Source organism: Corvus cornix, chromosome Z, assembly GCF_000738735.6.
Source record: "Corvus cornix cornix isolate S_Up_H32 chromosome Z, ASM73873v5, whole genome shotgun sequence".
Lineage (NCBI taxonomy): Eukaryota > Metazoa > Chordata > Aves > Passeriformes > Corvidae > Corvus > Corvus cornix.
In genome coordinates, this window is record NC_046357.1 from 5,490,947 (window position 1) to 5,779,304 (window position 288,358).

A 288,358-nucleotide genomic window follows, 5' to 3' on the forward strand; every position below is an offset into this window, starting at 1 on the left:
GTGAATGGAGGAGAAAGAGTCTGTTGGCTTAGCACTGAGACACTAAGGCTTCTTACCTAACCCGCCAATGAGCCCAGTGTAAGACGGATGTCTGCTGTCAGCACATCTCCAATATGTAGTTCTGTGATTTCTCCCTTTTTCTTTGTTAGCAGTTGCCAGGCAGCTTCCACTCTGAGTTGGTGATTTGTGCACTGTGGGACTGTGCAGACATGGATTATCTTGAGCCAAATTTGGTAAGGCAAGAGGGAAGGCTTAGCAGATTTATAAATTGTCTTTCTGGCTTCCTCTGAAATGTAATAGTGAAGATATTATCTGCTAAGGAAATAGGAAGAAATCCCTCTTCTTATGTGCTTGGAATCTCTATTATCATATTTCAGGAAAATAATTAGTGGTAGAAAACTGGGAGTCACATGCAGAAGAAGAACAAGACAATTTCCAGATAGAAATGTTCATCCCAGGACCAGATAGTTATGTTTGCTAATACCATGGTACAGAAAGCACACATATAATAAAAGCAGACAGCAGCCAGACTACTGACCAAAGGCATAGGACTCCTGAAATGACTGGCTGTGTCTGAAATCCCGTGTGTGCTCAAGGCTAAATGACCTCCTGTAGACTTGACATGAACACCAAGTACCTCCATCCTGGTAGACAGCCCCCATTCCCTGTGAGATAAAAAGGAGCTATTTAACCAGCTTGTCTGTAATGCTAGTGAAGATATTTTTATCCTGCATAGACACAAAGCAACATTTGTTCCACGTTGACAGTTACAGAGTAAAACCTTGGTTTTTTTCTGCTATGCCAGGTGGCATGTGGATGGTTATGTGCCCTCATGAAGCAAAGACGTCAGAAAACTCATCTCTCTATTGTTAATTACCGAAGAGAGTAACTGCAATTTGAAGTGGGCTTTATTTTCCACACAATTTCTGGTGTTGTTCCTCAACAGAAATAAAGGAGATGGCCCAAAGGCAGGCTCCACCTGAGACATTGAGCAGATGCTGCCTGAGACGATGGCTGGCTCACCGCTGCAGGGCATGGGTGGCTGGGCTGTGTGCATTGTGCTGCTGGCTGGCACAGGGGCTGGTGCTGCTGGGGTCAGGGACTAAGCCTTCTCCTGCTTGGATAAGTGTTAAAGAAAACAGTAAAAATGAAGACATAATATATTTCTTAGGGTAAATCTTCTTGAAAGAAAAGCAGGGCAGAGTTTTTAAAAAATGGCTGCCTGATCTCATGTTCCTAAAACCCTATCTAAACTTTAAAACCTCTGGAGTCTGGTAAGAGGCAGATCTCCTGCGTGACATCCCCAGATGTTCTATAGCTATTCATAGGCTTATTTTCTAACCACAGGCATTGATTTGAAACAAGAGAGTATGCACTTCCTGGGGCCTCAGAACACCCTGCAGGAGCCCCTGAGTGAGACTGCTCTGCTGGGAGTGTGCTGATTGTCTGCACCTGGCCAAGTGGTTTTGGGTTAGCTGCACTGCCTCAATAGGGGTGATAATTTGGCAGTCCAGGGTCACTCTTCACATGTTCCTGTATCTCCTCAGGCTGCATCTCCTCAGGAAACCATGATCCTGCTTGTGGAGGCCCCAGATATCCTCCCCTGGTGCAGCTGTTGGGAAGTGAAGAGTGTAATACCAGAGTTTCTAACTCCCCAAGACAGTGTTTTTTATCTTCCTAACAACTGTGAGTTTGGATTGACTTTGGACCTTCCACACCATTTTTACACAGGTGTAATGGTCTCTGGTCTCATTTTCCTCACACTGCAGTGGGTTGCAGAACTGCCTGGGCTCACTCTTAGGCTTAGCCAGGGCTGGAGTGTCTCTTCAGCCTCCTGCTCCTTCAGCACCTCCAGCTTCTCCAACCCCAGTGGAGATTTAGGACCAGACTACATGTCAGACCCTCTGGCTGGGCTATCATGGAGAACAGGACCTCACACCAGCTTCCCACGGCCTGTGCCTGCTGCTGGTGACCGGTGTTCCCCATGGTATAAAGCACATTCCTTTCTTACATGAGACAGTTAAGCTGTAAATCTTCTGGCCTACAGTTCAATTCTTCAGGATCTTGCATTAGTGCCAAGAGATACACAGATTTAGAAAGGCACTTCAGATTTTTGAAGGCACCTGTTTTTCACTTTGCAGCTCAAGAGTTGCACAGATCTATACAAAAAACAGCTAACCCTCAGTTTTCCATTGCCTTGCTGAGTCCCCTCAGTTAGGTGTAAGCCCAGAGCTTGTCTTTCTCAATTTTGGTGGATCATATTGCTAAGTCATGCACCCTTACTTCACTGGGATATTCTGCCTGTTTGACCTTTTTACTCAAAGCTGGGAATCTTTTCTGTGTCACTCTACATTTCCACTTTCCAGTAACTTTTCCTATGTCTTTTTTTCTTTTTTTTTTTTTTTTTTTTTTTTTTTTTTTTTTTTTTTTTTTGTGGTCAGAAACATTTTGTCTTCAGCCTTCTGACTGGAAATAGGATAAAAAGGGTTTCCTTGAGCAAGAAACACCTGTTGCTTATCCTGGTAGATCACTGTTCTCAGCTACCCATCTGTGATTTTCTCTAGTTTAGTTCTTTTTAAGTTTCAGCATGTTCAAAATAAAAGCAATTCAAAAACTTTCTCATTCAAAGGCACCCATCAGAAGACACCTATTTTTCCCCTGCTATCCTTCCCCTCTCACACCTCATTTTCTTGTCTTCCACTCTCCCTAATACACACAGTAAATACATTAGGGCCAGTCTCAGACAGCAATGGCATAGGGAGGTAGGTGGAAAAGACACTACATTTGCCAATATCTGAAAGGAATGAAGGAGTTTCATTCTCAGAAGTGGTTTGATGACAAGAGTCCATGCTACAAAGAGAAGCTCTATGAGTGAGAGCAGTGAGCTGCACAGACAGACCATTCTGCAAAAACCTATGTAGAGATACAGGATCACAAACAGTAGGCTAGGAAGCACTCAGTGTTAAGAGAAAATTAAGCAACTACCAGGAGATATTTTGCAGATGAGATGTAAATATACTAGAAAAAATTGGGGAACTTGGCCGGAACACAGCAGAACAGTGAGAAGGGACATGTGCTAAAGGAGTTTGTAGGTGGATGCCTTGCTCACAGGACTTAGGGAGGACAGGGGATGGTGCAATCTGTTCAACAGATTGATTGAAGATTAGGATTTATGTGGAGGGAAAATAAATTCAGAAGTCACAGCAGGGTTCAAACTAGCACAAGAGTGTGCATGTGTATGCATGTGTGCATGTGTGTGTGTGTGTGCACGTATGAGAAAAAAGCAATAACTGGACAGTGATACATCATAATTTGAGTGAAATAACCACCCACCACAACTGAGATCGCGCATTTGGACTAAGATTACATGATCAACTAATAACAGCATCCAAAAAGCACATATACTGTTTAGTAGTGTAGACAGTGAAAAATCAAAAGAAAAAACTTTGCCCTATTTTAAAGGGTCAACCTATAGGCAGCGTGCTTTTGCTAGGGAAGTGTCAAAAAAATCTTTCTCCTTCAGACTATTAGGGCAAAGTCTCCAGTGAATTCTGTGGAATTTGTACAGAACTACAGTCACCAGTGCTACTGAGAGGATATTAGTGAAATGAATTATTGTATATGTGGTATCTTTGTCCATCATTTAGTAAAAAATGTATTTTTTTCCAGTTTTAGTTAGTAAAAGGAAATAAGTGAGGGGAGAGGGGTGGGGTGTAAGACAATGTCACCACAACTGAGATATTCGTGAATATAGTCTCTTGAATATTTATTGTAATTGCAAAAGGAAAAAAAAAACTAACAAAAAACTTTCAGCAAAAAAATTAAACAAACAAAATCCACTTGGTATACAGAAGTCACATACAAACAGACTATCCAATGGAATACACATGGTCTCTACATCTGCACAGAATTAAAACTCTCTATGTGGATAACACTTGTACTGAACATTCAGACAAGAGCTTCCATGGATGTATGGAGAAGATTCACAAAATTTATCACCCAGCAGCATTTTAGCTAACATATTTTTAAAACCACAGTAGCTATATCACAGTAAGAGTCAGGGGATAAGGCACAGATTGAGTCTCACCCCCTCACAAAGGTATCCTAAACATGTACTTCAATTTTTCTTCAAGAACAGTTTAGCAAACAAGTTAGTTTGAGGGAACCAGCTACATATTATCAAGGTAAGCATTTATCTTTGTGCATGTAATCATACATCTATGAGGAATTATAAAAAAGCTACATAAAATTATCTGCCAGCCCTTGAACTGTCAGGGCTGTGTATCTCCGTTTTAGTGGTACCTCATATTATGACTCTTACTTTGTTGCTCAGCAACAATGATGCAAAGAATTTCCTTTTTATATTAAGCAATCCCCAATTTTTATCTGCATACATTTTATTTCACTGTGGTCTGTATAATTTTGCAGACGTTTTAATGGCATTAGGTACAAAAAAAAGGGGTTTTTAAGGACTTTTCAGGTAATTGCAAGTACTGTCCTGTGCTACTTAATGCAATTTGGCTACTTTGCTTTCTTAGAGAATGTATTAGATGACATTGGAAAGAAAACCGATGATACTGGTTTCCAGTAGACCTTAGAATTTCATTCTTTTCCAGATCAAGCAAATTAAAAAAACACAAAGCAACAAACAACCATACCTAAATCAACCTTGTACATTGTCACAAAAATGCGTCAGATAAAACTAAAAATCTAGTTATGTACCTTTTAGTGTGGTACTTATGGATAAACACTTTTAGGAAAATTGCCGGGCAAAACCAATTCCTCCCCATGGCCCAGACTCAGTGGCCTGTCTCTAGCAAATCCCCAATGCAGATGACACATGCCTTTGAAACCAGAGATGCAGCAAGAATTAACAGAATGAGCTTGTCTGCAGACTCTGTGGGCACAGCTGGGAACCCATGGCAGATCAGTGATTCAGGATTTAAGGTCCCAGATGTACCCAAAGGTGTTGCTAAGTACTGATGGCCTTGCTCATGTTCTTAGAGAACCATTAGAATTATGCAAGGAAGAAGGAAAAAATAAATTATTGGTCTCCTTTTAATTTCATGGTTAGATTCAGGCCTGCATTTTGTTTCCATTTGTACCTCAGCTTTACTCCTAATAGTGGAATTGTTCAACTTTGAAGGCCATGTAAAAGCAGAGTGAAGAATGTGGGTCAGTATCTTTAAGATGTATCTTCCATCTTCAGGATCTAGAGAAGTTAAGAAACTTAATTGTCAAAAGTGACTAATTAAGATCACCTTCCACTCTGCTGTGCTGCTGACTGTGACCTTCAAGCTGTTCCCAAACATATCAAACCAGGGCACCAACTGAAGTTTGGCAAGTCATCTGCAAGCATTTTGGGTACCCCTATATAATATCTCAGGTAAGTATTATGAGTTAACTGTATCAGATTAAAGAAAACTTGCCCACATGATATTATGCAATACAGGCAGACGGAGCATGTAACTGACTCTTTAAGAATAAATAACTAACTCACCATAAATGCTGAGCTCTAAGAGGTTCTTTTAATGCTTTTACAGAACATGCTTAAAAAAATATAGGCAGACAGTTTAGAAATGGTTTTTCTGACTGAAGGTGCTGTCCCACTAGTGTTTGGTGTAACATGACAATTTCCAAAAAAGGACACTCAGAACTCTAAAAGTAAAATTGACATGCACTTGCAGTAAACATACAAATATCTTTAACCATAATCTCATATGTGAAATATAGTTTAAGTTACTTAGAATATTCTTACACTACACTGGTAAAGTGTTTACTATATAATTTTTCTACAAGACGTGTACATATACCAGAAATCTTAAGCCACACAGGCATCATCAACAGCTTATCACACATACATGATGCTTCTCCCTTTCACACAAGTTTATATACACTGAGTAAATAATTGAATATTGCACTTATTGGCCCATGATTCCTCAGTCTTGAGGTATTAAAAAATAGAAAAAATACCTATTTTATAACATTTTTTTCATGCAACATGTAAGACATTTGAAATCCACGAACACTAGTATATAGGTTACACATTGTGACAGTCCAACCGAGTCACAACACATCTGACACTACTGACAAAATACCAAACAGGACTTACAGCACAAACATTTCATATATCACTAGTTGCATGTACATGTCAGAATTACTCGAGGAAATCTATCACCAGAAGTGGTAAACAATCTCTAACTTTCATTTTTGTCTGTTATGGGTGAACATGAAGTTATAGGAAAATTAGGAGTTTTGCTTCCCCCATGGATCAGATACCAAGTACCTTCAAGTACCTTATTGTACAAATGACAAGCCATCTATCTCTGCTGGAACCATGGAAAATAAGCTATGATCTTCAAATGTAACACATTTGATTTCCAGTGGTAATGACAATTTAAGGATAAATTTGGGAAAGGTGGCACTGAATATGAACATGTAACATTGGGAAATGAATGAGTATCAAAGATGTACTACTGTGTATATGTGTATATAATATGTCTGTAATCACAAATTCTGCTTCACTGAACATCCATGGATAAACAAAAGGAAAAAAAAAAACAAAGGTTAATTTGCAAAGGTGAACTACATTTACCCCTGAATAAAACTGGTAGAGTTCTTTCAAATAATTGAAATGAGTTGCATTTTTAAATGAGACTTGACAAGTGATCAACCTTGGAGAATCCGGAGTCAGAATGTATGGATTAATGGTGCAAATTAACACAACTTATTCCTCATTGCATTAAGTTGCATTAAGATATGTTGCTTTACACCCCCTGACGGTTTATCTAAAAGGCTTCAAACTCATGGTCTCACATTGCTAAATCTCTCAAGCTAAAGAAGAATTAGGCTTATACATTGTGAGTCTGTATGAAACAGGCCAAGGAGGAATCATTCTGTCATCAGAACTGAAATTTAGTTGATGCCTGTAAAAATGTAAATAAAAAAACTTACTTCTAAAAAAACGAATGAAGAAAAAAATAGCTGGGAGGGGTGAAGTTTGGAAGGGGGCTTCTCTAGGAATGCAATTGCAACATCATTTGTCTGCTCTGAAGAAACAAATGCATAAGCACCAAACGTAGAATTTTTGTGACTTTTTTTTCCTAAAAATGGCAAACTCAAAGCATTCTCAAAGTTAGGATCAAACTCCAGCAAATTTTGTGCATCCTGAAATAGCACTTCATTTCTAAAAAAAAAAAAGGGGCAGGTGGTACAGCTGAATATAAAGAGCTGAGAAGACAGGGAAGAAAACTTAATCTTTTAGACTGGTGCTCTGGAAAAGGCCACATAGATGTAGTTGCTCAGGTGATTTCTCTAGGCATTACATTAAGTATAAGCACAAAGGAACAAACAGTTCCAGGTAACAGTCACTTACACATCTGTTCAGAGAGAAAGAGTATTTTTTGACAGAAAATTAGGCTAGTTCACATGTATTTAAAACACCAGATGAACAAATCTAAATAAACTAACCACCACCACCAAAAATAACAGATACAGTATTAAGTCAGTTGCACTTGTAACTTGTGAACATGAACTCTTAAAAGAATCAAAAACATGCATCTGAAGGTTCAACCCAGCAGGGCTGGCTAGCTGTTCAGCAGGTTGGTGCCAGAGACACCACAGGAACCAGTCAATCCCATGCTCCTGGGTGCTCCCAAGGTATTTTCTGATCAGTAGCTTGAAGGTGCAGGAAGCAACACACTGTCAGAGCATGATAAGGCTGGTGCATTGCTCATGCACAGGATTAGCCTGCTGCTATAAGCTTTAGTCTAGATCATAACTCGGAAAATGGACTGTGTAGTATATTAGCTCAGCTTCAGCTGGCACTATGGAACTCAGGACCCTCTGCCCAAAGGCATCTCATCATATCTCATCTCATCTCATCTCATCTCATCTCATCTCATCTCATCTCATCTCATCTCATCTCATCTCATCTCATCTCTCAGAAACTTAACATGCTCTGTGTATCAACTGCTTTATCTCACCAAGTGGATAAACCTCAGCTGAATGGGGTATCTATGGCTGGACCAATGATTTCCTGCGATATTCAATCCTATTTCTATGCTGAAAGTGACAACAAATTAGTGCAAGGTGTGCAAGAACTTTTTAACCAAGATTTGAGATGAGGCTGAAAGTAGTTTCATTTCTGTTATCTGAGTTTTCATCTGAGCCCTCCCTTCTTTCATCACGAAATTTGGTGCTTTGTAGCCTGGTACTTGCTCCAGATGGAATTGTGCCACACCACTGGATAGATCAGGGATAACCAAACCGTGCTTGTGTCCTCCAGTAATTAATAATCAGTGACTACTGCATATATGTGAAGAACAAGGCATTGATTGTTTAAAATTAGGCCCTTGATCAAGTTGTGACGGGTTCTTCAAATATGTTCGGCCTACTTGAATTTAAGAAAACTGCAGTTCTATCATGTAAGTCAAAAGGAGCTGAACCAGATTGACACAGGCTGCTTTTGGATATTCTACCCCATAGGAGCCCAAGGCATAATTTTAGATAGAATGAAAATTCTAATACTGCTAATCCCCTCAGAATTCTTGGAATATTTAGGGAAGGCATAGTAAGTTACTTCTCAAAAGCTTTTCTGTCTTTACTGTTTCTCCAAAAAGGCAAGTACTAGTTGAGAGGGTACTGAGATCATGATGCTCATGATCTAAATGTGACCAAATTTTATAGCAGAAAACTCAATATTGCTGTGAAGCATGTGGCTGCAAAAGCCAACCTGTGATTGAAAATCAAAGCCTACTTTTCCAACAGTAGATAACCCAGATTGAAAAGGTCTGATTGAATTTCCACATATTTTCAATTTCAGAGAAAGTCATGATAGGATAAACTAGGTTTGATGGGACCACAGCAGGTCATCCTTTCCAACCTTCTATTCAAAACAGTGTCAACTGAGAGGGCTGAGTGGTTTCCCCAGGGTTTTAGACAGTCTGATCTTGAAAAACTCCAAGTATTTTATTTGAACATTTTAAAAATTAATCTAATTCTGAACTCCATGACAATGTCTGGGTGTTAGTGCAAAGTTTCTAGGAGATTTTAAATACTGACTTGCTCTGTTGCTGTACTTCACATGAGATTTTTCCTTTTAACACATTTTTGGAATTCTAAGGAACAACATTACTCTGACAGCTGCTTCCTCCAGCACCCCATCTCATGCAGAAGGCCAAATATGTGTGGAGGCCTGGCAGGTTAGTTGCCTCAGAAACATAAAGCAGGGGTTCTCCTTCTTAGATTTTGCTGTTACTCTTCTGCCAAGACTCTTGATGCAAAATGAAAAGCAATTAATTAATCCCATTTATGTAAAGAACTGTGTCTACCACACAATTTGTTTAAAAAGATATATACTAATAATATATTTCTACCACTGACTGAAGTCTAAATGGTCATAACCAGGCAAGGAGGGTCTTAAATTCATTGCAATGGAATACAAGCAAAGAGTGGCTGCAGCAAGGGACATCTTGAAGTATTTTCTCCTTGTTGCATTATGCACAGCAGATGACCATTTCACATCAAGCATCTCAGAGCAAAGCTGGAAGAATATCTGCATTTCTAGCCAAGCTGCATGATTCAGGATATGCATAAGATCATTGACAACATGATTATGTCTCTCCTCACCTGAGATGGTTCAGACTAATAATACAACCTAAAGTTTGTCTAAAGAACTTGAGAGCTGAAGCTGAATTCTGTCTCAAGGCTTTCCTGCTCCTTTTTCTTGAGCAGGAATCACTGACATAATCAGAATAACATGGAAAACTGCGCACCAACCATCTACCATCTCAAATAAAGCTTGCTTTGTATTGCTTCTGTTTTTTCAAATCAGCTGGTACCTGGTGGGTGAAAAGGTACTAGTGAAAGTCTCTCAGCACAGTTAGTAACATGCTGTCTTAAACTGGGGAGGGGAAAGGAGTACCCTGGGGAGAGACAGGATCATGGTTTGGACAGCATGTACCTCTTCCACCCGGCTGCTCATCTGCTCTAAACAGGAGGGTGCTTTCTCTTTATGGAGGCAAATCAGTCTCCATGCCAACTAGGGAAAGAAGTGCTTAAATAAGCTAGCTAACAGGACAGACATGGTTTAAAAACCCAGACTGAAGAAAGAACACTTACTCATTTAAGTTAGGCAACCCAGGTAGAACCCTCCTGGCATATCCATTTTACATGCGTCTATATGCCTTGCTTGGAAGTAATTTCTACTGTGTCAAAGTGTAGGTAGATTATTTAATCAGTTTTAAAAGTGGCCATTTTCTCTTAGTGTGTATCAGGAGTTATATCAAAAAAACATAAACTGTACAGAAGGATTTCTTGGCCATTGTGAGTAATTCGGTGTACTATGTGTTACTTCCTTTTTTTCATTTTTCAGATAATTTTACCACTGCTGACAGTTTAAAAAATGTCAGCCTTGTCTTAAGTTCTGTCTAATTGGAAAAATAAAGTAATCATTGCTTGTTCAGTTATGCTGTTTAGTTAAAAAAGGTCACTGTGATGCAAGTAAAGCAGTTGTACTAAGTACTTCAGGGCAGAGATTTAAGAAATTTCCACCAATTACTAGAGGAGTAAAAACTGTGAAATAAAACAATTTTAACACTTTATCATAAAAGAACTTGTGTACTTTATTCTGCTAAATTCACAGCCTTTTGCAGATCTTTTTAATGTATTCAGCCTATTATTAGAAAGGCTGACAATTTTTTATTACTCTTAAAGATTTAAAAATCCCAATTCTCTTGCCAAAATAAACGGAAAAAAATGAGATCAAACTTTAGTTCACTGACACCATCAGCACTTCTGCAATAGGTCTGAGTAAAATACAGACATTTGTAGCCAGTGTGGTGGTAGCTTTCTCAGTAACTGAATGGGAGATGAAATTCCTGAAAACTGAAGTGTGCAGGTTTGACAGCAATGTGACAAGGCAGTTTTTGGCTATGAACAACCAAGCACAATGGATTTGGCTCTGTCAGACATAATATAAAACTGTGTGGTTAATGTCTCATGCAGGCAGAAATGGAAAGAGCTAATCAGCCTTCTACTACAGGGGTAGGTAAGACTGGGATCTCCATAATGATGGAATGAGAAATTAAGTCCAGTTTCAGAAAATTATTAGATAGACATGCAGCTCCTATGTAAAAGTAAATACACTAGCTATCCAAACAGGATGAAGTACCTAATATCTCTGAGAGTCTGGACTGAATATCCACATCCTGGATATTCAGCTGGAAATTCACAGGGAATTTTGGTGGTTTTGGGCCCAGGATCTAACTTCTTTCTAATTTCTGCAGATTTTAGTCAGCCAGGATGTGTAACATAATGAGTGTAGATTTGCCAAGGCAATGTGCTCCAGGAGGTGTCCCTTGTACAAGTGATCTGGACAGAATAAGGGATTGGTTCACTACAGGAATACTTCTAAATTCATTTTCAGTCAGGAAAATGTACAAGTAGCATCAGAAAGCTTACTCAAAACACCCTGACCATCACCCTGAAGATTGAACTACCTAACTTTTAACTGATGTAGTGAGAGACAATTCTAGGCCAATGTGGTTTGAGGACATGGCACCAGCTGAAGTGTGATGTAGAACAGTAAAAAGAAAAGAGAAATTAATATACAGCCTGCATGCAAAAGCCAGATTCTAAAATATGCATCATCCTTTCAGACTGAAAACTGCTCCATCCCCATATGCATATTCAAACATCTGATGATGTAAAACAAGACTGTTCTCCCAAATAAATTAATAAGACAGTATAAATAAAGGCATATAGACCATTCATAAATACTCTGTTGGCAACAGAACACACTGGAGCTGCCTTTGCTGATAGCTGCATTAGCAGCTGCAGTTGGGCTGCTGTGGAGGAGGGGTGTCCTTTAGCTGTGTGTTCTGGTTGCTGGCAGCAATGGTGGGATTCGTCTCCAGACTTTCTGACATTTTGTCACAGATGATATCCACAAGTCGCTCAAACGTCTGCTTGACATTAATGTTTTCCTTGGCACTTGTTTCAAAAAATTCAAATCCTAAGAAAATAAAAAACATGTTTATGCTCTATGCGTATTTCGGCATCTCCAATAAATATACAAACTTCTCTTGACCAAGAGACACTCAGAAACGAAACATGTGAGAGCACACAAATGAAAGAAGTGCAGTTAAAATTACAATACAATCAGAGTAAGTACACTAGTGCTACTGGCTTTATACAAAGCCAGATGAAGTCAGGACTGCTCCAAATGTATTCCCTTAGAAATAGTCTACTTTAAAACAGTTTAATCTAAAAATTGATACCTGTCTGTATTATTTTAGAAATGCCCTATATATATAGCCATTGGGAATGAGTAATCTGCTGCTCCATCTCTAAGTATTACATTCCTCTGAGCATTATTCATTTGGAAACCGCCATTTCCATTGTGTTATTAAGGTGGTGCCAAAATACAAAATAATGCTTGGGAAATACAGGTAAAAAACCAAGAAAAACAAGTAGAGATTTTTGCAATTTGATATTTACTAAAGTTAAATGTGAATCCACGGGACCAAAGGGATTCCCAGCTCCACACACCAAACTAATAAAAAGATACAGAAATGCACATAAGGAAGAAAACAATTAATTTATACAGAAGGATTTTTTATGTGTTCATTCCCAGTGATTACGCCAAAGGCAAAAACCAGAGCTATCCTTAGCCCACAAGGGACACTGGAAGTTTTTATGGAGCAGAGACAGCTGTTCTAAGCTCTCTGGAGACAGTGTGCCTAAGTTCTCTCCTCTGCCCCCACTTGTAGCACATCTCACCTCCCATGTGTCTCACTCATCTAGGCCCGGTTTGCAGCGTGGTGGTCAGACTGTACCTAGAAGGCTTCTGCCAGTTCTGGACAGGGTCTTCCCTGTCCTTGTTTCCTTTGCAAAGCATTTGTCTTCTTTAATTTATTGTTTGCAAGGACTTTGCCCACATGCTCTACCTTCTTCCCCTATAAATTACAACATTGCTCACCTGTTGCCTGATAATTCAAAACTTTCTTCCACTCCTATCTTTCCACTACCTATGGGTGCAACATTGAAACAGTTTACAAAACATCTGATTCACTGGTAGTTTTTACAGAAGCCTTTGCATAGTCTGGCTTAGCCTTTGCATTAACTATTTTGATTCTTTCTGATTAAATCTGAAAATTAATGTGCAATTACCACTGTCTTTAATTATGAGAAAAATCCTGGTCAGAAAATTTCAGTCACTTGAAACTACTGGCAGAAGGACAGAAAACAGATCTTTGTGGGTCTGGTGGTTTGGGTTTTTTTAATGGTTTGTTTTATTCTGTTTTGAAAGAAATTTAAATGCAACTACTTTGGTCACATTAGTATTATGTATTCAGTATGCCATCTAAACAGAATGTAATGTGCACATTCAGTCCTACAACAGTTTTCCATGCAGCTTTTGCATATTTGAATTCTATCCTGGAATTACTGCAGATAATTATATTTAGCTTGGCATGATACCCAGCAAGAAGCAATAAGAAATGTAGAAACTCAACTCTGCTCTGATTTTTTTTTTCGTATTTTTAATTTACATAAGGTGCTTTGGACTGAAGTATCACAAAGTACTAAAATGTTTAAATGTATAGGAACTAACCACCAGCCAAAGCTAGTGTTTACAGGGAGTTTAGATAATAAGAGCTATAAATATTCTACAGGGATTTGGTTGGCCATATGACTTCTGTTGGTATCAGGAAGGAGTGTAAGGGTAAGCTCACCAGTATGAGAACACATTGCCACAGAAACTTTTCCATTCCACATTTCTCTAGAAAGCAGGAAAACTGTCAATAAAAGACCATCTACAAAAGTTATATACTGGCATATAGTTTGAATCTACACAGTATTGCTTTAGTTTAGCTTTGCTCACACATGTCCTTTGTTCTAAACTAGATGGAAAATGAGGAAAGCCAGTGTAGCATCGCTTGCTGGTGGCTTTGGCCCTTCTGCAGAGCTCCATGGAGGAAAGCTGTTTAGACTACTTGGGACATGCTTGGGAGAAGGAAGATCCTCCACAATTTCAGTATGCTGTGTTGAAACGCAGCTGCAACTCTAGCCCAGCAACACAGTCAAGAATCTTCCACAACTGTTAGTGTCTTCTCCACAGGAAGGAGGAGGAAAAGCTGTTCCATAGAGGAACAAGCAGAACCACAGGGCAGAAGGGTTGAGTGACAATGAGGGAATGGTACACCAAGACTTTGGAGATGATAGGAAGAACAATGAATCTTAAGGACATTCAGGAGTGGAACAGATTTTACAGTTATAAAGATGCAATAATGAGCACATCAGATGATCATGAAATAGCAGATATGATATCTAGGTAAGACATCTGGACAGCAGAAAGGAAAACAGTCACAAAGAAGAGAGGAGACCCATGTCAAGAAATACTATAACAGGGATAAGATCAAGAAAACAGGCCCACTATCACGGTGAGGATGTTTTGCATAAGAACATCATGAAAAACTTAAAGGCACCCATTCTCCAGGTCAAGTGGAGGGTTACAAAGTGTCAAGCACAAAATAATTGATTCAAATAAAATACAGCTGTGGTGATTTCTAAGGAATTTCAGATATGATTTTGATATAAGACAATAATTGCAGTCATAGCAGTGGTGTAGTTGGGTATCAGACTGATGGTATTCTATCACCCTAGACATTAATTGCCTGGACCTTCTAGGCTAGGCTTTGCTGCATAGATGACACAATGGACAGACCTGTGAGAAAGTGGCTGAGCACCCAACAGCCTCCACAACAAAACTAATGCTTTATTCTTTACCAAAACTGTATAGGTGGGAATTTTGGACAGTCTTGGAAATTATCCCAAACAGCTCCTGCTGTGTATAGGCCTATGATAGGTACTATTTATATGCTTGAACGTGTAAACAAACATCCCAAGAAGAGGATGGGGCATACTTGTGAGCTCCTCCCAGGCAGTTCTTGCTGTAAAAGAGATTCAGCAAAGGTAAGACACTTGTAGATGGTCCATGGAAACTGTTCTTGCAGGTGCAGAAATGGTCACACAGAAGAGCTTTTTGAAGCCAGACAGTTAAAAGCTTTGTGCAGTTTCTGGTAATCACCGTCACAGCATCATGGTATGTACTGAGCAAGTAGAACCATCTGGATTACAAGAATTCAGCAGAACAGGAGTTCAGAGTCTCATCCGATGCAGCCAAAGGCACCCTTACAAAGAGCCTTGCAAGAGAGGCTCCTGTAACCACCTGGACAGCAACTGGCTGTCCTGGGCAAGGGATTCAATTTCTCATGTGAATGTTACCTTATGCAAGAGATCCCAATAAATTAGATTGGTTCTTTTGGCTTGTTCGTTTGTTTAATCAAAACCTTTCCTGTGGAACAGTTTCAAAGAGATATACAGCATTTTTCCTAGCAGAGTGTGCCTGGAATCAGCACTTGAATTCTTGTTGCTTTCATTCTGTTACGGAATATTTTGCAGATCTTTTTTCCCCATGACACCTCCTTCTCTCCTGACTCATCTTGCAATTATTTTACTAATGGCTCTTAGACACCCTAAGCTTCTAAAATCCCTGTGCATGACAGCCTCAGTTCTACGACTTTTAATACTTTCTTCAGGATTTTTTTCCACTGCTCATTATTAATGGAGAGAACAGATTTTCCATGGGGGTATAAGTGTGAAGTGAGGCAGCTATCTAGTGATGCCCAGGGAAGCAGAGCTCAAAGAACACCCTGTTCCCACCACCTGTGATGATCTGTACTGCTGATGTGGATGAGGCCGGGCAGAGGAGATTATTGCAAAGACATGACAAGCCCAAGAGCAAGTGGGTAGGTAAGGCAGAACAGAGCTGAAACTCAGAAAATCCAGAACGTCAAAGTGTTGCCTGAACATTTGTACAAAGTGTGTGGAACATGCAACAGGATATTTTAATTTAAGTGCCTGTTTTGTGTTTAGTTCAGTTTTCCCTTGCTGATTCTTTCCCTTATCTACCTCTTTCCCTGCTAATGACTCAAAGAAAGCTGGCAAGCTCTTGGCAGCAGGCAAGGGTCATTGTATATAAAGGAGAGGAGTTAATAAGGCCTTATTTTCTTGGAAATGCATCCTGGGCAGTTCTGAGGGGGAATTGGCAGTCACTTACCTTTTTGCCTGCTATGAATAGTATCTAATAAGTTTTTCATTCACATTACAGGCTGTCAGTCTACAGCAGCAGGGCTAGACAGGGCACTGACGTGGTGCTGTTGCTCACCTGCTGGTCTAAAATGCACACAGAGCAGTTAGATGGCTTTCCTGAATCATACACAGCCAGAATTACTGACTTTGTACCCTCTCTGCCTCACACATGTGCTGGCTCTGTAGAGGCGCCTTCATGACTGCTCATTAACACTTGTTTATGTCTGCTTTCAAAACATGTAGAAGAAAAAAGCCCAGAAAGCAGTGTCATATGCAAAAAGAACATTCTGCACCCTCTCATCTTCCTGAGAAAATGTGACATCAAGAGCACAAATTTTAAGCACAGTTCCACAGACAATACACACAAGACCTATGCTAATGTTTCACCAGTTGATCAGGAAGGCATTTTGGTTCCAGAGTGTTTGTCTACAACCAAGACAATTTTATTTATCACCCCTGATGTTGTGTTTTGCAGATGTCCACAAGGGTGTGTTCCCTCAATAACTATCCTTCTAAGCTTTCATGAAGACAAGCTTGAACTGTGATCCTTAGTGCTGCTTTTCTCAGTGCCTTGTTCAATCCCGTATTGTGAGGAGTAGTAGGAGACTGTAACATCAGGGCAAGAAATGGCTGCAGGAAGCTGCTCCCTTTGTAAGAGTGGTATGTAAAAGGCAAAATATAGGAAGTCATGGGGATGAATAATTTAACAATATCATTGTATGTAAAGGAGAGGAGTTAATAAGGCCTTATTTTCTTGGAAATGCATCCTGGGCAGTTCTGAGGGGGCACTGGCCTTTTTGCCTGCTATGAATAGTATCTAATAAGTTTTTCATTCAAGGCACAAGTTGCCTGTCAGTCAAGGCACTGAAAGACCTTTCTCCTCTGCTCAGATGTCCACTTCCTTAGAACTGTCAATATGTTTTAGTCAAAGAGAGACAAGACACGTATGCTATGACTGCAAAGGTCATCTCTCCTAGGAAAGTGGGCCGAAAGTAGCTACAGACCACTGCTGTTCTTCAAAGTATCTCCTACATCAGCAACTATCTGGTCCTGGCAGCAGATCTGATTATGCTGTGCTTTGCTCTCTAGGTCAGTAGGATGGGATCCCTGCTGTCCTAACAAGCCCAAGTGCTGGACTATGTTAAGAAAAGTATTAAAACAACATTAAGCCTCAGAACAGGACTCTGCTAATATTATCTCAGTGAAGAGCAGTGCTTTATCACCATTCAAGGTAGAGAATTAAAAGGGAGATAAAGATTATTAACCGAAATGTTAAGGTATTTATTCAATCTTTAGGATGGCCAAATTTATTAACAAAAAAAAAGCTAAAGGGGGACTGTCAGCTGTGGCAGAATGGACAGACTCAAGGGGCAGTTATTGGTCGTGCTCTAGCTAACACCTCATCTTCCAGTCTTTCAGAACAGAAGGTTTCATATAAAATTGAAAAAAAAGTTGTATTGAATTTGACTGTGGTTTCCAGATACTTTTTAAATGAGTGCATTTGGGCAATAAATTAGATTTCTGGCAAATATATTTTTTGTGTGTTTACAGGAGACATTGCTTGAGAAAACCCTTGCTTCTCATTGTTATTAAATAACTTTGCTGTAATGCAACTCCCAGTATGTGAAAGCAGTGGCAGGCTGGCATTTCCCCCAGTAAAAGAACATCCTGGGGACAGGAACCTTTAATTGCTCTGCCAATACCCTGTCTGTGTTGTAACTAAACAAAAGACTGGTATTTTTCAGCACTGTCAGTCTGTCTCTTTTCCCTGGAACAAACATTTGCCCATTAAAAAGACCTAAAAAACAGTGAAGGATGGAAGTTTGAACAGGCATATTGCTGCACTACCCAATTATTTTCATTTTTAATGCAAAGTTAGATGCAGCCATATGTCCATGCTCTCTAAGCTGCGGGTGACCCTGCCTTGGGCACCACAGCCTCCAGTCAACCACAGAGGCAAAACAGAACTTGCTGTTATAGCAAACTGTGTGCTGAGGTGTCAGCTCCCTCTTGGTTCCTGATTTACATGCCAAAATTACAGCACTAAAAATGCCTCTTCAGTTCAGTGCCTAAACTCACAGCTGCCTGGTAGCCCCAGTGTGCCCACAGATGCCTACTGTAAGTGTTACCCCCCAGGCTCATACCCCAAGGCAAGGGAAGGTGCACTCCAATCCTGATGCTGGGGAGCTGCTGCCTTGTGCCCCAGCCCAGGAAGGATTCAGAAACCAGTCATGTTCCTGTGCCACCGCAGCAGCAGGTCTGCTCTTGCAGGCTGGGTTAGACCACAAACAGTTGCACCCTGTGTAAGCCCACAACACTGACAAATGCCCCACTTTCACGCTTACTGGCATGCTAAATGGTTTAATTTGAGGAAATGTAATCACAGCTCAATTGTGTCTCTGTCATCTCCCTGGCACGACCATCACCTACATAAATATATGAGCCAAGACAAAAATGAAAACAAAATAGGCAGGGAAGAATGATTCTGTTTGAAGTTAAGATTTTTTTTTTCTTGTTTTTGGTGGAATTTATTTTCAAAGCACTGGGAATCAAGAGAAGGAGAGAGAGAAAAAGAAGAAAAAGAGGAAAAAGAAGAAAAAGAAGAAAAAAGAAAAAAAAGAGAGGAAGGAAGGAAGGAAGGAAGGAAGGAAGGAAGGAAGGAAGGAAGGAAGGAAGGAAGGAAGGAAGGAAGGAAGGAAGGAAGGAAGGAAGGAAGGAAGGAAGGAAGGAAGGAAGGAAGGGAGGGAGGGAGGGAGGGAGGGAGGGAGGGAGGGAGGGAAGTGGAAATAAAGACTTAAAGGAAGGAACAGCCCAAATGAGAAGAAAAAAGATGGCGATAAGGTATATAGTTACATCTGAGGTGTCAAATGACTATCTCTCTGAGTGGCAAGCTGTGGAGGTGCAATGAAGTCACATGCACTGCTGGCCATGGGGCACATAATATTCAGAGGCCTTTGCAGGTGCCCTGAATCCAGTGTGAGGGCTGGTTTCTGCTGCCCCTTGCAGAAGAGAATGTGAGGGCTCCCCCAGAAAGGGCCTGTTTAATTTTGTTTACTGACATTGGTTGTTGGCCTCTAGGAGAGACAGCATGCCAGATAAATTTAGAAAACAGGCGAGTGCAACCTAGGGCATGCTTGGACATGAGGAATGCCCCCAGCCATGGATGATCCTGGATGGCAAAGCATAAGAAGAACCTGAGAAACTAAAGAACACATAAAAAATGATGTGTCTAATTAGCATGCACGGCAGAATGTCCCAAACAAATGGAGTAACTGTATGTCAAACTGCATATGCAACTATCCAATTGCCTGTGCAGTTATTCAGACTCTATTCAAAGGTCCGTGCACACCTCTGCCTGCTAATCCTTAGCTGGAATGTAGATAACAATATCAGTATATCATATGGACTGGGAATAGAAGAACCAAGACATCAAGACACCTGTGAGTCACTCTTTTTATTTCTCTTTTGACAATTGACACCAAACTTTTATGAATGTATGAATTTTGCTGAAAGGCATGAGAGTAATATCTCAGAAAACTGTGCGAGTAATTCCGCTGGCAAGTGTGCATGCATTTCGCTTACATGAAGTTCCAACCCTGTTTAACTAAAATGCTTTAACGCATGTAAGTGCTGACTATATTGAGGTTTCACTCTATAGCCAATCCATGTACTGCTCAGAGCAAACATTCATGAAGATACAAAATATCTTAAGAATTATATTCCATTCCCTTTTTTGGTAATGATTAGAGAATAAACTTCTTTAAATGTGTTTGCTGTGATTACCATATCAATATTAACATTGTGTTAAGTACTGATCTCTGTTGGCTGGTTTGTCACATTTCTACACTTTCTTGGAATGATACTTATATGAGAAAAAGTTACATGACTTAATTTGATCCCTTTTCATCTCATTCTAACCTTAGTCTTTTAATGATGCTATTGTGTTAAACGACTATGAACTGATTTCTGAAAAAAGCACTTAAAAAATACTGAATAGGCTGATAAGGAATGACTAATGTGTGTCTTTGTGTCTTTATGCCTGGAACAATTAAATATTCTGGGAATTACTGTATGGAGAAAAAGGAGTGTGACAGAGTTCTCTGAAACCCAGAGAGGTACAGACCAGGTAACAATTGTACACTGTTTGTAAGAATATAACAGTGAAGAAACATAAAATAAAACTATCAAGGGGCCAATTCAAAGGAGAAGTAGATAACAGAGAAACTGTGCATATTTAAAGGACATTGTGAGTGGCATGATTCTATATGGCCTTAAAAACATCACTGTACAAATCCATGGAAAAAATTGCAAAAGGCCTATTGAATATAAATGAATTGCATTTGGTTCATAAGACCCACAAATATAATTTGCTATGATCAGAGAAAGTATCACTGCATGTTTGCCGGTTCACACTTTTCACAAAACACCTACTAGACTGCTTGTAGCTATGATCCATATGATCAATGACATGGTATTGCCCATGTCATGTCATTAACAATAAATTTAAATACGCATCTTCAAAGCAAACAAGACATATTCTGACCTTATAAACATTCTGTAATTTTCCTTAATGGTCAGGTCTGCATTCCTAACTTCCTTCTTTCTTCTGTGAACTTTGATTTGTACCATGAGAAAGGTACTCAGAGGTACCACAGGATACTTGACTAGTTCAGCCACACCTCCTCCAACAGTAATGAGACCTATTGCTGGTTGATTTAAACCACTTGTTTGGGTTACACTTGAAAAATAAGCCAGCACAGAGATTTACAGAAATGAATGATTACACCTCCTTAATAAACTTTAGGGCCACACTTTTCAGAGAGGTCAGGAGCCACAAGGAGGCCCCATTTTCCAGTAACACTGCTCTCAACAGAACACTACGTTTCCTAGAGGCTTAAATGCCCAGTGCTCTTTTTGACCTTCTGAAAATTCACCCCAGAAGGTGCATGTATTCATTTTCTCAGTGACTTCAAAAAAACAAGGGCTGAAAATAAAACCACACTTGAGAACAGGATGTCACAGTGTAGCGTTTGTACAGCACTCATGAATAGTATTTGCTTGCAATTGTGTCTGCGATCAACATTGCATTCAAAGGGCCCACAGTTTTAAAATGCCTGGCTGGACAGAAAAATCTATAATGTTATTTTTAAAACTTGTCTGTAAGAAATGTTATCAACTTACTGCCAGAGAAACAAAAGAGAGTCACATGAGTATAACACAATGGGTGTCCTCCAAACCAGCCAGCAAGGCCAGTGCACTTGGTGCAGTTAACGGAAAGTCTTTCTTCTGCTGTTCCCCACACCACCTCACACAGTCTCTGGGCAGATTTAAGAAATTATTGCAGCTGTACAGGAAACATGTAAACATTTGTGTGTGCAGTCTGACTACAGTTAATGACTGGATCAGAGACACAAGTTATCTAATACAATAATCTGCCCTTGAGATAGCCACGGGATATATATCTGAGAAGAGAGCACCCCTGAGTAGATAAATATGGAAATAGAGAATAATCTTCTTCCATAAAGATTGAATTTTAAATCCCAGGAGCTAGAATTTGCTTTAAAGCCTGAAACATGAGTTTTGATATCTATCTCATTACTCTTTTTTTCTTTTTTTCAAACATTAGTTATTACATCTGAGGATTCTTGACTGTACAACATGCAAAGTTCCTTTTTGTCTTGATAAATTCATGACCTTGGGAATTCCTTGTCAATTCACTGCATTTTTTTTTTTTATAGGAATATGGTTCAAGGAATAGAAATTTGGATTTGTTGTGACTTTAAAAAATCTTCAAACTCTATAGTGAAAATTTATGATTGTTGCAAAACATTTTAGCACCTCATCAAAATCTGTGGTAAAATAGACTGTTAGATTTTTGAGATCTATTTGTCCAATGAATACACTTTCTTATCTCCTACTACAATGAATAAATATTAGAAATGGGAAGAACAGATAAAAAAAATATATAGAAATATGACAGGTATTTCTTCAAAGATAAATATCCTCTGTTAAAGCAAGTGCAAGGGTAACTATCACAGTTTTTTTGCAAGCAGTTTGAGAAACTCAGTTCTTCACAAATATTGGAAACTTTTCTGGATATAATCTTCTGTTAAAGATTTCCTGTCACCTTTCAAGGACTAATTTATAGTAATCTTTAATGTGTACTTTCAAGGAGTTCTTTTACATGTATGCAACATTTATTAAGACAGGTGCAATAGGAAGGTATGTTATTCTGATGAAATTGTTTACCAGGAAAAGCAATTGTACAACTAGAAAAAATTATTTTTTAAAAAATAAGGTCATTGACTTATGCATATACACAACTTAAGAACCACCACCATGAGATTAGATCCCTTCTTAAAACATCCTTTCATCAAACTACCTATATAGGAATAGTGACAAGGAGATCTTGGTTACATATATTTTGACCACACTGAACTTTTACCACACTCAGTTTTAAAAACAACAACAAATCCATGCTCATAATTTATGATTCCCTGCACATAAACTGACCTCTAACAATGCCAGAGTTTGATTTGCACACCTGCTGAGCTTACTCTCCAGAGATAGGGAAACTTGAAGGAAAAAAGGGGCTGGGTAGTAGTATTACAGTGATGCTCTGGAGATTTTCCATTAAAGTTTGGCCAGTGTCACTTCAAAAACATTTCATAGTATGAAAGGATAACACTGTTGTGTAGAAACAGAAACAACAAAGGTGTTCACAGCTTGGCAACTTTCTGTGTGTACAAAATTTGCTTCCCAGAGAGAGACTTTATGAAACAAGTTCATATCTACACCTCTGTAAATATAGAGTAGATCAGTGGATGAAGTGTCAGCAGTGGGAGTTGGACAGCAGCATCTTTCTGTTTTGGGTTATTGGTATTGGTAATCATAACCCAAACCCATTTAACTTGCAAAAAGGTCTAGCAAGCTGTTTCTGAAATTTCTCCTTTCCTCTCTCTTTTTTTCACTTTCTTTTCCTTTTCCTTGTTCTGTCTTTTCTTTTTTTTTTTTCCTTTTTTTTTTTTTTTGAGGGGATGGTGCTTGGGTTTTTTTGATTTACTTGTTTCTTTTCTAGGATTTATCTGCCTGTAGCACTAATGATCTAAAGATATTGTATATATACAGACACATGCTAATCTTGCTCTGTATCAAAAAGGCTGTAGAAATAAAAGAGAGGCAATGTGTGACTATTCTTTTACAATGAATGTGTCATGAACATGTAGTTACAAGTACTGTAGCAATTAATGAGATTAGTTTGTGCATTCTCACAAGCAATCACAAAGCTTTAGTTGTTTCTTTTCTTACCAAGTTGCTCTGCTAAATGTTTTCCCCTCTCAGTGAAGATTACCCGTTCATCCTCCATGTCACATTTGTTCCCAACCAAAATAACCTGGGCATTATCCCAAGAGTATGTTTTGATTTGAGTTGACCTTAAAAGAGAAAGAGAGAGAGAGGAGTCAAAGCAAAGCAAATTCCCCTTAAGTCAATTTCAAGCAGAGTTGCAACAAGAATAAAGAAACAATATTGATTTTGACAACTAGGGTAGCATGATTCTGTTTAGTTACAAATTTCAAATAAACTAAGGATTATCTGTTAGGATATTATGGGCAGAGTATCAACACAGGTTTTACTTTTCCTTGCTAAAAATAGTATTTTCTCCTGCCATCAACATTCTTCCTATATATTAGAAAGAAGTGGTGACACTTTCTCCATTTTCACATTTTAATGCAAACCTTATAATCTAAAAACAGAGCTCTGAAAGAAAACCAACAACTTATTCATTTCTTATCTTTTACTTTTAAGATCGGGATGTAACTTTAGCAGCAAAACCTCAAAATTTCAGAGCCAGTCTGTCTTCCTTCTGTTGTTTGTCTCCAGCACATTCCTCTACATGTCTTTGATCTACCAGAAGGGCAGCAACATTTTACATTGTGCATCAAGCCATGGGCAGGGGCTGAATCTGAACTCTGATTTATCTTCCATTTAAATTATACAAGCCTTAACCATGACTGCAGCTGAATGGGAGTATCTGAGGCCTTGAAACACCATGAATACTGGTGGTGAAACAGCTTACAATGCTCTCTTTGAACGTGATACAGATAATGGATGACTTAGGGTCATACTCATGGTACCTCTCAGTTGCTGCCTGCCACCTTTCTGCTGGCACCCAGACCTGCTCTGTAGGAGGAAAAGCTTCACAGCTGGCTCCAGGCTCAGCCAAGAGTGATGCTGCTGGTTGCCACGTTCTGACTGGCAGCAGTACCTGCCCTTCAAGGTAATGCAGGATGCAGGAAACTTACTCCAAGCACTTACCCTTTGTCTTGGACTTGTGACTATCTGGCTTGTGACTGTCTGGCTTTAGGTTTTAAGTGCTTGGTGGGACATTAATATCTCTTCTGTCTCCATATGATCAATGGAGAGAGAAAAAGACAGAGAACATTTCCCTTTCCCCCAGCCCGTCTCACACTACTTTCTCCACCCCTCCGTCCCTCCTTAGACATTACAGGGTGCTTAGGAAAACTTCAATAGAATAGAAACTAACCTCTAACTACACACTAAGAGAGGACACCCTGGAAAGGGATCCTGTGGCATATCAGGGACCTGTTTTCTCAGTTTCTTTGAAAAAAGATGAAATAGCTTCAAAAATCTGTCACCTAAATGTCTTGGAAGCTGGTCTGCGTGGGTACTACATTCACTAGTGACCCCTTCTCATAAAACAGCCATCATCTCTACATATTCAGACCCCTGTCTACAAACTGTAAAATTCAAAAAAAGATCATGATGTAGTCTGAAAACTGATTTTAGTGAAAGACAGCAAGTGGATCAAATCTCTCCAGCTGGCTTTGCTTACTGCAAAACCAGAGGGATGGCCACGGGCAAAAGCTGCTATAGCTACCTTGTGACCCTGGGTCCAATGACATCGCCTACAGGTTCCCTGCATGAGTCAAAGAACCTCTAGGCCATGTCTGATGGGTTTGCAGTGCCAGGCAGAGAAATTTAAGAGGAACTTAAACTGCCTTTAGGAATGTTTCACTTTTTCACAATGACCAAAAAGAAGCTGAGGCAAATTCTAGACATTTTGTGCTACAGATTGTTCCCTTGGGCCTGACCTGATCTTTTCTTCAAGAAGTGACACTGTGCTACTTTAAAATCTGTTTTAATGGCAATTTGAGTAGGTGTTCATAAAGTACTGTGATCAAAGAGAAGTCAGACTTCCCTGTACACTTATATTTTATTAAAGATACCATTTCTCAGAAAAAAGGACAACATGCATTCAGTTTGGCAGAAACGTCCTTTTGGAATCATGCTGAGTGGTTAAGCAAAGTAGAATTATTATTGTGTTTATATCCAGAACTACATTTGTCACCACAGCAACTTTGCAAATAGTAGTACCTCAAATGTCAGTGTGTTAGTCCATTAAGGACTCTAAAAGAGCTTAGCTCTGAACAACTATTAGTTGGGAGCCAATTTATTCCCTTTATGTCAGCAGGAAATCAAATATGTTTCAAAAGAAAAATATACAGTAAAGATATTAAGCTTTACTGAAGGAATTACTTACATAATCTGCAAAGTTGAAATAGAATAAATCGATGAAGAAATACTGAAGACATTAAAAAAATTTAGAATATGAAGAAATACTGAAGAAATATCACCACACAAGTGTAAAGAACATTCATTCAGCCATGTTTTGCAGACTTTGGCTCCAGAGCTTTACATGAGTTTCTTTCATTAAGAATGTAAGCTCCCTTCATTTTACTGTAGCCAGATGTGATTTTTTTATTCTACAACTGTGAATCTGTGCACTCAAATGCTTATTACTAAAGCAACTTATTTTATTCATAGACGTTATTTAATCTGACTTGCTTATGTCTCATCTTCTAGTTAATTTATTTTTATGTAACAAGAAGAGGTCTTGTCCTTGCAAACAAATCCAAAGACTTACATTTTGCAAAAGACGCTGTAGTGCAAAAATATAACTGCCTGAAAATCAGCCAAATGTATCCACACCCAACACCACATCAGAAGAAGCTTAATTCAAAGGATATAATAGGCTTATCATTGTTATGTTTTCTTTTAGATGTACATTTCCACTATTGGCTTCTATAGGTTTTGATTCCCACAACTCCCCACCAAAGTCAGCATATAGGTCACTTGAAAAAAAAAAAAAAATGCTGTTCCTTGCATACATGACCTTTCAAATGACTGAGGCTCCTGATTAATCCAAAGCATGAACAGTTGTCCTTGTAAAGAACTTCAGCCTCAGGAAGATTGAATACATGAAAAGGCAAAGATGATGTTTGCAGTAAGCTGAAATGACAGTTCTTGTTCACTCTCAGTGACCTGGTGTATGTCAATAGTAATTTACCCTGTAAATCTTTCCCTTTCTAGTTGTATGGTAGGCAGGGAATATGCATCATGCTTGAATTTTTATAACGTATAGACTCCAGAGGGGCAGATTAACGGAGGAGTGCAATGATCCATTACTTTCCATGATCAGCACTGGGCTTGTTCTCCCTGTACTGCAATTCTACCACATCCCTTGTCAGAAAAGAGCACTTGCTGAATGCAAATAAAAGCAATGCTATTGGCTTATCTTAAAACGGTGAGATCAAATAACTGCCCAGGCATCAAAGGCAGGGTGCCTGTGTGTGCGCTCTTGGGCAGCTTACAAGGAATGCTGCACAGTGTGACAGAGTGGGGTTCAGGAACACCCAGCCCCAAGCTGGCTGAGGCAGCTGAGAAGCTGGAAGCCAAGGTAGATAGCACAGAACAATGTGGGAGAGCTGCTCTGATATTACTGCTGTGGAAACCAGACTGTTCACATTAGATTAGGTGATAAAAGCTTATCTGTACATCCAAAAGAAGCACGGAGAGATTATGGCACAGGGGAGAGCCCCAATAATATCATGGCCCTGGCTGCTCTCAGGCCTATTGCAAGAAACATCAGACTATCCAAAGCCTATGTCCACTAGCCTGGAGGAGCAGGAGTGCACTAAGGCAGGTTACCAAATTAAGACTCAGAAAAAGACCTGGACACTTGCTGCCTCTTCTGAGCTCCCCTTCCCCCTCCCAAAGACACTTGCCTCTGCCATGTGCTCTGAGCTCCTTTGTTCTAAGCGTGGGCAAAACCAAATGTAACTCAGACTCTTCAGCAGTGTCTCACTGTCCGGTCACCCCGGGTCCGCCCCCAGTCCTCCCCTTTCCCCTTCTCCGGATACAAGAGACGATCGAGGGAGGCCCCGCCCTCTCCTGGCTCTGCTACCCTTTCTGCGAACATGTTGTTGTCTGTCTCATTTGAAAGCTCCTAACTGTGGGAAATTGAGCGAGCAGGGAGCTCTATTTCTCCCTCTTTGCTTCTGCTGGTGGTATTTGCTTTGCAGCTGATACAGGTACCGATTTTAGAGCTACTAAAGTGCCAGATTGCCCGTGCTACCTCTCTGGGTTGCTCAACGCTTTCTGAGGCATTGAAATACAAGTGCTAGCCGGTAAAAAGCTGAAAAGATACCTTCCTCAGGACACCACATCCAGGTCCCTTCCAGGGTTGTTCCAGGAAAGTCCCAGTCCCACTGTCCAAAGTGAAACCCATCACTGCGAGTCAACACTGGAGGCTAATGTCCAGGTGCCAGAAACTGAGGAGACAGGGGTTCAGGGGCAGGTACTGGGGAGACTGAGTTTATGAGCCCAGGTGATGGAGGGAGCCACAATGTGTATGTCTCCACAGATATATATATTCTCATGAGTGGACCTCAATGCTGTGCTGTTGTGGAGGGGAGCAGTGTGAGGATGATGATGCTCTCAGTGTTTGTGGGAGCACTCCTGGGTGTTTTTGTCTCCAGTGTGTGTGTGTATATGGTCATGTGCATATGCACATACATGTGTTGTTCCCTTTGTGAGTTGTGTGCACGTGGCCCGCTGGGAATAGGTCTTCAGCGTCACTACTAGTTGGACCTGGGATATGGAGCTGCAGCAGCAGCTCCTCTCTTAGTCAGATCCAGCAGGATATATTTTCCCCTGAGTTCAGACTTAACATGGCTGTGCCTGGGTAACACTGCATTGCTTCTTGGAGAAGCTGCTACAGAAGGCAAACCTGCTGTTTGCTGCACTCAATATATTTCAGGTTGCACTCAGTGCTGACATACCTTGGGTTGACGTTGAGTATCATTTCAGACAATCACTTTTTAATAGTTCATCTATGTCCAGGACAAATATTCATATAACCTGGAATAGTCTCTAGTATATTTTCACCCACAGATTGCACGGAAGGCAAGCAAATATAAAGACATGTCCATAGAGTAAATATACCAGGAATATGAACTTTTAGAGACAGCCTTAATCTATTCATCACTCTTTGGATCAAGTCCTCCAAGGATTCTTGCCTACCACAGAGAGACTGGTTTCTACAGGCTTTTTAGATTTATTATGTAGTAAGTCACGTGCACAGACAGCAAGAGAAATACCCTAAAGAAAATGCTCCAAAGGGGGCTGTGTATAGTGTTTATTCCAGCAAATTCAGGAAACAGGTTGTACTTCTGATGTTTTGATTTCTGAAAGGAGAACTCAACGAACTGGGGTGCATCATCTTTCCAGGAAAAAAATAAAAAACCCCCAAACCTTAGCAAAAAACTTCAACCAACCCAAAAGAAAATTAAAAAAACCTCTACCAAAACTGGGGTTTTTTTTAAAGTTACTGGTTTCTTGAGTTCACTGATTAATCCTTAAAATTCTCCTATTTTCATCTACAGCATGCTGACTGCTAAGCCCGTTAGCTGAATTATTAGAGGTCACATAGTGGTGGGATCTGGGGCAGAGTCCAAGTTATCTATTATTTCTCAATTTCTTTATTTAGTGAGAGGGAGTATAAGAGAAGCCACTGTGAGTTTGGAGGTGTTTCCAAAGTGTCCAGTGTTTCCAACTGAACTACCTGCTTTTATTTTCTAATGAGTGTGCCAAGTGTCCATCCCCCTCTGAGCAGGAAGGATTGCTCTCCAGTTTTTTCAGGGGACATAATTTTCCTTCTGTAATTGGAGCAATGAAGGGTCTCTTTCCCCTTTCCCACAGTCTCCATCCCTTAAAGTGGGAAGACACACCACTGCCCTCTCCAACCCCTTACAGAGACAGGGATGGTAAGGGTGTAAGGGTGTAAGGATGTAAGGATGGTAAGCTCTGTCATTCCCATCTTTTCAGGAGATGGGATCATGCCATGAGTCCTTTCCCACCCTGCTTGTCTGTGAGGAGCTCTGACACACTTACCATTCAAGCCAGCTTTTCCACAGAGTGAGTCTGAAGTCTCCCTCATACAACCAAGTGTTTTCTACACTTCACTGTACACCATAGGCTCCATTTTTTTTTCCCATGCCCTCCTTTATGTCTCCTAAACTCTTTATTATTCCCAGCAGTGCTTACTTGGTATGTGCTTTAAGAATGCCCCAGCATCTTAGAGTTTACCCGTCTCCTCTCTTTCTCTCTCATGCTTACCTTTTGGATATGATGAAAATAGGGCATATGTAGGATTATTCTCTATGGCATGTTAAATGACTGCAATGCTCAGTCTTGATGGCCATTTGGAATCTGGCTCTGTACCAGCTGCTCTGCACTGGGTGCTTAGACCTTGCTGCAGGCAGGGCAGGGAGAGAGGTGACCTCAGGCTTTTCATCTGTTTTCCAGTAAATAATCTAGCATTAGTGGGAGACAAACCATTAAAAACATAAACCTACCAACTAAAACCCCAAATCAGCTCTCTAATTGGGACTTTGAAGAGAGTACTAAGGTTAAAAATTTGAAGCAGTCTTAGCAAAAACAAGACAAAGGGTCCTGGTGTACTTGAATACTAAACTTTTTGTGGCCACAATTATTGACACAGCAGGAACATAATGGAAATAATTAGTAATAATGTCAGTAATAATAAAAAGAAGATGTTAACATTTGCCAGATTTTAATTGAACTGGTGAATAGTTGGAGCCATACACAGAAATAGAACTTTCTTTAAGAAACAGCTCAGGATCTTCCCTCCTCTACTGACAAGGAAAATCTGCATATTTGCAACTTTTGAAATTTTTCTACTTGTTTCATCCTTCTTGTGTTCTCCAGGTGCAGGCCATAAAAGCTCAATGATTGTGGTTAATACCACAATAATTGTTCTATCCCTTGCATTTACGAACCTCTAAATAATTATTGAAGCCATTAGTGAAAACCATGAAAAGCAATGGATAAAGGAAATAATTATCAAAATAAATAGCTGATGTAGATGAACATGCGAGCAGAATGGGGAAATTGCACCTCAATCATTCTCAAGGAGGGTTTAAAATCTAGTGGACATTCTAGCATCTTCACTTGTATCCAGAATGCATGATGTGTATTGAATTTATGATGCTTATTTTCACTGATGGTACTGACACCTACTGACTGCAAGGCCTTACTAACATATGACAGAGAATAGACAAAGATGTCCCAGCAACACAGAAGTACTGAAAATTGATGGAGAAGGGCAATGAAAGGGGGACAAAAAGGAGAAAAATAAATTTACTCTGTCCTTCATATCACAAAACAGCAAGGGGAAAAGGATCTGGGGAGAAGTGGGTATGCTAAGGATACATTCAGTGTGGGTAGCTTGGTGAGCAGGGCACTGCAAGCGGCAGATTGAACTCTGGGTGGTAGGAGCTCCAGGAAAAGTAAACCTGAGCTACCCCTTTCATAACAGTGAGCCTGGGAATCTGTAGTGTCAGCCCAGCAACTGGACACTCAGACACAGCAGGAACCGATGATCCCAGACTTTTGAGAGCTTACACTTTGAGGGTACAAAAGCCTAGAGCATCTTTACTAGGAGACCCTCCTCAAAGGCACCAGCTTGAGCTGTTGATTTGTTACTGCACCACGATTAAATGATTTTAAGGATCCAGACATCTGAGACTCTGCTATGGGAAAGGCAGGAGAGCCAATGAGGAAATCTGGTCTGACTGTGTGAGTGTGGGGTGTGTAGGGAGTCAAACAGGGCACCTGTGGGGTCATTGGAGCCATCCGCTGTGAAAAAGCTTTGGTCCCAGCCCAGGTGATACACGTGTGGCTCCTGGATGGTCAGACAGGAAAGTTTCCTGTACACATATATTAGCAAAAATGGGAAATAGCAAGCCCTCCATGCTTGCAACAGAGCAGGATATATGAATATGACTGTATTTGCTGTGTCAGTTGTTGTTTATACAATACTGTGTTTTCTGTCTGGATTGAAGGGAAAATGAAGAAAAATGTCTTATGTTTGTGAAAAAAACACTGATATTGAAGAAAACAGAAGAATACCAATGATTCACCACTTCTTCTGACAGGCCTTATCTTCCTTGTGCAGAAGCAAAGAGCGCATACCATGCAATCAAAGGCTACACATTTAACCTTTCCTTGGAGGAAGATATACTGATGATCCAGAAGCAGCATGACAGGTGTGACAATAACAAATTTCTGGGTCATTATCAGCCAGAAAGCTAGTCAAAATCCACATTACCCAGAATATCACAGGTTTTCACTGTTCTGGTAGGAATTTAACCTACTTTAATGAAAAAAACCTTCCACTACAAGATTCTGAGGCCATAACTTCATTTTAGAAAACCACGTGTTACATTTCAGTTATGACAGGCTGTAAAGATATTCAAAATTAATCCCATTCTTTAAGAGATAAAACTGAGCTGATCTTTAATATGTGCATTTTTATAACCTTATGCAAGAAAATACGACATTTCACATTGTTACCTAAAAACAAAGAAGAAGATAGAAAGCAGAGATAACAGCTGAAGATGTAAGAGCTGATGTTCTCTGTGTGCTTATGACATTTATTCTTCTTTTTCTTGGTGATAGTCCATTACTATAATGGTAATGAGGAAATATATACTTGCTCAGTGATGTCCACTCTGGGTCTGCATTTAGTACAATGCAATAAGAACTGGCATAGCATTAATAAGTACACAATTCTGTGTGGTAATTAAGATGAGAGGTATTACAGATGTTCATCAATCAGAATTGTCTATCTAGTCAACAATTTCTAGCTGTTCCTACTCTGCACATTGAAGTGCCTTCCCATCCAGAGTTCTCTGCTGAGTACTTTATTGAGTTCATTTCATCTTTCATCCTAGGGAGGGGGGGCTTTGGCTGAAGGTATGAAGAATTCATAAAAGAGAGTAAATTGCTTGTCAGTCAACTGCATTTCTTCCTTTTCTGGTGTGTTGTATATACTGGTTTTCCAGGCTCTTTGTTTAGAAAAGTTGAATGGATATTTACAAAAACAGTAAAAAAGACATAATAAATAGTGGGTTAGACACTAAAGGCAAAGAGATCTTCCAAGCAACTTCCTTGTATTTTTTGTCAAGATAAAACAATATAAAATAAATCTCAATATTTAATTCTTATTCACAGGAGTACAAAATCCTCTCTCACAATAAGGTTTACTTACGGGCAGACAACTAATATAGCACATTTTTCACAGTAGGACACATGTTAATGAAGAGTTTTTATGTCATGTATAATGCCACAAGCTGTGTCATACTGTGGGAAGTGATTTAACAACTCACCACACAGACAAAAGGCTGTACATTTTAATTTTCTCCCCCCTGAGAAACCCACCATTAAATTATCATCCTTCAAAGCTGCTACCACACATGCACAGTGAAAACAATCCAAAAAAAAATAGGGTTTGAAAGGAGATGGGAAAAAGTATTTATAGGAAAATAATATTCACGGAAACAATAAAGGCAAAATACAGACTGTGCTTGCACATCTTTTGATTATCCCCTTGTTTACATGTTCCAGATGCTTCCAAACAAATGATTCTGTTTATCACCAGTTTATGCTGATTGCCCAGACTGTTGCTGGAATTCCGCGTAATGACCCTAATCAATCCAGCTGATCCTAACTCTGGTATTTGAAAAACAGAGATATAAACCAAGGGAGTTATGGAGAAATTTACTAAAACAACTAAAGCATCTGCTTGAGTGTACTACACTTTCAAGTAAATAAGCAATTTCCTGTCACTTAAATTTTTTTTTTGCTTGCTATTTTGTATTCTTATATATAAGAATATATGTTTATAAAGAAACAGATACAGACAAATATGTATGTGTCCTCATTTTCTGTTTTTTCTTTCTTACAATGATGGCCTTTTGATAATTTAAAAAAAAAAAAAGAGTTAAGCAAGCAATACTGATGCTGAACAAGTTCATTTGGTCCTAGATTTTCATATCTAATACTTTCCTCTTCACTGCACCTGCAACAGTCCCCTAACCCCTGGACTGCCTACCAAAGAGGCTCTTGCACCTGGGATTACTGAGTGGCCTCTCATCTCCAGCCCCAAAGAGCACCTTCCCAACAGTGGCATTTTGGGAGTAGCAAAGTTTTTAAAGGCACAGTCAAGTTTTTTTGTTTTGTAACAATACTGAGAGTTCTATAGCAATCATTGACCTGGATCACACAGGGTTATTTATTTTTTTGTCTTTTCTTTTAAATACCAAATCCAGATTCATATAGACAATATGTATGTCAAGTATCTGCCAACAGGTCATCCTACTTTAAGGAACTTCTGATTAAAAAATTCTCAGGAACTCCGAGCTGATCCTGACTTTTTACTGTCAAATCTCATTATGAAAATAATTTCACATTTGTCACTCTTAATCCCTTTCTACCTGTTTCACAAGGAATTACTTCCAAGTTTCTCTCACTTATAAAATTCACTGCTTTGGATTTCATTTCTTTTATTGTTTTAGCTTTCACTTTTTTCAAGTTTAAATGAACTCTGCTTTTACTTCTCTTATGTCCAGTTGTCTTAGATAATTTTGAATTATTTTTCTCATTTGGTATTTTGCATGAACTATTTCATAAACAACTCAGTCTTATGTGCATGTAAATTGAGTCCTGAAATGCCCATCTGTGTTTAAGTATTAGAGATGGAGTTGAAACAAACCATGCCTAATTTTAGTCACTGAAAAAGCTTCCCAGGTCATTGAAGCCACCTGTCATAAATTATCATGACCTATCCTTGTTAAGGATTCAAGCAGCATGCAAGTATCAGGGTAATTGTGAATTATTTTACTCCTTCTTGGTAAGACAGACAACATTGTTTTACTAAACCATGAATGGTATGTTTCTTCTGTTAATTTTGTTTTACACCAAAATTGATATGAATCAAGAAGCATTTTGTCTTCAAAGTCGTTTAGCCTGTTATCCTCTGGAAGCAGAGCAATGGAAACATTCAGAGCTATACTGGAACTCTAGGCATTACATTTTGATTCTCCCACTGTGTCCTTGCACCCACACCTCTTTGGAAGTAATTTCCCTGTGTGGCTATACACTTGCAAGCAAGAAGAGATTTGAAGTCTGAAATTTTGAGTTGTAATACATGTGGCCTAGTTTTCAGTTGAACATGTGAACTTCTGCCTTTTTTCACATATATCTGGAACTGGATTGACAAAATAGCGGCTATCTTAATCTCACAGTTAACTGATGCTGGGTAACTAGTCAAGTATGAGCTACATAATTATACTGGGGTTTTGTGAAGGGGGTTGGTTGCTTTTTCTTTCCTTTGAGGTCATGAGGGTAAGTTTTTAATTAGTCTGATCACACTGCTTTTGGGGTACTGCTAATCAAAATCCATTCTCTGAGGGCTGCTAGTGGACAAAGACAAGAGTAAAAACCATTTCCCTGTCTACATCCTGTCTGGCACAGGGTGGCAGGATTGTCTTGCTGACTCACACTGCAAGCAAGTAAACTGCAGGTTTATTCCTGCTGACTCACAGAAGACGGAGGGAGCCATTAGACTTCAGATTTTATTTCTAGGATTAAAAATGAAGTCAGATTTTTTTTTTTTAAGGGCAAAAAAGGGGTTGTGTATCCATTCAGAATGCCAGTAGTGCTGCTACATGATTCACAAATCAAAAGACTGGGTTTATAGATACATACGGGTACATACATATGTATCTCTTTGCCTCCCAAGCCCTAGCTAGTATATATTTGAATTTCGTTCTCCATCACAGTTCCGCAAACAAAAATATAGTGTTTTCCCCTGACCCCAAAAGCCAGATTTAAAAGGAAATCCTGAGTATTGCAGAAGTTGACTGCAACACACACAGCCATGAATATAACATTCTAGTGAAACATTTGGAGATTAGATGTAAAACTTTTTACTGCTTTTGAAAACTGAACACAGTGGTGTTTCAATAAGCTAGAGCCCTCTCCTAGGGCTCATATTGAACTTTCAAAAGTTACAGTTTATCTCACTCAGCCTGTGAGGTCTTTAAAGCATACTGTTTGAACCACGTTCACTAACATATTTCTAAGGTTACAGCTTCTTTCTGGCTAAAAAAAAAGAAGAAAGAACAGTTTAACATTGTTTTATTGGGACTTAGTCACTGACTTCAGTGGGTAAACACCCCTCTCAGAGGACAAAACCACATTCGTTAAACAGGTGCTTGGGTAGACAGTAATCTTTGCATGGAAAGATTATAAGGACAAGCATCATAAAATCAGAAGTTCATCAGTAGAATTGTTCTATATTGTGGAGTAGAGTACTGAAAGATCAAAATAATAAAGATTGTGAAGTAATGTACTGAAAGATCTAAAGAATAAAACATTTCCTATGCATGGCCAGAAATGAAAGTCTACAATTTCAAACAGGTAATTGTGAATGAATGAGTTGGTCACCAGGTCTTTATAAGGCGTGGAGTAGAGGAAGAAGGAAAAATGCAGGGCTTGGTTTGTGGCAGACTCAGCTGAGCACACCTCTGTGTGCATGGCAGAACTGTGAAAGGGTTACTGCCTCCTGCCATCCAGCCTCCTTCCATCACCTGATCCCTTTGCCTGAAATGGTGCCTCAATTTCAGTGAGTGTGTCTGGGGGGGATAACCCTGTATTTTCCTACAATGACCAGAAGAGATAGAAAGATTAAAAGGGAAGAGCAACATATCTTGAAAGGCCTGATGGTATTAACCACCAGGTCCCACAACAAAGAGAGGCTTTGGCTGATTTAATCTAGAAAAATTCCTGGATTTCAGTGAAGCTAAAATCTGTATAGCAACATTTGAAAGTGAGGAGCCTGTTGTTCACAGATGAATGGGAGCAGACCTGGCTTCATTTGTATGTGCCTTTGTATGTATAAACAGCATCTCTTGGGATTAGAGTAAGAAATCATTGGGTATAAAACCTTTACACCTCAGAAACTTTAGCTAGCCCTCATCTCCCTAGCAATGTGAGCTGCTCTGAGCTCATTTAACCCTGTAAGCATGGGGGCTGCAGATCACAGACACTGACTGAAGTTGAACTGGTTAGTTCCTGGCTCTGCCAAATTTTACTGCAGTATGATGGTAGATTTCAAGATTTAAGCAAGACAGCTAAAAGGTCACCTCCAGATTGTCCTCTAAAACAAGGACTTTATTGAATAACTCTGCTCACAGACACAAGGTGCCCTCCGTGAGTAGGCCTTTGTATGATGGATTGTGGATTTACAGACTGGGGAAATGCCAGTGGGACACATCGAGGGGTGAAAAGAAGATAAATGGTGCTCTTTTAACACAAAAACCCAATCAAAAAAGAGAAGAAATTTCAAGCATACAGTCTCATCAAGGCTTGTGTTCAATGACAAAAATGATGACTATGTCTCTCAGACAGACAGTCCATATGAATGAATTAATGCAATCCAAGGCCAACCTGAAGCACAGATGTGGGAGGTTTGGGAGGGGAAGCAGAATGCAACTGAACTACTACTCCAATTGCGATGCAATTGAACTACTCTCTTTTCTGGAGAGCCACGACATGCAGAGTACATTCAGAGAAATAGGGCTCATCTCACGGACCTAGTGCTTCACATGGCAGCCCCCTGACCTCCACGTGAGCATTGATAGCTTCAGTCTTCCACTTGGAAAAAGAGAAGATAATTTGAATAACAAGATTTAAATCTAAATCTTCCTTTCCCATTTGTCACAGCAGTGCTGAAAAGATCTATCATTCCATAAACAAATTTCAACTTCTTTCTCTGGACATCTGGCAGGGGAAGGACATAGAATGGAATAGAGGATGTGACTGAAGCAAATTATGAGTTATCTGAAAGCCATCCAGTTGAGTAAAAAGGGGTGTGCATGAAGAGATGCTAAGTGATAATCAAGTACCTGTTCTAACATTTGTGGTAGATAATCTCTGAAGGCTCTGAAGCACCTCACTGTACTTAAACAATTTAGAATATGAAGGTAAACCAGGTTAAAAAAAAATAGAGACTATTGAAAGTGACAGAAAAGGTCCTATTAATTTTTTGAAAATTATATGTTACATATTTATGTATCATGCGTGAGTGAGTGAGTCTGAGAGAAAAAATAAATAGTCTTAATCTTACTAAATCATGGAATAAATGTGCTACATTTATTTCTTAATATAATATGATTGCTAAATTAGAAAATCTTTCCTCCCCTTCCATCAATTTTTCTTTGAAGGTTTTTCTAAAATTTTTCCATAGCTTCAGAAAATCCTCATTGCATTCTAAACAATGGCTGCTTAAAGAGAAATCTGATGAATTACCGGTAATAAACAAAATGAAATATCTAAAGGCAGAAGACACCTAAAAATGATAAAAAATCTTAACATAACCAAAACTCTGTTTGCTGATTCACTTCCCACTTAGTCACACAGTGCAAAGATAAATATTTAAAAGCAAGATAAATTAAGAACATGCTCTCAGTCAGTGTGGAAAAAAAAATGAAGGAACCTTGAATATAAACAACTCACCTGAAAAGAAGAGATATACAAGAAGGAGGTATCTGCTACATTGCACACCAAAAAGGAGTTGGGCCTATAGCATATATATAAGCAATATGCACAAAGCCATCTTTGGCTGCTTGCAGAAGAGAGGCAGGGGTGCTGCAGGAAGATACCACAGAATCCTTATATGGAAAGAAGACAGTGTGGCACAGCATGCAAAGCAGGATGAATTAAATGTGCTGATTAAATGAACAGCTTGCTTCTTTTACTTCACTGAAGTTCAAAGCTTTCTAGCCAACCACTTTAAGCATACCTAGCAATCAAATAAATGACTTATGTTATTAAACCCTCATGCAGAGAAACAATAGGTAATGCAAAATTGATCCCCACAGGCCTCTAGCCCTTACCTTTGTTCAGGGTTTTTAAAAGAATATGTAATATTTTTAATGCAGGTATAAAGGCTTAAAGGCTGAGAGAAGAGAAACCCTCCACTACACCAGTGCAAAAGGAAACTGAGGACAATGCCCTCTATCCCAACCCTGAAAGATGGTACACCTTTTCCCCCAAATTAAACCCAGGCATGCTGCATACTCATTCCTTGTGTGCAGATCTTTAGTTAAAGGATTAATGGTAAAACACTCAGTGTTGCTTGTCCTGTTAAGTGTAAGTCTGCAAGCGTCAGGACAGCTGGGCTCTAATCCTGTTTGCAACAGAGTCTTACTGCTTCCTGCAAATTCACAGCAGGGAGTAAGGTGGCACAAGTAGTCCCTAGGTCTCATTGTGAGGAGCAGGAGGTCCAACACCTTTGATCAGAGGTGTCAAAGAAAAAGCAAACACATCATAACTCTTCATTCTCAGACTTAGGACAAGAGTAAGAGAAGTATTTTTATTTGTAATCCAAAGTTTTACTAGATAAACCACTGACAGATGTTAACTGTAGTGTCCTACCAGGGTTTGGTTTGGTTTGGCTTGGTTGCAATGTATATTGTGCTGCAATACTTCGAAGTTGATGATATTTTCAGAAAATGGACATCTAGAATTTGGAGTCATGCTGTCCTGAGCTGTGAATTCAGGTGTTGAGTTGTGCTAAACTACCTTGGTTCTTCAAGTGCCTCTATATGGATTTACGAGTCTATCTTTGGACTGTCAATTCAAATATCATATAATGGTTAGAGCTATGCTCTGCTTCACGTCTCACACATACATTAAATGGATTCAAACACTAAATCATCCCTCTTTTTAATCGTGCCCACAAGCCATGAGAAGAACTGCAAGCCTCTCATTTTCTGAGCTTCCTGAGGGTCTTCAACATAGTGTGTGATATCTGGACATCAAACACCACGTATTTGACCTTGAAATGATCTTCACATGATCTGGCTCAATCTTTAAGTACAAAAGAAAACAAATGGAAGAAAGATGCAGGAGGAAGATGGGAGAATTTAATGTACTAACGCACATGAAGAACTCTGGCTCTTGTTTGCTTCTATTGTGTTCAGAGAAACAGGACACTTCATGAGTATTTGTAAATGAAATAGTTATTCCACCCGAATAGGGAACAAAGCTCTGTGTCACAGAGACACAGCTGTGCTAAAGGCTGAATATAAGCTATGTAGGCATCATAAAATACACATACACATCCAATTAATAGCAATCTGAAGTGTTGGTAATAAAATAAAAGCAGCATGTAAACTCTTGATGTTTATTGTACTTTCAAGGATGCTATGTCCTATTCTACAAATAGAAAAAGATTTCTTTTGCATGAAAATGATGAAGGAAATTTTATATTCAGCTGAAGTACTCTAAAGAAATATATAAAGTACAGTAATTGCTTTCCTACTAGATGTGAGCCACTTGGTTGACACAGTTTATTTGGACTGTTAAAATTTTGAAACTTTTAAAAGAAGTTCAAGGATCTGGACACATGACATCCCACTCACCTAGCTACTTTTTCTGCTGGAGGTTTAGTGTAAGAGACTAAACATAATGTCTCTCAGGTATTTACATCCACAGCAATATATAAGCTTAACTGAGGATGAACTATGGATCTGGGTTACGAGCTGGTTGAGCTGCTGTGTAGTCCTGCTGAATTCTGTATAGCAACAATATAAAAGAAGAGCAGCTAAAGGCAGATGATGCAGGGAAGTAACATCTCAGGCTACTGCAGATGTTTGTGTAGTAAACCCAAGTAGATCAGTAAAGTACAGGCCCTAAAATGTCATTATTGATTAAGAGCTCAATAGGAGACACAAGACAAAGAGGAAAAGAAAAGGAACATTTAATTTGGTGAAAAAAGAGCAGCAATGTCTCCACTTTTACTGTGAAACAGTAAAAATAACATTGTAAAAAACAGCTTAAATTGAGAACACATGAAAAATCCCTGTTAAATAGTCAGGATGGAAAATGACTGAAACATTTCTGCATGAGTAAAGGAATCAAAATGAATGGACAGAGTAATGGTTACTAAAATTTAGTGTTTATAAATTTAAAACATCCACATTAGAAGGGACAATCTGTACTAATCATCTCCTCTAATGAAGTCTAAATGAACTACAATCACTCAGGAAAAACCACAAGTGTCATTGCAAGGTGCTTAACAAAAACCAGTGTTGAATATGCTGCAACAGTTAAATAACCAAGCAAGATGCTGCGTACATGCATAACACAGTTGAGAATACTAAAAAAATCCTCTTGCCCAAGGTCATCAGCCAATTTCATGGGTTTGTGGGCAGGGTTCTTTCGGGTGTTTCTGTTGGTTTATTTATTTTTTCATTTTTGTAGGAGAGCACCTCATGTATTTTTGATGCAGTTTCTTTACATACAAAAAATGTGCTCAAAGCTGAGGTCACAACATAAATTAAATAGGCTACATTAATTTTTCTCACAGTTCCCAAATGTCATAAACCCAACCTATTCCCAAAAGAAATCCTTACATAAAGAACTCTGCATTTTCTTGGAGGAGCACACTTCATATTTGGAGGCAGGGGGGGTGTTTGTTTTGGTTGTTTCTCTGTCTTCGGTCTTTAAATACATAGAATAGGCTCCATCTTACCTAAACTGAGATATTTACCATGTAAAAGCCCAGTTATTCCAATACATAAACTTTTTTGCCGAAGCTTGCTTGGAACAAGATGCTCAGTCATCCAAAGTCTTCTCTGTATTTTTAAATACACTGAGTGACCCAATAAAATTAACATCTTTGCATATTGATGTCTCTCTACTTATGTCTTTAGATCATCACAGTTACAATACCATTTGTACCATCCCCTGCGCATGCTGGAAATTTTGGCATTTGATTTTCATATAAAAGTGAAGGATTTGGTAAGATCTCCATGTATTTCAGTTTGGATAACATAAATGATTCTACTAATTATGCAAAGAATCATGGAATCATAGAATGGTTTGGGTTGGAAGGGACCCAATCTTCTATTTCCAACCACTCTGCCATAGGCAGGGACATCCTTCCCTACATCAGGCTGCTCAAAACCTCATCGAACGCTTTCAGGTATGGGACATCCACAACCTACATATTTTGATATAACATATGTAGACTTTTTCTAAAATTCTTTTTTTAAGTTATAGCATTGCTACACAGAGGAACTTGTGGAGGCAAAACTGGTGGTAGGATGATGAGAGATGTAGCACCACTGTCAAGTCTGTCATAATTGCTATGTAAAACTTGTCCAGCATTTTGGCTGAATTATCTTTGTTAAATCATAAAGTTATGTAGACTTACAGAGTATTACTTAGAAATGTGAGCAATACACACTAGTCCAGGCATTGTTATCCTGCCCACACCCATCACACATCATTGCTTTATGATATCCCTTGGCAAGAGCCTTTGAAGTCAGTCATCTCAAAGGTTTAACATGGTGACAAGAATTTATGTACAAAGTATGATCTTTTTGTCCAGTCTCAGTCAAAATTCATTTTGATCAATGCATTTAACCCATTTGTATCTTTCTGTGAAGAATACCTGCTAATAAAAAATATGTCTCGGTAAATTGGATGGACTTGAGGAGTGGACTGTCAGATGGATAAGAAATTGGTTGGACGGTCACATCCAGAGGGTCGTGGTCAAAGACTCAGTGTCCCAGTGGACACCAGTGACAAGTGGTGCCCTCAGGGGTCTGTACTGGGACCAGTGTTATTTAATGTCTTCATCAGTGACATAGACAAAGGGATCGAGTGCACCCTCAGCAAATCTGCAAGTGACCCCAAGCTGAGTGGTGCTGTTGACACACCTGAAGGAAGGGATTGTGGATACAAAAATGCTGTGAGCAAGGAATTTTCCTTCTTCTTTCTAAACCATGGGATACTGTTCTCTCTCACAGAAGATATTCGCAGAGTTTATAAACCACGAACACCTGTGACCTTGCTGAGCCTTGTTTATAGTACAGTCGGAAAGTATTTTGGCAATGGATGTTTTAGGATTTTAGCCAATCACCCCCAAGGGGAGGCTGATCCTTTGTCCAGTTAGACTATGAAGAAAAAAGTCTATAAAAGAGTTAATTAAATAAATAAATATTGCTGCACAATTCCTGCCTGCTGGATTTCTCTCCTCCTCCCTACAGCTGCGGGATAGGGTAATATTTACTGCACTAATAGGGGATGTCATCCAGAGAGGCCTGGACAAGCTGGAGAAACTGGGCCCATGTATTTTAAATAGACCAAGCACAAAGTACTGCACCAGGGTCAGGGCAAACCCTGGTATCAACACAGACTGGAGATGAACAGATCAAGAGCAGCCCTGAGAGAAGGACTTGGGGGTGCTGTGGGTGAGAGGCTGGACATGACCCAGCCATGGGCACTCACAGCCCAGAGAGCCAAATGTGTCCTGGGCTGCATCCAGAGGAGTGTGGGCAGCAGGGGAGGGAGGGGATTCTGCCCCTCTGCTCTGCTCTGCTGAGACCCCGCCTGGAGCACTGCATCAGCTGTGCGGAAATTACATGGAAATGCTGGAGTAAATCCAGGGGAGGCCACCAAATTGATTTAGAGGGATGGAGCACCTCTCCTACTAGGAAGGACTGAGAGAGATGAGTTTGTACAGACTGGAAAAGAAAAGGCTTCAGGATGTCCTAATTCTGGCCTTCCAACACCTGAAAGGAGCTTACAAGGAAGATGGAGAGGGCCTTTTTACAAAAGTATGTAGTGACAGGACACAGGGGAACGGCTTCAAACTGAAAGAAAGCCAGATAAATCAGATATTAGGAAGAAATTCTTTACTGTGAGGGTGGTGAGGCACCCAGAGAAGACGTGGATGCTGCATGTGTGGAAATGGATGGCCAGGTTGGATGAGGTTCTGAGCTGGATGGGGCTCTGAGTAACCTGATCTAATGGAAGGTGTTCCTGTTCACTGAGGAGTGTGTGAACTAGATGATCTTGAAGGTTCCTTCCAACCCAAACCATCCTACGAGTCTAAGATTTAGTATATAGGATCTTTATACAGTAAAAACTGCTTATTTTTTCACAAAGTAGCAGATGAGGCGATTCTCAGTCACTCAGGCAAACAGTTGTTAGATGGGAAATTAGGTACAGCACAGAGTTGTCATTTGTGTCTCTAAGGACACAAATTTGTCACTAATTTAGGTAGTGCATCAAGGGGATTCTGGTGTACCTTAATGAAAGCGCTTAGCTCCCCAGTTTGTCTTCCAGAAGAGCCAAAAAGTAGGATATATTTACACAATAACTACCCTCAAGTGAGTGGTGATAAGTAGAAAGGTGTTTTCCATGGGAGAAAGCTATGAGTAGCTTTGGGTGGGAAGGTGGGGAGTAAAAAAAAAAACGAACCACAAAATAAAAATTCTATATATGTATTAGAAATTAGCTGAAACTCATCTGTACTCATGGCCTGACAAAGTCCAAGTGTTCAATATATTGTACTTGATACTTTATTCTTTAAAATAAAGACTAGTTTTCACATAATTTCGCATAATACAAGAGTAATGACAGGAGAGAAATGCATGTCAAAATAGCAAAAATGTTAATGAACGTCCAGGAAATTTACAGATATACTTAAGTCAGCAGAGCCTGATTCTTTTTAAGGCATTAAGGAACTTGTTAAAGTAATCTCTAAATTATTAGCGATTACCTTTGAGCACTCACAGAGTATGCACCCAAGAACTTAAACACAGGAATGCATAGAATACATTAAAAAAAAAAAGTTAAAAGCAGAAGCTGAGGAATTACAGGCAAACAATTCCACTTAATGCCTGGAAATGTATAACAACTGAAGAGTGCTACTGACATTGCTACATCAAAAACAAAGACTGTCCAGGCCAATTTCATTGCCTTCATTGATAGCTAAAAAACCTGGCAGGCACAGGGGAGAAAATGACTGAGATTCCTCTTGATTTTAGTAAGATCAACATGTAAAAGGAATTTTCTATATAGCAGCAGAGTAAACATGCAGAGAAGATTCTGAAAAAAAATTTAAAATTTAAAAAATTTAAATTAAATTTAAAATTTGCTCTGAGGTTAGCTAGGAATGATTCACTGAAGCTAGAAAGGCACTCTGAACATTGGGTATCAATTCCATTTGTTGCTGTATTAATGATCTGGATGACAAAATAGGAAATACACTGATTAATTCTGTAGATGCCATGCTGGAGGGAAGTATCTGCGAGAATTTTAGTGAACAGGATCAGATTTCTACGTGGGTTTGTTAGACTGATGGAGTAATCTGGAATCAATGAAATGGAATTTAATACAGGTGAGTCCAAGGTGCTACCTTCCGGAAGAAGAGAGAAAATGCATAAATAGGAGCTTTGAGATAACTGACCAGATGATGTTTCTAAAGAAAAGGAGACTGGGGCTCAAAACTGGTGATCAAAAACTGAGTGCAGGTTACAAAGTGAAAAAACAAATCTGATGCCTGACAGAGTTAAGAGGTATTATAAAGAACAAGGATTATTCATTCTACTCAGCATTTGCTACATTTTCATTCCACTGTTTTTGAGACAAATTAGGAGATAATAGAGGACAGAAACAAGACAGAACAAAGGATTACAACCTTGGGAAAAAATAATGGATTATAATCTTAGATTATAATCTGAATATAGAAATGATGGTAGAAGCAACAGTAGAGAATACTCTAAGACATTTAAAAAAACCCAATCAGATACAAAGAAAATTAAGTAGCCTCAGATGGATATTTTCATCCTGGATGTCTACAGTGTTTTACATGGAATTGTGAGCTATCTTAAATCCAAAAAAAAAATACAGCAAGGCTAGAATTCAACACTTTTAACTTCAGCAACTGAAAGCCTAGGCATCCAGTCTAATCCAGATGCTTTGAATCCTACCTCAGTCGAAGCAAATGCACAGTTCAATCCTCAATCAAAGCAAAGACAGCATTTAAATCCACTGTATAATCACTATAAATCCTCCCAAATTCTTATTTCTCTTATTTGATTATAAATAGAGACTTGGTGACAGGCTTCGACGAAAACCTAAGTTAAGAGCGATTCAAAGTTAAGAGAAATTGATTCTATTATTAAAAAACAGCGTATTATATTCTTAATCATCTAAATTTACACAGATATGAAGGGTCAAAGACAAATGAATGTTGATTAATATGCAACACATTCAGAAAGCAAATAGACCTTTAAGAGTTCGAGGATGCTAGACATGAGCAGAGAAAAAATTAACTTTGGACTAGAAATATAAACAGAGATCAAAAGTGAAAAAAAAAAAAATCCATTAGTGACCAGAGTACTTCCCAACAGAAATAGTTACTGGTAAGCAGCAAAACTTCTCTAAAGGAGGAATTTACTGAACATAAAGTGCATTTTTCTGTATGGCCAGGATAATAAACAGTTTTTAAAATAACACAATTAATGTGTCCTGTGGCCAAAGTGTGTAAGGCTATTATCCAAGACCTAAAGAGGATATGGGTATATCAACAGCTTTAATTAAATAAAATTTCAAAATAAATAATTTAAAAATAAATGTGCCTTTGTAAAAGGTTGGATTTTGCATTCCTGATGATATAGGTGGATGTGTTTTATGCCGATTGGTAAAAGATATTTTACGGAAAAGGCAGAAAAATGTGATTTTCATAAAAGGAACATGAATTCATTTCACTGCTTTTCCTTGAACTGTGCACCTTGCACTGAAACTCTGCAAACCTTCCATTACAGATGTAAATACTTCTGAAAGTCACCTTCATTAGAGTTACCCAGAGCAATATCAAGCCTTGATGTTTACTTATGGCAGTGGCTTTCTGCTCCTAATTCTGTCAATAGAAAACTAATCACAACTTCCTCTCTGTTGTGGTTTAGGTTCAGTGTCCTCACTGAGACTCTCCAAAACCACACACCACTTTCTCTTACTTCCCCTTCACCTCCTGCTTCCTGCTGCAGTGGGATGGAGTTGGGAACTGGAGATACAAAAGGCAAAGTTTACAGGGTGAGGTAAGAGTAATTCACTGGAAACAGAAAAGAGATGAGAAAATGAATAGTAACAAAAATGCTAATGACAGAGGGTATAAAAAAAGAAACAAATCCATGGAATAAAAACCCTGATAATAAACAATGCTGGTTGTCTTCCTCCACTGTGTTTTCTTAACCAGAGGGAGTCCTGTCTCCCCAGAAGAGAGAGACTCCCCAGCAATGACCTGAGCTCATACAGAATAAACCCCATGTCTCAGCCATGCCCCTCCCGGCTACTGCAAAAAAAATTACACTTGTCATGGCTGGAACCAGGACACTCTCAAACTGAAGCTTAAGATCATCCTTGGTGTTACAAATTAAACGCAAGGCATGGAAGAACAGTGTATTCACACATATAGCCGTAGAATTGAATTTAGTGAATTGCCTTCTTCCTTCATTTGAGACACTCTCTGTCACGGGGAGTGTAAGCTGATTTATCTAGGTGATACAATTGGTCACATTTCAGATGACAAATTAAATTTCCAAAAGCTAAACCAAAAGTGCGTATCACATTTCAGGGAAGTGTATTAGCAGTAACTGAAGAGAGATAGACATTCTTTGATTAATACTAGTATATGATATGATTAATAGATTAGTAGACCAACAGTGTTTTATATCATTATTAAGTCCTCCATTAAAAATCAGCTGTAGATTTGATACATCTCCTATTGATCAGAGCAGTAGCAGTTTTCATCTTGCAGCAATTACTTTGTTTTACTTTACTCTGTCATCCATTTAGGAAACTCTAAATTGCCTGTGTGGTCAATATGTAAACAAATAAGGCAAAAGAAAAATATAGTTGAATATGTTTTCTGTAAAATAGTGGGAACATTCAGAATGTCCTCAATGAGGTATCATGCTCACAGTTTTTTTCAGATAGAAGAAGATATTTTTTCAATAGGTTTTTTAGTGCCTGCCACATCTCCTTTACTCTGTACTCTTCTATGTTCTACTGGCATGTATTTTGTGTTCCAACCCTCCCAAAGATTTACTGTCTCAGAAGAAAACATAACTTTAAGACAAAAAGGATGATCTTTCTGAACATTTGTAGAAAATATTTTCATGTGTGCAGATGCATTTGGAATGTTCAAAGAAAACTTGCTAAAATAAGTGTTCTGTTTTTACATGCAGATGTGTGGAGCAACTAGCTAATGCAATAGAGACATGGCAGTTTATGCACTAAATGGTATTACTGAATATCATTTGCCTCTATTGACATATCCTCATCACTCTTCATAGAACAGAGTATCCCTCCTAGTCTGTGTAGAGAGCAGAGAACAAAGGAGACGATAATGACCTGACGCCCAGATATCCAGAAATTCATCCAAAATTAATCTGCTGTTCCTGTAAAAGCTGTTTGTTCAAGGGCTGCTTGGTACATGTACAAAAGCTCTATGAACGTGCTACTGAGACACCTGCATTAACAGTTTAAATATTAACCAACTCCTATTTACTTTTGTTGTCTCCTTTATCACAGTGGAAACAAAGCAGCATGTGGTCTGTGCGTACATGTGTGTGTTAAAGTTCAAACTATACCTCAGGAAATGAAAAAAGCATTCAGCTTCACAAAACAGGTAAAAGCACGGCAGAGATTTATAGAGGATGGGATTGGTTACCTTGGAAACAGGTTTGAATTCTTTCATCAAACAACAAGATGCTCAGTGTTGACCTATTTCCAGCTGCTGTATGGATTTAAGGTGGAACTATATATGGAAAGTTTATAGAAAAAGGTCTTCCTATCAACACTGAATATTTATTTACTGCTTAAATGCATTACTTTGTTTCCTCCATACTTCTAAGCCTTTGAAGTGAGACAAATAGTTAAAAACAGAAAAGCAAAAGTGAAGAAGGATGTCATCATCTCCTCAACAAGAATTTGTTTCCAATGTGTATGAAGCACTTGTGGACACTTAAAAAACATTTCGGTCAATATATTATCTTCTTTAAAATAACTACTTAATTAATATAGGTAAAAAATTGTTTATGGAAACAGCCACTCCCTATCCCATTACAAAACTTTAAACTACAGATAGAGTTCCTGAGATAAGTGAAGATGTTTAGCATTATTTTGTCTTTCACCATCTCAGCTCCAAAGGTTTGTTTTATTTTCATGAGAACTGACATTTTACATGGCATTTTTTCATAAAACCTAACACAACTGGCAGTCAGATCTGTGAAGACCTTGAATGCAGTGCATTAACAGCAGAAGGGTAACTGTAACTAAATCAATCTGCCTTTCTCATCATATTCTATTAAACTTCAGGATACAGGAAAATGAAAAAAGAAAGGATCATTAATGTAGGGTTGATAAACACACAAATAAAAACGGAGAGCATGTACACAGCATCATGTGTTACTAATTTAGGGAACCTCCTAGATAGTCTGGGTGTCTAAATAATACAATGCAAAGCAGCATCACACAGGGACATGACATCAAATCCCAGAAGCAGTCAGATTGCCTGCCTGGTGTGTATACCAATTCACCTGGTCCAACCTATTTTGGGTACATTTATTCTCTATTCCTTGGCACCAAGGAAAGCCCAAGCTTTCCAAGAAAGGGAAGGAGCAGAAAGAAAGCAAAGCAAAAGAACTCACCAAATGAAATTCACTTGGACCTCTTGATAGTGGGAAATAATTGCAAACTGCATAAAGTTATTTCATATCATCTTATCTAATGATAATGTAATCTTAAGAGCCATTCTTAAGGTCATTGTATTTTCTGAAGCCATACATTTTTTAGTAATGTCCAGGGAGAACAGATGTTTGGGGTTTTTTTGTGCTAGGGTATGTTTCTTGCTAGGAAATATATTAAAAGTTATGTGTTCGCACATTCTCTTTAAAATTATCATAAACCTCTGCATTTCCTTCTAAATACTTGCTCTTGAGATTGCAACAATACATGCATTTTTTTTTAAAAAAAGAATATTTTTTGGCATCAAGGTAAAGGTCTGGAAACATTTAAAATGCAAAAAAAAAGGTATGACTGAACCTCAGCCTATGGAAACAAAACAAAATGGAGCCCTTTGCAAGCCACACAATCCCTTTCACCAAAGTTCTTCCAGTTTTAAGAGAGAAAAAAAAATATTTACTTCACTCTGATATTTCACACCAGCCCCTCCCCCTTGCCCCCTTCAGATCTGACTTAGGTAATAATATTCTTTTGGAGGTATAAAGATTCTCAGAAAGACTAAATTTTTTTTTTTTTTCAGTTTGGCCACAGAATTAGAACTTGCCCAGCCCAATTATATATCCAGCTGCTGGTCTGATTGGATGTGCTCCCTGTGTACAGGAACCTGCCTGCCTTTAAAACACTGGGCACGTATCAGGCAGAGCACAGCTTAAAGTTATTATCAGAGCATTTATTTCTTCTTCTTCAGTGTGGTTCAGACCAGATGATTATTGACACTCTTACAAAAGAGTTTAAAAATCCATCATAAAAATCATTCATATAGATAAAGTGTCAACTTTATCATATTCTCTTTGCAGTTCATAATGTCCCGAAGTCCAATTGTCTGCTTTTCCTGTTATATATTGACATACAAGCATAAGTACAATATTTTAGAGCCCTCATTCTCATATCCTTCTATTACTCTAATTAAATCTGTCTCACTGAAGATAACACCTTCTTTCCTAGGACATCCGTCACTGGTGTATGCATTTTATGTAAAACAGAATTTTTTTTCATGCTTCCAAACCCATTCTGCCCTAGATGATTTTTCTTTCTTTTTTTTTTTTCCTCATAGCTCAGTGTAGATCAGCAACATCAAAAATCATGTTGAAATGTATGAGGGAAAAATGATACTGGACAGACTGCACATCAAAAGCAGTGTTGTTTAAGCTGAAGAGATGAAACTCAGATATTTCTTCAATTCTAGATAATGAAAAATGGTGTTCCACTTCTAATCTTCTAAGTACTGCTTTAACAGTCATACGTAATTGACAATAACAATAAAGCACTCTGGATGCCTTCCTTGCACCATTCGCATCACACTCATTTGCAACAGTGAGGATAGCCAAAAAAATTAAACAGTAATAATGCTGATCTACAAATGACCTAAGTCTTAAGCCTGTGGAAAGAATGTGGCCACATCCTTTTGATCACCATGAGAAGTAACATGCTGGCTGTAGTTTTCTAGATGTTTTAAAACTCAGTGTCTCTCTCTTTAATGTGTGTAAGACACCAAATGTTGTTATGTGCTTTGCTCAACACACTCTCCAGTGTTTGTCATGTTGCTAGCTTATAATACATTTGCTAGCTGTTCACTAAATTACAGATACATGATTACACATTGTGGTTAAATAAATATTCACTGCTGCTGCAATGAATTAATACATGAAGCAAAGGAATAAAGGTCTGGAGAAAGAAAAAAGCTCAGCTCCACTGTATTTTATTTTTCTTTTTAATCTCCACAGTTTGATATGTTGGGAGGCATATATTTTGCCTTTTTTTTTCCTCTGAATATTACATTTTTCTTTATAAATTTCCTGGAATTTGTCTAAACCTTGATGTATTCTTGAGCCTCATCCTACGGAGGTCTAAAGTTCTGGTGGTGGCATCAAGGATGCCACTGGTCCAGGAAGCTTGGCCAGTCCTGGCATTGTCCTGGTTGAGCAGAAAAATTCTTGCGGCTTCTAAATACAACATCTTGTCTTGGATTTAAATTGCCCCTGGCCTGCAGGCTGAGCTGCCCTTTTGCATCATGGTGAGCAAGACGTGCATAAATGCACAAAATGTGAACTGCTTGTCAGCCATCCATGGGGACATGGGAGTTTCACAAAATGGGAAGTGGCTGGAATGAGAACAGGCAGTGCTGGTGCCCTGATGAAAGCCCACTAGAACAAATTTATTTCTTAATTCTCTTTCTCCAAAAGAGTGATTCTTACAATTTTTTCCTATCCTTCTTAAGTATAGTTCTGACTATTCACACTCTTAATTCACATGCCACCCCCCACCCTCATTCTTTAGACATTTAATTCTTATTTTGCAGTCATGCTTTTTTTGTCTTTATTATATAGTCATCTTACTAAAAGCCAAAGCCCAACCAGACAATCTATATCCACCAAATATCCTGATTTACACCTTTATGTGAACAGAAATTAATCAGAAAAAAACAGAACAAAATAGTCACCTGGTATAACAGCAAACATTCCATCTCATTTTTTTCATGTCTTTTGCTTCCCCTCACCCCACCTCCATTTCCCCCCTGCTTTAAATCCTAAGCAAAACCAGAAGACATTCCCAGCAGACTTCATTGCTAAGGTTCAGAAGAAAATGTCATATTTCATGGTAAGGTATCTACACATTCTTTACAGAAGTTTGTTGCTGTTGTACCGGGGACAGCGAGAAAAAGCAACATACACCTCAGTCCAGGAAGGAATGGAATTACTTATTAATTTCCAAACTCATTTATATAACCTGGCTCGCTTGAATGGCATAAGGTTATTAGTCCTTTGATCATCCACCTCTTAGAATGATTGGTTAAACCCTACAACACCCATTTCAAAATATTTCTCCGGTCAGTATCGTAACAATACTGCATAACTATCTTGGACCTGCAAGATGAAGAACTGGTTTACAAAAACCTCAAACTGTTTTCAGCTAGTATGTGTGTGAGAGCAAGACTTTCACACAATGCTGGCAGAAAGCTGGAAAATTTCTCTCCATCAAGCTTTTCAGCATCCACAGAAGTTCTCTCATTTCCTTAGTTTCCTGAGATTTATTAATGAATGCAAAATTCAATTAAAAATAATAAATCATGAAATGGTAATCAAAGGAAATCCTAAAAATGCTGATTAAATGGTAATTATTAAATAAGTAATACTCCAAGCATTTAATATTTTTCAGGCACTCAATTAAGAAGGATTGGCTGATTCCACCCTTGATGGCCTTAGACACAACTGAAAAAGAAAAAGCAGAACATATTTAAGACCTGATTTTTAACAGTGTGGAGGACTTCAACTCTCTCTACACCAGGTTTTTACACGTGTGGAACTGGCCATGACTGTGAAAAAGAAAAAAATATAAAAAGAAGAGCAACCAGAGTAATGAATCAATAGTTTTCAATTAAGTCAACCTAGTAAAGTGCAATGATGCCTTCAGCATAAACAAAAAACTCCAAAAAACAATACAATAAAAAATGAAGGTTATGAAATCTGTGTTGAATGATTGGCTTAATAATGCTGAAAAGTGAATCCAAACACTTTTGTTATTAAGCACTTTCCTTCCCAGGATTCTCATGCAGAATGTTCTGAGTTTGTTCTTCTGTTGAAATATTACCACATAAGAAAGCAGTGCCAATTTTTTGGGAGTTTTTAGTTAATAGTAATATCAGTAATCGCTAATAAAAAAGCTTAGATATATTCAAATATCAAAACAGTTACTTTTTCATGCCAATCCTCCTTATGGCTTTTACTGCTGGAAAATTATCCTTTTTTTGCAAAATTGAAATCAAGATTTTATTCCAAATCAGTTCAAGTCTAGAAGAGACCAGTGTTGACTTTGCTAGACTAATAAAAAGGTGAATAAACATAGTAAACATAGAAACAGACTATACATGTGTATAAATCATGGAATAAGGTAATCATTTGAGTACTTTACTAACAAGAATGAGTCTACATTTTAATTTGCCTTGACAGGTCTTGCAGCTTGTAAAGCTTAATTTTCATTCATTTTCTCCAACGTCTTTACTAAAGAAATCTATGAACTGCTTTCAACATATTGTATATTGGTGAGAATTCTGTGCACCAGAAGACTTTTGCCTTTACAAAAGCAAAAATCACCTGCAGGAAATAAAGCTGTGACAGGGACCCATGCTATCTGTGGGGTGCTACAGTAACATCTTCACCCAACATGTACCTATAGTGCAACTTTACACTTCAAAACACCACCTCATTTCTTCCTGGCTGACAGAAGCTAGCTAGAAGTCTGTCTGTGCCTGGGGAATAAGGTAGTTCCAGATAAGGAAGCTTTAGTCTGGAAGCCATAAAAGCAAACTTAAAACACTTCCTCTGTATAGGACAATGGGCCAGAGAAGACAGAGTCCAGATGTCCTTACTTTGCTCACCTCATGGAAATATAAACGACACTAACACAAGCCTGTGTGTTCATCACCTTTCAGTAACTCATAGGATGAACAGTAGTACTTGAAACTCTTCCTTTAGAGCAGTGTGGGTTATTATTGCCCAGGGAGAAGAGCTGAAAATGTTCTTACAGCAGGGAGCTGCCTATACAAGTGGAGATAGCTGCGCTTTTCCAAGCCATCCCTGCACTTCTGGGATAACACAGTTCTCTGCTTTTTGGAGCCGAGTGCACTTTTAAAGTGCCTACTAGCTGTTAGTGCTCAAGTAAAGATTTTGTGGAGAAACGACTGTATTATCAGCTTCTGCTTTGTGGTGTGAATACACCAGATCAATATCGAAACATCCGAGTTTGGTCTTTTGTTGCATTGTTTTCCAGATAACCTTTGCAGTCAGAAAAGTCAACTTCAGCAATTTATTATAAAAAATAAGATTGAAATGAAAAAAATCTGTGTCAGAAATTTTCCAGCAATATATGTCTTCATGAGTGGACTCTGGCAGACCCTAAGTGAAAACAGAACAATTTCAAGATTTGTTTAAATATATTTTACAAACATACTTCTACTTTATGAAGTTGATTCCCATTTATGGAAGTTGAATCTCAAGAAGATGCTGGTGTTCCAGACTCAGGAGAAAAACTAAGAACTAAGAAAGCAGTGAAAAATTATTTTTAAGGTGATGCAGTAGAGACTTATGAGGGAAATCAGCATGAGGGGAGTTAAATAGAGATCAATAACAGAAATAACAAACAAAGACAAGCTTCCAGCAACCATTCCCCAGTGATTTTAGTATGTGAGATCTCCTGCTTCATCCCAGTCACAGTGGGTGCTCAAACTGCCTGATTCCACAGCTCTCACTCAACCCCCTCTGATTAATGGCATTTTCTGTTTCCCACAGGTCCCTGCAATATCTCCCACAGATCTATGCTCCCCACTCCACTGTCAGTGCTGTGGTCCTCGGCAAGAGTTTCTGCCCTTCGGCTGCTGCAGAAGATAGCTTGAGGAAAACTCTGAAGGATGTCTGATTGCATTCCAGTTCTTCTCTACCAAAAAATGTATCTACTCTTCAACATAGCTACCGCTCCGGACAGACATCTTTGCTTCTCCTTGGCTGACTTAGAGAACCGATTTCTTTTTTCAGACGCCTTCTTTAAAAACTTCCTTTCTGTTCATTTGGGATTTTGCCATCTTCTCCAAAAAGGAAACAGGGCCTCAGACCATTCACTTTCTCTGTCTGCACTCCCTCTTTGCTGAGTAGATCAGCATCGCTTTTTGTAATCTTAACAAGAACCACAGTTTTGTCCCTTTCTTCCACAGTTCCCTTCTTCTTCCTGAGACATTTCAAATAAAGCTGACAGCTCTAAGCTCTGAATAGATTTTCCTTGTATGACTTTATCAGGAAAGATAAAACAAATTCGGCTTTAGCTCAAAGTTTACACTTTAGATAGTCTCATAAAACATCTTATAATGTATCCCAAACTCTTTTGAAAATATGAGCCCTGAGAGTTCTCTCTTATGGGAAAGCAAAATTGAAGACACCTAATTAACTATTTAAACTTTAAAACCTTAACTTAAATGTGAGAAAAAGATTAGTTCTTGGTTTTTTGATAGCCAACCAGATTGGAAGACTGGTTTACTATGGTAGACACTATGAAAAGCCCTTTAACAACCTCAGATAAACCCAGACTTTCCCTCTAGCCATTGTACCCTTGCTTTTGTTTCTATATCTAAGCTGTGACTGCAGTAACTAACTCAGTAAAGAGTTTCCATGGAGACTGGAAAGTCATTTTAAACACCCATGACTTTCAGAATATAAATCTCTCTTAACAGATATTGTATGAGTTGCTAGAGGCAACATTTCCTAATCATTCTTAGTTACTTCTCTATATTTCGTAATCTACTCACTCAAATATGCATAGACAACACAACTCTGAGATTATAAAAACTGGATAAGCATTTGTATTTTAGCTGAACTACCAATGTTGATTTTCCTTGATGTATGAAGAAAATGTCTTTAAATCTGCTTAGAATTATGACTTTAACTTCTATGCAAAGAATTGAGCATTTGTAGTTTGAAAGCTCAGAAAAATGTAGATTAAAAAGGCTGTACTAAATACGGAGAGAGGCTAAAATGGCTAACTTCAATTTGTGAGTCTAAAAATATAATACAGAGGTGACACTTGTTATTTCTCTCTACTTTACCACAGCTTAAATATACAATTTTAATCTATGAATTTCTTTTTCTTTTTCTTTTCTTTTTTTTTTTTTTTTTTTTTTTTTGCAGGTCCAGGTTTCTTATCATTGAGTCTTAATGGTGTATTTGCTGATCTCTCCAAGCAAGCAAAACCAAAAGGACTGATACTAAATATTACATCAAAGGAAGGTTTGCACTGCGTCCATTCTGGCTGGCTCATATTTTGTTCTCTCCCTTTCTCCCAGAGGCTGTAACACTCAGCTCTGTTATACTGAAAGGACTAATGCTAAATATTACATCAAAGGAGGGTTTGCATTCCCGTCCATTCTGCCTGGCTCATATTTTGTTCTCTCCTTTTCTCCCACAGGCTGTAACAGTCAGTTCAGTTACTTCCTTGCTTGTAGCAAGTGAGCTGTAATACACAGGCTCCTCTCACTGACCAGTAAAAGAAACTGCTGGAGTCTTGTTCTTTCTTCAGAATTGTTTTGAAACAGAATTTACTTGTTGTTTTTTCTCTGCTTTTACTTTCTTTAGTACACTTTGCCTGTGCTACTGTACACACATATCTAAGTAAGAATTTTACGTGTTCAGTTAATATGGATTTGCTACAGAGTTTTTCCTTCCAGGAACAATAGGAAAAAACAAGCACCTCATGTGACAGATGCTAGTTTTCTTGCTTAGTGTACCTCTAAAAGGCCCATTTTAAAAAACAAGACTAGCGATGTCATGCAGATATAGAAAAACTGAAGATGTCATACAGATTAGTCTGCAAACTGGGCCTGAAATAAATTTTGTCAGTATTATGGTTTTTCAAGGGAGCCATTCCCTATAAACTGCCTTTTAATTGGTATAACACTTCCTTTGCACTTGCTGTGAACAAAGCAGTGTAAATAGAGTTGTATTGTATGAGTGGGAGAAGGCAATTGAAGATAAAACACATTGATTTATTCTTCCCCTTGGAGTTCCTCATGATGTGAACCTATGGCAGAACATATTTGCTACAAGCAGAGGGAAGTGAAGAGCTTAGGAAAGCCTTCCCTGCTGTGAACATTGGACAGCTACAACTTTTCTCGTGTTCTCATGTGGGGATCAACTTCTAGTTCGATTTTTTTAAAATCCCAATGGTATCAAGAAAGAAGAAAGGATAAAGTCACTACTGTCCTTGGTAGAGTTAAAACTAACCTGCTACTCAGCAGCATCTGCTTTCCCACACTTTCCTTGCTATTTCCCAGAGTTGCACACCGACCAACACCTTCTACTTCCCTCTCCCCAAGTTAGAATAGAACCACAGCTCTCTCTACCTCCAGCTGAAGCAAAGACGAAGCAATTAAAGACTTGATACATGTAACCACTGAGCTGTCACTGCCTGACCCCTTGCGATGGTCATTCCTAAACTGCTGACACAATGTATCCTGAGTCTAATCTCAGGGACAACTGCATAACTCTGCAGGAATAATTTGTATGCAGAACTGAGCACTGCACAGTGGTATCCAAGTGGGTAAAGCAAGTTTAATTTACGCACCGGAAACACTGTTATCCCAGACTCTCCCTGGGACATCTCAGCTTGCTCGCATGTTTCCGAGCTGCTGCATTATTTGCCAAAGGCAACTGCAACATATTCAGCCACTGAGGCAGTCCTCAGTTGCTTGGTGGTCAGCACAGAGAAGGATTAAAGCTGAAAGACAGTCCCTCCTCTGGGCCCTCTGGGGAGTTTTATCACCAGTCTGTGACCTTCAAAGTGCAGTTTTTATTGGCAGTTCTGCAAGTGTATCTCACAATGTCTGGAGAAATTCAGTGCTGTTAAGTATGTTTTCTGCTAAAGCATATTTAATAACCATCCAAAATTGTGGCCCAAAAAACAGGCAGGTGTTTCTGTCCTACTTAAGGAGACTGTAATGCCTCTTGTATTGTGGGAAACATGAGCAAGCAGCAGATAGAAGCACAAACTCTAATTAGGATTAAAAAGATCTTTTCACTTCTTTGTCTGTATTGTATAATGACTTTATATTCATAAATCTACCAAATCAGAAATGTTTCTTTGTCTTTAACATGCTGTCGCCTGACACTAAGAGGAAACACAGGTTCTTTTAGGGATCCTTGGCACAATGATCATGGTACTAAACTGTAGTTACAATTAAAGCTTTATTTTCTTAACAGAATTCTATGATTAGTTAGCACAGTACAACAAATGGGATAGGGGAAAAAAATTTACTTAAAGGTTGAAAACCTTCATTATTAAGCATTCACTACAAATGCCTTAGTTTAATGGTCAAGGTCTTGCAATGTTCTGATGAAAGACAACCTAAAGGTTGCTTTACTTGCAGGTCAGACCTAACTTGCATCTGAGTATGCTCTGAAAATAACCACTGCCAGCAGGTTACATTGCTGTGTCACTTTGCAGTTTATGTTTCAAGAACATTAATGGCACTTTTTGATCAGAGGGATGAATTTCAATAAAACTTGTTGTACTCGCCCATGTACAGCCTGTACCTCACATAGATAATATACTGGCACAACAGCCAAGGCTTAACACTCGAAACAGGACATCTTGAAATCATGTGCAGAGGAAAGGAGGGGAGAGGGGAGCAGAAGTGAGAACATTCATGAGGGAGGGGAACTCAAACTTCATATTGCCCACAAAGTTGTACACTGCTTTGCTACTAACTCATACAGTCTGGTTTTTTTGACATTTTGAACAAAAATCATCCAGGCTGCATGAAAAAAACTGCAGTTTTAATGCTACTGAGGTATCCCAATCAACAAAAGATCTCTGCAAAATTGAAACCCCAAAGGAACAGCTCCATCAGCAAATCTCAAGCTTCGACTCTGGTACAGGGATCACAGTATTCCTCTGAAGTTAAGAGTAACGGATTCAGAATATTAGGGCCCTGAGAAACGTAAATAATCTGCAGGTTCAGCTGAGAGTGGAAACTGTTCAGGAACATTACTAAGTCACTGATTGGACTCGTGTTGTTGGCTGGCAGCAGAGTTTTCATTTGGGAATGCTGAGTGACAGTGTAACTCTGTCAACACGGTTACAGGGAGATAAGAAGAGTGTATCCTCAGCCAATAAAAACTATTATTGCCACAAGATTGTATGACTTTTATTACTAACAAAAATAAACATTATGAGTTGATTATAACATACTAGGGTTTGGTTTTTTTTACTATTGACTATGTGCAACTATAAAATGGACAGACTTGCTAAATATTAGACTCAGTCTTTCATATACCTTCTTTAGCATACTGTTATATTTTACCATCCCTAAGTTTGTTTATCTTTCTGATTAACTCCAGCAGCACACCACTAGCCTGTCAGAGGTATTTTCCACTTTAACCTTTTGAAAAATAAAAGCATTATCGTAGTAAAAAACAGACAAAACTGAAAATCTCATTAAGAGTACCTTAGCATAATCTAATTAATGGATAGATGTTCAGCACAGCAGCATTTAGACACTTATCTGATCATCTTGTTTTCTTCTATCTACCTCAGTGACAATATCTGAAGAAGAGCAGAATGTCGTACAGATTGGAAGACACCTCCTTTATTGAACACCAGTTCTCTGAATGGCCGAGTATTTACCCTGCCTCATCAGGTGCACAATCAATCTCCACTGTGAAATTTCCAGTCCAACAAAACAAGTTTATGGGGATAGTTAAGCCAGGGCTCTGCTCTTGCCAGATGTAGGTAGGAGTGACACATAATTCGCTAGTTTGTCATGTTTTCCCAGATAAAAGATTCTCGTCATTTCATATCAGACATACTGACACATGTTTATGACTGAGGAAAAAGGTCTTAGGAAAGGAGGGATTCAACCTTCCTTACCACAGACCAGAAATAACACGAGAGATTGATCCCCAGAACTGCAGCCCTTATCTGCAGGGGTGGCAGCTGTAGAGAAAGTGCAGCCACACTCATGATGTAGCTGCCAGTCTGCAGCTGGTGCTAACAGGGAGGCTGCAATGTGGTGGTAATAGCTCATGTCTAGTAATGGCCAACAGCTGTCCTAATCAAATAGCATGTCAGCTGATACATACAGACACAGATAAATAAAGGGTTATTTTAGCCAATTAGGTCCAGTGCAAGTTGAAAGTGACTTAATCCTGAATCGTGTTCCTGAGACTACCTCCACTGAGGAGCTGCACTTACCAGTTGGTGACTGAGTAGGACCTGGGTGCATGATTCCTGTCAGTGACTTACTGACTGTACTGCCCAAGCTCAGATTAGAGGGAAAAGAAAGACACAAAGCACCCTGAGGGAACTCTGCCAGTATTTATTCCTTTTTCTTATTAGACTTCCCACTGGCAGCATTAGTAAGGTTTGATGCAGCTGAGGACAGCTGAATGGACACCTTGATACTGGGTGGCTGCCTAGAATCTAAGAAAATGTCACATCTACAGTGAAGGAAGTTCAAAGGAGAGATGTAAAACCTTCTGCAGAAGCCTTAGTCCCCCAACAAAATGAATGAAAGGAGCAAGTGTGAGTAAGAGATAATAGGACCAAGAACCACATACAAAAAATTTCTGTTCCACGAACATATTTCTTTCTATGGTTTAAAGACATAAAGATAGGCAAGAATTAAAAATGCCATGAAAACTTAACATCTGTCTTTCCTGACTAACTGTATAATGAATTAATTATTTTTTGGACAGTAAACCTACAAAAAAACATTTTCTCAGGAGTTTGTACTTTTAAGTCAAAGGTTTACTATTTTCTAGACACAAACCACTTTGATAAGGATTTGCCTAAATTCCTATTTGTAATGTGCATATTTAACTTTAGGGTTTAGTAGGAAGAAAAATGTAAGTATCTTCATCAAAGCAATGTAGTTCAGGCTAGTGTGGTGGTTAATCCTAAGATTAAATGCTATCAAGAAAAGCCTTTAGAAAAACAGGTATATGTTTGTCTTTTTTCATGAAGAGCTGTCCTAAAGCCATGCATTGGCCACGTCAGTGATAAGAGAGGGTAATATTTTATGGCATGTACAAAACTTAGAGTCAGGCAGCCAGGAGGGTCAGCTGTGTCCTGGGGGCATCAGGCACAGCATCACCAGCTGGGCAAGGGAGGGGATTGTCCCCTCTGCTCTGCACTCGGGCAGAGTCCTCAGGGCCACAATATAAGAAAGATATCAAGCTATTAGAAAACATCCAGAGCACGGATAAGAGGATGGTGAAAGTCTGGAAGTGAAGCCATATGAGGAGCAGCTGAGGTCACTTGGTCTGTTCAGCCTAGAGAAGACTGAGGAGAGACCTCACTGTGGTCTTCAACATCCTCGTGAGGGGAAGTGGAGGGGCAGGCACTGATCACTTCACTGCTGTCACCAGTGGCAAGACCCGAGGAAAAATCATGAAACTTACTCAGGGGAAGTTTACTTTATCAGGAAAAGGTTAGCCACCCAGAGGGTGGTTGGGCACTGGGACAGACTCCCAGGGGAAGTGGTCACAGCACCAATCCTGATAGAATTTAATAAGTGTTTGGACAATGCTCTCAGGCACAGGATGTTACTCTTGGGGTGTCCTGCACAGGGCCAGGAGTTGGATCTGATAATCCCGACTGGTCTCTTCCAACTCAACATATTCTATGATTCTGTGACTTTATGAAATACTTTGGATAACACCGAATATTTTTTGTTATTCTATCATGTGTGATCTTCTGAAAATTATAGACCTGTAAAAAACCTAAACGATCTATTTGTAACATTTTCTCTCCTTTCCATACTACATACAGGTTTCTTTTCTTTTTTAGGAGAACTCAATTGCAGTATATACTATTCCTCAAATATCCAGGTCTATGCCCTGCCCTTTAATTTGAAATTTGAGACATGGAGGCTAAATGGGGACACCTTTTTTGGATATGTTGGGAGAAACATTGTGGAAGACATTGGAGTGGGTCTTAACACGGGAAAGCATGTAGGCAGTTTGAGCTAGCACCAATTTAGCATTTGTGAGACAAAGTTTGATGACAGATTTTTGAGGGAAAAGATAAGACATCATCTCAGAGAACTGTTTCATGTGTGCAATTTCCTACAACAGGAATTATGAAGCAAACTATGGGTGAAAAATGGCTAAGCAAACTGGCCTCGAATACACAGTTTTAAAACATATTTCTTCCACCAAGAATAATTTTTCACAAATGTTTCCATAAAATTTTTAAATTAAAAGATTTCTTTTTTAGAAAAAATACCTATTTTGCCACTGGTTTCTGTCCTTCTTATAGTAATAAAGAGTGAAGATAAAAAGTTAAAAGAATTTCAGAGCTATTTTGTGCATTAAAAAGTACATTTCCAATAGTAAGCATTAAAGAGAAAATGGTAAATTTCATGTAATTTCAAATCCTATCAATACTTCAAATTGCAAAATGCATTTTTTTCTTATATTTAAGTCCATAAATAACACTATTTCTCTTTCCCCTCATCCATGGTGCAGATGAAAGACTTAGAAAGAAATGAAAGCATAATATCATACTGTGATAAATTTCACTCTTTTTTATCACAGAATATAAATTGTGTATCTTTTGCTTTAAGTAGGAGAATGACTATCCACCAGCACGTAACTCCTCACTGCTCAGTGGCTGAAAACTATGAATATGTCAAAAGCAACCCAAGGGAACCTGCTTAAATATGTGTTGATATCTAGCACAAGTTATCTTATATATATGTATGTGTGTGCGTGTGTTTATAATATAATACAGCATAAGTTATATGTGCATTTAACACCAGCCTGGTCCATTGGAGTGTTTTTCCAGCTGTCTCTCAGCTGTGTGTCTGTGCTGAGGTTGCTGCCAGCCCCATGGCAGACACTCAGCTTGCGCATAGGTCACCAGTGGGCACAGTGCCGCTGTGTCCGGGCTCTGTCCCTGGGGACAGGGCTCCCGAGGACGCACGTGGGCGCTGACACACACGGCACGTGTCTGTCCTCCGTGCCACAGGACCCCATCAGCTGCACTGCATGGCAGGTCATGTGCCTTGGCAAAGAGACATGGGGGCTAAATTTGCCCAAGGGCACTTTCCAGATTTGTTCCCTGGTATACAGCAAATAATGGATTTTTCTTAAATGATAGAACTAGGTTCAGTATTGAGAGACAAAAAAAAAATAGCCTGTCTATAGATCAAACTTGTGTTATGCATGAATATTAGACTGAAATTTTAGATGTGAAAGAAAGGTATGAACATACGTCCTTTAGAAATGTGTCCAGCAGTGCTGACATTAACTTAATGGCTTAGGTTGCTTTGAGGACTTCTTACATTTACCCATAACATGCTAATGTCATTTCCAGTTTGGATTTTTCTTTTCCCTCAATGACAATTAAAAAATGACATCGTATCTCCCATTATAAGACATAACAGAATACATAAACCCCCCAGTTTCTAGTGCACTGTAGCTGTAGCTGCCAACTTTTAGTTCAGTTAAGGTGTTGAATGGACAGAAAAAGTTCAAAGAAATGGAAGAATTTTTTCCACTATGTTGTTGCAGAAGGACAACTACTACTGACATATCTAGTAAATCCAGTACTCAAACGCCATGTTGAAGAATTTAATGTTTTTCATGCCTTAATTCTCAGTATTATCTTGAATTGATAGTAGCATGGACACTTTTTAAGGTTCTGCTTTAAAACCATCTAAAATGATACCCTGAATAATTGAATCAAGACATGTATGTCACAAGAACACCTCTTCCCTATATTTTTAGTAATGTCCAAAGTGATATTGCACAGCTCTGTCGGGGTGGCTCAAACCATCAAATGTCAGTCACCAGAAGAGATCACTGAGGTCTAGGTTACCTGCCCCTGGGTGGCTCCCAATCCTAAATTACCTCCCCCTGTTCCAGAAAGTTCTCCCTTTTGTAGTTATTAATTGGTTCCCTGTTATGACTCCTGCCTCCCTGTTCTGAAAAATTGTATCCTCCCCTCTGCTTTTACCCCATTGGTTGTTTTCCCTTTCCCTGCCTTACTCCACCCCCCCCATAAAGGGGGCTAGCCCGCGTCTCCTCGGGGCTTTTGCTGGTCCCTGGTCCCTCCTGCAAATAAACCTGTTGGAAACTCACACCAGAAGCCCCTCCCGCCTTCTTTGCCTCCGGGCCAACGCGAGCCTGATCATCGGCTGCCCGACAATGTGCTTCCTCTGAGGAGGAGCCAGGCACGCACCCATCCCACGCCGATTCCACTGAGCCGTGCAGCGAGGATGCTGTGGAGGCCAACGCTGCGTCCCCTCTGCCCGAGGGCTCGCCGGGGCTTGTGCTGACAAGCCCCCGGTTGTGTTACAGCTCAGGATGCTCTGGTCTTATCTGCTGGGTGGTGTTTCATTCCTATTCTCTTTCCCTAAACCCACTTCCCAGTAACTACCTCCCATGTGTTATAGGCACAGATGAAGAATGTACAATCAGTATTTAATTCAGTCTTTAATTTGAAATTAAAATAGTTTTCATGCTGTTCTGAGTACATTGGTTGGTACTAAATTCTGCAAATAATTTCTGTCTGTATACAGAAGTAAACAGAGTGTGATAGAGTTCTTAAAATCACAAACTGTCTGCTGTGAACTGAGGCTCTGTCACCTCATGAAATAGACAGGATCTTCTGACAGCTGATTTCTTCTCAAAGATGATGATCTTGAGCAGACTGTGGTGGGGGGAGAAGAGGGCAGTTAAAATGACACCTTAGAAAAAAGCAAAAAAGAAAAGGAAAGGAAGTGTCTTTCATGGAAGACCCTCTGAATTCTTTAAGAAGACATGTAACTATAATCATTCCAACAGGGACATTAAAAAACATCCATCATGTAATTTTTTACAAATGCTCTATTTTTTTAAAGGGTGAGGGTAATCAATGTGTTTCATAGCATACTGTCCTCCCTGCTCCCGTAGACCTCAGCCAAAAATGCAGGAAGAACTGCTTTTTTAGCCCTTGACAGGTTTACACAACACAGATCATCTAAACACTTCAACAGCTAAAAGCCTTAGACCCCTTCAACCTTATGTGTTTCCTGATGAAGCAACCCTAAATCTGAGACTTCAGCAATGTGGAATTCTCAAATTTTTAATTCATGCACAAGGAAGCCTTCCACAGCAGTGTCTTCAGCAGTCACCTGACAGTGATAAAGATATTGCTGGACAAACATCTGCAGTTGGGACAACGTTTTCAGGTGCAGAGGAGCAACTTAAAGTGAGTGTAAAAAGCTGTATACCATGTGCCCTATCCCCATTCAGCCTTCAGACCCAGAGAAGTGTCACACTAGGATTTCAGCCTGGAACACAAAACTTCAGCCTTCTAGATCATGTTTTAGATACCTGCTGTTTCTGACCTAGGTGAAGATATTGCATTAGAAACATGCTGAATATAAGGATATTTCAATTCGTTCCCATTCAGTCATTAGATGTCCAGAAAAGTATTCATAAAAACAGGTTTAACTTCAACTCAGAGGCATTAATTTCCCTGGAACTTCTATAGAACTCAGCATATTGAGTTGATACCACTTGCAAAGACAGTACAAAGCCTACACCCTCTCCTTTCTACTATAAGGGACCACTGCCATAAAGGCTGAAACTTATGTGGACTGAAACACAAAGATGAAAAGGCATAATATGTCCTAGTGAAATGTATAGAAGGAAAATGCTAACAAATATAGATGCTACAGGTGGTAGGATAAAACAGGAATTAATGCAAGCACTGTGACATTACAGCTAAACTAAAAAATACACATTGAAGTGGCATCGAGCCACTCTTAACATTTACCTATTTCCCCTTCAGATTTAATTAGAAGGAATTTCTAAAGAAAATAGATCCCACTAGGCCAGTTTCTTGAAACATGTGGATGCTATCTTAAGAATTCAGCTAAATGGAAAGTTTTGGTTATTTGGTTATACTCTTTTTCTAATTTAGAACTCAGGCAAGCAGAAAATGATGCCCTACAACTGATTCCTAGTTAAAGGAAATAAATAAATATTCCCCAAATCTTCATCCTTTAGGGTGGCATGACCAATGCGCATCAAGCTATTTCAAGGCACACATCTCGCAGCATTAGCTGCACTTCTGAAAGAAAAAGCCTCTTAGCAAAAGCAGCTTCAAACCCTGGGGAGAGTTCCATAGGAGAACTGCTGAGTCAAAGCATGTTTGATTTGCTGGTTTTGCTAGCAGACCGACTTTCAGCACAAATCCACTCTCTCTGAATTCTTGGCTACATATTACATATATAGGTGCTAATAGATTTAGATAAAATTATGGATACTGATCTTTTTAATGTAAAATGGTAATAGTCACATTGGCTATAGAATTTTTCACAGCTGAATAGATTTATGCTGACTTAGATACGTCATCTAGAGATACAACTATTATTCATCTGTACCTGTAGTTAAAAAGGAGAAATGTCAGTCATATTTTAGGCTGAAAAAATGCCTTTTAATATAAAAAATCATCCCAACACACATTTTAAACGGAAGTCCTTTATCCAAATCTAAAAGATACTTGTAGGTTCATTGTTCTGACTGCAGTGCAGTTTCTAGATCAAGTCTTGTGATGTGATTTGAACTCAGATATGACCTGTGTGCATATATATGAAATGGCACTACTGCTTAGAGAGGCACATTTATCACAGAGAAGAGCACTTTAAGCCTCAAAAGGACTTAAAAGCTCATGCTCTCTCCTGCCCTAACTTTCAGAAAGACACAGATATCTGCACATAGCCATGCCTGCTTTTTTGCAGCATTGGTAATTGCCAGTTATCTTTAACTTTTCTCACACTCAGAAGCAAGCTGTAGTTTTTTAATTACTACCAAAATTGAAGCCAGGGCTGATCAAAATTAATTATGAGCTGTGAGATGGGAGTAATGAAAAAAAGGAGGAACAGCAGAGCAGCAACTGGGCTTATGACATTAAAAATACAAATAACAGGAAAATCTATGTCTCATCCTGACAAGTGAGACATTCAGCATATCTATCATTCCTTTCATCATGCAGATGACTTCTCAGTAGCTCTCAACACATAATACTGCAACCCCTTCTTTCTACCAAATTTCTATCAGAGCTGTCGATGGTTTGTAAAACTTCTAGATAAAAATTACGGAAGAATCATATTTCATAATGAATCTATTTAAGAACTCCATAGCTTTTAAATATTTTCTTGCTTCATTTTACAGTAACTTTTTTCTTTTTAACTAGTATGAAGCCTAGTTACTTTTTGCCAGGAGACAAAGAGTGCCAAACATAACAGATCTAGGAGACTGGAAAACAAACAGGTGGGAAAATTAATAGTAAGTACTCATATTTACACTTGCTATAAAAGAAGTCTTTGTGTTAGAGGAAGAGAGATAATACATGGCATGCCATCTGGTCTGCCTGGAGAAGGGACAATGAAATTTTCAGATCACAGCTGGTCCTAGACAAGACATTATCACCCAGTTAACCCAGTGCTAGAATAGAATCAGCCCATGGACAATGAAAAACAGGGCAAAGCAAGAAAGTGCTTCATCTGGCAGGGCCAGGAAGCAGTGCTGTTGGCAGTCACATCTGCAGGTTCAGCAGGGAGATTGGTGTATTCCTTGATTCCCTGTTTTTGTTAAACTTTCACAGCAGCATCTCTGAATTAACACTTTCAGCTACCTCCTGTTAGGTAGGAGATTCTGTCTCACACAGTTGAATAGAGCAGTACTCACAAATGTGTAACAGCAACTACTCACATGATGTTTCCAGCTTGTACAATATTGGCAAAACATCCCTTTGGCATAACAACTCATAGGGAGCAAAGGTTCCTTCCTCTTGGAGTATCAAGCAGAGTCTCCACTCGGAAACATTCAATTGTCCAAAGATAGTTACCAGTCTATAATAGTCATGCAAGCTTATTGATTCATAAATGGAAGGAGTTGCTCACAAGAGCAATTTGTTGTGGAGTCATACAGATAACTTGATGGAGAAAAGAAGGGACACAGGCTGGAGCTGGCTCTTTCCCCTGGTGCTTACATGGGAAATGTTAGGCAACCCAAAATCCCATTTCATTTCAGCAGAGTCAAGCTAAGGTTTTCATTTATTATTTTCAGAGTGATAAATTACCAATCTCAGCTAATACAGAGCTAGAAAAACTCCAGGTGTTGAGAGGGAAAGTGCTCCATGGGTTCTGTGACACTTTCTACCACAATAATAAGTCAAAGAGTGTGAAAGAGAGAAAATTCTTTTTCTTGGATGGTTTAATGCTATGCAACAATTTCTGTTAAAAACAGGCATCAGAGCATTACTACTCTTTAAGTGTGAAACATGTTTCTGACCTTGTTTGTCCTGAAAGAAGTACTCAGTAGAGCATATAATAAAACAAATTTTTAAAAAGCCAAATAAATATACTGAACAAATCACACAAACTCTGAACAAAATTCTCTTTCAAACACACCTGTCCTGTGGGAACTTGCATGCAAGAGAGGATGTGGAGCACACATGACAAATGTTGTTCATATCACTTAGAGAACTGCTGGAAGGCTCTTGGATATCAAAATAACTTGTAAAGTAAAAAGAAAGTCACTTAGGGAAACTCTGGCTTTCCTTTTAGGTTAGTTTTATTTAAAAAAGCTTTGGATTGTCTGGATGCTGACTGACACGTGTGATTAAAATGATGTCTCCACTTTTATGGAGACATCTGGACATTCACATAACTCCAGGCAATATAAGTTCCAGCCGTTCTAGGTTCTGCTATTCTACTAAAGTTAGCTCATCTTAACACTTGATTCACAGAACTGACATAACAATGTATATTGGGCTATGGTTAAAAGCAACATGATGAAAAATTAAATTCACAAATGACCCTCAAACATGGTATCTCATTTTTTTCCATAAAGTATGGAAACAGTTTCTGATATCTTAGCAGTGAGTCTACACATTAGCATGTTGCTGGATTTAGTAGTATCAATAAGGTACATGAACTGAAATTACAGAAAACACAATGGTTACAATTAATTATATGCAAAACATTTTAAAATATTCATTGACTTTCCCAACTGAAAAAAACCCCACCACTATATATTTGGGTATAGGAATGCTTGAGCACTGAGTTTGGAAATAAGTTTTCCAAAACAATTTGCACTGTCACAGCAGATAAGTGATATCACACGTATTCTCTGATATTTAACATTAATTCCAGTTTTTACTTACCAATCCTGCACAGCATTGAAAGAGTCTTCATTTGTGATGTCATACATTAAAATGAAGCCCATTGCACCCCGGTAGTAAGCTGTGGTAATTGTTCTGTATCTCTCCTGGCCTGCTGTGTCCTGAAACAATAACAAAAAAAAATTTTTACACTGCAAATAAATTGAAAACTTTTTTTTTTCTGTTTTTTTGTTTTTGTTTTTATAGAAAGCAAACTCTGACAAGAGTTATTGTACAGCTCTGCAATCCTGAGAATAAGTAGAAAAAGGAGAACTCTGCATCTCACAATAGGAGGGACATATCAATTCTGTCATGAGGGGAGAGTGGAGAGGAGCAGAAAGGCATGGCCCCCTGTCAGTCCATATTTCCTGAGTTGTTAGGGATTTACTTTATTCTGAGAGTTGGGTAAGAACCTTCTCTTGTGCTCCTGCCTTGTACCTTCCCACTGTGACAGCGGTAAAATCTGGATAAAATACTGGAACAAAACAGCATCCTTAGGACCTTCATTATGAGAACAGGATGGTTCCTGAAGCCAGGAAACATCTTGACCAAAAAGGCAATGTCTAATTGTTCTGTTCTTGTGATTTTAACCCATTTGTTCTCCTGTCAATGAGCACCATTACAGCTTTTTGCTGACAAAAAAGAAAAAAAAAAAAAGAAAAGAAAAAGAAAAAAGAAAAGATTGTATGGCAGTGCTCTTAAAATGAGGATGATATCCAGAAAAAAAAAAAAAAAAAAAAAAAAAAAGAAGAAATTTGCCTTTTGTCCCTTACCTCAAACCAGTTACCTCACTCATCTTAACCAACTGCCTTTGAAGTATGAAATGTAGAAATTTAAGTCTTACCTCCACTTCTTGCTTTGATTATTTCCATTTAAAACTTTTCAGGGTAGGGACTATGTGTTAATACATTTATATGCAACATCTAGCATAGTGTTTAGTCTAGAGAAAAGAAGACTGGAAGTGGATCTCATCAATACATATAAATATTTCAAGGGCAGGAGCCAAGAGGATGATGCCAGACTTTTCTGTGGTGCCCAGTGACAGGACAAGGAACAATGGCCATAAACTAAAACTGAAAAAGTTTCACCTTCACATGAGGAAGACCTTCTTTATGTTGAGGGTGGCACAGCACTGGAAAAGGCTGCCCAGGGAAGCTGTGGAGTCCCCCTCCCTTGAGACACTTAACATCCACCTGGATGTGCTCCTGTGTCACCTGCTCTGGGTGGCCCTGCCTTAGCAGGGGTTTGGACTGGATGATCTCCAGAGACCCCTTCTAAGCCTAACTATTCAACCACCTATGCCTGCACAAAATTTGAGACACAACAGCAATAAATAAAATACAGGAAATGCATAACTATTTCATGTTCCAACATAACTATTTAATATTTTTAAGACATTAATATTAATAGCTTTAGATGAGATATATGTCAGTGCAATCTTGTAACTAATAGATCATCTGTGCATATTTAATTTCAACAAACTTTTAAAATTAATATAATTATTTCCATTTTTTTAATAGCTAGGAAATAGATTACTTTACTAAACAGGTAAATCTATTTAATTTACCTTACTACAGAGAAAGAAGAATAACCAGTAACAAACATATTTGGTATGTTTTCTGAAATAGTTTCTAGGCTAGAAGTATTCCCTTGTGAAGAAAAGAAAAATAGATTAAGTGGGCCTCCATTTTTGCATATACATCACTCATGTCATAAACTAATAAGAAAATGAGATTCTACATGCAACAGAGAACACTTCAGGATTAAAAAATATCCAAGGTCATTACTGAAACTAAAGAATATGAGGTAAAAGACATGATTCCTGTTCATTCTGGATTACAGCAGCTGGCTGCTTTGATAGAGTTTCAGTGATTCAAGATGGAAAGCTAAAGCAGTAGTTAGACTTTAGCAGATCTCACAGGAAGTTAGGTTATGTCTTTGTGGGAAAGGCCAGACAGACATAAACTTTTTCTGCTTATGCTTTGAACTGGCTGAGCCTCTACCAGCTGTTGTCAGGAGCTTGGATAGCTGCTCCCAGATTTCCTGAATATTAAGGTATTAAGATGTGCCCTAAGACTGTGCATATTTCATTTATGAAAAAAGCTTTACTTGCACTTTTTTTGTTTGTTGGTTTGGGTTTTGGGCTTGTGGGGGGTTTTGTTGCTGTTTTAGGGTTTTTTGTCTGCTTGTTTTTAATTTTTTGTTGCTGGCTTCATTTATTTGATTTGTTATTAGACAAAACATCTGGGAGGGATACAAGCAAAATATGGCCTACAGAAAGTATTCAGCCCTTCTGTACAGAAGAGAGATTTTCAAACAAATTTCATCAATGTCTATTTGCTTGTTTTTTAGTTAGAGACATGTTCGATTAGTATGTATGATAGTATGACAAGCAGGAGGCCAGTGCTACTGAAGACAATCTTATTTTGCTCTGGGTGGTTTCCACTGAAGCCTGCCTGCAGGTAAGAGTGAACAGCCCTAGCAATAAAGCCATTAGTCAATGATGCTTTCTATCCAAGACACCAACTCTTTTCTGTGTAGTGTAAAGCTAGGTAGGCTGGGCTTAGGAACTCTTGATTATAAAAATAAATAATGAGAATAAAAAACGAGTTTAAAGGACAACAAATCAAGATCAAAGTTGTTAAATGATTTTACCCAAAGGGGCACGAAGCTGCAGATAAAGATCCAAACACTGACTGACTTTGGGACAGAAGATGCTCGTCTGGATGCAAGCATTTGATTTGTGTCAGTCTGGGAAGAAACCAGGTATTTGGGGTTGTTCTCAGATTCTAATTCATAATTCTAAATTCATAGCTAATGCCATGTTAACAGGATGATAAAAAAAGAAGATTTTCTAAAGGGATATTTCAGTATATATGACATAGACAGATGACCTTTAATAAAGTGGAGTATATTAGTTCCAAATACAGATAATCACATTCCTGTTGGTATTAGTTTATATGCACTTGCTATGAGGAAGCAATTAAAATTTTAATAGTTCTAATGCAAAATTTATGTAGTAAAGTGTTTATTATCATGTAACAAATGGACACAAATATAAGTAACCAATGTGTTACTTATATATTACAACAATGTGTTACTTAACCTTTGTGTTCCACACATTCATAAGCATGTTTTTTGTATTCAGACAAGAATATATTTGTAAGTGCCCTAAGGATAGCTCCTTCCATATGACCATTAAGGAACTTAAATACCATTTGACAGAAGAGATAGCAGACTACAAAAATCACAAGCTTTAATATTAAATATTGTATTTTATTACAATTATTTCATTTATTTGAAACAGATAATACAACAACTATAATAAAATATTGTATTTTATTACAATTATTTCATTTATTTGAAACAGATAATACAACTATGTACGTGGTCTTTTTGTTTATTAGCTTTTATTCTTATGGAAGAACTAAGCAGAAAGCTGATTTCTATATTTTATCATATTTATAGTTGTAAATCACTATGATTGTATCCTCAAGTACTGTTACATACTTGTACCAGTTCAGGTAGGGCTACTGTCTGCTGTTATGTTATCTTAGTCTATTTTGCAAGACCACAGAATTAATCTGATGACTGTCTTCTTAGATTTAAATTCTGATATATAACATCTGTATTTGCACTAACTGATGTTTATTTATAAGAAAATGAAATAAAATAAGCCCAAGGAAGAATAAAATTTGGCCTGTTATTGATTAGCATTTTAAGCAAGGCAGTTCATTTTTATCTTTGATGGGCAGAAAACAAGACACATAGATCACGTTGGGGACTTCATTCATGTAGTTAATGTCTGGTAAGAATAGATGATTGTTAAACAAGTAGAGTGAAAATGCAGAGGTGAGGGAATGCTTTTTGAAAACTACCACACACAGAAGACAAAAAGAGGTATTTTACAAATCTTAGACAAAACACACACACCAAAAAAAAAGTCTCAGCAGCTACAAGAAATATTTTCAAATATTACATTCACTTTCATAAATTCAATTTTTAATACAGCTACACTATTCCATTAGCTTCTGGTTAGCTGATCTTATCTTTGTGAATCTTTTTTAGCAGGCATCAGATTTTAATTATTAAATCACATTATTATAAGGTATAGTGGTTACAGTACTAAAGAAATTGTTCATTTTCTGAGCATTGCATACAGCACACTGGCTAATAGCCCACCCTCCTGAGTATTTGGAAGACTCTTGATACTTGCACAGATTTCCTTTCTGTGTTTTGATGCCTCTAGTATGCTTTGTTGGCCTTCTTTTCTCAGTTGATTTTTTTCATGTAAAATAGAAATTAGTCATCTGCAAGCATTTTCATGCTTCAGATCCTGATATGTAGGATTTCATACTAGAAAAACTCATTGCTTTTTGTGATCAATTCAATAGCTAAAAGGACCCGTAAAGTTTTTCCATCAGTAAAGATCTTGAATAGGGCACATACATCTGTAGACAGGGAAAGAAGAATGGCCAACTCTCCTTTATCAGATATGTATTAAATGGTAGAGAGACAAGTAATTCTAGATTACCTTGGGTTTTCATTTGAGTTAAATTTATAACTGTGAAATTTGACATACAATAAAACAATAAAGCAAAAATGTGTTAGTTGTTTTTACAGTAACTACCTGAATCAGTGTTTTTCTTGTGTTCCTCCCTTTAATAATGTTACAGAAAATTTCCTACAGATTCTCATTGTTACTGTGGAACTCCTATATCATTGGAGGCTTTAAGTGTATGGGGAATGCACCAGCTGCTGACAACAATGTTCCCAGAGGAATGGAGAGATATCATGTAATAGCCATCTGTGAAAGTAGAAACACTTAAGGATAGGAAGCTAGCTGACTCAAGAGGAATCGAGTTTCACATGAAGTTAAGAGTTTAGGGGTGGAAAGTCTCAATATACAAACCAAGGTTCTGATAGTAATCCTGGACATACTATTTAGTAAACCCCTCCTACTGTCAAGTCCTACTAAGATGGACTTCATCAAGAATATGTCATACCAGCCTAGACTACACCAGTGTTTTTGTAATGGGTTAAACCAGGCACTTGAATTCATTTGCTGTGTGCCCTCCCTCTCACCCTCGCCTAGCACTGCACCACTGACAGGAACAATACTTTATGCAAATAACTTGCAAGTGGAGTTGCTCATTATTAACACAGACAGTTCTGAAGGTGAAAACAAACAGCATTTGGCAGCAAGAACTTTTAATGAGCCTGTCATGAGAGAGTTCAGCCTGCAAAACACAAATTTATTTTTTAGCATGCTTGAGCGACTCCGTGTCTCTGCATTTCTGTTCTGTATGCCAACATCTTTTTTAGATCCACTTCCTCACTACAAGTTTTACTCATATTGCAATACTGCTTGTGCTATGTTCCATAAACCTGGCAAGAGTAGAGGAGGATTTCTTGGATGGTGTTTACACCTCTGCTTCACATCCACAACATTTGAAGGCAAGGCAAATAGAAAGATAAAATTAGAAATGTGAGTTGGGTGAATCCTCACTTTGCAGGCCAAATTGTTCTGTTAAGGTAAACAAAACTGGCACAGCAATCAAGAACCACAGCTCCTTAATGAGTTTTTCTTTCCTGTTGTTGTTACCCAAAGGTTATTTATATACTCAATCAAAGAGACTCTGTATTACTCTGTTTTTTCTGATTTCTCTTCAGGTATCTCTGGGGTCTCAGGAAAAAAAAGGATAAAAATAAAAGTATGAAAACCCATAACCTCCCCAAACCAACCAAACAACCAACCAACCACCACAAAAACCACCTCAAAACTCAAACATTCACCCCTGTCAGAACTAACAAAAACCCAAGAAAACCCAAAAGAGTTATTCAAGCACAGGCAAGGGATGACCTCTGCAAAAGTCCTCTTGAGATGAGGAGTAAACCTACCTGAAGCCTGCTGCTAACCACTCAGGGAAGAGCAGCTGTGGGTTTATATCTGGACAAGGCACAGAGAAAGAGGACAGGGAGAAAAGCTGCTGGAGCAGGAGGAGCTGTTTATCCCAGGAGCACTGTTTCTCAACAAACAGCACTTTCAACAGAAAGTGTTAGGCACATAGAAACACAGACAGATGAGTACTTACAACAAGGAGAAGAAAATACAGTTCAAAACACTTTTTTTAGCTAATGTATGCACAAAAGAGGTAACACAGTGTATTGCCAACTCAGTCTTTGCTTATGTACCTATTTCCTCCCAGCAGCTCTTTCCAAATTTCTCATGGCTTTAGTTTCCCTGGAAGTCTGTCTTTTATTCTTTTATATTCATATGTGTATATGTATATACATATATACACTTATTTATACATATATAAATATATGAGTGTATCTGTGAATGCATACATGTGTTTGTAGGGAAAAAATAATATATATATACGCATATATATATATGGGCATTTGGAGCATGAAAAGCCAGATACTGGGCTTGCCAATACATACCAGCTAACCCTATGTGCTAGTCCTTAGAGGTCACCTCAAAATCAGAGCTGACAGTTAATTCCTCATACAGGAGGGGTGCAGGAACATGGCAGGGCTAGCTGCAAATATCTGGGGTCAGAGCAGTGGGGAGAGGCATTATTCCAAACGTGGCCAAAAAAAGGGGGTTGTGGGGGGCTGTCCTGGCAGGCCAAAAGTACAGCAGAGCCTGCACTAAGAGATTAGAAACGTCCAGGCTGGCATTGAAAAAGTATTTTACTTCCAGATTAACTTTCTATCACTCCAACTATCGAGTTGCTGATTGTGCCTGAAATTAATATAATTTTAAATTTTCTGCTTTTTCCCTTTCCTGTTCTTTCTTCACTCTCCTTTATTTTTAAGACTCACATAAAATGTCCATTCTCAGCAGTTCAGCTATCATGCCTTCCTAAAGCACAAAATTTAGGAAAGCAGGGTAGCAATGCCCTTTCTAGTCCAGCATAAATTGACTAGAATTGGGATCCATGGATAGCCATGGAAAAGTTTGACCAGCCATTTTGATAATAGTTCTATGTTAGTGGCTCATTTCACTGAAAAAATTTGCATAATAGTGTCATCATGTTCAAATATTATGCAAATCCTTGTCCACTGATTAGATAACAGTACCTCTTGGCTATTGAGAGCTATGAAAATAATTCTTTCCTCATGACAACAGCAAGCTTAGCACATTTTGTTCTGGGTCTTTTTTGGAAGCACAGTCTTACAACACTCCTACTCTAAGAGAAAAACAACCTCATAGTAAAAAGGACATTTTAAAACTATAAACCAAGCACTCTTGCCAGAAACTCTCTCCCCACATCTACTTTTTCCTGTGATAAACCTCTGTGTTTAAATCTGCGGTGAAGTTTCTCTCATTTGGAACAAATTACAGACACATTCCTATTAAATACTAATAACCTTCCAAACCTCCCCAGGAGTAAACGAATGCATTTCTAGTCAGAATATTAAGTTTAAAAAACATGTTTAAAGGCTCACTGAAAAGACTATGAACTTGTACTTTTCCCATCCGTTTTTTTTTTAATTTAAAACCTATAAAAAGGAAAGAAGACAACTTGCAACACAGAAACAGACACATTTTACCTACTTTAATCAAGAAACTATAAATTCAATATTTGTGGAAGGGTTCAGGCATGGCAAAAGTCCAATCCCATCTAGAACTTAGATGAGGGCTGGTAATAGGCAGAGCTTTGTGCTTTAGAATGCCTGCTGAATAAAAGTACTGGGCTAAAGTGTAGTCAGTGCCACAATAGTTTCTTTCTACCTTGGTAACATAATGCTGCTTCAAAGCTGTCTGGAAGATTCCTTGTAGGAGGACCTATAGGCAACTTCTGTATGCTTTTTCTGTCTGTGGCAGCCATTGTTTTTTGGGGCAGGCATCAAAAATACCTAAAGAAATTCTGGAAGCTCTTTGTTTATCATAACTTAGGCAGGTATTTTATATTCTAAGGTTCAGCTGAAAAAGCACTTGGTATTTTCTGGAGAACTTCACTAGTGATGTATCAAAGGCAGGGAATGCACCATTCTCTCTCCACCAACAACACAGCTCCTTCATGCATTTCCTGGGACTGTTCCCTCCACTGACAGAAAATATTTTCATCCAAAACTAAGGCCATTGTGTTCTCTTGCTTGTCAATAAATACCTCTGAACTATGGCTGCATATCAAAAGTCATGCTTAGAACATTTTCTCCAATGTCCTGGTATTTGATGAGAGACATGTAATTGAAGAGAGCACAAGTTATTCAAACAGGAAAATATTTATTTGCCATGAAAATGTATCAGCAGCTGACAGTGTTTAATCCACACCCACCAATCATGTCCATTATTTGATTATGGTTTAAAACAGTAAATTATTAAAGAGTGAGTTGTAAAAAGAAATTAAATATGTCACGTGTGATTAATCTACGAATCTTGCATTATTTCAAGCACAGTGCCCTTATGTTTGCATTCTCTTTGTGGGAAATTCTGGCATAAAGTGGCATAATTAGATCAGATATCACCTAAATTGCTGTTTAATTTGGCCCCTGGTCTCTCTTTTTCTTTTAGGTCAGACTGTTTGAGAGCTCTGTGCCTAGCATATGTATAAGCATATTTAGCAATTCTAATGACTTTGTAATTTTAAAATCAAACTTTGGAGAAAAACACAGTCTTACCAGAAAGTGTAACTGCCAAGCCTAGGAGGGGAAAGAATGGAAAGTGAAAGGGAAAAGAAAAAGGAGAGGCAGAGGCAGAGGCAGAGGCAAAGGCAAACGCAAACGCAAAGGGAATTTCATTTGGAAGGGACTGTCCCATGAAAATTTCAGTTGGAAGAGACTGTCCAACTGTCTGACCACTTCGGGGCTAACCAAAAGCTACAGCATGTTTTTATGGGCATTGTCCAAATGCCTCTTAAACACTGACAGGTTTGGGGGTATGGACCTTGTCTCTAGGAGAGGAAGAAATACTCAAGAGTTTCTTCAACAAATAGAATAATAAGTGAAGCAAAAAACAGGTATCAAAAGATGAAGGTTATTAACAGGGCATTTTTCCTCCTATATTTCAAAAAGCATGAGGCAAACAAAACATCAGCAAGACTTCTACACTTCAAAGAATAGCCTTTGAAGTTTTAGAAGTGTCCATGGAACCTGGCAAGAGAATCTAGAACAGATTCTTAACAAGAAAGTATGTCACAAACTTCATAAATGCATAGGTAGGCTGATGAACTTTGAGAAAGAGACATGTTCAAAAATCCTGATGAAGAGAAGTAATTTTTATAAGGAATTCAAGCTTCAGGTGCTTTCCTGGATGATGACTAGAACAGTAATCACATTCTGGAATCAAATATTATATGAACAAACATTGCTTCTTCAACTTCTAAGAAAAACTAATTTTTTAGACATAGGTAAAGAAACAGAGGTGAGGGTTAACAAAATTTGTAAAAGCAATACTTTGTATTTAGAACTTCAGAAAAAAAATGGGAAGCTTCTAATTCTTTATCATTTAGAAGTGATGAACATTTTTAACTTTTATATATGATTAACAGTTTGCTGTGACTCACAAACAGTAAATAATAAGACCTTATGGAAAGAAAAAGATCACAGAAAAGGTTCATTATTTTACTGCTGAATTAACTGAAGAAATAATACTTGAGATTTGTGATGCAAGGTTATTTCACTGGAAAATACTGGACTACTCAAATCAACTTTTGCTAAAGTTTATGTTTGTGTGAAAAATTTCATTACAGCAGGTAATTGATCAAAGTACATCAAGGAATTACCGGCCAAAACCTTACAATTACTCCCTCTAGTAATAGGTCATAGGCTGCAGAGAGCCATGGACTAGCAGAAACATAAAAACATTCCCTGAAAGACACTGTTGCATATGAAAGACGTGACTACCCCATGATTTTTTTCCCATTTTTTCCCTTTTAATCTTCAATGTGATGAAAACATGATCTATGTGTCACATAATTTTGTCTAAGATGGCTATACTATAAACTTTTGGTTTCATATTACATTTTCTTTGATGCCAGGTACCATCAAAGTTACTGGATGCTACAGAAAGTATATGTTCTCCAAAATTATGAAACCAAACTTCTCTAATGTACAGGAATTCCTGAGTACTTTAGGTACTTAGTCTTCAAAACTGTGAATGAGCACAGCTCCCTCAGTCACCATTAGGTGTTCACAGGCTTATAAAGCACAACATCCACAAAGGCCCGAGATGCCCCGTCACTTTACACCTGAGAATTTATGCAATTATTTTGATGACGCATTTCTAATGTGTCACCCAAAAATGACAGATCGTTTTAGACAGCAAGCAGATAGATTTCTCAGTTTTCTGAGGAACTTACAGTTTTAATTTTTACAGTGTTAATTTTATCTTCCTTTGCCTTATTTTTTAAGCAAGTGAAACAGTTAGTTACAGGATCAATTAACATTAAATTTTCAAGCAGAACACAATTAGACAAAAAAGGCTCCTTGCTTTTGTAGATGTCATAGTTATATCCATTCTTAATTTTATTTTTGGTAACAAAATATATATTTAAAGACAAAAAAAATCCTTAGTAGTAAATTAATTAACCTTTTAGAAAGATCCAAAACCATTTATGCTGATATCACCATTTATGATGATATAAGTAAAGGGTAGAATCCTATCCCTCCTGAAACTGCAATGTCAAGACAAGAGCTCAAATCAAATACCAAAGCAAGACAGAATGAAGAGATTTAGATTTGTCAGGGTAGAAGGCCTTATTGAAACACACAATTCCTTCCTAAATATTCTATAATTCTCATATTTATTATCAGGCAGAATGGCTGCCATAGTTCATCTGAATTTTTGAATGCAAATATTTCAATAAAATAAAATGTGCTGGTATAAATAATTTCTAGAGGTAGGATTTAGATCATATATGATGAACTATAATTAGTGTTATTCTTCGGCTGTGATTCTTGAACTACAGGTGTTCTTTCAGAAATCAGAGTTATTCTGTCTTAATGCATCATAAAGGAATAGGAAATCACTGTCTAATGGAAGCAGAAAAATGACCAGCTGTGAAATCTGTAGCAAGTATAATTATAATCAGAGCTACATTAAAGCACTAGCTACTACAAAACCAGACACTGGTCTTATATATAGTCAAAGAACAGTCTAAAAACAAATTGAGTGTAAATAACTTTCAAAGGGCTTTGCTGCCTACAGTGCACCACTGACTACATTGAAGTAGTGGATGTTTGATCACCACAATTCTGCTTTAACTTACACACTGTGGTATTTGTTCTGTAATTTAAAAAATCAGTAAAACTAAGAGACAGCTTCAGGAAAGCCAGCATATTTTACCACATCTCTATCCCATCCCTTCCCAGTCTTTTAACTCTCACATAATAGTGGTTTTAGAGTAGTAGCAGTAGTAGGGTTCCCTAATTTGTTAAAAATAAAGTCCCAAAAGTGTGCGTTCCTGTGTACATACAGAAATTCATATGTGTATATGTGTATAATATGACCACATGTGTAAGAACTGTATGTATAAAACAACCAAATCATATATAATCTACTATTCTTATTAAATATAAATATAAATATAAATATAAATATAAATATAAATATAAATATAAATATAAATATAAATATATTATATAAAGAGGTGTATAAACTTGCCCTATGTATTATGGCTTTATGTTAGGGAAGAAGAAAGCAAATTTTTCACATCGTAAATTTGTGCCTAGAGTCCCAGAATTCTTACTGATCTCATCAAAGCATGAGGAGAAGGAAATATACTTATCCATAATTGTTCCTTTATACATTTGCATTTCATTAATTATAAACAAAGAGAGGAATTACCTAACAGGAGAGTTAAATTCAGGAGTGTGAATCAACTGCAAGCATACTAAGACATTGGAATTATTTTGGATTCATATATTATTTACCAAAGAAAATCAAACATAAAGTTAAATGTAAATGATAACCAATTAAATGGATCTTTTTCAAATACAGATTAAACTAAATTAATTTGAAAAGCCACATCAATAAATCCCTTGATAGAGCAGCTATTAAGTATTCAGCAGAGAACATAATCCAAAACAATGCCTCTCCAGGCTTCTTTCACACAAAAAGACATCTTTTTGGGTGGACTTGTATTTTTCCTTGATGTGTACTCTGCCTTTGCTGCAACCTGAATAGAAAGCCCAGTAATCTGTTCACTGAATATAGCACTGACCAGCATATTAACTGGAAATTGCATTATTAGACATTAAACCACATGTTCTTTGATCCTAGATAAAAACTAGAGATTTTTTCTACCCTGATTTGATTAAACTGTGGGACATGTTCTTTCATTGTGCAGACATAACTGAATTATGATCCATCAGCTGACAAAATGCTACTGTGACTTAGAAGGCAGACTGACAGCCAAAGGGGAGACTTGAATAAAGATCAAAGTGAGAACGGATTCCAGAAAGGAGGGTTGGGGTTATTTTTCCAATATATAGTTTCTACTATACTGTGATGAGAAAAAAAAGTCTGCTCATTTGACATGTAAGCATGCTCAAAGATTGCTGCTTTGAAGATAATTTGCCAGGATTGTTTATTAGTGGGCTCCATATAGGCTCCCAGGGGTCTGTGCATCAGCCCACAGCACACAGCTCAAACAGACGTTATTAATTTTCCTAAACCTAACTGCTCTGGATTTCACAGACATGTTTACTGATGAGCAGAAGCAACAAATGAATATGGGGAGCTCATAATTTTTTTCCCATTTTTTTCCCTTTTAATCTTCAATGTGATGAAAACATGATCTATGTGAAACCTAATTTTGTCTAAGATGGCTATACTATAAACTTCTGGTTTCATATTACATTTTCTTTGATGCCAGGTACCATCAAAGTTACTGGATGCTACAGAAAGTATATGTTCTCCAAAATTATGAAACCAAACTTCTCTAATGTACAGGAATTCCTGAGTACTTTAGGTACCTAGTCTTCAAAACTGTGAATGAGGACAGCTTCATAAGTCACCAATAGGTGTTCAAGAAGACTGAAGGGGTTCAGGTGGTTCCAGCATGGATGTTTCATAATAAAGGACAACATGTACTTTATTATGTAATATACGGAAACAGTAGATTCAATCAATATCTAATTAATATTTTAAAATCACAAATTCAAACAAAATACACTCAATTTAGTCCATGCATACACCCAAGAAGGATCTTAATCTCAAAGAACAATTTAACTGAACTTGGAGGAAAATTACCAAACACAAAAATTACTCTCTGCCCTCAAATCTTTTATTAGTCTTGCCATATGCTTATCTAAAACAGAATAACTGGAACATCAGAGTCACCCTGTATTTTATCAGAACATATTGTGAATTAACAAGTCTTTGGAAACGATGCTGAAAAGAACCCATTAAATCCATTCCAATAATGTGTAGCACAAAAGTGTTTAGTAACAAAACTATTACATATAATTATACATTATATATAAACCCTCCTTAAAAAAAAATCAAACATATATGTATTCAAGCATAAAAATGTCAATTCCATTTTTATACAAGATAATTTAGATTAAATCTTACCAAAGAAAGGATACAGAGCAGAAATACAGTGTCTAAGATGGGTGATGTACTTTCAGCCCATGACATCCAGACAGATATCTCTCCTCTCTGACCATCACCCCACGATCCATGATCAGGGCTAGTGAAGTCTGAACTGACTGAAGTGCAGCAGGTGTGAACAAGGATCTGAGATCGTGATGCACTAGTGACAATAAATGAACTTGGGTCTTGACTGATGACCTAAGATCATTCATACTCCATCATGGTCTCTTATTAAAACCTCACTTAATTTAGAAAGTTCAGAATTGTTCGGAGGTTGGTTTGTTTGTTTATATTTTAATTCCCTAATTAGTATAACAGTATTTAGCTGAAGACTAAAGCTAGAAAAATCTCTTTAGGCTGCAATTTTTTCTTTCTCATTGCTCAATACAAATCCTATACTTTGAATTTTAAACACGATGTGTTTTCCCCTCGGTCTTCTTCCTGACTCCTAAAGCTCCTTTGTGCATTTATAACCTGTTCATCTCTACAGAACAAAGAAATAGGCAAGCTGAATACCTCCCAGGTGGAGTGTTTGAAACACAGAATATCTTGAGTGAATTATCCATGTATAGTGGCACAGAATATTAAATCCAAGACCCCTTATAAATGTGCCAGGTTTTCTCTTCCCTTCCAACTTTCTTTCTGAGAAGTGACTGAATCCTGAGTATAGCATTCATTTGCCCCTAAACAGTAAAATCTGCTGCATACTATTATTCCATATCTTTCCTCTAATAAAGAAAACAATTGCAACACAATGCCTGACTGCAGAAAGAAAAAGATGCCTCACACTATTATTCTACTTAAATTAATTCTCAGAGATATGTAATGGGTATTTCATTAGTACACAACAAAATTTGTTGGTATTATTAAAAATTAACTGACAAATTTGTTAGTATTATTAAAAATTAATTGACATAGGGCTAAGGACTAAATTTTATGAAAGATACAGTTAAAAGTATTTACTTCTGTAAATACAGATACCTTTTCCAACAAGTATTTTGTATTCCCCTGTGTTTTTCATGTAACATACCATACAGAATAAACTTATAAATTAGACCTGTCATTAGGACACAACAGGATAGATAATGTCCTCTGATATTTAGTATATAAAAATGCATTCTCTATTAAATGCTCAATCTATAACGTCACCAGAAATTTAGATCAAGATTAGATTAGATTATATTTCAAAGTTTTCAGAAATCAGTCATGACATCTTTTCCAATTAAAAACCTACCACATTTGCCATAGGTTAGCAAGCATAGTCCCAGAAGTTATGTTCTTGCAAAGGGGTGCTTACAGCTTCCTCTGGGACCTGACAGAACCTATCAGCTGGCCAGTTTGAATATGGACAATTCTTTAAGCCACTTGAAATCGTGACCACCTCTGTGATCCACACTTAAGAACAGACAAAGCCCCCACAGGCCTCTCTTGTTTCCGGTGCTGGCACAGGTGGCTGCAGGCCCCGTGTGGGGGCCAGCGGGCCCGGCCCAGGCCCTGCTCGGGCCTGGGCCGGGCCGGGCCACGGCCATCCTGGAGCCGATGGGCCCTGTTCCAGCCATGGAACCCCCCCCAACAGCCCTGCTGTGGGCAGCCCGATCAGCTCTCCCCCCTCTCCACTGCGATAAGCCACATTCCAGCTGCAAGGCCTGGGGGAGATTAACCCTTTTAGTGCTGTGAGGAGCTGAAAACCTGAGGGAAGAGAAAGAGGAGATGCTTAAAGCTGAAATTCTGTTGTAAAGCTGTGATATATCTGAGTACCCATTGTAATTTCATGAAGGCATGGGGGGTGGAGCGTTCAACTTGTACTTGTGAGCAAAAGCACCTGCGCTGAGATAGGCAGATGCTGACGCAGCTGTAATTTGATGAGAAGTTTGAACAGGGAGTGATGGAAGCGATGAGGACTTTTGCTCCAAATGGAAAAGGAGAAAACCTCAGTTCCTAGAGATGTTCCCAGAGATAGTCCTAAAGATGAAGATGAGGAAGACTCTTTGCTCCCAGGGAAGGAGAAGGGCCTCTGTTCTTAGAGATGAAATGCTCCCAGAGATGGGTGAAGAGAACTTTTGTTTCTGAACGGTTCAACCTTAAAATTTTACCCCAGTAATTTCAAGAGTAGACCCGCGAAAGCAGTTGTGGGAAAAGCTGCAAGTCGTGGGAAGGGACTCACATGCGAGCAGAGAACCAACCCGGGCAGCTGTGTCGTTGTGACAATGTTTTCATAGCATGGGCAAGGGAGACTCCTCTTCCTAAATGAACTGAACAAGGTTATTATGGAAGTGGTAAACAGACTGAACATCTCAAGGGTTGTCTTTTTACATTGTCACTGGGAGAAGGGAGAAAGGTGGGGGAAGGAGAAGAGTTCTGAAGGTGTGGTATGATTTTTTTTTTCTTCTTTTAGGTCTATTAATAAACTTCTTTATATTCTTTCAAGTTTGGTGCCTGCTTTGCGTTTCTCCTAATTCTTATCTCACAGAAGGTAAACAGTAATGAGTACTTTGGACCAAACCACTACAACATCAAATAGTGTTTTTCTTAAGCAGCGACAGGGATCACAACTGCTGCATATTTTTAGGGGGATTCTCATGTGTTTCAATGAAAATCAAAAGAACCATTTACTCAAGTTAGTGAAAATTGAAAACTTATCACAAAAATCTGTATCTTCAGAAGGTAATTGCCAGCCACAGTAATGATGATGTGTTGTAGAGTGAATTCAAGTACTATTGACAGAAGGGGAATCTGTAAACATCTTGCTGCTGAGGCTCCGTGGTTCAGCTCTAGTGCAGCATCTTAGGCCTTCAGGCCTGCAGGAAGGTCCCCTCTTCCTCTTCAGTATCTGTTATCCCAGCTGGCAGCCACTGCTTGCATGTGACAACCCAGCATTTTTCAGTTTGGGTATGGCCAGTTGGATGCTCTGCTCTGGCTGTTCACCACACATCAGTGCACTGAGAGAGAGCAGCTGTGCACTGCACATCACCAGAGCATAACCAACTTCTGTTTACCAGCTATGGCACTTCATCCACTCCCTCATCCATGCTATTTTCACCTCATTGTCTCTGCTTCTACTGTGCATTTAGCCCTATCCCACCTCAGTCTTCTGCTATACCCTTCTGCTATACTGCTTACAGTATAAGCCACTGACCTCCCACAATCACCTACTGTGAAGTGCCCCATTACCACCTCTGGCCAGCATCACACTGAGCTGCTTAGAGCCAGATCTGGGCACATCCCTGGAAAACAGGAAGTACAGTATGGGAACTACAGCAAATAGAGTTCAATAATATAGTTGTGATTCACATTTTCTGTGAAAAGGTGTGCATCATGGGTCATATGAAGTGGTGCTCTGAAAGTGATCTAATTGTGAGCTGCATGCTCTTTCCAACCCTTGCTGAATGCTGCCAGAAGGCAATCTATAAATCACATTAATGTAAGTAAGGTCATTTGAACTACACAGTCAATGTGTAGTTGAACACACAAAAGATGGCCTTATTCGAAAAAAAATCCCACATTTAATAAGAGCTGTGGGTATAGCTAACATCTATTTGGATATTCAAATACATTTTCACATGTTTTGTAGTAATTTAGTTGTTCATACTTCAGTATTCGCTATTACCCTTTTTTTTTTTTGTGGACACATCACATACATACACGGTTGTGACCTCCCTCCTAAAACGCAGGGACTGTCAAGTATCTCTTCAGTTTTTCCACTCCTGTGTGGATACAGAGAATTCAAATGCCACATATACAACGCACACCGTTCTTGCCTGGCTAACAATATATGTGCTCACCTTATCATTTTAAATAGTCTTCTTAATGATGCAATTACACCTGTGCAAAAATTGCCCCTACTGTCTAGGTCAAGTGTCCCTCTTGTTATTGTAAATATATTTGGAAATTGCAAACTAGGAACGAACCCAGGTAACTAAAACCCCAAGGAGTTTCCCTTAACAACAACTTTTGACATGTGCTGACAGTATTGAGTTCAGCACAAAACGCTGAAGCTACTGCCACTTTACTCATGAAAACCTCAGTTCTGTGGTGGTTATGGCATCAGTCACCAGTTTTATATGGTAACCTCACAGATACAGCTCTGATCCAGGCAGGATATAAAAGAAATCAAAGCCCTGGACAGTCTAAGGGCTTCCCACCTTCAGGAAAGTGTTCTTGTCTCTTGACTCTCCTCACCTAGTGAATGTCCGCTCTCATCTCCGGCCTTAGGAATGCAGACAGACATTGAAGGAGATTTATGTCTCCTACAGATAAACACAAGACTTATCTCCAGAGCCTGCAAGGTTAGACTTTTTGCATGAAGAAGAGAACAGTGGCTCTGACTCCTGGCAGCAGTGAGGACTGAATTCAACTCCCATAGATTAGGAATAAGCCAGTTATTCAACATATAGGTAAAGAAAATAGAAGCCACTTAAATCCAGGATTGTTTTAATGCATTTTATTGAGTAGAGGAATGGATTTCTGAGCTAGGCTTTGCTGACATCCACTTTTTAAAAAACCTGTTGCCAAAAGTGATACTATTTTATATATCCTACAGAGAATTCTGGGAATCCAGGGAAAAATTAATAATAATAATAATAAAATTGTTTTGCATTTCCAACCCCTCAATTTATTTTTAACAATTTTTTTTTTTTACCAAATCTAGGCTCTTCTTCCCATGAAAGTTTGGACCAGATGATCTTTCGAGGGTTCTATGCTTCTATGCTACTACTAGTGTAATAAATTCATAGAAACACTAAACAAAATAGTGATAAATGTCTCTGCTGTAAAATTCAATAGCATGTCCCATCATCTATATGCTGGTGAAGCGCCACTGAGCTTTGCACAGAGTTCTTTCATAATCACTTTATGAAATGGCAATGTTTTCCCCACAGCTGACATGTGCTACTGTACCATGGTTATTTAAATTTAGAATAAAAGCAGAAGGAGCGAGTCCCTAATTTAACCAGGAAAAAAAGGCAGACTAAATCTTGAATATTTGACAGTGCCAACATCTTATCCAAAAAAAAAAAAAAAAAAACCAAAGGAGACCAATATTTTAACTGTTTACAAAGACATGAGTTACTGGAACTTCTATTTTTAATAGAACATTTGAGCTGCAAATTCCGGATAAGCATTGAAATTCACAATTTATTCTTTAAATAGATTAACTACTGAGCTGAACCTCTTTGTAAATTAGAGAAATATGAGTAGCTAATAAAATATCTACTTGATTTTTATTGCTAGGGATAAAAACCCCAAAACCTGTATGGAAGGTAAACTCTTAAATCTGCCCTTTTTCTTATTATTTTGTGTGGGACTGGTATTGTTTTCTGACCTATGGTGGACATTTACTTTACTAACACACCAAGTATTGTCTTGCAAGTTTAGCCTGAAGAGGTCTGGAAGTCACTACTTTCCAGAGTCCAGTAAATGAACTAAAAAAGAAGGTTTCCACATTTAAGAAAATATCATAAGACAATTATTATGATTCATTTGATTGACAGTTTTCTTTCTAAACTATTACAAATAGGTACTTTTCTACACTGTGCCTTGAGGAAAAGAGCTGTGTGAAAAGTAAATATAGTAACATATTTAATTTATGTGGTTTTAATTCCACACTTTATATAGGAATTGCACTTCAAACCCACAGAATGAGTAAACGTTTCTAACCTGAGTGAAGCAGCTAGCATTAGCTTGGTCCTTGGTTTTGTTCATGACCCTCAAGGCTGACATTCTGTATTCTTAGTGTGAAGGTTTTCGTCAATTACATTAAGTGGGTATTTTGTTTCTTGTCTGTATAGTTCTTCTAACTGCTACTGAGAGATTTATTTCCCATACAGTGGAAAGTGAAAATTCTGGGATTTAAATCATTCAGCCAACATATGTCTAAGAAGCATTGACCAAGTCTGCTACGACTGAGAGGATTAAAAAATTTTTAAAAATTGCCTTGTTCTTTAAGTTGAGAGTCCACTATTTTTCTCTTTGTGGAGGCCCTAGGCACTCAGAGGGGGGAATTTTAATTATTTATGTTTATAAACATGGCACAGGCAGACTCTTACTTAAAATTTTCCCACTTTACATTTTTAATTTCCTTCTTCTCATGAGTTATTGCAAGGTTTTATATTTATATGGATTTCTAGCAAGATTCTCCTCAAGCCTACTGCAACAGATGGATCATTTTGTAAGGGCTGTAGAATTAGGCTTACAGTACCTCCAGAATAATTTTAATTATGACAAACTGAAGCAACACCAACTCCCTTGCATAATTTTTTCTTTTAGGATATTTTAATTCCTCAAAGAACAGATCAAATTAATGTGAATTCCAGCAGAAAAGCCACAGTTACTTTAATTCTTTACTTTCCTAATGAACTTTTGTAAATGGGAAACTGCATAACAACATTTTCATTAACATTTGCATTACCAAGGTTCAACTACATATTTTTATTTGTCTAGTATCATTTATTTACTGTCTATTGTGTAAATCACTAATGAAATAATCTTAACATCAGACATATAAAGAAATAGCCTTTCATGTCCATTAAACTAGCCATATATGATAGGCCAAACGTCAGAGAATTTACAACTATTTGTACCAATATCCCCACATTACATATCTTGATAAATTCATCTTACAAGAAGAAGAGAAAGCACCTTTGCAGAAGAAATTAATATCTCTGCATCCTGAACTCATACAAAAATGAGATCAGGGTGAGCAGAGAAAAGGACTGATTACTCCATGCTGCAGTGTATCTACCCATAGCTTCCTGCTAAGGGAGAGGGAATTATTTAGACAGTCTCCTTTAAATATGGGTCATTTACTCCAATTCAGCACTTCCTCAAAAGCTCATAGGTAAAAATCTGAAAACTGTTTCAATTTCATGAAAAACACATCAACACAATTGTCAGCTTTAATATTATGGCTATTTCACTGAAATATTGAAGTTCTGTATTTCCTTTAATGAATGAAATCTCTATCTAAGAGGTTTATATTACGATAAACATGCATGTGAAGCCTTTTTGTTTTGCTTTGGGGGTCTTGGAGCTTTTATGTTTGCTTGTTTTGTTTATGCGGGGTTTGTTGTTTTTGTTTTTGTTTTAGACAAAACCCCTGAATGTGATAAGCAATTTGCATTGTACTTCAGTGTGGAAAATACCCATCTTCTCTGCATCTGCCCGTGTCCCAAGGATAATAACAAAATAATACATTTCCGCTGCTCTCCTTAATAAACTTAAATGCTACAAAGATAGCCTTTTGGTGTATTATAGCTTGATATTTGTATAAAGTATGCTTAACCACGACTTGAGGAAAATACATGAAGTTATTGGAGGAACTGGATTCTGCTAGAAATTTTTTCTTTTTCAGCTATATTTTATAGCTGAACCTTTGAGTTATTTTCTAATGACATTTATGCTTCCACAAGTATAAGAGAACACATGGAAGTATAAAATTGATCCAGATGCTGAACAGGCACTGTGGCAGATTTTTACTGAATTACCCAGAACGTACCTTTAGAGAAATTAATTTGACATCCTGATTGTACATAACTTGCAGAATGACAGACATTATTAAGATTAGAGTAACTTGGATAAATATGATATAAAGCTGTTGCATGCAATGGGATTTCAAACATTTACCAAGCAAATTTGATCCTGTGAAAGTTTATACAAGATCAGTGCTTTCTATATGTAGTGGTGTGGTCGTAACTGTGATTCAATACTCAGTGCTGTACACAGAGTATTGTCTTCTCAGAAGTCCACAATGCCTGAAGCATTTCCCCCCTGCAGCAGAATTAGATGTTCCACTTGAAGTTGGTCTAAAATAAGCTCTCAAGTGGACAGAAAATGCTTAAGAACTCATCCATATTAAAAGACTGTCTTGTACAGGTCCTGCTGAGCCTGAAAAATAAAGCTGTAAGAAACGTTAAGAACACTTTTGGGCTTGCTGCTATGAAAATACAGAGGCCTGAAGAAGATCTCATGAATATCTAGTCAATTCATAGATATATGTGTGTAAAAATTCCTTCTCCACACAAATTTGATCAACTTTTTGTTTTACCTCTTAAACACTGACATCCTCTGATTTTCAACCTCAGTTACTGTTTGAGTTGGGACTTGGAGGCTAGCTGAAAACACAAATTAAGCTAGCACTTGGGTATGGGAAACTTTGAGTGTCATTGTGCTCCAACTTGAACAGAGGTCCTAGGGAGAAGAAGCAGGAGTAAAAGTGTGGACAGATCAGAAAGAAAACCTAGAAAGTCAAGCAAAAGAGTTATGAAAGTGCCAGCTAGGTGCCCAAGGAGAGATAAACACACGCTCCAAAGTAAGATACAGTTTGAAGGCAGGTAGAACAAGAGGAATGCCAACCACAGAACATCACAGAGTCCACAGCTTGAAGTAGGCATGACAGAAGAAAGGCTAAGAAGTCAGTCAGAGAACACACTGCAGAAGCAAATATACATATCAGGACAGAGCCAAAGACAGGGGCAATAAAATAAAAGCTGGAAAGACTATCAACCAGACAGTGACTGAATAATAATACAAAACAACTGAGATTTCCTTATACATTAGCAGGGAGACAAAGTCAGGTGTACAGGCCAGGGATTTGCTAGACTGTCAGTGGCTTAGGATGCCACCTGAAGCTATCTGAAAGGCTGACAGCTGAGTTAAAGCCTGATGGAGAGTCTTTAAACAGCACACAGCTTTCATGTTCCACAAAGTGTTGTAGAATTATTCTTCTGAGAGCTTCTTTTTATGACTGTAATAAAACAAGGATGCTTTATAAAGAGAACATCATATCCTATTATTACATTAATTTCAAAGAATGATGCTATTTCCTCTTAAGGCCCATATGCTGGCTTCCTTATGGGAAAAGAATGCCCCATATTAACTAGTCATTTAAAAGGACCTCTGTATTATCATATGCAAAAGATTAAGGGCAAAGAAGCTCTCGGTTCGTTGGGACAGCTGGCAGCAGGAAGTCTGCAGAGAAATCTTGTCCACAGAAATGCAGGCAAAGTTTCCACTGACTTTAAAGTTTAAGCATATGTTTAGCGGGGGGGCGGGATCCCAGGTGCAGAGGAACAAGCCAGAGTCACGACACGGACACCGATACGATTTGAGCATCGTGCTTCAGTTTTATTGTTTACCCTCACCAAATTATACTTTGCAAAGTTCACACCCCTTTCCCATGAGAAAGCCTCTAAGCAGCGGGGGAGCTGACCAGTGTATACCTTTTCCCAAGGCTGTTCAAGGCTGCCAGCGAGCAGGTGCCTTGCAAGCCTATCTTCAGCCTGGGGCCCCGTCAGGGGTACTTCTGCAACAGCCCTGGGATGCCCAAACTGCCCAGACTGTCCAGGGGTATCATATGCCCCTATTCCACAAGGAATTCCTCTGCACATACACTTTGCTGATAAACTCATCTATACAGCAAGAGTTGCACATGTATTTGCAAAATTGGTGGACAGGAAATGTCCAGATAGTATTGCACATAATGGGTTCACAGTAGGTTAAAAGCCGTGGCAGTCAGGCAGTAGCATAGAGAAGCAATACCTCAGTATATAATATGTAAAACAGGTAAGTTACTAAAGAGTTCACTATCAAGAAAAGCAAGGAAAAACTGTCACGACTCTCATGTGATTTCTCCCAGCTAAAAAAATCTGTTACTTGCCTTAAAACATCAGCTATTAAGTACAGTTAATTTTGAGACTTACATTCATTTATTTATGATCTTGTTGTTTCATGTACCACTTAGGAGTTGGAACATCAAAATTCTGAAATTATAGAACTACAGAGATAAAAAGTGTTTTATAAATCTAGATTCTCATTACTCCTGTCCTACAGGACTGTGAGAAGTGAAGAATTCTAATAAATACTGCATTGCTAAAATGCAAGCTTTTTAAAACTTATCTAAGTCATATCCCTTTATATGGATATTTATATGCTCTAAAGAAGAGAAATCTAAATTTAACATAGAAATGGAATGAAAGGATCTACTGAAGGGTTCTTAATAAGGCAAAGCATTTTTCTTCTAGGACTCAAGGGAACACAGGACAGACAGAATATGGAAATTCTGATACAAATATGTCAATAGGAATCTATGATTCATTAAAACTCAGGAGTGCCTCCGTGGTTTGAATCAGATTTGGTGTCTCAGAAGAGTAAGGATGTTATTTTCCCTGAAATATTTTTCTTCTTAGTCTTCTAGCTATAACCCAGCAGATATGCGATCCTTCTCCTACTTCATCCTGCAGGAAGCCATGAGTTCCATGAAAGGTGAGAGAAAACCCTTCCTTCTCTCTGCTGCCCAGGAAGGAGGTCTTGGCACTTATGTCAGCAGAGTCAAACCCACCTGTATGAGACATGATGGGCTCTACACCAAATTAGGAAAACCAAACTTGGGCTCTTGTTAGTTTTGTGGGTCTGCAATGTAAGGCAAACAAAAATATCAATTGATCTTTGAGACTTTCAGTCTCAGGTATCAGAAGAATTTTCAGGATCTGCTGCTTCCTATTCATCTTAGCCAATCAAAGGACATGATTAGTTAGTTTTATTTTCCTTTATGCCAGAAAGACAACTATTGTAATCTCACTATCCACAGAGACATTTATATTCTAGTAGAGTTATTCTCCATTTTTCCATTTAAACTAAAGCATAACAGTTCACAGTGGAGATGGCCATCTGCACATGCAGAGTTAGTATTCAATTCTGTAATATATTCACATATTAATTAAAAGATTAGGATTTCCTCAGTTTTTAATTACTGAGGAGCAGATTTGGAAAAATTGTGAAAATAGTCACTCATAAACAACTTAAATTTAATCTGGTTGGAATGCAATTGTTCCTGTTCTCCTTTTACTGCTTCTTCCACAAGTGTCCTTGAACTACATTTTTGGGGGGAAAGAAATGTCATTGCTATGAAAAAGATGCAGTACGATAGGAATATGTGTGAGGAAAGACTGCTTATATATGAACTACGGCACTGCTTTCTTTGTATGTTCAGTCATGTCCTCATTACCATTTGAGGAAAGTAGAATTTATCAGTACCTCTGGAAAAACAAAAACAAAGCCAACAAAAACACAAAACAAAATCAAAACCAAAACCACCAAAATAAAAACAAAGACCAAAAGACAAAAAAAAACCAACAAAACAAAAGAAAAAATCCCCACAAAAAACCCAAAACAACAATACCAAACCAAGATAAAACAAAAGAATCCCCCCTCCCCCCCAAAAAAGCAACCAAACCAACAAAAAATAAATTTTAAAAAAACCCAAAACACAAAAAAACACAAACCAAACCAAACCAAAGAAAAAATACCAAAAAAACTCACCAAGAAAATTCCAAAATCTAAGCAAAAAAAAAAAACAAGCTCAGGAAGAGAAGATGCACAAGATGACGAATTTCAAGCACTGATCTGGACAGGCTGGATTGATGGGCTGAGGCCAGTGGTGTGAGGTTCAACAAGGCCAAGTGCTGGGTCCTGCCCTTGGGTCCCAACAACCCCAGGCAGCACCACAGGCTGGGACAGAGGGGCTGGAAAGGACCTGGGGGTGCTGGTGACAGCAGCTGAACATGAGCCAGGGTGTGCCCAGGTGGCCAAGAAGGCCAATGGCATCCTGGCCTGGATCAGCAATAGTGTGGCCAGCAGGACCAGGGCAGGGATTGTCCCCTGTACTGGGCACTGGTGAGGCCACACCTCGAGTGCTGTGTCCAGTTCTGGGCCCCTCACTGCAAGAAAGACACTGAGGTGCTGGAGGGAGTCCAGAGAAGGGCAATGGAGCTGGGGAAGGGTCTGGAGCACAAGTTCTGTGAGGAGCAGCTGAGGGAGCTGGGGGTGTTTAGCCTGGAGAAAAGGAGGCTCAGGGGAGACCTTATCACTCCCTACAACTGCCTGAAAGAAGAGTGTAGCCAGGTGGGAGTCAGTCTCTCCTTCCGGGCAACCAGCAACAGGAGAGGAAACGGCCTCAAGTTCTGCTCGGGAGGTTTTTAGATAGGATATTTGGAAAAATTTCTTCATGGAAAGGGTTGTCAAGTTTTGGAACAGGCTACCCATGGAGGAGGTTGAACCAACACCCCTGAGGATATTTGAAGGACATGTAGATGTGGCCCTGGGGGTTTAGTGGTGGACTTGGCAGTGCTGGATTAGTTGTCTCAATGATCTTTTCCAACCTAAATTATTTTATGAGTCTGCGATTCTATGAGCAGGGGCCAGAACTACACTGAGAGTTATTTAAGAATTCAAATCAATTTTTGAGTTGTTTTTTTTCAGCAGCGATGCCTCATGGAATAATTGCCAAACAGAGAGAGGAGGTCACTAGGAATATACCTGAACTGTTCGAAAAGCAGATAGTGTCAGTCAAGGAATGAGATGTAATGTAGCCTGTAGCATATTTCCACTCACAGTGAATTAGGAACATCAATTTCATTAAGTATCCAGAATGCATTCTGCTTATTTATGAGCAGGGCTTGTGTAGAATGCATTTCTGGACCAAAAGTATATACAAAGTGTAGCTTTTGAAAGATACCACTGGTCTATATTGTTAGTGTTCTTGGGAATGTTTGGCATCTGAAGCAATGCAATAAAATGGGGATTTGCCTTTTGTCCCCGAAAGACGTTTTTTTGCAGCATTATCATCAGTAAATGCCTCTGACTCAAAACTGACTAGCATAGATGAATCAGAGTGAACAATGATGCTTTGATGAAAAGCACTTTTTGCATGTACCAGTAAAGGGGAAACATTTAAAAAGTTTTGTAAAAGGAAAAATATAATAGTTCTCCACCGATATAATGATAATACAGAAAAACATCTAGAGTAAGAAAAAGCGAGGTAAGGAAGCTGAACACTTTTAATTCAAAGAATCCCTTGTACAGTGGTAAAAAGGGAAGAAAAAGTCCATTTTCAACTGCTTTCAAATCAACTAAAAATTATCCAGGTAGTATGAAGAAAAAACAGGCCTTTTAATCGGAATGACTGTTTTTTTAAAGAATTAAAATCTGCTTTATTTCTGGGCCAATGATGCAATCAGAGATTTAGAATATAATTTTGACTGATTGCACCGATTGTTCCTTGCTCTATACATGCTACCTCAGAACAGTTTTCTGACACACTGGGAGACATTTGGAAAATATTTTATATGAAAGAATATTTTTAGTTGTAAACATTAAATAATGGCATTTTCATCTACATAACCCAGTACAACAGACAACATGAATGCCTTTAAAAATACCCTAAACCTGAAATAAGTCTACAGATAATCCATGTTAAATAAGAAGTCAAAAAAGAAAGGTAAATGCAATCTCAGCAGAGAAGTAAGTCTTTATCAGCCAGGGCAGGTGGTTTAATTGTTCTCTGCTATTGCCTGCACATTTACAACACTTGTGTTGAATGCCTGACTTCTGAAGTATTTGGGTATTCTTCTGTTCCTCTCACCAGGTCCCGTTTTCTTTAAACACATAACCAACATAAGTACTGTAAAGAGGGATTAGGTTTTAAAGTAAAAAGCATGATTTCTGTAATTGCACAAGCACCTTCCCAAAAATGTTTTTGAAATGTGTGAAATAAATACAGCTTCTTAATTTAAATGAAGATGAGAAGAGAAAAATTATTCCAATTCTCAAGTTCATGTCAGGTGATGGAAGAAGCAACATCAGGACAATTCCTGGGGACGGATGCAGAGCACAGTGGTCCCACAGATTCTGTGAAACTCCCACTGCCTGCACTCTGTGCAACATAAATGCTATCAATAGCACATGATTAAATATGCAGGTATATGTCAAACGTGTTAGGAAGCTTTTCATCTCACATTACAGAAATGTTGAATTTAGAAAGAAACCTGTGGACAGAAACCAGGTGAAAATAAAAACACTTCTACTTCAAATTTTGATGAAATGGACCAATATATCACCCAGTTGATATTTTTCTTAGTTCATTAGCTCCTGTACAAAAGAGCACCAACAGAATAATAAAATATCATCCATATTTCACTTTGACTAGAGAATGAATTTTTGCTCTCCTCCACTTAGATTCTCCCAAGTATTAAACCCCAAATACAAACACAATTAATTAAAATACAACAAAAAATGTCCTGGAAAGAGGTCTTCACTAGTCTGCAAGGACAAGTCAATTCAAAACGTTTGGTTAAAAGACCTACCTCCTGCATCAAGCAGAGAGATGGAAGGTCATTGCTAAAGTCTTTCTTACACACAGGATAAACAAGCAGGTGGACAGCTGCTTCTCAAAAGGAAGTGACAAAGCTGGACACAGAACCAGGCTTTCTGACCTGCCAGCTAATGAGCCTTATCTGACAGATCCTTGTGTCTCAGCCAACAGTCTATTATTTTATTCTGGTATTGCTTACCAACATAATGAAATCAAAGTGTCTCAGCATGAGTGACATGGTGATCTGAGAATGGACTTAGATATTTATCTAATTTTCAAATAAATAAGACCAAGTCAGTTGCTAAGAGGAGTTGAGTGCCTCTGTAAAACGTATATAATACAAAACATGCCTCTGAATCTTACAAATTTGGGCAATAAATTTTGGTTCCCACAATTCTTTCCACTCTCCTGCTATATCTGTTTTCCTACCACAAGCTGTTTCTATCCTATCTGCTGGCAGACTGCCACATGGTCCCCACTCAGAGGTTATTATTCCACCCCCTTCAAACACTGCAAGTGCTTCCTGGCTCCACCTTTCATCTAATAAGGAAATGAAAGGAGTGAGACAAGAACTGTTGGTAGAGTCAAGCTCTTCAGTACTGCAGAACACAGCAGAGGCTTTCTGAAGACAACCTGTAACTAAGTAGGGTGACTCCTAGGATCCTATACCATCCATATGGGACACGCAGCTTGGCAACACACCTGTGATCTACCATTCAGGAACCTCAGATATTGGTGGGTACACAGAAGAATTCCTGCAGTACTGCTGAGTCACAGTTCAAAGAGTAGCTAGTAATTCTGTACTGTTATGGCCAAATTTCCATTCTTAATCTGCTGAATTTGCTACAGTCAGGGCATGTTTTGCTGAACACTTTCCACCCACACTTTTCTGAACACACTTTTGTTTTCATATGATTAGGCACACTACTTTTTTTACTGCTCCCTGTCCACATAACCCTGACAGATGAAAATTTGAGTATTCCTTTGTAATAGGCACTTAAGTCATGCAGACAAGAAAAGGAAATGGTACTAATGTCTTGTCAGTGTAAATCAACTGATGGAGCTTACATTGATAAATTGGTTTTATTTTATCAATTTTATTTTGTTGGTTTTATATAATCTGTTAAAAAACTAGCATTTTACTGCAGTGTAAAATCAACTGATGAAGCTTCTGTTGATAATATTGATTTTATTTTACTTCAACAGTTGGTTAGAGGTACATCTCACTTACAACACCCTAGAAGGATTCATAAAGCTAATATCCATACTTATTCCACAGATATCAGAAGTATATGCAGGTGTATAGTCACAGAAAGCAGAATTTCATCTCTCTTTGTGCATCATGTCACTGCAAACTTAATTGGACCCATTAGACAGTAAAAGAAATAGAGCTTACTCCCCTTCACATACCAATTTTGATCTGATTTGCAGAACAGGAAAATACCATGGCTTTACAGGACACAGCAGATAAGAAATCAAGAGGCTTATCTGCTGCCATACCTGTACTTTATCCAAAAGGAAAACTGTCTGTATAGCATAGCTAGAAACAAGACAAAGGCACTTCTTGGGATATTGGTATTACCTAGCAGCATGAGCCTAACTAATTTCTTCCTCAGTTCTTCCTCAGAACTATACCAATAGTTCCTATAAATCTTTAGTCAAGTGTAAAGAAGATACTACCCATAACTGCCCTTCCAATTTTACACAAATTTATCACAAAATTTTAAGCACCACAAGAATTTAAATTCCAGTGCAGCAACTATTTTGCAGTAAATCACAGTTTCACACTGATCAATTATTCCATTCTCTTCTGTGGTTAATTGTAGGGCCATAAAGTATTTCAGATTGGAAGGTTCCTTGGAAGATCATCTAACCCAGCCCTCAGGTCCATGCAGGGTAATCTCTAAGAACAGATCAGGTTGCTTAGATCTGTATTCAACTGGATATTGAAAAACCTCCAAAAATAAGATTGCACAAGCTCTCAGAGCAACCTCTTTCACACTTTACTGTTGCTATTGTGGAAAAAATCTTTCCTTATACAGAAAGATATATTTCCTCCTGGTGGTGGTGTGATGTTGATGGCTGGACTTACTGATCATAAAGGTCTCTTCCAACCTTAACAATTCTATGATTCTGTTACATACAGCCTGATACCTCCTTACAGGTACGGGAAGGCTGCTCTGAGGTCCTTCTGAAACCTACCATGCTCCTGCAAGCCCAGATCACTCAGTTTCTCCTTAAAATGCAAGAGCTCCAGCTTCCTGGGCAGTTTGGCACCCCTCTGCTCCAGTATGTCATCCATGGGGAAGGGGAGGAGGGCAGGGAAAACACAGTACCATGTGTGCAGTTTAATGAGGGGGGTTGTGCTCCTACTAATAGTCCCCAGTGCTACAGAATTCTTCTATAAATTTGCCAGCAGCACCAAGGGTGAATACAGTATGTATATTATCAAAGATCACACAACACTTACGTGTATACATGTGCTTTGTATACAGCAATTTAAGTTAACCAAGTGATAAAATTATTTTTAGCTGTTAAAAGATATAATAAATTGAAGATAGCTAAGGAATCCAGTTCCACTTGAACCTAAAGGACTTTCCTAACCACTGAATGGCAGCCCGCACTAAATGAGGCTCATCCGGCACCAAACTCAGCAACGCTATCCCTTGATTTTGCTCTCTATTTCAGGTGATAAAAACAACTGTTTCCCAGCTGTCAGCAGCCTTGCACTAATCTCTGTACATTGCTGTCCCAAGCTCAACACCGCCCTGAAATGTCCTGGGGCACCAGTCCCACTGAAGAATCTGCACACCAGGTTTGTTCCAGTTGCCGCCTCCTTGAAGAGAGTGAATACAAAAATGTACCTGAGTCATTCACAGTTCACATAAACCATCATTCCATACCCCACTGACAGAGAAGCTTTATGGAAAAAGCAAAGAAAGCCACGCTTAAAAATTGAGATAATTTTTAAATGACTAGCTGTGACCTTTTATGTGTGCTAAGTTCCTTATTTAAAATCCAGCCACTGCAAATACAGAGATCTGATGATCAGAACAATGAATGATAGGAGGAGGAATGTAATGAGCTAATTACTGAAAATGGAGGAGACTAAATCAGCTACTCCTAGTACTCCTCCAAGGCAGATGATTAGTGCTATTAGTTCCAGTCAATTCCTACCACTGTGGAGTTTGGCCCTAAAGAAGGCAAAAGATGAGGCACAACCATCATGCTTAGCTAACAATGAAGCGCCAAACTAAACTGAATCACACACTACAGAGTCTTGAAAGCCAGAAGGGGAAAAACACATGAAAACAAAGCAAAACACATGAATGCAAAATTATTGTTTCCTGAAAGAACAAGATTTTCCAGTTTACTAGCTGCCCTTTTTCTCAAGTACTGGCAGACACTATTTTCTTTTTTTTAGCATGAAAACTGTTCAGTGACTTCTAGTCTATTGGAAACCTTTGGAAATTTTGCTAGAAATTCTTTGCTATTTAAATAGTCCCTAAATATGCTCTGATATCACGCTGTCATTTTAGGATATAAGTATGATATTGATCCACATGCAACAAGCTAGCACAAAATCTACACACTATTTTGCTACACCTAACTTCTACAGAATCCATTGTTCTACTGTTAGGATTGTCATTTAGCATTTCTCTACAGCAAAGGTCTGGGGAGAATAGGTACTCTAAGTAAAAGTTATCTAACTTCTTTGTCAAGCTAAGTATACCCTGCCCACTGAATTCCCTATTTTTAAATAAAATTAGAGAATAACATGGCAAAGTTATTAAGCTATGAAATATTGCAATTAAAAGCCCAATGTAAAGTAAGGCAAAAATCAGATACAACTGTAATTTTGTGCCACAGCATTTAATAAACTTATTTGCAACTATATAGGAAGGCCATATATGCTGATTTCTTCACAGATGTTCTGAGAGCTTTTGGTTAGAAACAACCTCAAAAAGCAAGAGGAAAGCTGAAGAATTACAGCTTTGATCTGTAATCCTGATGCAAGTTGAGGACAATCTTCGGTGCCTCAGTTGTTTGTCAATGTTGTGGGGAAGACACCACTATTCACATTATTGCCAAAAGCACGTTCCCAGCAATTACAAGGATAATCTCTCCTTATCCAGTGTAACATGAAGTTATATTCATAGAAAGAAATAGTAACAGGAGATAAGACATTTGAATATTTAAGAATATTTTAAGAGGGGAAAACTTTCATAGTAAGCTTCTAACCCTACATATACTTTTTCTCCCGTATGTCATCCTACCTAGATGCTATTCTGACTTTTTTTACCTCTTTCTGGGAAAAAAGGTCTCACCCCAGCCTACACTACAAGAATAGGTGATGTGTGTACAAACAAGACTAACAAGTCCTGAAGATACGACATTCAGCTGTAAAAAGCAGGAGGCTTCTTGAGCCTGTAAGAGCACCCTTCACCTAATGTTATTCCTCCTCCTTAACATTCCTCACAAATAATAGTAATTTTTTTTGACAAGGTAATTTTTTATAACAAGAAGAAAGGAACATATGCACTCATCTAATATTAGTATTTCAGATATTCCACCAAAACCAGACATTCTCAAAATCCAAAATATCAATATGATTTTTTCTCCTATTTTTGAAGATCCTTAGGCATTATTCTCCTTATCAGAGTAAAAAATAGATGCTTTCTTTCTACATGTTAATTCTCATTATTTTTTCTCTGTGCAGACTCAATTGTACACAGATGATACTCAGTGTCCAATGTACACAATCGCAGGTAGCCCTGCACACAATTAATGAGGGTTTCTGAGTGGTTGGACTCTAATAAAGTTTCCAGGTCCTTTGTCATGATTAGCTACATGTGTTACATGTGTGGGTACAATATGTGATTTGAGAACAGGCAGCTGCAAGCAGGACTTAGTTGCTACTAGAGAGAGATATATTTAGCCATGTATGAAATGAAATAAACTGATGGCAACATTTGAAAATGAATGATGTTAAATGTGGACCCCTCTTTAGGGGGTAAATAATATAGTCCTGTCTTTCAGTCTTTATTTGCCCAAGTTAACTATTTTGCAATAGTCAAATCTGTGTGAGCAGGAATCACTCTCACAGAGGATGCAGAACTGAGATCTAGAAGTGAAAATTAAGATCTTCACTTGCAAGTGATTTCAATTCTGGAAGCTCCTGACAGCAGGAAGGAGTACAAAGACAAAGAACAGAGTTTCTTCTGAACACATTCTTGTGCATGGCAGAGGCAAGTATGCTATTTTCATGCACATAAGCAGCATATCGGCATGAAAGCCAAATCACAAAAATGACTTATGACTCCCCTCTGAAGAACCCTAGAAATAATTTTGAAAAGACATGGAAAAGTACAGATTTGTGCCAAAGCCTCTTAGAGACTGAAAAAGACAAAACCAAAATGATTAGTATCACATGAAGCTCATTTACTTAAGTCATATGCTGCAAAATCTTGGCTTGTGTTCAAGGGAAATGCCTGGCTTTTAGGAAATAAACTATTTAAGATTTCTAATGCAGAACACTACAAAGGACAATTAAATTACAGTCCAGACAATTAACATTAAGAGGAATGGCAGCAAGCATTACACAGTGTTCTCTGACAAATATAAACAAATGAGAAAATGGATTGGTGAGCAGAACTCACTACTGAGAAGATTAATTAGATATCTTCTTCCTAAGCTATGGTTATGAAGCACAGATTCCTGCCCCCATAAATAACAGGAGAAAACAAAGAAATCCTTGCCAGTTTGTTCTAAAGTTCTTTCCTAAACTAATGTACTGCCCCAGGAGACCTTTTGCTGCCTGGCCCATATCCCATTGGGATCTATGTTGTCCTTTTACAAACATGAAAACACACACGTTTATAGAACATTTTGGGAAGACAACTTTTAAAGCGGTGTAAAAATGACCAATCAAAAATTCTGAGACTTAAAAAATCATACAAGTTCCTCAGCAAGTTGCTTATAAGGCACTGTGTTGCTGACTATAAAGTAGCTTTTGCTTATGCAACATTATGGTCAGAAATGCTTATAAAATATCATATTTAAAGAAGTACAGCCTCTTTCTCCACGGCAAGGATTAATCACAAACAACACATGGTGGCAAGAGCATTGGGATCAAGTGGACCCTCAGCAAGTCTGCAGATGGCACCAAGTTGAGTGGTGCTATTGACATACCTGAAGGATGGGATGCCATCCAGAGGGACCTGGACAAGCATGGCAGGAGGCCCTAGGGGAATCTCATGAAGTTCAATACAGCTAAGTGCAAGGTCCTGTGCATGGGTCAGGGCAATCCCAACAAATACACGCTGGGGATGAACAGATTGAGAGCAGCCTTGTTGAGAAGGACTTGGGGGTGCTGTGGGTGAGAGGCTGGACATGACCCAGCCATGGGCACTCAGAGCCCAGAGAGCCAAACGTGTCCTGGGCTGTACTCAAAAAAGTGTGGCCAGCAGGTCCCAGCTGGGGCCGCCAACATAAGATGGATTTGAATCTGTTGAAGCAAGTCCAGATGAGGGAAAATGATCAGGGGTGTTGAGCACCTGTTTGCGAGGAAAGGCTGAGAGAGCTGGGGTTGTTCAGCCTGGAGAAGAGGCGGCTTTGGGGTGACCTTATAGCACCTTCAAGTACCTAAAGGGGAGTCTGTAAAAAGGCTGGAAAGGGAGTTTTTACAAGAGCATGTAGATAGGACAAGGGGGAATGGCTTTAAACTGAACAAGGGCAGATTTAGATTACATACATGAAAGAAATTATTTACTTTGGAAAGAGGATGGTGAAGCACTGGAACAGGTTGCCCAGAAAAGCTGTGGATCCCCATTCCTGGAAGTGTTGAAGAGCAGGCTGGATGGAACTTTGTGCAACCTGGCCTTGTGGAAGGTGTCCCTCTCGATGGCAGAAGTGTTGAAACTAGATGATCTTTAAGATCTCTTCCTGAACACCCAACCCAAAATATTCCATGATTCTATAAACACCTGTATTAGTGGTGAACAGAACCTATCAGCCTGAAACAGGTAGTACAACCTATCTTCAAAGGACTGGAAAATACAACCTCACACCAAAATAAATTGGTGTGTATTTGTAAAAATGTAGCATCAGCACCATTTCCTGGACCAAAACAGTATGGATTTCCTAGAATATTCTAGATTCTGCCACAAAGGTTTTTCAATATACATCCATGATTAAAATAAAATTCAGACAATCATTTGGTCTCCATAGAGACATCAGATCAAATAATCAATATACCTCTTTCTCTTTCCCTAAAATGGATGCAATAATCTATACATACACAATGGGATTAGGATTTATTGTTTTGCTTGAAATTTCTGCCTTGATGGCTATGCTTTTACTGAAACCATTTCTGAAAAATTAACAAAGCTGGCATATTCACGTCTTTAAACTCTAAACTTTCCTGACTGATAATTACTATCCATCTTAGTATTCCTTCTGAAAAAAATCCTTTTTTTCACCAGCCAGTGAAATTCAGAATGTGAACAAAGGCACCTGGTTCTAATAAATAAAAAATACCTTAATATGGCATCATCTCAGCAATGGCATCCAGCTAAAGGAGGGTTCTGCATTCATAATACTGATTCACTGGTTCATGTCTGTCTCCATAATGTCATTTGTGCTACTCATAATCTGCCCAAAGCGTTCTGGTGGTCATCACTTTACAGCATACCAATTTTTGCTAAAATTCTGAAAAGCCATGACTAAACTGAAATTAATCTCTCACCCACTGGCTGTTCTGGCTTTTTCAGCTGATAAAGGTGTGATTTAGCCATCAAAAAAAATAGCCATCTATTTTACTATACTTATGCACACTTCTCTCTCTGTTCAACAGAACATATATTTCCAGAAAAATTTTTAGATTCTCTTTTGTTTTAGACATGCATTTTAGTACGGAACAAAGGATCTTCTGAAGATAAATATTTCTGGCTACCAGTTATAGAACCATGGTTGACTACTAGCTTTGGACAGATACCTAAATCTTAGCTTATTAAGACCTTAAGTTTCTGATTCCACTTCTACATTACCTCCCTTTCTGCCACTTTCTAATTTTAAGTATCTCCATCTAATGAAGCTTGTTTGTTAACTTGGCTCTTTTCACTTTGGGGTAACACTGAGAACCAACTCTGCACCAATCGAAAACTTGTCCCTACATGTAACAGTTACTTACAACTTCAGAACAGAAAAAATGGGAAGTTGCTACTGTATTCATTTTCTGAAGGCTTTTTTGTTTGAATTACTCAGAAGTGAACATCATCAGGTTTGGAAGTTCTGTCCAAAAATTTACCAGATGTAGAAATCTGAGTGGAAATTGCATCAGATAGGTCCAGGAAAAAATTTAGTTGTGTAAGAGAAAATTTTTTTGATGTTATAGTTAGAAGTCAGCGTTGATATAGTGTGGCTGTTGACTCAATCACAACAGTCACAACACGTAGATGGTAATGGCTAAATCAGATTTACAGGTGATTTGGTTCTAGATGAAGTACAGTCAATCACCTGAATTAAGACTTTCAAAGACATTAAAAGCCATTAAATTTATTTTGTTCCTCCCTAACCTACTCAAAGACCAACCACAAAATCTCTTTCAGAAACAGAAAACAGAGCCTATTAATCTCCAAAATGATAAAAGTCTGGCAGTCCTTGAGATACAATTTGGGTTACCAAGGGGATGAATCACAGTGATTAGTTCTCTCAGTCTTGGAAATTATTTGCCATAGAGGAAGATTTGTTCTATTGTCATAAACTATGTATGATCAAAAACTATGAAACAGTCAACCACATTGAAAACCTTTGTACTAACCAAATCCTTAAGACATTCAGAAAAAAAAATCCTCTGTTACTTAGGTTTGTAGTTATATTCAATGACACAAAACAATGTAACATATACTAATGGGCATTTTATGTGGGTAAAAATTTGTAAAAGAAAAGAAACTTTCAGCATTTAAAATTCCATTCTAATAGGCCATAGGTTAGGTTTATAACCCCACTAAAGAAGATATTCCTATATCACTGGATTTAACTGTATGTTTCCAAGAGAAATACCATAGTAGAAGGTGAGTGCTTCTTTTGAAAATCGAGTTCTCACAAGAGACATGCACTCATTTTGGTCTGTTGAAAGTTATATTTGGGCACAGCACTAACCCAGTCTCTCTTCTACATAATCAGAAGAAAAAATCTGTTAGGAAGGGAGTTCTCCTGGCATGCAGAACAACCTCATTTTCTAAGAACTTATGTGCACAAGGGGGAAAAAAAAAGAAATTTACTTTTGCATTCAGCAATTTATCTGAGTTGGGCTGTACATTAGGGCAAGCCTAATTTACTGGGTACTCTTTATGCTCTCACTACACTAGATGTAAGTAAACCAGGTAAAAAAGCAAAAGGTCAAATAAAAAACTCCCCAAACTCAGAAATGCAAGGACAGTCATGCTGCACCCCTGTTTCACTTCATGCTTGAGACCCTTGGTGTGGCAGCATACTGTATGCTGGCAAAATTGCTTTGCACAGGGATTGAATGGAGACAAAATTGTTTAAGATGAATGTATGTTCATCACTGTCAACAGAGACAGCCCCTAACATCTTGGAAAATATGTTCAAAAGACAACAGTCTCCTGATCCACACCTAACTCAGTCTAGCCTGAATACCTTCCATTCCTAAAGAAGGTGTACATATTCATTTATCCTTTTATACAGAGAGAAGGAAAGTCATGTAATGTTATTTCACTTTCTAACTGACAACACAAAATGAAAAGTATTACAGAATTAGGTCCCAAGGGCTGTGTTGTGGTCAGAGTGAACCCCTTTATACAAAGGAGGAAGATAAAATAAACTAAGAGCTCCAGAGAGAATGGTCATTGCAAGCTGAGTGGGAGAGAGTAGTGCTCCTATGTTTGCAGAAGGAAAACAGGGCTTTCCAAGTCAAGGTTACTCAACTTATTTTTCCAGGATGCCCCACATGAGTTTTTATTTCTGGCCAAATACACTAGGCTAGTGTATTAGTTTTTTTGTGTACTAGTTGGGCTAATCATACAAACTACTATTTTTCCCTCATTTTCTTTCCTTACTTCCATGTGTGAGAATGTATTTTATATCTGCGTTCCTTCCACAGACCATGTCTGCTTGTCCTGCAGGACACCACTGGCCCAAAAAGCAATGGCTAAGAACCACTGCATTGGAGACAGGAATTTCTAAAGGAATTCAGATAGAAATAGACTGTGATATCTGATACTACAAAAGAAGAAAAAAGAAATTTATCAAAAGAAAGCTAGTATGTAATCTATCTGAAATGACAAAATACAAAATCTAGCTCTTAGCAATATTTAAAAATGGGAATCAAAGCATGAGTATTACCAGAAGATTTTCTGGAATCCACCCAGTTCCTGACTCCACATCCTTCACCAAAGTGGAACAAGAAGACTGCAGTCCTGCCCTGCCTTATCTTCAACCTCTTCTGTGATCACTTGTGAGCTACTACCACACAGCTCTTAAAAATCCTTGTGGCAAGGGACAGGCAGGAAAATTGCCTATTTCCCTGGATCCTGTTATTTTCAAAGTATTAAGACTCATATATAACAGAGGCCTGAGCACTAAAATGGCCATCACTGAATTATCTTGCACTTGTCTTGCTAGGAAATACAACTTCATAAAAAGCAGGGAAGCTTCTCCTGAGAGAAGGCAATGAACTTCTCTCTTTTGCAGCTAATAAACATGTATGTACAGCCAGTCTTGCTGGATCAAATGAAAAGCATTATAGCTAGCTGGTATCCTCTCTAATACTGCTCATTAAATATTATGAGAAATTGCAACAAGGTGGATATATATGATAGTCCTTTTTAACATCCCCCCAACCTCCAACCACAAACAGCTCTGACATTTCCTGAGCTAGAAGTAGTTTCTATCTCTATAAATACTCTCAGTGAGTATCTCTTAAGACAAGTTTGCCCAGACTTCTCTTAATTCACATAAACTTTTACCAAGAAGTTCCATTTCTTATCTATATGTATAGGACTGACAAAATATATGAAGAATTCCAGGTTTTCTTCTTTCTATCCATTTAAAATCACAGGCTCATTCTTCTCATACAGACCAGCTCTTATGATGGCTGGTCTAAAACAGGACATTTCTTTAGAGTGCCTTAGCCTTTCAATTAAAGCAAGAAAAAAGTTTTAGCTATAGGTATATGTAAGTTTCATCTCCAGAGCTGATGTCCAATTAAGAGTGTTATGTACAAATGCCCTCTATCATTGCTTCTTCCATGTACAAATGCCATCTTCTATCATTGCTTCTTCCACTTAGCTTAATGTTCCTGTTTCTGCACAATCATAATGGTATTCATTTTCTCAGCATAGAGGCATTTGTCCTGGACTATCTAACTTTTCTGTAAAGTCTTTTCATCCTTCAGGCTGCTAACTACTATTTTGCTTCAGGTTTGACATTCATTTTCACAGGACTCCTCATATATGCTTCCATCACATCTTTCTTTTCGTTTTCTCTCTTGCCCTCTAATTAGCACAATACTGGTTATCCCAGCCTTTCCATTTCCCAGTCAAAGCTACTATAACCCCCCTTGCCATTATATGATCTTTTTAATGTCTTTCTGCCTTGGTAAGTTCCATACTACCTGCAACATGGTAAAAGATGTTCACATTCAGCAGCTGTTTAGTGAGCTTCTTTGTCTACCAGATACATCGTGTCCAAAGACCAAATCCATTTCCTGTTGAACACGCTTGCTTCTGTTATGATTCTGCTACATGCCACCAGCTCTACCTTATGGGATGCAGCCAACTACTGGCACTATTTTGACCCCCTCAATAAATTAAACTGCCAGAAGTAGAGTGCTATGAAAAGAAAGCATTACTAGTATCTGACAGATGGACATTCTGAAAGGAAGTTGGTCTAAATTAGAGCAGAAAAAAGGTTGGTGGCTCATGGACAAGAAGCAAGACAAATACCTGAATCCTTCAGGCACTGTATACAAGACTACTTCCATATTCAAAATGTCATACAAGATTAGGGAAGTAGCAATTGTGAGCATTCAGAAAGGACCAAGTGCCACTCATCAGTCCAAACCCACACAAGCTTTCTAAGTCAATCCATGAAGCCTCTGTCTGAATGCCCTTCATCATACAGATGATCAGGGCATATCCTGTTCACTTGTTACAGGTTTCTTCGGCACATTGACATCATGTAAGTAACAGGCCTGCTTACACATTTTTTTTTCATCTGAACAGTTTCTCAAAGGAGGATTGTGCATTTTGGAAAAAATTAAATGTGTTTGTGGAAAAAAAAACAAACCAAACCAAACCATAAACTTTACAAAAAAAGAAAGTATTAGTCTTGCCTTTGTTTTCTGGAGTCAAAAAACTCACATTATTTGTCTCCTTCTATTTCCTTTAGTTCCTCTATGTAATACAATAGGGTTTTTTCTTCACCTGTTGTCAGTTTGAATTTCTTTCTCCATACAAACTATCTCAAGTGCAGTAGATCATGAAATAGTCCCATTTCCTCTGAAAATACTTCACCAGGCACATGCATATTAACTGTTTTTCCTTGGATGGTTAGTAGGAATGCTTTCATTTTTGTGCCTTTATTTAGTGGTTGTTAAATAAAGAACTTATAATTTAAAAAGTAATTTCTTATTCTTGTTCCCAAAGTGTCCAATTTGGTATTGTTAAACAAAATTCCATTTCTATTACCTGACACTTGAAAGTTAGTAGGGTTTTTTTTAATGTACAATACAGTGATCCTCTTCTATACTGTTAACACGTTCCCACTTGCCATCATTTACAATCATTATTAGCATATATGTACTATGTATTAAGTTTACCAACTATTTGAGTCCTAAAACCTTTCCACAATGCATTTTAAGTCTGATGTCCTCTCCTGTCAAAACAGCTTGTCATTAGGTCCTCACCCACTCTTCTTTCCACTACTATAGTCAGTGTCATCCAGCAAATTACCTTGATTCTTTTGTTCATACAGTTGAAGAATCTTACATTTGCACCCAGCCAGCTGAGATGTTCTCACACTTCAACTCTCACCTTTTTACTTCACTGTTAGCATATGTCATACTATATCATGTGTGATCATATCCACCAAAATCTAAAAATCCTAATCACAGAATTCTCCAAAGAAATTGCAATTGAAGTAAATTGCACTAATGGCTGTTAAGAAGTCTTGTAAGTTGACTAGAATTTGAATATCTTTTGGAGAAGAGATCAGATATAAGCAGTCGCAGAAGATTTCAGTACACTGCAGAAAGTACATGTCCTAATTGTAGCTGAATATAGAATTCTGAGACATTAAATATCTAGGTGTTGTTTTTTATTTAGCTCAGCTCATTTTGGAATGCTACGTTAAGACAAACAAATATAGGCCTTGCTAGTCACCATCACAAACCAAACCATCTATAAAGGAAAACCAGAAACCCCTATGAGAGTTTACTTCATATTCTTTTCTGCAGAGTGGGCTTTATTTCCAAATAAAATAAACCAAAGTCAATAGCATCTAATCTATCTTGGGCAACAATGCCCACTGAGTATCATTCTTGCTGTCACAACAGAAAAACTCATTTCCTGTGGCAGACCTAAATTTCTTTTTCTTTTTATAAATACACATAAATAATAACCTGATGGGCAGAAAAGTAAGAACTTTATATATATGTATAGATACCATCATATATATATAGATAGATAGATACCACACTAATTTTAGAGTAAACAGCTCAGCAAATTACACCATTGACAACTTCCATCTGAGTTACTGACTGAATTAATTGATGTAAAATTCTCTGTATTTCTCAAACTGCACTTAATGAATAAATAAAGTCCTAACAGGTAAAAACTGGGGAAAGAATTTGTTTATGAAGAGTGAGTAATAAAACAATCTGGGTTAAACCAGAAAATACCAAGATGATTACAAAAGAACAATATGTTTATTCAGGAAAGATTGAAGGAGATTAGCCCTCAACTACACTGAAAAGAAAGTGGAAAAAGCAGTTTCTCTAATAGAAGAAAAAGGAACTGATATACTAACTGCTTTTTCTTATCTGACCAAGAAATAGCAATGTAAATACAGAGCTAAATTCTCCAGAGATGCTGTTTTGTTTGATATCATAATTTCACATGTAAGATCTGCATGCATTGCCCATAATATATGTAAGCTACTATAAACACCCTCATGTGACACAAAGACCCTGATGTCTCTGAGCTCTTACAAAATGCACCTAAACTTACTTCCAGAACAAAATGCAAATTGACTAGCATTAAATAAAAATGAGCTCCTTTTGTGCGACCCCTCTATCTTCCCTCAGTCACTTGCGCCCCTTTCAACCCAGCATAATTTCAGAACGACTTCAAGCTGTTCTAACATAGCACTGGGAAACAGCTTGCACTGAGCAGCAGGAGAGGGCAAAAGTGAGCTTTAAATAATATCTCTACACTCCCATTTTCATGGTATTTACATTATGGCTCCTGTCCAAGCCTCTGGTCCTGTGATTTCAACGCAACAACTGCACAGCAAGAGTGCAACATTTTGCTCTAATCTACAACATGAATCTTATTAAAATTCAGCAAAGAGCCTGCATGGGCTGCTTTTTTTTTTTTTCTTTGTAGATTCATTATAACTATATAGATGTTATAAATTTCCTGCTAAAGTGGTTCACAGGACCTGAAAGCACAGCTGATTTCACTTTACAGAATGCTGTCAACATTAATTTTACAAATAGTCTTAGTTTATAAAAATAATAGCTTCGAAGTATAAGTTACATTGACAGTTTAAAGTACACTGTCAGATTTCTCTGAGTTCTGTTGAGCTTGTACAATTAAAATAGTGTATTTTTCAGATTTAGTCCAGTGTAACTGTTCTTGATCCAGATCCCTGTCACAGCAAAATCATTCCCACCCTGACTTCTTTCCCACCCTGACTCCTCATTTGAAAAAACTCACCAAAATCTTGATCTTCAGATACCTATCTATGAAATACTCTCCTATCTTCTCTTTCCTTTTCTCATTACCAGCTTTTAGGGAGCCTACATAACATTTATATGATGTTTGCATGTATGTAAGTGCTGATTCATGACAGTTCCTCCACTGGTGACTTGCAGATCATTATGTGGAAGGCAAAGGCAGCTGAAAAAATGTTATACCAGACTGCCTGGTCACAGGTTATGGGGAGATGCAATTACCTGAAGTCTGGCAGCTTGATGATTTGTTGGCCTAAAACATGGAAGGATGCATTTTCCTGGAGTCCAATGAAGAAAACTGCCTAAGACACACTACAGAAAAGTGTTCTAGAAAGGATCTTACACTAGCTCAGTTTCTCTTAAAGAATTCCCACATAAGCTTCAACTTAAACAGTGAGATAAGCCTTATTTGGAATCTCAATTACGCTAAATGACACCTTTTCTTTCCAATTAATATGTACTTCTGAATACAGATGTATCATTTTACTAATAACAGGAGTCTTTGTCAAAGAATATTTGAAGTTCAGCAATGTGATGTAAGCATTGGAGGGTTCTGTAAAGCACAGAACTTTGTAAAAGAGTGAAATCTTTGACCCAAGACTCTACAGAAGGCTTCCAAAAAACTGTTGAAACATTGACAAAAATAGTGGAACTTAATTGCTGGTTGCAGTTGCAGAACTGACATTTACCTCACATTTCCTCTCCAAACTATTTGAGGCCAGGAATTTGCAACCACTTTGATGTGCATTTTAGAGCAAGCATGCAGGATTAGGACACGGGGTGGCCTAGAGAGGGTGCTGAACTTACAGTCACCATCTTTTTTTTGAGTTGGGTTTAAAGACCATGTTTAAAACCCTCAAGAGAGGCACTTTTTTGATAGCAATAAAATTGTAATATCTTATGAATATTTGAACATCCAGTGCTACACTTTAAATAAACAGCATATGAATTTTAAAAGTACAATCACTGGCCAACATGGCCTGTCCCACAAAATGTACAGCATGTGCTCTTTGCACTGAAGTCTGAACTGAACATGCCTTTTACATTGTCAAGGTCGTCTTCAGTACTGAAGACTCAACCCTGGTTCCACACAAGAAATACAATTAGTTTTACAAGATCTGTATTGTTTATAGTGGATGCATCTACATTTTTATACACAGAATAGTTCCCAAGACAGCATTTCTTGCAAAAATTTTTTAATGAGTACAGTTCTGGGTTTTCCAGTAAAGGACTGTAGTATCATATCTGTTAGCATTTTTGCAGTGTGATATGCAAAGAAATAATACCAACCATCACATGTAGTATCTGTTACTGTTTCTGATTTTTCACATTGGTTATGATGCCCTAATTCGTAAACTCTTGCTCCCATTTTCACTCAGATTCTTGGTGCTTTGTCTCACATCCTGTGTCATTGTATGAGCAATGGAGTAAAACTTTGAACAGGAGCACACATATTATCTTTCCAGTCTCTGCTTATATTTCCCTCTGCTCTGATGCCTTTAATGTTTAGGCTACACTAGTTATTTATATTTTTATACATTATATAGATTATATAAATTACCAGTATGTACTAAAGTTTAGAGAAAAGACAAACTGTCTTTTTTCCTTTTAGGTAAGCACTATCTCTACTTCCTACCTGTTCATTACCACTTGAATGGCTGATAGCGAACTATTCAACAATTTCTTTCTTGGCTACTTACCTAAGATGATGGAAAATTGTAGCTGCATTGGATCCATGGGTGCAACTTTAATATAAACAGAAAAACAAGTACAGGAAACAGAATACAGAAAAAACAGGGCTAGGTAAAGAGAACACTAATAATCTCCAAATTCAGAAAATATACAACTTCTGAAATTAACTAAGACTCCCTTAAAGCTACACAGAGATTAAAAACTGGTGTTTGTCTGACAGATCTGAATACAATAGTTCTCTCTGTACTATAACAGGCTTTCCTTTGACTGTACAAGTTTTCAATATCTGTTGTTGGCAACTCCAGACGCTATGAAAAGTAAGGGTAAAAAAACTAAGGGTAAAAAATTAAGGAAAAATAATGATTAGTAAATGCCAATATTTCTGAGAAATAAAATATACCAAAGATGACTTGCACATATGTGGAAGTACTCTCAATGAGCATATAAGAGACACCACATGAAATAATATAGCATTATGAAAACAGGATCCTACCCCAAAACTTTCAGGCTCTTCAAAGATTCATATTGTGTAGAAATAAGCAAAGGAGGAGAAAGGAAATAGTTTAGGCAACCCATATCCAAGTATAATTGGATAGCATTCACCTGTTGAATGCTTCCCAGAATTTTGCCTTGTTTCAACTAACAGGAAAAGTCCAGAAAGAGATTGCATTCTGTCTGTCACAACTTCATTCCTCATTAACCATCTTTTCTCAGGAATTCCTAAAGGAATGGTTCCTTTAGGACCTTGTAACAGTCCAAAATTTGTGAACATATTGCATTGCTTATCACAGTGGGCAGGTCAGCCCCACCCATGTCTGCCTGGAGCTGTTGCCCTTTCAGGCCATGTCTGTAACAGCAAATTAAGTTGTGCCAAGAAGCATTTCAAGGCTATCAAATCTGTCTATGCTGTGAAACTGCCAGCATGTTTTGTCGCATGGTTTTGACCCAGGCTTGCAAGCACTAACAGTTCCTGGGCAGAGTACAGGACTTAGCAAAGGACAGAGACCTTCCCAATATAAGATCTGGATATGTCCATTCTCTTTCAGAGACTGAAAGAGTTTAAACACATGGACAAAAGCTATTCCATTCCAGCTGAATAGCAGTGCCCAAGGACAGTCTTGGAAAGTTTCATTTGCTAATACAGCTGGATCCAGAGAAGTCTCAAATTCCAGCATGGGAACAGGGTCCCCAGGGAAGTGGTCACACCACCATCTGGACAATGCTCTCAGGCACATGGTGTAACTCTTGGGGTGTCCTTTGCAGGGCCAGGAGTTGGACTTCATGATCCTGATGGGTCCTTTCCAACTCAGCACATTCTATGGTTCTATATTACTCTCTTCAAATCACTTTGTCTGATGTATAACAGTAGACACATTTGGTTTTCATGCTGAGATGAGGAAGTTTCATTTTCAATACTAGATTTACTATCCTCATCTGAAAAGATTGTGTATTCAAAGCAGCAGCTACATATTGTCACCAGCAGCTGAAAAAGGAATAATGAAATATACTTTGCAGTGGCTATCACAGGAATTAGAAACACTTAGATGAGACAGATGTGACAAAGTCAGGACCTGAAAATCCTGTGATGAAACATTTGCTACATTTGCTATGCTCTTTCTCCACATGCTACTCCTATCTCCACTTTTACTGCTTCAGCTTTCACTTTCTACTCAACCAGTGTATTTAGTGATTCTTGAACTGATTCTTATAGCCCCAGTCAGTCAGGTATCTCTGAAATATTGCACTGCCTCTACACTTTTAAGTCAGTGCAGGATACTCCCCCAAAGACTTCAATATCAAGGCAATTTTCATGCACACTGGTACTCCTACAGAGCCTTCTAACATACATGCGCGTGCATGCACACACTCACAAACACACACACACACTTTCTTAATCTGAATTCTTCTCACTGCTAAAGGACTGTTAGGAAGCTTGTAGAGGAAAAATCAGGTGCCTAGTATTTATAGATTTTTTTTAACAGCTACAGTAGTTTTAATTATTGAATGATGACATTGCATTTTCTCAGTCAGCTTATAAAACCTAGTCTTCACTAAGTTCCTAAGCCCTCTGATGATTTATAGAAACTGTTGATGTAAAGGAAGCAACATTTTGGCTATCAAATGAAACTGTCACAAACACTTCTATGAAGGATATGCTGACACAAGCAGCTCTTTTCCTGTCTTCACTAAAAGGATATCTTTCTACGTGATTATTGCACCTAGTCCCTGAAGTCTATGGCTAGACTCAGGGAAAAGCTATATAAGAAGTAAAAGGCAGCACAGTATTCTTACTTGATATTTGCACCAAAGTGCTACAATCGGATATGGCTGTATGAATACAGTTTAACTTTTTTGTGCAATAAACAGATCACAGAGGGAAAATTTGATACTTCATTCTCAGACAAAATTTGTACTGAGATCAGTTTGAAGTTAGTGAGAGTTCTGATCAAGTAAATTTTAAAAATAAGCCAAAGATGAGGTATGGATAAGCTCTCAGTTAAATATGTTGACTTGCCTTTGCAAATTTTATGCTTTCTTCTAGGAGCCAGTATCTGGACTTTATTTTTCCTTATTTTTTTCTCCCTGTTCTGTGATTTATTTTGACATGTTAGCTAACAAATTCTATTGTCCAAATAAGCCTATAGTTTGTCTATAAACTCTTGCAGAATGTTATTTGTATTATACAATTGACAGTTCACAAAAGTAATGCAAGGCTTTATACCACCACAGGTACAGATAGATTTAAAAGGTTCTTATTTTTATTTTCTGATTTACACACCTTTGAGCTTTTAATAATTTTAGTTAGAATGTATTGTTGTCTAAATTAATATTGAGAAGTCTTTTTTTTAATTCAATGTAAGTTTGAAAGTAAAAAAATCTTATAGCCTTCTAGTTCCAGCTCTTCCCTTTAATATTACTAATTCAAACCAAATGGAGGAAAAAATATATTACTTTTTATTATTTTAGACTGTGAAATATCCTAAAGTCCCTTAATGGACTTTTATCTTTTGTCTGTATGTGCTGCATACAGACAAAACTCCTTTACAAAATTTTTGTATAATTTAAATGGAGAAATCAATATCTTTTAGGTAAAGCACAATATTTTTGGATTGCTGTCCTCTAAAAGGTAAGAGGCATGTTAGTATTCTGTCTTCCTGATGTCCATAGCAGAATGTCACAGTTATAATGTGCTGTGAAGCAAAATTTTGGGGCCAGATGGTGGTCCTATGACAAGGTAATGTGCTACCACTAATCAATATAGCACTTGAACTCTGAACGTCTTTCAATTCCAGTAGTAACTATTGTGGAAAGAAGGTGTTTGGCTCAGAAGGAAAAGAAGCAAATGCTCCCAGCAAAATGCTCCCAGGAGGCTCGTTCTGACTATATGAAAATGATACTACAGCAAGGACTAGATGGAGCCCCAACCTCCCTTACAGAAAAATGAAAGAAGGCAGTTCAAGAATAAGACGCTATTACCTCCAAGCAAGAAAAAAACTCAAACAAACAAAAGACTTGCACAGCATCCCAGACAGCACCTATCTCAATCTGATAACCCTTCCTAGTCCATCTGTGATAATCATACTGTGAATTTTATTATTAAATAATGACTCTGCTTCCTTGAGTGCCCATGCTGACTTTAAACAAACTTGTAACCTTCACTGTGAAGCATATGAGAATCTTACTCTGACAGAATCTGCAAGCTCCAACAGGCTTCAAGCTGAACACAATGTAGCTTGTTGAAAGCACTATTAAACAGGAACTTTAACCTAGAAGAATATGTGCAATATTGTAACAGGACATATTGGATTGGATCAATTGTGTGTCTAGCTAGGGAATTTTAGAGACTTAACAGCATTCCTATTTACATATTTCTGCATTTACTGTCAAGCAAGAATAGCAGAGCAGCATCATTCCATGTATTTCTTCTCTTAAGTGCATAGCAAAAGTGATTTGGTTCTGATTTTGTCATTCAGAACACATTTTAAAGTTCCATTTCCAGTCTTCTGACTTTAAAAAACTGTGAGACTTTCAATAATATTTTATTTCTTATATGCTGAACATCAGCTATCACATTATGTCACCAAATAGTTTGTTGCTGATTTTGAGGGAAGTGTTACAACCTCATACAAGTGTTACAAGCTCATGTTTCTACTGAGATTTAACATCAAATCACACTCACTATGATTCATTTGATTTTATATTCTATTGAATATAAACTGTCTTTCATAAATGAATGAATGAAATGGAAATGGATATTGCAAGAGCACTATTCACTTTAGAAAGTTATTTTCTTAACCAATAAAAATAACCAAGTATCGTATGATACAGACACAAGTTATATATATAGACGATGCCTATTAAGAACAATTCTGCTCTTCATGTAACTTAGGAAATCGAGTAATAGTGCTCTATTTCAGATTTCGTGCACTAGAATAGCTTTCTGAGATCCCTTACTGAATTTATTGAAGGTCTCAGAGGTGCAACAATCAAAGGATTTACTAGCAAGCTTAATTGGAACACAATGCTCCAACAGAAAACACTCCATCTAAAAAGCAGAGACAATAAGTGAGCTGTTGCAATTTGAGTTAATTTGGTAATGACAAGGCCTTTTAAGAACTGGCATTAGAAATTTAGGGGGAAAAAAACCCAAATAACCACTGACACAAAGACAAAGCGATGGCTTGTAAAAACCTTTCATATGGAAGTGTGAATTTAAGTCTTGTCTCTAACCCTATATCCTTGCGCAAGACTCTTCATGAAGCAGGAAGGTCTCTTCTATGCTCTGAGCCTCTGTTTCCTCTTTCCTAAGGGATACAGAGCTCTTGGGTTTGTTTCAACCATTTTGGTTGCAAGTTTTTTCAGGCAAGCACTGTCAGAGCCTGTTTCGACTCTGATGTTAATGCCATGCAAAGAACAACACAAAACACATTTTTCTAGAATTGGGAAGAATACAGCTGCTACATCCCATCCATGCTAGGGATAGACCTGAACACATCTAGATCACTGGATGGCTTTGAGCCAAACACATATTTGTGACATGGAGAGGAGAAACATATACTGGTGTCAAACTAATCACATGACAACATTTTAAACTAGCATTGCTGCTTTTGCTAGGAAAGACATGAACAATAAAATCTACTGTAATGGATACTTGGTGATTAGAATTGTGTAAAAACTACAATATCAACACAATTTTATTGCTCCATTATAAAAAAATAATAAGGCAATGTCAACGCGATCTCCTACATTAAACTACTACAATGAAACCAGCATGATATTGAAGTGTTTTATATATATCTATATCTATATCTATATCTATATCTATATCTATATCTATATCTATATATCACATTTTATATTCATGGAATATATAGTTACCTAGCATGTACCACTGTTATACTGATGATAATAGTGATAACCTATGCTTAAAAAGGTAGAGAGGCAAAAAGTCTATGTTCCAGTTCTAGGGGGCACAGAACAATAAATTATTTGAGATACCAAGGGCTGAAGCCTAATGAGAAAGAGCCTAGAAAACCCTGGGAAATTATCCTTTGTGCCATATTAAAATATTAAATTTATCTGCTGTTTAAATCATATTTGATGAACTGGTCAGATTTGAACCAAGATTTTCTGAGGCTTAATGGCTGCCCATCAATAAACGAACTTGAAATTATTTGTACTCATGGAAAAAAAACCAGGAAATCTGGGGTTTAAGGCTGTTACAAATGTCTCACAAAGGAAACACTGCTCAAAATCCTCAAGCACCCCAGGAGGACCTGAAGCTTAAACTCCTCATTATTAAAGGTCACGCTATTCCTCCTTCACCTTTTAGTATCACCCTATCACCCAAGAATGATGAGATGTAAGCATCAGTGAATCTGTCCTAAATCCCATCATGTCCTGGAGTGCACCAGGCACAGCCAGGCAAGGGAAGGGATTGTCCCACTCCGCTCTGCACTAGGCAGCCTCACCTCAAGTCCTGTGTGTGGTTTTGGGCACCATAATACAAAAAGGACACAAAAAAATTAGAGAGCATCCAAAGAAGGGACACAAGGGTGGTGAAGGGCCTTGAGGGGAAGCCATATGAGGAGCAGCTGAGGACACTTGGCCTGTTCAGCCTGGAGGAGACCAAGGGGAGACCTCACTGCAGCTACAACTTCCTTTTGAAGGGAAGTGGAGGGGCAGGCACTGATCTCTTCCCTGTGGAGACCAGTGACAGGACTGAGGGAATGGCATGAAACTGTGTCAGGGGAGGTTTAGGCTGAATATTAGGAAAAAGTTTTTTACCCAGAGGCTAGCTGGGTGCTGGAACAGGCTCCCCAGGGAGGTGGCCATGGCATCAAGTCTGCCAGAATTCAAGAAGCTTTTGACAGGACTGTCAGGACTATCCCATGGAGTGATAGTTGGGTTAGTCCTGTGCAGGGCCAGGAGTGGGGTCCCTTCCAGCTCCGGATATTCTGTGATTCTATGGAATAAGTTTTGGCTATTATTTATTTTTGGTGAGAGTTTGCGGAAAAGGAAACCTATTCCCTGGTATCTCATTTTTTTCCACTGGGCATCTTTCTACTGTCTCTAGGATATGGGCAAGGGGTTTTGTATGCCTGGGTAACACTGTCTCTTTGCACATGTTTTCTTCCTCAGCAGAAGATGGAAGATGTTTCAGGTGATCCAGATGACAGAACAAAAAATTATGCCTTCTGTTATGCATCCACTGTCATAGCTCTAAATGAATTCAAAATTTTTAAGGGAAGACACCAGATCCTAAAACTGGTATTTCAAGGTACTTTGATATAACATGTACTACTTTCAATAGTCTACATATTGCACAGGTGTTTATAGCTCACTGCACAGATATTAATATGTATCAACCTGTATTATTTCCTAAAGGAATTTAGTTCATGATAAATAACTGTATTCAATACCTGAAAAATGCTGTTTGCACTCTAATATTCAAGACAGAAAAACTATACAAGAAATAATTAACTGCAATTTCATTCCCATGCTCTCTCTCTATATATATAAAATGCTTATGATACTCAATGCAAACCTGCAATTGTGTAAATGCTATCAAAACTACTACATTTTGCTTAATTCACAGAATTATTTTTTAGCTTACCCAGATCTGTAGTTTAATTCTTTTTTCATTTTTGAAAACTGTTTTTACTTTGAAATCGATCCCAACTGTGCTTACAAATGCAGATGTAAAGGAATCATCAGCATATCGGAACAAAAAGGAGGTTTTTCCAACACTGCTGTTGCCGATAATGAGCAGTTTGAACATGTAATCGAAGTTCTGGTCAGATGTATCTTTCTGGCCATATCTGGAATCTTGAACAGATGCCATCTGTAATTCAAAATAAAAAAGAAATATCTCATTGCCTCTTTTATCATAAAAAATTGAAACATTCAGATTTTATTGGATTTTTTCATACCAGGTATTAATGAAGCTCAAGAAGAATATCTTCCTGAAAGATTAGTAATGTGTATGCTTCAATGTGAACTTCAAGAAAATCACAGAGGTTTAATTCTTTTTTTTGTGATTCTTGTATCCAGTAGTAGTTCTGGTAGCAAAAGAGGATGTAAACATGACTGGTAACTGGTACCAAAACAATAAATAATAATTCTAAAAATCCCAGACAATTCCTGAGTATACCACTAAAAATATTTGTTTTCAGAAAATGTGATGAATAGATGGTGAAAATACAATGACACTTCATTTGTACAAGAAAGAAATAAGAGGTCAATAACAATACTGTGTTTTGACACCGTAGGTATATTTCCAAACAGAAACTTAGTAAGTTTTACATCTAATAAAATTCTTGAACTATTTATTTTATTGTAAATATGTTGCTATCTTTTGCCATGCCTATAAACTTACTCAAAGCATTTTGCCTTTACCAGTTTTTAGTTATCATACCATTATATAGTGAGTATATATACCTCTGAAATAAAGTCTTGATTTTTCCCCAGTATTAGTATATTCTGTAGTTTTTTGAATTTTCACTATTAATGCAACATCATCGTAAGTAGTTAGAATAATAGAATGTTAAAGTTTTGAAGGGACATTAAAGATCATCTAGTCCCAACCCCACTGCCAGGGACACTTCCCACTAGACCAGGTTGCTCAGGGCCTTATCTAATTTGCTTTGAACAGCACCAGGGTTGGGGCACCCACAACATCCCTGGGCAACCTGTTCCAGTGTCTCACCACCCACACAATAAAGAATTTCCTGCTAGTGTCTAATATAAATTTCCCCTCTTTCAGTATGTACCCATTCCTCCTTACCCTGCCACTCCAGTTCCTGTCAGACAGTCCCTCTCCAGCTTTCCTGTAGGCCCCTTCAGATACTGGAATGTGTCTGTGAGGTCCCCACACAACCTTCTCTTCTCCAGGCTGAACAGCCCCAACTTTCTCAGCTGGTCTTTGTAGGCCAGGTGTTTCAATCCTCTTATCATCCTCCTGGCCCTCCTCTGGACTTGCTCCAACAGTTCCATGTCCCTCTTATGTTGAGGACCCCAGAGCTGGATGCAGTGCTCCAAGTGGAGTCTCACAAGAGCAGAGCAGAGGGATAGAACCTCCCTCAGTCTTCTGGCCACTCTCCTTTGGATGCAGCCCAGGATTCCCTTGGCTTTCTGGGCTGCGAGCACTCACTGCCCGCTCGTGGTGCATTTTTCATCAGCCATCACACCCAAGTCCTTCCCCACAGGGCTGCTCTCATTGACTTCTCTGCCCAGCCTGTTGGTGTGTCTGGGATTGCCATGACCCAGGTGTAGGACCTTGCACTTGGCCTTGTTGAACTTCATGAGGTTTGCAGAGGCCCATCTCCTAACTGTGTCAAGGTCCTGCTGGATGCCATCAACATTTCAAAATTTGAGTCCTTAAAATGCAGTTTTTAATCCATATAAAACACCTGAATAAGCAGAGATTAGTGAATATTGTTAAAGAGCAACCTACTTTGCTCTAGGGACTTCAAAGATCATGGATTCCATTTATAAAACGTACACCTTAGGCTTTCACGAACATTTCAGAGATTAACATGAAAACCTGACCAAAGTTCTACCTGGTCGCAAAAATAAAGATGGCAAAAATAAAGAACCTTGAGTGTTTCATCTAAGTTTTTTAAAAAAAAAAAAAAAATTAAATATTTTGAGAGCCTGTGGAGGTTTTTTGAATGTGATTATTCTAAGAACAACACTTTTGCATGCTGATTTGAGACAGAAAGACAGACACCATAACCTAACATAAAGGCTTACAGAAAATCAGCTCATGTAAAAGCTTTCTAATTTAGGCATCTCAGAATGCATTTGGGCAATCAGAAAGGACAACTGGAACCAGGGTGAGAGATGTGCACTAACCCATACTCTCAGCAGAATTTTAGTTACTCTGTAATTGTTTCAAGCTAATTCTTCTATCTCATATCATCATAAACATTATGCCAGCTTCTTTGGACTACTGAAGAGGCATATAAGAGTGGGGACAAAAAGTTCTGAAGAAGACATTGGAAGTAGCAAGCTTTTAATAGAAAATTCAGTGTCAGACATATTTCATAAATGATACAGTAGGGAGTGTTTGGTTTCAGAATTTGATTTCAGAATTACCTTCCTCATTAAATGTAGTATTGAGTACCCACATGCTCATAACCTGAGTGCTTGCATTGGCCTTAATATTTATTCATTTCTTCCTCAGGTATGCAACAAAGAAGCTTTAGAATAAAAACCAGAATATTGGCAGGCATACACATTACTAATCTTTCAGCTTTCTGATTTCTTCTATAGAAAAGACAGAAACCTTCACTACTGTCCTGTATGGCATAACTATTTGGGGACATTTTGCTTAGAACACAAGAAAAAGAAAATCAAACGTTGCTTATATGAGTCTACTCACAAGTCACTGCAAAGCAGTGTAACACAGGGCATGCTGACATTGTGCAGAGTTTGCAACAACAAGTCAATGAAGTCTATCAGAGCAAAGTCTGCAGTGGCTGTGGGTGCCAGTGTGTCACCACAGAGTGACAGCCTGCTCCACTGCCCTTCCAGGTCCTCTCTGCTGTGCTGTAGCTGATAGCAGTAGTTACCACTTATAGCAAGGAGGAACATCATATTCTTTCCTTATTTTATCTCCTAGGAAGACTTTCACATCGCTTGTTCAACCAGTTTAAGATTTACAAAGAAAGGTTTAAGCTTTCATGTATTTGTTGCCCTGAGTCCTATGAAGCTTACAATTCATCTCCATGTACTTTAATGCTTAACATTTCAGAAACAGTATGATTCAGTGAGCAGAGAAATCAGGAGATCTGGATTCTAATAATAGTCCTGATAAACCATGTATATTGTGTAGCCTTCCTGAGTAAGAACGTGTTTCCTGTGGATAGTTTTATGTGTAGCCTTCCTGAGTAAGAATGTGTTTCCTGTGGATAGTTTTAAACACAGAGTTTACCCACAGAAATTTCAGTGCTCCTCTAAATTAATGTGGTTATATGCATTAACTATGCAATAGTTTCCTTAACATTTCTTTAAAAAAAAAAATAAAACCCAACACCTTCACTGTGCCATGAACTTATGAAGTCATAATGTGTAATATCATAGGCAGAATTACAGGCATGTTGAACATAGAATCAGGGGCGGGAGTATGTCTGCTTATTACAGGATGCAAAAGGCATAGGAAAGGCATAGGAAAGGACTCATTTCTCCAAGAGGATTAGTGAGGTAATAATTGAAACTGTTTGGAGAGACTAACTTTAGCCTAGAGAGCCAGTCTCCCTAGACTACTGATAGTGATCCTTTCTCCTGTCCAAAACTCAAATGAGCCTGCACTTATGTGAAGAAACCTCAGACTCCATGCAGTTGCTAAGACTTTGCCATTACTTCCCAAACTCACTCCTTCTGTAGTCAGCAAAGAGACAAATTCTTCCAAGCACAATCCACATTAAGCTCACAACCTAAATGATACCCTAAAGAAATATCTATAATTCTGCTGGCTGTAAGAGAAATCTAGATGCTTGGTCCTCTTGAACTTTTTGAGTAAGCCTGCAGAGCTTCTCTTTCTTAAATGCAAGCTGCTGACTTAAAAATTAATTATCGAATGCACTGTAATCCACTTCCCAAGGTATTACTATGTCAGTTCGCTCCTGACAGTACTTGGAGGCATTTGTAAAAGAAATATGAAGAAGTTAGTGCTGATGCTATGTTCCTCTTTTGGAACTGATGCTGGAAGCAATCACTAGGAATGCTGTGTTCCCACCTGTAATTAAACACTACATACATGGATAAGAACCAAATAAACCTCGCTAATATTATGATATTCTGTCTCAAAAAAAGTAAAATGCATACTTTTATTTCGACAAAGTTCTTTTCTCGAAGGTTAAATGGATATATTAAATGAGCATCACTTTCAACAAGACACACTGAGTTTTCTCTTCAGTACAATTTTGCTCTTATTTAGTAAAATTGAAGAGAAAATGCACAAGGTTATTTTCATTAGCATGAAAGCAGTCTCAAGCAATTTCCTAAAGGGCTTGGGACAGACTTGAAGAGTCCACTGAGAATTCTAAGCTCAAGACAATGAACAGGAAACCTATAGACAGGAGATCTCGCACACTTGCTCCTTATCAAAGCCAGGGGGAGTTACGTTGCCAGTTTGAATATGGTGCAAAGACAAAAAAAGGATAGCTTTGTATGCTTCACTGCATAGAGCATATCTCTAAACTCCTTAAACATGGATTATTTAAGGGCATAGGCAAGTTTAATCATCAAGCAAACTTTTCTGTTCAGATCCAGGTGCTTTCCAAGTCTCCTGTTTAGCTGTTTCCTTGATCTCAAAAGAAATGGTGAAAACAGAGCAGGGTGGAGAACAGATGTCAGAAAAACTGTGTTTACCTGCCTGCCACCTTAATGAACATAACAAAACATTTGGCTATGTTACTCTTTATGCCTTGGCAGGCCTCATTCTTTGACAGAATCAATTTGAACAGCTTTCTTCCTTCAGCAGAGCAGGATGCTGTGACCTCCCTGGCCTGCACACAACTTCAGTTTGCACTTATATATGCACCCCACTCTGCATGCTTAATGCAGGATGAATTGCCCCTGGAAAATATGATGCAAAAGGCAAGAAAACCTGAGATTGAAAACACGGAGATTCATTCCTTCATGCCCTTAGCAAATACATTGTTTTCTTTTAAAAACCCTAGTAACTGGCATGTCTTAAAGGAAAAGATCGTAAGTCCAGAGAAAATGTCTTGCTTCTATGTGCAGTGAGGATTGATACAGACTAGCAAATTTACAGTTGTTTCAAAGTGCAACACTCTCTTTCTATCTACAGTGTTGTTACAGCCCACCCCTGAAAGTGGGGTAACTGAGCTCCTTTTTAACAGATCCCTTCGAAGGATTAGGGTGAAACACCACTGACTGACCAGTGTTTATACATACACAGTTGCAGTGGAAAGAGAAACTCTTCTTTCCTATATACAGGGTAGAAATATATACACTTCTATTTCTTTCCATACAGAAACTGACTTTATTTGATATAGTTGATATTTTAGTAAAAACAGAGTTTCCTGCCCATGCAGCCTTTGGAGAGGTGATCTTTCTGTCTTTTATAAAATATAATTAGTCAAACATAATCAATGGATATTGAAACAAAGGAATACAATGGAAAAATTCAACGAGTGTAACTCATCAAACTATGTAGGATGTGCAAGTGTGTGACACTTACTGCACATTAGTTGTCTTTCATGTGTAGATCAAACGACATCATCAGAGTAGTTAAAATTTTACCAAAACACTTATGTATAAGAACACTGTGACAAATAACCCAATCATGAAGAAATTAATTCCTTTTGAGGTGAAATATGTGATTAATCTAGGGACTGGATTTTATTCTTAACTCTTTGAGAGGCATCCCATGACTTCCATGACTTTTGTTTTCTTCTCTTCTACATCTTGGACAAACTGCTTAATCTCTTGTATTTTTGGTGTGATCTCAACAAATACATTGATATCCACAGATGCAGACCACAGCCAATGCTCACAAATCCTTATAATTTATTTTTTAACTGACCAATTAGTAAGAATTAACAGAGTTCAGTAGACAGTGCACCAGCCACTTATTTGGAATTTACTGATTGCCAGCCATCTGCAGAGAACAGCTTTTAAACTAATGTACTTGGCAGCATCAGGACAAGCTTATCTGCTTCAAGGTATTACAAGGTCAGAATCATGCATATATGTAAATGTATCACAGTGCAATTAGAAACCTGTAGTTCAAAGTTCAAAGGGTTTTTTAAGCAGAACACTGAAATGCGAATTTGGGGAATATCAAGATGATACTGAGATGCCCAAAACATTTCAGAGAAGCTCTACTTGCTTCATATCAGCAAAACTAGCATGTATATGGCCACACTGTCAGGAGCTGCCCAGAACAGTAGAATTTAAGGTGAATAAAAACCTTGGCATAAAAAACTGGCAAGGCTCTAACACCCAGATTCTTGTGGTGGGCTAGTGAATTATCCTTCATTTCTTTTTCTTTAACCTGAATTTACTTTGTCCATGAAAAGGCTAGCTTAGGAAGTGTATTTCTAATTCCCACTCTAGGTAGTATGTTAAAATCCCCTTCTCCAAGTAGTGGCAAAACCAGAGATACAGACCTAAGTGGGTTAGTCTAACACAGGATGTCAAGAGGCCACGAAAAAAGTGCAGCTATGAAAAGAAAAAATAAAAGCTGTGTCAGCCCAGTTACTCCAGCACAAATAAATTTAGATTTAGCAGGGAATATGAAAATGAAAACGAGATGGCTAAAGCCTTCTGCCATTTCCTCTATTTAGTACAGCACTCAGAGTCATGAGAATAGGAAAGGCTCTGCACCTTTTTTGTTTGCCAGAGAAGCTGCATCAGGCTAAGAGACTAAATGAAATACTAATGCCACTGTCTAGGGCACTGGTGAGACAGCATTAGTGACAGTTCTGGTCAAGTGTGTTTATGAAAGCCAAGTTCAAACTGCAAAATACCCAGAAAGGTTAACAGGAAGATCAGAAGAATGAAGAGTTTATCTTACGACAGAAATAAAAACCAAACCAAACCAAACCAATCAAACCAAAAAAACACTAAACAAAACATACACTTGTTTCTCTGGATAGTAATCTGGTCATGATGCAATGAGAAGTATTTAGACTGATGTATGCTGGAGCAGACGCTGGATGTTAACAACAGTATAAACTAGCCCTGAGTGCCTCTGAGCTGGAGATTAGTAAGATTACAATCAGATAAGGAGCGAAACTAGAAGAGAGGGAATTGGTGTATGAATCACTGAGAATTTCCCACTGAACCTTCACTTTCGAAAGTACCATGAAAGCCTTGGGGACACTATTGAGAGAGATACATAGACACCTCAAGTAATTCAGACCAATCTTTAAAAGAATATGCAGAAACCATACGGAATTCAGTGTTTCACAGAAAAGAGAGTTCATGGCTTTTGAACTAAAAACCTCCGCATGGCCATAAGCACTGCTGAGTTTTATATCTGTTCTTTGAACACATGGCTAAAAAAATGAAAATAGTCACAAACTGATCCAGATTCAGCTACATGCAGCAGATGACAGCGGCAAACTTTTACAATAGACAACTTTTCCCTGGAAGGACTGTCTTTCTGGTGACTGCAGTCCCTTCCTGTCTTCAGAGAAATGGCATGAGCTTGAGATTGAAACAAAGAACTCACAAACATAGAAAGACAGCAACAGTGCTCAGGCCCTTTTTTTCATCCTGATAAAATGTTTTAACATTTTAGTTTTCTTTTAAATTATTGCTTGATGGAAATGGAAAAAAAATGCTTACACTCTGCTCTGAGTTGTTTTTGATGTGATCAACAGACACACACTTGATCACTCTTTTTCTTGCTCTACAATTCAGAAATGGTAGATTTGTAACAGACTTACAAATTGTTCTGTGCAAAGAAGCAACTACATTCGTTTCATGTAATAGGAAATCACATAGCTAAAAAAAAGTAAATCTAGCAAGTAGTTCAGCCAGTCTAAACCCCATTTGAACAAGGTTCAATCATATTAGCCTAATGTTGGAAAACAAAAGATTCTGCAGAAGAATAATCCACAACAGAAAACTGGTTTACTAGAATCTTTTATAGGAATAATACATGGGTATGCTGGCAATAATGCAAGTGGAAGAAAGAAAAAAAAACCTGCAGAAACTACAACTGAAAATCAAATTGTGTGTGCCAGACTGCATTTTCACATTTTGGAAAAATCCAGATGCGTATGATTATAATTTTGAATGAGATATGCTTAAAAATAGACACTGTTTGACCATGTCAGCAGTCTAGAAAAGATTGAATTTATAGGGGGGTTTGTAGATTTCTGTTGTCTCTCATTATTCTGAGGCTGCATTTCTGCTGACTTTTACTCAATTATGTTTAACAATAATTCCATTTGTTCTGACAATCTGGAAAAAACCCAAGAAGTTGTTCTCTGATTGTCTAGCAATTTTTTTTTTCCTAATATCTGAACTCTCCTTTCTTTAGATTCTGTTTTAATGTTGTACCACCATTTTGTTTCCACAACTACTTAAGAACTTTGGTGAATTTAACAATCTGTCAAAAATGTCAAATACAATTGAGACCAATCTACAATTGTCACCCTCTCCTAGCAAAATTTCCTTTAATGAAATGCTCTCCAAAGCCAATACATACTAAATGTATCTTCAGTAGATAAATAAATAAGTGAATAAATGGCAAACACCACATAAACATTTCTGACATATACGTGTAGCAGGCAAAAAGATGCAAATCTTCCCTTAGCCAGAAATTTTATTACTGCCAGAGTAGATATCCAGCATGAAAAACATTAGCTAACAGGGCTGCAGTTCATAACCTAAGTCACAACAGACTTCACACTTGATTGCAAAATGATTGTTACTAATCCACTTTTCTACTGAAAAAAGAGTCATGTGTTCAAATGTATAGTCTGGGGGCTCCAAAGCTCCTGTGTGGGACTACAAAACAGGCCAAAATTAATAACTGAAGTACAGTTCACCAGTAAAAAATGTTTTGAGACAAAAACCCAGAAACTGCTGAAAACTCTGCATAATGCAACTTGTATTTGTATAGCATCTGCTCATCCAGCGCTAAGGGGTATTATATCTTCCCATACATAAAAGCTGCTGAAAAGGGGCCCCTCTTTGCTACCCCCAGCTCTAGCCACGAGCCACCTCTCCCCAGCGTAGGTGGACAACTGCTCCATGACTACACAGGTGGAGGCATCGTGCCAGCTCCCTGCGCACCTCGGCAGGACCTCGGCACAGCTCATCATCCAACACCTGACAGCCAGTCACTCCCAGGAGAGCTGCGACCGGCGCTCAAGGGGCAGGATCTGAAAAAGATAGGACGATGTGCCCGAGTGTGACTCGAAACCCACCCGCGGCCCTGCTGCCCCGCGACGGGCACCCTCGCCCGGGGACACGACTCCTCGCACATGTCCCGGGCCCGCACACGCAAGGGGTGTCCTCACCCGCTGCCCGCAGCAGCAGAGCCGGCCCGGCGGCCCGGGCGGAGGGGCTCCTGCCCCGTCCCGGCTCTCGGCTGCACCGCGCCCGCCGCACCCCTCGCTCGGCTGCGGCCCGGGGACCGACCTGCATGGGAGCTTCGTGCCTCATCGCCGGGCGCGGCCCCGCCGCCCGCCCGCTGCCGCTGGCTCCCGCACGCCGACAGCCGCCGCCGGCCCGCCCGGGCTCTGCCGGCAAACCCGCGTCGCGATCAGCACCGGAGCTGTCCCCGCTCCGCCCCCGGCCCGCCCCGCCCCCGCTCCCGCGAGCCTCCGGGAGTCGAAGTCCCGCTGCCCGGCTTCCTCTCCCTCGGCCCTGTGAGAAGAGACTACAGCTCCCGGAGTGCTCGGCGCCAGGCCGGGAGGGGGCGGGGGCGGAGCGGGCAGCGCGACGGCGGGGCGAGCGCGGAGCTCCATGATCCCGGCTCGGGGCCGCAGAAGGCGGCGGGGCCGGGGAGCGCGGGCGCCTTGGTGGGGCGGGGGCGGGCGCGCTGTACCCGTGCTGCGGCGAAGAGCGGAGACGGAGCGGGCGGAGCCCACGCTCCCTCTGCTCGGCGGATGCGCTGCCCCTCCCGGCCCGACCGCCCGCTGCCAGGAGGAGCAGCGCCGGCCGGGGGAGCGCGGGCGGCGCTCGGGGAGCCGCGGGAGCCGCTCGGGGGAGCGGGGCGGGCTCACCCGGGCCCGGGCGCGGCGCTGCACAGCGCCCTCTGCGGGCCGGGGGAGGGCGGGCCGGCAGGCTCCGCGCCGCGGCGCCGCTCCCGCCCCGTCATCCCGCTCCCGTCCTGTTTTCCCGCTCCCGTCCCGTTATCCCGCTCCGGTGCTGGCTGGGGGCAGCCATTTTTGATGTCTGTACTGATGTCATTATGAGGTGGTGTTTAAACATCGTCCAAGAAGATGCTTTAAATATCTGTCTCAGCAGGTCTTGCATAACCCCATCCTCTAATGAGGACCCCATACTTACCTTGGGCCCAAATGGACAGGTCTACAAAGGGTAGGAAAATGTACAAAGGGTGTTGGAGCCAGATTTAAGATTTGGCATGTTCTGCTCTAATGAAACGGTGAAGATGAGATATGGGTGACTCACTCTGGGGATGTCTGCCCAAGGTTTGAGAGCTGGATACATCCCAGGCAGAGGAAAGGGCAGGAGAAGGCAGCAGTGGTGGCTGAGGCAGCATGGAAACAGCAGTTTGACCAGTGGGTTATCTGCTTTACATATGTGGTATACACTGCATTGTGGTGGTCTGTTAACCCCCTGATTCTGTATGTTCCCCCTGTTCCCTCCCTAGCCTTGGCCACTCCCTCGGTTTCTCCCTCTTTGCTTCTTTACCCCAACCCCGCCCAGGGACCGCCCTTGGCCCCCTTACAAAACCACCCCGCACTCAGCCTACGAGGTCTCTCCGCCTCTGAACATCGTGGGAGCAAGGTGTGAGTAAAGCCATCTCAAACCCTCATGAGAGACCCTTCTCTACCTTCTTTACCACCACTGCGTTGTAACACTGCTAGCTGCCAGAGCCAGATCGCAGGGCTGTCTGAAATTGACTCTGGGATGCCACTAGTCACACGGCCCTAGGAAGCCCTCACTGAACGTTCAGGCAGTAGCAGCCTGCTAGACAGAGTCCAGTGGTTACAGCATTGCATGAAGTGAAGCACCCCTAGGAGCTGTGACATGAGCAAATTGTGTCATAGAGACATGAATATGGATTAAAGTGTACGCCAGAAGAAATTTCATTCCAGCTTTGCAAGTTTTTAATGTACTTTGCAGCTGTTTATACCTACCCCACTATAGTAAGAAGATAGGAAGTATCTTTTTCAAAGACATTTTTTGGAGCTCACCTTTTTTTCCTGCATGAAACACAGCATGTTGATCTTTCTGCCATTGTGGGCATGTAGATATCTTGAATTTGCTCAGCATTTTAGACCCATCTGTATGAGTGTATACACACATGAGCAGCTAAGAGTCGCTTTTGGGTTTTCTTAATGCATGCAATTTAGCCTTACTATTGATTTTAGGTGACTATCTACCAAAAATCCTGAGTAGCAACCCATTTCCCTCTGAATACAGGGCATATTATAGGTTATCAATTTCAGTTAGGAAACAAACAGAGAGCTTTTTTCTCCTATGAAAGCTTTTTTTCATGGAGTTTTGGTTTTAGAAAGTATTATAAATACATCACATTAGAAAGTATTATAAATACATCACTGAATGTATTAAACTATAGTTTTCCATAAAACATTTCTCATTCTGAAATGTCACTTTAAATCTTAGCTGAATAGATATTTGAAACCGGAGATTCAAGTATTCAGAGAAGGTTTTGATTATGGAATTTAGAAAATAGATACTATGGATTTATTATTATATTAAACTTTTAAAGTAGATTTACTGCAGATACATTAGAAATTACAAGACTTGAATGATGCCAGGTTCCCAAATTTATCCCAAGACGAAGATCCTCCACATCTTTTAATTATATTTGTATTTATCTTAGCATTAAAGTCTTGAAGCAGTCTCTCACCTAAAATCTCCACAGGCAACTATCAATAGAACATAAATCTGTGTGACTTTTACACTGTCATGTGTCCTTCTGTAAAGCATGGGATTTATTTTCTTGTAATGCAAATGTTAAAGTAAACAGCATATCTGCCTAAACAATATTTTTCTGTTTCTTTCTTTTATTTTCAAATGCTAAAAATTGCACAATTAACACTGATTTTGTAGAATCATAGAGTGGTTTGTGTTGGAAGGATTCATCTGGTTCCAGCTCCCCTGCTGTAAGCAGGGACTCCAGCCACTAGAGCAGGTTGCTCAGAGCTCCATCCAGCCTGGCCTTGTTATTTTTCATTGTGTGTTGGTTGAAGAGATGATACATTTGTTACCCCATTTTTGCCTCTTATTTATTGTCTGGCAGAAACTTCATCTTTTTCTTTCTGTCTTCTTCAGAGGCTTTTGAAGATGGTATCAGAAAGAAATGGACCAGAATGGAATAGTATAGTGCTAGACACAAACAAGTTTTTGTAGCTCAAGCATGGTAGTCCAGTGGTCTACTGTGATGATACTCCTGAATACTCTTGTCCACGGAGCACTGTGTTCATGAGGCAGCAGTTTCTGTTGATTACTAATTACTGGGTCACAGTACATTAACATTTTTGAAGCACAGTGTACTTGAGGCTCCCTTTTAAACATAATTTCTATGAATTAAGTATTTTCACCAGGTGTTAACATATAGGGGACCCAGGTAAGTAAAATGTCTTATTCTTTTAACCAGGCGTAGTAGAAACACCAGAGGACTAGTCATGAATATCAATTCAGATTTTCAGCTGTGTTGGTTATACTAACTCCTTTTCATTTGCTTTTCCTACACGCACAGGAATGATTTTCTTTTCCCATACAAAATGCCAGATTATGGGATTCACAGAACAAGTTGGTCATGACTTGCTAATTGAAACTAAAGAAAGTAAGAGAAGTATTAATTTTCCTTAGGTTATGGCAAAAACGTTTTCAAATAACATAAGTCATCACAAAAGCTAGCCTAGAATGAACATGCTGCCTGTAAGATAGTTCATGCAGTCAAACTGACTTATGTAGATGTAGAACAGGGTGACTTTAGGACACTTTTTAATCTTTGTAACACATTTTAGCTTTTGCCCAAAACACTATTCAACAGCACATAGAAGACAAACAATAATTTTCAAAGATGCATATGAAATGTAAGAAAACTTGTAATAATAAAGGCACCGGGAGGCAGCTGGTTTGTAACCAAGCGAGTTATTTTGGATGCATGCACTCTGGAATGATGGAGACATTAAGAAAGCTGTTTCTCAGTTTTGCACTAGAGGTCTACATAAGTAAAGATAACACAGATGCAATGTAATTTCACAAGTTCAGTGCATATATTGGGAGCAAATATTCTCTGTGCTTTCAAAACTTTCAAAGTGGAGGCCATGCTGTAAAATTAGCAAATAGGTAAGATTCAGAAGTAGATGACATCTGAGTTAATATGGAGAATAATAAGGCAAATACAGTTAAATAATGATCATAGTTCCTTTCTTGTAATCCTTAGATCAACATACAAATCCTTTCAATTTTTGATTTAAGAAAATAAAAGTTCTTGCTAGCTACAAAATTCTAGCCATTTTGAAGGATCTGTACCTCTTGACAACGATTCCTGTCATGTACTCTTCCATAAGGTCAAATAGCTTTCTTTTTTTCCCCTGACCTTTCAGAAAACAGTATTGCTTTTACTCCAGTGTGCCATTTGACTTATCCTGGGATTGGACTTTGGATGCAGAGAACAGAAAAAAAAGGGAGTCATGAGTCTTTCACTAAACAATAAAGGTTGTTCCTCCTGGCTCAGTCTGTCATGTTTTCAAATCTGGCTTATGATTGTAAAATGTAAATGTTGAAGTGTGCCTTCTTTAAATATTTCTTTTAAAAAAAATAAGTATGAGATCTTTTGACTAGGTAAACAGGAAATGTAGAGAGCAAGAAAATTATGATTAGAGATCTCAGGAATGTTTCTTTCCAGTTTTAAACATTTCATCAAGAAGGCAGGCATAAATTAACAAAATACAGTTCTGAAATTAAGCTACAAATTGATAGTGGATGTGACACTGAGACAAGATCTGTCTCAAGCACAGATCTCCGATACACACCCATTGAAAAAAAATCTGTGGAGAGTTCTTGTCAGGTTAGAAGACAGATAAAGTACATAGAATCTTGTCATGGGGTAAACCATGTTGTATTTGCAACAAATGAAGATTCTTCACTGCTGTATAGATACTTGGGTTTGTGACCTTGGCAGATTCTGCAAATCCGTAAAATCCCAACAGACCAGACTCACACGTCAGGCCGCATGACAGCACGCTGCTGATGCATGAACTGCAGATGCCACAGTAGTGAATGAGAAAGCAGTTGGTAAAAGAACAAGTCTGATGCTCATCACATGAGACTTGACAGGTCTGCATTACAATGAAAGACAAGCAAACAGTTCTGTCAGGGATTTTTTTTCCTTCTTCTGATTCTCAGAACAGAAGATACTGTTGGTCTATTCACTGTTAAACTTTGCAACCACTAGAACTGTAACATAGAACTGAAATGCAGCTTTTCATCTTGTGGATAAGGGGCCAGCATAAATCACTACAGTTTTGCTGTTGATGTAAATGAACACTGGGGTAATCTGTCTTTGCACTGTTGTTGCCATGGCTACTGGGTCACAGCACCACATGCACCATCACATTTCGTGCACCTTCATAGTCTACATGCAATGGTTTCATTGGTGTATAGAAAGGGGAGAACTTGTGATTTTCACTTTCTATTGCATAGCACCATGGTCTTGTCTACAGTAAGGGTCACGCAGGTCTGTAGAGATCAAACAGGCATTTCACACTCCTCTCTTTGAAGGCATCTCCCTATACTGTGTGTCCTAGGGCTGAAGAACAAAAATGTCTAACTCTTGACTCATCGCCACCTATTCATCTGCATGTCCAGTGACCTATCCAGGCATGGGCAAAAATGCCACCTGGAGCTGAAGGTGGCAGTAACATGTCATCTGGCACAGATTTTGGTACCAACTGTAACTTCAAAAATTTTAAAAACATCTGCTCAGCTGTTTCCTGAAAAAGGGCCTCACACTTAGAGTCTGCAAACCATTCAAGAGGAGTTCAAAGTGATGTATGTTCATCATGATGGGCAGATGGTGATCAAAGATTATAGAGATTATGGAACTAAAACCCATGCTTGGAATTGTGCATGTACCTGCAGAGATATTTACTAGCAGTGAATGCACAGTCAAATTTAAAAATGCATTTAAATTACATATCAAATGTATTACTTTTGTAATGGTTTTGCAACACAACTTCTATTCATGGTGAAATGTCATTACCATAAACTTTCTGTATGTCAGAAGAATGGTTCTGCTATTGTGCATGCATTCCTGTACCATTATTCACAAGATCTGGCCTAGACAAGAGGAAGCTCTGATGGCAGAAAAGGGTATACATTAATTTCTATAAAACAGATAAATATTTAAGCATGGCCAACAAAATTGTTCTGTCATGTCTGTGATATGCCACATCACAAATCTAGATGGTCACTGGATGACTCAGTGCTGACAACAACTCAGATCAATCAGATTGACCCAGAGAGAGGGGTTCTGCTCTGGTAGGAATTTTCACAGTTTGTCCTGTCAAATAATTTCTGCACTGCCAAAAAGGTTGTTAAAACAACATAGCAGCAAATGCTGTGTAATTAATTAATATGCTTAAGGTTCTGCAGAATGGCCAAGGGAACCAGCAGCCATAAACAATGGGGTTTAGGCTCTCAAACCAAGCAGTTTGATTCTTTTTCTACTCTTGGTGAGAGGTTGGTTGGTTACAGAAAGAATCTGACCAGTTTTTTCAGATATACACACAGTCAGTGAGATGTGTGGATGCTGTGTTGATTCATTTTGCATTTGACTTAGGTCTGTCTTCCCTCTGTATGATGTTAGCATAGAGCTTCCAGTAATTAGTGGAAATGATAGATACTGCTATAGTTCATTAATTCTTCTGCAGTTCACTAGATTTTATTTTGAAAGTTTCTGCTATAGTAACTATAGACTTAAGTAAAAAAAAAAAAGGTGAAAAGAAGACAGAACTGAAAGAACTGCACGTAGTCAGTTTGTGTATTTTTCAGCCAGAAATATAAAAATGAATGAGGAAACAAATATATTCACATCTAGCTCTAATATAATTTAATCTTTCTTGCTTTTTCTCCTCTGATAAGCATTTCAAGACAGAAACACAGTTGCTGCTAATGATATCATGGTGATTTTATCAAGTACTTCCATGAATACTCTGCAGCTGTGTTAGAAGAGGCTGTTGTGGAAGGAAACAACCCAATAGCTATTTTTGGGTCCCTTAGCTACGCATGACTCAGGAAGAAAAAGAATCATTGCTTGATTTTCTATTCTGCATAGGTACTTAAAACACCAATCATCAGACCTACTCAGACATCAGTCCTATTTCATCAGGGATATGAAGAATAAGCCTCTGGAGGTCAAATGTGAGGATGTAATTCGGTGAGGTGCTGATCCCCTGTAGATCTCATTAGCTTTCAGTTAGAGGCATCCACCTTCTCTCAGTTCTGAAAACTTGGGCTGAAAATCAAAACTGAGGAAGGAGCTCCAATTCAGCCTTAAATGTCAGATCAACTTCATAATCATTCGGAGTCTTTAAAAGCAGCTAATAATTTGTTCAGCCGAGTAGAGATGTTGAGTGGTTGGCAGATTCCATACATTATTAATGACATATTGTCTATCTGCATTTTGCTCCTTATTTCCAAGTTAAATGCTTCCACAGTTCCCTGTCTTCCTTGTTATACATGCAGTACATTATCATGCTAGGGAGCTGGCAGTAGCCTTTAGCATTAGGCCACCATTATTTCCATTAAAGGGGAGCATTTCCATTGTTTCAGAGAAATCACCATATCCTGTCTCTAATATCTGCAACTGCCTCTTAATCCATTTGGTGTGTTCATATTTCGGATGTCTGTTTCCTTCTCTTGCTTTTACTTATAGCAAAATTCTACACACCTCACCAAAATAACAACTGAATGTGAACATCTGAACCTCGGGGCAAGTTCAGCCGTAGTATCTCGGTTTAGCTCACTGTGCCTGGCAATCCTATGGGCATGCTCATTTGGCATGCAGGGCTGAGGGTGAAGAGGAATTAATCAGGAAGGGAATTAATCAGTCTGTTTACATAGTCTGTCCCAAGTGCTCTGGAACTTGCAAATTGTGCAGCAAATGAGAGCATAAAAGCAGGAAGCTAAAGACGGGATGTGTTGGATTGATGTTTTGCAAATGAACCCAGTTCTGTCATCATGACTTCTGCATAAGGTACTGAGAAAAATTCTGGCAGCTGGCCATAGAGAGCACAGTTAGATATTCTCTGCAGAAACCATTGTGTCATTTTAAGACATTTCATGGAGCAGGCCAGTTTCTGACCAGAGTCAATGATGGGTCACAAGTAATTTCATTAGCTGTTCCTCTGCAGTAGCATTTTCTAGCAAGGAGGAGTAACATACAGTCATCAGGGAAGGATCCCTTACCTGCCATGATTCAGAGAAACTCTCAGTACAGCCAGGTTCCATGTTTCTCATTTTCAACATGCCTAATTGGAGTCTAATCTGCATACATTCTCACAAATGCAATCAAAATGCCAAGCTGCTTGTTATGGAAGTCTGAGTGTGGTCAGAAATTAGCTTGAAAGTAAATTTGGATTCTGCCTTTCCCACTGACTCATTGTTGGCTTAAGAAAGTCCCTTTGTCTCTGTTTCTTTTTCTGTAAAATAAGATAATATTGTTATCTCATTATAGTTGCTGCTGTCATTGGAGTGTTAGGAGCAAAAAAAAAAAAACAAAGGTTGGAAGAGAAGAAATGAGGAAATTAATTAGATTATGTTCTTTGAAAATTGTGCATAATATGGTCCATCAAAAGTGAGATACTTACAAATAAGTACAGAAACAATAAGCAGACAATTATTCTTAAAGAAGCATATGTCTATATATTTGCTGAAGAAGAAAAATTAATTATTCAGTTGGAACTCTATTCTATGAGAATCTTCTTCCTATATTTCTGGTAACTGTAACAAAATGCAGAGGAATGAGAATTAATGCTGTGCTGGCAATAAATTTTAATCTTGCTTTGGATTTGCTAGCATTTACTGATATAGCTTTTCATACTGCATTTTGCTTGTTCAAATAACTGCATTTTGTAGTTAACAAGTAAAAATATTACTTCAAGAAAATTCAAGATTCATGAGAATATTATATTTTTTAATATTTATCCAAGTCTTGCTAGTTGCTTTGCATAGCAGAAGGAAAACAAGAAACAAATATGGCATACACAGTTCAAAAATTATCTACTGAGATATTCTGGTTAGGTTTTCAGCAGGGCCTGATGGTTTCTGTTTACAATTTCTTCTAACTTATGAACCACTTTTTATGTTCTTTGTGTAGATACACTCAGAAGGAAGGATTTACTTTAGGCAGTACCTGCTTCCTCAGATTTTAGTACATTATTATTCTCATCTGGTTAGAAATGCAAAACAAGGTCATATGGCTCTAGTTTCAGGAATATGAAATGCAGATTTGCGCCTGATAATCTAATTTGCCTCTAGGATTACCTTCATAATTACTCACCCGTCAACCTCATAAAGCAAAAACATAAGGAATGCGGTAATGTCAACTTTTTTGTATTCATCCAGTGTACCAGATCATTCCAGCCCTACGACAACTACTTAGATATACGACAAGTTCAGTCAACCCACAATAGCAACGAACACTCTGGTTATGGACACATATAAAAGCATTACATCAAGAGCTCTACTGTTCAAATCTGTATTTTTAGGGTGGTCAGAGCTGCAGTATTAGACATCGGTAAAGAGGCAGGAAAAATGCATTCATGGGACAAACACATTCTTTCCTGCACTGGTCTTCTGGCACCATTCCTCTGAGCTCTAATAGCTTGAAAGCAGACAGTGCAAAGACTTCTTTTGAACAGAACTGGAGAAAGAAGTCATCTGTTAGACCCAGACGGCCTTTATTTTTTACCCAAAGAAGTATGACAAAAAAGCCATATATTTTATATTTTGTTTTAAAAGTCTAGTATCAAAAAGCTTGGAGTGTAACTAAGCAAAAAATTACTTTCCATGTATTTTTAAACATTTGATTTCATTTCTACTGGAAATAATGAGAAGGCTATTATTCTGCCTGAGACCTACATCCATGTATATTCTATCACAGGTACTTAATGAGTTTTGCAGCTTGTGCTTCTCAAATGGGAATAGTTTCACTGCATGAACAGTAGGTTTTACACAGGGAACAAACATGATGTTGCTTTCTAAAAGCAATGCATCGGGAAGTGAAGATTAGCGCAAACAGCAGCTTCAATTATACAGAGGAAAAACAGGTGTATCAATCAATACACTGCATGTATGTAGTAGCTCTTGAGTCAGCCGTGTCAAACAGCATTCAAGAAGCTGGCTTTTCTGACTTTAGAGTCAAGATTTATCACAGAGCTGACACCTGCTGCTGTTCTTCAGTAGAAAGTGGCTATATAGTCTATTTGATTTGCAGCAAAAATATTTACCAAAGAGAGGGCAGTCATAGGGAAGAATTTCAAGAAAGCTACCTGAGCTGCCTCCACAGCTCAGGAAAGTACACTGGTACAGTGCTCAGGCTCTGAATAACAACAAGAATGAGAAACACAGACTTCAACAATATGAGCAACCGAGGCACTGGAAATTCATGTAAAAGTGGACAGTCAGGGGAACCTGCTTTTCTGCAATGACTTTAGGCAGAAGTTGATTGTCTTTGCCTTTGTGTATGCAGGTAAGAGGTGGGGGAATAATGCAAAAAAGGAAAGAAACGTTCCTGCCCAGAGACTGGTGAGCACTTTACACATATTGCCAGGACAGAGAAGAGCTCTTACAAGCTTTTCATGACCCCTTAAAAGAACCTTTAATGCTTTCTGGAAAAAAAAAATACCAGTTGATGCTGAGAACAAACATAGTTTGTAAGTGCCACACATCAAAAGCAAAACCATGTCAGGTTCAAATCCAAATACTTACACTAGTGTCCTATGCTTCATAACACCTTCCTATAAGAGAACAAATCTAGTCACCCAGCATATGCTTTTCTTTGCTCCTGCAAAGCTACTTTAGACTACTTCAGCTACCTGAAGTACCCTGCTTTCCCGAAGTCCCTGGATCTGCACTCCAGGGTTTTAACATGTAGTCTATATGAACATTTCAGGCCCTAGGCAGTGTAGGCAATCTGGTTGAGTGTGTTCAGCAATAAAGGATTCTTAGTACTGGAGCACAGTTGGCAAGGGAAGAATGAGTGACTACTGTCCTTCAGCAGCTTTGACCTCAAGAGTGTTAAACTCTAGCCATGGTCTCTAAGCTTTCGTCATGAATCTTCCAGGTCATCTCTCCCTGATAATCACCTTCAGTCATTCCTTGGTAAAAGCAATGAGTACAGTTAGAATGAAGCTCTAAAGGCATATTCAGTATGGGAGATTTTTCTCTATGCTAACCAGAATTGCATATAGACCACATTGTTTTGAACAGACACAGTAGAGGTTTTAATTTATATTCATATTTCGTGTCTGACTATTGCAGTTATCAGTTTAAGTGACAGAAGTCAGAGTTGGCAGCTCTATTTTATGCAATACTAGTAGCTGTCCTGTATTTATGCTGCAGTAGGTTGTAGTATCTGCACTAAAATCAGAAGTAGAAAAGGTGATTCATAACATTTAACTGTTTAGTTCATTTTCCTATATGATAATAATATAGGTATACTATATATCTATTGCAATCTCAACTACTTGAAAACAAGAAGATTAAACTATTGAGAACATTAAAAATCTTCCCTCTCACACACAAGAAACAACCATAAAAGAAGTCTGGTTTAAGGTAATAAATTAATGCTTACAGTAGATTAGTAAAATATTGATTACTGTTAGCATAATATCAGCAATATCTTTCAAAGTATTTATGTATGTGTCACACAATTTTTTTTTTAAATTTTTGATGAAACGAAGATAATACCATTAACTATGTATAATTTAAACTGACTTCACTTAAAGACAGTACAACTGGGTACACAAATAAAGTCTATGTTTCCTTTCTTTTAGAATTACTTTGACTAAGGTTGTAATAATAGATGACTAAGGAAAACGGGTGCTAATTCTGGGTTAGAGCCAAACCATTACATTATGACAAACATGTGAGTGGTATCAGTATATTTTTTTCACATAAAACCTAGTTGTTTTGAAGACGGAGAGACTGGAGATTATTTGAGCCTCATGGATCAACTGCAGGAAAATTTAGTTCCTTTAGGATAATTTAAAACAGTCTTTATCCTCCACATTCCCTTCCCGCCCCCTTTTCCCCAAAAGTCTGGTGAAGGCTGATGTCACATCTGAGCTGGCTAATATAATGGTACATCTCTTTCAGATTGCTCTCAGATTCTTCTTACTCCTTTTCCTCTACCATCTCTTTCTGCATTTGCTAACAGAAAACATTCATGTTTACATTCAGAGGGATGCTGGAAAAGCTCTCAAGTCCCTTCTCAATGACTTTCTCTGAGGACGCAGTGTCAACAGCATAGATCTCCTGTACAAAAAAAAAAAAAAGGAATTGAACAGTGCTGGATCACGCGTGCTGCTTCTTTAAATGTTCTCACCCAGCAGGAAATGAGAACACATCTTAATATTAGTATTCTTGAACACTATGAGATATTTTTCTGTATATGCATTACCTTAATTTTCAGCAAATTAGCAAGCAAGGTCATTAATACATCCACCTATAATTCACCCCAGGCAATCAGAACTGACTTCTTATATGTAATTATGTCCAGCAAATATACTTATCTGTTCTGTGCCTTGGATAGCTTCAACTCAACCTCTAATGCTGTATCTCCTTTAGCAGACTCTCTCATAACTGACAAAGGGAAATTAGTTGGAGCAGTGAACAAGAAAATATTAAGCAGTTGAAGTAAGCTCTTGGCTTGTGTTAACAGATACAATTTATGCCACTACAAAATGTCCTCTGCTGAGGATTTCTCCTCCAGAAACTGTGATAACTGGAGGAAAAAATCCATGAGAACTTTAATCTTATTATCCTTCAGTGATGTCCTTCTCCAGTTTCTTCTTTCTAGGATCCTGAACTCGGTACTCAAGTGCTGTATGATACTGATTTTCAAAACCCAATTTGACAATTTGCTTTGTTTGCACATTTTCACCCAAGGAATCTTGCCTGTATAAGCTGAGTGAATACTCAGCTTAGACAGGCCAAACTATATTGGCTTGGCTATCTAGCAATGAAATGGTGGAACAGGTTGCCCAGAGAGCTGGTGGATATCTCATAGAATCACAGAGTCACAGAATCACAGAATAAGCTGACTTGGAAGGGACCCACAAGGATCATTAAGTCCAGCTCCTGGCCCTGCACAGGACACCCCAGGAGTCACACCAGGTGCCTAAGGGCATTGTCCAAACACTTCTTGAACTCTGTCAGGCTTGGTGCTGTGACCACTGCCCTGGGGAGCCTGTCCCTGTGCCCAGCCACCCTCTGGGTGAATGTTGCAGTGGGGATCCTGCAACACGCATATATCAAACCAGGAGTCCCGTGGAAAGGAAATATATATGGACAGACAGATTCTTGATAGCTGTTTCAGAGATGTTATTTCTCCAGCCGCATGGCCGGAGCTCTGCCCAGGAACTGTTCCAGTCACGGGACCAAGGTCCTTCTGCCCGCGCAGGGAACACAAACCAACCAATGGGAACGAGGCTGAGCAGGGGCAGGGAAACCCCGTGTCTGTGCCCTCAGGGCCCCTCTGCCAGGGCTACACGGCAGGGGAGGGACCCCAACAGGTGAAGAACCTTTTCCTAATACCCAACCCAAACCTCGCATGACACAACTTCAGGCTATTCCCTTGGGTCCTGCCACTGGTCACCACAGATCAGAGATCAGTGCCTGCGCCTCCTTTGGGTGTTCTCTAACAGTTTAATGTCTTTCTTATACCATGGCACCCAAAACTGCCCCAAGCACTTGAGATGAGGCCACCCCAGTGCAGACCAGAACAGGACACTGTGAGAGAAAGTATTGAAAGCTTTACTGAAATGCAGAAAGGTCACATCAACTGGCTTCCCTTGATCAGCTGGGTGGATTACCTTGTCAGAAAAGGAAATCAGATTTGATAAGCAGGACTTTACTCTCATGAAGGTGTGCTGGCTGTGACCAATGATTGCTTTGTCTTTCAAGTGTTTTTCAATACCTCCCAGGATAATCTTTTCCATGATTTTACAGGGCACTGAAGTGAGACTGACAGAACTGTACTTTCCAGGGTCCTCCTTCTTGCCCTTCTGGAAAATCAGGACAATGTTTGCCAGCTTCCAGTCAGTTGGGACCTCTCAGAATTCCCAAGACTTCTCAAAAGTCGTCAAGAGAGGTTTAGTGATGACTTAAGCTAGGTCGTCAAGGATTCGTGGATGAATCCCATAGCTTTGTAAAGATCCAGCCACATGGAATGAGGGCGTCAGTGACACAACACAGACAGAACAGCAGATCTTGCACAGTTTCAGGGTTGACTGGAAGCTGATCATTCTCACAGTCATTGTCCTCCAGTTCAGGGCACTGAGACCCCCTTGCTCCTTCATCCATGTTGAAGACAGGGGAAATGAATGTGTTAAACACCTCTGCCTTGTTCATGCCCCTGTTTGTGAGGTGACCATCCTCATCCTGTAAGTATTTTACACTGCTTTTTGCCATTCAACTCCAGCTGAGCTTTGGCTGCATGAATTTTCTCCCTGCAGTGGTGAGCAGCATCTCTGTATTCTTCCCATGTCACCTGACCTTGCTTCTGCTGGGCAGACACCTTCCTTTATTGCCTTTATTTCCAGGAGAAGATCCCTGCTCAGCCAAGCTGGCCTTCTGCCTCGCCTGCTTGACTTCCAGCATTTGGGAATTTCCTGCTCCTGTGCCCTAAAGAGGTGGTATTTAAAAAGTGATCAGCACTGACAGACTCCAGCACCTGCAGAAACTTCTTCCCAGGAGGACTTTACTTATTAGTTCCCTGAGCATCCTGAAGTCTGCTCTCCTCATGTCCAGAACTGAGGTTTTGCTCTCACTTTTCCTCCTGTCAACAGAGATTTTAAACTCAATCTCTTTGTGGTTGCTGTGGCCAAGACGGCCCCTATCTCCACTTTTTTCACAAGATCCACCCTGCTGACAAGCAGCAGATCAAGGACAGTGTCTTTCTGAGCTGGCTCCCTTAGGACCTAGTCCATAAATGAAGTCATCATCCAGTTTTTTTGGAACATTTTGGCTCAGGTTGTACCAGTTGTATGATACTCCCAGTTGATTTCTGGTAAGTTGAATTCCCCCAAAAGGACAAGGGCCTTTAGGATGGAAGCATCTCTTATTTCCTCAAAGAATAATTCATCAGTGCCATTGTCCTGGCCAGGAGGTCTATAGAAGCCTCCCAGGATGACCTCCACATTATTTGTTTGCCCCTTGATTCCTACCTGGAGGCTCTCAACTGTGCCATTGCTACCTGTGAGCTCCATACATTCCAGCCTTCTATCACATACAGTGCCACCCCTGTGCCTCTTCTGCCCTGCCTGTCTCTCCTGAAGTATTAATTTTCTCCGTTTCGTTTCTTTTCTTCTTTGTCTCTGTTTCGTGAGTTCTTTTACTCGGAGTTTGGATTAAAACGCAGGAGATGCCAGGCTTTTCTTTGAACTCAAATGTTTATTATTTCTTATCTATGGCACAGCTGCACAGAGTGTGCCTCTAAGTTAACAAGGTGAAAATGGCCCCCGAGTGCTACCTTCCAAGGTCTTTTAAAGTCCAATCTATCCAATTATGGAATCCCAATTAATTTATTTTTACTTATAATCCAGTAACTAAACATTCATGTTCTGCACTGTGGGTTTTTTGAACCAATACCAAAACACCCAGATTTGTGAAGAAGGAGGAAAGAAGAAGAACTAACCTACACACAAAATCCTCCATTTTGTTACATACATATTATTATATCCCGTAAAACTAAATTTTCTACATCTCTACATATTCTACCCAGTGATAAAACTTTAATCACACAGCAACAGTCTCAGTGCTATTACATAATCTGGGAAGCCTTTCCCAAGGCCTCTGGTCAAATGCAGTGTGCTTCTGAGGATCACTGCCTGTCAGCACTGAAAGGCTGAAATTCTCTGAACCCAGGGTTCCAACACTGAAGAGCCTGTAGCCATCCAACAGGGCACTCCAGTCACAGGACTCATCCCACTAGGTTTCATTTATGTCAGATCTTGGGGCTGGGCCAAAGCCTCAAGCTCCTCTTCTTTGTTCCTCTCCTGCATGCATTGGTGTAGAAACATTTCCACATGTGGTACTTTGTACCCAAAACATGGTGAAGCAAATTGAGGATTACCATTAGTGCTCATTTCCTCAAGCTTTGGTGCACCATCCCATTGCTCATCACTGGCGAGCCTGGTTTTGTTCCTTTCCCCCTCCCAAGCTAGTTTAGAGCTCTGTCAATAAGCGCATCTAGCTCCTGTGCTAGTGTCATGTATTTAAATGAAGCCATGACTTTCCACTTTTTAGACTAAGCTATCTTGGACATTTAAAATAATTTACACTGCTACTTGATCCTTCTTTGGTCAGAGACTCTTCCAGGCTAGAAATACTTTCTGGACAAAATTTGTCAGAGTCTTAATCATCAGTGTCAATGGCTGTGAAGATGTTTTGATGTAATTGGTCCCTTGACTTTTCATATGCCTCAGTTCCCTTGGTTTGCTTGTTATGCAGAGATTATTCCCTTAACAAGGTGAGTTAAAAAGCATATGGTATTGTGCTTTTGAACTAGTTCAATAATTACTTCAGATAGGTCCTGAATTAATTTCAGGTCCATAAAAGTCAATAGTTTTCTGCTAGTTTCCATGAGGTCAGCCTGTCTTTGCTACTGAACAACATCTTTTGAAATGGACTCAGGACCTACCTTCTTTTACTTCTAATCAGCACTGAAGAATAATTTTACAGAATTCATGTTGTTCATATTGTTTGCCCTTTGAAACCACAAAGTTCTGTTTTACAAGGGATTCATATCTAACTCATTCTGTGGCTTTATATGAGTTAATTTCTGCATAGAAATCCCCAAATGCACCGAAAGGAAAATAAACACTTCCCACAGCCTCCCATTATATTTGACTCAATGTCTAACTTGTTTGCATTGTTTCAAATTAAACACTTGCTAAACCAAAGCCTAATCTCCAACACAATTCTAATGTATCTCCTAGAGTTCACTGCGTTTTAGCTACACAACGAATGTTTTTATTTTGAAAATATACCCTCAAAGTACTCAGGTCTCATGGCAATTAAGATCATCAATAGTACTATTGGCACCCTCTATTGCCATATGTTATTTTCAAATACTAACATTGCTCTCTTCTTCAGAATACTCCCCAGTATTTACTTTAGAACCTTTTCCGATACTCTTATTCAGAGTTCTTTGCTATCATTTTATGAAAAGATTAATATTAGTACTGTGACACCACATCACATTTTAAATACACACTGAGGCAGCTTTTTAACTTTCCTACTACAGTTCCTTCCAAGTTTGGTGATGAAAAGGCCTAAGTAGAAACTCTTTCTTCATCCCACACCATGCAAATCAGAGGGAGTGGACATCTGTGCCACTTGCATCTCTGAACTCTTTGACATGTTAACATTTCTCCTGAAGTTCTTATTCATAGATGTTCCACATCATAATATTTTTTCAACAGATCATTACATTCAGATCCCATGGAGTTTTAAGAGTCAGGAGCTCTTGGCTTTGTGTGCATGTCTATGCCCTGTGACCAATTTGGCAGTGTTTCTCAGCTCTCCTTCTAATAGCTGTGTTGCTGTAGCAAAATGGGATCAAGAAAGGAATCTCAACACAGAGATTTGATATTCATGGAAAGTCAACAGCGTTAAACTCCAAACTGGGAAAATACATTAACATACCAGCTAAGGCTAAATTGGCTGGGTTTCCACTTTTCATCATATGTTTTAACTGTCTAATTTAGCTGCAACCTTATTAAAAAATAATGCCCTAAGGTATATTACTGTGTCCCACAGCCATAGGGAGGAGGAGAGAAGATCCAGCAGGCAGGATTTGTGCAGCAAGATTGATTTATTTAATTATTTTACAAACTCTTTTATAGACTTTTTTCTTCATAGTCTAATTGGACAAAGGATCAGCCACCCATTGTGACACTGTACTGTGCCGTAAATCAAGTCCCTCCGGATGGGAGAGAATTTGCTGAAAGTCCTTGCAAGGAGTTTCAAAGATAAACCGAGACTTTTCCTTGAGTTTCAATGCTTCCAGATAGTTGTTTATTAAGTCTTATCAGAGAAACAGAGCCACTTGCGTGACTCAGGTACAGCATAGAGCACAGAAAAGCAGGAGTGAGAGCTTCTTCTGACTCTTTATCAAGATATACACAGCCTTTTAAAGATATTTTAACCAATAGTTACTAAAAACGTACATTATTTTCACTTTCCTACCAATTATTCAGTAACACTGACAGGAACTGTGGAATTTTCTATCCAATCATTACAAACTACTTTTACTGCAGAATATGTAGTAGAAGAAGGAGAAGAAGGTTTAGAGAACAAAAACAATCCTCCATTTTGATATTTTTTACTTTCATCTATTTACTACAAAGAGAAGCCCAAAACCTCTAAATTTTTCACCCTGTGACAATCTTACAGAGTAGTCTATCACTGAATTCACACCACTGTATTTTCTAGTTCTTGTCTGACTGTTGATAATTTTTCCAGGGTTTGAGGCTAAAACAGTGTTGTTCAGGGGGGTAAGAACCCTTAAAAACAGGCAGAGAAATATTCTTGACGCTCTGGGTTCCTACACCTTGGGGGTGATTGGCTAAAATCCTAAAACATCCATTGTCAAAATATTTTTCTACTATACTATAAACAAGACTTTTCAAGGCTGCAGTGTGTTTGGTTGTTTACATAACTCTGCTACCTCTTCTGTGAGAGAGAAAAGTCTCTCACGGGCTTAGAAAATAGCAAGAAAATCCTTGCTAGCACCATTTTTGTATCCACAATTTCCCCTTTTTGTTTGATAAGATAACAACTCTACTATTAATCCCAAATAGAAATTTACATCAGTTATTAATTCTAAATATGTCCTTAAGGCTTTAACTATCTGACTCCATAACAAGAAATTTAAAGTTCAGTCTCTGCTTGTGGAAGGACCATCCCAGTCTCTGCTTGTAGAAGGACCATCTGCCTGATGGTTGACATCCTGGTCATCATCAGAAGAGTCATTAGGCTGATGATCTACATTCTGGTCACCATTTGGATGGTTGGCGTTCTGGTCATCATTTGGAGCTTGCCTGTTCTGCCTCTGGTGCCATAGGTCAGGGGGAACGCATTTTGCAGGCAGCCACCGTACCCCAGTATCTGTGGAAACGCAAGCATACCCACGACCCCAAACGATAAGGTCATGAGGGCCTTCCCACTGGTTAGTGAGTAAATTCCGTACCCAGACTTTTGCCCGGGGCAGTTGTATGCTGCCTGAAGACTGCAATGAGAGAAAATGATTCAGAATAAAAGGATTATTTTAATTTTGTGGCACTGTAAGGTGATTAATTGTATACAAAGCTTTTTCTAGTCTGCTTCAGTAACCAGATTCAAAGGTTCCTGTGAGAATCGTTGAAAAGCCATGGTAACAGCCCTTAATTCAACTGAGCAGAGTCTGACTCGGGTTGGTGTGTTAATGAACCACCACAAAGGCAGTGTAGGATACTGTGCGCCCTTACGCACAGTGACCCCTGCTAAAAATTTGTCCCAATCCATACCCCCCAAGCTGCCAACATGTCCTGTCCCCAAAGGTTAAGGGAAGTGGTAGTAACATAAGGCCTAATTGTAGCTGTGTGCCCCTCTGGGTCCCTCACCACCACAGGCCGTTCGCTTAGATAGCTCTGTGTGGTTCCTCCTAATCCTGCGATGGCCGATCCCACAGGGGCCAAAGGCCATGAGGGAGGCCACGCAGAGAAGGAGATGATCGTTACATCAGCACCCGTATCAATCAAACCTCAAAGCTGAGTCCGGGGTGGACGGGCGTTCGGCAGGATCAGGGTACATGTCATCTGTGGCCTTTGGTCAGAGATGTCTGCAGTCCAGAAGGCCTGCGGAAGTCCCGTAGATCCACTGCCGTTATCTTCGTGAGTTTGTTGTTCTATCCTGGGGACACAAGACTTAAAAGGCACTAATTTAGCAAGGCAGGTCTTTTCAGGAATAGTTATAGGGGGTTTTTGTGTGGAGACCATAGCGCAAATCTGACCTTTAAAGTCAGTGTCAATAACTCCTGAGTGCACCAAGATTCCTTGATGGGCAATGTCAGGCGTTCCCACCAGCATTGCACTGGATCCCTGGGCTAAGGGTCCATATGCATCCAAGGGAACCTTATAAATACCGCTAGAGTCTAAGACGACTGCGGCTGCGGTGTGGACGTCAAACCCGTCTGATCCCTGGGTACCGTCTGATCCCTGGGTGCTGTCTCTAGGGTGGCTGGGTAGGCCTGTGCCTGTACCTGTGCCACTCTCTGGGGGAGCGACTGCATCGGAGAGCAATTCCCCCTCCTTGCACCCCAGCAGAAGTTTCCCAACAAAGGCCGACCATCAGCATGAGTCAGAGATGTACAATAGTCTGAGCAATGCCCTGGCCTGCCACACCTTTTGCACTGAGGGATCAGTGTGTTCTCTTTTTGGCTCGGCTTAGGCCGCTTCCATTTTTTCGCCTGTTTTGGTTGCTTCGGTTCATGACCAGAAGATGCGTGAACAGGGTGCAGGAACGCAGCCAAAGCAGACCTCTTCTGGTTCCCAGATCCCACCTTAGCGCAGGCTTCGACCATGTCTGTTACCTCAGGATCCCCTGGCAAAGCATCTATGATTTTTCTGCACTCCTCGTTTGCATTATCTCTCACTAACTGCCTTAACAACAACTGTCTTAACCCGTCATCTTTAACCTGCTTCTCGAGAGAAGCAGCACCTTTCTCTACAAAAGAGAGGAATGACTCTGATTTCCCTTGAACTATTTCAGTATATTGCTTTCTGGGTGCTGACAACTCTATGGTTTTCAACAGGACAGCCATGCCGACCTGTTGAGCTTGCTGCAGGATGCTAGAGGACAAATTACCCTGTAGACTGGGTTCAGAGTAGAGACCAATCCCCATCAAAGCATCCATTCCTGCTGTCCATCTAGGATCAGCAGCAGGCAGCTGCATATTCCCTAATGCAGCCTTGTCGGCCAGCTTTCTCCAGGTTTTCTCAAAAACTGTAGATTGTATAATTTGAAACAGAATTTGACCTAAGTGTCTGACATCAAATGGAGAAAGCAAATCTGTATTTATCACCCTTATAATCTGCATAACCTCAGCAGAACCTAGCCCATGTTGTGCCACATGTGCAGATCCTGGGCAACCTTCCAAGCAATTACCTCATGCTTGTCATGCTCCCCTGAATTTGGGAGAGCCTTATACACTGGGAAAGCTTGGATCTCCCCTTTTGGGGACTCACTACCATCCTGAACTTCTGGCACAGCCTGTGGATGGAGTGTAACAGCTCCCCGATTACCCCCAGAATCCTCAAATCTATTTGGCATTCCCAGGGTCTCCAATAATTTCCAATCTCCCTCCTCCAACGCTCTCATTTTAACTGACTCTAAGAAGCGGCTGTAGTGTGTTGGATGCATTGTTACCGTGCATCCTGAAAGGTCCAGGGGCGAGATCGGAGCAGCCTTTTCCTTCGCCACCCAGCTATGGCAGCTTTACACCCCGGCACCAGAACCTCATCTGCCTCACTTCGCGACGAGGAATCTTCAGACAAAGGCAACTCCGAGACGCTGGGAGCAAACAGAGGTGGACGGAGAGGGGCACTTTGGCTGGGTTGGCTAGCGGCAGAACAGACAGCACAGACTGCAGATGGCTGCGCTGCAGTTTGAACAGCAGCCTCTTTTCGGGATGCCGTCTCAGCCGGTTCCGACCGAAATGGTACTGGAGCTGCTGCAGCCGTCTCCGGGGCTACTGCCACGCCCGGTGCCTCGCTCGTCTCTTCCACTGTGCCAGCACCTGGTGCTGCCGCTGGCCCTTGCTCTGTGGCCGCATTCGGTGCTGCTATGTGTTTGGTTGTTTACATAACTCTGCTACCTCTTCTGTGAGAGAGAAAAGTCTCTCATGGGCTTAGAAAATAGCAAGAAAATCCTTGCTAGCAGCATTTTTGTATCCACACAACCTAATACCTAAGTACCTTTCTGCTATTTCTCCTTTTGTAGGTGATGTGGTGTCTCATTTCTCCTTTGTGAGTAACTACTGTTCTAGTGAATCTTAGTTAGGAGATTGATTTTTCACAAATGTATTAGCAAATGTTTTCTGGGTTTATTAGTTTCTTACTGGAAGCTAAATGTGCACAGGGAGTTTTGCCGGTACAATACTTGCTAAAAGATTACTCCATCTTTTGGATCAGTCACTAACAAAGAGCTAAAATTTGACTTGGCGTAACAGTCTTTTGGAAGAGAATATTTTTCACACACCCAGGTATGGACATACGCTCTCATCCAGGCAGCTCCCCCTCCTGTCACCATCATTTCTTTACAGACATGAAGACAATTTCTTTTCATTTAACACTGCTCTTTCCTGAGGTATTTTTAATTAATTAATTTTTAATTAAGTTTTCTGTTAAGTTTTTGTAAAGCACTGAATCAAATCACTAGTTAAATCCAGATTGCACTGACTGATGTCAATCCTTTCATTTCTCAGGGTTGACCACATTCATCCAGTATTTTCATTCTTCGTACACTGATACCAGGGTTTTTTTTAGTTGTTAACTTTGACAAACTTAATCTTCCTAGTGTCTTTTGTGCCTTAAGGGAAGGTAAGTACACCTTTTATTAAACTTTTTTTCATCTTAATTCCCTCATCACAATTAATTTATTAACTTCAAAAATGCCAATCCCGCCTACTCCATGCTATCTTTATTCTTTATCAACTATTGATTTATTTTCTTAATTTAAACACTGATTCTTGCCCTTGCAGCTTGACCTTCTACACAAACAGTTCTCTGCTCTCCATACTAATTACTTTCTTCCCTTGACTTTCCTCTGACCACAGACCCTGACACAACTTCAATTCCCTCCTGGCTGAGCTTCAGATCTGAGTCTTTGATTCTGCCCCTCCTTCATGCCCTTTGTAAGCCTCACAGGCTTCCGGGCATGTGTCTGAACTAGCCACAGTATCCAAAGGTGTATAACACAGTAAAAGTTTTGAATCATTTATCACACAGCAAGAAAATCCAGGAAATCAATTACAGGGGAACAGGCAAAATAGTATGCACACCATTTTCTCGGAAACACGCAGCCAAAATAGTTCAATACAACCATTATGTGACAGGACATAAATCACATTCTAGCTCAAAATATACTTACCAGGAAAACACTTAGTGCATGTTTTTCAACCTGAAGTGTATCTCATCTACTGCTCGGAAAAGAGAGTCTCTTTAAAAAAGCTTAATTAACAGCAGATTTTAACTCCCTGTAAGGCAGTTTGACCATCCATTAAACAATGTTGAAGTGGTCTGAAACATAAAAAATTTGAAAGGTAAAGATGCTCAGCTCTATCCATATTGATAATCCTAATTTTTTTTTTACTTACACTGATCAAGAATTTCTAATTTAAGACAAGGAATTTGCTCACAATAGAAAATCATGAACTCTTCAGAATCTATCATTTTAGCAAACCAAAAGGTTTAGACAATTAAAAGATAGGCTAAAAAGATTCTTATATTCATTTGGTCATAAAGAATTTAAACCTAACTCATTTAATACAATTTTTCAGAGCACTGCCTGGTTTTGTTTTCCAGCTTGCATCCTGGCAACAACAAACACACCTTCATTTACTTAACAGCTATTGTTGATCATTAGGGACTTTGCACAATGATTTGGGGTTTGGTGGTTTTTTGTAACTGTTCATTAAATATGTTGCTTAAAAGACTGTTTGATTGAATGATAGCTTTATCAACAAAGAGTAGGCATAATGTTATTGTTACTGAATGAAAGAATACAGTTGTGTACGGAGCCATTCTCAGTAACTGTGAATTTATGTAAATTTGAGCCCTCGGGGAAAAAATATTAGGGAAAATGGCTTTTAAAAGAAATGCCTTAAAGACCAGATGTCAACATAAGTTAAAGAGTCTGAGCTGCAATAATTTGAAGAGATAAAGACTGGAAGCTTGTAAATAAAAACCCTTCTATTCTTTCCTTCCTATCAACTATGGATTTCACAGCAGGCAGCAAGTTTTTTAAAGTGTGAGTTACCCAGAAAGGGTCTAGCAAGATTATGATAAAAGAGTAATGAATTTTTTGATCACACTCTTGATTTTTCCTCCTTTTTCTAATATTTCTTTTTCTTTCAATAACAAAAAGAAAAAAAAAGAATAAGAGAAGTTAAGCTATCCTCACTACTTTACAGCAAGTTCTTCACTTGCAGGAAGTGGGATTGACAGCTTACTCTGGCACTGCCAGACACCCACATTTTAGGACAGTTGTCAGCAGCTTCTAATTTTTGTGAAGTTCTGCTAAATTTTTCAGTTTCAGTGGGCAGAAAGTATCTTAAAATACTGTTACACTTTCCTGTTGAAATGTAATTAAAAATCTGGTGTCCTCTAGTAACATTGTGATGATGTCAAAACTGAATGTTATCTAATAACAGAGCTATCTGTTAAGTTGGTGAATACAGAATCTGCTCAGCAGCAGCACTGACTCTAGAGGAAACCATCTAGGTCACAAGAACTGAATAGTGCTGCTTTTCTTTAGGTTACATTTAAGAGATCTGGGATTAGTTATACCAAAAAAAAAGAAATATTGAGTTTTCTCTTATCTAAGCCTTTCTCCTACCAGCAATAAAAATTGGAATTGAATTGCTAAACCCTACCAGCTTTTTTTTTATGGTAACTTTTTCAGGTTCATGTAATTTGACAAGAACTATTGAAAACGAAGGAGAAAATTCTTATATTTTCTTCAGGGTAGTCTGACTTGTGGACAATAATTACCACATAGAAGCTCATTAACTGAGTGTTGCCTACACTTATCCTATACAAAGAGAGTGAAGAATACACATGTAGTCTGAAACAGAGAAGATTATCATAAATACAGCTACACAAAGAGATAGAATTATATTGCATAGACAGTCTAAATTTTGCCATTTTGGGATACGTGACAAGTATTATTAATAATGTTTTCTGGTAATCATCCCATGCAGTTTGGTATTGCAAATATTCCTAAATATATACATTTGTACAAACTGATTTGGAAAAATAAAATCCATTAAAATACTGAATCTCCAGACAGACTTTTATTTACAGGGAGTGAATCTTTGTCCTTTCTTCTTGTCCACAATGATGACCATGTAACAATTATTTTGTGCAGGTGTTATAAGAGATACTGTCATCTCTCTTCTAGGAGATCTTGTCAGGCCAAGATCTGTGTTTTTCCTAGTTCTTCTGCCCAACATTAACGTACCTCACCTCAACTTGTGTTGAAAAAGCAGAGTCCAAAGGAAAAAGGAAATTTGCCCAAGATTTCAAACACCCTTAAGCTGTGCTCATTCTTCCATAGGTTGGACTTACACAGAAACACTCAGGGCAGGGATAAGGACCTAGATGGAAAGGGATGAAGAAAATTATCTCAGGCTTTCTTTCACAGCACCATGTCTGCCTGCAGTGGAAAATCACAGCAGAGACAAGGCACAGATGGATTTATAATGATAGAGAAAAACTGAATAGTCCACTCCGTCACCTAGGGGCCTGAATTTTCATCAGGCTGCATTGACTTGATTTTCCAGGAAAACGTCCCTCAGAAGGTCACAGCCTGATAAAGCAAAGAAAAAACACAAGAGCCACTCCTGCCTTCATTGAGGTATGAACCTCAGGAACTCTCTGGGGATCTGCTGACTCCCCTCCAGGCACTAATACTTCTCAGTTCATGACAAGTCTCACACACAGGTCATGCCATATCTGATCATTAAAGCTGATGTGCCACAGCTCCTGAGCTGCCAAGGGCTTTGTGCCAACTGGCAAGGCTGCGGCAGAAGTGCTGGTAGTCCTTCAACTCTTTCGTGCCCTCCCTCTGACTGTGGCCTGCCATGGTAATCTGGGAGAAAACCTGGAGAGCAGCCCAAACATTTCGCATATATTCCCTCTCCTTTCACAAATTCATATATGCAAAGAGAAACACAGTAAAGGAAAGGGAAAAGAAGGATTAAGGTAGAACAGCACTGCTTAAATGTACATTGCAGTGAAATCAAAACACTGATAGATATCCTCCACCATGATGTTTCCTTGTACAATTAGGAAGTTTTAAAGTACCAAAGGCTCTTCTCAGCTTTTCTTTTCTCCCCACAGTTGTGTATTGTCACTGACGCTCTGCTTTCTGTTCAGTCAGTATGTGTCAGCAAGTCATAGTCCATTTTGTGGCTTTCGTTTTCTTCCTATCACTCTGCAAAAGTAGTAAACATATCTTCCTTGCTAATCAGCCAGGATCCAGTGCATCACATTAATAGCTGAGTACAAGAAAAGGCTCTCTTTAAAATACCCTCTTCTGTAAAGTGCAAATAAGGAATATAGACTAATGAAAAACAGAAAGCTGGGCACATCACCATCACAGAACACTTTGTTTGTTATAAAGCTCTAAAGCTGGTAATCTCTAAGAGGCTCTCCACATTAATCACTCTGTTTACAGCTGACAGTCTGTACACCCTAGACAGGATCCTTGATTCATTACAACTTTTTAAAGTGTTACTAAATAGTGTGTTTTTGTCCTTCTGAAAATTAGCGTCCTTCTTTCACACAGATCTGCTTTCTTTTGTGGTGGTGTTAGCACAGTGAGAAATTACTTTACAGTTCATATGTTACAACATTCCAAATAACGCATAGCTCTTCTGCTCCTTATTGTTCATCTGAGTAGCTCAAGAACTCTTCTGATCTTACCAGCCTTTCTAAGTTCTGCTAGGCCATTTCAAAGGGTTATTTTGATCCTGAGCAAGGTGCGAGTTGTTTGAAAGGACTCCTTTCTCACTTAACAACAACTCTGAAATGTCATTAATTCTCCAATTGGGATCCTATTATTTTAATTTTTGTGTGGCTATTATAACACCAAAGGCCACAGCAGTGATAACTAATTGCCATAAAGACAAACACATTTAAAAAACCCCAGGAGGTAACAGCATCAGGTTTTCCTAATTGTCCTGTGTGGTGTTGTGAAAGAGGCAATGGGCCAGGCGTCACTACTGACCCTCAAGAAGCAGATCTGCAGAATATATTAGACTTTTTACAAGGCAAAGGATCATTTTTCTTCTGGTAACCACTTTTTTCAATATATCAGTATATCCCAAGCCCTGCTTTCTAGAGTTGACAGCTGGACCAGCATCATAGGCTGACAATATGAGTTATTATTTGACAGGCATCCAGCACAAAAAAAAAAAACAACAACTCCTACTGGAGCTCTAACAAATGTAAAAAATTGTAATTCACCATGAATCCTCTTTTCTGGGAAGACATCAGAAAGAGCCATGAAATCACTCTTATGCTTTTATCTAAGCACAAACAGTAAATGTTTGCAGGTCTGAGTCCCGTTTTGTTGCAGATCCAGCCTGATTTACTTTGTCTGTTTGAACTGGGGAGACACATACATACAGCAGTGTGGCCAACATACCCTGTTAATGCTTCTCTCAGGGTTCCCTTCTCCTTTTTAGACAAGGTGCCTTCAGCACTAACACCAGAAGCAGTATGAAAGATCAGCATCTGTATTTCATTTTAAGCAACTGAGAAAATTAGAAGAAGAGAAGGGAATGAAAAGATATGCCTGAGTGAACGGACTTTAATTTCAAGGGTGTATTTTGAGTAACACACCAGCTGAGAAGAGACCAAATCCTCTCAGAGGTACCTAATACTGACAGCCTGTATGTTGCTTCTCAGCCGGGTGGTTTATCATTTCCCCCCTAGGTGTACTAAGTCTAACCAGAGGGATACTCTATGTTTTCTTGGCTCAGCCAGTCTCCTGGACATGAAGGGCCTCTAGTGGCTGATGCTCTCATTATATTATATCAAAAATAACTCATAATTGAGGCTTTTAAGGAATTAAAACATCACATATTTTAAGATGATGCTTTGTCTATCATCTTTTATGTAGTCTTAATAAAAAAGGTAAAAGGATACTGAGCCATAAGATGCTGATGCTATTTCACACGTGACAGAACACTGTGGAAGGTCAGAGACTGAGTCTTGCCATTTAAGGTCACCTAAGTATTTTATACATATGTGTCTCCCTTATATATTCTTCCTGTATCCCTAACATCCCTCAATCACACAGTTAGAAGACCTTTCTTTTCAGAAATACCAAAAAAAAAAAAGGCTTTTTCTTTTGACAGATTCCTTATTGATTTGGCTTGTGAGAAAGAGGGTAAGGATGCTTTACTCTGCAGACATTTCTAAAAGACAGCTGATAGTAGCACATTATTTCAGTATAGCAGAAAAAGGCAAGATGGAAGAAATTTGAAGTCTGCTACAAATTTGAAGAATGCTGAAGTCAGCAAGGCTCAAACTGGAAATAATGCAAGATTAACAGAAAGAACCATTAAGCACTTAAGGAGATCACAGGATGCAGAGAATGCCAAGTGGTGGAAAACAAGCACCAGCACTGGTTGACTTTCCACATTAACCTAAACAGCAGGTCAAGCAAAAGTTAGTTAGGGCTAAATGTATCATCACTAGGCAGAATTCTTTGATCCATATTTCTAGGACAGAAGAGACTAGATTACCTCCTCTGAACTAAAAAATCATAGGAAAATGGGTAGTATTGTCTGAGATGTGAGATTACTATTAGGAAGTGAGGAAGAAAATGGGGAGAGTTTGAAAGCACTGGGGACACAAAACAGATAAACCATCTATCCAAGAAAGGCTTCAGGAGGTGATTTGTCATTACCAGATGGTAGACACTGTTAGATGGAGGGAAGGGCATTCACTTCACTTTGAGACAGCCCATAGCACTCATCATCCTGAGACAGAAGTCAACAAATCTGGTGTAAATGTCTTGTAGGTCAAAGTGTAGAAATAGAACTCATGTCTTGCCATTATTATTGACATAAAGATAAGAGATGTAAGCTCAACCTTTCACACATGATGATCTTACTTGACAACTGCTCTGGGGCAGCCTTTGAACAAGTTACCCAAAAAGTGTATGAAGAAACCTCAAGCAACAACAAAACAGTAACTGGCTCTGAGCCACTAGACACTTTCAGTACAGCCTTGTTTTAAATTTTCCCCCATTTGCAAAAGGCTTTTTTAGTTGAAAGGTGTATTAGATTTGTATGTCCAGGTTTTGGTAGTGGGGTGCTACAGGGGTGGGTTCTGTGAGAAGCTTCCTCCGTGTCCTCCTTATTCAATGTCAGCTGACTTCAGGACAGACGTGTCACTGGCCAAGGCTGGGCCCATCAGAAATGGTGGTAACGCCCCTGTGATAACATATTTAAGAAAAAAAGAAAAAAAGTTATTGCACAGATGTAATTGTGGACAGAGATGAGCAGAGTGAGAATATGCGAGAGGAAGAGCCCTGCAGACACCAAGGTCAGTGCAGAAGGAGGGGCAGGAGGTGCTCCAGGTGCCAGAGCTGAGGTTCCCCTGCAGCCCTGATGCAGACCATAGTGAGGCAGCTGTGACCCTGCAGATCACAGGAATGCAGAGATCCACCTGCAGCCCATGGAGGAGCCCCTGGGGATGCAGAGGTCCGCTGCAGGTAATGGAGGAGACCCACGCTGGGGCAGGTGCATGCCTGAGAGGAGGCTGTGACCCCGTGAGAGGCCTGTGCTGGAGCAGGGTCCTGGCAGGGACCTGCAGACCCATGGAGAGGAGCCCATGCTGGAGTAGGTTTCCTGGTAGGACTTGTGACCCTGTGGGGGACCCACACTGGGGCAGGCTGTGCCTGAAGGATTGTACCCCCTGGAAGAATGAACCACATTGCAGCAGTTTGTGGAGAGCTGTTGTCCATGGAAAGGACTTGCATTGGAGAAGTTCATGGAGAACTGACTTTCATGGGAGGGATCCCATGTTGCAGCAGGGGAAGGATGCCTCTCCCTGAGCAGTGGCAGGGACAACATCTGATGAACTGACCATAACCCCCATTCCCTGTCTCCCGCCACTGGGTGGGAGTAGAGCTGAAAAGGAGGGAGGGGTGGGAGGAAAGTGTTTTTAAGGTCTTATTTTATGCTGGTTCAATTTTGTTAGTAATAAATTCAATTAATATCTCTAATTCTAGCTTGTTTTGCCAATGACAGTGTTTGGTGAGTGATCTCTCCCCGACCTTATCTCAGCTGATGAACCCTTTGTTACATTTTCTCTCCCTTGTTCAGCTGCAGAGGGGAGTGATAGGCTTTGGTGGCTGCCTGTCATCCAGCCAGGGTGAACCCACTACAAAAGGTCAAGCTAATTTTAACCATTATTTCTTGTTTCTGATCAAATGTTTTGGTCACTCCAGTCCAGGACTGCTCTTCTGAAAAAGAGAAAGAATCCTGCTGAATGCAGTACCTGTTAATAAAAACCAGCATAGGCTTTACAGATGAATAAGGTATTATGATAGCCATGATGTGAAATCCTGAAGGTTTCAGTAAAATTCTCTTATTCATAAACACAGGGTTTTTTTTCCAAAAAGCACAATCAAAATGACATGATGGACATATGAATATACATATTTAAATGAATTCTGGTTTTCTAATCTGTTTGTTCTGTTTGTTGTGACACTTTTGTCATTTCAGCATGGACATTTTTCTGTAGTTTTTTTCTTCATATCTGCTGAATTAGCAGTCTCCTTTATAGAAAGTAAATTACTAGCATGGCTCTTAGTAGGAATGACAGTAATTGAAAGACTGTAGGGGATATAATAATCTAAACCTATTTCTGGGGTTTTAAATGGCTAATGGTGTCTAAGTGCACTGTTACAGCAAGTCACTCTGGGTTTTCCTTGAAAATGCAAGGAAAATCATGTCCTGTAATAATCTGGTTCCAGGGATATTGACGTTGAATCTTTAAATTGATCCAGAGGGGTCCAGACAGGAAATACAGGCAGAGGTGTAAAAATTGTGTGAGGAAAGACAAAAAGAAATTTAGATTCATTTAACCAAGAAGAGAGTAGAAAACAATACAGCATTCTTAAAATATTTGAAAAGCAGTAAAATTAGAAATACCTCTCTGTATTCATCAGAATTGGGGTTGAAAATGATGAGTTTATACTGCAACAAACTTCTGACCACAAGAAAAGCATGAAAAGAAAGGCTAATGAAGCAGTAGCAATATCTCTCTATGAATAGGATGGACAGTAATCTGTAAAGAACAGTCTTGCTGTCATTGATTCTCTTCCGGATTGCAAGAGATTTCAGTTCAGTGTTACCAACTACAGCTCTCCCATAAATCACAAGTTTAAAATGCACCCTACAGATGGCACCCTGGATGCACTCACACTAAAAACGTCACCATTTGCCTCTTTCAACTTCATTTTCACCCTGAGGAGCTATTTGCAGCGTTCCATACCCTAGACCATGGAAAAAGATGTCTGTATTTCTTTGAAGGGTGGCTCACCCGTTTGAGACTGGAAGGGAAGAGTCCTAAAGGTGCAGTGTTCAACCTGGATTGCTCTTGTCATGGAGTGAAGGTTGCTGTGAAAGAGAAGCAGTAATTGACCATCCTTTCAGTCCCTGGTCTTTAGGCTAAAATCCCCTTTTCTTTTTGTGATTTCCATGCTGCACATACATTTTCTGGAACCAGAAAATGAACCTATAGTGGATGTCTATTTAATTTTTCTCATATTAGTATATAAGGGTGAAAGAATATAAATTTATATTTGCTTTTGGTAGTCAGACATTTTTTTTTTTTAAATTTCCTTCCTAGCCCCATTTTACTCTGTTTTATTCTTTAGCATTATAACCTCCTGCTGAAACGAGATGTTTGCCTCAGTACTCTTTTCCCAAGATGTTAAACCTTGGAAAACTCTGCTTATTAAAGTGGGTCTTTATCACTGTCAAGATTTTTGAAGCTTTAAAAAACTCACTCCATTTCTCCCTTACCCTAAAGGAAGGCACACACAAAAGGAATAATTGGAGCAACACAGCTGAAGTACCTGATCCAAGAAAGAGGTCAAACTATACATCACATTTTGACATAGAATATGAGCAGATCTGTCCTTGTCATAATTTTAAATCTGAGTCACTTCGTAACCTTATTAAAAATTGAGAAAAACAAAGTTGGGACTGTCTTCAAATGCTCTATTGAAATTTCTGTCCAACAAAAGCAACTAATACCCTTTTGTCCAATATTTCTTTGTGAATTTCTACATGAAGAGGAGATTAAAGTCTTATTTATGTCTTTCAGCAGCAAACAAACATGTACCATCTGTAGATGTAAATGTAGGGAAGTCTGGGGAATATGCAAAGTTTAATTCAGAGTGAATTAATGGAAGCCTATTTTAATATCACTGGCTCTTCTCCATATGCCAAGGAAAACCAAAGAATGCAACTGGCATAGTTATCCTGTCCACTATTCACAAAAGTGCTCCTGCAAGGTGTTGGAATATTTTTAAACATCTAGAATCAGGGCAAAGGGCTCATGATCTCCACCAAAGAGTTGTAGTTGTTATTCCAGCTCTCAGGCAACAAAAGCAAACATAAATCTGATGAGGAATCTGGGTCATTGCTGGGTTTAGTTAAAAAAATTTCCCAGTGGAAATAAAAGACCTGAATATTTCATATACTCTAATTGTGTTTCATAGTTGCTAATGACTTCAAAGTAATCAGAGACTTGGAAGATGCTTGTGAATAAAAAACTTAGCCATTGCAAGCCACAGAGATCTGCATCAGGAGTCCATCTTGTATCAGCAAATCCATCAATACTTCTGGGCTGAGTTTCCCCTGCAGGGAGCTTTTCCTTTCAAACAAAGCTCAGACACAGATGTCTGCAATGATTAGCAAATTTCTTTAAGGAGAAAATAAGAAACTTTCTACTTGAGATCTGCAGATCAGCCTGCTAAATGTACAGCCCAAGCATGTAATGTCAGGAAGAAGATTTGGTGTTTGTACCTCGGGTGTTCTAGGAGGAAGGACAGGACTGACAAACAGCCAATTCCTGCCATTAGAAAAGGACTAACAATAGAGATACCACTGATGAGTGCACCTGTATGATGTGGGGAAGCAGCTGAATCACCAGGCACTGTAAAAGAAGATCTGGCTTTCTTTTATGAACCGATTGGCACTGTAAAAATACCTGTGAAAGGCTGGTATTTGGCAAGACCAGGGTGCTGAGGAATGTTAGAAACAGGAATAGTGAGGGAGCCAAGGCCCAGGAAAGTTTATGGTGTTCCTAAGAGACCTGTTGCTGTTGAAGGACTTCTCAAGTATCAAGTGTCGCAATTCCTAAAAAAGGGAGATTTGCAGCATTTGAAAGGGTTACAGCAGCACATGTATTCTACTCTTTAATTTTCCAATTAACCCTGTATTTTGAAAAAGATTAGACTTCAGAACCTTCTAGCAAATCTTTCCTGAGGATTTACCTATTTCTTTAATTAATACAAGTTTAAGTAAGGCACTTACTAATTCTGCTAAATGAAACAAAGCATGACTAACATACACTGCATCTTCTGTAATGGTCAGATAATAAAGCCTTCATTGCCTGCCCAGTTAAGACCATCCAGGTAGACTGGTTTTCCCAGCCAGAGATTTCTGTCTTGAGATACCTTCTGTTGCATAAGTGGCAGGGAGGGGGGGTATTTTGGACACAAGCTTTCAACATCTCTTGATCTGGGACCTATGTTGTTATGCATTGTAGAAGCCTAGCAAAATACCGAACTAACAAAATAATAGCATCATAGTGAAAGCTAAATTTCCAGATTCATTTATTGGTTCCTTGTTCTCTCCCCTGATTTATTTATTGCATGCAGACAGCATGCTTTGCTATATACAAAGTTTGTTTAGACAATCCCTTTTTCTTTCCTTCAGCCTTAGCTGCCCTGTTTTTGAAGTAAACTGTTACAGTGTGGATACTGTAACACGATATATCAAACAAGGAGGCCCGTGGAAAAGAAATATACATGGACGGATTCTTGCTAGATGTTTCAGAGATGTTTATTTCTCCAGCCGCATGGCCAGAGCTCTGCCCAGGAACTGTTCCAGTCACGGGACCAAGGGTCCTTCTGCCCGCGCAGGGAACACAAACCAACCAATGGGAACGAGGCTGAGCAGGGGCAGGGAAACCCCGTGTCTGTGCCCTCAGGGCCCCTCTCCCAGGGCTACACGGCGGGGGAGGGACCCCAACACCTCACCCGTTTTATTTTAATAAAAGGAGAATGAAAACAACTGGATAAACATAACAAGAACAGTTTCAAAACAAAACAAGCCACCCTCCTGAGTCTTTAAATGTCCAAACAGAATCTCTGGAACATCTTAAGGCTGACAGAAGGGAGACAGAACTCCTCAGGCATGCTTTGTGGGGAAACTGAGGCAGAAGAGGGTTTAATTTCTTCCCTCCCCCTTTTCATCCCCCCCTTGGCATCGGAGAGGAGTGGTAGGGAAAGGGAATTGTATAGGGAAGCCATGGGGTGAAAAATGGATTAGGAATAAACTGGGGATAGGGTAAACTTAGGAAAGGGTTCATATTGGGTATAGGGTAAAAGGGGAAAGTAGGTTGTGGGTAGGGAAGTTGCTGGGATGGATATTGTTTATAATTCTGTGCATAACGGCTGCCTTTGACGAGAATACATCCAGGCCCAGTAACATTCGTTGCTTGTAAACCCTTCTTTCCTTGCACTATATCAAATTGTACAACTTCCCCATCTCCTACATTTTGCAGGTAATTTTTAGGGTTATTCCTTTTAATGGCAGTTCTATGGATGAATAAATCTTCCCCTGTATCATCTCGTGTTATAAATTCATAGTTGTTTTTGACATTGTACCATTTCACAGTTCCTGTGACTTTCGTGGCTATAACTCCTCCTATCACGTGCTTGCATGTTTGTCGTGGTTGCTGGTCCCACGTGGCTGCTGCCTCACCGACTCCGACATCTCCCCGGGCCCCCGTGTTGCGGCTGCTCTGCGCTCTCCGAGCGGCGCTGCTCCAGCGTGTCTGGGCTCTGCGTGGTCCCACGCCCATGTCTCAGCCGGGCCCCTGAGCGACGGCGCCCCTGCACCCTGCTCCAGCGTGCGTTTTGGCTGGGCGCGGCTCCGCTCCACCACCGCCACCGCCGCCCACGTGCCACCCTCTTGGTTGGGTGTTCATGGGGCTCACTCCACCACGCGCTGTGCAGGGCCGGGCGGGCACCACCGGGTCGCACCACTCCTGCCACACCCGGTTCCGCTGCCGACACTGCAGCTCGCGCCGCTCTGCCTGCGCGCAGGAATTGCCTCGCTGCTGCTCGCAGAGCGCTCGGTCCACGTGGCCGCGGTCGCATGTCTCTGAGGCGCACTTCCCTTCGCCAGGGCACAGCTGACATTGTTCAACAGTCTCGGTAATTAAATAAAATTCACGAAAATATTCTTCCATTGGCATATATTTTGACTCCAATATTAACTGTGTCCAAACAGTATTCCAAAAGTCTTTGGTAAGAATCACATCCCAAGAAACATAGAAAAAGTTCTTAAACAACCATACCAGGAAGTATTTCAGTTCCTTTTGAGCTTGAATTAAGCTAAAATTTACATATTGTTGTTCAAGAATCATTTCAAGTTTAAGATAATGTCTATATGCAGCTCTGAGAGCCAGGAGTCTTTCCACGGTTCCTCCATAATCCAGAGAGAATATCCAAACCAAGGCGAGAAGAGAGAGATCTAGAGTGGTTTTTACTCATGAATTTTCTGTCCTTAGGGATCAGCGTCTTGCCCGCATCTCTGCACCGTCTGTTACTGTAACACGCATATCAATCAACGAGGCCTGTGGAAAAGAGATATCTATGGACTGATTCTTGCTAGATGTTTCAGAGATGTTTATTTCTCCAGCCACATGGCCGGAGCTCTGCCCAGGAACTGTTCCAGTCACAGGACCAAGGGTCCTTCTGCCCGCGCAGGGAACACAAACCAACCGATGGGAACGAGGCTGAGCAGGGGCAGGGAAACCCCGTGTCTGTGCCCTCAGGGCCCCTCTCCCAGGGCTACACGGCAGGAGGAAGGGACCCTGACAGTAAACGTTGGCATACTTGGTACAATTTAAAAGCCCTGAGTTGAGAAAAACAGGGCCAAAACACCAAATCATGATGTAGGTGTGGATCCAGTATGAAACAGTGGATTATTTATATAATAATGACTTTTTCAGAGGACAGCTGGAAATAAGGCATCATAATGCTGCCAGGTATGAAAGCTGCTAGTCAAACCACTTCTATCCTGAAGCTTAAGTAACTGCCTGAAATGGCATCAAGACCTTCCTTACAACTTGTTCCTTCAGGAGAACCATGAAATGGAGGTACAAGAAGGCTGGCCAGATGTGACACAGAGCCTGTCATGGTCAAGTGGGAAAGGGCTCACTTTCTATCCCTGGATCCTTGATGGTCCCTGCACACATCCAATCTCTCCTCCTGGGAAAATATCCATTATTTCAGAAACTTCCATCTCATTCTCAAACCTGCCAAAGTGGTCCTCAGTCATACAACTGTTGTTTTTGTGAGCAAGTGCTCAGAACAACAAAAATCAATGCCAAACACTCCTCTATAATGCTGTGGGAGTGTAAACTCACATCCACAGGACCCTGAATGTTCACAAGCCTAAAATCCTATTGAGAGAATGCATTGTATTATGACAGCAACAACAAAAAAACCCTACACAACTGAGTGTTACAAATGTTTGTTAGATATGGACCTTTTTTTATTACGTTTCTTCTGATCTGTATTGCAGCTTCAAGACCTCTCTTCCTTGTGCTCTCCTGCTAACTACTGCTTCAGGTGTTTGCCGCTTTCAGCAAGTGATCTGTGAGGCAAGTGCTCCCCTCTCTGCCTCCTTCATCTGGTAGCTTTTGTACAAAAAATCATCATTTTCTAATAACTCCCCAAAACATTTACTCTCTGCATCCCTGTGCACCACGTAGAATACAAACAAGGCACCATACCCTACCTGAATGGCATATCTGGCTGTTCACCAAATGTTCAGTTCTGCAAAAGAGAGCGTTTGGAGCAGTTCTGAGTAAGATTTCCAGCTAGTGAAGACACTTGAATGCTGCATGTGGTGGGTCCTATCCCAGATTGTGATCAATACATTTAAATCATTTAAGGTTTGCTGAAAAAAATATCAGCTGTAGGTTACCTGCTGCTTTCTTAACTTGTAAAGACAACACGAGCATCACAATGTAAGACTGTCACAATAACAGTGACATTTGACATTCTAGTTATGCCTGAACTATTGTATATGGTATATGACGTACTTTCATAGAAGAAATAGCTCAATTTGGAGACTGGTTTCAGTAAGTCTACTTAAAATAAAAGACAGTTCCTCAAGGAGTCTTTGTATCAGAAAACTCAGGGAAAGATTTTGAATTTATCCATGTCTTTCTTGCCTAACTACAACATAAATTAATAAATACATTGTTCTGTTAATGATTCAAAATGTAAGTTGTCTAATGCACAGGAGAAGCAATATAAAGACAAAGTGCTAGCCTGGCACTTGTGAGATACAGATTTATGTTCTTGTTTTGCTACACGCTTCCTTTCTACTGTTAAGTAAGTTACATTCAGCCTTACCTTTGCATCAAAAAGAAAAAAGAATTAACATAATGTCTCTATTTTTGGTGTTGGTTGTTGGGTATTGGGAGTTGGGGTTTTTTTAAATATTAAAATACAACAAAATGCACAAACTGCTCAGGACAGCAGAATATGCAGTTTGAAACATAAATTTAGTGTTTGCAGCTTAGATGTATCAGTATTCATGCTTTAATTCACTGTCCATATAGGTGAAATATGATCTCCCTCTGTTACCATGCTATGAGAGCATTAAAATTCACACCATGACTACCATCTCAGAAAAACAACCTGCAACAATAGAGTGCAGGAGCTCTGACCAGGGCAAGAGGCAAGAATGTGAGCACTCTAGTTGAAACAGAAACCTCAGCGTAATGCTGTTGCTTCCCTGAAAAGACGAGCTGGTGCAAAGGCAGTGAATCAATGTCTGTAGCATGGAGGTATCTTCTGAAGCACTGAGCAAAACAAGACTCTTGGGTGAAAGCTGTCTTAAACAAAGTCATAGCTGTTCTGCCACCCAGAGAGACATGAACAAGCTTGAGAAGTAGGCCCATGTGAACCAACCAGGTTCAACAAGGCCAAGTGCAAGGTGCTGCACCAGGGTCAGGGCAACCCCTGGTATCAATACAGATTGGGGAAGAAGGGACTGAGAGCAGCCCTGCAGGAAAGGATTTGAAGGATACTGGTAGATGAAAAACTGGAAATGACCTGGCAAAGTGTGCTCGCAGCCCAGAAAGTCAACTGTATCTTAAATTGCATCCAAAGCAGTGTGGCCAGCAGGGCCATGGAGGGGATTCTGTCCATCTGCTCTGGTGAAACCCCATCTGAAGTGCTGCATCCAGCTCTGGGGTCCCAGCAGAGGAGAGACATGGACCTGTTGGAGCAAGTCCAGAGAAGATGGTTAGAGGGAAGAAGCATCTCTCCTAGGAGGAAAGGCTGAGAGTGCTGGGATTATTCAGCCTGGAAAAGAGAAGGATTGAGGGAAACCTGTCATGGTTCAGCATAGTTTGAGTTTTTAGTTAAGGAGGGCTCTATCAGAAAAATAATTATTACAGTCTCTCAATACTTACAGGGGGCTGCTAAGAAAGATGGGGACTAACTTTTTAGTAAAGCCTGTTGTGACAGGAAAGAGTGTAACAGTTTTGAACTAATGAGGGTAGATTCAGACTAGAATATTAGGAAGACATTTTTCATTACAGGGTTGATGAAACACCCTCAGTGGAACATTGCCCAGAAAGGTGTTATATGCCTGAAAGTGTTAAGGGTCAGGTTGGACTACGCTCTGAGTAACCTAATCTATTTGAAGATGTCCCTGCTCATTCCAGGGGGGGTGGACTAGACAACCTTTAAAGGTCCCTTCCAACAAATATTGTTCTATGATTCTGTGCCCACTACCACCCTGCCACAACACACCATAAAAAAAAAAAAAAAATTACTCATGAATTCAGCATCATCATGCAGAGAAAAGAAATCATGATGCTGCACAGTGTGAAAGAGACACACACTGGTTTTGCAGCTCCCAGACAGTCTGGGAAAACTCTCTCAATGCTATTGCCATGTTAAGGTAACTCTCCTGTCTCACCATCCAAGAGCCACTCGTTCCCTGTTGGACACAATTTTGTCCCTCAACCCCAGACTTCCCATAGCAGAGTCTCATACGTTTGGATCCTTAAAGTAATTTAACCATGGTGCAACAAAAGCATAACATCTCAAGCTGGTGTTTCCAAGGAGAAACCCTTAACAAAGGAGACCCTAAGCTTTTACCCCCTCACAGTCTAAGTGTGTGACAATCTGGGGTCAGGCTCCTGCCACCCAGAGCTCAATCTGCAGCCCACACTGCAGCTCAGCTGCACGCTGAGCTACCTGAATTAGATGCAGTCCAGCCAACATGGCAATATTGATAAAAGAATAAAAGCAGTATTGTTTAAGCTCAAAGCTAGATTTGTATTTCCCTGACAGAAAGATTAATCTGTTTCAAACCTCTAGGCTCATTCTTGAGAACAGAGTGCTGTTGGTTATAAGTACCATTCAGACTACCACTTAAGGTTTGGCTGCTGGCAGCTAGGCTTCTGGAGGAAGGCAACAGATAAACCAGTTTTGAGACATATAACACTCCTGCTAGGTGCTGCTGGTAGTTAAAAAAACCTGCTTCCTTCTTCCCACAATTTCATTTAGATGCTAGAAAGTCTTATACCCAGGCCCTTTGAAATATGGTAAATACAATCTCATTGTATCTTTGATTTTTCTTAGTATTATCAAGATAATCAACTTATGTACTTGGACTTCAGCAGAAAAAACAATTAAGGTACTCTGGAACAGTCACTGACACAGAATGTATCTTTCTCCCTGTGCTTCCTTCATTACACATAGTCTATACAGAAGACTAGCAGAAAGCTTACTTTACCATGTTTATTCTCATGCAGGGTACACACTAATACTGTGAACACAAACATCATCTCCTCTTAAAGATTATGAGTCACTTCTGCGTCAAAAGAAGAAAAAACCCATGTATTAGCACATTCTGAGAAACAAAGCACTTTAGAAATTGTTAGACTAGGATTTAGATGTACCCAGAAGTATTTTTCTTTTTTTTCTCCAAGGTTCACTCGCCTGAGAAAAATAATACAATCCTTCTTTTCTTCTTCAAAGCTTTCATCTTAGATGTAATCCAATCTACCTGAGAGTGCACACCCATACATTGCTAAAAAGTGCCCCCTCACCAAAAACCAAAAGAAAACCCCCACTCTCTTTCTATAACAGACACTACCTTCCAGCTTACCTGCTCATCAGCTCTTTCTTGATATGCCTACTTTGCATTCATGTGATAATTACTAAATTGCTAATTGAAAACCATTTATTGTACTAATTGACAAACATATAAAATGCCCTTAATAGGCTCCATATGGAATTATTATATTAGAGGCATGCTGGTGGGTAAGTCTATGTTATTGTTAAACTTTATGTCTGCTCTATATTTAATCAAGACTATTTATCCCTTACTAAATAAACTTACTTTATTAAAAACCACAGTTGCAAAATACAAGTCTGTGTGTTTTATGAAAGGAGGGCTTCGGTGGATCAATGCTGTGCTTTTTCCACAGGGTCCCTCGTGGAGACACTTCGGCAGCACTCTGCCAGCACCCACGCGTGCACTCGATCTCAGCTTTGCAGGTGGTCGCGAGCAGCCGCTCACACACACAGTCTGTGCATGAGCTGGAGACGAACAGGTGAGAGGGGTTCTCTGCACGCAGTTCGGAGGTGTTTGAGGTGTTTAATGGAACCAACGCACTCGAAGGAAGCAGGGACAAAGAACCAAGAACAAAAGCCCGCGCATGGTTTTATCCTGAAGGGTCCCAGGGGCGGGCAGAGCATCAGAAGCCAATAGTCTGAGGGCTTGAGCCAATGGTAGGGGGCAGAGGCAAGGGTGAGTGACATAACAGGGGCCAATGGGAGAAAGGATGGGAGGGGGGAGAGAGTCAGTAACCAGCAGGATCTCGGTAAAGAGAGAACCTTCTAGCGCAGAGGTTTACAGAGAGACCGCTTTCAAAGCAACGTCGGGGGTGCAAAGTGGACTTTGCCACCACAACAATGTTTCAGCAGGCAATCAGTAGGAAAACACAACTGAGCTTAGCAAGCTCAGGAGTAGCACCTGCCTGAGCTGCCTCCTAAGGCCAGTGTCATATGGCAACTGAAAAGGCATGCTTACATTTAAATCCTTAATGCTTGCACAGAAAATTCCTTTACTTGGATTATGTTAGTGCACTTAAGAGACTAAAAGGAGCAGGAGGCTTGTGTGGATGAAAAATGAGCTCCTGTCAAAGCTCAGACATAAGCATGGGATATATATCAAGGGGTAGCAGGGACAGGACACCTGGGATGGATATAGGGGTATTGTCAGAGTATGCAGAAAGGCAGTGAAGAAGGCCAAGACCCATTTAGAATTAAATCTGGCCAAGAACATCAAGGATCATGTTGGGGTCGCCTTCCCCGCCGTGTAGCCCTGGCAGAGGGGCCCTGAGGGCACAGACACGGGGTTTCCCTGCCCCTGCTCAGCCTCGTTCCCATTGGTTGGTTTGTGTTCCCTGCGCGGGCAGAAGGACCCTTGGTCCCGTGACTGGAACAGTTCCTGGGCAGAGCTCCGGCCATGCGGCTGGAGAAATAAACATCTCTCTGGAACAGCTATCAAGAATCTGTCTGTCCATATACATTTCCTTTCCACGGGACTCCTGGTTTGATATATGCGTGTTGCAGTATCCCCACTGCAACATAATGGTGGAAAATTGAGGGCAGAATGATCCCCGATCCCTAAGCGACTGATTTGTGTGAGTAAACCCTGGAAACTTTGGATTCCTCTTCTTGGTTTTGTTTTGCTATTCCATATCTAAACTATGGAGGAACTGTGGGAAGACTCTTGGCTCTCAGAGCCACATATGGACATTTATCTTAAACTTAAAATGATTCTTGAACAACGATTTGTAAATTTTAGCTTAATTCAAGCTCAAAAAGAACTGAAATACTTCCTGGCATGGTTGTTTAAGAACTTTTTCTATGTTTCTTGGGATTTAATTCTTACCAAAGACTTTTGGAAAACCGTTTGGACACAGTTAATATTGGAGTCAAAATATATGCCGATGGAAGAATATTTTTGTGAATATTATTTAGTTACCGAGACTGTTGAACAATGTCAGCTGTGTCCTGGTGAAGGGAAGCCTGGCGCAGGGACCGTGCGGCCCAGGCCACGTGCACCGAGCGCTCTGCGAGCAGCAGCGAGGCAGTTCCCGCGCGCGGGCGGAGCCACGCGAGCCGCAGTGTCAGTGGCAGAGCGAGGCGCGGTGGAGCGGCGGGACCCGGTGATGCCCGCCTGGCCGAGCACAGTGCGTGGTGGAGCGAGCCCCGGGAACGTCTGGCCGAGAGGGGCAGCGCACAGGCGGCGGCTGGCGGTGGAGTGGAACCGCGCCAGCCAAAACGCGCACTGGAGCAGGGCATGGGGGAGACATCGCTCGGGGGCCCGGCCGAGACGTGGGTGCAGCGCCCGGCATCGGCAGCGAAGCTGTGACCAGAGGAGGCGACGCACGGAGAACTGAGCGGTGCGGCCCGGCCCGGCCCGCACTGCCCCGAACGCGACCCCGGGAAGAGCGCGCAGGCACGAGCAGCCCCGACAATTCCAACACGGGAGCGACCGAAGGAGAGAGCAAAGACGCAGCGAGACAGAAAACAGCAGCCACTCGTAAAAAGGAAAAGATCATAGTAACTAAGACCTTAGGGATAGTAAAATGGTATAATGTTAAGCAAAATTATGGTTTTATAACAAGGTGTGACAACCAGCAAGACATATTCGTGCATAGAACTGCTATTAAAAAGAATAACCCTGAAAAATGCATCCCAAGCTTGGGAGATGGAGAAGTCGTGGAATTCAAAATTATACGAGGTAGGAAAGGGTTACAAGCATCGCAGGTCACTGGGCCTGATGGTGTTCCTGTAAAAGGCAGTATATATGCAAAAAATCGTAGTCATGTTAGACAATATCTCCATTGTAAGCCCCCCCTACAGTTTCCCTTTCCTAATCCCACCTTCCCCTTTTACCCTATGTCCTATTACCTCCAGTGTATTCCCAATCCGTTTTTTCATCCATGGTTTCCCTCACAAAACCATGCTTTTGCCAATTGTTTCCCCAAAAATCCCTTTCCAATGCCGAGTGGGGGATGAAAAGGGGAAGGGAAGAAGTTAAACCCTCTCCTGCCTCAGTTTCCCCACAAAGCATGCTCAGAGATTTCTATCTCCCTTCTGTCAGCCCTAAGATGTTCCACAGAATCTGATTGGACATTTAAAGACTCAGGAGGGTGGCTTGTTTTGTTTTGAAACTGTTCTTATTATGTTTATCCAGTTGTTTTCATTCTCCTCTTATTAAAATAAAACGGGTGAGGTGTTGGGGTCCCTCCCCTGCCGTGTAGCCCTGGCAGAGGGCCCTGAGGGCACAGACACGGGGTTTCCCTGCCCCTGCTCAGCCTCGTTCCCATTGGTTGGTTTGTGTTCCCTGCGCGGGCAGAAGGACCCTTGGTCCTGTGACTGGAACAGTTCCTCAGCAGAGCCCCGGCCATGCGGCTGGAGAAATAAACATCTCTGAAACATCTATCAAGAATCTGTCTGTCCATATATATTTCCTTTCCACGGGACTCCTGGTTTGATATATGCGTGTTGCAGTATCCCCACTGCAACAGGATCACAAGAAGGGTTTCTTCAAATAGGATCATAGAGTAGTCTGGGTTAGAAGGGACCTTAAAGAACATCTAGTTCCAGTCCTCCTGCTATGGGCAGAGATATCTTCCACTTGACCAGGCTGGTGAAAGTCCCATCCATCCTTGTCTGAACACTCCCAAGGATGGGACATCCACAACTTCTCTCAGCAGATCTGAGATCTCTTCCAGTCCATCACCACCCTTACAGTAAAGAATTTCTTTATAATATCCAGTCTAAGCTGACCTCTTTCAGTTTAAAGCCATTCCCCCTGGCCCTGTCACTACACAGGTAAAACACTTCTCTCCATCTTCCTTGTAAGTTCCCTTCTGGTACTGGAAGGTGACAATTGGATCACCCTGAAGCCTTGTCTCTTCCAGGCTGAACAATGACAACTCTCAGTCTTTCCTCATAGCAGAGGTGTTCCACCCCTCTGATATTTTCAGGCCCTCCTCTGGACCTGCTCCAACAGGTCCATGTCCTTCCTGTGCTGGGACCCCAGAGCTGGATGCAGCACTGCAGATGGGGTCTCACCAGAGCAGAGCAGAGGGGCAGAATCACCTCCCTGGCCCTGCTGGCCACGTTGCTTTGGATGCAGCCCTTGTTAAAGATAAGTACAATGTTTCCCCCTTTCCAGTCACACAGGACTTCACCACTGGATTGTCATGAATTTTCAGATATGGAGAGTGGCTTGGCACCTACATCAGCCATTTCCCTCAGGACTCTGGGATGCACCTCACCAGGTCCCACTGACTTCCGTACATTCAGGCTCCTCAGGTGGTAATGAACCTGGTCTTTACTTACAGTGGGAGGGACTTTGCTTCCCCAGTCCCCATCCTACTGTCCATCCACTTGAGAAGTGTGGGAAGAGAGGCTATCACTGAAGCCCAAGGCAAAAATATTGTTGATTACATCAGCCTTCTCCTCATCCTTGTTTAACAGAGGCCATTACTCCTTTGACCTTCCTTTTCTGGTTAACATACCCATAGAACCCCTTCTTGGTATGTATATTCCTTCTTTCTTAACAAAGCAAGCTCTAGTCTTCAGTGATAAGACACTGATCATGTTCAACCCTGTTTTATTTCTTATTTCTGTGGAACAGCAACCTGCTGGACATCACTAACAGCCATGCAATGTAGGGAGAATGCTGTTAACAGGAGGGTGATTGACTGCTACAAAGTGCTCTTTGTGCTGTTGGGCTTTTATTGCTTCCAATTGTAATTGATAACAGATAAAATTGGGAAGAAAAGATCTGAGTAAACAAACTGGAAAATGTTATTTTCAAATGCAGATATTAAACAATATGAAACCTGATAAGGAACATTGTATTGTTAATATTGGTGTATATCTCGCAACACCAGGTTCTGATGTCAGTGTCCAAACGTTTGCCTGCTAAAAATAGTGTCTCTTCTGCCTTAGCTTTCTTATAATGCAAAGGATGTTTACTTTAACTCTACTATCACCCCAAGATGATAGTGGCACCTCCTGCCACTGATGTAGCAGAAAATTTCCTTCACAGGTATGCCATCTGGAGTGCTGTTGGGGCCCTCCCCTGCCGTGTAGCCCTGGCAGAGGGGCCCTGAGGGCACAGACACGGGGTTTCCCTGCCCCTGCTCAGCCTCGTTCCCATTGGTTGGTTTGTGTTCCCTGCGCGGGCAGAAGGACCCTTGGTCCCGTGACTGGAACAGTTCCTGGGCAGAGCCCCGGCCATGCGGCTGGAGGAATAAACATCTCTGAAACATCTAGCAAGAATCCATCCATATATATTTCCTTTCCACAGGACTCCTGGTTTGGTGCACTGTTACAGAATCCCCGCTGTAACAGAGTGCCTCCATGCTGGCTGCTTCAGGTGCATAGGGAAGGAAAGATGGGTGGCAGTTCCCAGAAGGTCCTAGAAAGTGGGGACCACTGAGCTCTTACTCCCAGGGAAGATGGATTTCTCAGTGGGTCTGTCATGCTGGGAAAAGTAGAATTTTCTCTAAAAGGGCATAACTTTTGCTGCTAATTTTTTGATCAAAACACAACAAGCAAAAAAAAAAATCAGGGTACTGGAGCTTTGATTAATGTTTGCATGAGGCAAAAAATTGAATTCAATAGCTCACCAAAGCTGGACACCCAAAAGCAGATGGTTATGCTCCAGTCCTCATTATCATTTATAATCCACCTCAATAAACAGGACCTCAATTACACGTCAAACTGTGATTATCTTCTCAGATAGCACCTGTTTAATAACATGCATTAAAACTGCTCTGTTTTGATAAGTGACGGATATTGCATGAATATTGCAAGTGTACATTAGTCAATGTTTTCCAAAATGCTGGAGAACACAGGCGAAAAAAAGCTGTTAAGGTCTTATGTGTAGGGATAGTTGTTGTGACTTCTGTGATTGTTTTGGGCCCAGATTAAAAGGTCCCTTTTAATGCCACCTACTACAGTTTCACATGGAGAGTCAAGACATGGGGTCCCTAAATCCATTGTCCCTCTCCATCTGTGCCATGTCTTCCTGATGCAAAAATTCAAATATTGTGTCAGGTCCTCTAAATTTTGCACATATTTTTTTCTCCTGTTATATCTTAAAGCATATGAGATCTATTGGAGCACTAAATATGTTCAGACAGACAAATATTCAAAACAGAACTAGAAGTTAGTCCTGCTACTATATTTTGTGTATTAAGAAACATAAGTGTGGTCAATTATGAGCTGAAAATACAGCTGTAACACCAAGCTGTACCTTTTAATACTGATGATTGTAAAAACTTCCTTTAGTCTTCCCTCATCCACATAATAATTACTGACTAAGAAAAGACAGTAAATTATTATACTTTGTCATTCATCAGTCACAATTTACATATTTCATGTAAAGTGATGGATAACATCAGTCAAACTTTTTAGGGGCATTTCAGTTAGAGAAGTATCTGACCTGTGGGCACTGGGACTATGAGCCAGTTGTTGAGAATAGAAATATACCTTTATCCCTCAGATCTGCCAACCAAGTAGCTGGAAGGAAACTACCTGCTTTAGGGGGGAGCACAGCATGTTCTGCCTCTCAGCACAATGTTCCACTTGAATGTAGAGAGGTAGAACTGAGAAAATGTTAGAACAAAAGGTGTATATTCATGCCTTGAAATCGATTTGAATTCAGGGAGTTAGTTGGACTGCTGTTGGTCATGAATGAATGATCTAGGTAGCTTAAAGAATCACTGGTAAAGCTGTCAGCAAAAGCAGGTTTAATAAAGATTTAAGAAGTGTGACAAAGTTGGACAGAAAGGTTCACTGTATTACTTTATAGATGAAGCACACAAGGGAAAATATGAATAGAATCAATTTTAAATTATTTTCACAGACACCAGAGATGCAAAATCTGAGGGTGAAATAGGGATTTAGCAGTACTTAATCATTGGCTAATTTAACATTTATGAAATGATTCAATAGGATATACTATAAGCATAGAAATAATGATAAAAAACCCTAGATGATGATAATCATACTAGACTTACCATCTGGCATTTAAATCAATTCACACATGCATTCACACAGACAGAGATATACGTATGTATATATCAATATGTACAAAGATACCTGTTAAAAATTCCCATCGAGTTCAGTGAAATACTTAAAATGCCTGTGCATTTCTCAACAGGCAAGGGTTGAGCTTTGAGGAGTGGGGAGGTGTCAGCCCAGGCCCCATCATCAGCTTTTGGCAACAGTACTCTGAGTATCACAAAATTGAGAGTTAGTAAGCTCTGAGAGGCATCCCAGAGAGACAGGATTGCTGGCTGCAGTCCTCTGTGGCCCAAGAGAGTTCACAGTGCCTCAGTCAGGGCCACTGCCTATGGGGTTGTGAGATGATTGGCTTTAGTAATCAGTCAATCTCAACCCTGGCCTCAATCCAAGTCAAAAATTTTACTCAGAAGTCCAATAACATTGTCCCACTGAGGTTACCATGCAGACAAAAATAACATTCCAAGGCCATCTGTTGGAAAACAGGAGCTCATTAGGCAACAGAAGGTCCTGGGAATAGACAGCTTCTGCTGAGCTCAACTGCCCAGGAGCTGTTAATCAGGGAGGGCCTCACAAGCAGTCCTGACATCACAGAGTGGCCTGGGGGAGAAGAAGCACCACCACACTATCATAGGATTTTTTTTCATTTTGAGGATGCCATAAGGCATTCCTCCAGTCCTGGAATGACAGTTGTTCACGTATCTGTGCTTCACAGCATGGAGAAACATTGGGCTCCATTTCGGAAATAGGCAGCTGAAAATACTCAAGCTTTGTTTAAGCTGGCTGCCTTCCTTTACTGTTCCATGGAGCCAGAGAGGGAGAATGAAACATGTCTCTCTTGCTCAGAGGAAAGTGCTGAGAAAGAGAAATTAGTGTTCTCACCTTGAAAGTACCCATGCTTTCTGATGAGCTACAGAAAGGGAGGGTGGGCTAACAGAGATACTCAACGTCCGTTTCGAATGAAAAATGGCAAGACAGTTCTTAGGAAAGTTACTAGTAGCTCTGTCCTGTGTACTTATTCCCAAGAAAAACAAAATTCAGTATATTCATCACATTGATGGGAAAGGAACCATTTGCTTACATTTGCAGTTAGAGATTTCAAAAGAAGTTGTATGTTCTTTGCAACTGAGCACAGACGAAATTCTTGTGCCTTGGTGAGTTTGCGCAAATGTGGAGTTTTATGGCACGCTTTAAACGATTTTTAGTTACATGTTTAGGGTAATGTTAATGCTGAGCTTTTAAATGGTAGCTGGATGCATTTATGGTGAATGTAGGACTCGGTGGGAAATAGAATTTCCAATCTTCATACACCTAAGAGCTGGAGGTGTACTGTCATACACTCCTCTTAGGAAACACTTAAATGACATTGCAGATCAGCTGATTTTAAAGCCATTAAGTCCCACATGGGAGATTATTGTTAGGAGGGAATCTGCAGAAACATCAGTGGGAATCACTCTCTTGGAGATTTTCATACCCCAAAAGGGTGGGCCTATAAATTACAACTATTTACCTTTAGATAAAAACCACAAGCAGAATCTCCTATTATTCTTTCATTTTCTGTCCCTTTGCATTATGCACTTTTATTTTTTTCTGCTAAAGCATTTTTAGTGTGCCTTAAGCAGGCTCTTGGGAGTTGCTGGTCACAACCGGTTGAACCATGAGAGAATGGAGCTGTGAGGAACCAGCCAAATGGGGCCAGTGTACACCAGTTCAGTTGCAGGGAGAGGGTGGGGGTGGGTCATAGCTGTGGACCTGGAAGAATCCATGCCTGAAGGAAAGACCAGAAGTCTGTCTGCTCTGGAGCTCAACACAGCTATGGAAAGAGCATATATCATTAGTCATTCCTGACTCATACTGTTTGAAACAGGGTCCTATTTAATGGTAAAAAAGGAGTATTTTGCACCCAGCAAGATTATCTGTCCTATCCCTGCACTGCTCAGCAAATGAACTCAGCCAATGTTAACTCCAAACCCTGAGAATTTCATGATTAATTGTTTTATACCCTCCGTTTCTGGGCAACTGTTCCCCAATTGCACTGCACACAGTCTCTGGCCCTGATGCAATGTAACTCAGATATTCTGAGCAGATTGGTCAGCACAACTCTCCAGGCACAAAGATTTCTCAATAGTTCTAGAAGAAAATACTGGTTTTAGTCACAAGGCACACATACAACAAAATGAGACTATAGATGAACACCTTAGAACTTTCCTTTCGGAACGAATCAGTCTTTGGCAGTCCCTAAGAAAGGACCTGCTCATAATTTCTCATAAGATCATAAAGCAGGTGATATATTTTATCATCCCTTCACCTCTGTAACTAATTTGAACATTAACAAAACAAAAATGTTGAGAGAAAATGCAGCTGGTGGGTATTATTATAACTGTTATCTGGAGAGCCTCAAGTCCCTCACAGGCACTGCTTTTCTCCCTCGATGAAATGGCTGTTTCACGAGGAACAGGATGATGCCCACAGACCAAGCAGCTTATATTAGAGTTCATAGAACAAAGGGTCTCCTAGCTCCTGAGCCTGTTGGGGCTCACTGAGGTGTGCCCACTTGCTCTCCATAATATTCTTATCCTTCTAAACCCATTGCAATTCAGTAAATGCTGGTTGATACAGTATCACAGGAGGACTGTTGAAAACATTGTTCCTCTCAAACAGCAGGGAGAAAGCACTTAGGAGTTACTTCAGGCAAGATGACTGATCAACCATTTGATCCCAAACTTAAAATGCATCTACCTTAGTCTGTGGCATCAAGTTCTTGTAAAGCAACAACTTCTGATATAGTTTCTCTTCTGTACACAGTGGAAAGAACATTGTTTTGTTCTTTCCACTGGCTATATTATTTCTTACTCTCCCTTCGTCTCACCATAAGCTTAACTTGCTGTTTGCTTCTGCATGTTCTGTTTCCTGATGTTTCAAAAGTCAGTTTTGATCTTTTCCTCAAGACTCTTCTGAGTGTTTCTTTCTCTCCAGTAAAAGATGGTTGTGCTTTTCAAACTTTGTTGCAGAGCAAACTGAACAGGTTGAATTAATGCAAGTGGGAGAGACCTCAAGGCTGCTGGTTTAAACTGCAGAGGATGGTCTGACAGCTGCCCAAGAGGTTGACTCACGGATACCATCTTAAGAAATCAGTGAAGCAGAGGATATCACTCAACTAAAAATCATAAGAAATAAGCAGTGACTAAAAGAAGATAAGACAGATTAAAAATGGGGAAAGGAAAGGAAAGGAAAGGAAAGGAAAGGAAAGGAAAGGAAAGGAAAGGAAAGGAAAGGAAAGGAAAGGAAAGGAAAGGAAAGGAAAGGAAAAGGAAAGGAAAGGAAAGGAAAGGAAAGGAAAGGAAAGGAAAGGAAAGGAAAGGAAAGGAAAGGAAAGGAAAGGAAAGGAAAGGAAAGGAAAGGAAAGGAAAGGACAGGAAAGGAAAGGAAAGGAAAGGAAGGAAAGGAAAGGAAAGGAAAGGAAAGGAAAGGAAAGGAAAGGAAAGGAAAGGAAAGGAAAGGAAAGGAAAGGAAAGGAAAGGAAAGGAAAGGAAAGGGAAGGAAAGGAAAGGAAAGGGAAGGAAAGGAAAGGAAAGGCGTTGAATTTATATGAGGGAGACAAGTCTGGGTCTAATGAAGTCCAACAAAGTCTGAAGTTCTTAATGCATATAGACCGGGGCATTTGCACTTCGGGATCAGAGAAACTTGTTAAGCGGTTTACCTGCTTTGTTTCTTTCTGTACAAAGACATGCTTGGGGACTAGTCTTACTGAAATCAGGATAGCTCTGAATCATAGACTCATCAGTGTTGGAAGAAACATTCAAGATCATCCACTCCAACTGTCAACCCAGCACTACTACTGTAATCCCTAAACCACTACACATCACTCCCCACCAGATCCAGACGCCTCTTGAACACCTCCAGGGATGGTGATTCCATCACCTCCCTGGGCAACCCGTTCCAGTGCCTAACCACCCTGAGAGAGGAAAAATTGATTCTCATATCTAATCTGAATATCCCCTGTCCCAGTTTAAGGCCATTTCCTCCTGTCCTCTCACTGTAGGCACAGTAGAAGAGACTGGACCCCACCTTACTAACAACCTCCTTTCAGGCAGTTGTAGAGGGCAATGAGAATTCATTCCCCTGAGCCACCACTTCTCCAGGATAAACACTCCCAGCTCCCTCAGGTGTTCCTCATAAGACTTTAGATGCTTCATGAGCCTTGCTGTCCTCTGGACACAGCCCAGCATTTCAAAGTCTTTTTTGAAGTGAAGGGCTCAGAACCAGCAGCCTCACCAGTGCTGAGTACAGGGGGACAATCCCTGCTCTGGTCCTGCTGGCCACACTGTTGCTGATCCCAGCCAGGATGCCATTGGCCTTCTTGGCCACCTGGGCACACTCTGGCTCATGTGTAGCTGCTGTCAACCAGCACCCCCAGATCCCTTGCTGCTGAGCAGCTCTCAAGCCACTCCTCTCCAAGACTGTAGGGCTGCATGGGGTTTGAAAACATTTGTTCCAACCACAAATGCACTTTTTAAAGTGCTCTAAGATACTTGAAAAATAACATTCACCACATTGTTTTCCACCTAGGTGACCTTTTCCTGTTTTCTTGCAAAGCACGTACAAGTGTGAACTCCTTGTCTTACTGCTGAAAGGGCAGGAACCAGAGTTTCTCATGACTGCACACTCTCTCCCTCTCTCAATTAGTACTGCTCTTCTTGAAGTTTCTGTAAGTACCATACATCTAGCCAGAAGCACCACCACCAAGGAGCCCTGATTTTTTAAAAATAGGTATGTTTTATGCAAGTGTGTATTGGAGGATTTCCTTCATCTGACTTATCAATTCGGTATTATTTGGAATGCTGATCATGACTCCCTGTCGCTGCTTGACAGATAAGTGAAAATTGTCCATGTCTCTTTAAGTCAGGAGTTTTCTGATTCTATGCATCTTAAAGCTGTCATCTAAGGCTAACAGTAATGAGATAATTAACAAAAAATCAGGAAGCTTCTAGTGGCAGAATCTCTGCCATGAGAATCTAAATATATAAACCAGACAAGGGAGAGGTAATATTTTTCATAAACTTGAGTTGACATATCTAAAAAAAGAGACAGTTCTTTAGCACACCAGCCCTTCTGAAAGTCCAAAATAGAAGCAGAAACTTTTGAAGCTAAATTCAGACTTCGATAGGAGAAACCTCACAGTTCACTGTGAAGGTCACTGCTACACATTCACTGAAGGAAGTGATCTGCTCTACTTGAAATGAGAGCTAAAATTAGCTCAGACCCATCACAAAAATCCAATAATCTATGCTGTAGGCCAAGCTATCACATCCTGTTTCTAAACTTGTACTTGCAATATTTCACTTCCTTTCCAAAGGCTCACCCAGATGCCAAAGCTTCTCTTTGCATTGCACAGCTGCCATAATTACTTTGTGTTCTTGTTTTTAACTTGTTGTAAGTTCTGTTGAGTGTTATCTTTCTGCATTATTTTGCTCTGGGGCACTACTATGCACTTCAGACATGGAAGTGTGGTGTATGTGTTACATGATAAATGTGCTACGGTTGATCTGTGCCAATAATAACTGCTTTCAAAACTTAAAAACAACTGCTTCATGTCAAGTAATACAGAACATTAAAGGCCAACTGAGAACCCACAACCAAAACCTGCATAAACCATCAATTTGAAATAGAATTAAAGATTTGATAGAACTAAAATTTTCCCCAAATGCCCCCTGTGTTGGAAAAAAATGGTTGTGTCAGTCTGTAGCTCTGGAAATGAATTTTTGTGTTCCCTTTGGGTAGTCCTAACTCTCTCCTCTCAGCACAGATGTGCAGAAAAGCATCTGCTGTGGTGCTGGGAGGTATACAGATGTTTTACTGCACAGTGTGTGTCTAGTCTGTCATGGCAGTGGCATGCCTGGAGGGCAATATTTACCCTTCTGACTAGTGTATTTATCATTTTGCCAGTAGGTTTTTTCTCATAGTTCCGGCTTTGTTTGCATTAGTCAAAAACATTTGCCTGTAGGTTTTTTCCCACCGATGAGTAGCTTTACGCAAGGTACTGGCTTCCCTAGTTTAAAAAGCAGATGTCCAATAGCTGTCTAAGGTTTTTGGTCATTGGTGGACCATACAGCTAAATTCAGGAAAAGGAAAGTATGGCACTGGCCATACACCCACCTTCCCCTGATGGCTGATGTTAACAATAGCTTTAATCAGAAAGGCATGCTGGAACACAAGGATCAAAGTGAGTTGCTGAAAAAAATCTAGTGGGGATTTTCACTTTCACATCTAGCTATTTAGGGCACCCTTTTTGTTCATCTTTTCTTTTATCCATTCTGTCTTAAATATCACCTGCTCTCATTTCTATTCTTAAAGAGGCCAGCAGACCAGACTTTATATGTCTCTGTTTCCTAGGTGTCTTAGCTTTCTTTAGAGACCATTGATCAGTGTGTGATCTATTTTCATTTGGTACACTGACTTTACTAATTACATGCTCCAACTCTTCAGATCAGCAGTCAGGACAAGCGTAACTCCAATAAACTAAATTTAGTGCCAGCCACTTTTAAATATTTACATAAATGTAGAAAGTACTTTTACCTGTAAAAACTGTAGATATCAATATAAAACACAAGGTAAGAAACACTTAGAAAAGCTTCTGATGTATGTAAAACAGAAAAGAGTTTATTGAAAAGTGTGGTTAGTTCTCCACAGAATCTCTGAATACATGCCTCTGTCATGTCAAGACTTCGATGGTAACATATGGTATTAAGTCTCCTTACTACATGCTTTTTTAAATTTTACAGTTTTTATGTTAGAGTGGTGTATAGAAGAAACCTAGGAAAGATAATAATTGTTAATTAGGTTTAATATAAACCCAGTGAGAAAGAGAGGACAGGATGTCCTTCTTTCACAGACAAGTTTGTTGCTTCACTTGCCTCTGACAACGGCAGCTTTCAGCCCACTTTTTCTTCCATAGACTCTCTATTCTGCTCTATTCAGGATTGCTTCTGGCACATCTTGCTTTGGTAGCAATGAGCTCCTCTTGTACCTACAGTGGTGATAGGAAGTGTTGGCTTATATCCAATTATGCAGTAACTCATTTTTCTGTAGTCCCTCAACTCTCCTACCTTCAACTCTTACTCCCCAGAGTTTCTCCATATCCAAGCATTCTTAAGACATGCATCCCTGTCTTGCTCTGTTTGAATATTAGCTGCAAGTGTTGAGGATTAGGAATAAAGACTTGTACTCCTGTTTGCCAGAACATTTGGTTCTTTGTATCTGTTTTATTCTACAATCCTAGTTGATTAAAGATAAGACAACAAACGTTTACAGTCTCCTAACTGTTCTCCTCTTGTGCTTCATGTTTATAATACATAGTCAGAAGTGGCCTGTACACGTCTAGTTACTGGCAGTACATGCATAAAAAACAGATATGGTTGTTCTTGACAAAAGAGAGTGTCACGGAGACAGATAACCTATGACATAGGCTCTTACATCATATATCTCATAACTCTCTTCCTGTGTTGTCTGTGTTATCTGAGCATTAGTAACATTGACTTCTGCCCTTAGGATTCAGGAAGCTGCTATTCTATCCATAGAAAGAAAATAAGAACTTAGCCAAATTGGCAAGCAGCTGTCCTGTCCTGTATCCTGCAGTACTTGAAGACTGAAATTAGAAAGGGTAAGAGAGATCAGAAAGGGAAACATACTGACTGAAGTACTGACCTCTTTGTTCTGTTTAGAGGATTTTGACTACCCTTTGGCATTATTTCCTTTAACAAGGAGGTTTTATGTGTAAGATATTTGGGCATTGAGAAGGGCTAAATTAAAAAAAAGCCAACACAAAAGATTCTAGACAGTTCTTTTAGGGCATAAAACACTACTCCGATTGTTCCTCAGGTTTGAAGCTAAGTGTCTCTAATACTGGGCATGAAGCTTTACCATCACACAGATCTTTGTTCCTTCTGCATGATCGATGCAGTTGCATAATGGGCCTAACAGTCATTTATACAGGAGGCAGGCTAATTCTGGCCATAACAACTGTATCACCAGCACGGGGTATCTCAAGTCCTGGACTCACAAAGTTTCAAGCACCTTAAATGGGATACCAAAAATCATCAGAAGCAGTGGCAGGTCCTGAAAAAAGATGCTGATGGCAGATCAGGTGGACACAGTGCCAGGATATCTCCCTAAATATCTTGTGGACAGATCCTCTTTAACTAAGTGAGCACTTAGGAAGGTTCACATTGCAGAAAAAGGCAGAATTATTTTGATTCCTACAGGACACTAAATGAAATATTTGCATGTGTTTGTGCTCATTAGGTTTAACAGTTTCTTATGGATAGGTAATACAGTTTGCACTCTTGTTTCTGCTCAGTGCATTTAAAGGTGGAAAATAGTGGACACAGAGAACTTCATTGAAGGAAATTATGTGTCTGACAGTACGCTCTTTTAAAACCTTTAAAGGCAAAAGCTTTAGAGTCTTTACTTTTGCAGCTTTGAGGTTAGTATAATCTTTGTTTTGGTCAGGCATATGCAAGAAAAACAAGTCAAGCTGTGAAAAAAATGAGAAAAATAACACAATGTGAGAACCTCTGTTCTGACTTCACTTTTAGAAGTAGATACTGTATGAAGGTGTTACTGCACTTTCTGAGGGCAGGGGCTAGTGCCTGAAATAAAGCTGTGTGACATTATTCAACCCAAGCAGCACAGAGAAAGAATGAGAGAGTAGTGAGGGTTAAGAGGAAGGTGAGTCTCTTTGACATTGTCTTCGCTTGACACTGACACTTGGCTGGAGCTATATTATTTTCATACTCTATCACTGCACTGGGGGAACACCTGTCAGAGCCATCCATCCATCCTGACCATGTAAGTATGCATTAAATTCAAAAAAATAGAGTTCTGTGTCTTTGGGGACCAAATATGGGATCCTATAACTACCACAACCGCAAGCCTTTCTTTCTGCCAGCCCCAAGGAGCTTACGCTGAACAGGCAGGGAGGGAACAGACCTTGGCACCACTCCAGAAGGAAATAAAATCTAGCACAGCCTGTGTGACCACTGCCCTAAACACCCTCCTTTTTTTGGGAGATCTTTCTGGGAAAACATATGATTGCCTTAAGCTCTTGGTAGTCTGCCTGCTTTTTAATTAGTAGATCAGTTCAAATGAAACAGCAAAAGAATTTAGGTCTTTGGAAATGTTGCCAAGCTTCAAACAAAGAAAATTAAAATACATGAATTATAGCAGAAACAAGTGCTTTGCACTAGCTGTGCAATGATTTAAGGAGAACAAATGGTATCATACCTGTGTGTAAGGACAATCTATGACAATAAAATCCTGCAAAGGAAGTGACACACTGAAACTGCATGGCAGCATCAGAGCAAATGTTCAATTTTATACCTAGTTCAAGTTTTATGTGTTTTATACTTTATTTGTTAAGGATGCCTATGCTAGAAACTCTAGAAAAGAATACTTTACTGGAAACAGAACAAGTGCCCTGGAGAACAGGGGATGTGTGGAAAACAAAAGCAGAGAATGCAGAGACCCATATGGGGTGGTGAGAAAAGGCTGGTGTGGAACTGAAATTTAAGAGGATAAGTTAGGGAATAAGCCAAGAAGAGAAAGAAGACTTAGTCAATCAATAAAGACTAAATTGCAGTAGGATTAGCAATAGTTTCTCAAGACAAGTCACAAAGGATCATGAAGAACTTTGTGTAAAAGCCCCAATTTTAATAACACATTTTCTATATGGTGATGTTCTAGAAGGAAGCTGCTTATATATGTTGATACATATATCCAGTGAAGATGCTATTCAATGAACACGTTAGTTTGTCCCATCTTTAAGTAGAATACACTTTTTTTAGGAAAGACTGCCATAACCTCTCCTCAGCAGCTGAGGGCACTCCATGACCAGCTAAATGAAAAACATAGTTCTACCAAAAGCTAAGCTGAGGCAGGAGAACTATCAGCTAACCTGATAGCAGAAAGCAAATGATGAGGCCAGCCAGGTAAAAGGTCAGGGCTGCCTGCCAAACCAGTCTGGGCTGTCACCTGAGCCCAGTAGGAATTGTGTCTTCACCTGTAGGAGCTGAATTTACTGAATTGGCTCAGATTAGCATACTGGGGAGGCAAAATTATATTAGTGGCACCAAATATTCAGTAAGTTCAGTTGAGAGTCAGTCTGGAGCCACGTAGATGGTGTTGGTCCTGATTTCATATAAAGCTTTTGTTTCCCTGGCAAAATCATGGCCATGAACACAATGACAAAGCTCTGTAGTATTCATGAAGTTTGACATCCAGGATTTAACTTTTTTTTGTTAAATTTGGAAATTTAAGGCTCTGAACACCTTACTTTCAGAATGTTAGGGTAAGAACAAGCAGTTCCTGAACAAACCTTCTTCCCACAAGCCTGGTTAATCAGGCAGTTTCTGACTCTGTCAAATTCCCATTCCTCATCTGAACTACAGATTTATGCACACCCAGTCTTCCCAGACCCTCGGTAATTTGGCTTTTATGAACAGCTGTATACTTGTGTCAAAACGGAGTTGCAGGAATAAGTGATTACTTTTTTTCTAGAGACAGAAGGCATGCCTGAGGCCTGAGTTTGGGCTAGGTTTGCCCTGTTTCTTGGCAGGAAAAATGTAATGCTGCATACTGATTTGGCTACAGAGCTGCTGCTATCTTAGCCAGCTTGCAAATAAGCTTCGCATGCAGTCTGCAGGTACACTTGAGCATTCTGCTACTGTAACTTGGAAGAAAAAGTGGGAGATTACAGAGCGCAGGCTAGGATGGCTTTCCCTTGCAAGATGTAAGAAGGTCAGTTTCAAACATTTACTGTAATGTTATTTTATCCAAGAGAGAACCTTTAGAAGAAAGCAAGTTTGCTTTGTAAAACCTCACAATAAATAGTATGTTAAACTTTGCACCTTGAAATAAGTATTAGGTAAATGTTCCCTATGCAAAAGTGAGAGAATTGATCTTCAAGTAACTGCTGCATGGGACAGTCCAGCAGCTTCACGGCCTTTTGCAACTCAGAAGGAACACAGTTTAAATACCTTGTTTCAACAAAGTAGGTGAGAAGAAATACTGCCAGTCCTGCTTACCAGAACACTTTGTGTACTCAGCTTTAACCATGTGCTTTTGTCCTCTTAAAGTCAAGCTTAACAATCTTCCCTAAACCTTTACCAGACAAAGCTTACTTTTCTTACATTTGCTTTTTACCATGTGCAGTACCACTTCTTTCCAGCGGAGGGAAAACGTGTACTTCTATTCTGCCTATTTTCCCCTTTCCCCATAAGCCTTTCAGCGCAGCAGACCAAAGCAATGTACTGACACTAAACAAAGCATACAGAAATCACGTTTATATTAAGTAACTTATTTTGCAAAAACAGGTACTAATTTGGAGAAAGGTAAAGTTATGTGAGGGTAAGAATATTTGTCTAGGAAGTCAATGCTTGTAAGACTAAGGGCTGAGGGGGCACACGACTGAACAGTGTCTGTGTATACCAATTTTTCCTTCTTATTTTTACCTCTACCCCTGTGGTTAATAACTAGTAACACTAATGTGACTTGACGAGGCTTTGCAGAGTGAGTTAGGAAGGCACCTGAATGCAGCAGCATATGCCCATTAAAAAGCTGCAGACGGGCAGAAGAAGAGTGTACACAATACAGTATATTTAACACTTGAGCACTGTTACCTTCCTAATGCAATACCTATGGAGAGAAACAAGTAAACAAATATTGTTGTTCTACACTTCTGGTGGTTTTGGCTGGGGGGACTTTGTGTGTTAAGGCATGCATCCTGCTGTTGACAGTCTAAAATAAGTATATTCTGTTATTTTAAGATGTGAAGTGAGAGATTTTCAGGGACTGACACTGAAATAACTTACACAGTTACATGCTCTGAAAGTTGCTCCTACTAAATCAACTAGTCTTTGATTTTTACCAGCAATGAAAGTATTCTGTCTGCCAACAAGAAAATATTACTTCAGAAATGTGTAACACTCTAAGAAAATAATGAATTTTGGCACTTTTGCATCTTCAGAATGGAGAAATGCAAAACTGTTTCACATTTCAATATTTTTCTCCCAGACCATGCTCACTCTTTAACAATTGTCTGTACACAAGCACTTAGATCAGAGGTCCTATACTACAATTGCCTTCCAACTTGATGTATTTGCTGCTTATGAAGAGATTTTAGAGCTGACTCTTGTCAGACAGCTGTGGGGGGTGTCCCTAGGCATGGGCTCTCCTTACAAAGTGAGGGACAGGGTAGCCCCTTAGAAGTGGGGCATTCACACCAGTGATTTGCACCATCTGAACAAGCCCATGGGCCTCAGCTCCATGCTGGCCCCGTCTCTCCACTGTGGTGGAGCTGCTTTGGCATAGGCGGGACAAACTCCTTCCCTTCCTCGCATGCAACAACAGGCACGCTGCTCCTACAGGCTACAGCTCGGATCGTCCATCGCCAACCCACACTGCCCCGCACGCAGCAATCCTCGAGTGAGGAAAACACATCTTAGGCTGAAGCTCTCTTTGTCGAGCTTCCACACAGGACTGTAGCGGCCGGAGGAGCCTCTGTCGCTGCAGGAGGACAAGAGCGTGGTTCAGCCCCGTTCTCTCCGCCGCTCCGCTCCGGCCACACGGCTGGGGAAAGGAGGGCAGAACAGGCCAGCCCAGCGCTGCCCAACACCCCTCCGTCCGTCCCTAGGTGGGGCGGGGAGGGGCCCGGCCAAGCCGGGCGGGAGGAGTGGAGTCCGGGCGGGGACCGCCCCTCAGCCGTGGGGGCGGAGCCGCCACCCGCTATATAAGGGGCGAACGGGGGCGCTGCCCGGCGTCGAGACCGGAGCGGGTGGGGTGTGCTGGGTGCCTGGAGCGAGGCCGAGAAGGACAGGCAGGACGGAGCCGGCGGGGTGCAGTGATGGAGCTGCTACGGACTATCGCCCACCCATCGGGCGGCGGCGGTGCCAAGTGCTGCGAGGCAGCGGCGGGCAGAGCGGGCGGCGGCGAGTCGCGCAGGAAGAAGGCGGAGGAGCCGCCGCACCAGCAGCCGCACCAGCACGGCCACCCCGCAGCCGAGGTCTCCCGGGTTATAACCGACCCCACGACGGGGAAGCGCTACTGCCGCGGCAAGGTGCTCGGAAAGGTAATGGCCGCGGCGAGCCCCGTGCCCTCCCGAGGCGACGGCCGGTGTGCCCGGCTCGCCGCCCTTCTCGGCGGGGCGATCGGCGGGCGCTGCCCCTGCGGGGCTGCGTTCCCCCGGAGAGCGGAGTGCGCCGCGCTGCCGCCCGCGACCTGCCCTGCGCCGCCCGGGCCAGGTGCGATAGGTCCGAGCGCCCTTCCTGCCCCGCAGTCGTGCCTGCGGCTCGGGCGAGCCCGCGGGAATGACTTGGATGGTGCATGCGGGGAGTGGGGAGCGCGAGCCTTCTGACAGACGATGAACCCAGAACCTGTTCTTAGAAAATTGCCCTTTGCTGAGGAAGTTGCGCTTCTTGACTAATACATGAGCTGGTGAATGACTAAGTGCGGGACTGCATTTTATACCCGCTCTAATTGCATTTTTTGTCCTGTGTCTCTCTAGGGTGGATTTGCCAAGTGTTACGAGATGACAGATTTGACATCAAATAAAGTTTATGCTGCAAAAATCATTCCTCACAGCAGAGTAGCAAAACCTCATCAAAGGGAGAAGGTATGTATGCATGAATGGTTTTGGTTTTTTTTCTTCTTCTCAAACTCTTTGTGTGCTGGATTGCCTAGCCCTTTTCCTGAAATGGTTCTGACAGAGCTCAACCTTGTGGAAGTAAGCCTAACAACACCTTTTTTCTTTCCCACTATCTTTTTTTGCAGATTGATAAAGAGATTGAGCTGCACAGAATGCTTAATCATAGACATGTTGTGCAGTTTTACCACTACTTTGAAGACAGAGAGAATATTTACATTCTTCTGGAATACTGCAGTAGAAGGGTGAGCATCAACTGGGAGAAATCCAGTATTTACTTACCTGGAATCTGCAACTAATTTATGTGTCTGATGTGTAAAAGGTATTTTTGTGGCTTTAGTTGTTGTTTCTCTATGTACTCATTTACTTTTGCTTAGGTGAATCTTGTGCAAGAATGGTCAGTGACATTTCTGCCTTTGTTCTTCCTCTGCAGTCAATGGCTCACATCTTAAAAGCAAGGAAGGTATTGACAGAACCAGAAGTACGATACTACCTCAGGCAAATTGTGTCAGGGCTAAAGTATCTTCATGAACAGGAAATCTTACACAGGGATCTTAAACTAGGTAAGTTCTCCAGATCACCAACTTCAAAACACACTCCTCCAGCCCTGTCAGTATTGTACCACTTTATCCTTGTATGGCGACAGCTTGTTTAGTAGAATCAGCTTAGTCTATCTTTACAGTGGAAACTCATAGTGCTTAAGGGATGACATTAAACATTCCTAATTAAAAAAAAAAAAAAGTCTTGGCTAGCTTCTGGCTTTGAACAAAGTATGACTCAGCACCTGTGGCAAATGCATTCCTGTCTTGCCAGAGATGGCCTAACTGGAATTTCTTTGTCTGCCAGGTAACTTCTTCATCAATGAGAACATGGAACTGAAACTGGGTGACTTTGGCTTGGCAGCTAGGCTGGAACCACTGGAGCACAGGAGGAGGTAGGAGCATTAAAAATGTATAGTCTAGTAGTAAATGAAACCAAATTGATATGAAACTGAGAAGTCATGTTCTACAGCAAAAGCCAATACTGCTGATAGTGCTTCTCCTGTATCATGAAGACAAAATGAAAAAACATCTATGTTATCAAAGTTCCTACAGCTCCTCTTTAGGTGTCTCAAATTCTTGTCTGAACTTGAGAGGAAAACCTGACCCATGAAAAATAGCTCCTTCCCCTTTCTGTTTGAAATACTGACCAGCTCTATGGTGTTTTTGATTTTTCAGAACAATATGTGGCACACCAAATTACCTCTCTCCAGAAGTCCTCAACAAACAAGGGCACGGCTGTGAATCTGATATATGGGCCTTAGGCTGTGTAATGTAAGTACTTCACTGCCTTTGAAATATAATATGTCTATCACTGGTGTAGGCTTTTGAGGGTTCAAAGGGGATGCAGTACTGCATCCATTTACAGCCCTTTGTGCATGTGTAGCTCAAATGCAGAACTGCTTAGTGTTGGGAGATAGATAAAGCCTTTTTTTTGTAGTTGTACACACAAGTACAGAGAGTGTGTAAAATAAAAGTTTTCCTTTGCCTTTGAACAGGTATACAATGCTGTTGGGAAGACCCCCATTTGAGACTACAAATCTTAAAGAAACATACAGATGTATAAGGGAAGCAAGATACAGCCTGCCTTCATCTCTCTTGGCACCTGCAAAGCACTTAATAGCTAGCATGTTGTCAAAAAACCCTGAAGATCGGCCCAGTTTAGATGAAATAATTCGACATGAATTTTTCTTACAGGTTTGTACTGTCTACTATCACTATTGTAGTGGGGAAAAAATCCACACAAAAATGCCCTCTGTGGTCTAAAAACTTCTTGTATTGCATTTCCACAGGGCTTTACACCTGATAGACTTTCTGCAAGCTGTTGTCACACTGTCCCTGATTTCCATTTATCAAGTCCTGCTAAAAATTTCTTCAAAAAAGCAGCTGCTGCTCTCTTTGGGGGTAAAAAGGATAAGGCCAGATACTTCGACACACACAGTAAGTTTCAAGCCTTGCTACAGTCCACCTTTGTCTGTTGCATCTGTGTCGTATTAGTGTACACTTGTGAGATGGCAGCAGAACACTTACATTTGTGCTTCCCTGGGTTGGTTTTGTCCTCTTTCTTGAGAAGTATAGATGGTAGCCTGCCCACCTATGCCAGCTTTCATACGTGAATGCTTCTTACAGCATCCATATCTATACTGGTCATCTGTTAGTTTGTAATATCTACTGAAATTTAGTCTCATAAGTGATTTGTATATAATGGCATCACTGCTCTGGGAGACTACGGCAGGCTTAGAAGAAGCTACTGGAGAGACACAATGTGTTTTCTGCAGCTAACTTGTTATGCTTTCTATAGTTGAATAGCACTTCCAGATTGAGTTAAGTATTTTTTTCCTGTATTGCAGACAGGCTAGCTAAAGAAGATGAAGAAATCTACAAGCTCAGGCATGATTTGAAGAAGACATCGATAACCCAGCAGGCCCCCAAACACAAGACAGATGAGGTATATGCAACTGCAGTTCAATTTAAATCCAGCAACAGTTGGGTGGAGTAGCTTTAATTAAATTATATTTGACTTGGCTATCAGAACTGGGGCTGTACACAGCATAATCAAGCTTAAATGATTAGCAGAGTTGCTTTAAGATGGCTTAACCAAGCATCACCAAGGTATGGTAGCCTTTGTAGGGAGACTATAAATTTTGGCTTTTGAGTAATTATAGTATCTGCCTAGACTCCACTGTTGCCTGTGTGTTAACTTGTCTGCCAGGTGCTATTTCTCAATATTGCAAATACAGGGCTTCAGTTCATGATTAACTAGGGCATTTTAAAAGAATAAATTGCTGAAATCTATCTCTTACCATTTGGTGTTCAGACCTGCACACAGCTGCTCCCTTGCTAGGTCAGGAGAGCAGAGAACTGATTAATAGCCTGTGAGATGCAAATTGAAGATCTGAAGAATGGAAAGACCTGGTGTGCTGCTCTAAGCTCAGTCTACCAGCAGCTCTTTGTACTTTGTGCTCTTTGTACATGAATACCAGTTTGCCTAGAATTTATCATTTGTTGAGAAACAGGAGAGCCATGCAAAACTTATGTATAAGCCTTGTCTTGTGTTGTGTTTGATGTTTATGTCTGACATCTCTTCTAGGAGATTCAGCCTCTTATCACAACAGTGGCAAAGCCGGGAGCATTGCCAGAAACTAAGCAGATTGGAGACTCCATTCGGATGATAGTCAGAGGAACTTTGGGAAGCTGCAGCAGTAGCAGTGAATGTAAGTGCAGCAAAATGTAATCTCTAAGTCTGAATCCCACCTTTATTTTCTTCATATATTAAAAGCTTGAAACAAATGTCTGCTTTTATCCTCTCATTTCTTGATGTTGTAAAATCCAATATTTTTGAAAGATTTAAATTAGAAAGTCATTAAGGCTAAATTTCTTAATCTAGGTAACTGAAAGGTTTAGAATGAAAATCTGCTCTCTCTCTCTGGTCTTGTCAGTCTAATAATCCTTCCTTTTCAGGTTTGGAAGACAGTACCATGGGAAGCGTTGCTGATACAGTTGCAAGAGTATTGAGAGGATGTCTGGAGAACATGCCAGAAGCAGACAGCAATCCCAAAGAACTGCTGTCAGCATCCTTCCAGTGGGTTACAAAATGGGTGGACTACTCCAACAAGTATGGCTTTGGGTACCAGCTGTCAGATCACACTGTTGGTGTCCTCTTCAACAATGGGGCGCATATGAGCCTTCTGCCAGACAAAAAGTAAGAATCATTACAAAGCCAACAACTCACTAAGGCAGCTTAAACATGAAATATGTTTCTCGTCACTAACCTTATTTTCTTTTTTTCTCTTTCAGGACAGTGCACTACTATGCTGAGCTTGGCCAATGCTCTGTCTTCTCAGCCACAGAGGCTCCTGAACAGTTCATTAGCCAAGTAACAGTACTGAAGTATTTCTCTCACTATATGGAGGAGAATCTCATGGATGTAAGTTCAGCACCTTCAGGGTCTTGAGCTGTAAAAATAAACTAAATGTGAACTGAGTGCTTAATATAGTCTGTTCCCTTTCCTAGGGAGGAGACTTGCCCAGCCTAACAGATGTACGCAGGCCCAGGCTTTACCTCTTACAGTGGCTCAAATCTGATAAAGCATTAATGATGCTCTTTAATGACGGCACGTTTCAAGTAAGTGTGGTAGCATCACCAGAGGAAATGTCTTAAAATACTTTATTGCAATGAAACTAGCTAAGTCTCAGAAACTAAGAGGAGAAAGTAGACAAACAGCAACTCACTTCTCTTTTACAGGTGAACTTCTATCATGATCACACAAAAGTCATAATTTGCAATCAGAGTGAGGAGTATCTCCTTACCTACATAAATGAAGACAGGATATCCACAACGTTTCGTCTGACAACTCTTCTGGTTTCTGGATGTTCATTGGAACTTAAACACAGAATGGAATATGCTCTGAACATGCTGCTGCAGCGATGTAACTGAAGGAACTGACTCTGTTAAACCAAATGGACTCTCTTGCTCACTGTGAATCTGCAGTGGAGATGGTGGAGCAACTAGTATGTTGATGATGGATGTGTGGTGGTACGAAAATGTGACTGTCCTAGTGTGCTGGGCACACATCTATTAGAAGCCTAAATCTACTGTTGGACTAAAATGTTGTGACAAGGAGTTCCTCGGATCATAGTTTTCCTTGCTTCATGTGTGTTAAAGATATATTTGACTTGAACTCGGAGCGGAATGTGTCTGCTTGCTCTGTAAGAGAGCACCTCTGATGGAGTTAAACTGTGAATACAGATCTGGAAAGGGAGGGATGGGAGAGCTCCGTTGTTGGGGATAATTGTAACAAGCAGCTTCTGGTTGCTTAACTGTGAACTATGGCCATACTGTTTTTTTCCTTATTTTTCAAAAATACCCACACTTGTGGCTGGCAAAGTGCATTCCTTGTTAATTTTTTTTAATTTATTACAGCCTAAAGTGAAGTATTTATTACATTTTTTTTTGACCTTGGCATTTTAAATATAAATCTGTTGGCAATAAAGAGAATGGAAATCTGAAACATCATTCCCTACTTTTTCTCCAATATAATTCAACATGCTGTACTTTGCACTACAAAATGTCTTGCAGGTCTTCTTTATGCTATTTTTAAAAAGTCTGGTACAGGCCTGGATCTGAATGGCAGGCAGGTTTGTCTGTGTCTATGCCCACTTGCAGTCACAAACACCAACATGGCTGTTGTTAATTCTAGCTGCAATCCTAAAACAACTGCTGATGGAGCCTACAGATTAATGACGTAGGCCTTGACACTTAGTTATTATCTTAAGGGCTTAAACCAAAAGTATGGATCTCTTCAAGATCCTGCATCACAAAATTGGTGTTTTACACTGACTGAAAGGAACTCCTTACTTCTGGATAATACTTAGGTGACTGTAGAATAAGGAGCTGTGTAAGCTCTCCTCTTCTTGTTTTGGTAGCATTGCTCTTATCAAGGGCCTGAGTATCCTGATACCTCAACAGCAGAATGACTTGATCATACCTATCACTCCCCCTCTACTGTCCTTTTTGTGTCTTTCTACCATTGGTTAAATGGTAACTCCAGTAAAGTAAAATCAAAAGGGTGAAAAAATTAAAGGGTGACTTAGTGTCAACTTTGGACTTACTCTGCCCAACTGATAACAGTGAGCAACCACCAGCCTTACTAAGACTAATTACTATTTATTGTGTGCACTAAGTTTTCTGTAAAGTAGCTCAGGACAGCTGAGACCAACATCGGGATGGCCTCCTGCTTTCTGCAATCCTACTGTTTCTGAACATCCACTTATGTGAGTAATTGCTTTTCAAAATTGAAGGCAGTGCCAGTTGTCAGTTAAAACTATGCAAACAGGTGCAGTTACAGAGAAATCATGGACTCCAGGCAGGGGGAAATTGTCTTACTTGTGGACTGGGTTTGTTTCTCTTAGATATTACGTAGCACCTGGATCTGTGTAAACACATAGCTGTCTTCAAGTAACAGTTCTGATGCAACAGCAAGCAGTTCAGTTGCTTACTTGACCTATTGTTCCTGTAACTGAATGAGGCCTGTTCTGAAAAACATCAATTGCCATCAGTGTATCAATCACAGCAGCTGAATGCAAGGAACAGGCAGAGTAACAAAATGCAGACTAGACAAAGTACAGATGTCAATCTGAAACAGCAAGCAGAGGAGTTATTGCTGGCTTGCTTAATCTTGCAGCAAGTGTGTATAAATGTGATTGGGTTTGTTATATTGAATACCATGCATTAAGTAATATTTATTTACTTCTCAAGTCTAGACAGGAAGACCCAATTGAGTTCTTCAGATGGATTCATTAATGTAACTCTAGGCAGTTCAGTGAAGTTAAATATATACTTGCTATAGTGAGCAGAATTCAGCTTCCCAGCTGTCTACTTTCTTCAAGGAATAATGGCTAATTTTATTTACAACTCATGAGAGGCCATGACTTACCTAACTCCATTGCACACCTACGGCTGCTGTTGCATTCTTTTCCCTAAGGAAGTAAAATCTCTCTTTTTGTTTATGACACCAGTAAACATACAGTTTGTGTGCATTTCAAACACAAAATTTACTAGAGCTATAGTATTTCACATGATAAAACCACTTTTTGTTCGACTGTGTGCTAGAGAAAGTGCAAACATTTACTTCAGCTGCTATGATTTCTTTGGGTACAAAAATCATGCTTGCATGGCTGTAATTCAGGTTTGTGTAAGCAAATAAACTAACTTTTAACGTAGAATATTTAAAAGTGTATGTAAAGGCCCTAGGATGCTAGTTGTTTGTGGATGGATGGTTGAAATATACCTCACTAAAATAAGTTAAGTGTATCAGCTTTTTATATGCATTGTTTTATATGTTTGGTGGTTTCTAAATTCTTATGTATCTTTCTGCTTAGTGCAGCTTCTGCTCTGTATCTTCACCTCACTTTTTATTTTCACATTGTAAAGCAAGGAAGATGTTTAGATCAGGTTAAGGAGAAATATGTTTTTCAAGGTACCTTTGTCCTGGTCTCTGAGCCCAAGGAGGGAAAGCTGCTTCAAAATTCTTGGTGTAAGAATTTGCACCAGGAACAAAAGTTCTGAAATTCTTTCTCAGGGTGGATCCCATCTTAAATAAGACACTGTAGTGCACTACTTGGCCTTCTTTACTTAAATACATAATGCCCCTCTTGTAATTCTGCATATTGGAAGATAAATATTAGAAAGTTGCTGGTCTATATCCTCTGCATAACAAATGTCTAGCCTTCTCTTGAAAGATGTGGTCTGCATTTTATGCTGGTCCAGCAATTGTTCTAATCTCTTATATTGAAACTAAGAGAAAACAGCATAAAATTTAATTTGGGAGTGAATGTACTTGAAAGGAAATGTGGGGATTAAAAGATTACGTGAAAGTTAGCACAAAGATTTCTCAGGTATGAATGCTGGACACAATGAAATGACATTGACAAGAAAGAAAGAAGTCATTTGTAGTCTTATCCAAACATCCTTATGAAGTTTGAAAATATATTTTTGCAAATATACACACATATTTATATGACCAAGTGCACTAATAAGATCACAGCAAACAAGTCAAGAAAATTATTCAAATAGGTCATGCTTCAGCATTAACAAAATATATTCCCCACTGATGCCACTAGTAACTCAAGTATTCTAGGGCATTCTGTAGTCCTTTTCAGGGTTCTGAAATTATTCATTTTCATTAAGCTGCTGTATATAATACATATGAGTAAAAAGAAAGCAGTTTAGGTATATGCTACTTTGCAATATTGAATAAAGTTTCCAACATTCTCCAGGTTACTTGGGAAACTAGAAAAATACTCTGTTACTTTAAAGCTTTTTCATTACTTTTCCAAATAGTCATATCAGAGAATGATTCTTCAGCTGCCCATCAGTAACAGATAATTTTGTGCCCAATTAAATGCATTCTAAATGTAAATTTGAATTTCAAAAAAATTATAGGTTTTTATAGGTAATTGTGAACCCCCAGCTACGTGCATACCCAAGGAATCAACTAGAATCATGCGTGGCATAGACCATAGCTTTTTTTGGTTTGGTCTGGTTTTATACTCTTTATGCCTTCTGAACATCAATAGTGGCAGAAATATCTTTGATTGAATTGCCACAATGTTAGACTAGCACATATAAATTAAGAGGTTAAACTCCATTTATATATATATTTGGAAACAAATATCATGGATCATCATGACATTTGGAAATTAGGATAATAGAAAGTAAAGATTCAGCCTCTGAGATTTATGCATGTAAATTAGCTTCAGTATGGGAACAAAACTGATTCAAAAGATTCTGTTGTACTGACAACACTTGAAACCATTGCACTTTTTTTTCTCTACTGTGAAATCATAGGGAAAAAAGCCACTTTCTGTTGTCCATAACAAGTACATGTGATCTGAAGAAGAGTAAGGTATTATCCTGACTGACAGTTTTAATACCCTTTCCTGCTTACTATTGGAAGAAACACCTTAACCCTCATGATGAAAACATAAAAGGGTTAATGAAATCAACAGTACCATACACAAAGCACTATTAGTACTGAACCAGTCCAGCTAAAGTGTAACTAAACACTTTTTCTTCAGAGGTTAAAATGCAATAAGGTATTTTACAGTTACCTCCACTAAGGATTCTGAGTGGAAGAACTGAATGAACTGACCCAGCACTTTGGCAGTTTCTGGGCTGATGTCTTTTGTAACAGGCCAGAAATGAGGGCTAATCCCCACTCTGCATCCCTTACATACATTGAATTATCCTGAAAATGACTGCTCATTTTCTGCTGACAGTTCCAGAAGTTAGATAAAGGAAAAGGTGAAACAACCGTTATCCACGAGTGAGCGGATGGGTGCATGGGTGTCTCTCCATATACTGAGAATCTTAGGCAGAGGTGGACTTTTTTTTTGTCTCATTCCCCACCCTGAGGAATAAATAGCAGCTCACTTAAATTGCTTACCTGGATTTGAGATCTTTGGGGCTGATAACCTATCACACAACTAGGTATTCCTAGACAAAGCGCTCCGAAGTGCTAAAGTAATACAATTACCCTTTAGAACCTGGTCATCTAGGACACCATTCTTGTGGACCTTTCTTCTGAAGGGTTCAGTTCACAGTATTTCACATCAAATGACCACAACAGCAGTGGTGTTAACACCACGAATAAAAGAATCTCTGAAGTCACATTTTCAATCTTACTGCCAACTCCAGAAGACCTCACCTGTTCCTGGTCACATTTCACTGGTTTCACAGACACAAGCATTAGAATCAAATTAATCGTAAACCCTGACAATTCATGAAAATTCTACACATGAGATTTTCTGCTCATAAAGTAGCCTCTGTATCACACCTTATTATTACAAGACTTTTTTCCTTATTTATTATAAATAATAAGGTTTCATGTAGTTTTATTGTTTTGGAATAGCCTTCACTGGAGGAGTGAAAGTGACAAGGCTTTTGTAGTGGGATTCTGGATCCAGTGGATTAAGAGTGCTGGTTCTGATGGGAGAAATGGGAAGCATAATGCATTATAAAGTAGACAGTGGCAGAGAAGGAAAATCAATGAGAGCAGAAGAAAGGAAACAAGGTTATGCCATCAAAGCAAATTTAATCTTCTGTAGAAAGAAAGAGGAGCAATTTGTGTATCATCCTCAAGGCCAGCTTCTCATGCCTGCCATCACATTAAGTCATGGATAGCTGCAGTAAAAGATGCATGAGAGGTACAATAAGTGGGCAGAACAGGAAAGGCTGGACTTTTTAGTACAGGGAAATCCAAGGCAGCTGAGACAAGCTCATGGTAATTTAAATGGCTTTTATTATATGTTAGGTCAGGCTGCAACAGTTATGTTTGATGTTGCATTACATAGAAAATTTTAAAAGCTAGCCTGATTTTCAGATGCCCTAACCTCTGTTGATAATGAGTACCTGTGGAAATGAAAGTGGGTGGCCCCTGCTTCCAATCAAGGTTAGATATCTCATAAAAGGACACAGAGCACAATAGTGTCAGGCAGTGGTTATAAAAGTAGCAGAAAGAGGAATGTACACAGAACGATTATGGGATTATTCAGTCATATATGATGCTGTTTCTGTCTCTCTAAGCATTTGCACTGAACTCATCCTCACATCTGATCATCTCCACTTAATGTCAGCTCCTTCTTGTTAATTACAAATAATTAGAAGGTTAGGTAGGGAGGGTGAGTCATGGCACAAGAGGGTATATGGGAACATGGGTTTACAGTGGGATTCTGGAAAAAGTGAGTGAGCTCATAACACCAGGAGGAAGGAAAGGTGCTGGAGAGCCCTGAGTCAGGGGAGGGAGACCTGGAATGGAAACATGAGGGAGGGCTGGCTGGGGCAGCAGGTGGAGAGGATATTCTGGGAGGCAGAGGCCCCATTTTGAACTCTCCCCTGGAGCAAACATGTTGTGGAGGAGGTGATGGCAGTGAGACAGGAGGCAGCCGGACGGATGAGGCGTGGTGGGTCAGTGGCTGGCAGGGCCAAGGCAGGGCCAAGGCAGGGCCAAGGCAGGCCTGGAGGAGCCCAGGAGCTGCCTGAGGATGGCTCCGGATGCAGGAACCAGCCCCCAGCAGGGCCAGGGCAGGCCCCAGGTGCCCTCGCAACAGGACCTACAACAGAGACCCTCCCTTCCACTCACCTTTGTCACATGGACAGGGGGCATCGCAAAACTGGGGCGGGGAACAGACTGGTCTTTGAGGGAGAAAATAATAGCAACTAGAAGCCACAGAGGATTATTGATCCATGATAATAAAAGAGGAGTAAGTGAGAGCTCACATTTTCGGAGCAGGAGAGTGAGCTCCAGTGTTACCTCATGAGTTGTGTCAAGGAGAGCTGTTTGAGGGGATTCAAGGCAGCAGAGAAGATGGCCAGCATGCTCTGCTAGTGGTAAAAGCAGGTATGGACCAGAAGTGAAATGCTAAGTGTTGTGACCAGAGAAAAGACAATTACAGGAATCAAGACACAACAGGCAATGAGTCAAGTGCAGAAATTCAAAATCACAGAAAAAATAAAATCTGGTCACATTAAATGGAGCTGAGAAGGGATACAATTTAACTTACATATTAGCAGCCGTCGCACACCTGTTGCCAGGAGAGCCCAGAGAGCAGTGCCAAAGTGGGTTAAATGGAGGATTAGCAGTGTGAAAGTGAAGGCAGTCGAAGCAGGCGTCATACTTGCAGGAGGAGACAGGAGTGGACCTGGACAGGTGAAAACAAAAGGCATGCTGAGAGAGTGAATTCCCCTCCAAGTAATAGAGAAAGTGCTCTGTCAAGAGTCAACACACTTATGAGACACAACACGCATCTCTGAGGGAATTAAATGTGAAGTAAGTGTTTAGAGGATTTTCACATTCTCAGTAAAACAAAGGATTAGCAATGATCTGATCCAGTTAGATTAGTGGTGCTAGCACTGGGGACCAGTATTGCAAGACAATGCATTAGTCTTCTGAGTCACTGGTTTCGTTCTCACATGGGCCTTTATTAACTGCAAATCTTTACCTCCTGATGGTTGCCTCATGTGAAATGAGTTGGTGGCTCATTCCTGTTCATACTGAGAAGGTATCCACATTACAAAAATCATCACTGTTAATTATAAGCCATTTGCATTAATTGGTATCCTTGCTGGAAGTCTTCACAGGGAAGAAGTCTAATGACTAAACAACAGGCACGACAGCTAAAACACCCCATTTCCATGAAGTTGCTCCTGACTTGTCAGGGATTGTGTGGGATATTTGGGGTAGGTGACCAGAAATATGGCAGTTGTTGCCTGAGATGTGTGACATATGGGTGGCCTTTTTAGAACCAACTGATTTTCTGAGCCTAAACTTTCAGCAGTGATGGTGATTTGTGACTTTTGTGTGCTGTACCTTTTCTGGACTACTACTTGCAATGGAAAGAGCTTCCCATGTCCTAGTACTTTACCATGGTTTATTTTCTGACTTTTTTGCCCTTACTGTTTCCACTTGATTGCCCATCATCTACATAATGACAAAGTAAACTTCTGTTTTCTAATTTATCCACAACAAGTGAAATTAGTATCTTCTTAATAGACTACTTTTGTCTCAGGTTTACCTTTTCATAATTTCAGATGTAGAAGTGCAGTAGAAAGTTCCATTCTTCAATGAGACAAACTAAAATGAAGAAGAAAACAGTATGGGTACTGTACTGAGCACAGATAACCCTAAACATTTTGAACAGACAAGTAGCTGGTGGCCTAAATACTTTTCAGGGAGGTGTGTGGACATTGGAAATAGGGTTACCTTAAAAGGGTAACAACAACATGAAACAGGGATCTTGCCCAAAATTAGAGCCTGTAGCATCATTGTCTCTGTGTCTTGTTCCCCTTCTTAAGTGTTGTATCCATCCAACTCATATGTGAAGTGATGCAGGTCCCATGGGGTATCTCTTTAGTATTTAGGTGTTCTTCTGCAGGGTTTTCCATTTCAAATTGCTCCTGGATACTAACACATTGTATGTTATGTGGAATAGAGTTGTCAGGTAAACAGCATTAGTACATCCATTTTACAAAAGTAAGACAGAGCACAGAGGGAACTTGTTTATCAGCTTAAGATCTTTTTCTCCAGTGTTTCCAAACATTCAGAGTTTTTACTGGTGCCAAGTCTTCCTCGTCAGGAGGAATGCTCAGCATTTCTCCTTGTCAGGTGTTGGGGTCTCAAAGTAGGAACTTGGAGAGGAGGGAACTAGTGATGACCTTTCTTTTGGATGAAGAAAAGAAAAAAGCAACCAAAGCCATGGAGGGATCCTACAGAGACACATGGCATTTTCCACTTAACACTGATTCTTTCCATAAACAATGGATTTATGCTGTGGACTTATTGAAACCAGGATCTTGGAAAAACAAAGAGTGATCTTGTAATTGTGTATCCAGTTTATGGTGTATAAATAACCTTTGGGCAAAACTCTCAGGTGCATGGTGTGACTCCTGGGGATGGTGCTGTGCAGGGCCAGGATTTGGACTCAATGCTCCTTGTGGATCCTTTCCAACGCAGCATTTTCTGTTAATTCTGTGATTTCCTATGGCTGAGTACTGTAAATTGCAATTCTAGTTGTGTGCAATAGTAGAGCTTTGTAAATGCTGTTTTTATCTAATTTGGACTGTTTTAAACTAAAAAATAGATGGTCGTGTATGTAACCAATGCATTGCCTGGCAATTAAAAGGTCTTTAGATATTTTGTTAAATTAATTCTGTCTTTAATAGCCTTAAAGAGACCATTTTCACGTTTGTAATTTCAATAAGGCTTATAAAAAGCTTTCTGAATTCACTAGAGAGAAGGGATCAGCTATCCAATGTTTTCCACTAGTGAACAGATGTAAAACAACCATAAAACTCTAAGTCCTTTAAATCTCATGCTTTCAAGTATGCTTACAAAGTAAGATTATAGCAGGCTCACATAACAAGTAGAATAGTTCTACCTAATATTTTCTTGGGGTGATTAAATCCCTAACATAAATTAAATTTAGAAGAAAACTTACAGTATTCCAGGTACTGCACAGCAAATTGCAATACAGAATTTACTTCTTTTCTGAATGGAACTACGAAGGAATGTAAAGAAATTTTATAATTTTGGCTGAGTTTGACTTACTGGTCCCACTTTAAGATGGAATCTCTGTCTATGATGGGTGCTTCTCAAAAATAAGGGGATGTGAAATCATTACTTAAAATAAATGAACTAGACACACCTTATTAAATTAGGTGCTTATTATGGGTAAATCTTGCTCACCTGGGTTACCTCTAACAGTTCTACTGATACCAGGAGGACTGCACTGAGAAAGGGAAGATGTGTTTGTAGTTAGAGATCTCATTAGGTAAGAGCCTGAGATAGCAGGAATGTGACTAGGACTGATGATTTCTGGGGGTGGATAAGCATCTTTCTGAAGAGAAAGGACATGACATCCCTTCTCCATAGGGATTTCCAAACATTTGCCACCAATGACTGCTGTCCCCTGCAAAACCCTTCTGATTTCAGGAAATGTTCAGACAGGCCCAAGGTGATGAGTTAGTATCTCTTGTTGCAGCAGCGTGAACTAATTATAGACACAGAATAATTGTTGGGTAGTAAGGAGGTGAGGAATGACAGGAGGAGCAACAATAAGATTATGTGGTCACTTCCCAAGGGATGGTGCTTGGTATAATGCAGCTAAGAGGGCTTGTTTGTTTGTTGTTTTATTCTAATTAGGGTGTATGTCCTATTTGCTAGTATTATTAGTGTATTGTGAAAGAAATGTTTCTGGGGAATGGACTTAAGAGAATTCAGGACAGTGAACTTGCAGAACGACTCAGGACAGGCACTCAGTGATATGGAGAAAACACAGAGATTGTTGCTGGACTGAGATACAGAGGCTGCTGGCACTAGCAAAGAAGTGAACATAGGCCATTGGGTCACACGCCTGGGTAACAGCACCACAGCAAAGTGGTGATATGGCCTGATCTGACACCAATAAAATCAGTGAACCATTAACCTAAATAAAAAGCGTGATCAAATCCAGAGACATCACTTGTGAGAAAATGTTGTCACGGGCAGAAGCAGATGGGCTTGAGCTCATGTTCGTTTTGCTCCAAAACTGTCAAAAGCAAGCGTTTGTGGTCCTTGTAGCTGTCATCCCAAGTACACCCTGACAAAGGACAGCTTAGTTTTGGCATAGCTATATGGCTTCTGGATGGACCTGGCTTGCACTCAGGCTGCTTGGAATGGGCAGTGATGATCACACCTAGAGTGACCATCAATGTAAAGTTACTGGCTCTGCCACTAACTCTGAAATCTTCAATTTCAGATCGAGAGGGTTTTCATGCAGTGTTTTTCAACAAATGGAAAATTCTAAACATGTCCTCTGCAGTGTGAATTTCCATTCATGCATACCACCTGGGAGCACAATTCAAAGCATGTGCCTCCCCACTCCCGTGCCAATAGCATGGCTTGAATATGCAGTGGTTGAGCTCTGGAGCAAAGATTCAAAAGCTGGCTTGTGAAAATCTGAGACGTCCCATAAAACTTGCCATCTCCTGTTAGGCATGGTGCTTATCTTTTTTGAGCTATGGAGACTGATTATAGCTGCTTATACTTGACCTGTTTCATGAATGTTCCTAGTTTTTATAAGTCCTCCTAATTTTGGACTTGTCTTCTTTTTGTTTTTCCCCAGGATGCAAAAGTGATGTGCAGAGCTTACAAAACTCAACAGACAATAGTTGTCTAAAATTCCCAGTGTGAAGTTCTTTCTGATAATACAAATTCTCATCCAGGTGCAAATTCCTGATAAGTCTTGTTTCCTTTCTGTGCTGGTACCTGTGCTAGGTCTTCTGATCCTCTCTTCAAAGCCTGCTGGGATATTTTGGTCTTTCTGATATGAAAACACAGGTCATGCAGAAGTTACTCTATTTGAACTTGCCTCCATTTCTTTTTTCTCTGCTGAAGGGATGTTATTTTATTCAGACAATTTTAAAAATCTGCTTTAAAATTAGAAAACAATTGTCTTTTTATATCAGAGATGCATAGCATTTGTAGGTGTTCAAGTGTGAGTCCACTAAGAACAAACATACACTACTGTAATCTGACCCTGATTTATTTTACAGAAAATATAGTTAACTCTCTATTTCTCTGTATCAATTAGGGAAGTGTGGGTACTAAACATTTGGGAAAAATAGGCAGTTACTGTGACATATGAGAAAATCCCTCTGTGGTTTTTGGTCATTTTGTGTGGATTTCTTTTTATTGGTTGGTTGGTTTGGTTTTGGGGGTTTTAAAATTATTATTATTATTCTAATAAAGACCTGGTCATTTAATACATGACATCCTGTTACTGTGTAAGTGACCTGAGAAGCATGGCTGTCATCCATCCTCTTCTGCGCTGCTTTATCAGGTGTTTTCCTTGTCATTTCCAGTGATTCTTACTTTGGTGTTTTATTCTTTAGTTTTTGTAGCTTACCAACAAAGAGATCACGTCTCTGATCTGACTACACATGCCTTTGGCTTCTCCTTCATCTGAACTTGCTGGAATTCCTCAGAAATCACTGGATTTGTTTGCCTACAACACAATCTTATTCTCTGCTCTGGTTTGCTAGTATTTGAATTAGAATTGGATCAGTGCTGATCCAGGTCACAAATTAAACAATCTTTCCCCGCTAAATCTGGCATCTACATTCTATGCACAACGTTATTCCATGCTGAATTATGAAAGCATCCACAAGTGACCTGCACAGAAGTTCCTGGGTGCTGGCCAGCATGGTTTATTTCTCTTTCTGCCAGTGATATAACATGTTATCCCTTCACAGGCTGGAAATGGTCTTCTCTATTTTCTGTCATGCCTTGTCAAACTTCTCTAGTTATACACTACTCAAGAATTATTGTATTATTATTAAGTATTTTTGCTTATCCAATCTACAGTAGTGCTTGACAGTCCTTTCTGCAAGAGAAGGATAAGATTGTTCTTAGAAAAAGAAGGAAAGCCCTCCCTCAGTAGGTACAAAGTCAGCATCTGAAGGCAGTAAAGAAGCTTATGGTAGATGTAAATTTGATGCATATCTGGTGTTGAATTTATAGCCAACAGTCTGGCTTTTATTTTTTCATAGTTATTCTTTTTTCTGGCTTGTTGAGTTACTGGCACAGAGAGGGAAGATGCTGTCAGAGTTTTGGGAGAAAGGCTGGTGTAGGCAACTAGCTTGAAGTGAAGTCTCTTTACCTTCAAGAAACCAGAACCACTTCTTTGCAGATTGGGGAAAGTTGTCTATGTCCTTTAGGAGTGCAAAGTTTAACACCTGTCTTTCTCAATATTTCATGTTGGTGAATTTGAAAAGCTTCTGTGCTTGATAAGAATAGGTTTTTGGAGGTGCCTTGCCCTCTTGCTTACCCTGGGACTGTGGGCCACACTCGTGGTAAACAGCTAAGGCTTGAACACTTCACTGCTCAGTATTTCAATACTTCAATCTGTTTCAAAGTTTTCACCTCAGACTACTTTGGTAGTTTTTTTGCTGATTTGAATATTTGAAGAAATTTAAAAGATTGTGTCTAATTTTTGCATTTTAGTGGTTCAAGCTTGAAATAAAAACTCATTTCATTATCAGAATATTAATTAATTTTCCTGCTTGCCACTGACTTTTAAGCTTCTTGCTCTGGCAAACAAGTGGATATTTATTCTACTTGATTCTTAGAAATAATAAAATGAGGAATTTCAAAGACTTTTAATAAACATTGCTGTGAGTTTTATAAAAAGCATTGTACTAATAAAACAATACTTCCGAAGTCAAATCTACTGTAATGCCATATTGTCTGTGAAGATACAGACAGTTTTCATGTTCTGTCCAGTATATGCATCTGTTATCTAACAGTCTGTATATTTTGGAATTACCCTGATGTACAAATTAGCATTCTCCAATAGTAATGCTGTGAATATATCGATAATTTTATTCCTACAAAAACTTGGTGTTTTTTCTTTGTTTTTGTACTAAAATACAGTTATTCATTAAGGTAAACTACTTCATATTTTTCCTTGGCTTTTTAGATCAGATTTACACATTTGAGAGTTTCCCTGTGCCAAACTGACATCAACATGAATACTGAAGTGTGTCACACTAAAGTAATTCTTTACAGCAGCAACACCAATACAGTATTTTTCCACCTTACCAGACCCATTTACCGCTGTCTTTCCCTGTACCTTTCTGTAGACATAGTTGTGAAATAAATGAATATTGTATGTTATGAAATGCGAGGCTGTTTGTCATTTCCTGTAATTTATAGACATTATATTTATTATAATTTATATAGAGATAAACTGACCAATCTTCTGACATAAGTGGTGCAAATTGAGCAAAAGAAACATAATTTTCTATTTGTTGTACTTGATACTGTGATTGTTTCAGGGCTAGGATTACTTTTTCAACATTCTTTATGGACATTAGCTAAAATTGTGGAAAAATCTTAGTCAATCTTTCTCTAGCCAAACTCCTAGTGAGGAACACAGCAGATTCAAAGAGCATGCTACTCCTAGTAGGTATAAACTGTAGAGTTTCAATGTGAATTTCGCACAGTAAGGGAACAGTAAGGACAGTAAGGAAACTTCTTGCTTTTGGATAAGCTGAAACTGTGCCTGTTGCACTTGTTAAGCAGGACTGCTGCGACAACTCAAACCAAAAGAAAACAGATCTCATCTGTATTTATGTTGTAAGCATCCTGTCTACTATTGAAGCTATATACATAATAAATAATAACAACATAGATTTGACAAATAAGCCAGCAGCCTGTTTTATTTTGTTGATACATGGAGTTAGTCTCAGAAAAGATTTCACTTCCAGATACAATATTTTAAAAGACCACAATTAATTTGTTCTGCTTAACACAGGACTTCATAGATGAGTAAACAGAAGGAACACAACTCCTTAAGTCAACCTATGCTAATCTGAATAGGTTATAAATCACAAAATGGAAAAATTAATGATTTTCTAGATATCTAATGCTTTAAGTAACTGGTACTGAAAGTAAATTGTTAACAAAGGCTGTAGACAGCTGGACTGGAAAAAGAATGTAGCCTATTTATATAATCTGATTTGTTGGGATGAAAAGGTGGTAGCAGGGGCAAAAGGAGAACTAAATACTAACTGCTCTACAAACATAATTGCTATTTTGCAGAGGCAGTGGAAAACCATAAATTTAAATGTACATTTAATCTCAACAGAGCACTGTGGCAAAAGGTTTAGGTTGAAGTGGCAAAGACCTCTGTTTGAGAATTGCCTGTGAGAATTTCATTTCATTTACATTCTTTTATGCATGTTTAATGAATATTTGATCTTATTTAAAGTAAAATGATAAATACGCCATAAGATTTTCTGTTTTCCCCAAAAGTAATTAAACATCTTATTGCTGTGTTCTGGGCTAACACAATGTGAATATCTAATGCAGGAGTAGATGGATTCTTTTATTTAAACAACAGTCCGGACACTGCTTATTTGGAGTGAAACCAGGCCTGGCACCCAGCAGATCCCTGGTCTTTCTAGTGCTGCACTAGGCACAGTTCTTGGCTAGCTATATTGGTATGTCAGTTCCTTTACAACACAAAACCCAGTACAGTTACCATGTAGAAGCCATCGGACATCTGAGGCAACTCTAAGTCAATTCATCCATGAGTTGGTAGCAAAGGAAGCATCTTGCAGGTAGAGCTGTAATCTAGGCTATACTCTTATGGTGGGAGATGTTAGGCTCCTGTTCTACACTGCCACTCCAGTCTGTTGGATGCTGTGGCATGGGACCACAAAGAGCAGCCTGGGAACTGCTTTGCTTGATGTTGCTGGTTGAGCTGACTTCTGATTACTTCCCAGAATACAGGAAGAACAAAAACAAAAAAAAAGTCAATCTCTCTATTTTAACATTTTGGAATAACTTAGGCTTCTAATTTCAGGTAATTTCAGAATGTTACTAAAGGGGGAGGAAACACAAAGTCCTGTGTCTGTAACGAAGGCTGCAGATTGTTTCACCTGCCTGCTTTACCAGTTCCTCAGGATTAGCATCCTTAGTGTATTCTTCAGATTTCTTCTTTCTCTTGTTAAAGCAATAACACAAATTTGAGGCAACAAGTTTCTTTGTCTCATATGTCTGAAGTTGAAATAGCTGCTCTAGATAAAGAGTTAGGCAATCAAGTAGTTTATTTAATGTTGTGTCTTGTATTTTTTAAATTGATATTTAAAAATTATCATTGAAAAATTCCTTTTTTAAGAAACACTTCAATTCATATGTGATTTATTTATAAAGCACATGGTGTCTCTGCTATAGATTTCAAGCACCATATGGGAATGAACATATTTTCTTTAACTTTTATTCAACAGTATATAGTGACTTTTTTTTCTTATTTTATTGACCTATCTAAAAATATCTTTCAGTATTTTTTCCCTTGATTGCATTATTCTCTTATACCCTTAGCACTGCATTTCTTAGCTGACTGATTTGACAGTTTGTGAAAAGAGTAGAAATTATCAACTGAAACTAACAGGCTCATGTTATTTCACCAGATTTTACTCTCTGTAGAACAATGTGAAAAGGATGACCCATTTTTTCCTCTTCCCAGGATTAAAAACCAATACATCAAGAATCTGGAAACTATCACTAATTTGCAGTGCTTTTTACAGGCCAGAATTGCTTCCGTTTATATGTTGCACTCTTTTCAGTTTGCTACCTCTTTGAAAAAACTTCCCTACTTTGCTATAAAATGAATTATTGACAAAGACGGGGAAGCCTGATTGAAAGCAAACAAAAAAGTAGTCATTTGTAGAGAAATACAAGTTATAAACATGGTCAGTCTGTTTTCAGTCATCCACATGAAGATACACCCTTTGGCTGACAAGGTCAAAGCTCCTTCAACAGTACTTGGTGCAGCACACCATCTTCCACATCTGTGCAGTTTCTCTTACCTTCCCATTCCCGTATAACATCGATAAAGTCAAACGCTGTGTCTCCATCAGTGCTTCCTGTGACTCACAGTAGTTTTGTAGGCCATGATAAGTAGTTTATAGCACTGCATGTGTTTTCCACGTGAATTTTGATGACAATGTTACCTAGTAGCCTACAGAAAATGTTGGTGGTGGGTCATCTTAACAATTTGTCAATTAGTCTGTAAAGCTGATATTTTGTTTGTTGTGGCCTTTCTTTTAACTGTAAACAAAGTAGTGTAAACTGCCTGATATGTGTATCACTAGCACAGAGCCCAGGAAGACTGCAAGATCCAGCTGAGTGCTTGGTAAATTTGGAGGATTAGTCTGTTTGAGCTCAATACTTCTGACACCTAGTAAGAGCAGTACAGCTGCTACCCTTTCAGTAGGAGAGTGTGTGTGAAGTTTGTGAGGGGAATGACACTGGCCTTGTGCTTTTCCTGATCTAACGATTAATGCAGAGGGTGGAAGCTGTGACTTTTGTACTGCTCTGAGTTCTGTACAATTTTCTGAAATATGTAATAATGTGGAATGAAATTTTACCAATCCGTACACACATATGGTGTGTTGATTCAATTTAACCTCAGGTCCATGCATATCCTGCATGCCAAAGCATTGCAGAGAGACATAGGTAAAACAATGGAAAACCAATAGTCATTACCCTAGCAATGTAAATACCTATTTTAAAACAACCATGCTGATGTCATGGGTCATATAATCTCCAAACATTCTCAATCTCTATATTAAACTTCCCACAATTTTAGATTTCAAATCAGCACTTCATCTGAGCATAAACAAAAGAACAGCCAAACCCTTTTAAATACAGAAAATTACAATTCTGTGAAAAGATCTACTTGCTTCCATTTTGATGTACCTTTATCACTATAAAATTTTCACTGGTTGGTTGGACTTTTCTATACTTTCTGCTTTCAAAAACATGAATGAAGCATGACAGAAAGTTTTCTTATTTGCTGGAAGTTTTCAAATACATGTCTCAAAAAGAAAGGAAAAAAAAAGAAAGAAAGAAAAAGAAAGAAAAGTTGAAGAGACTTCTAGTAATATGAGCTGTCAGCATTTTGAATGTGATTTTTTTCCTAACAGTAGACTATAAACCATTATACACTAAATCTTTGAGTTCTCTATATGGCTCTGTTCATTTTATGCTGATATGAACTAAAAGTGACACAAGTCTCTTTCTTTTTTTTTGTCTGAATGTAAATGGATGTTTGTTCCCCTTCAGCAGCAACATTAGGACAACACATTTATCTTTGCAATGTTATCCTCTCTCCCACTTTGTCCTAGATACATGGGATTTTTGTCCTAGAAGATATCCTTCTTTGTTGTTCAAGGCACAGTGTTAGGTCTGACGCTTTAGACACAGGGGAATAGATTAATGCCTACAGCCAGAGGGCCTAAAAAGGATTGTCCAAGAGGTTCTTAAGAGGTACTACCTGCCAGGGGCCTCCTCTCCTTTGGCATTGTTCTCTGCCGAGGAGCCAGGTACATACTTCCAGCTCTTTATAAACAACATTCACTGAAGACCAGATTCTGATCCTCATAAATGCCTTATTTTAAAAACTGGTCTGCTGTAGAGAAACTATGCTATGCTGTGAAAAGGATCTAAAGCTGAACTTCTCAGCAACCAGACTTAGCTCCAGAAGACAAGTTTTAGCCTATCATGCTAAATTCCCAGGTAGTATGCTCTCCAAACAGTAGATATTTGTGATTGCATTTCATGGATTCTTATGCTGTTATACTCTTAAGGTTTCTCCAGGTTCTCTACCTGAAGAAATAGTTCCAAAATAGCCGTTCAAAGAGGCACTTGTAAGAATAGAACAGTACAAAACACCTCTTGCAGAGAAGCTGTTTGATGTAACTTTCCTGTGTCAGCAAATCCTTCAAAGTTTATATCCAAGTATGGGTTGCAGACTTTGCTGTTGTTGTCACCAGTCCTGCAGAGAAGAAAATAAAAGAGCAAGGCTAATGTCCTGGGGTTTTTTGTTCTTAGGCAGAATGTAGAACTGTAATTTTTTTGGAAAGGATTCTCTTTATTTTCCATCTCAAATTGACATTCAAATATAGACATTGCGTGACATGAAGATAGACATTGCATAATATATTCATGTGGACAGAGGCAACATTCTATTACGCCTGATCTTCAATAATTTCTCTTTTATTTCTTTTGAGTGTTAATTATTGTTATTTCTTCCAATTGTTGTTGAGTGGACAACAAAAATAAGACCCAACAACAGATCCCTTTGAGCCTCAATGTAAGATTTCTCACTATATATATAAAAGAAAACCCCAAACCCATCACTTAAAATCTCAAATTCTTTCTAAATTATTACAAATCTAGAGACATCCACACAGATGGTGCTTATTTTTAAATCTTCTTGATGTGGAGCTACAGGGAGAATGTTACATATCCTAACAAGTATGTGTTGTTGAAACAGCTTCCTTCTAGAGTTTGGAAAATGTCATCCATGCTTAGGCAAGACAACAATACTAGGGAGATGGTAGAGATAGGAATAGTTGAGTGAAAGTAAACTGTGTGGTCCTATTTCCTAATCAAGGAACTTGCCATGGGGGAGAGAATTCAGTGATACTGAAATTGCAGCACAGATTAAAAAGGGAAAAGTTTCAGCCTGGGAAACTATTTGCCAAAAGACATAGTGAGGCCAAGACTTGGAGAAAATTCAAAAGCCACTTGGCTGTTCTACAAACATAATAATCCACAATGGTATGTTTTTCAAGGTAGATATAAAGATTGTTCCTCTAGAATGTGAGTCAACTGATAATTGCCTGAGAGTGGAATGAAACTTCCCATTGCAGAAGTTATTCCCCCACTGTCTGTAACAGGGTTTCTCAGACCTCTTTGTTTCAGTGTCTGGTGCTGGCCATGGTCTATGACAGGGAGCAGTCTGCATAACTTAATAACTCATCCTTATTACTGACATTTAGGCCAAAAAGAGCTCTGGGATGATTACTGAAGTTTTTATACAAACATTGCTGTATGGCAGTCTTGCAAAAAGACCTCTTAGATAGTTCATCTGGGTGCCCGCGGTGTGAACGATGCACTGCTGTGTAACAAAGTACAGCTATTTGAAGCGTTTAACAATCTCCACAGGACTGCTCTGTTACTGTGCCACTCCTGTATAATCGCAGAATACATAAGTGGCTAAGCCGCTGCAGAGAGCCTCATCTCGTCTGGAATCAAGGACACTTAATATAATCTACTACAGAAGGACTTTCAATGTCTCTCTTGTCAGGTAAAACAGCCTAGAAGTTGGCACTTTACATTTAAGAGAAGGCTGTGGGTACAGATTGCAGGATGTCATGGGGCCATTCATGCCACAGTGTCTTTGCTGTTTCCTTTCTGAGAGCTTGAAAGAAGACAAGGGCTTATCTTACCTACACAACAGAAACTTAGAGTGCTTTTAAGAAGCAAATTGATTAGCAGTTCAGTGGCTGCACCACAGAGCTCAGTTCAGACAGCTCAGCCCTGCTAGATGGGGTAAATACACCTGTCCAGAAGTTTGTGTTCTCACTAGTAGATTGTTGGACTCCTCTATATAATTGATTTAAAAAGTGATAGACTGCAGTCCTAGGCACTGAAACTCCATTGTTCCTACTGTTAGATAATTAGATTTAGGCACACCTTTAACCCAAGCCAGTTATCTCTGTGCCAAACAGTTCCTGAACATGGCAAGGGAATTAGTCAATTGGGATGTGATCATCACATTTGGAGCTGTGAGGGAGATTGGAAGGGAGTTTAGTGGGCTAATTTCAGCCGACAAATTTCAGCCAGTTGACTTCAAGTCTCAGCTGGGAATGACCCAAGGTGTACGAAAGTTAACAGAGTAGTTGCTTTAGAGTTAGTTTGTTTAATGGTGGCTTGGGTGTACACATCTGTGCAGGGGAGACATGCCTAGCATCTTAGTAAAAGTCTAATTAAAGTTAGAGGGAATAAAATTATTACCCTGGTGGTTTGACTACAGAGATAATCCACAGGGGATCCATTGTCTTCAGAGTGTGACCTTCTTTAGGGGAAAGTCTTTCATATGTGACACTCAGGGTATAAAATTCTATGTTTCAAAAACACAGTCTAAAAGATTTAACCCAAAAGACTTTTGATACAAGTTGGGGTTTTTGGGGTTGTTTGTTTGGGTTTTCTGTTTTGATTGTTTGTGGGGCATGTTTTGGTTTAGTCAGGATGTTTTATCTTGGTACTGGTTATGCTGCCTGGAATATTGGCAGTGGATTGATTAGAGGCGGTGTAAACACTCACTGGGTGTCTTTTTGGACAGACAATGTGTAAAAAGGCCAAAAAGGATACCCTATAAGCTTCAGGAAGATGTGAAAAAGCATCTTCTTCCAACTTCTTTTACTTTTGTTATTAGAAGAGTATTGCTGGCCATTTGTGCAAGCAACATTTAGAAGGGTATGAAAGTAGTAGTCTGTTTCATGTTTGTATGTCTTTTCAAAATCCCTGTTTTAATGTAAAAAGGCTCTGATAAAGAACAAAAAGGTCATCTCATATGCGAACTTAAGCATATGATAAGAGCTATGGTGAATTATAACTTAAGAATAGGACAGTGCAGAACAGTCTAGCATTGTCTAGAACTTATTTCGCAGGGTGTTCACCTTCCAGCTCAGTTACAGGCAGAGGTATCTAAGCTAACTCCAGAACTGGATGCAGAATTGCTGTGTCAGCACAGCACTACACCCTAATTAATCAGCAGAGAGGAGTTAGGTAAATCAGCTCCAGTAGCACCGTACTAATGCAACTCTGTGTCTCCTCAGCCGCATGTTATCTGAGCTGTGTTGGATCAGATAAATGTTCCAACTTGTCCAGTACCTGTAACTTCGTCCTAGACTGCATCGTCTAAAATGTCTGTTGGGTGTCTGACTTTGAATGCCAGTATCTTTGGACAAATAGCCTAGGTTTGCAAACAAGCTCAGGAAAAAATAAAGTAAAAGACTTCAGAAGGAGTAATCTTTTAAATATGAAACAGAAAATATTTAGATTTTCTGAAATGAAATTCAGTGATTTTTTTGCATCACAGATTCTGCATTTATGTATGAATGCGCTAAAGTGTTTCTCCCATGCAAACATTACCCCATTCTATTCAGTTAAAATCTACAACAAAACATCAACTCTTCATCTGACCAATCTGCATTGCCTGTGGCCAGAGAAAGCACTTTTTTGTCTTTTGTGAATAAATAGACCTTGCTGCCATAGATCATATTAGATGTTAAGGAAATCCAAAATAAGAAACTAGGGAAATTCAAGACCTGGTTGAATTATAGAAGCATTTGATTGTCTAGTGGGAGAAAAACAATTTGAAAGACCTATTGTTACTCTTTTCAACAATTTCACTTTTCATCAAGAGGGTTGGTGGGTACTGGAGCATGCTGCCCAAGAAAGTGGTCACAGCACCAAGCCTGAAATAGTTCAAGAAGTTTCTGGACCATCCTCTTATTTACATGGTGTTATTCTTGGGGCTGTCCTGGCAGGAAAGGAATTAGACTTTGGTGATTCTTGCGGGTCCCTTCCAACTCAGCATATTCAATGACTCAGTCCTCTAAAACATAAAACTCACCAGACAGAGGTTAAAATTTTTGGTTCTTCATAGATGAGAAATCCTGAGGCACACTAGGTCAAACTGTATCCTTGATTTTTGATCACCTTATACACTGGCACACTTGGGAGATACATAGACATACTGTACATGAGTTAACATCATAGGTGACTGATGTCTTTGGTGCTTATTAGAACACTGTGGTTTTGAGTTAATGCACTGAATTATTTTCAATCTTTCAAGCAGCAATTAAAATATTAATTAGGTGTTTTTTCTTATTCCTCATGTTCTCTTTCTTGCCTATGGATATAGGTTCACAATATCTAACCATATGGAAAAATTACAAAGATATTATGATGTTCTAGTCTGAATTCCAAAAGAAGTAGAGCTTGTCTAGTCTGCTTCAATCAACAATTTTGTATATGTTGGCCAACATTTTTTAGTTTTAATAGTGATGTAGAGTATTTAGAGAGACTAAATTCTCCCTTCTCCTACAAGGTAGAGCCTCAAGTATATGTTCAGAGACACTCCTGTTCTCCCACTGGCAGAAGTGCTGCAGTGTTATCATTTCCCAGTTTTGATAGCTGAGAATCAAATGAGCAAAAAATATTTTGAAAGCAAGAAAAGCATCAGCCAGAGCTTGCTTTTTCTTGGAAAGAATCTATCCACATTACAGGAAGTCATGTGCGACCACTTTTTTTCCATTCCCTTACCTACAGAACTTGTTTTATAAGCTTCAGTATCTTCAGTGCAGAACTATGACTGCAATAATGTTACCACTTGGTTCTCAATGGCTTACAGTCTGACACCTGACAGTCCCTTGTTAGCTGTATCTTTGTTATGGACACTTCCAGAGTGAATCAACAATTTCATAGGAAGTTTTGATTTCTAGATGTTGATGAATTTTTGACAGAACTGAAAACTGGAGCTGAGGCACTTGATAATGCATTGTGATGACGGGATATCCTCAGGCACCCATTGTCTATTGAAGCAGGGAATTATTTAAGAGGCTTGCTAGAATTATGATAGTTTGCATCCTGTTGTCCAATTTCTACCAGACAAATTAGTTTTACTCATATTTCTAGAAGTTATATTCTTCACTCTTATTGAATTGCTCTGATTAAATTACAATAGAAAGCTGATTTTTATAGTCCCTTGTGCTACAAAGGTTGGGAAGAAATGCTTGTGGCCCACCCTCTCTCCATTTCCTAGTCACATTTCAATAGTTTCTTACAAGTCCTGCTTATCGTTTTTTCTGCCAAGGTTTATTACATTGTGATTAAATTGAGAAATTACCCTGTCCTGCAATGTTCGAGACGAGGAGAGTAATACTGAACTTTCATTTAAAACAAAACGGATAGTCGTGTGTGGTGTATCCAGTAAGTATAATCTATAACAAACAGTAATAACATTATTTCATAGGGAAAAAAAGCCTGCAGATCTTCTAGAAAAACATTATTTAGTGAAATTGTATGACCAAAACTGAATCAGGCATGTAAGTAGCAGGTTTTGTTTTATCTAGCACATGAGAAAGCATGACCACCTTTTCCTAGTTGGGATATGCGTATGCCCATTTCATTTTGCATGTGATATCTGTTGTCTTAACATTGTAGGACTAGTCCTGTGGCAAGTTATATGTTGTTTTGGCACTAAACTGCAGCTAGAGAAAATGCCTTAAAGCAGGGCTCCTTTGAGTACTGGGCACAACTCAGCACTGTGACTTCTCCCTTGCTTTCTGTACTACATGCAAATAATTAGGGAGTCACCCTAATCTGCAGACCATCTGCTTCTGTCACAAGGGATCCTGGACAGAGAAAGCAGCCACAGCACTGTGCTGCATAAATGCAGGTGCTACAGCCTTCACTGTGCGCTTGTCAATTCTCAGGAATGCCAAACAATGGATTGCCTCTCTCTTGCCATTCTGGACAGGCAGGCAACACCAATACAGTCCTAAGGGTAAATCCCAAGTCAATCCGTAATAGAAAGACTTTGGGGAAAAAAGTTCTTCAAAACAAAAACTTGCCTAATGATGAGCTTCCTTTTGTTTTCCTTTGAGCTTCTTGATAGTGATTCTGGCATCTTCAGAAACAAAACACAATATAACATGAACTACTGGAATAGGGAGATACAGGAGTCATTAGCAAAATCTTGCCCAGTACAGGGTTAACAGAGCCTGCTCTTGATGGCCTCGGTTATACAGCTCTCCTCGCATATTGCCACTTAGATCTTTTCCCCATGGCATTGTCACAACATATTAAAGCCCCCATCCTGCAAACACTTCACGCCTGTGGGTAGTCAGAGTTAATCACATGCATGAGTGTTTGCAGGACAGCAGCCTGAGAGATTAAAATCTAGAAAAGCAACCATATAAAATGACCTATTTTGAGCAGGAAGAGAAAGGGACTCATGAGAAGTTCTTTGTAGCTTACTTGTATATAACATTGTAAAATATGTCATGTCTTACATTTTTACAAAACATCTTTCTCTCCTATAGCACCATATCTAAAAACATAGCAGCAAAAGATGAAATGTGCAACTGGCAGTTTGCCAGCATTTAAAATCTGTTGATGTGGCCATGACACAGAAAGCCAGACACAGGAACAGCTGTCTGGCAACAGAAGTGTCCTGGACTTGTTCATTAATAGAATTCCCAAACAGCATTTGTCACAAGTTCTGGAGATTAGGAGTTGTGATTATGGAATTGTAACACAATGAAAAATAAAACAAACGTCGAAAAACAAAGAGAGATCCTGTTACTCGCTAATTGTCATGCACTCAGCAGCTTCAACAGCCTACTTAGCACCTGCCTCTTTAATAGGTTTTAGCAAGAAGGCTGGGACCAGACCCTTTTTTGTTGCAGCAGTTAGTTCAGTTAGTTTGCAAATCAGCCCTACAGCATTATTAAAAAAAAAAAAAAAAAGAAGAAAAAGTAAAAAAAAAGGAAAAAGTTGTTTATTCTGCGTTCTTCGAATGGTAAATGCTAAACAAATGCCTTCTTTAAACTATTTCTTTCTCTTTATATATATTTATGTGTATTACTAAAAACCAAGGTACTTTGTGGCCTGCCAGTGCATTTCCTACAGGTTGCTAAATATGTTACATTTCGTTGCCAGACAAAGCACAATGTTGCAGGAAAGAAATCTGGGGGGCTTTTCCAAGTAATTGCCAAACTACTCTTTACTTCCCTGCTATATCATGCCTTTCTGAACAAGGTTTCATTTTTCATACCTCTTTTAGGCTAATTCAAGCTGACATCTTTAAATCCCATCACTTGACACTGATGTGCAGATGGAAATGCAACACTCATTATGATAGTTAAATACGATGGCTGATATAAATTCATCTACCCCCACTTTTTCTGTCCTCTTTTCACAACAAAGACACAAAACCAGAGTAATCCACTATCTGAGGATGGACTATGGGGAGACAGAAATCATACTGTTGTCTAAATTTATGCGCATTAAAACCAACCACAAATGTTTTACTCCAGCTGTGCAATTGATTGGGGTCTGTGGATCCATAGGAGTACAGCCTGTTGTGTTTTAACTTAGAAATAGTCTTCTGTGTTTAGGAAGAAAGATAAATTTAGCCTCTTTGGATGACCTTGCATTAACCACCCTCTACAGCTGCAATGTGGCATACGAGCCAGCTTTACGTAAGATTACCTCTACCTGCTCTAGGGGCTGAAAGCACTAATAACTGACGGGCTTCAGGTAATGACTAAACTCCCAAATATTTGGGTTTCTAGAAACTTCCTTAAGATGCTGTAACTTGTAACTGGTTTTAATTCTTAGGAGCACAATCTGAATATTTTTTTTGTATGAGTTACACCAGAATCAGAAATACTGCAAGAGCAGTATTTTTGTCTTCATCTCACACTTCATCTTGTAGTTGCAGATGGCGAAAAGAACAAAAGTATTAAATATGCTTAGCAAACAAGGATAACCAAGAGTCTAACTAACAGTCCAAAGTTTCAGCAAATTTTTTTCTATGGTATTAATTTTACATCTTGGTTAAATGCTATGAATGCAATTGCCACTGCAGGAATTCCACTGTGGTTAACTTTCATGGGAATCAGTGTTGAAATTTGGATGTAGCACCTGGGCTATCTGTTGTAACTTGCCTTAAAAGAAAGAGCCGTTGAGAAAAATCCCTTTTCCATACACCATGGCTCTTAACGCCTCCACGATGGCATGCAAAGTCTCTATAATGAAACCTAAGGGATTTCTCATTGTGTAAATTGCAGTCTGGACTTGATGTAGCCATTTTATGTTATCCCTCCTCATAGATTCCACAATTAGAGAGAGATATGGGTGAAGCTGGGGTCATTTTTGACTGTAAAACAGCATAGGAGGTCTCTAGGGAGCCACTAGTGAGGTGCAGTTATCTTGCCTTAATGGTGAGTAAATGGGTACAGTTTCTTATGTAAGTCTTTTTTCTCAGGCCCTCTAGGGCTAAATTTTCTGTCATGTGTGTCCTAAGCTGTGCAGTGAGAAGTACACATTTATGTTATTCAGCTGTAAAGATGTACTGATAGTAGTATGTGAACATGGCAGAAATTGTGCTGCAAAGAGAAAATCAGACATAACAAACAAATGAATTTTCTATGATAATGATGACTGAAAAAAAGAGAAGCAGTTCTTTTTGAAAATATTTCGTATAAATATACCAATTACAATGGTTTCATTATGGCAACAGTCTCCTTTTAAAAGTTCCAGTTATTTGATTTATTATTGCACAATATTACAGGTGGGTAGCTTCCTAGACAGAGGTGTATTGGATTTTTTCATACCTCAAGAATGATTCTAATTCATGCAAATTCGAGTCACATCTGCACATCAAAAGGAAAACCTGCTTTCAAATGGTCATTGAAATTTAATTTTTTCTGGTACCTCTTTTGCACCAATAAGCAGTGCTATATTCTCTGGAAGCATCTATAATTTCTTCACTTGGATGACCTAATCATAACTCCAGCCATTGAAAATACAGTTATGCTTTCATTCTTTAGCACGTGTTGAGGATGCAGGAAGAGCTCTGATGCCCTTCATTTCGTATCCTGGATGGATGCTGAAGATAACCACACTAACTAAAAACTCTAACAGAGGCTACTGCTATCATCCCTAACACTGGTGTAGTCAAATGTGTATCTACTCAAATGTAATGATTTTTTGCATGATCACTCTGTATTTGCAGCAAAAGTAGCTGCTCTCACAAAAAAAGTCTTAATTGTCAGTAGCATCTCATTTTACTGGAGATAAGTTACAAGTCTCGTTGCCATTTGAAAAGATTGCTTGGATAGCTCCAGGGAAATTTCTTTAAAATCTTTCTGCACTACACACACTTTAATTACAATTAATAATTTAGTTTATTTTTAAAAACACAATAAGTAAATTGAGTAATAAATTTGTCAAACATTTTTTCAGGTTCTAACTGAAGTCTTATCCTCTGTAAACTCAGCTCTACTGAGCACATCACACTGCACAGAATGGAGGACTTATCTGAAAACCATGGATATGATAGAGAGAATCATATTGCAAATGTCCTGCAGAAAGATGAGGCACAAAACCTGAAGCTTTGTAGCTTAAGAAGGTTAAAGCTCAAGAAATATTTCTATATTCAGTAAACCACTGATCCTTGAATATTTTGCTCTCAACCCCTTATTTTTTGTTATAATTACAGTATGACCAGTCTGGTTGTTATGTTGTCATTTGTTCATGTGTTTTGACCATGATACTTCTGTTTAATTAGTGATGTCTCATTATGAAGTGCCTAAGGATGCTATGGTTTAAGGAGATTGTTTTTGAGATGAAGCTGAAGAACGCTCTTCCCATTGATATTGTATTGCATGCAGGCACCCTAGAGTGTATGTGTTTGCAGTAGAATAAGAAGATGAAGGAAGTCTGTCCTCTTCCATCCCCTTGTCAACCTGGTACTGCAAAAGAAATAGACTACCCAGCTAGGAAGGCTTGTGTGATGGGGTCCTTTGTGAGGATGGTGCTGGTGTAGCCACTACCTCTTCCTCTGAAGGTTCTAGCACAGGCAGGGAAAAGAAAACCACACAGAAATGACATTTCATGGCATATAATTCAGGGGAAATATCATTAGTAAAGGTGAATTTTTGTGCTACAGTTTTCCAAACTTGAGAAAACTTCAGCCTATCAGTTAACTTGGTTGTAGATCTGTGTAAGAACTACTTAGATCTGCTAAATCTACTTTACCATTAGGTCTAGTAAAATGAGTGGTCCAGCATCTACTTGCAGTTAGCAAGCAGTGAGGAGTCTGAGCTGCAAAGATCAGATGGAGAATCAAAGCCCAACCCAGTCTCTGTTTCAACCTTAATGCATGAGTACACAATGAGACAGTATTTACACAGGAAGGTGATCTGCTGCAGGAAATTATTTCAATGCCTGACTGCTGGATGTGGCATTCAACATCTAACAGCCTTCTGTGTGAATCCTGCACTTCCTCTCCGAATTCAGTGCAGCACTTTAATATGTTTGCGGTCTTTTGTTTGTTTGTTTGTTTGTTTTAAAGTTGTTGTTTTAATATTTGGTTTAAATGGGAATGTGAGACCTGTGCTCAGGCTGACTTTCCCAAATGTTACACAGCAGTGAATTTTTTGAACTGAGCTATGAGGCATAAAAAGATTTTTAGGAAAAGCCTGACACACTGTTGATGAAAGCCGAGCTGGAGAACTCTTACAGATTAGAAACACATCCATATCTGTATGTATTTTTGTAAAGCACCAGAACAGCTTTGCATTGCATGTTCCTTTCCACCTCTTGGAAGAACCAAGGCTCTGCAGTGTGAAAAAGGAATTCTCAGTATTTTAAAAAATATTCAGACATGTCCTGGACCTTCTGTTAGGAAATCATACAGTCAAGTGTTTACTAATACAGAGTGACTAACTTTCCATTGAGCTAACAATGACACAAGCTTTGTGGCAAAGCTTTCACTGTGCAAGCATGACCTATCATTGTTACAAATGCCTGCTGTGAAGTTTTCCCTATCACTGACGTTACTTAATTATTTCCAACCATAATTAAATAGGGCAGTTTTGCTTTCTGATATGAATATTTCTTTACAGAGCATAATTATTCCATGCCCTGACTGACCTAAATAGAGCTGTGTCTACCAAATGGATAACACTAAAATAAAGAACTAAGAGAGTTGCAGAAGAGGTCCTGTTGTCCTGATACTGTCCTTCTCAGCAAAAGCACTCATATTCTGAAACCATCCCTGGGTTAGAAAGCTGTAGTAGTTAATATGGTGTTAATTGTTTATTGAAGTGTTGCAGTTTCAAAGTTTTTCTATCTCATCGCTTCTTGATAGATGCAGCTTTGGATTTGTCCTGTTTCTATCTGAAACCACAGTATTTTGCAAGCCTGGGGATGTGTCATTTTGAGAACTTAATCTTTTGCAGATTCGGATACCAAAATTCAAGTCTTCACAAACATTCTATTGCTCACAAAAGTGAAGACATGCACAGTTACAGAGATATTTATTACCATGAGAAATTTTTCACCTATTCAGATACTATAATCTCTTAATGAACCTAGAGTTTTGTGGTCATAGAGACATTAATTGAAAAAAGTGACTTAGTCTGACTTCTTTTTCAGCATTGCAATATTTATCTTTCACTCCTGATGCTACAGGGGAATTCAAAGCCTTATGTGCAGTATCAATACTGTGTACATGGAGCTGTAAACTCCTAATGATGATATTCTACTTAGGGTAGAGGTGCAAAAGATCCCTGGAGTACTCTCATGTGAACCAAGACAACAAAAGTATGTCTTAAATCCCATGCGTTTTAATCTTCATTAATGATCTCTGGCATCCCTCCATCCTCCAAGGATCAGAACCTGATAACCTAGAGCATGGTACTTAACCTGATCTTCCAAACCTATTGCTTCAGGAATGCAGCATCATGTTCTAGTCTGTGCATAGGGAAGCAAAATCATGGGGCCCAGGCCTGTTCTCAGGACAGATTGATTTTGTGTTGAACAATCACTGAAAAAATGTAGAAATTATTTTGGTGACCCAAGGAAGGCACAGTTCACATCTGCTAGGGACAGCAATAATGTCTGCCTACACAGGAGTGTCAGCTTGTATTCTTGTCCAATGAATCTTTTATTCCCTCTGCAGTAGAAAGGCTTCAGTTGGAGTGGGGACTGTCCTTTTCACACAGACTAGCTTGCAGTTTGTTGTAGTGAGACTTATTTTGAAGTGAATTTCATGTACTTCTTAACAGTGAACATCCTAACTACTTACTCTCTTCCCCACGTAAAATTTCTGTCCTCCGTGTTGATAGCACAGTGTGACCTTAGTATGGGCTCAGAGACCAGAACTCTAGGCTTCTTGTGAGGATTCTGTAACTATAGAAACATGTTTGCAATATAATTTTTAAAGGTAATTCTATGACTCCCACATCAGATGGCATGCTATTAAAAAATCTGGGATCAGTAAAATAAAAAAAAAAAAAAACACACTGGTCTGATTTTTTTATTAATTTCAATAAAATCTTAACATTTTGTAGCTCTTCTAGAGCTACTATATTATGGCCAGTCTCAGTGACTGAAGAGTGTCAAGGAAATAAATCATAGAATCATAGGATTATAGAATTGTAGAGTGGCTTAGTTCGGAAGGGACTTAAAGGATCATCTAGTTTCAACCCCACTGCTATGGACAGGTACACCTCATGCTAGACCAGGTTGCTCAGAGCTTCATCCAACCATTTCTAGGGATGAAGTATCCAGAACTTCTGTGGGCAACTTCTTCCAGTCCCTCACTACCCTCACAGTAAAGAACTTCTTCCTAGTACCTAATCTAAATTTACTCTCTTTCAGTTTGAATACAATCCTTCCTTGTCCTTTCACTACATGGCCTTGTAAAAAGTCCCTCTCGATCTTCCTTGTAGGCTCCCTTTAGGTACAAAAAGGCTCCAATTAGGTAACCCTGATCCCTTCTCTTTTCCAGGCTGAACAAACCCAGTTCTCTCAGCCTTTCATCACAGACAGATGCTTTTCCCCTCTAGTCAACTTGGTGGCCTCCTCTGAGCTTGCTCCAGCAATTCCATGTCTTTCCCATGCTGGAACTCCAGAGCTGGATGCAGCACTGCAGGTGGGGTCCCAGTAGAGCAGAGCAGAGCAGAGGGGCAGAATCCCCTCCCTGGCCCTGCTGGCCGCGCTGCTCTGGATGCAGCCCAGGACACGTTTGGCTCTCTGGGCTGTGAGTGCCCATGGCTGGGTCATGTCCAGCCTCTCACCTGCCTCCATGTCCTTTGCCTTTCCTGTAGAAACATGCAGTAAGATTTCTGAAGGAATTGAGAGAACTTAAACACAAGAGAGTGAATGTCATATTTCAAGATGTGTAAACAAATATAAACTGATACTTTTTGAACATGTTATGAAGAAACCATGCTATCAGATCATTACAATTGTTTCCTCTTCTCATTTGAATTACTTTCTTGAAGGACTGAACAACTGATTTTCATCATTGTTCAAAGCTCCAGTTCTCCCACTGATTTGCTGTTTGGCTGTGCTGACACGTCCCTAGGTGTCCTTTGCTGATAAATAATTAGATTAGTTAACAATCTCACTCAGTAATGCTGTACTTGAACCAATTGTGAAACATCAAACAACCATATAAAAAATAGATCACTGGACCAAAGAGATTAGAGTAATGGATACATTTTTCATGCCCACCCAAATTTGTTTTCCACCAAAGTGAAATCTGGGGAAAATTTTTTGAGCAAAAGGGCAGATTTTTTATATGATTATCAGTTGATAATTCAGATTTTTATGAGGAGTCTATGTATGCTTGTGGTTAAAATTATTAATTACCTGTTGAAGAGCTGTTGGAAGAGTGCTGACATGCCCTGAACTTAGACAGACTTTTCAGTTCCAAAGGCCCTTGAGACTTCAAGTTGTCTGGGAGGCCTGTGAGACCAAGTGATCAGTGAGCTACAATGGCACCATGAGCCACTGTGACCTTGTCACAAACTCGGGGAAATTATTAGACACTTGACTTTACTCTTAAGGGTGAATTTTACAAGAACAGGTGATTGCTTTATGGATATCATTACCCTTTTCTCCATATTACTCCCTCATTTCCTTTAAAATGGACCTCTGTCTCCACCAGCAAGTGTACAATTTTTCAGACTTTCTCCACTCTGTGTTTGTACAAATGCTGGACATTTTTTTTTGTTTGTATGTTTCTCATGCTGCGCACACTGCTAATCGTGATATATCAGTTCTATTTGAGAGAGTTTTGAAACAGATTGAATAAACTCTGTTGAGGAAAAAAGCCCCAAATATCCCAAACCCTACCATGAAAAATCTTCAATCTGTCAGAGATGCTAAAACTGACAATTTCACTGCCTTGTTGCTATGTATGAACAAGTAAAGAGTCTTCTGAAGACTTTTTCCTTTCATGAACTTGTAAATATGAGAGTCTAAACATACCATGCTCAACATACTTTGTAGGAAGCACAAAGGAAACTCTAGGTGCACAAATGTAGCATTGCATGATGCTCTAACACAGGTACATCTCACCTGTCCTGTCATGTATGAGCACACCACCTGGCAGAAATAACTGGAAGACCTGCTATTAGTAGCACACAGTTTCTTAGATGTCATGGAGGTTAAAAATGGGGTGAAAGGACTTGCCAGTCCTATGGGTCTGGCATGTACAATAATCCTATGAGTAAAGCTTAGAGTACCAGACATTCTGCTGATTAAGAGCATCTTTGTTGAGAACATATTTTTTAACAAAGTGGAAACACTCCAACCAAGAAGGCTGTTAGTTTGCATTCTTCCTGTGCAATAACAGGTATTGGGAATTGTTCTGTACAGGGGAGGGTCTGTATCCTTCTGACACTCTGGTAAAAGCTAGCTGGATTGATGTGATGTGCTGTGAAGTTACCTGTGCTGGGTAGGGTTCAGGGTATTGGTGTGAATTCGGCTTCTGCCAGAGGCTTGTCTCTGATCACTGAGCAACACTGCGATACAAGTCTCTTTGTCAAAGAGGCTGACAAAGGGAGATGAAGGAAAGAGTAGAAGGAAAGGACATAAGTAACCATAGCTGTGCAGAGAGCCATGTGCTGCTGTGCACTGCATGAGACCCAAAATTAACTTGAGGGCTCCTGTCAAATTCATGTGTGCCAAGAGTGGCTCACTGCTTATAAAGTAGCAGGTAGGGTGCAGGGTTTAGGAACGTTGGGAATTTTTAAGGTCCTGGTGAAAGGTAAGTGGACTTGACCCATTTTCCCAGTGAGCTCCATCAGTAGTGTAAGGAAATATCCTTTGTTAGAGATTTCTCTGCCAGCTGACTTTGTTGGCTTGTGTGTCCCAGCGGTGCTGTGGGAGAACACATCCCCAAACTGTCAGCTAGTCAGTTTTCTATCTGTCCATTCATTCCTGAAGTTCTTCTGTCCTAGTCACATGGGAGGCAGGCACCACAGCCAGTTTTGGTGGCTGGTGTTCAGCTCCCTGCTATGTTTCATCAATGAATGAAGCAAAATGATGTGTCGCACTGACACCTTACCAGCAGATCAATTCCTCTCATGCTATGTTGCCATTCAATAGAGAGTTAATTGCAACCTTTGACAAAAGAAGGACTAGGGAACATAGTATCTAAAGCCACACAACTGTAAGTGAGAACAGGTTCTGATTTAGCCAAATCATCCACTGCATAAATCCAGGTCTTCCCTGAACAATTTGAGAGCCAAAACATCACCCCAGACCTGATTCCCTTATTTCTAGTCAGCTGTAAAATTCATGTAGGTTAGCCTGACAGTAATCACAGTCATGATTTTGTTCTCATATTGTGATGAATTGTAGGTCACAATTATTTATGAGATTTGTACTTCCACATTTTCCTATAAAATCCTGTGATTCATTTGTTGTGTAAGACCTCATGAGCAAGCAAAAATAGCTTTTTCTGGCTAGAGTTACAACATACTATGAAGTATCAACAGGACTTCTTCCACTGTAAGTGCTGAATGAGCTTTCTTTTGTTCTGCAGAGTTTTCTATACCTGTACAATCAAACTGAAGACCTATAGCTATTTCATTGGGCTTGGCTGCACTGGTCTGTCCAAGAAATTTTTTTTCAGTTGCATAAGTCAATCAATCAAAATAAATCAAATTTGGTTCAACTGCTATATGATGGTAGATTTTTTAATTCAGTGGCAGCCTGGTCTCTTCAAGATATGTCCTCAAAGATGACCCAGAAAATGACTTAAATATTCAATGATGTTTCTTTCTGTCCCTGTTTCAATCAGTCAATCTGTCACCGAGACACATCTTACATTCAATAGTACATGAAAGACAAATGATCTGAAAAGAAATTCATCTCTACCAAAGAAAAGGATTCAGTCTCACAGGTATCATGTTGTCAGCAGCAATTCAGGGTCATTTTTGTGCTTACCCACACTGTCAGCTGAGTTATTTATTTATGTGTTTATTTAAGGATTTGCAGCATTTCTGACATCAACATGTATCCATATTGCCCCCACACTTTTTTCATCATGCTATCAGCATAGGATTGCTGGGGAGAAAATAATATGATTTTCAAGCATGTTGAAGTAACTGTTAAGTTTATTAGTCTCATATGAAAAACTTGTCTCTTACAGACAGAAATTGGGAAGGGAGAGATTAGTAGCTTTTAATGTTTAACAAAGTATATATACTGAAAAGTCTTTGTAACTTGTTCTGAAAACATGGAACGGTAGGGAATACTTAGCTCCCATGGGTCTCTATTCAAAAACTAATTTCTTTCTTTGTGAGGAAATGGAGTCTCAGAAACTATTCCAGTTTTCTAAAGATTTTTCTGACTCCTGTGTATTTTTTCCAATATTTTGAAGTCTTACACAAAACAGCTAACAACACTAGTGTACTCTAGTAATGTGTTACTAATGTTCTACATAAGGTAAAATTGTGTAAATCATCTTTTCAATCAAGTTCCTACTTAGGAGCTTCTGATTTTTGTCTTAACGCCTACTTTCTCACTTTTTTTTCTGTCGAAGTGTAGTATTAATTTATGGCTGTCTTTGGCCTTCAAGTGAGGTTTTACTGCTTTTCTACCAGGATCACTACAACACCTTCATGAGTAACTTTCCAAGACGCAATCACTCATTCAATGCATGTGGTTTGCACCCATTGTTCCTAAGAACTGTAAGGGATTTTACTTTCAGCTATATATAACGTATTATAACGAATCAGCTTAACTAGCCTTCAAGATTACACTGTGGGACTGTCTTACAAAAAGGGACAGTTGAAGACATTCTAAAATAAATCAATATAATGAACACTAATTGCTTAAAGCAGATGGTATTGTCTACAGAGTTCTAAAAGAACTCACTTGTAAAATTGCTGAACTGCCAACTGTGTTATTTAAATAATCCTTACACTGAATTCTCTGTTACCAGTGAATTAGAAGATGGCTAACACATCACTAATTTTAAAAACATTTCAGGAGTGGTGGAAGGAGCTACAGACCCTATTAACTAAACAGATAAAAATCATGTTGAAATCTAAAATTTAACACATTTATTACTATGATGTGGTGGCAAATAACTACCACTTCTTTTGTGTAGGAACTCATATTTAATAATTATATCAGAATTCTTTGAAGAAACTGTTGATGACATGAATTGGCTGGCAGAAATAATATTTAGTTGGATTTGAAACAATGCTTTTAGCACAGTTCCTCTCCAAAATCTTTTAAGGAAACCATAGTGTTATGGAAGGAGATCTTCTTGTGGACATATGATGCGATATATTAAATTAAGGAGTTAAAAGATAGAAAGAAACTGTGATTTTTCTGGTTGGATGCATTTTCTTGGTATAGTCCATAAAAGGCTGGGATGAATGTTGTGCCATTTTAACATAGTCAAGAATAATTTGGGAACAGGGTGAGTGTAATGATGTGTGGTGATCCAAAGAGTTGCAGTAAAGTTCCATAATGAGTGGCTGCACTGCAAAGCAGCAAATGAAAATAAATGCTGATAAATAGAATGTAATGTGTTAAAGGAAACAATCTTGAGAAACTATGCATAGTGGAAATCTTTGTGTTTACTAATGTCACTTAGAAAATATATATTTTGAGGACATTCTATGCATCTCATTGGGAACTTCAGCTCAGTGTTCGATAGCAATCAAAAACAAAGAAAAAACCTCCATAAATGGATATAAATGTTCAGAAAAGAAATGATCAAACACACACAAAACATCTCTGGTAGCAGTCCATGATGCATATATTCCTTGAAAACTCCCTATAGATCCATCTACCTCCCCAACTGCCCCCAAAATGGTAAAGAGAAATGAAAATACAGAAAACAGCAGGAAAGTAAGCAAGAAATCCTATGTATATATTGTCTAGCAGAATTTCACCTGGGAACAAGACATTTAAAGGAAGATATATGTATTTATAAAGTCATGACTGTCAACAAGATGGCAAGGAGAAAACTGTTAGATGGGACTTTTGGAACAAGAAAAGGACATAGTTGTCCACATAACATGTAGTTAATATGTGAAGTATGGTGCTGCAAGACACTGAGATTGTTGAAAGATTCCATGTTTTCAGAAAAAAGTTGGAGAAAACAGAGAAAAAAGTCCATCAGAAGCCATTAATCATGAGGACAAACAGCTCTGAATCAGCAGTCCCTTAAACTGGAACTGGCGAGCACAGCGTGAACTGTCGCAGTACATTTACCATATTCTTGTTATGTTTGGTAGGCATTCACTCTGGGTCACTGCATGAAAAGGGATACAAGATTAGAGCAATATTTGTCTAACCCAAGTCAGTTGTTCTTATGCTACATTTTTAATTAAAACTCTCTGTATCATTCTGTATATTAAGTGCTCCGTTCAAATACATATCAGTGTTTTTTGGGTGTTGCAGTAAGGCATAGAGATCCCTCCCCAAGTAGTGTCTTTCTGGCACTATGAGTAGGATCCTAGCTGTGCCTTTAACACTGAAAAAACAAAATTCTTGATCTGTTCTTTCAATTAAGTATTGCTGAATAGTAATTGAAAGGAGTTGGATATATTTTAAGCTTATATGGGCATACACTTTATTTAGAAAGCTACTGTGCTGCATTTATAGCTGTTCCATACATTTTTAGAGCTGGAAACAATCCCTGTGAAACTGGTCAGAACCCTCTTAGAGTGCCTAGAGAATTTAATTATCTTTATTTCCATTTGTAAATTCTACTGCAGCTATTTTACAGACAGAAAATTAGCCACTGTCATCTAAATGCATGGACACTGTACTTTATGTCTTCCATCTTTTCCAGCTCCAGGAGAGCCTCTAGATACTGTCTGTGTTTTTCTTTTACACTCACCCGTATGGCATTATGGTGTTGCTTTATGATATTGAGGCTGGGGATACCTGAAACTGAAAATCAAATTTGTTACTGCTTGTTTTCAAAAACCTTCAGTAAAAAAAAAGAAAAAAAAAAATGTAGACAGGTCTAGTGCTTAATTACAGCAATAAACCAGACCAGGGTGTGTGCAAGCCTGAGGCATCTGTGTATACTCTGGGTGTGTTATGAGACAAAAGACTAATCTGGCCAAATTCTCTTTGTAATTCAGATTCTAAGGGACAATCATAACATTTTTCAATTAGTACTGAAACAGGAAGACAGATCCTTCCACTTAAAAGGAGGGTTTTAGAATGGAATTTCTGTGTATGTATTTGAAGTTATCCCAAATGGGAGCCAGACAAGTTGCTTCTATCATATTGGGTGCATTAGAAGCAGAGAAATGAAAAATCTCTTTTACAAACTTGAAGCACTGGTTTTATGTGGGAATCTGTAAATATCTTCATAAACTAGCTCAGAGCTCAGTGTGCTTCACAGTCACCGCAGTGACTGAAGCTAGTGTGAGGGAACTTTAAAAATGGATCTTGCTGCATGGAGAATCTCACATTCTTCTTCTGATCTCACATTGGTCTCTGAAAATATTCACAGCCTGCTCAGGTGTCAGTCACTCTGTGATGTACTTCTATTTGTCAAGCTTGAGGATTGAGACTAAGATTAAACAGATGAATAGTTCCCGTCATTTTTTATTTAGAATAGTTCTGGCAGAAATATCCACATATTTTCTTCCAAATCTTTTATCTACACCCTGAATTCCATGGGTGAATTTCATCTTATTCCAGAAACAAATTGCATGCACTGTGATTGTATTTCCTGCAACTCTGCTTGAAAAACACAGTGATCTCATTTATACAGGATTTAATAAGGAGGAGTGAACAAATTAAAAAAAAAAAAAAAGTTATATGCAAGGCCATAACCTCTATGTGAAATAAGTACACACATACTGCAGAGGAACAAACTCGTGTCAACATCATACACTGCTTTGGGCTAAATGACTGGGATTTTTTCCTACAAGGAGCCTCTCTCTTCTTTTCTGTCACTGATCTCTGATATTGGAGCACTTTCAGGTTTCTGGATTATGGCATGGGGACAGAAACATATGCTGGGCTCCAGAAAAGAAGAGGAGAGCAACTGTCTTTAATTGAGGGAGTAGGGATGGAAGGATGTTTGGTTATAAATTTAATTACCAAGCCTGAGTCTGTATTCCAAGACAGATAATCACCTGTACATGCTCAGAAGGATTTTCACATAGAACATAAATGTATGAAAGGCTGGAGGCAGGTTTATGCAGGTTGGACCTGTAGGATCTTGTTTTCTGACTATATTTCTTTTAGGTCAATAGGATTTGCACTGTTATTATAGCTTCAAGATAGTGTTTCAACCTTCGGAAACTTATTTTTGTATTCCAAGAAACTTAATTGGAGAATGGAGAGTGTTAAGTTTCTCATCTTCAGGAAATTCTGTTCTCATGGGTGGGCAATAGCAAAAGAAGCCAACCACACTCTGGACTTCATCAAAATCAGCATGACCAGCAGCTTAAGGGAAGTGATTCCCCTTGTACTCTATTGTGGTAAGACCCCCACCTAGAGTGCTACATCCAGCTCTGGGGTCTCCAACACATGAAGGACATGGAGCAAGTCCTGAGGAGGGTCACCAAGATGATTAGAGGGCTAGAACACCTGTCCTATGAAGATGGGCTGAGAGACAGCTTGGAGAAGAGAAGGCTCCAAGGAGATTTTATGGCACATTACAGTACCTAAAGGGAGCCTACAAGAAAGCCAGAGAGAAATTTTTTACAAGGATGTGTAGTGATAGGACAAAAGGGAGTGAAACTGAAGGAGCGTAGATTTAGATTAGACATTAGGAAGGAATTCTTTACTGTGAGGGTGGTGACGCACTGGAACAGGTTGTCCAGAGAGGTTGTTAATGCTCCCTCCTTGGAAATGTTCAAGGCCAGCTTGAATGGGACTTTGAGCAACCTGGTCTAGTGGAAGGTGTCCCTGCCTATTGCAGGGAGGTTGGAAAGAGATGATCAGTAAGGTCCCTTCCAACACAGGCCACTCTAGGATTCTGTGATTTCAGTAGGAGGGAAATTGCACGCACAGTTTCAGCAGGATGCTGTATACAGGTCCTAAAACCCTGATTTAGATTCGCTTACTTAAATATTTGCTCCCCTTCAAACCTCACTAGGCCTGTTTTGTAACAGTCTTTGGGTAGACTTTCAACTAGGACGCTCATGAATTAATCAAAGATGCAGTTGTGTTGTATGAGAGCTTGAATGAAGAATTGTGTGTCTTATGACACAAGAACTTTCTTGTGATAATACACATGCTGTACAGTATCTAGCAAAAAAATGGAGGGTCCTTAATATATGTTAATGAGAATTACACCATAATTTCTCCGGCTACTGCTTTATGGCCTTCAGAATGCAAGTTAATGCATTCCCACTCTGTACTTTCCAAGAGCAAACAACATGGGTAGCAAACACAGACATTTTTGCTTCCTGATTTTGATTCCATTTAATGCATTCCTTGGAGATATTCCCATCAGCTAATTTAACTGCGCATACACACACAGTTCCTACTTGGGTAAAAAGGTGATAAAACAGAAATAATTTCCAAAATATAATTTTGAACACTGTATAACTCAGTAACATCACCATCAGTTTTTCTAAAAATACTTTTCTATGCCTTTTTTTCTTTACTCAAGACTACATTTTTCCCCAGAATATTTTTTTTTCTCAAAGGTCCTTGACCAGTAATGAAAATGTATTACTCTATAGGAAGTGGTGTGTTGTGCTTTTTTTTTCTTCAGCTTTGTCTAACTTAAAACACACTCAGAGGTAGTCTCTTTGCTGAAACCCTGAAGCAAAATCACAGCTCTGGGCAAAAACTAGCCTAAGGCAATTATACCCAAACTATTTCAGGAAGCAATGAGTAATTTGAGATATATTTTTTTAATGGAAAAGCTGGCGCAGTCTTTGGCTTGGTCTGCTTTTAAATCTGATATCCTAACTGACACGGCAGAAGTCCTCGTACAGGCATGGTTGCCATCATTTGTCGGGGTCCTTTCCTCCCCTGCCGTGTAGCCCTGGCAGAGGGGCCCTGAGGGCACAGGCACGGGGTTTCCCTGCCCCTGCTCAGCCTCGTTCCCATGGGTTGGTTTGTGTTCCCTGCGCGGGCAGAAGGACCCTTGGTCCCGTGACTGGAACAGTTCCTGGGCAGAGCCCCGGCCATGTGGCTGGAGAAATAAACATCTCTCTGAAATATCTATCAAGAATCGGTCCATATATATTTCCTTTCCACGGGCCTCGCTGCCTGATACACGTGTTGCAGTATCCCCACTGTAACAATCATTAAAGAAAATTTCTTTTTGTCATGAAAGCTTTTCCTTCAGGAAATGAGAGTAACTTATTCCAAGGAGTGGACTGTCCTGCCCATAGACTAGTGTCAACCAGGAGAGATCACCAATGTAATTGCATAGTGGGACAAATTGGCATAAGAATTTTAGAAGAGAGGTTGATACAAGAAGCACATGTGTGTAGTACCACATACATAAAGCTGCTTCCCAGTAAACCTTGAAGAGTAATGGAGGAAAAATATTTGTCTTGTATTCTCCCCTCTCTTTTTTCTCTTTGTTCATCTTACAAGCTGATGGTTATACCACAAAGCAGCCTAGTGGGATCTTGATGTGACAATATTAGACTAGGCTATTAAGCGTAACTTCCTTTTATTATGGCATAATTTATGATAACCACTATCAGAACAAGAGTTCTTCACTGTTGAATGGTTCACAGTTGTTCAACTGGTTGGATGGGTCCTATCTGAACCTTCTCCAAACACGAACATTTAGGAATAAGAGTACATTTGAACAGAAGGAACATATTGGACATTGTGTTCTTTCCTTTTTTATCACCTAAGAAATAGGTCTCTGTCTTGGAATTATTAAGGTTGTTGGACTGTACCCTTTGTGGGGAAAGTTTGAAAATATCTTCTGTTTCCCAGTCTGAAAAAGGAATAAAAACCTTATTTATCAGAGAGATAAAAGTAGTGTCCCTGGAGCTATTACAGAATTTGGAGCATAGATCGGATTGCTAAAGAAATTAACTGATACTTGTATGATGTTTGAAAAATTTTGGGTTTTATTTCAAAGTTCTGTATATGCTGTGGCCTAAAGGACAGAAATCTAAGTCCCACTGGGGTAAGCATCCTACACAGTACAAGAATTTTCTATTTAGGAACTTCATGTGAAGAGTTTACAATAATGTCACTGACAGCTTTTGGAAAAAGAAATTAAACAGCAAATTCTGCTTTCCATTCCAAGTTAATACTAAGGCAGAGCTACACCACTACTGATTGTGCACAGTTAGGGCAGATGACTTGTTTTCTGTAATGAGTTCTTGCAGCTATAAAAGTTTGCAACTGCTTTTGTTGGCCAGTAAGCTGGAGGAATGGACAAGCCCAGTTGTATTAGCAAAACTAGAGAGTGCAGATGACTCCACTTTATTTCCATTTTCTTAATAAGTGCATAGTCATGCATTTTCTAACATTTTGTGTCTCACCTCAACAAATGTAATTTCTAGATATATTCATATTTGAAAACTCACCTATTGGAGATCTCAGCATCTGTACCAGAAAAAATGGGCACAAATACTGGGGCTACTTGCTGGGAAGTCTGTAGGCCTGTGCTTAGCTGTTGAGGTGTAAAGTCAGGTATAAGTGTGGGCAGGGCTTACTCCATGGTAGAGCCCTCTACAACTCTAAATGTGAGAAGTGTGAACAGAAGTTGACAGAGCTTTTATGTTTTGTAAGAACAGATGACAATCAATACATGTTTGTGCAAGCCTTCCCAGGCTGCAATTAGAAAATCAGCACAGAACAACGTTACCACACAGAAGTTTTCCATTTTCTTTTAGAAATACCAACAATAAAAGAAATAATCATAGTTGTTAGGTTAGTCTCAGGCATAATAACATTTTTGAAACATGCTCACTTAAAATCTGATGATGCATTTCATCATGCTTCATAAAAAGCATTTATGAATGCTGTAAATGAAAAGCTTGTCACAGGCCATAATCTCCACATTGAAAAGTTGAGCTCATTCCTTTGTACTGAGTGCAGTGAACACACTGGCACACAGCAGCTTTCATCTTTGGTGAAGAAGAGATTAGATACTGAACTTGGCTGAAAGCAGCTCTTCAACCTGTGCCCTGATAACACAGTGACCTTGTTGCCTAAGTACCCAAAGGCAGAGTTCACTAGCCTCAAAGACGCAAGTGTAACACGGCTCACATCCATACGCTTAAAATCCCCTAGACTTCAAAATAAGGTTTCTGCATTCAAACTGCCTTTGGAGAATGATGCTTGGTTTTCATCTCTTTGGAAGGTTGCTGCTTGGTCTCAGTCAAAATCGTGCCGGAAGCTGTCCCCCTAAAATAACGCTATGGATATGCCTGTGCGAGTACTCCCACTGTGGTCATTTTTCATGAGCAGTGACAAAGTCAGAATGGCAAGGACTGTGGAAAACTGTGTGGTGGAATTCATCTGCCAAAAATCAGACATATATGAGGGAGAAATATACACCACTGTTAGTTTTTGTGAGATTACAGCCCGTGAAAAGAAACAGACATTTTCAATGCATGATTCAGTTTTTGTTAAAGTATGTGTGTAAAATAGATCAGATGAATCGTCCCTTAAAATATTTAAATGCATTCCCCTCCAGTCACTACAAAGAAAGTCTGCTCACTTGGAGACAGATCTCTACATTGTTGATACCAAAAGTTAGGGAAGTTTAGAGGTATGAAATTTTCAAGGATGTTGTTAAAATATGTTTCTCCTAAGGCCTCATCTACATAAACATGGCACACCAGGAGAATTTAGTAGTTTTAATAAACATAGTAAATAAATATATAATAACATATATATAATTGTATGTAATAAATACCCAGTAAATTCCATAGAATGACTACAGTTTTCCTAATATAATAATGCTTTATTTCAATGTATGATTATTGTTTCCATTCTTGGTCTAAAATAAAAGACATCCTCATTTTTATATTGAGATAATTGCAAATATCCTTAGGTGGTTGTATTGCTTAAGCTATCCTTGCCTAAATGAAGGATTACAATTCTTCAAAGTAGAGAAGGGAACATTGATTTCCTCACAGAGTTTGCACAATATTTCAGTAGGTTAACTACATTTAAACACATAGTCAAAAAATATTTGCAATTAATAAACTTCAGAAGCACTTTAAAACATTACATTAGAATGAAATAAAAAAATATTATAGCATGAACTGCTGTGTACAAAGGTCTCTGTCATAATAAAGGATGGATGGTATTCACTTCATCTTCAGAAATCTACAGTGTAGTTGTGTTTGAGATCTCACAGCTCTTCTAGCAAATGAAGAAAAATAAATGCATACAGAGAGTGATTCATCTCATTCTGAAAGAGATGCCTAAAATAAGCAAGACTTTGTTTCAAAAGTCCCTGTTTCTTTCCTCCCACTTCACAGGGAGTCCAGATGACTAGCTCTGATGTAGGTGGCTACAGTGTAGACATTTATTGTGGGGAAATTAATCCCGTTCCACATTTCTTGAAGGGGTGGCCAAAAATGGGTGACCAAATTAGGAATAGGATGCTGCCAGAGCTATTCCACACGTAATCATGGAGTGCTTCCAAACTAACATAAAACTTTTCTTTTTGTTGTAACAAATAAGAAACCAGGTTTTGAGAAAAGGTCAGGCCAGGTTTGTCATTTGATAGTCCCCAGGGCTAAACAGAGCACAAGACTCAATTAGTTTTAAATTAAACAGTTCATTAATGTTATATATGTATTATATTATGTAAGAGGGAGGTGCTTATGTGTCAGAGGGAATGGTTAAGTAAAGATCTGGCTTTCCCACGCTGATGGGTGAGAAGAGAATTTTGTAATGGCTATTCCACTCAGCTCTCTGAGAATTAAAAAAAACTGTCTCCTGTTTCTTTTCCCCATCTCTTAGGGAAAAGCTTATGTCTAGGGCTGCCAGAACTGCTCTTTATTGCTAAAAACTTCAGCTGCAGTAAGAGGGCATGTATTGAGAAAGGGTCTGGTGGCTCTGCTCTTTCTCCACTGTTAATGAGGAATTCTGTGTGGCTTAGAGAAGGTCCCAAGTTATTGCAGCAACTATTGATTATCACTTAACCGAAAACTGGCTAAGAGAGAGGCTGTTTAAAAGGAGGTCAGACTAGAAGACATTTTCTAAAAGATCTTTTAATAATCATGCTTTCTTCACCAGCAACATCAAAAAAGAGAAATGACACTACAGCTTATGTTATCTTTCGCTCCTGTGTCCACAGGCACCCTTTTTAAATAATTACAATTTCTAATTCCTACAGAACTTCATTTGAAAACAGAAATTCTGAAACCTGCACAGAAGAATAAAGCTGTTTAAATTCTACCTTATGCAACAGCCTGAACTGATGACATACCACTAGTAGAGATTTACTATTTATTAATAATACTAATTTAGTAAAAACTTTAATTTAACAAATAGTAGAGATTTACTATTTAGTATAGTTTGAGGAGTTGGAAGTAGCAGAGATTTGTGCTGTAGGGATGGTTGTATGTGAAGGTATTGCTTTCTCTTCCCCGTTATAGGATCCAGACTACACATCAGGCAGTGCTGCAACCATACACAGCAGACCTCCCCCAACAGAAATCCTCCAGTTCAGGAAGATATTACATGAAAATAATGATTTCCTGGAGCAAAATTATTAAAACATATTTGATCATTCTAAATTTATATCAATAACACAGACAACCATTAAACTTCTTTTCTCTTCTCTTCTCTTCTCTTCTCTTCTCTTCTCTTCTCTTCTCTTCTCTTCTCTTCTCTTCTCTTCTCTTCTCTTCTCTTCTCTTCTCTTCTCTTCTCTTCTCTTCTCTTCTCTTCTCTTCTCTTCTCTTCTTCTCTTCTCTTCTCTTCTCTTCTCTTCTCTTCTCTTCTCTTCTCTTCTCTTCTCTTCTCTTCTCTTCTCTTCTCTTCTCTTCTCTTCTCTTCTCTTCTCTTCTCTTCTCTTCTCTTTTTCTCTCAGTCTTTCTCTTTTTGTTCCTAGGCTTACTTACATCAGTTTAAGCCTCCTTGAGCAAGTGAACTGGTATTTGAGCTGGAGCAAGAGGCATGTGCCATGCTTTACAGTTCTGAAAAGCATGTTTTTCTTTAGTAGAAGTGTCTCCTACCCTTGGTGGTAATCTGACTGATAGTGTGGAAAGCTTTAGGTTTACCTGCAGGTGGCCACAGTTTCCTTTCAAGGTGTTATTGATTTAGAACTTTGAATCATCACCATTCTAAAGGGGAAGAAGTAGATCCACTACGTCCTGTGCAGTCAGCACATTACCAGAGTGATCTTAACGCTGGAGCTGTGAGCTGCTTCTCTTCTTGGTTCTGCACTAAATACAGATCTTATGTAATAATACAGAGCCATGTCCTGTGTGGTATATATGACTAAATATTCATTTGTTAATTTATACAGCTATTTTAACTCTCTTCATCCTGAAAAGAAATTTCTTTCACATTGGAGTGTATGTGCTAAATCTTATGGATATCTGTTAAGCTAGTGGCTTTTTCTCACCTTTTACATGCCTATGGCACTTTGGATGGGAAATGAATTTTTGTATTTTCAGAGAAAGCTGAATCAGCTGAGTGGCAAGCCTTAAATAAGTAACTGCAGCATTTGTTAACTTAACTTGCTAACCTGTAGGATAAAAATTGTGAAAGGCAGTTTGCAAGATATTACTTTTGCAGGTGAAATACCCTCTGAAAGGTCTCCCTTTCACTGTCAGGGCAAACACAGCGAACTTTGCTTCCTATTCATGGTCGTCTGCTGTGTCAGCGCAATGTATGTGGACAGCCCAGTCACATCCAAAAGGCTGAAAGACTGAGGATCTATCCAGGAACACAGAAGCACTGTTGTGTGCCTGGGTGGCTGGGAGGAGACACAGCCAGGACAGGTGACCCCAACTGACCAGAGGGATATTCCAGAACATGTGACATCACACTCAGCATATAAAATGGGGGAAGAAGAAGGAATGGGGGGACATTTGGAGTGATGGTGTTGGCCTTCCCAAGTCATTGTTACGTGTGATGGGGCCCTGCGCTCCTGGAGATGGCTGAACACCTGCCTACCCATGGGAAGCAGTGAATTAATTCCTTGTTTTGCTTTGCTTGTGTGTGGGGCTTTTGTTTTCCCTATTACACTGTCTGTACACCAACTCGCAAATTTTCCAGCTTTTACCCTTTTGATTCTCCCCCTGATCCTGCTGGTGGAGGAGTGAGGGAGCGGCTGCCTTAGCTTTAATACTGTCTGAGGTGAAATCACAGCATAATACTTTAAAAAAGCTGACTTCTAAATGATGTATTCTACAAAATGTAGGTTGCCCTTGCTTAAGCACAGCCAGACAGTTTGATGGCACCTGAATTGTGGCCCCATTCCCTCCTTCTTCTCTTCTCTTCTCTGTTTTCATTCCTTGCTCTAAAATAACAGTACTGGTTTTTTGTGCTTAGCATTCCAGATAGTTGGGTAATACACTAAGGAGACTCCAGATATACTCACCTAAGGGGCAGTTAGAGTTAGGGGTTATAAGACTCAGGAGAGAATTACAGATATTTTTTTTGACCATAAAACTTCTCAATTCCCACTAGACCTGCTTTCTCAAAATACATAGATGAAGCCATCGCATTGTTCTAGTTCTTTTCTGCCAGAAGAGCTCTTCTGAAAGATATTAATGGAGTGATGGATTGTTATAACTTTTTCAACCATAGTTTCACATGTCATTATAACTGGAAGAAAATCTTGCCTGGTTTTCTGGCCTAGTTAGATGTTGAAATTGCCTTTATTTTCATCCTTTTTTTTTTTTTTTTCTTTTTTTGTGGATTCATTTTAAGTTTTTTAAAACTGAGAAAATTATTTTCAAGTCAAAAGGATCCATTCAGTTCAAGTATAGGGGAATTAAATTTTTGATTCTGGTATTGGCCAACATAAATCCCTGATGTAAGCGTTAGAATGTCACTGTGAAAATGTCAATAGGCCACATTACTCCAAACTACCATTCCCATACCATAAGAAATAGTTTTGTCCTACATCTGCTGCAAATTTCTTGTGATAAATTAGAGAGAGTGAGGTCTGTGTGGTTCCTATCTGTGTCCAAAGTAGAGATATATAACAGCACAAAGTTATAACAATTGCAGTTATAATCATTTACAACTGTTCCTTTGTCAATGCATATTTTTAAAATATTTCTTAAGTTCCATTTTTTCTTGTAACGAATGTAGGTGGAACTGGCCACTTGTATTATGAAAATTTCCTACTTCTGGGCTGAAACCTCTGTTAATCTTTGTCCCTATGAGCACTTTCAGGATATCAGTCTCTTACACTGACAAACGTGTTTTCCAAATGTTCTTTATCACTTCATGTCTGTGAAATTTCTTGGAGATCCAGCTTTCCTCTGTTTTCTGCTGTGTGCAGATTTGCATATAATATTACTTGCTCCTGGCATGAAACTTAAAAGGAGGATTAGTTCTGAACCTTTGTAGCAGGTCTTTAACTTTCTTCTCTGCATCTGCTCATGATGAGAGGCTTAAATGTGAAAGAAAAAAGGATCAGGCCTCAGGAAAAGGCTGTTAAGACTTGGTTTCATTTTATGCCAACTAATTTAATTCAGGGACCAGAACAGCAACTTTCATTTCTTTCCTGTCCTCCCCCTCCATCCATCCCCCTCAGTCTTATGGCAAACGAAACTATTCCCTAAAAAAGCAAAGGATGTTGTCTGGATTGAGGTTATGTATAAACAGAAATAACAAGGATCTTGGAAAATCTGGAAGTTCTTGTAATGTCAGTACATTACAACACTTATGTTGTTTTCAACAGCAATTCTTGAAATAGATGCATGCAGTGGTAAACTGAATCAAAACTTTTAACCATATATTTCCTTGCTGTTCATGCTCTCCCAGCATGTAAGTCCTTCTTAATGAAATTTTCTCAGCTGGCATAATGCTGACAAATGCTTTGTTTTGGAAGTAAATAAAGCTTCTACCATCTCATCTCTGAGGACATGCCCAGAGAGTTGGGGTGGTTTAGTGTGGAGAAGAGAAGGTTCAAGGAGACTTTAGAACACTTTCCAGTACATAAAGGGGGCCTACAGGAATATGAGGAGAGACTCTTTATCGCAGACTGCAGTGAGAGAATGAAGGGTAATGTTTTTAAGTGGAAAAGGATAGATTTAGATTAGATATATGGAATAGATTCTTTGGTGTGAGGGTGGTGAGACATTGGAATAGCTTGCCCAGAGAAGTTGTGAATGCCCCCTCCCTGGAAATGTTCAAGGCCAGGTGGGATGGAACTTTGAGCAACCTGGGCTAGTGGAAGGTGTCCCTACCCATGACAGGGGGCTTGGAAAAACATGATCTTTAAGGTCACTTCCAACCAAAACCATTCTATGACTTTATGCTTCTAGATGAAAAGATTTCAGCTCCATTAGTACTTCAGGAAGCATCAGCTTTAGGTTTATTTTCAAGGTAATGCCTTCACTTCCGCAAAACTAGGTAATATTAGTATAATTCTTTCCTCCTGTGTAACAGTGTGACTCCTTGTTACAACTGCTTAATCAGTGAATAGGACCTCCTGTGTCAGGTGAGGGAGGTTTTTTAGATATCTACTATGATGTGGAAGATAAAGCCTTGAAGAGGCAGAAACACTAAAAGAAAGAAGAGATGCACAACAGAGAAGAGGGCTTTGGAAGGTGATGAAAAAAGTTTAAATATTGTCAGAAGTAGGTTCCAGTACTATGAGGTAAATTTTTTCCTATGCTCCTTTTTAACTGGCAGCCAATTAAAAGTTGTGTTACTCAGAAGGCAGTGTTGGAGCCAACACTATCGAACACCTTCATCAGCAAGAGATAATAGATATGGATATTGGGACAGAGGAAACCCTCTGTGAGTTTGTAGGTATAACCAAAATAGGGAAAAAAGTGTTACATGGGAGAGCAAGGATGCCCTTTAGGGAAACATAGACAGGTAGAAGAAGTGTTTTGAAAGGAATTTCAGTAAGTTCTACAGAAAAGAAATCCTGCAAGTGGGTGGAATAATTATGTGTGTCAGTATCAGCCAGGGACTGACTGTCTGGATAGCAGCTCTGTGGAAGCAAGCTGGAGGTCTTGGTACACAAGCTGAACGTGGGTCAGCAATCAAGGCTAACCATATACTGTGGTGCATAAGCAAGAGTGTAGTCGGTGGAAAATACTGTTTCCCTCTAAACTAGACACATAAGTCTCCCTCTCAAATACTGGGCCCCTGGTACAGCACATGCAGGCAAATTGAAAAGATTCTGTCAGATGACCAGCAGGATGGTTAGAAGGCTGCTACATGTGACATGGAAAGAGGCTGGAAGAGTTGGAGTTGTTTAGCCTGGAGAAAGGAAAGGACATCCAGCACCAATCTTCCAGTACCTGAAGGAAGGGTAGAAGTAAGGCAGAGCCTAACTCTTCTCAGAGCTGCACAGCAAAAGAGCATGAGGCAATAGTCACAATTTATATTAAGGAAAAGTCTTACTGGATATAAAGGGAAAATAGTTCTTCCCAATTAGAGCAATTAGATACTAGAACATCATCTGATCCTGCACTTAGTCCTTGCTGAAAAGGCCTTTGGACTAGCTAATCTCCAGAGACCTGTGCCAGCTTAAATTTGTTACTCAATCAGTGTTTTTCTGTGGCTGCACAGAAGTACTACCCTCTCTCTCACGCCACAAAGTATAACTAGCATTAGGTTTTTCTCCTGGGGTAGAAGTTATCAGTTATGCCTTAGAGCTCTGTTCTGGAAAAATTCACTTCCTCTCACTGCTTGGCTGCCTTCTGCCTGTGTTCCCCTCAGCCTCATCCTCCCTGAGATTCCTCTTTCTGGTTGATCTCACTTATCTTACCCATTGCGTTCTACTTTTGCCCTTTGCCTTTCGCCTCTTGTCTTTTGCCACTTCTGTGTCTTTCTGGTTAAGTCATGGTTAGCTGAACCATTTCACAGATGGTGCGAAAGCAATTCACAGCAGTATGACCTCAGTTGCAAAGAGGGATGTTTCATGTTGCCTATTGATGCAGGCCCTTCTGCCTGCAGTGTCTTTATCTTGTGTCATTTACTTGTTGCTCAGGTGAAAGCTGGTATGTACAGACGTGTGCCACCTCAAGAAACAGAGTCAAGCATGTCTGACTAGGGCTCAGAAACAGAGAGGTCTCTGAAGAAAGGGTCCTGTGTGTGGTGCTGTGTTAAACAGCCAGGAGTTACTATACTCTGTTTCTAGTTCATGGCTCAACTTTAATGTATGCTTTCTTCTCATGCCTTATTTTTTGTCTTCCCCTGCCTCATTGAAATAGGCTATTAAATATGTTCCTGTGTATTACATTTCCTTCAATAACAAAAGACATTTTATAGGCCCGGTTTAATTTTTAATAAGTCAATAATTAAATAAAATCCTCTAATAATTCTTAAAGAAATAAAGGCCAAATTCCTTTCTGTCCTCAGTCTTTAGATTTTCATGTTAAAATGCATGATTGAGATTTCCATTATACTGACCTTTAAATACTGGGTTTAAAAAAGAAATCTTTTCAGTCTTCTTATAACTCAACATAAGTATTTCAGGTTAGTGTGAGGGCGAGCTGAAATACAGAAGAGCTCGCAATAACATGCTGCATTCAGAGCTGCCGAAGCACATCTGCACCCACATGCCTTAACTAATTGCTGCATGACTTAGAAATCATTCCTTCTAAGGCATGTTCAGACAAAAAATGGAAAAGTTTAGTCTGTGCCAACTTTGCTAAGTACTTGTTCCGCGAAAGGACTTTACTGTGCTATATTGTAAAGTCCTTGTAAGGCCTGCTCTTCAGAGAATTTTTATACTGTGTTGCAGGAATTCTTCTGTGCAGTAAATACTGTTAGTTCTAATGGAGAAGAACCATTTCCAGCACTGGCTTTGTGGGGTAAAGATGTTCATGTCTGACAAAATGTTGTTCAGTATATAAGGAATGGACTTTTTTACATTCTTTAGCATTAGATTATTCAGATTTCTACCATTGTGGTCTATACCTAGGGGTCCAGTGATGTCTTTAATGACATGGGGATTTTTTAGAAACCTGCACAGGCCTGGCAGATACAACACAGGGCAATTGGGAAACCAGCACCATCCCTGGCTAGCCTGCATTCCATGGGACATCTAACATCCACAGTGCCCACTTTCACATATGTAGTACAGCCCCAGAGATGGTACAGAAAGCAGTAACAGCTTTAGAGCTATTGTACAGATGAACACACAAGACACTGATTTCCATATTTAATGGAATTAAAAACAAGGTGACAGACTTGCTTGTAAGACTGAATGTTCCATAAAATATGGCACCTTATACATTTTTAAAATTTAAAAATTTGGTTTGGAGACAATTAATATGTTTAATCTACTTTATTTGTGAATAGTCATGGCTGTGTTTGACATTTATTTCAAAGTTGCTTTTGAGTATTTCAAAGTAAGGCTGCTGTGGCTGATTGTGCAGCTTTATCTCCACTGTATTTTGTTGTTGAATATAATAAATACACATTTGCAATAGACTTTTTATGAATATATTGCCACTCGAATTTAATATTACAGGGAATATTCATGACAAGTATTTCATTTCACCCATAGCTACTGAAAAGTAAGCACAACAGAGATGCAAAAAAAAAAAAAGAAAAAATAGTCAGTGATTTCATTTAAGAGCTCAAATGAGTATTAGCAAGGATTACTCTTCCTCGCTTGCATTAGCTGCTTGTCTCCTTGGCCAGCTATATGATTTAATGGGTTGTCTGTACACATGCTTTAAAACTATCATTCTTAGAATACTGGAAAAATAAGGAAAAATCGTGGTTTTGAATGTCATAAGGGTAGTCCCAGGACAGGAAAACAACAGCTTGGTTCTATATGAAAAACACACACATGTGTTTCCAGCACTAAGCAGGTATAGGAAAATACACAGTGCTGTGTTAAAAGATAACTTTTTAGCATTTTTGGGAGCAAGACCTTACATATTGCTAACTTCTCTTTTATTTTTATTCATTGCTTTGCCGTTATTGGAGACCCACATATACTGCTGATTCTAGGACACTGAAATTATCCCAGTAGGTTGGCCTAATTCTGCAGTGATATTCTAGAATTTAAGCAGTTTGTTTGGTTCATCACAAAGAAAGGGGGTAATTTACACTTCGATGTGATGAGAAGAAATTAGGCTTTTATGTCTTAACTTTTTGTGTGCAGCCTGCAGCTGCCAACAACAATCTCCATTTCAAAATGCTGGCTAAATCTGATTCAAAGGCCATTGTGTTTGCATTTTAATTAACAGGTTAGAGGCATAAGTGATTGTCTGCTTCTAGAAGCTGAACGGTTCCCCTCCTCAAAATGTAGCCCGTAGTATAAAGCAGCAGCCGACTTAATAAGAGAGGAAGTAGCATTTGCACTAGTCAAATAGTTTGTCTGTTACAACACAGCAATTACAGTCTACGTCCCGTCATGTTATGCATCATTCAAAAATGCCAGACCACATTTCAGCCTTTGATATCTGGAAATATGCATATATATTCACAGGAAGAATATATTCTTATACTCCTTATTGCTTTAAGTAAAGAAAAAGATGAAACATAAAATAATAAAAAGGAGTTTGGAATTTTTCTGATCTTTCTTTATACTGTAAAAAAAGGATGAGCCAGCACATACGGCACAGTTTTTTAAAAATAAGATGAGATGGAAAAGTAACAAAAGCCTCTTCAGGAAAAAAATTTAATACTTTCATCTCCTAAAAGAAATAAGTTACTGTAAATGAAGTAGCCTTTTCATTGAAATTTTAAGGGAAAATATCACTATTATGGAAAGTTTTCAACAGAAGTCAATAGAAACTAGAAGGAGTTATCTTTCTTGCAACAATGACTGTCAGGTTCTCAGTGGAGAGATGTGCACTGTGCTGTTCTCCTTCCCTGAAGCTGTCCCCCTGTGTAGTGTCAGCTTTTCCTATTCCACTGGCACAATTGAGATTTGCCCTGGAAGAACAAATCAAAGATGCCTCTCTGGACGTGTCTTACATTGTGTTCTTGTCACTCCTAGATGTAGAGGTTTTATATTCTATCTCATCATCAAGAGTCACAAGAAAACAGATTACAAAAAGGAGGGGAAAACCACATAGTGCGATGGAGTAAAAATGTGTTATACACCTGTGGTCTTGTCAGTTTTAATACTTAGAATGATAGGCACTTGCCATTTCTCTGTGTGACATTGTTCTGTAACTTTTTCTATCTGTGCCTTTCAAGCCTGTATACTTCAGTCCTGGATCTCTACCAAGAAGGATATTATTCAGCTGCACTGATCTACTGATCTGAAGTGTAAAAGCATCGCAAATACATTACACGATAGCAGCTAAGTCCACTTACTCTGCTACCAATTATTAGACACAGCTCTTGTAGGAGAGAAGACTTTTAACTCTTCCCTATGTTTCCCTTAGAATATCCATTCTAAGTTTACTATAACCTCCAAACAGCCAAAAACCAGTGTGAACTCTTTATGAAATGATGTCAAATATTCCAGAGGAAAGTGGATTTTACTTAAACGTTCTTCATTCACTGGAGTATTTCTTTTGCTAATTCTGAAATGTAAACACAAAACAATATTCAAACTAACCCATTTACCAAGAAATGATAATGGAAAAGAGTACAAATAGAATTACATCACTGCTGACAGTGGAAATGGAAACATAATGGAAACATAATGGAAACAAAAGGCAAAAAGGTGGATAATGGGATTGCTCAAACAAAATGGCATTCTTGGCATAATGCCTTGTGATACCATAATTCAGACTCCACTTGAAACATAAGAAAATAGCGAACAATGTCTTCTAATAATATTCTGTGGGGCCATTAAACTTGCCTTTCATTCTTCAGACCAGATTTAGAACTTTAATTTGTTGGAAATCATGATTGCAGAAAGTGATCAGTGACGGATCGGATCATTCTGGTTTGAGCCAGCTCACTGGCCAAAAACGCAGCTGTCTTTGTCTGGATCTAATGGGTTTCTGTACTACATGCACTGGGAAACAACACAGTAAGAAAGGTAGAAAAGAAGAATGTGTGAGTTGGGAGCAGTAAAAAATAAATTTTTTTTTCTTACTGCCTCATTCCTACAAGTTGAACTGTATTATATGGACATTTCAGGAAAAAGGTATAAACTCCACAAGTTGCTCCTTTCTCTGGGATTGGAGAATAACCTCAGATGAACTTTCACTCCAGAGTGAGGTAAAATGCTGCCCAAATACCTGGTTTCTTAATGTTTAAATTTTCTGAACAAGGTAGATTCCAGTCATTCAGCAGTATGGCATTAACCTTTTTTATTTACATCCAGTACTTATTGTAGCCACATATGGAGAAAGACTGACTCAAATACCCTTTGGCATTTAGGATCAGCATCATGCAAATAAAGATCTGGATTCCTACACCTGGGACTGGTAACCCAGGCTTTTCAAAACTCTACAAACAAACTAAAAAAGAAGTTGGAAAATAGGATATATGGGTGCAAAGACTACAGCTGCAACAGCATAAACAGGATGCTTCAAATATAGGTGTTTTGGAATCTCAGTAGAATACCATATCCAGCTCTGAGAAATACTACCAGAGTGTACATAGTATGATATGCCCATACACTAGAATTTGAAATTATTTGCACATTTCGGACAACTGTGATACAGAAGGGCAGACTGCTGGGATGATACAAATTTCATGAGTACACAAGACTTGCTCCTTAAAGAATTTTGCTTGAAGCTGGTAATAGATGAATTTCAAGGAAATACAGAGTTGATATGTTTCTTGTTTTAAACTGTGAACTGAAAAAGTGCATGTTGTTCCAACCTGTTGATAGCATTCCTCACTCTCTGAGTTTCCTCGTGAGATATTATTGCTATTGAGAGTTTTTTATATTATTTTATTTTAAAACAAAACAGCGAAAAGACTCACTAATCAGTCTTTTTCTTAGGTATGTCATAACCTCAAAGACTTCACTGAAGACTTTCCTACTGAGGACTTTGGTTAAAGGCAGCATAAGAGAATTGTAAATCACTTTGGACTACACGTTAGATGAAGGACACACTAATGATTTCTGTTCCATTTCCTGAGCATTGTCCACATTTTAATGTGGTCTTCATGATTTTTTTTTCACCTCAAAATATCCTTCTTTTTTAAAAGGGAAAAGTTTCAGTCTTTCTTTGTGGCATCCTTTTCCAGGAATAAATATTATTCCTTTAGCATACTTTTTTAGTATTATTTTTTATAATTTTCTACTTTTTAAGACAGCAGTAAAGATGCATTTATTCCTCCTGCTTCATAAGTCCACCTAGGAGTCTTTCTGTGACAAATAATGCCAAACAAAGGAGGATTCTAGTCTTTATATTCATTGCACTTTGAAGTTATGTCAAATTAGCTTTTATTGTCTTCATTTTCTCCTCTGTTCTTTTGTTCAATTGAAGTTTATCACTTTTTCCTTTCCATGGTATTTTGTATGCCAAGAGCAGACAAAGTAATGGAAATAAAATTTGATCACAATGAAAGTTATGAAAAATCTGCCAGTGAAAATGAAAACTTTCACAAAAACTGGGGGCATTTCAAAAAGTTAGGGAGGAGAATGTTAAAAATTTACTGTCCAAATATTAATATAAGATACACTATAAAACCAATGGGAAAAGAAGGCACTTCAAAAGAGGATGAAGGGAATTTGATAGACCGCATGGTGCTGAGCCAGGTGTTTTTAACAGGAACACATGACAGTGTAGCAGCTAGTCAAAGAAAAGAGATGAGTTAAAAGAAAATACAGTTTGTTCTTCTGTTCTTCTTGGAACAGCTCCACTTTATATAAAATATTGAATATTCATTGAACCAGAGAAAAGTAGAAAGAGGAAGAACTGTACCACCCAGTAGTTAAGAGTACTCATCTGGGAAGAATGAGGTTCAAATCTCTGCTTCAAAAACCATTCAATTATTTATACAATTAGAACTCCACAGGATAAATTCAGTCACAACTTGTAAGATCAGTTTAGAAGTTAGAACAGTCACTGGGGAAACGTGGGACCAGACAGTTTTGCCAGTACATAACGCATACCAAGGACTTAAAACTGGATCTTTTGCATCCCAAACAAGATCCCAAATCATTAGGTTTCTCTGAATCACTTTGTATTTGTAGCAAAGACTTCATACGCATCTTTTATATTGTTTTCAAATATCTTGGTTTTACCCTGATGTGGAATAAGAAAATAATACTGTCTAGAGCATTTTTGCAGCAGAGAAAAAAATGAACTTTCCTAGTCCACCTATGTGCTACTTAAGTGTGTTTCTTTCTGCCCCCAACCCCTGCCTGTCCCACTTTTTTCAGAAAATTAATTGACTGTGAGAAACTTTTCCAAAGGGTCATGAATTATAATGATGAATAGGCATCACTGGTCAAAATATATCTATATATTCCTAACCCATTTAAGTAAGAAGCTGATAACATTTGGATATAGTTCTTAGGTAGGCTGCTGCTTTTCAACATGATAGCAGTATGTAGGGTTTGGTCACCTGAAGAAAAAAGAAAGGCAAAAAACCCAAGAACAGCCTGCAACCAGTGAAGTAGTACAAATCAACCTGGCTTCATTTCTATTAAAACAACCTTATCTCTTGCTGGTTAACGTGGAGAAGATTACAGTTTTTAATGCCAAAGGTATGTCAAAGGATCACCCTTTGTATTTGCTATTGTACTAGCTTGATCCATTAATACTGGGAAGATATGAAACAAACAAGACATGTCCTAACCAATGGTAAAAAAAAGGGAGCTCCTTAGAACAGGTGGCTGTTGCTGTGTGGAAACGTGACTGCAGCATGAAGTGAGGTAACATGACTTCAGTAGAGTGGATTAAATACAATGCATATCAATAACGAGTGGGTTTTTTCCATTTACTAGATGCACTTTTCATCAATCCATCCTCATGGTTGCCAGTAAAATGGATATTAAATTACTTCATATGTTTTTAGGGGAAGTTGCTTCTTGTGCCACATCCTTCTGTACTAGTCTTCCCCTGAGAAATTCCATCAGGAAGGCAATGTCATGGTAGTAAAAGTGACTGAACAGCAATTACTACATTGAAAATACATTAAATAGTGTTGACCGTCTGTACTTTAGATAAACACATTTCCTGATTTCAGGTAATTTTTGCAATTTGTTGTAAAGCATTCTGCTCATTGTTAGTTGTGATCCCTTCCTCCAAAGTCTCTGAAGTGTTTCTCGACCCCATTCATGTTGTCTTGCTGAATCCAAACATAAACACTATAACCCAAGTTTTGTAGCATGTATCATGTTGATAAAAGGAACCCTAAGATTTTTATAGAAAACTATTCATTTTACAATTACTGTAAACCACCGAAAAAATTAAGTTTTGAGATAAAAGATTAAAACCAGAGTGAACAGAGAATTTTTCATTGTGTCTCTTTATTCAATATTTGGGCATCCAGCTTCATTATACTAATTGCCACACACGATATTGAATGACATCCAAAATCTTTTATGTGGCGCTAGGTATATTTTTTGTAATTTCATATTAGAAAAGGTGTATCATAAATACAAAAAAAAATTCTGAACAGATTTTCGTTAATATCAGCTGCTTTTCAAGGGTACAAAAATTCCATAGCTGCCTTTTATCTAATTGCACATGGAGTAACTATAAATGTGAGGACTGGATCAGAAAGCATATCATGTGTCATTAATTCACAGAATCACAGAATTGTTACAGTTGAAACGGACTCCTTGAAATCACAGTCTAATGCTCCTGCCAAGGCAGGGTCTCCTATAGCAGGTGATACAGGAACAGGAGAGTGGGTTTTGAATGTCCTCAGGGAGGGCGACTCTATGACTTCTCTGGACAGCCTGCTCCAGTGATATGCTCAATGGAAAGAAATTCTTCCCTATGTTGAGATCGAACTTTTTCTTTTTTAATTAATGGCCATTGCTCCTCTCCAGACACCACTGAAAAGAGTCTGGCAGCATCCTCTTGGCACTTGCCTTTGAGATATTTATAAACATTGATGAACCGCCCAGCCAGCTCTTCTCGAGACTAAGCAGACCCATCTCCTTCTGTCTCTCCTCATAAGAGAGATGCTCCAGACCCCTCATCATCTTTGTGGCCTTTTGCTGGACCCTCTCCAGTAACTCCTTGTCTTTCTTGAACTGTGGAGACCAGATGTGGCCTCACCAGGGCCCAGGAGAGGGGGAGGATCAGGTCCCTCGACCAGCTGACCACTCTCTTCCTGATGCACACCAGGATCCCATTGGGCTCGTCGTTGTCCGTTCAAATAACCCATCGCTTCCTACAAGGATGTTATGGGACACAGTATCAAGAGCCTTGCTGAAGTCAAGGTAAACAACATCCACTGCTCTCCTGTCATCAGCCCATCTTATCATGCTGTCATAAAGGCTGTCAAATTGGTCAAGCGTTATTTACTCTGAGGGAATCCATGCTGACTACTCCTAATTACCTTCTTTTCTTCTACGTGTTTGGTGATGATTTGTTCCATCACCTTTCCAGGGATGGAGGTGAGGCTGACTGTTCAGTAGTTTCCTTCTTGCCCGTTTTGAAGATGGGAGTGACCATCTTCATTGGGCGCCTCTCTGGTTCTCCATGATTTTCAAAGGTGATGGAGAGCTGCAGAGCAACTCTCCCTCAGCAGCCGTGGGTGTATCCTATCAGGGCCCATGGATTTATGGGTGTTAAGTCTGCTCAGCAGATATTTCACCCAGCCCTCCACAACCAAGGGGAAGTCCTCCTTTCTCCAGCCTCCCTCTCATACTTCCAAGACGTGGATTTCCTGAGGGCTGACTTCAGCAGTAACGACTGAGGCAAAGAAAGGCATTCAACAGTTCTGCCTTCTCTGTGTCTTCCATCACCATGACGTCTGTCTTATTCAGCAGTGACCCCACATTTTCCCCGAGTCCTTTTGCTGCTGATGTACTTTTAGAAGCCCTTCTTACCCATGATATCCCTTGCCAGACTCAATTCCAAGTGTGCCTTGACCTTCCTCCTTGCATCCTTGCATTCTCTGAAGATGTTTCTATAGTCCTCCCATGCAGCTTATCCCTTTTTTCCCATCCCATGGATTTCTTTCTTCTGTTTCAGATTTACATGCTTATCCATGCAAGTCTTTGGCCTCTTTGTGTCATTTCTTGCTTACTGTCTTGAGCCTGGAGGAAGTGATGCTTGAGTATTGATCAGCTCCTTTGGACTCACTTATCTTCTCCAGTCCTAACCCATGTCCTCTAAGTCCTCTAAGTAGGTCTTTGAAGAGGTTGAAGTTAGCTCTCTGGGAGTTCAGGGTTCTAGTCCTGCTTACTGCTTTGCTTCCTTCATGCAGAATCCCAAGTTCTTCCATTTCATGGACACTGTAGCCAAGGCTGCCCCCAGTGTTCACATCTTCAACCAGTCCCTCCTTGATTGTTAGTACAACATCCAGCAGCGCACCTTTCCTTGTTGGCTCTTCCAACATTAGTGTCAGAAAGTTATCTTCAGTGATCTGAATAATTTTTTTTCAGTATTATATATTTGTATTTAGTATTATAAAAATCAGTATTTAGTAGTATTATTATTATAAAAGGTTATTATTCAGTAAGATTTCAGTATTATATATTTGTGGAACTTTTTATTTTTAATGTGTCCTCACAGCTGAAAGTTAAATTATCTGCATTTTGCATTTTTATGCAAACTCATATGATTTGGCTCTGATGCTACCTTCCAATTTTAAGATCTTTTCACTTTTAAAATAATACAAAAGTTCCTGGTAGGTCTTATGGGCTTGAGTGTGGGCTTAAGGGTGCCATAAGACACTCTCAGTACATACCCTAACTTTTTTTATTTATTTGGGAGGGAGTCATGTTTTGCTGCTGTATATATTCCTAGATTACAGCTAGAGTTCCTTGAATGCATGGGCAAACTGTCAAGAGATACTACCTATCAGTTTCCAGAGTTTATTGAAATCTGCTTTTCTCTAGGATATTATCCCTCTTCTGATGTTACCATTTCTTAGAATGACATTTAATTTCTCATTGAACTCAGGCAAGTTATCTTCCACCTTCAGGTATTACTCAGCTGTAGTTTATTTTTTAATACTTTCCCTTCACTTCATCCGATTATTTCTTGGGAATTTTGTCTAAGAAGGTATTTGAATTGCTGGTAGTCAGATTGATGTATCACTGGACTTGTTCTGTGTCTCTCACAGGTAACTAGAGCTAGAATCCTATTATGGCATTGCCCTTCTTTCTGCACACTTTTCTTTACTCTTTGACCTATTCTTGATGCTCAGAATAAGTATATATACTGAAAAATTATATTACTGAATTTTCCTTCTGTTCTTTGTGAATAATTTGTACTCTTATACCAGTACTTCTATCAGAGTTTGTTCTACCACATTTTCTTGATGTCAGTGCTGTCCCTGCTTTGGCTGCATGCTCAGTTTATCACTGCTTCTCTTTATTTCTTCACTCCTCACATAAGAATATGATCCAGTAAGTCTTACCCTTTTCTCCCATATGGTCTTCTAGCTGCTTTGTCTTTTCCACTAGGAGCTAACTCTCTCACTAGGCTATTACTATACTTTAATTTCTAGTAATATTTTATTACCTACCTCTTTCAAATTTTAAACCTGTCCCTTGTAGGGCTGAGAATCTGTACCTGGAAATTTGTCTCCCTTGCTTTGGGAGCTGGACCCAACTTTTTGCTACAGTTCTTCCTTTCTTGTATCTTCTTTGTCAAAGGGGATGAAGCCTTCCAGTTGACTGATGCAAAACACTGCTTGTTTTCAAAATATGTTTGTACCTGACTGACCTTTACTCATGTGTTTATTTCTAGCTTTATTACTGCAACCAAGCCTCCAGCACACTGGAGTCACCCTGACCTGTTGTGGGTCACCTCTAGCATATCATTAGCGCTCTCATAGAAAACACAGGTAACAGTAAGAGAGGTGGATTGACTAGTGAATAACAATACCTGCTCTCTAAGAGACAAAATCAGCAGGCAGGTTGCTTTACCAAGGGACTTCTAACCTGTTCCACCCTTTGTTTCCTCTTTTGGGATTGTGGCTGTAGCTTCACTGATGCAGCTACGCGTCATTCTTCCACATCAATTGCCATGGTTTACTATTGGTTTTTACAATAACAATAAATAGTTCTTGAATCCAATAACAGTAGGACTTGGACAGGAAATGATCATTGCTTGCTGACTAGGATGGACAGTATAATTTTATCATTTTATTAATTGACACTTACCAAACTATACCATTAGTTTGGTATAAGCCTTGTAGTGCAATAAAAGTGGACATAAGTCTATTCTCAAAAATTCCGCTTTTTCACACAATACCAAAAGATTAGAAAGATTTGTGCAGATTTTTTGCTGCGTATAACTATTTGTATTCTAAAAAATGTACACTGATTTAGCAATATTCACTTTTTTCACTTTTTCCAACATGAGTCTCCCAGACTTTCTTTTTCTTCAGTGAATCAAAATGCGTGTTTCCAGAATATGTAGAAGAGAAATGGAATTTCTTTTTAAGATACTTTGTTAATGTTATACACAGCATGAAGTGAAAATTTTTGATATTTGGTCAAACATTTTACCACATAGAACTTTGTCATTCTTTAAATACTCATTTTCTGGAGACACTGTTGCGCCTGAAGAAATCATAAAAAAAAGTACAAGTGAGTTTTATTGGTTTCTACAGTTTTCAATGCAAGATTTTTCAGAGGATTTTAGATATTTTAAAGATTTGAACTTCATGCCATGCCATGGGAAAAGACAGCATTGTTTTATTATTGCTATTATTTGAGCATGTAGCAGCGCAGGGAAAAAAGGAACACGTATGAGTTATTTAAAGGTATTAGGTATCAATCTACCTGAGGTAGTGCTGAAATACTTACGAAAAAATTCTGGCTCACTGGAGCTTGATGATTTAGTCAAGCATAGGGAGGAAATCAGTTACCTTGCCAGGAACACAGGACCCCTAGTCCCCAGGGCTCTAGTCGTAACTCTGTCTAGAGCTATCAATACAGAGAGCACTGCTGTGCTAGGGAAACTCTGTTTTTTCAATGTCTATGTCCAACAGAGCAAGCATTGAAAAGAAAGTTCAATTCAAACAGCAGATTTTTACTTTAACCCTGCCATGGCTATTGGCATTGATGCAAATAACATCTTTTTTATATATACAGATGGGATGAGAATCTTGTTTCTATCTGAGGTGCCTTTGAAGAAAATAGTTAAAACCTGCCTTAAATAAGGTGAACAGGAAAAAAAGACAAAACATTTCCCTTTTCTGTTTCCATATTCAGTGAAGCAGAGACTGGAATCTCTTCCCACCTATTCCCTAACCCCTGAGCCTGAAAGTCCTTGTCTCCTTCTCTTTGTTTCAAAGAATATTTAATTATTATCCCAAGTGGAGTAATGCCAAGAGATTAAGGCTTTTCTGTGATACCAAATAGTCTGGTGAGTGGGACACATTTCTATTATATTTATTCTGTCTGTTCTACTCAGTGGCACGGAAAACAAACTTCTGACCTGCCAAAGGATTACCTGGTGGTGGAGTAGGTCCCTCCATGTCTTTATTTTGATTAAACTTGAAAATTTGGCCCCTGGGAGGAGTCTCACTGGAGTAAAAATGAAGCACATCTGTAATTATGTCGAGGTCTCAACCGATATTTTAATTAGTAATGTAAATATACTAGTGGATATTATTCAGTTACAGATTATAGGCCGTTTAGCTTATAAATAAGCAAGAACATGTAAAACATAAAGCATCTTTATAGGGATGATAAAAATTCCTAGCGAGACAGGAAACAAAGGTGAAGATGAAGGCTGATACTGCAGAAAGGTGATAGGAATGATGTCTGGGAAACTAATCTAACCCATATCTGTTTAAGAGAAAAGATGATGCTGAAAACCAACAGCACTGAAAAGCACAAGCAAATAATGAGGGAGAGCAAGATAAGTGGGAATATTTGAGGTTGTAGCAAGGTCTCTAGAGTTGCATTTAACCCTTGTGTATTGTTTTAGTCCTTTTTTACCTAGTGATGATGTTGTTGATGTTGTTGTTTTGGGGTTTTGTTTTTGTTTGGTTTTGGTTCTACAAGGCCATGTATTAATTTCTACCTTCAAATGCAGAATTATGTGGATAGCTGACACTATCTTGGATTAGTGATTTCTAGATACATTCTTTCATTATCAGACTGTGTGTATAAACGCATTTTTGCATGACAGCAAAGCACAGTACAAACCTGTCTTTAAGTGTCAGTATGCAGATAGAAATGGAAGCTGTTAATGAATTAGATTTCCTGTTAATATCATCTAAATTCAAGACCTGGCAAGGAAAACTGATTCTTGGAGGGCTTGAAAATAGGTAAGGAAAACTAAAAGAATGAAAAATATTAATTACCTGATGATATTTTTTAACCAGTATGGCTGACTTTTATGACCTGACAAACTGTTGGCATGACTAACTCAAAATAGCCAACATATATAAATTACCAACATTTTCAAATATGCCCTTATCCAAACGATTTTACCATGCCTGGTCCTGACTTTATCATTGAAATGTCCTTTGCTGCCCTATTATTTCAGTTCTCATTGTTTATTTTTAGCTACATTCAGCCAACAATTTTTAACTTTTGCTTATTTCTAATTACTTGGGCAATAATGTGCATTGACTAAATTTGTGCCTGTACCTGACCTCTCATGTTACCAGAAAGGTATTTAACTGAGAGTGCTAACATTGAAGAAAAAACACATGAAAAATGAATGTGTTGACACGTATCCACCCAGGCCCATTATTTTCTGTTCTCCCTAAGGTGTGGTGATGGTGAGCATAACAGCAGCCACCTTGATGGATTTGCAGGTAGAGTGATCTTAGCTTTTGCTGCGAGCAAAAGTTCTACCTCTCCAAAATTTACTTTGGGAAGCAATGCACCATTTGTATTATGAGGAGCTAGATAGGTCTCATCATCAGCAAATCTGCTTAAGGCTGCTAAACCCCCAGCAAACCAGAACTGCATTCAGTTCCTCCTGCCTTCTTACCACAAGTGAAGAGGACTGCACTTGAGCTGTGGTTCTGTCCTGTAACTTCTCTCCGAAAGGGATTGCGCACAGGCAGTGCAGAGTCTGGGTGACTCCTGTTACCACAGAAATGAATACCAAAAGGAACCTGTCATTCTTCTCTACAACATATACTTAAAGGAATAAGAAAAGCAGTAAAAGTAGGTATTAACGCTAATTGTATCTGAAAACTTGTAAAGCAAGATATACTGCACATGGAGATGACAAGATGAAAACTTTGTTTGCCCAAGATAAATTTGTTTTCCTGGTGCCTCCTGTTTCTTTTGGGCTGTGTTACCCCTCTCAAAGATGAGGGAGGAACTAAGAACTCTAAACACAGTGAAATTATGTGAAAAAAATGTCCACTTTATTTTGTTCTTGGTTTTAAGGTTTCTCTTCCCAAACAGAAATTCCAAGAAGCATACAGTATTTCAATGACAATAGGGATAAACTGCTGTATAATTGCACAGAGAAAAAGTATGTCTAGGACACAAATAATTCAAAGCTAAAGTGTTAACTGTCTTGCATTATGGAGTGTGATAATGAAAACATGGTTTGCAAAAACTTGCCTATGTGCATTAAATCTTCTACCTGTATCCTCGAGGATACTGTCAACAGCTGGAATAAAAAAGTAGTCAACGGTTTAGTGCAAGTATAGACACATTCATATGATGCTCAGATCTGCATTGACTGTTCAGAAACTGTAATGGAGGTACAGATATTGAACAACACAGTACCTGTTGTAAATATTTTGGTCCTATCTTCCTTTACAAAACCCTTTAAAATGCAGTCATACATGTGCAATGTTAAATTTTCTAAGTTAGACAGCGCCTGGTGCTACCTGGCATCTATGAGCTGTAGAGTGAAAAGTAACTTCCTTGTCTACCATACACCTGATGGGACTGATCACACCAATTAGAACAGGTTAAACTCCTCTGTGCAGTGGGCTTTCAAACTTAAGCCCATTTAGCATCACCAGCTAGAGTGAAAACCTCTTTGTGTAAGCTTCCATAGAGTTGATAAATTAACGTAATTTTCTACTGGGTTCTACTTTTTATGAAGTAGGGTGCAGAATGTCATCCTAAACACACAGAAATACTTTTCTTCTAACATCTGCATTTTTGCATAGGAAATCCATTATGTGGATTAGTTAGAATTCAGTAGTAGATTTTAAGAGAAAATGCTTTCTTTAACACTTTCAATTAGAGACCTGTTCACTCTGAAGTTTAAACATGTCTGTGATGGAAAATATCAGCTTGGATGACTCACTCTTTTCCCTTCCAATAGCAAATAAAATATATAGCATTAAAGTACTTGAATTGCCTTAGGGTTTAAGTCTTCTGCTTACTGAAGTTTTCCAAATTAAAGTGTAGTGTAATCTATCTTATTTTATGGCATTATAGTACTCTGGATTTCTGGTTATTTCAGCAAGTACAAAAGTCTTGACAGATAGAAATAATGTCAGTTTGACATCAGAGCATTTCATTTATCTACACGTAAATCTCACCGGATTTGTGAACATATTTATACAGATATCTCCTATCAGTAAAGTCAAAGTAGAGAAGACTGGATATCATCAACCTAAGACTTTGAAATCAATCTTTCTCCTTTATTTTATTACCACTGCTTAATCTACCTTGCAAGTTTGATGCTTGAGTAAGATACTAGTAAGACAACATTGTATTTTAAAAGTGAACATCCATTTCAAGTCTTCTATAAAATTCTGGCCTGGTGTGTTTCATATGCAGCCCTACTGACTATTAAATGTGAATAATAATGATAGCACAGCAGCTGGGTCTTTGACCATAAGAAATAGTCCTGGAAGTATATTCCTGGAACTGCAGTTAACCATGAAATGGACTCTTTATCCAGAAGGACAAACCTCATATTTACATAGATGACAGATGACAAACCACCTACTTCTGAAGTACTTCATAACAAATTGGAGGTATCTTGTAAGCCTGCTGGGCAAAATTGCTGCCATGCATTTGTGTATCCAGTGCGTATCTGCTGTGCTACCACTGAGAAACAGCCTGACCTCAAAACTATAGAGTACAAAAATCCAACTGTTATCTCTAGATGTGCGCTTTGCATGCCAGGATAGGAGTTATGTCTGTGGCTCTGTGTGCTCTTTAATAAAGTTCTTCTGTCAAAACAGAGGTAAGGGGATTTCCTTCCTCCTGAAGAAGTTGATGAATGCTCCTGTATCATCAGTGTCAACAGCAGCTCATCTGGAAGGATTAAGTAATGAGGAATTTTTTATTTCTTTTACCTTGATTTTCACTTTGAATCTAATGCCAAAGTCTTTTAAACCTGGAATGAAACTACCTGCAACCTCCCAGCAAACATAGCCTTCCCTTTTCTTTGGTTTGTCTAAAACAGTAGATCAAATGTGGATGGGGAATGTGCAAGTTCATTTCAACATGCCTGTTTTAATGAAAAATCCACAGCTGCTGAGGATCTATTTCCCATTATGACTCTCTGTTCTTATCAAAGGTGATAGGAGCTCTGACCCAAAAGCATAGGATGTGGCTCTAGATTGTTAATGTTTCTGCCACCAGGCTGCCTGTTTAGTCCTGTGTGGTCTGAATAATATACGACAGTTTAACGTTATGAACCTTCTGCCAAACGTGGTAGGCTGGGCAGGGGTCACTGCTTTCCCAAAGCACATTTATGTGCAGAAGCCCTGCACTGTGGAGCCTGCTTCAGCATTGCTCATACCTGTAGTCTCACATGAAGATTAGAGGGGAATGAATGCAGCAGCTCCACAGGCTCTGTGGGGAAGGTTCTAGGAACTTCTTAATCAAAATGAAATCAAATAGCTGTTTGTAAGTAATATATGACTTACATGGATCTAAGCACTAGTCAAACACATATTTTCCTATGTGGAAGAGCGTTTTAGAGTTTATATGGAAACCTTTTAAGGAATTCAAAACATTCTGAAGCTTCAGCCAGGTGTTAAATTCCTAAGCCATCCCCTTAATTTGTCTATCAATATTCCTTTGCCATTCCTCCTCGTGTTATTTCTGCAGTGTCACTTGAAGTCTGCAACCTTTCATATGGTGCAGGTTCCGCAGCTGATGTGTAGTTCCTTGGAAAAAATTTGTTCCATCAAACTGCACTTTACTCTTTCCATCTTCCTACACGTCATTAGAAAAATTAAAGAACAAAGGCCTTACAGAAGACTGCCACTATCAATTGTTCTGTTCAGGGATAGATGAACAGGGGTTTTGTTCAGGGTCTTTAAGTCCTCCTTCTAGTCATGGTTGAATATATTTGCTACACTGTTTTCCTTATTTTATGCAATCAGCATGACAAAGAATGCAGTAAAAAAGCAATAATAAATATACAGGTTTCCAAATCAAACATAGACGTGTTTTTCTCTGGCATTAAAAAAAACCTGAATAATTTGAAATACATACAGAGAGAGATTGCTTTTCATACATGGATGGTGTTGTTCTAGTCTTGAAAACCCCACCCACAAGTCATTTGTAGTTGAGCTAACCTAAGACCTTGATGCCAGGTATAGCTGTAGAATATAATAAATTCTTGCATTTTATTCACTTCTTCTCTGACAAAACTGGATATTTTACATCGATTATGCCAGGCCTTGAAGAGTACAGACTAGGGTCACAGGCTGAGACTGTAACTTTTTTACATGATTACTTCTCAGCAGCCTTAAAGAAAGACGTGGAAGGGTATATGCATAGTTATGCCCTCAAATATGTATATATAATGAAGATAATAAATTAGATTAAAAAATCAGTGATTAAAAAAAAGAAAAAGAAAGCTGTACCTGGAAATGTTCCACTGATTCAATGTAATAGGATCGTTTCCTGAACAGGAATTTTCTTAGTTTTATTTAGATGTAATATTTTATGTATGTCAGTCATGTTTTGCCATGAGTTTGGAGTATGAAATCAAACTGGTGTTTTGTACCTAGTAACAACTAGAGATTCACTTCATTCCAGACATATGTAGTTTGTTGGGCAACCTATTATTCAATTTTTAAGTCCTCTTTAAAAACAGTGATCTCTTCTAAAGATTGTTGGGTTTACTGCCATACAGTGGAAACATTCACTCATAGATCAAAGTAATGTTAAGACTGATGTGATGTTTGAAGGGTAAATTCTGTGTTAAAACACTAAATGGTATTTCAAATCCTAGTGGATGACTGGATTTAAGATTTTTTTCTCTAGAAGGTCATTCCTGATATGGCATAGATAAAAGCATTACAACCAGATAAAGGCTGGTCTTTACACTATTTGTCTTTGCTTAACTAAATGTAGTTTTAGAATAGATTCAGATAACCTGGCACAGATTTCTGCCTGGCTTTTCTTTTTCACAGATTTTATGGGTTCCACCTGAATAGCAATTTAGTGAAATGAGAAAAACTTATTCAAAATAGCTGTAAATCCACACAAGCAAAACTATAAAATTAGTATAAACAGCTTTCCATGCATAAAAATAAAAAGAAAATGGAGCATTATTACAGCTGGTGAGGGGGGTCCGAGGCTGTGACCCAGGAAGAGATGACCGGTCCGGGGAGATGGTCCTGAAAGGAATCGCCTTCCCGAGGCCTGGTGTCTTCCTCTCAGCTGCTGGCAGAGGAGCCCTTGCAGAGGCTGTCAGCTCTTTAGTGATATCAGCTCGTGATTTCAGCTCAGCTCTGCAAGGCAGCCTTTAGGCCAAACCAGACCAGAGAGAGAGACGAGAAGGCCCGTATGGCTGGTTCCGCACGAAGGGAGCTTTATTGTTGGTCCTCTCCAGTGAAGGGAAGAGCCACGGATGACCTCTCCCTACAGAGGCAAATTGGTCTTCTTTTATAGGGATACAGGGTACCAGCAAGGGGACCAATGGATTACAGAGGGTCTGGGACAGACCAATGGGTTACAGAATGATCTGCACAGGGTCTCCCAAAGGATTGTGGGTCTACCTTTCCTCGCCATGACCCAAAAGTAATTGCCTTTCCAGGGAGTCCTGCTGGGCGATTGCAAAATCTTTTATCTCAGCAGAGATCCCTCCAGGGCAGTGGCTGGGCATATCCCACAGAGCATACTGGACTTCTGTAGCCAGTCTCTGTAAACACAAAGGCAAAGAACTAAAGCCAGGGTGTTCATGCATAATGTTGTTTTCCTGTTTGTGTGAAATGATTGTTCCATGTCTGTGTATGTCTTACACACACATACAATAAATGCTACCTTATGTATTCATGTGTGAGAGAGCTAGATCTCTTTATCTAGAAGGGAAAACTGATCTTGTTAAAGGCTATTTTAAATAAAGCACCTTAGGGTTTTGAAAACCTCATTATGAAATGAAAAATATGTAGTAAACTTTGAAAAGAGACACAAATGCTTTAAGTTTTGTCTTATGAAAATTCAATGTTCTAAACTTCTCATTAATGTTTTGTAGTTCTGAAAATTAAATGCCCACACAAGCTCTGAGTTTTTTCTTCCATATTAAACAAAGCGTAGCCAAGTAACATTGCAAAAATTAAGTTTCAGATCTGTACTGCTTAGACATATGAGGCTATTTAGCAGAATGGGATTTAATTTTAAGTAGAAGCTGGTAAGAAGATTATTTTCTCTATAGTGCTATCATGCATGCGTAATGAAAGGCTATGCTGAACAAAGGAAGCAAAAAATTGCATCTGACCAGCTACTACAGCTTGTTTAGCTCTGGCACTCGCTTTCAGATTGTCAGGCATTGAAACTGTATGGGTGAAAGTGAGTGAAAAAGACCTTGAGATTTTGTTGGATTGGTGAGAATGTACTACTGCTTTTGTCTGAGAGATTCAATTTTCTGTAAAAGTTTATTTAGTATTTTCCTGGGCCTACACTCAGAGTGAGAGGTAGCACCCAGAATGAAAAATTGCATTAATTACCTTAGTTAAAAACAGTAAGGGTCTGCTGTGAAAAGTATCTGAGAAAAAGAAAGAGGACCTTTTTGAATGGTGTCATGGCATCAGATATCTGCAGGAGGAAATGAAAAACTGAAGGGAAAATTTCTCTTAGTAAGTTCATACTCTTGCTCATTAAATATGAAAGTGAGACTTAACAACTCTTTTTCCTCTCTACATCAGACCTATTTCTGACTTTGATTTACAGTGCCAAACAATTAGTTTGACCTTCTTCCAGTAACAATGGGTTATTTTCTAATCTTATTTCTGACAAAAATTTGAACACAGCATTCGTTTATACGGATCAGCTCTGACTGAATTGATCAACTTCAGTCATACATTAAGGTCATTAAGACATGGAAGTTTGCATGGAAGACATTGCATGGAAGTTGAATTAATATGCAGTTAGATGAAGCTGGAGATTGTCTCCTTGGGAATGCCTTGGACACCCTCTTTTTTGAAAAAGAGAGACTTCAGCTTTGGTGGATACTGGAGGACTCACCTGTGAGAAAATATATCAATCTCAAAAACTCCTTAAGTTCTTATTTTTCTCTAACCTTGTTTTGAAGAAACAAAAATTACTCTAGCAAAGTTGAAAATGAGTATAAACGCAGGCAGCTTACATTCAATGTTTGTTCAGAGTTTTATATCACAAATTTATTGTTTACTGTTTGTATTAGCAGTAAACAAATACACCAGTGAAAAAGCATCCTTTGATAAAATGAGCATATGATTACTCCTAGAAGAGAATCTTAAATTTCATTTTGTTGACATTATTACTGTAGTCTATTTCAACCTGCATGTTTCAAAGTTAATGTGCATTAGTACATGTGGTTAAAGCCGGCATTTGTTTTGTTAAAGCTTTTGAAAACTTGCTTTACCACATTAGGAAGGGAAGTCATGATATGTACGACTTCTGCCTATGATCCTATAGCAAATCAATTTTTATTTATGTGATCTCAAGGTTTGCTGGTATTGTTCATCCTTTGCACCACATCAATATACTTTCTGGATTGGTTCATTTGTTAACCAAGACTTTCACTTTATAGGAATACATATGTTCTAGTGATTTGATGCACAAAAAAAATTGTTACAAGTAGTTTGCTTCCAGTTCAGAAAGTGATTGGCCTGAAGAGAAATCAAGAAATTACAAATACTGCTGAAGCTGTTCATATCTTCAAAGGGAAAGTTAATGATGCCTGATCACTGTTTGATGAAAATATTGTTCCGCATATTAAGTGGATAAAATATGCTCAAGAAGCTTGCATGTAGCTGTTTTATCAGAAGCTAGTTTTAATATTTTGGGGATATCATTTTTTTATGGTATGACTGCTGAGTACAAAATATCTTCATGAAGTGGTCCTGCCTTTAGAACTATAATCACCTTTGGGTTAAGGCACTGTCCCTTTCCATCCAAAGTAGCTTCACGCATCTAGGAATGCATGTTTAGATAAAAGTTATGGGAAGCTCTAACCTTTTTTGTCCAAACTGTGTTTCTTACTGATGTTTCTGTCTTCATAAATACACTGACAAAATTGCTGTTGCATGATCTTCTAAGTCATATTTCATTCTTGTGTGTTACTGAGTGATTAAGTAAATGACTATATAAGTTAAGTGCGAGAAAATGGCTACCTAAGGCCAGCATTCACCTCCTTGCCTGGCTGAATTAAGTGGCTGAAGTCAGTAACATCTTGGCTAAAGCCACCCTTGCTACAAGTAGAGCTGGATTTCTCTGTGTTGTGACCACCACATTACTTCACACATGTGACCAAACTGGAAACTTCTACAGTATAAAACAAATTACTCTCAAAGATTAAATGCAGATTCTTAAGCGCAGACTTGAGATATGGCCAGCGTAGGTTTGAGACATGGCCAACACAGAAGTAGTCCTGCACTTTGACAATTAGGTTGTATCTGTTTCTACACTTCTGTGAAAGTCAGCATAGGCTGTGCTATTCCATCTGGGCACTCTTTAAAACTGAGAGGCTATGCAAGCATGCTTGACTGGCATGTGCCTTAGTGGGGGATTAATGTAGGTTTCTGGAGTCCCAGTTGTGAAAACAAAATAACCAAAATAACAAAATAACTCTTACCAGTGTAAAGCTCCTTGAGCTTAGTCTTCCACCTGAGCTTATCTCCTTGTAAGAGCAGTCCCCATAAAAGTGCATTACACCATCTTTCAGCATGGGAAAACTATTCAGCCACACCACAGAGAGAGCTAGTGCAGGTACCAAAAACTCTTCATCAGGGTGAGTTCAAAGCTGCACCAAGGGTGATTAGGGCCTTATGCCAGGCACACTGCACAGTAACGTGAACTTTAATCTTTCACAAGAAAATCACAGCCATCAGACCTTGTTCAAGCCCTGAAATCATATCTGCTATATACTGCATCAAAATTTTTATCCTGACAGGTGTATATAAAGGAGGAATCCTGACTGGCTGGTTTTACTCTTTGCTGAGGAACAGTATACTCTGTTTTCCTTCTTGTCTTGAGGTGACTTTATGATGTGTATCTGCTATCACTTCTCTATGCCCAGACATGATTCCTGTGTCTTTCTATCTCTTTAAAATGGGGTGCCAGAGAAAGAAAAAAAAGCCAGATGAACTTTTCAAAGTAGTTTTGTGCTCCAAGCTCACTTCTCTGCGTTCTTCTGCTGCAGCAGCCAGAGCGGAGGAAGCACCCTTCTCGCTTTTCAGTGAACTTTCGACTGTTTCTCCAGAGAGAGACATAGAGTTAAACTCTTTTTCCCTAGGACTTGGGCTTTTCCTTTTTTCTCTTCTGGACTGTTTCAACAATATCAGAACACACCAGGAGAACCTTCCACTGAGGCCCCAGAGGTCCCATGCCAATCCAGCTCCAAAGCGGAGGAGAGACACCACACCTACAGAAAGACTCTAAAATCTTCCCAGGTTTCTCTCCACAGTGAGAGATTTTATTATTTGGCATTACTATTCTGTTCCTGTGTGTTTGTTAAATAAATAGATTTTTCTCTTTCACTTTCCACTGAGGAATACTTCTTTCCCGAACCTGGTGGGGGAGGTGTGGCTGCAACCTGCCTTCTATCAGAGGATGTTCAAATTTGGACCTTCCTCCAAATTTGTCTCAAACTTCTTTAAACTATTTCAGGTTCTTTAGTTCCTCTTGCAGTTTTCTGCTTTTGTTCTGGGTTTGGTGGGGGGTTTTAGTTTTCTTTTTCAATTGTTTGTTTTGGGGGAGGGTTGTGAGTTTTTGATATTTCTTTTTATTTTTTCAGCTAAGAATGTGGGTTGTATAGATAAACCTGAGAGGATTCTACTGGAGGAATCCTCTCTATTGCTCTCACGTGCCCTCACATCCTCTCTAGTTGTAAAATTTTGTGGTTTCCAGGGTTGGTGTGCAGGCTTCCTTGCATTATGGAATGCCAGTAAGCAAAGCAAGGCTTCCTCACACAATGGCAGTTGCAGATGGCACTGACAATACCATCAGAGGTAACAGTTGTGATGACAATGTCCAACTCCTTGGAATTAGATTTGAAAACAGAATGGAGATGTGCTGCTGAGGAAAGATGTGAATGTGAGTTGAATTTTCTATTACAAGCTTCTCCCAGGAAGGGTCTGCAGCTGTGGGAAAAAAGAGTGTCTGGTTCTAACCCTTCTGCACAGGAGTCAACATCTGTAGCAAAGATTGAGAGGTGCAACTGACCCACATGCACAGTGCAACTTACAGTTATCGTTCATTATCACTGCATTACAGAATCACAGAATATTTGGAGCTGAAAGGGACCCACAAGAAACATCAAACCCAAATTTAAGTAAATTGTCCATAAACAGATTGAACCCCCAACCTTGGGGATTTTTAGCACCATGCTGTCACCAGCTGAGCAAATTGCAGGGTTATTAATTCCTTCCATAATTGTTGTGAGCTGTAACAAAATCTTATTTACAAGTGAGTCCTGTCCCCTCTTTATTTCATTTCCCATGGAGATTTCACATTACCTAAATTTTCTTGTGTCCTTAATAGAAGCCTTCCAAGAAACCAAGTGCTGTTTTTTCCAAGATCTGCCTTCTCCAACTAAGAGACAGGAGGCTGAACACTGTTTGTATCGATCTAGCCTTTCTCTCTCTTCAGATTCACATTTTTAAAATTTTCTTTCTTGAGGATACAGATTCACCTAAATTGCACAAAATAGAAGTAAATTAACCCTGTGTTATCTGGAGATTGTTTACAGCATGCAATCATTCTTCTGCCTCTTTCTTCTCATTCTTTTTTGTGTTTTTCTTTTTTAATCTCCCACATTTTCTTACTGAAAATGGAGCACTGGCAGATGAAAGTATTGAGGAAATGGCAGGGAACTTGGCTTTTCCAGTATGTGCCACTGAGATCCTGAGGGCTATACTCAGCTACAGACTTAACTTTTTCTTGCAACCCCACTGAAGGCATACCTTTCATCTGTGGCTACTGAAAGAGTGAAAGATGCACACCTTATATGCACGTGTTATCACTAATTCGTGGACGTGTCTTTATTCTGTGAACAGATGTGCTCTTGATATAGGAAGCTGCTTTCAGGATAATGGGGAATGTAGATAAAACATGTGATAGACCAAATGAAGGTGTTGTTTCCTGTGTTGACGAAAAACTCCAAAATCTTGAAAGACTGGATTGTTGGTTATAGAATTTTATAATGCTCATTACTTTGTGATTGCGTCCTGTTCAAGGATAATAATCAAGGCTAGCTAGTAGTTTTCTTCTGCAAGACTGGAAATTAGGTCACTGCCTTTTTTTTTTTTAACCACGCTCACCAGCAGGGAAGTACAACCAAAAAGATGCTATGCAAATACATCAGAAGTAAATAAAGTGCTAGCTAAAATGAGCACAATATGTGGGTCTAGCATGCAAAACTGATTTCCCGGAAAGTTATTTTCAACCCTATTTTAAAGTCAGGATGAATGACACATTGCTGGAATAAACACCACATCTTGCCTGCTTATGTAAGTTCACTAGTATGGGGACAGAGTAAGATGTTTGTCTACTTGAAAAGATGCATGCTATCAGTGCCACTGGCTCAAGTCCCACTGACTATGAGACTCGGGCAGAATTCGTGAGGCACGGGTTTTGGTCTCAGGCAAATATGCAACCGTCCCCTCTATTCTTCCTCAGTTTCTGGGCTCATTGACTATTTACACAAGCTCCCAAATTTCCATGTAAATTCAATACTTGCTGTGGAAAATCACAGCTGACTCACCCTGAATATATTTGTAGTTGGGCACAAATGTTTTTGCAAACCTTCAGCAAACTAACAGGCTAAAACTGGGTACTTGTACCAAAGCTATCTTGCTCTTGGAAGTGCAAAGAGGCAGAAATATCTGACAAAGAAAATGGGCAGGAATTATTTTCCAGGTATTATTTATAGCTAACATCTCCCCCCCACCCCACCGAAAAAAACCCAAACCAAAACAAAATCCCCAAATTAACCAAATCAAGCAAAAACCCAGAGGGAAAAAAAGAGAAAAAAATATAAGATGTTTTTGAACAATTTAAATCAAATTCAAAACAAAATTTGTCAGCATGGTCCTGGAGAAATTCTTATCCTGTTAGTTCCTGTGAGCTTCTCTTATTTTTTGTGTATCCAAGCTTTAAGCAAACTAGTTTGTTGGTATCTCTATCTATCCACCCAGAGGCAGCTGTGGCCGAGTGATATTACACTCTGATTTTCTAACTGGCCCATAAAATTTTATTTGTATGGCGTGGCTCTGGAATGAGAGCTGCTTTACATATTTAAGGTGTATGAGCAGAATCCTTAGGTAAGACTTTGGCATCCTCTGTCTGTAAAGCAAACAGACATAGTCTGTAAGGTGATTGAGTTGGACACAGCTGAATTCCACTTTTGAACAGGAGTAGTAGCAAATTTTCCAAGCTCAGTAGCTGCATCTCAAGGAAAAGAATATGTTGCTACCTACTCCTACCAAATAGCCTTCTGTTGAGGATGCAGAAAAACAGAGGTAATGTGACATTTCTGTGGAAAATAAAATCAAGAAGGAACAGGACTCACATGTAAACAAAGACTTTGTCACAGCTCGCAACAATTAGGAAAGGAGCTAATGCAATGATAATGAAAAATAATGCTAAGCTGCACTGTGCATATAGCCATTTGTGGGTTAGCTGCACTTCCCATGAGTTCCCTTACTCTAAGGTCCACATCCACGGGCGCGCATCATCTTCATGAGATTTCTGTGAGATAAGTGCTTGTGTAGCTTTTCACCCAACACTGTTTGTTTGTATCCTCCACGTCTCTTCTTCTACTACAGTGAGTCAGATTTTTCCTTTCCCTCATGAAAGAAAACAGTTTGCCTTTGCATCTATATACCTGATTGGCACATAAACCAGCCATTGTGTATGCAATTAAGACACATGTTATTGCTGCGAAAATTACCACTTTAGGGTTTACAGCTTTTTTGCTGGGTCCCTTGCTCCTTTACCCAAGAAAAATCTGCTTCTCTGCAGCATTTTACAGTTAAGGTTTTCTGCAGTAATGAGGCTCACTGCATTTGTAACTGTGTAAAACAGCCTGTGTGTTTTATGTCTTGGGGCAGTTTTCTTGCACTAGAAGAGAATTAAGAGTTTAGGAAGATAGTTATTCAAATGTCAGTCAAAACTGACATGGAAGAAATTGCTGTTGGTAAAAAGAAGCCTGTGGATTCTGGGATCTTTAAAAAGGCCTATGTAAATCAATATTTTTAGCTGTGCTAAATGCTAACTTGATTTAGATGCCATGCTCACATGGACACCTGTGAAAAATCACAGCCTAAAATACTCATAATTTGAATTCAATGAACCTGGAACCCTTGTTTTGCCTTCTATATCTGATAGCAAATCTTCTGCTAATTCTCTGCCTCTATATAGTGCACCAGGTCCTTGATTTCATATAGTGAAAGGTGTGTGCTTGGGCCTGCAAGTAGACACCAGTCTACCTGTGTAGACTGCAACCGAGTCTGGATTTTAAATGTGTAGAACTGTCATGCATGCACAGTGTCCTTCATCCAGATGTTGCTTGGTAAAACATCTAGGAACAAGGCAGGCTGTGGAGCTGAGCTTGGCTAAAAATGTCAAATGTGGTGTGAGAAGGCAGCATGGCTGTTTACTCCTAATATGAAGACAATTGTTTATATTATCCCTGTGCTACTCTCATGCCTATATTATACAGCTGGGATAAACAGACAGGCATTAAGCAAGTATGAGCAACAGCTAAAATCTATTAGCTAAATTACTTGTATCATTGCAGAAGAAATTGTCTTTGCAGTCAAAATTACTGAGAATTTTTCTTTTATTTCTGATGTTTAGGGACTGATGAGCTGTGCTTATCTTCTATTGCAATAATGAAAAGAACTTCACATTTCTTATGAACTGCCATCCAGGTTCAAATAGGTACTGTGCAGATGCAGAAGAGAAAGACAGATACAGTTCCAGCCTGGGAATGGTATGTTTTTGTGTCTCATCCAGTGAAGTGCTTGCAATTCATGTCAAAAGCAATACTTTATTGGGACAAATGAAGACACAAGATCCCTGCATGGCTGAACTATGTGATACTTTTTTAATGATCATGATAATTATTGCCGCCCGAAAGAATATTTTCAGTTGTAGGCAAGTAAGTGTGGAGAAGAAAATTGCCATCCTCTATCAGCTCTGTAATAAAAAGTGCAATTGCAAAAGCCTAAATATCTAGAGGGCTCTATGTGATCCATTATTCTTTTACTCAGAGGGATGGGTATAAGTGACTCAGCAAATTGCTTCTGAAAGGAAAAAAGTTCTCTTAAAATGACCTGTTTATCTCAGACACTAGGTATGTAACTTGTAAGCATCTGGAGATGAGCTGGTTAATCAGAAACAGTCAAAAGTGGAGAAATCCTACAGCTGAGAGGTGAATAAGGTTTTATTTCTAACTTTGTTGGGAAGTGAGGTGTGTTGACAGTAAAAGCTGTCATTGGTGCACTCGGAAGTATGTGCAGTCTGCTGCAAAATCAATACGTAGTCAGCCTTTGGGATCCTAGAGCTTGCTTTGGCTGCACATGGGAAAGATCCGGTGTGATTATACAGAATAAAGTTCACTTTCTGGGTTGTTTGTTGTTAAGTAATGTGCTGAAAACATTGCAAGGTGAAAGATGGTACAGGACTTTCCAAGCAACCATTTCCCTTTTTGAGACAGCTTCCATTTTATTTTGTTCCTCTGAAATTTCAGAGGCTGTAGGCCAGAGAATTGAATACCAACATAAATCTATTTCATAAATGTTTACTTACATGGTGTTTCTGAGTATGAAGGTATAAATCCACAAATTAGGATCCCTTTGAAAGTTACAAAATGAATGCCAGTGCATTTTAATGGTGTCTAGTCAGGCTGTAGTCTTACTGACACTGCACTGAAAAACTAGAGGTTACCAGTGTACCAGAATAGCTGTTTTCTGCTGTTTTACAGCACCCCATATTCATTTGTACCAATCTTAAAGAAAAACATGAACACTAAACATGTGATAGTTTAATAGGATGTACATGGATGTTCCTCTTTTCTCCAAATTTGTCTCTGCAAGTGGCCACTAGCTGTTACCAAGCAATATTGTGACAGCAGGGAAACTGCAAGATAATTCTTATCAAGGACAGTGTTCTAGGTTCAAGGAATTTGTGGGCAGGAATTCCCTTAGCCAACAGAGGCATTAGTCATGTGAGTAAATGCTACTAGGCATCATTTTTCTTCCTTGAATTCACCTAAGTTAATTTTAAGCCATCGTGAGTGTGTGGTACTTTCAAGGTTCTATGCCTAGAGGCTTCCATTGCTGAGGAAGAACCTCTTGTTTGTTTTGAGTCTATCACCTTGCATTTGCATTTCATACAAATGTGTTCTGTAAAGCAATCAGAAACGGTCAAGCTCTACTCACCTTCTCCCTTCTTCACATTGGTTCACAGGTTTCTACTATGTCCTTTTGTTGACACCCCTTCTCATACCTACCATCTCTTTGGTAGTAATCTAGTCTAGTACTAGTCTAGTAAGTAATCTTACTAGATTACTAATCTAGAAAGACTAGTCTTCCTACTCATTCTCTGTCTGAAGCTGTTAGAACTTTTTTAGCTGGCCCTGATGCTCTTCTCTGCTTTTATTTCCAATTCTGTAGGACCTACTGCTTTCCCATCAGGTTTTTGGCACATATTGGTTTTATAATATGGCACATTATTTCCTCTTTTTTCCTGGTATTTGTTGAACCTTGATTTTCTCTTTTGACAGACTACTGATTACATATTTTCGCAGAACACCTTATCTTCTCCAAAGATCTTTTTTTTGGCTGGAAGCAAGTAAAGCATTTGGATGTTGAGTTGGGAAGCTTGATTCGCTACTTTGAAATAGATTGTAACCTAGCAATTTTGTCCTTTTGGAAAGGGAGAGGGGAACAAGAGCTGGAAAAGTTGTTTACTCCCCATTCTTGGTTATAACTGGAGCCAGAGGCAGCAGGGTAACACTTCCCACTCTGTTTTGGCAAGGCAGCTGTGCTGTAACTTTTTCCCCACCCAGGTGAGTTTGGGGACAGAGAGGGTCTTAGAAGTAGTCAGATGGCACTGACTCAGCAAGAGCAGAGGGAATTCCTTTCAAACACTGTCCTCGCCACTGCTGCCTGGGTGCACTTTTAAGCCATATTACTTTGAATGCTTTCTGAGCTCCTGTGTACAGCACACAGCAATGGAAATTTCCCTCGATATTCTGTTGAAAATCCCATTTTTGTAAAACACATAAATATCCAAAGAAGAACTTTTAAGTATTTGGAAAACACAATGTTTTGCCTGGAAGACAGAAAAGCTGACCCCTTTCTGCCCACCTGCAATATTCTCATCAGTTTTATTTTCAGTCTATTGGAAAAAAATCTGTGCAGACAGTCCATACAGGAAATCGGGAAGGAAAAAATTATTTGCTTGACTTTTTCTCTGTTTTGGAACAAAAGAATCATAATGCTATTTTGATTTAAATACGTATGTATTTATTTTACTGTCTATCTCTTTCTATACGCATGGCTACTGCTGATGGCTCCTCAACACTTTGATTTTTGAGTAGTGCCTATTTAGATTTTGAGTACTTATGGACTTTTTTGGTTTTGGTCCATTATCTTCCCCCTAAGGACCTATTAATTCAGATAATCTCTGAAAGTTATCGTTATTAAATAGCATTATGTTGAAAGATGTTAATAGCCATGATTATTGGATTCCCACAGGCTGTGGTATACCCATGGCTCCTTTCCTCCAGTTTGCAAGATGCCAGTGAAAGATCTTTGGAAATGATGAGGAGCTTAGCTATGGAAATGTCATTTGAAGTATCACGGGGAGTAGTTGTCAACATCAGGCTCAGTGGGAGCCCTCAGTGTACCCTGGCAGCCCAGAGGACAAACGGCATCCTGGGAGCTTGAGCATGGCCCTGCCAGTGACAAGAGAGGGATTATCCCACTGTATTCAGTGCTGTGCAGCCTCACCTGGAGTGCTCAGGGCAGTTCTGCACCCCTGATTTAAGAAGATTATCAAGCACTGGAACAGGATTCCTAGAAAGGTGGTCGATGCTCCCAGATTTTCAGTGTTTAAAAAGCATTTGGACAATGCCCTTAATAAAACGCTGTAGCTTTTGGTCAGCCCTGAAGTGGTCACAAAGTTGAACTGGGTGATCTTTGTATGTTCCTTCTGACTGTAATATTCTATTCTATTCTGTTCTAATCTATTAGATTCCATTTTATTCTATTCATTCTGTGTCTTTTGAATCACTTCTTCCTAAAAGTGTATCTAAATATTTGGACACACAAGCTGTGTTTAGAAATCTATCCATGATTGTAAGATAAGTAAGCTCTTCTTATGATTCACTGATGCCTTCTATCATCTGTGTATACAGCCCTGGGTACCAGCTGGAGCACTTCAGTCTGATAGTTAATGTAAGATGGTGAAAATATCCTTCAGTATCCTGACTGAACAATAATTTGAAAGATTAAAAGGTCAGGCTTGTTTATGCACAAGTGCCTCAAGGAACAGGATGGCAATGTTCAGTGAGCTGCATAGGAACCCATCAGTCCTAGAGGATCCTGAGCACAGAGCACAGCAGGGTAGTGCCCATGTGCTCCTTCACCCTTTCACTTTGCTCTCTTGATGCTTCTGGAGATACAAGCATCTTTTTTTCTATTGTAGAAGGAATTGCTCTGCAGCTTCTGCAAAGAAAAATGGTCAAAAGATGGTCATTAAATAAAGAAGCTCTAATCTTCTCAATGCTGACATTCTTCTCCATAGTTATCAAATCCTGATTTAGGACTCCAGGGGAGTGCATAATTGCAGCATATTGCCTGTCTCTTAGAGAAGATGGGAAAGAACAATAATAGTAACAGCATTGCAGACCTGAGGGACCTTAACTTTCTTCTTCTAGAATCCTAGAGGAGGATTCCGCTGCTGAATAGTCCTTGACTTCAGCTGCAGGTGATTATGGTACAAAACCTTTCATCTTTAGTGTGAAATAAATGCTGCTTTCTGATAAAGAATGGCAAGTTCCGGCATAGCAAAAAGTTCCTTGTTAACAAATACTGCACTAACAAAACTGCTTATAGAGTGTGCTATTTGTTTCTCATAGAAGTTCTGATTTTTACTTCCTGTCTCCTGGAATAAGAAATAGATATATACAGATATTAATCTTCTGTATGTGACGTATCTGCTGATCCAGGATCATCTTTGGAAGTCCTGGATGGTAAATTTTCACTGCTGCTCCTTTGCCAGCAGCATGTTTTTGTTATTTTAGTGGGCAGATCCTTTCTATGCTCTCTCTTTTTTTTGTTGTTTATGTTTTATTACCTATAGCAAAGCAAAATGCCTTTTTGAATACTGCACTAGAAAAGCAACAGTGGAAACAATAACTGTCATCAGGTGTAACTATAGGTAGCTGCTGGAAAAAGAACGAAAGAAAATAGTAATATCACAGTCAAACAGGATAGAAATATGACTAATGGATACAAAAAGCTACACCAGCAGCAGAGTGCATGGTATTTTAATGTCTATTTTGACTCAGCAGCACTGTTCTTTAGTTGTTTCTCAAATCCAGCAAAAACTTTTGGAAATGAAAATGTATTTGCCTAAAGTAGTTCTGAGTGGAAAGCCTGCTGGAATGATCTGGATGGCGCAGATTTGACATTCAGAGTTTAACCCTTCTGCCCCACAACTCAGTTGTGCTTTGATAAAATGGTGGCAGCAACTTGTGCAAGTCCAAGACTTTATCACTCTTAGAAGCTGCCTGAAGAAAGTTATAAGAAGCAAATACCTCTAAGATCCGGAGATGTTCAGCCATGGCCCATTTTCCTCAAATGCTCATCTACCACCATTGTGAAATGTTCAGAGAGCAAAGGCATTGCTTTCATATCTGTGGATTACCTGAGTTTTGCATTACGTAAGGAAAATTCTTAAGAAGCTCAATAAATCAGATGAAGACTGCTTTGTTTTGCAAAGCAGTTACAGTTGCACTGAAGAATTTGGACCTTTGAGACAGTGAGCTTTTAAAGGTAAACAGGGTGAGCAGAGGTAAATGGGGGCTGGCTGTGCTCAGAGACCTGTTCTGTTCTCCAAAATACCATTTGTAGGAACACAGCCTACCCTTTTCTGTCCTGCAGTGATAAAACGAGGAGAGGCGTTACCTTGTGTGCTGCTGGATGCGACGCTATGATACACTGTCACCCCTGGAGATCCCCTGGCTCCCACTCTGCGTCCTCAGCAGTAAAACTGACCTCATGAGGTAGCAGTTAGGGAATTTTTTCTGTTTGTATGATAGCATTATCTGCTACTGTAGCATGAAATCAATCAATAAACATGCTTCTCTTCCTTTCGAAAGCTGCTTGGTTACTCATTTACACTTGGGATCATTGTAGTTCACGTTGTCACAGGTTTGGAGATAATTGTGCAACAGTTAAAAGGTCTTAGATGTGTCAGTGGCAGAAAACATGGCTTCTGTTTTCCTTAATTTTCCAGATAACAGATATACTTCACTTATTTTTACTAGTCTAAACTTATAAACCAAGAGCAGAACTTTCCCAGTAAGTTGATGGGGTGGCCACCATTGTTTCTTGGGAAAATTGTTCCTGTGGTGCGGAAGTCCTGACTGGCTGCCAATATCTTCCTCCTGAGCAGGGGCTAGTAATTGGAGAAAAAAACGTCTCCAGACAGCATGAAGTGTATACTGCCTTAAAGGGGGTATAACATGAAAGCTAATTGCAAAGGAATATAATTTCTGAAAAATCATGAAATAAGTCTTTTAATCTTAATTTCCCAGAGGGGAAGACATCAGATGGCATATTAATTGCCATAATTTTTCTTCTTTCTCTTTATCATTTGTGCTAGTCCCCACTGTTTCCAACACAACATCAATCTTTTTGTCAGTTTACAGTGCTGCTTATTGCCTAAATTAACCATTCAGTGAAGCATAAATTTCTGAGCTGACTTAATCTGTAAATCCTGGCATTATATTTTCCCTTTGAAAAGTATGTAAGTATCCCTTTATTGCAACCATATTTATAGGTAGGTGTGATACCTGTAGTCCTTATTTCTCTGGTGTTCTTTATCTATGTTAAGATGCCTCTTCATGAGATATTAGTCACCTTTGTGTGAATGGATTTTCTTTTGAACATATACACTGCAGATACCAAAACCAGCCAGCCTGTATGGTCGCATTTCAGGGGATATTTCATTTAAGTCAATGCCATGTCACAAACTCCTTTGACAGTGTTCACAGTGCTAAGAAATGTTCTTTGGTGCAATTTAATTTATTAACACAGGCTTATCCTAAGATGATGCACTGCATTTTGTTCATGAGTTTGGATTTTCATTTCTGCTTTGATCCTTTAGAGGAAGCAACTTTCTCCTCCTTCCCCCTCCCACTCTCTTCCATGGGAAGATTTAACTCACACAATTCAGCAACCTTTCAATCCCTGACAATCTTTCGTGTGGAGTCTGCATTTCTGCCCTGATTCCTGGTCCCTTGACTGGAGATGACACAGCAGACTCATTCATCTCGATGTCTGAGGACTCCTGTAGTGCTAGCAGGTGGTCCACTTACTGCCCAGTGTCTGGCTGAATTTGACCAGTGGCTGACCATTCTCATGTTTAAATGAGCTGTGCAATACTGCACATTTTCATGAAAATCCCTTTATGCTGACGAGCATTTGATGTCTTGGGGGGGTGTTTTTTGGATGCATTTTGTAGCCCTGGAGCATTTTTCTCTTAAGGAATACTGGAGAGCATTGAAAGATCCTCAGAGAGTTACAGAGTGTCGTGAATGGGAGGCTGGGATTTGGATGCTGTGAAAGTAATTTTCAGAAGTTTCTTTTTTTTTTTTTTTTTTGGCAGACAGTGTAAACAATCTCTTGATTGTTTAGTCGTTGCCTATTCTTCAGGCAACGTAACATCCTCTGCAATAGGCATTAGTCATCAGGCATGGGCTGTCCTAAATCTTGGCCATCTGGATTTTTTATAGAAGATAAAAAAGAGTAGTGTGGGAGCTAAAGAAAACAGGAAGATCCCATGTAGAGAATAGAAAAAGCAATTGGATCACACTGCCTCTTACAAAGCAAGCAAAAAGATTTTATAACTAATCCTTTACTATGTCATCTCCAAAAGCTTCAAAGAATAGCGGTTGTTTTTTTTCTTTTTTGAACACTGTCACTCAGAGAGGAGGAGATTTGTCTGCTAACCAGGGAGATTAATAAACATTGATGCAACTGCTCTAAATTCTAACATGTTTAAATGCAACAAATCTCAAAAAATGGCATTTTCCTCAAAGTTAAATTTATAATTCCTATACACAGACCAAGAAATGTAACTCAAAGGATAAATCTTATTAGAAATTATTTTTCTGCTGGTTAATATTTTATAATAAATGGATTTATTTGATAGGTTCCAAAGTATTTGTGGCACAATTGTCCTCTTATCCCATTTTACTTCTGAGCTAATCTGTTTTGGTTTTTTGTCAGCCACTGTTTATCAAGCACTCTGCTTTTTCAATAAATCTCAAATGAGATAAAAATGTGTTTAGCACTGTTGACATCAGACCCCTGAAACAGCTGCAGACTTGCTATTGTTTGGTTTCAATGCTCACTAAAATGAATTTCCTTTCTGTTGAATCCGAGGGATATGATGAGTGACAGGCTATCTTTTTTTTTCTTAATCACACGGATCTTTGTGTTCCTCTAGATGCCCTGATAAGCAATGCATATGTGTGTGAAAGGAAGGGAAACAGGAATTCCTTTCGGAAGGGTGACAACCTTCATAAGACTAAAATGAGTCCAAGGCAGATGTTCCCATCTCAAATCAACTAAAAAGCCTAAAAATTTGCGCAGCTCCCAGCAAAGACATTTATTTTGGCTGTTTTTCCACACGTTGATCTGGTTCAAGGAAATAAACAAACAACAAACAAACAAGCAAAACTCTGTAAAGAAAGAGTTTCATGCCAAGTGTACAGCGCACTGGTAGGCTGCACCATGGAAAACCGGACTTGGCCACATAATTCCAAGAAAATGTCATCCTAGCAACCATGTTACTACTCTTTGGTTTAATGTGTAAATGTTTCCATTTTTGAGAGCCCCTCAGAGACAAACTGTTGCATTTAATTAAGCATTTGTTAGCACTGTAACCAGAGTAGTGGAAGTGAGATAGAGAGCCTTCCTCCCAGAAAAGCAAAAAAACTGTGTTTGATGGTACAGCTGCACTTGAGGATGGAGCCTTTTCTTTTTCAGATATCCCAAAAACTCCACCGATGCCCTTGGCCTCCTAACCAGCATGTTATTCTTGGCACAAGCTTCCTCCCATAATTCTCCTCAGCACCATGCTCTCAAGGTTTCCCTCTTCCTCTTGTTGTCCTTTACTCCTGTCACACAGAGCACTACTGCTGCCCTTATTTAAGACCTACAGTGACAATAATTTAGATCAATTTATAATGCCCCAAAGGTAAGAGGAAGAAGTAATGAATAAATAGATTAGACAAGATGAGAAGCAACATTCAGATATTTCATGCCACATGAGACCCTCCTCATGAGCTACTGCAAGTATAGAGAAACACCACTGAATTTAATATTGCTGCTCTGGGATTCCAACAGTTTAGCTGACGAGTTTCATATGAAATTCTGAGAAAAGTTGGGTTTGAGTAATGCTAGATCAGATGATCCAGCAATTAGAGAAAACTAAACTTTATAGTGGGGTTGAAAAAATTCTATAATTGAACAGAAATATATAATTATTCAGGTTCCAACTGTTCAGGAAAGATGAGGGGTATGTGGGAAGCAAAGTCTTGCGACACACTAAGAAGGCCACTAAATATGACATCTGGTATATTGAAGCTGAAAGCACGGCTGCAGTCTGAGGAGAGTCTACTGCTTCTTTTTAAAACAAGAACTGTTATCCTAAAAGTCTGGGATTGTTAAATTCTGGAAAATATAACTGAAGTAATTGAAATTATGATTTTTTTTTTTTTTTTCCAAACTCTAAACCACACCACCGAAAAGCAAAAGGCAATAAAAAATCCTGTTAATTCTATGACTGTTTGGAAAGAGAAAAATCTGAAGAACTTTGGAATTAAATCTGCTTTCTCCATGGTGTCAAATTGCAGGAGAAAGAAGGCATTTTCTTATTTTGCCTGTTTTTAGCTATACCTACCTTGGTTTTTCTTCTCCTCCTGGTGGATAATTTCTTTCAAGGTTATCTTATGATCTTAGCATTCTTCCCTAAAAGTGACCACCAGCATAACTTTTCTAAATGGTCAAATCACTGTCTTACCCTTTATAAGGAGCCTTAAAACCAGGTCTCTGTGACATGTGTTTCTTCCATGTCTCTCTCACCGGGATCCCTTCTACTCACTGAAATGGCCCAGAGCACCAAGAGAGACTTGGCAGGAGGCTGGATATTTTACGAATTGAAGATGTGCTTTCCTCCCGTGAGACTCTCCATTATGATTTACTCATGGCTTTATGCTGGGAATCCTGGACTGATGTGTGACCTGAGCAGCAAAATTTAGACTAACATCTGTAATGCAATGCTCAGTTACTAAGAAGTCTGTGAGAGTAATATTTGCATCTCAATTCCAGAACTCACTATTGTGGGTTTTCTGGAAGGGGAAATTCCCACCTGTTCCCCTCTCTTCTGCAAGGAGACTGCTTAATCAGATACAACAGGGCCATTGCAGGGTAGCAGTGCTCAATACATATGAAGTATCTTTTATACACTTTCTCTGCCTTGAAATTTGCTTGGGATGCCTCTGAAACAATGTATATTTTAACAGTTTGTCACTTGAGCTTAAACAGTAATTTTCAGCAAATGGTGTCACCAGGGTTAATACAGTTGTTTGATGTCCTAACAGCTCCGCTTCACTGGTGACAGGATTGATTTAGTTTAGTTATTGGTTAATGTTTGAATATTTTTTACTCTGTCCATCTCTAATTCTCTAATTAAAAAAATAAAGTTTTTCCCCTTTTCCACAGAAGAGAAGACTCTTCCGAGTCTTCTACTTTCACTCACCTTTTATTCCAGAACTTTGCTTTCATCGCATATCCTTCTGCTTTCTATTCTAATCCAGGGAACAAAGTAATTTAAAGCAGAGTTTATTCAATATCAGGGTTACTTTATAAAAATTGTTTGTAGATTAATGAATATCCTGCCTGTTTTTCTATTTGCATCTTGTGTTTTCAGTCTAGAACATTTTATTAAGGAGTTTGTTCCCAGACAATTAAATAGTTAATGATTAAATAATAAATGATTTAGCTCCATGTTTGAAAAGTCTAGTTACAGAACTTTATAAAGACCCATTTTGGACAGTTTTCTTCTTAGAAGACTATTTTTAGGAGGGGTGTATATATTCACCTTTCAGAACTACATTGGACAGTAGTCAAATAAAAATTTGATATCTGGGCCCAGATTCTTTATCTTCACTTCCATTTTTCCAATGCAGAACACAAAGTAGCAAGTACAGTTTCAGAATATAGATTAACTTCCTGCATTACTAAATTTAGACATAGGAGCAACAAAAATATATTTATAAGTCTATAAAATGCAAAAAAACCAAAGGAGCAGATTTTGCAAAACAGTAAAAATCACAGTTGCATGAACATAACTTACAACATACGGAGATACGCAGAAATAGCAGTCTTTGGAATACAGCCCAGAGAATGGCCTGTTTGTGACCTTTCTTACTAGTGGCAACAGATCTGCAAGGTCTGCCTAAAACACACCAGTATTGCATTAGTCTGTGTGGGTTTTGCTCAACTTCTCAGTGACTGAATGAACTTTTTCAAAAGATTTTTTCGATGACGGAGACCACCCACTCTTCCTTGGCAGTGGGTCAAGTGCTGTATTGCTATTAATGAACCATTTCAGTGGCTGCTCTCAAATCTAAGCATTAAATCAAGAGTCAGATGCTCTGAATTGGCGTATCCTGTCTCTTTGTTTAGCCTTTTGTTGAGTATTTGATTAACCATTTATATGTAGGACATGGGACACAGGAGTCTGCCTGCACTGTAGAGACCTGCAGATTATCCAGACTATTTTAGCTACTGGAGACAAGTTTGTACTTTAATAATATGTTATGTCTAATTTTGGATGAAGTCACTTCTTCATTGATTATCATTCTTTCTTCATTGAGTATCATTACCTGTTAGTAAAGCAACTAACTAAAATGTGGATTACTAAAAATAGTCAAATTAATCCCATGTTAGGCAACCTCTCTTCTGCATAAGCATAAATCTTGAGATCTTCACCAATTTCTTAAAATCCACTGAAATCAAAGCATTATTACTTTAATTGTGGACTCTGGAGCCTGGGCAGTCATATAAGGGAAGGGAAATCAGTCTGTGTCTGCCTATCCCGGTCTATAAACTGGGATGCTCATTGGAAATTGGAGGTAAAGAGAGAATGTATTCATTTGGAACTCGCTTGTTGTATCCATAGGATCAATCCCCATGTGGTCAGGGGAGAATGACTGAGAAAGATGATGTTTGCTCAAGGGACAGTAACTGGGAAAGATGATGTTTGTGAGCTGTGTTTTTGCTCCAAAACCAGCAGTATGTGTGAGCACGTTGTCACATCGTGATTGTAGGGCAAAGTGTCTAAGTTATTGAAATGTGGAGATTGCTGCCACATGCAACTTATTTTCTGTCTATTCCCTGTGGAGGAAATCCTGCACATTTATTAAATGGGTGGGTGGGCGGATGGATGGGAGGGGACAATTTATCATGACACATAAGCAGCCACATGAAGAGGTTTGCCAACTTCCTGCAGAGGCCAAAGTGACCAGGAAACAGGCTGCAAGAGTGACGTAGGGGAAACTTGGAGGGGTTGCACAAGCAGAACACTCAGTGAAGAACAGCAAAATGTCCAAGTTAGCAGGCAGATTGCGTGCCAGAGCAGATCTTTCTTTTTCCCTTCAGCAAATTCTCAGTGATAATGATGCGAGATTTACCTCTCTATTTCCTAAAAGTAAAAGCAATTTTGCTGGTTTGCTGTTGATTATCCTACTTTAAGACATACCACCTGTGTCCTCTCTCTCATCCAGAGCCTGGAAGTCAGATGCTGCAGATGAAGCTTTCTTTGCCATCGTTGAGTACAAATTGGGTTTTTTTGTCAAAATGCATTATATTGAGTGAAGACAGTAACTAGACCACACCAACCTTGTGTAAACACTCAACTTCCTAATGGGGCAGAGGTGGCAGGGGGATTGGCCCTGGACTGGGACAGTGTGACTCGTCGATGTCCTTGGCAAAGGCTTTGGGTTGTGTAGAGATAAAGGGAACATCAGCAGTACACTGCATGCCCCCAGCCTGTAGAAAACATGGCACCTCCTCCCTCCCACTGTGCCTTTTGGGGTAGAGTAGGGCCTGCAGAAAGAGAGGGGACAAAGAGTTTCATGAATGTTGTGTGTGCATAAAAATTGTCATTTATTAAGTAACACTGGAATTAATCCAAAGTCTGTTTCAGAAACTTTTGCCTTGCTGCACAGTCTTTTCAAATTTGCAGTCTTTCATCTGAGCAGAACTGCTTTTACTGTGCTGCTTTAGCTTTTTAGTTTTCCAGTTAGCCACAGCATATAGAATCCAGCACAAGATTGCATTTTAGCATGTACAGGTTCACACATTTGTTACCTGCTTCAGAAGGTAGGACTCAAGATATAGCAGATAAAATTAGCAGGAACTGCATAGTAAATTACCTCCAGGCCTTCATAGCAATGCTGAAATCTGTCTTGCTTCAGCTCTTTTCTGTAAGAGGCTAGGGAATCCTGTTACTTTCACACTGTTAAAAACAAGTCTGGATCATAAGACATGGAAAAGTTTCAGTGTGCATTCAGGAATTCTCATAAAAGTTGGGTTCAGTGGGGGAATAATGTATGTCTAAACTTCCAAGTTATGCAGTTCTTAGTCCAGGAATTTAGAAGACTTTCAGTGTCTATGTACATTATTCTCATTATTCTTTTCTTTTAAGCTGGAATATTTCCAGTAACGGCTGCATTGAGTAGTTTATTTTCTTTTTTTTTTTTTCACCAGACACAACCTCATGATATTAAGTGATCTGGAAACTTTGGCAAAATATATCTTTCATTTTTTATAATTTTTTTTCAAAGTTAAGGAATATTTCATTTTCTGAGGGGGGAAAAAAAGCTCCCAAATATTTCTTTGTATATTGTCTTGTAACAATGTATTTGAAAATTTCATAGGAGATTCTTCCATTTCTTTTACCACCTTTAACAAGGATTTCTATCTTTCAGCCTAGTGCATTACACTGCAATAAATTCTGTGAAATCTGGTAAAGCAGTGTGTAAAACAGAAATCAAGTTACTTGTGTGAGTGGAATAGTATTTCAAAAGTGTTATGGCTCATTTAAACTTACCCTATACAAAAGTACAGTGTGAAGATGATGGCACTGACAATGCAGACTTTTGACTGCTATTTCAAAGATAAGGGTGTTTAGCTCCACCAGGTTTTTTGCAATCATGAAGCTGTTGAATGGAGCATTGTATTTTCCTACTCATAGTTGTCTGCAACAGAAGAAGGCATAGAACAATGTCTACAGGGCAACAGATATTGAAAAATATAGTGCACATTTCTGTGGTGTGCAATTAAAATTCTGTTACTCAAAAGTCAGTCAAAGGATGCAGAATATTTTAGCCAAGCATCATAAGGGATCTTCTTTAATTCCTTTCAAAATACAACTAACTGTAAAAATTACTGATTGGAATGGTGGATCATTTAAAATGTTTGGCTCCTTTTTTTCATATACATAGAATTTACTTAACAACACAGAAATTAAACGCCTGGATACCACCTTACCAGGTTCTCTGCACTGCAGTTTACTGAAGCAAAATATCACAGGACTGATAAATTAAGAGAAAGTCTATCCAAGGGATAAGGAATACTCTTAGTTTCAATGCAAAGAACTAGAACTGACAAATCCTCATTACCATAAATATGAACCAAGTGACAGTTGTGAAACACATTAAGTGTTCTGCCTTTGCTCTAGCAATTCATTTAGTTTAGGAAAACTAGTAAGAAAAACTCCTAAGAATGTCAAGAGAATGACAATTATCTTTTTTGAATAGGTAATATTTGCAATATGTCACTGATACAAATGCGAATAGTACAAATAAATGATCTCAGAATTGCATATGGGGGTATGTAAGCCTTATTTATTAGCAAAGAGTGGACAGACATTACAAGATAGTGCAGGAACTAATGCATTTACTTGGAATCTATATCAATTGGTCTTTATTTCTCAATTGTAGGTGGTGTGCACAATTTGCACTGATTAATTTCACACTTCCTTTGAAGAACTTTTTCATCCTGGGTAACCATTTTGGAATAATCATTTCCTTTCTATTTTTGTGGGAGAGGGGAGAAAATAGGCAAGAAAGGTTTAACCTTCTACAGGAAGGAGGCTAAAGGAAAAAAAACCCAACACTGGAATGATTTTTAATTTCAGGAATATTTTAAAACAAATTCTCTAAAAGCAGTCACACATCAGAGTGCAGGATCTGAAATTAGGCAAGTACAGGCTGTAGATGCAGTACTGTTCCTCTCTTGGCTTATCTACTCAAGCTGGGACAATTCAAACTTGTAGAGGCACAGTAAAGATTTAGACAGCCCTGCGCCACACAGTGTGAAACGCCATCAGCGGTACAAAATAAGCCACCAGGACGCTAAACCCTTCTTAAGTGCAACAGTGTAAAGCTCTTACTCTTCACTCCAAAAAGCATGACTTGAATGTCATTTGCCATTCTGAAAATTATGAAGTATCCTCTGTCAGAGTCAACAAGACTGCAAAGTCACTAAAATTTGTACAAGTCGTGCCTGGTCCTGTATGTACTGCAGGAAAGTTTGGGTAAATAGGCGACACTTTTTAACAGTGTGGTCTCTACAGCTTTGCATGTTATTGTGGACCAAACAACATGCAATTACTGAACTGAATTAAATGATGTTATGGATTTAAAAATCAGTCTTCTGAAGCTTAACAAAATTTGGGGAAGTTACTTTTTACAGAGTAAGTAGTCTTGTATTTCAGTGAAGTGCCTGCACTCCCCACTTCTCAATGCTCCCTTGAGGCTTTGCTTTTTTTTTTTCCTGTTGCTTTAACCTGCCAGCTAAAGGAAAATGTAAAACAACAGCTGACACCAGTGAAATGTCCCCTTTGCCATGGCTCCACCAAGTCAAAAAAAAACTGTAGGTGATGGGGGAGGGGCTTTGAACTGAATCAGTGGGAGTTACATGATTAATTCTAACTCCTAGCTCTGACAGTCTGTATCTACTCAAAAACCCCCATGCATGCAGGCATATATATTTTTACATATATTTATATTTATATAATCCTGGTGCTTCTAAATATAAATTTGCAGTCTAGAAACCTGGATCTACATTTTTATTTAAACAAAATTTCTACTGACTTCACTGGTAGCATCACTCAAGTAAAGAGTTCAGGATCAAGCCCACATTTTGAACCATGTATTGCACCTTTTGAAACTGTGTGTCCAGAAGAGACACAGGGGATTTGAAAATGCCTAGTATCCCCTTGCAGTACTCTGGACTCCTGGAAGGAAGTGGCATGAAGTGCAACACAGTTGCAAAGACCAGCAGAGGAGATACTTCTGAGAAAGAACACAGCTGTGAAAAGCAGGCACCTAAACCAAATGAGATCACAACAATGAGTAAAAGCAAACTAAATTCTGCTCAGGTCAGGACTGAAACAAAGACATCAGTGTGAGATTTTTAAATTTTTTTTTTTTTAATCCTTCATTGCTGTCAGGGTTCAAAATTAAAGAGGACATTTTACCTATAAATACATGGTTATTGGTACAATACGGGTACATGAATGGAAGAACCACTGACACACAAATATTACGTAGGAATGCAGTCTTTAAGCAATAAGTCTTAATTTCAGCTCTTGACAAATGAGACTCACTGTCCTCTGCATTAGGTATCTGCATT

At 39.2% G+C, this 288,358-nt stretch overlaps 2 protein-coding genes and 1 long non-coding RNA gene across 3 annotated transcripts; 2 read left to right on the top strand and 1 right to left on the bottom strand.

Moving 5' to 3' along the window:
* Window positions 1-3,739: 3,739 nt before the first annotated feature.
* Window positions 3,740-129,787, bottom strand: RAB3C (RAB3C, member RAS oncogene family). Its single transcript, XM_039567306.1, has 5 exons — window positions 129,688-129,787; window positions 120,173-120,400; window positions 68,692-68,810; window positions 23,464-23,588; window positions 3,740-12,016 (listed from the first exon to the last, which is right to left on the bottom strand). Exons 1-5 carry the CDS (start codon window positions 129,709-129,711, stop codon window positions 11,829-11,831), a joined length of 684 nt encoding a protein of 227 aa, XP_039423240.1. The 5' UTR covers window positions 129,712-129,787; the 3' UTR covers window positions 3,740-11,828.
* Window positions 19,268-58,662, top strand: LOC109144084. The gene is made up of 2 exons (XR_002044586.2): window positions 19,268-19,595; window positions 54,276-58,662. It is a non-coding gene; the product is annotated as an uncharacterized LOC109144084 (long non-coding RNA).
* Window positions 129,788-189,491: 59,704 nt separating the features above from the next.
* PLK2 (polo like kinase 2) lies at window positions 189,492-195,438 on the top strand. Its single transcript, XM_010395297.4, has 14 exons — window positions 189,492-189,811; window positions 190,247-190,354; window positions 190,513-190,629; window positions 190,818-190,947; window positions 191,231-191,318; window positions 191,602-191,697; window positions 191,922-192,120; window positions 192,216-192,363; window positions 192,774-192,871; window positions 193,514-193,637; window positions 193,885-194,125; window positions 194,221-194,350; window positions 194,437-194,547; window positions 194,668-195,438. Exons 1-14 carry the CDS (start codon window positions 189,587-189,589, stop codon window positions 194,857-194,859), a joined length of 2,007 nt encoding a protein of 668 aa, XP_010393599.1. The 5' UTR covers window positions 189,492-189,586; the 3' UTR covers window positions 194,860-195,438.
* The last annotated feature ends 92,920 nt before the right edge of the window (window positions 195,439-288,358 follow it).

Coding starts and splice junctions, on each gene's coding strand:
- RAB3C (XM_039567306.1), bottom strand. CDS start 129,711: ATGAGGCACGAAGCTCCCATGCAG. Junction 68,811..120,172: donor GAATTAAACTACAGATCTGG/GTAAGCTAAAAA, acceptor TTATTGTTTCAG/GACACAGCAGGCCAGGAGAG. Junction 12,017..23,463: donor ACATTTAGCAGAGCAACTTG/GTAAGAAAAGAA, acceptor TTATTTTCTTAG/GATTTGAATTTTTTGAAACA.
- PLK2 (XM_010395297.4), top strand. CDS start 189,587: ATGGAGCTGCTACGGACTATCGCCCACCCATCGGGCGGCGGCGGTGCC. Junction 190,355..190,512: donor AACCTCATCAAAGGGAGAAG/GTATGTATGCAT, acceptor CTTTTTTTGCAG/ATTGATAAAGAGATTGAGCT. Junction 192,121..192,215: donor GACATGAATTTTTCTTACAG/GTTTGTACTGTC, acceptor GCATTTCCACAG/GGCTTTACACCTGATAGACT.